The 286171-nt window shown below is 38.7% G+C and overlaps 2 protein-coding genes across 3 annotated transcripts; both read left to right on the top strand.

Annotated features, from left to right (window-relative positions):
- Window positions 1–59008: 59008 nt before the first annotated feature.
- FRMD4B (FERM domain containing 4B) lies at window positions 59009–236209 on the top strand (the record flags this gene model as incomplete). Of its 2 annotated transcripts, none has more annotated exons than XM_084248254.1 (23): window positions 59009–59233; window positions 111591–111656; window positions 113613–113707; window positions 121168–121260; window positions 134727–134811; window positions 161933–161989; window positions 162784–162806; window positions 194248–194331; window positions 195543–195608; window positions 197510–197567; window positions 198974–199060; window positions 212457–212533; window positions 214821–214959; window positions 215405–215546; window positions 216416–216549; window positions 216647–216766; window positions 218553–218781; window positions 221498–221554; window positions 223115–223262; window positions 225891–226010; window positions 226893–227704; window positions 232196–232328; window positions 236089–236209. In XM_084248254.1, the coding sequence occupies exons 1-23, from the start codon at window positions 59072–59074 to the stop codon at window positions 236207–236209; spliced, it is 3108 nt and encodes a 1035-aa protein (XP_084104380.1). In that variant the 5' UTR covers window positions 59009–59071. The 2 variants fall into 2 exon arrangements, with proteins under 2 accessions (XP_084104380.1, XP_084104379.1); XM_084248253.1 differs by lacking the exon at window positions 59009–59233 and adding an exon at window positions 104435–104598.
- Window positions 236210–270839: 34630 nt separating this feature from the next.
- LMOD3 (leiomodin 3) lies at window positions 270840–274861 on the top strand (the record flags this gene model as incomplete). Its single annotated transcript, XM_084247745.1, has 2 exons — window positions 270840–271133; window positions 273434–274861. The coding sequence occupies 2 exons, from the start codon at window positions 270840–270842 to the stop codon at window positions 274859–274861; spliced, it is 1722 nt and encodes a 573-aa protein (XP_084103871.1).
- Window positions 274862–286171: the final 11310 nt, after the last annotated feature.

A 286171-nucleotide genomic window follows, 5' to 3' on the forward strand; every position in this document is an offset into this window, starting at 1 on the left:
TATTTTGTATCACATTATTGTTTTAATTACATTTTGTTTAGTCTCCAAATATAGTTGATCTTTATCGTCTTAGTAGGAAATTCTAGGAAGAGCACACTAACAAATAGTGACAGAAAGTAGAGCAATGGTTGCCAAGGGCAGAGGTAGGAGGTGAGATGGAGGATAGAGTGCAAAAGTACATGAAGGAACTTTTCAAAGGAGAGAAATGTTTTATATCTTGATTGTGGTGCTGGGTACAGGAGAGTTTATATTTGTTAAAATCTGAAGAACTCATAAAATTTTATTTTTGCACTGCCTTTTGCAGCATCTTTTGTTAGTTCATTAGCATCTCTAGAAGCTGATCTACTAAAATCTTGATTCCAAATTAAGACTTGGTATTTACTCATTGTATGGATCAAGAGTCTCACATTGGGATACTTAAAATTGGTATAATAACTACATCTGACCAACCTTCTGGAATTTCCCTGAGAAACAAAAGAGATGATAAGTACATAAAAGTGATTTATTAGTGATGATACTATGTAGAATACTGGCTGTAACTACCTTTATAGTTTATTTTTCAAGTCAGAGTGAAATATCCTTGAAATGAGGCACATTTAAAGTTTTAGTTAGGGGGTCTCCCTAGTGGCGAAAAGGGGGTAAGTCTCAGCACTGTGAAGCTATCTGCAGTCACTGCAGCATGAGTTCAATCCCTGGCCAGGGAACTGACTTACCTGGCACAGCAGACCTCTTCTGTCTCACCCGCTACTCCCCTCAGCAGTGTATTTCAGTCAGTCTGCCTGTTCTGTTCCCCACTCTGTCTCTGGTGAATCCTCTCACCTCCTGCACCTCTGACCTGTACCCCAGTTTTTATATGCATAAATAAATAAAAATGAATCTTAAAAAAATAAAATTACACTTAGTCAATTGTCTTATATGGATCGCAGTTAACTCTCACCTGATTAGAGCACAGAGTATCCAAGCAAATTTCCTTAGCACTTTAAAAATATTCACACACCTTAGCTCCTGTGACATACTCATCAACCCACTCAGATTCTCAGCCCTTCACTTCTAGCAGCAACAACCTACACAGTCATCCCCCCAAGTCAAGACACACTGCATAAGTCATCTTAGCTTGTCAATGAGGTCAAAATTTGCTTGACATCTCTAAAGAATCTTCTGTTTTCAGTTCTATGTTGGAGACTCTAACCTAGTTGTGGGGTGACAGTCATAAGGAAGAGGAAGAAATTGTTTCTTCATATTAACAACTTGTCTTCCAGACAAGAAATGGAGTTTTAACTCTAAATGGAGGGGAAACATTGAAAAGTTGGGTTCTGAATTATTCTAACATGGTACAGTTGCTCATTTAATGAATCGTCACTGAATGTCCACTATGTGCAGAGCCTCTTGGGGATTTAGCAGGAACAGAGCAAGCAAGACACTTCCTTGTGGAGCTCACATTCTAGGAGGGAAAGGAAACCAGCAAGCCAGCAATGTAATTTCAAGAACATATGGAAAATAAACAAGGGCAGGTAGAGAGAGCATAGATGCAGGTTGGCATTATTTGGATATCTTTTCAGGGGGCTTGGAATGATTGGGTGGAGCCAGCTGTGACAGCCGGGAGAATCAGTGATGAAAGCAGGGGGAACAGCAAGTCTGAGTGGACTTAATGAAGGAAAGAAGGACGAGGAGACCAATTCCGGAACTAGGGAGAACCAACAGAAGACCATCATGAAATGAAGTCTGAGAGAAGAAGGGGATGAAGTGTAAGGGTTGCTCTGAATATCAGAAGATTTTAAGTGGGGGAGAAGAGAGATTAACTGATATATAAATACAGCTTTCTTTGTAAGGAAAGGTTTTTCTAAGGTTTCAGGTGGGGAAATTTGTAAGAAGGCTATTGAAGTAGCCTAATGAAATGATGATAGTGGCTGAGACCAGGGTGATCACATTGGAAATTAAGAGATATAGACATATAGAAGGACATGTTTGAAAGTCAGTGCTGCTAGGGTTTGAGGAATAGAAAGCGGGGTGACAAGAAAAATATCAGATGGTTTCACTTATAGGAGGAATATAGGGGAACCAAAATAAGGGATCAGGGAAAAAAATAATAGCAATAAAAAACAAAACAAAAATAAACAGGCAACTATAAGTCAGGGACATTCTGTAGGGGAAGGGGAGAGAGAGGGATCAAAACAAGGGTGGGAAGAGCACAAGGGACTATGGTGATGGTGCACTGGTGACTTGGTGGTGGGAATTCTATGGGGACTACACCTGACAAAAGAGAGCAAACATTGTACAAAAATGAACAATGATGTAAAATATAAATAAATAAATAAATTATTAAAAAGAAAGTGGTTTGACAGGAGGAAAAAAAATCCATAGATTTATAAACTAAGCTACCAAGAGGTAGCGGGAGATTTTCTTAGACTGGAGTGACTGGCCGGGATGTTCATTCTTTGTCTGCACTTAGAGCAGCGACCCAGTTACTCTGCAGACTGGAATAGCAGTATTTGTAAATATCCTTTGATGAGAACTCTGTTGGTAAAGACCCTATCATCTCTCTTCTGTGATTCTCCAGACATGCTAATAAGTGGGTGCTGGAAATGTCGTGATCTTTAATCACAACCTTCTCTTCCTAATGTCGTTTTCAGCAGACACCCGTTCAGGGAGAGATCCAAACCCTTTCTGGCTTCTGTTGTTTATTGCTGGTGTGTCACTGCTGGCAACACACTCACTGCAGGGGGTTGCTCTGAGGTGTTTACTTTAGCTTTGGGAGACTTTTTGGAAGATTGCCTATGTTTGTTAATTATGGCTTGGGAATTGCTTTGTCAGAAATTTTGAAGCCCAGCACTCTAAAAAAAATCACAAGGTATTATTAGATATTTAAGTATTACTAATGTCTACATGTGGTATAGGATTTTGACTGAGATTTGGTCTTTGGGCTGTTCAGGTCTGTTTGCTATCTTGTATAGAGTCACAGATCCAACTTTGCTTATTAAGATAAATTTTTTTATTTGTTTCAAACAATGTGTTGGATTAGCATGTGTTGAGATTTTGTTGTTTCTTTATATTCATGGAAAGTAGACTAGTGAATCTGGCACAGGAATAGAAGCATCTCATCTTGTGAAGTTCCTGTTTGAGTAAAAGTGAAAAACGCTATCTTTTAAAATGCTTTGGATTATTTTCTTGTCCATTATAAAAATAATGTAAGCCCATCCTAGAAAATTTGGAAACTACAGAATAAAAGTCAACCATAGCCTAATCACAAAGAAATTCAGGAGATGTTAAAGTTTCTCATAAAATGTAAAACATTAAATAAATTGTTCACTTATCTGGTTCAACTCATTTTGCATATGAAGAAACAGAGGCCCATAACAGAGTAGAGTCCAAACCCAGTTATGATTATTAGTTTGAGCTGTTTCCCTGATTGCATATGTGACTTTATAAGCCCTGCAGATTCTAGGTATCTCAGTGGAGGCACCGGGATCTGCTACATTTTTCCAGTAAAGACAATATAACATATCTTGTCATTGAGTGTGTATGTGGTTCCATCTGTCCCCAGTGTTTGGGAGATTTTATGGTCTCAAATAAGGGTGGCATTAAATTTCCTCAACCTAGGTATTTCTCAAAGAAATGTTTGAAAATGATGACAGCTGAGCCCCACCCAGGTTTGTGGAGTCAAAATGTGTAGAAATAGGCCTAGAAATCTGCCTTCTAAACAACCCAAATCCTTGAATACTTTATCAATAAGAGTAAAACTTCTTATATTGAATCATGTTGTCTAATCTTAGATATATAGATGATAGATAGATAGATAGATAGATAGATAGATAGATAGATAGATAGAAAGATAGAAAGAAAGAAAGAAAATAGATAAAAAGGTTCTGATTGCATGTGAAGAAACTGTCAATGGCTATCTCTTGGAATTATAGTGAGGGAATGACACTTTCACTGTTCTAAGACACTTAGAAACCTGATTATAAAGAATGTGTAGACATCTTTAGAATTCCTTTTATAAGTACTCCTGAAGTGAAGCCACTTCTTTGAGACACTAGAAATATCCGTGTGCTATTTATTTGTTAGTGTATGTGTGGCCAGTGGGAGAAAGGAAATTGTTTTGTTGTTAATAAGAGATCGCAGAAGGAGCAACCAGGAATCAAGGAAGATCTAAGTTAGTTCATGTATTTACTCACTCATTTATTCAACAAGTATTCATTGAACACTTTCTGTGTGTTAGGAACTATTTGAGGTGCTAAGGTCACAAAAGAGAGTAAGTCAACAGGGTCTGATCATGTACCTTATGTTCTGTTACAGGAGAACACCAATAAAGAGTTCAATAAGAGGGCCTCCCCTGGTGGTGCAGGTGGTTGAGTGCAGCGCTGTGAAGCTGTCCGCAGCCTCTGCAGCGCCGGTTCGATCCCAGCCAGATGGCAAGGGTCCCACATGGCATGGCAGTCCTCTTCTGTCGCGACCGCTGCTCCCCTCAGCAGTGTATTTCATCTATCTGCCTGTTCTGTTCCCCGCTCTGTCTCTGGTGAATCCTACCACCCTCCCACACATCTGACCTGTACCCCAGTTCTTGTATAAATAAATCTTTAAAAAAATAAAGAGTTCAACAAGATAATTTTGAAATATGATGAATAGTGCCGTGAAGGACTAAAAGAGCTGTTATGAATGATAGGCAGTCCGTTCTCTGCAGGGTAGGGATGCTTGCTGAGAGATGACATCTGAGCTGAGGCCTTAATGACAATAAGAAACCAGTTCCAGAAAAAGGAAGTCATAAGGACAAGGGTCCCAAGGTGGATCCAATTGGTGGGTTCAGGCTACACAAAGAAAACCAGTGTGACCAAAGTTTAGTGACTAACAGAAGATACAAGACAGAGTCCATGAGGAAGATGGGGCCAAGCCACACACTATAATCATGTCACAGAAAGGAATATGAATTTATAGTGTCTAAAGAATACTAAATTCAGAAAGGAAGAGTTGTTAACTTCAAATGTGTTTTTTTTTTAAATCAGTTCATTACTCAAACTTATGTAGAAACTTAGAATAAGTTTAAAAAGTTCTTCAGCTACTTTAGGTTTTTGAAAACCATAAAAGAAGAACTAAAGAAATGACAAAATAATTTATATACATGGAAAGGGAAGATCAATATCATGAAGTGCTGATATTTATTTTTAAAAGTATTTGTAGGGCCTCCCCGGTGGCGCAGCGGTTGAGCGCTGGGTTGCGAAACTGCGCGCGGCCTCTGCGGCGCCGGTTCGATCCCCGGCTGCTCCCCGGCCACCAGAGGAGGGTCCCACATGGCGCGCAGACCTCTCCTGCCGCCCGCTGCTCCCCTCAGCAGTATACTTCGGTCCTTCTGCCTGCTCTGCTCCCCGCTCTGGCTCTGGTGAATTCTCTCACCCTCCCGCGCTTCTGACTGTACCCAGTGCATGTATAAACAAAACAAACAAACAAACCAGCAAACAAATAAATAAAGCATGCCTCTATAAAAAAAAAAAATTAAAAAAGTATTTGTAAATTCATAGAAGTTCTGAGCAAAATTCGAATAGCATTCTAAAATTCGACTGGAAGTACAAAAATTCAAGAATTTAATAAGGGAATTTTTGTAAAAGAAGGAAATTAGGACTTCTCCTAACTATCAAATTTATATACAACCATAGTATTGATAATTAAGACATGGTGGTATTGGTGAAGGAGTATTGAAAAGTAAACTAATGGAACAGAATAGAGAGCCCAGTGATGATCTAAACAAGTATGGACCTTTTGATATGATATAGGAAGCATGGAAATCAAAGTGGAAAATGTGAATTTTCTAAAGAACAAGGTGTTAAACAACTGGTTTTCTATAAGAAAAAAATCAGATTTTTTTTTTTTTTTACTTGCCGGGGGCTTGGAGACCTGACAGCCTCCTGGCCCCCCGGCAACCCTGCCTGCCGTGTACCTGTTTGTCACACTACATGTAAATCTCAATAAAAGCCTGAGAAAGCCATCGAGGCTCCACAACTCTCCTTTACCCAGTCTGCTCGGGTCCTAAATATCCTGCTCTATGGCCTTCCTGCCACTACACTTTGAATTTTGGTTTGTCTTCACTTTTATATGTGCTTCCTATTCTGTAAAAATCAGATTCTTAAATATATTGTACAAAAATAAATTGTGAGATGGGTTGAAAACCTATATAAAAAATGTAAAATTTTGGGGCCTCCCTTGTGGCACAGCAGTTGACCGCTGGACTGTGAAGCTGCCCGCAGCCTCTGCAGCGCTGGTTCGATCCCCGGCTGCCGGCGAGGGTCCCACATGGCCTGCAGACCTCTCCTGTCACGCCCGCTGCTCCCCTGAGCAGTGTACTTCATCTCTCTGCCTGTTCTGCTCCCTGCTCTGGCTCTGGTGAATTCTCTCACCCTCCCGCGTTTCTGACTGTACCTAGTGCTTGTATAAATAAAATAAATAAATCTTTAAAAAAAAAAGTAAAAGTTTTAACACCTTTAGGGGAGGAAAAAGAGGGTCTCTTTAAACATTTTAGAAACTCTTAGAATAGGGTATCTTCGATATTGGGTCATGTGGTAGCTCTCTTTTAGTATTTTGAGAAATTTCCATACTGTTTTCTAAAGGGACATTTCCACTAATAGTGTACGGGGATTCCTTTTTCTCCAAATCCTCGTCAACACTTGTTGTTGCTGGTCTTTTTGATATGGCCATTTTTGAAGGCACGAAGTGGTATATCACTGTGATTTTGATTTGTGTTTTTCTGACAATAAGTGATATTTTCATGTGCCTGTTGGCCATCTTTATGTCTTCTTTAGAAAAGTGTCTATTTAGTTCTTCTACCCCTTTTTTTGGACTGGGCTATTTGTCTTATTTTTGTTGAGTTGTATAAGTTCTTTGTTGATCTTGGATATCATCCCCTAGAATTTCATTATTTTTATGTCTAGTCCTGTGTGTGTGTGTGTGTGTGCATGTGCACCACATTTTGTTTATCCATTCATCCACCGACAGAATTTTGGGTTGTTTCCACCTCATGGTATATAATATATATTGGTGCTATGGACATAGTATAAAAATATTTATTTGAATCCTTAGTTATAGATGCTTAGAAATGAAATGGCCCAGTTGTACGATAATTCTGTGTTCAATTTTTTGAGGAGTTGCCAAGCTGTTTTTCACAAGGGCTACACCACTTTGCATCCCCTCTGTAATTATGAGGGTTCCAGTTTTCCCACATTTTGACCAACACTTGTTATTTTCTATTTTTCAAACAATAGCCAATCTGCTGGATGTGGAGTAGCATGGAGTTGTGTCTCACTATGCATTTTCCCTAAAATTATTGTATAGTTAGTGTTAAGAAAGCATTGCACATGGCTTCTGTTCAATTAATCAAGCCACAATGCCCATGTTTTTGAGAATTTCAGCATTTTCCAAAATGTGTTTGATGAAACATAGGTCCTATTTGAGGCTTTTGTGGGGAGAAAAATTGGAGCAGGAGCATCTGTGGTTAATTAAGTTGAGAAATTATGCAAACTCCAGCAAAAATCAGATAAGTGCATATTTAACTTCTGCAAATTCAAGAAGTGAAAGTGAGGTATCCTGAATCACCCATTCCTTGCTTGATCTCAGTTCCTTCAAGATTTTCACTGTGCCAAGAGTGATCATTAAAGACATGCAACTTTTTTACAAGTAGCCCATAAATAAAGTCAACTCTTTCCTTTGGTACTCAAAGGAAATTTTATCTTTTACAACTTTGGAGGAAAGACAAGCTATATTGATGAAGACCTATTATGGTGGGCTCTACCAAGGCATTTTCCTTGAGGGACTCTCAGTGTTAATTTCAACCAAACCCAGTTTGAGCTGACTTTAGAAACCACTTCCCATCTAAGATGCAGTTTTACTATCTATCTTTCCCTTGAAGTTTGAAAGTATGTATTTTCAAAACCATGAGTTCTACAATATAGAAACCTGATTGAAATAGTTTAATCAGGTGTTGGGTATCTGTCTCTGTGAAGAGCTAGATAGTAAACACTTTTGGCCTTGTGTTCCTGTTACAATTATCCAGCTGTACAGTTGTAGTTACATGACAACTATAGACAATTTGTAAATGAATGCATGTGGCTGTGTGTCAATAAACTTTTATTTACAAGAATAGGCAGTGTACTAGATTTGATGCAGGCAGTAGTTTTCTGACCTCTGGTTTAAACCATCATGAGCAAAGTTTAATGATGGCACTTTCCTCCTTTAGAAAAACATAAAACTCATAGTACACCCTTAGGTCCTGAATTCAAATATTGGGAGGCTTTCACTCTTCATGAGTGACACTGGAGTTTGGACATGGAGCTGGTTGTCACTTTTCTGGTACATGAGTTTTCATTGCTGTGGCATGAGAATTGGTTACTTAGTGGATGGTATGGACGGAAATATGTTCACTCAAATTTCATGTGCTGAAGTGCTAAGCCCTAATACCTCAGAAAGTAACTCTATTTATTTATTTATTTATCTATTTAAAATATTTATTTATTTATTTATACAAGCACTGGCTACAGTCAGAAGCACGGGAGGGTGAGAGAATTCACCAGAGCCAGAGCGGAGAGCACAACAGGCAAACAGACGAAGTACACTGCTCAGGGGAACAGCGGGCATGGCAGGAGAGGTCTGCGCACCATGTGGGACCTTCGCCAGTGGCTGGGGATCGAACAGGCGCTGCAGAGGCTGTGGGCAGCTTTGCAGCCCAGCGCTCAACCTCTGTGCCACCAGGGAGGCCCAGAAGTAACTCTATTTAGGTAGAGCTTTTGAAAAAATGATCAAAGTAAAACAAGACTGTTAGGGTGGTTTCTGGTCTACTATGATGGATGTCTGGTAAGAACAGGAAGTTTGGACACAGAAAGAGGCACCAAGTATGTGCACACAAAGAGCATAGACCATATGTAGAGGCAGCAGGAAGGCAACCATCTGCACCCCAAGGAAAGATGCCCCAGGAAAAACCCATCCTACTGGCACCCTGATCTTGATCTTCTAGCTGCCAGAACTGTGAGAAAATAAATGTCTGTTGTTTAAGCCACCCTATGACAAAAACTCTGTGGCTTATGGTGGGTACTCAATAAATGGTAACTTTTACAATCAATCAAGAAGGATGTGTTTATTTTTCTCTTTCATTCCCTTGTGATCTGAGCTGTTTAGTCTTCTGTTAATACAGCTAACAAAGTAAGGGCCTTAACTAGTACCTTGCATATGATGCTAGATATTGTTTGTTATGTTTTTATTTCTGAGGTTTAACCCCTCAAGGAACTTATGTTGCCTTGGGGACGCTCGAAAGTTGTAGAAAAATGGTTTGATAAAAGAGAAAATGTGCTGAGGTATCCTAGTGCCAATTCCCCCTGTGTAAACTCTTGTACCCCACCCTCTTCTCTCAGCTGTCCCCCCACCTCAGCCATTTATGTTATCTATAAAGTGGGGGCTTGGACTATAATAACATACCTCTAGCATGTTCTCCATAAGCCTGCTGTTTTACCTAGAAGTCTTGGGGAGCAAGGGTATGAGAAGTTCTTGGGAGCCCCTAACCATGACCCCATGACCCCATCTCCATGACCACTCTCTATCAACATTAGATGTCACTATTTAAATTTCATTTTGTTACTGTTTTAATGTTTAACTTAAAGCACCTAATATAAAATTATCTTTTTATTAACTTTGCAAGTCAAAGAAAAATGAACTACTTTGTTTCCTAAAACAATCTATTACCCTCCTAAAAAGATGCTACAAATATTGCCTACAAGAGACTCTCAACTTAGATTGTGCTCTCATTGTGATTGAGCTCTTCAAATAGCTTCTTCAGTTAGAAACAGTAAGATTGTCATATGGTGTCAATAAGGGGAGAGGGACAAAAGTACTTGTGGGGGGTACTGTTGAGTTCTTTCTGCTTCCTGCTGCCATCTTTCACCTCACTTCTGTGCCCACATCTAAGAAACTGAGGATTGGATGGGATGGGAGGGGCGAGGTGGATGGTGTAACAAGAGAGTTTTGTTTAGCCACATGGCAGAACAGTGAAAACCACATTGGCTGCTTCTGTTATCCTCTGCTTGTCCAGTTTTTGCAAACTGGTGTGTATGAGACAGCTTGGGTCGACATTTGTCAAGGGAGAAGTGTACTTCCTGCCTTAGGGAGAGCTTCTGGAGAAAGTTGTTTTCTTTTCTTTTTCATGGAGAATGACAATTACATATAAATGAGTGTATCTTATGGCACAATATACACACTAAATTGCATCAGTATTCAAGACATGTGTTTCATTCTCTCCACAACTGACATCTCTTACAAACAAGATTTGGGAGCGCCATCCTGGTTTCAGTAATTCTGAAACATGGATTCTGGGTGATGTTTTACTGAGTTCTCCCTTTTTGACAACCCTGATTTTGTCACTGACCATAGATAACTTATAGCACCTCAGAATCTCCTTCTACAGAGACACTAGGAGTCTGAAGCCACAGAGTCAATGAAATGCATTATGTAAGAAGCCAAATCATTATCAGATCTTTAGTTGTTAAGGAGAATAACCTCAATTTCACCTGTATTTTGAGATAGCTCTATTTTAAAGCTCATCTAATTAGGCAAATTTCTCAAACTGTGATTAAATTGTACACAGCCTGGGGAAATTAGAAATAAATTAGAAGTATCACCAACTTGAGATTTCTATTTCTTTCCTATGTGCCTACAGAAATTAAGAAGCTTCTCTCTTCCGTGTTATAGGCTTTGATGAGAAATCCAGAAGAAAGAATGTGTGAAAGAAAAAGATGACAACTGTGCATTGCCCACAAAATCTAAAAATTATTACAGTGAACATAAAAGGAAGACAAGGGAATACTTACTAGTGAAGGTAAGTCGATATCTCCGTGAACTCTGAACTCTGATATGTTAGAACAGGAAAATGATTTTATGCTCTTTATGTGTGAGTATACTTTGACTTGTCAAATGGGGAGAGAATATGATCTTCTATCAAAGTATTTGTTACTAGCAATGAGGAAAAAAAATCAGTAAATGCAATTAGTTTCCTACTCTCTGAAGTTAAATACACCAAAGTTAAACAATAGACTGATATTTATAAAAGTGTCCCTCTTCAACCAAACAAAAAATGAGATTAACAGCATACAAACTGTACTGTGCTTTAGACACCTTTTCTTACAATATATTTACAATATGTGTGTCTTTACAATATATATATGTGTCTTATACACATATATATTTTCAATACATATATATTTCCAATATATTATACATACATTTGCAGTTATTTTATTCTAGCAGTTGAACACTCAATCAGCTATATCCAGAGAATAATTAAATAAAGTAATGATTGACTAGTTTTATATATGCAATGATTTTCTTTCTTAGTTTTGTTGTAGTAAAGATATTCGGATTCATTAAGACAAATACTGTTTTTTTTCATGTTCCATTGATTTTTAAAATATAATATGGGGGAAAACAAACAAAATATTTTAATGATTATTCAAGCAGTATGATGAAAATGCAGTAGAAACCAAGCTGCCAAGAGTGTAGGTTGTTTGATATTTTAAGAGGTTTTATTAGCTGATTTCAGAAGTTCTTATTTTATGGGCAACGGTGATTTGAAGGGGATTGATGTATAATGTGCAAAAGTATGAATCGTGCACTAGTAGGATATACAATAGTTTAGGACGGCATTTAAACAGTCTTCTCAAAATTCTTCCTTGAGTGAAATAAATGTTAAGAATGTAATTTCCACATGCCTAGCCCCTGCTGGAGGGGCATGCAGGCAGCGGTCAAGGAGTGGGCTCTGAAGATAATTGCTGTGTCACTTACCAATTGTGTGACTATGGTCCAAATGATTCATCTTCCTTTCTCTAAGTTTCCACATCTACAAAAGGTGGGCAGTATTAGTACCTATCTCTTAGAGTTGTTGAGATGAAACTACATCTCAAAGTATACACAAGTACTTGTGTACTCAGTAATTATTAGTTGACATAAAAAGCACATAAAAAGTACTCAGTAATTATTAGTTGACTTTATCATTGAGTAAATGTGTAGTTCAGGGGTGGAAATTGCACTTGTTTGCTTGTTGGGGGGTCGGGGAGAGGGGCGGACAGGGGTGAAATGTGGAAGAGTCCTAAAGATGTTGAGTGTTGAGGAAGTGAAGTAGTGGCTAATATTTCTGGGCATATTTGCTCTGTCCAAGCAGTCATCACGGGAACTGCTGGGCACCAGGCAGGGAGAAATGAAAGTTATAGGGGGCCTCCCTTGTGGTGCAGAGGTTAAAGTCTCAGCACCATCAAGCTATTGCCAGCCACCGCCTCATGAGTTTGCTCCCCAGCCAGAGAGCTGACCCACATGGTACAGCAGACCTTTCAAGTCTGGCCCGCTGCTCCCCTCATCAGTGTATTTCAGTAGATCCGTCTGTTCTGCTCCCCACTCTGTCTCTGGTGAATCCTCTCACCTGCCCCCACACCTCTGGCCTACACCCTAGTTCTTGTATACATAAATGAATAAAAACAGATCTTTAAAAAAATAAAGAAAGCTACAGGGTGCTCAATGCATTTCCCAAATGCATACTGACTAGCTCTTTGATTCAGGTACTTTAATAAATATTGGAGGATAGAAACATAGTGGATGTTATTTCTTATGATCTTCTTAAATTACAAATGATATCATCTAGGACTCTTTGCTATATCTAGAAGACTTGGTGTGACCTGCCCTTGGCCATTTTCTATCCTCTTACCCCTCCTTGTTCCTAGTGCTCACTCTCACCTCCAGATCCTCTAGGACACATCAGGTTTCCCCCTCTGTACATACTGCTTGATGTAGCCTGGTTTCTCTCCCTCCCTGCCTCCAATTCTTTGGCCTTTTTCTTCAATCTCACATTGAATTTCGCTGGGCTTAATACTAAAAACGGTCCCTTTGTAATGTAATCGCCCCAAAATATTTTTTAACCAAAATTAAGACATTACTGTTCATCAATAGTAACTATGACAGCCTGTTTGTCTATATCCTTGCAATAAGGAGTATTTGAAATATTTTTCATCGTTCCATTCCCAGTCTGACAGGTTTACTTAAGCATAAAAGAAGCGCATGGATATGCAATAAGGACTAGAGTGAATTATTCATTAATTCATCTTCAGAGTCTATGTCCTTTATAGCATTCATTACAACTAGGAGTTGTTTTCTTTATGAGTCTCTCCAGTTAATTTTTACCTGTCTTTCTTACTGGTTTGCAAATTCTGTGAACCCTTGTATGTTATTTCACAGTAATATTCTGGGATCCCAGTTCAGCAGCTTCCATATAGGACATGCTCAAAAGGTACGTGGAGAGTAAAAGAATGAATGAGAAAAACAACATTCCTGTCCTCAGGAATGCAGGGTCCTGTAATTGAAATAGACAGGTGACTGCTTTATTGTGCTAAAGGTGCAGAAATAGAGGGAAGAGGAAATCAATAGATCTTGCAAAAAATTAGAATCATGTAGGCAGGAGTGATATTCAAAGCATTAACAACCAGTCAACACAAATAAGAATCAGTTTGAACAGGCATTAACCACAGCACTGGGCAGTTTAGATTTCAGTTATTGGATTGTGGGGAGGTGGAGTGGAATTTGAAGGTGGAGCTTTGGGCAGACGTCAATTGCCAGCCAATCACCAATCAATTGATTGTATGAATTCCTGTTGAAATCACCCTGACTATAGTACCAAGCAGAATCCCTTGGATTTGCATGGAATCCTCTTCTGTACCTTGGTGTCAGAAGAGCATGCAGATAGGAATGGAGGTGTCTGCTGCCTTCAAATTTCCCCGATTACCCTCTGTCCTCAATGCTTACCTGTGCATCCTCCCATACATCTACTCAAAATAACCAAGTTCATCTCGTGTCAGACTGGCAAGGACAGAAGAAATTCAATTACTCTTTGAGGGGAGGAAATGAACAAATAGTTTCTCAAAGTCACTTTGCATGTTGAGACTGTCAGTAGGGGTGATATTTCTGCAAACTAACTTGGCAATATTTAGGCAAAATGTTAAAGGCACATTCCTATTGACCAGGTAACAGAACTTTCAGGATTTTATCTTCCAGACAAACTGATACAAATGCAAAACCACACATGTGCAGGTATTTCACTGCAGTATTGTTGCAATAATTACAACAAAAAAGGCAACAGTTTATGTGCCTACTAATTGAAGGGTAATAAATAAATGATGATACTTCCATTTAATATAATAGTATGTGGCCTTTAAAAAGTATTAGCATCGGGCCTCCCCAGTGGCGCAGCGGTTGAGCGCTGGGTTGCGAAGCTGCCCGCGGCCTCTGCGACGCCGGTTCGATCCCCTGCTGCTCCCCGGCCACGGGAGGAGGGTCCCACATAGCGCGCAGACCTCTCCTGCCGCCCGCTGCTCCCCTCAGCAGTGTACTTCGGTCCTTCTGCCTGCTCTGCTCCCCGCTCTGGCTCTGGTGAATTCTCTCACCCTCCCGCGCTTCTGACTGTACTCAGTGCTTGTATAAACAAAAACAAAACAAACAAACCAGCAAACAAATAAATAAAGCATGCCTCTATAAAAAAATAAATAAATAAACAAATCTTTAAAAAAAAAAGTATTAGCATCATCTCTAAAATTTGTTAAGGAAGAGATAAAAATTGCCAAAATTGTGTGTATTGTGATCACATATGATAACAATATATGAACAAAACCCAAGTATCCAACAATAGAGGAATAGACAAGTAAAATTTGGAATATTACACAGCCTTAAAAAGTAGTGAAGTTCTAATACATGCTACTACATGGAGGATCCTTGAAAACATCATCCTAAGTGAGAGAAATATTTTGTGAACTATGTAGGATATGTCAGAATCACATATTGAATAGATGTATCATTCATCTAGAAATATCTATATGAAACATCTAGATTCTCTTTATATAAAATTTCCAGATGAGTCAAATTTATGGAGATAAACCATGTATTAGATGTTAGCAGGAGCTGGGACTAGGAAATAATGGAGAAGCATTAATTAATGTGTACTTAAAAACTTTCGGAAATAGTGGTGATAGTAGCACAATTTATGAATGTAATTAGTGGCACTAAATTGAACACTTCAAAATGGCTAAACTGTCAACTTTTATGTAAAATATATGCAATATATTTTACCAGTTTTTTTAAGAGCAAATGAACAAATAACAATTAAAAACAGGAAAACACATACATATGTACCCACACCACCACAAGTTCTGGGAAGATACCTTCAGATTGTTGTTGGTGTTTTTGTCTAACAGATGGAATTAGGAGAAAAACAGGAGAGAAGAAAAATATTCCCTGTACACTCGTGTATTTTTTTTTTGTTTTGTTGCGTAAGAAGATATTTTATAATTCAGGAGCTTTTTTTTAAAATTCAACGGGACCTGTGGTAAAACTTGTAGTTGGTACAATTTCCTTGTTTGTGCAACCAATTTAAAAGGTCTGGTTGCAGTTGAACTTAGGTCTAACATCCCCATGCAATGTTTAACCTGAAGTAGGAATTTAATTATAATCTAAATAGTTTTCTTTTTCTAGATTAAATTACATCTTGTGGAAAAACAAGCTCTCAATATAGAAAGCATTTGGTCTTCCAGTGAAGACTGGTTTCTCTGTCTAGTAATTTACTGCAAAACAAGATGCTTCTATTTGTAGTAGTTATACATTAATTTCTTTGGAACTATATTTAATGCATATTCATTATAAAAAATGAATGTATTTATAAAATATCTAGAATATGTATAAATTGTCTAGATATATCATTCTTCTAGAAATATCCACATACCTACATAAGATCCCTAGTTTTCGTAGGTAAATTTATAGGTTTTTTCATATAGACATTTTGTAAGTTTCTAATATCAGAACACCTAGAAATTTTTATACATAATTAACATGTTTTGAAAAACACTAATAAAACTATAGGAAAAAGTCATTTTATTATTCATTTTTTTAAATGTAAGCTGCTAATTTTTAAGAAAGATTTTATACTAAAATTTGCATTATAAGATGATGTCTTGACACACAACATGGTGGAATAGAGAGGCTTGGGTCACTCTTTCCCCTGAAACACAACTAAAAGGAAAATAAAACTAGAATAGAATTAGCTTAAAGGAGGAGCTGGAAATTCTTTGACAGAGACTTAGGATTTTCCCGAAGGTTTTGTGCTGGGGTTGCTGGTTTGTAATGGAAAAAAGATGAGTAAAGGGGCAAAGGAGGTTGAGACTAAGGCAGAGTAAAAACCTGGGGATGGGTGCAGTGCCCTGCTGGGTGTGGTAGATATCCCCAGAAAGATTATTCAGAAAGGGAGTAGTGCAGATGAGCCCACACCTTCAGGGCCATGCAAGTATTCACTGGGATATTATTGGCTGCACATTTTGTCTTAGGGAGATTGGCAGCTGAGAGTTAAGAGACACTCTCTCCCCTCCTGTTAGAAATATCAGACAGAAAGAAAATTGGTGGTGGCACAGCACGCATGGGCAGAACTGATTCTGACTCAGATACAAAGATTTGGGCAGCAGTACAGTGTTTGTGAGAGTTCTTTCCCCTCTCTCACTGCATAAAGATCCAGGTGAGCAAATTATAGCACCTGACAGTGTAGGCCCCAAACCTGGCATGGCAGCAGTGGCCATTACCTGGAAAGCAGTAAACACAGTCCTATCATGTGTCCCTTGCCAGCAGTGCAAAATGGCCTGGATCTGATGGCTCTCACCTGTCTCACCTGGTGCATATTGTCAAGTGATTCAAATTTGGTGAAACATACCTCTTGCCCCAGAGAGGAGCAGCAAGGAGGTGGAGCAGGATTTTAGGATACTGGAAGCATCCAATGAAACATGCTTTGAAGAGAGAGGAGAGGAGTAAGTGGTCACTTATCAGCGTGAAGCCGCCCTCCCTCCTCACCAAGACTGAAATTGAATCTCTGAGTCCCAGCATCCTTTTGCTTCTCCTCTTGCTGCCAAGGTAAACAAAGAAGGGAAACAAACAAAGCTAAACCCATAGTGTCCCAAACGCAAGAAAGCAAATAAGGCAACACATATGCCCAGGAAGCAAGGAACATCTGAACACAAGATGGAAAAGCAGAAGGAGAAGATGTGTAAATGACACAGAAATAGAGGTCCTAACTGACAAAGAATTCAGAGTAACAGTTTTTAAAATACTAAATGTGATACTGAAAGGGACTTTCAGAAGCTGAAAGGCAAGTAAACAAGATCCATGAACAAAAAGAGTTCTTCACTAAAGAGATTGAAGATATTAAAACAACACCAAAAGAGTTGTTGAAGGAAATGATGATGAATATGAAAAGTGTTTTGAATAGAATTAAGTTGGTAGAAGAGATTATATCAGATAGAGAAAAAAACAAATATACAAATTACCCAGTTGGAAATGGAGAAAGAAGATGTAGGAAAAAATGAAAAAACCCTACATAAAAACTGTACTCAATTAGAAGAGGTAACATAAGGAGAATGGGTTTTCCAGAAGGTAAAGAGAGAAGGGGGAAGCAGAGAATCATTCAAAGAAATAATAGCGGAAAACTTCCCAAAGTTAAGGAAAGAAATAAACATGGATGTTCAGGAATTAGAAAGAATCCACATTTCTAAACACAAAGTGACCCTCACCAAGACAAATCATTGTTAAGTTATCAAAAGTCAAAGATAAAGTAATGTCTGTGTGTATATATATATACATGTATATTCATGTGTGTGTATATATATATATATATATATATATATAAAGTCATGTGTGTGTGTATGTGTGTGTGTATGTGTGTATTACAGACTGCTAGGGGAAAAAAGGAAGGAAACCTATAAAAGAACCTCAATCAGGTTCTTAACAGACTTCTCAACAGTTACCTTTCAGGACACAAAAGAGATGAATGAAGTGTTCATAATCCTAGAAGACAAAATTTACCAACTGAGGACAGTCAATCCTGCAAAATTATCCTTCAAATATGAAGGTGAAAACAAAAGCTAATGGAGTTGCTTTAAAAGAAGTCATGAAAGGAATTCTTCTACAAGAAAAGAAACAAACCAACCACAAACTCAGGATTGAAGAGACAATAGAAATACAGAATCAAAAGAATATTAAGAAATAACACTAAAGGGAGGAAGAAAAAGGTAGAACCTGTATGGTGAATAATGATGAGTCTATACCAGTGCATATAATACTTTCTTAGTCATAGAAAGTTTGATATAACTCTCAGAAGAAAGATCCAGAATAGGGACATACAGAAGAAGAAAGAAAGAAACTGAGAGAATCACCAGGAAAAGCCATCCAAATGAAAAAGCAGGGCAAAACAAATGAAAAAAGAAACAACAGAAAGATAAAAAAATAAAAAACCAAAAGATAGAATGACAGAAATTAAGTAAGCCTCATCTATCAATAATCACCTAAACAAGTATGGTCTGATCTCATTAGTTAGAAAGCACAGATTGACAAATTGGGTCAAAAAGTATAAGCCATATATAATTTGCATGAAACCCATATACCTTATGACAAACACAAACTTAAAATGAAATGCAGGAGAAAGTTACCTCAAGCTAATAATACAGAAGTACCATGTGTTCAACACCATTGCTAGGTATTTATCCAAAGAACATTAAAACTCTAATACGAAAAGATTTATGCAACTCTATGTTTATAACAGCATTACCCACAATAACCAAGTCATGGAATCGAACTCAGTGCCCAACGACAGACAACTAAAATGAAGCAAATGCCATCCACATCACGCACCCTCCGAGCTCAACCCTATCGCATCTCTCTCCCTTGCAGTCCACTTCTGGTTCTACCGAACATTTTATCATTATCCAATGAGCTCTGTCTTAGTAGAACAGGAATGCTTTTCTTCCCACCCTTCTTGCAAGTCTTGTTCCTTGGGTGACACAGGGATCATTATCCTTTTCAACACTCACTTGAGCAACCTGAGTGGCACAGATTGAGTTCCTCCTTGACAAATTCTTTAAAGGGCTTAATCCTGGTTATAAGGTGACATTTTCTCTTGAGAGACTGCCTTATTGCTGAGGAGTGGAGTCTCCTACACTGATGTTTTTCTCTTCAACAAACATCTTTTGGAGTTCACATCCATATTTTCACTATGCTCCCTCCCTCGTGACTGAAGAGATTCTGACTCCTGTTCATGAAGTTTTTCCATTTTTCTGCCATTTTAGCCACTGATTATAAGATCGGTCCAGATAGGAGGAATGGCCTCACCCAGGGACCCTGCAGTCACACAGGACTGTCTGGAAGTTACTCAGTTACTCAGTTTGCCTGCCTGAAGCAAAAATACAATATTTTTTAAAAAGAAAAAAGTCTATCATGTTCCTTTTTAATAAATCCTTTATACTCCTAAATTTAGTAATGCAGTTTAAAAAGCAACAAATTACCCACCAACTAACAGGCACTCTTTTTTCTTAATTGTATTATTTTGATGGAAGTGATGTTGGTTTACAACAATGTATATGATATAGGGGTACAGGTTCACAGCCCTACAGATTTTCCACAACATCCCCATGACCAAAGTCCAAAAAAACCTACATCATAGTCCATCATAGTCCTCTTTTCTCCCTATTCCCCAACCTTCTTTCTGATAACCTCAACACTATAGTCAGATTTCTAGGATTTGCTTTGGTTTCATTTTGTCTGTTCCTCTGTATTGTTTCTTAAATTCCACACGTGAAATCGTCCAGTATTTTTCTTTCACGTCTCACTTTGCTTAGCATAATCCCCTCCAGTTCTATCCATCTTGTTGCAAATGGCAAGGTTTCATCTTTTTTATAGCTAAGTAGTATTCCCTTGCATGTATGTACCTCATGTTTATTCACTTACTGTCTTTGAACACTTAGGGGCTCTTTCCATACATTGGCTATTGTAAATAGTACTGCAATGAAAGTACTGCAATAAAAGTACTGCAATGAAATCTCATCAAACTAGTGTTTTTGTATTCTTTGGATAGATACCTAGGAGTGAAATTGGTGGGTCATTTGGAAGATATATTTTTAATATTTTGAGGAACCTCCACACTGCTTCGTTAGTGGCTGGACCAGTCTACATTCTCACCAACAGTGTAGAGGATCCCTTTTTCTCCACACCCTCTTGTTGTTTCTGGTTTTTTGGGAGGGGACCATTCTCATGGGTGTGAGGTGGAATCTCATTGTAGTTTTGCTTTCCATTTCTCTGACAATAGGTGATAAGCATTTTTTCATGCAGACACTCTTTTAAGACTGCATGTATTAACTCATTTAATCCTCAGTAGAACTAGGAAATGTTGTCAACTCACAAATGAGAACTCAGAGAACAAACAGAGAGTTTATCAATATGCCCAGGTTTACACAGCTTGGGTAGAGCTAATGATCAAACACTGGAAGTCTGGCTCCAGAATCTATAGCCCTCTGGGCCACTATTTTACCACCTCCCAAGTCTCAGAGCTTTAATATCAGGATAGTTGTCTGTATATTGTGTATACATTTCTGGGATTTCTACTGAAGAGTTATAACTGAAATGTTTGTGTGTATCGATGCATTGTTAGCTTTTCTTCAGTAGAAGCCTGTGACCTGGAATATGCAGCAGGAAATTAATAACATTTACCCAGTTTCTTACTAATGCCAATCATAACAGAGATACAAGGGAATATTATACATGAAAATGCAAGTTTACAGGGTTTATCAGGAGAAAAGTTCCAAAAAGGGTATTATTGCCATTTTGGAAAAACAAAATATGACCTCTGCCTTAAGATTCATGTCTCCAATAATGCAAGGTTAATTTTAAAAAAAGAAAAATATTTCATGCCTATATTCCAGTAAATTTCAGAAATATCAAAATAAAAAAAGTTTAAGTTTTTATACTTTGTAGGGGATTAAACTAATAGATACTACAGATTGCTGACAATGGGCTATAATATAAAAAATATTAAATAATATGAAGTTGTTTCCCACCATTGTTTTACTCCAGAGCACTACCATGGAAAATCAAAAAGAATTAGTGCTTGGAACACTTTGGGGAATCTTACAATAGGAATTTTCCAAATCTACCACTAGGGGTCAGTTCCCCCCAACACACACACTTATTTTCTGACTTAAATATTGACCAAAACTTTATTTTCTTTCAGCACCTGAGACAGGCTGACATTTCAAGCAGACTTTGCTGAAATATCTCAAGGGATAAAGAAAGAAGTAAGACAAACAAGAAGCTCTATAAATAGTCATATTTCCAAAATCCTTGAGACTGAGTTGAAGAAAGAGCTAATCTGCCTAGCTTTCCTGAACCAGCACAGAATAGAAGTTCTTAGCCATATTGCTTGGCTTTTTTCTCTCTCCTTTCTCAGTCAAATGGTCTTTCTGTCATCTTGGCCTCCCCATAGAGTGTCTATGGGCTTATCACAAGTAAGGATAAATCCTAAACATCCTTGTGTTTTCACAGTTCATATTTTTTCTGATTTAGTTTTCCAGAACACTGTGATCTTTCCTTGCAGTCCAGGTTGGCAGCTCTGAGATAGCTCCAGGGTGATAAACAGATATGATAATCCCATGACTATTCTAGTCTTAATTAAATATGCAATAAATGTGCCACTCTCGCTTCCCATGCAGACATTATGAATCACCACAGCATGCTTTCTTTGTAGAACTCAGAAACAGTTTCTCTGCCCTTCCTGACAGATGACTCCAGGCAGGCATTATCAATAGATTGTTTTTAATGCAAGTGGAAGATTTCTCTCAACCAAGCTTAGAATGTAGCTTCTATCCACCTCTTCAACCCTCAGTAAATGACTCTCTCAGCTGAATGTGATCTCCCCAATGCTCTATCCAAAACACACATGTGCACACACACACACGCACACACTCTCTCACACTTTTAAAAGTCTATTTTATAATTGGAAACACAAATATTACAATGTGGACCTCCATAAGGAACATGACTTTCAAAATTTTGTGAGAAGATATATGAGGTGATTTTTTTTTACTTACTTCTTTTTAAAGCCTTTTAAAAAAAAGATTTATTTATTTATGCATACAAGAGCTGGGGTAAAGGCCAGAGGTGTGGGGGATATGAGGCTTCACTAGAGACAGAGCAGGGAACAGAACAGGCAGATTGACCGAAGTACACTGCTAAGGAGAGCAGCGGGCGAGTCAGGAGAGGCTGCTGCGCCATATGGGTTGCTCCCTGGCTGGCCCAGGGATCAACCTTGTGCTGCCAAGGTTGCGGACAACTTCATAGGTTGCGTCTTAACCCCCTGCACCACCAGGGACGCCCTTTTTTTTTTTTTTTTTACTGTTTAATATAAAGGTTAGAATGCTTTTTTGGTAAAGCAATGGTAAATTAGAAAAGGAAATACTTTCTTTTTAAGAAAAAAAGTATATTTAGAGCCACAATCAAAAAGCCACTATCCCATCCTGTCATACCCTTGCCACGCCTTAGTCATAGCACTGTGCAGGTGCCACACCTAATTGGAAAAGGAGGGTTGTTACATCCCAGCATGTGCCACAGACCCCAAACTTGGCCCATTCTGCTGTTTACCTTCAGATTGCTTCTGCTATCATGTGGCATATGCCCCATTTTAATTAGCATGTCCTTGAAGTTTCCTTTGTGTGAGGTGCTCAGAAAACAGCTTATATTCCTCAAACATTAGCAAAAGCTATGTCAGGTATAAAAAGACCGGGCCTATTATTGCAAGTTTTGAAACTAATTATCAACTGACAGATTTTTTTTCTTTTATGTTGCAATTTTATTTTAAAACACTTAATTAAAATAAATATTAATTATATTGCTGTAATTAATTTATATTAACATATAAACATAATTTATAATTTATTTAATGAAGGGACTATGTAGCATAGTCATTGTTACCTCTGGGCTTAGATGGGGTTCAACTCTTTAGTCCACCACTTACTTGCTTTGCGTTGGAAATTTTAGTGAGTTACTACTTAACACCTTCAAGTCTTTTGAAAAAGATAAAAACAAATCTCATTGTGTTTCCTTTACAAAATAAATGTTATTGCATATCTACTTTATACCAATTATTAAACATCACTGGAAGGATTGAATATTTAGGTATTTAATTCACTGACCACTGAAATGATACTGGTATTATTCCTCTATTTAAAGTACATGCATATTTCAGTTTAAGCCTTCAAGAAAGGTGGGGACGGAACAAAGCCATGTGTATTCTTGAATTTCAAATCAATTAGATAGGAGAGTCAGGTGATGGGCCAGCAAAGTCAGTATTAAATTTTTTTAAGTTTGTTTGTTTATTTATTTATTTATTTATACAACCACTGGGTACAGTCAGAAGCGCAGGAGGGTGAGAGGATTCACCAGAGCCAGAGCGGGGAACAGAACAGGCAGACTGATGAAATACACTGCTGAGGAGAGCAGCGGGCAGCAGGAGAGGTCTGCGCACCATGTGAGACCCTCGCCCGGCGGTTGGGGATGGAACCGGCTCTGCAGAGGCTGCGGGCAGCTTCACAGACCAGAGCTCAACCGCTGCGCCACCAGGGGAGACCCGGTATTAAATTTTTTAATTGTGCATTAGAGTTGAACTTTCCCGAGTAGCCAATGGGGTGTGCTTTGCACACAGAATAGCCACTTGCAGAATCCATTCCAGGTCACCCTGCATCTAAGGACAGTATCCTTATATGTCACTCTGCATCTAAGGACAGTGAGATCTGAAACAACTTTGCAGTTAATTCTCTAGCTTCTGTTTCCTGTTAAATTTAACTCTACACTTATATGGCAGCAGAATTGATACTATGTATTGTCCTCTCTGACCAATACATTTTTGAATTAAAGAAGGTATACCTGAGGGATTTACAAAATAAGGAGGTGTTGACATTGGCTAAATGTTAAGAAAAGCATTATGAAAATGCTAAAAAGTGAGAAATCAACTGCAGAAGAGTGACAATAACACTGAAAATGAAAAAAGAGGAAATATTTTAAACACTAGTTTATCATCCAGCTTCTGGCCTAAGTCAGTCCAGCCACCTTGGTGAGGAGAGGAATGTGGGCAAAAAGTGCCCAGTTACTAAAAGGTAAAGTTAATTATAAAACCATTTACAGTTTTGTATATTGTTTATCATTAAGTTAGATTTACAATCTTCATAATTTTAGCTTTGCCTCATTTTTCTTAAAGGAACTTTTTAAAAAGATTTTATTTATTTTATTTTTGCATAAACGAGGTGGGGTATAGGTCAGAGGTGCAGGGGTAAGAGGATTCACCAAAAATAGAGTGGGGGACAAAGCAGGCAGATTTACTAAAAGACACTGCTAAGGGGAACAGTGGGGGAGACAGGAAAGGTCTATTGTACCATATGTGTGTTAGCATCCTGGCCAGAGATTGAACTCAGTCTGTAGTGGTAATAGCGCTGAGACTTAACCCCTATGCCACCAGGGAGGCCCAGCTTTGCCTCTTGAATTAACTCTGTCTACATAAACAAACTTCAAATTCGTCTTTTTATTTAAAAAAAACCTTACTTTGATTTCAGTTATGAATTTCCATATTGGGTTTCAAAGTAGTCAACATATATTTTACTTCAGTTAATTTATTTTACAAAAAAATTCAATTTCACCTATTTTGACAACAGAAAAAATTGCATATCATTTAATATTTATTTTTAATTATCAATGAAGTCAAAGATTTTTTTTAATTTATTGGCCATTAGTATTTATGTGAAAATTGCCTATTCCCATTTTTCTTTTTCTATTGGTTTGTTTGTTCTATTAATAAGAAAGAACACTGACTCAGAGGTGACATACCAATGTACAAGCAATGTGTCTTAATGATACAGTCCAGATCACAAAGCAATTCCAGACAATTGGAGAGTATGAATTTTCAGCTTCTGTCTAATCTTTATCGTTGGTGTGATGTCTCACTCCCTCTTGGAGTCAGCCTTGAAGTCACAGATGGCTGGTATCTCTCTCTGAGGTGTGTGTGGTCTTTGCCAGCCTTGTGGCAGGTTGTGAAAGGCGGGAGAGCGGGCATCTTTGCAGTCCATGTGGAGTCACCAAGACAAGGCAGGTGCTGTTTGACAATCCTGGACAGAAGGTGGCAGCAGCATTTGGCTGCGAGGGAGTGCAACTCAACTTCCACCATCCGATTTTAGAAAAGCCTTATTCATTTCTGTATCTTGTTCTCTGGGTAAATGTAGGTTGGGATGAGTTGCAAATCTTTTCTACTTGTTTGTTTCTTTATTGCCCAGGTAAAGGGAATAAGTCACAAGTGAGTAGTTTTGCCAAAATAGTCTTTCATTTAGGACCTTGTTCCAGGAAAGAGAACTTGGTAATTAAACTCTGTCTCTGAAAAAAAATAAGTCTTAAAATGAAAAATAATTTATCTTTAAATACTTTTATTAAAACACTTGTGATATACAATTTTTTATATAATAGCAAGGGTGACTATTTGCTAATGTAATAAATAATATCTAGTGTAGCATTCTTTCAGTGTGGTTAGGAGCGTAAACAGTATTTTGTAATATAGACAACCATTCCCCAGTAGGAGTCTGTGATTTGTGTTGGAGACCAGCGACAGGTACTGCTAACATTTCTGTAGTTTGTTATTTATAGCCCTAACACTAGTGAAAAAATGCTAGATTTTAATTAGAAATTGGTGGGTTTTTTAAAGATGTAATTTTTTATGTCAATGCAACTTCTATTCTTGAATTCTGTACAAGGATTCATTCCTTGGAGTTCTGGATCCCTGTCTAAAATTCCCTGGTCTCTGGTTTGGGGAGGGAGAGGAAGTGACCACAAAGGAGCATGGAGGATTTTTTTGGAGTGATAAAGCTATTCATCTGATGGTGATTACATGAATGTATATATTTGTCAAAAAATGGGGAATGTTTACAGTGTGTACATGAGAACTGAGGGGAGAGAGGGGTGGAGAGAGAGGAAGGAAGCAAAAAGGAGAGAGAGAGAGAGAGGGTCAGGGAGAAGTACTCCTGCTGATGGATGAACCGACTCATTGCTAACAGAAGCAGGCACTGCAAAAATCTCTTCTGTATTGGAGGTGAGTTCCTTTGACAATTACCTAGTGCTTTCGTGAGAAAAGTGTATCAATAGTGCCTAATGGATAGGACACTGGAACAAGATTCACAAGTTTAAATCTCTGCCAGGTATTTGCTTTGTGAGCCAGGGAACGTGATGTGACATCTGTGTCTCAATTTCATCATCTATAAAATGAAGATGATGATAACTGTGCTTGCCTCATAAGATTATTTGAGGATTAAGTGGATTAACATAGTCAAAGTGCTTAGAATAGCGCTTGGCATATAATGAATACATAATGCCATTTACTAGGTTGAAATCCTTGGGGAGGAGGTTAAGGCCATTGTGAAGAGCTCAATCAATGTCAATAATTATATCAGTCATCACAGAAAGATGATATTTGGTCAAGAGAAGTTAATCATTAACAAAAAATTGTCTATTTGTCCCTAAGATATATTAACTTTCTTCTTAATATCCATTAAATTTTTTTAAACATTTTTTTTGGCTCTGAACCTCAGCTCTCCAATGTATCAGCTCCACAATATCCTCTTCCGTTTCCAAATAACTTCCCTCTGCTGGATCACCTCACACAATGTATTTCCAAAAGACAAAGCCAACACATTTTATGCAAAGTCTGCAAATGAAAATCACACCCCAGGACATAATAAAGGTGCCAGATGTCCCATAAAACCCAGATTGACTTATTCAACAAATATTTCCATTTGAGTTATTAATTATGATTGATATTTACTACTATTCAGATAGTCTACAAAACTGTGTTGGATATTTACAACATGGCAAAATGTTCACCAGCCAACTTTCCGACAAAGTCCTGCTGAGAATTTGGGCCTGTGTATTTCAGTAGTTGGAGCAGTTTATGAACTTGCAATTCCTACATGTGTAGAATTTATTGAAAATAGCTTTCTATGCCACATACCCCAGCAACAGCTCATTTACCTGGAGAACCAGAGACTAGGGAATTATGGAAAACTAAAATCATGAAAATAAAAATTTCATGTAAAACAGTTTGAACCTTCAGTAAACCTTAAATGCAATTTATAAGGTAAAAGAGAAAGAAAATACAGAGTATCACAGTGACTTCTTTTAATGTTGGTAAAAATATGTACAGTCTCTTCTCCTTGTTTGTGGTAATTCTGTCCTATAAAGTCACTATGGATACCAAATTAGTGAGTGTGGAACCATTGTACTTTGGAAATACAAGGTTAGGCACCTGTGAATCTCTGTTCTCAACATTCTCATTAACCAATCAGTACCTAACCTTGCTTTATTTATATTTCTATTTAAAGACACTTTGCCTACCATATGTTGTAGATCCGTTAACCTTAAACCTAGGGACAGCAGAACTAAAACTCATGCCTGAACAAAACTTATCTCTGTAAGGCACATGACAGCTTTATAATGCTTAGGAACACAAACCAGCATGTTAGCACTATGCATGGTAATCTTTGTAAACAGCAAAATCACCAATAAAAACATAAAAGAACGCAAAAAGTTGTGATGCTAAAAAGACCAAGAAAAGAGCGCTTATTTATGGTGTGGGAGCTGAAACAAGAAGGCAGAGCATTGCCTTGTTTGACCTCAGCTAGGGCCATATTCGAGGGGTGGCTCAAATGTTTCAGTCACCTGCACATGTCTGAGAAAGACTGCAAATGTAGTGCCAGTATCAATTTTAAGATCACAAGTAAATTTTAGCAAGTGATGAATTTGCAAATATATTATCTGTGAATAATGAAGATCAACTATATAAATAAGGTAGCTCAGGCACACAGAACTTTTGTGGTCCATTTCTCCATTCCCGAACAATACTAGCTAAGTATAGACCTACACTTAATAAAAGCCCAGTGACATGTATACATGTGCCAGAACTCGACCTTCCCTGCCTCATTCCACCAGAGAAATTGCAGGGCTAGTCAGGAGTTAGCTGATCCAGTCTGTGGACCAAACCCTGCTTGCTGCCTATTTTACAGTCATCCCCAGCTAGAAATGGTATTTTCACTATTGAATGATTAGGAGGAAAAAAAAATCAATGACAGTGGAAACTATGACATTTGAAACTTGTATGAAATTCACTTGTTGGTGTCCATGGGTAGAGTTTTATTGGCACATAACCATGCCTGTTAGCTTACATATTGTCAATGACTATACTCATGCAATAAGATCAGTAGTTGCCACAGACACATGGTCCACAATACTGAAAATACTTACTATCTGGTCCCTTATGAAAATGTTTGATGACCCCTGACCTAATACTTTCCTGGTTGTCACACTGGAGGGTCTTGCACAGCCAATTAAAAGCTCTGTGTGAAGCAATACTCCCTGTCTTACATACAGGAAGGGTAAGTTCTAGGCAATATAAAATAGGGTTTTTCCCTTTCCCACTCCCACCTCATCCTTTTAAGACAAGTTTAGATCTCAAATCCTGATGAATTAAATAACTCAAGAATTTACTTTGTTGAAGCAGATTAGAAAGTGTCCGGTTGTTTCAATTAACAAGTCTGTTGAAACCAGTGTAAATGAAACTGAAGGGACCTCATTGGGGTGAAAATTAAAATGATGACACTAACTTTTTATATTGGGGCTATGGAAGAATATTCTAGAAGCTTTGTTTCCTGTCAATTAAGAAAGTAAAGTTTATTTTCATTTTGTCTTTATTTGAGTTTTAATAGCTGTATTAGGTAGCCAATAATACATACGGCTGTTGACAACTTGAAATGTGTTTGGTGCAATTGAGGAGGAACTGAACATTTAATGTTTTTTTTTTCCATTTTAATTGATTTAAATAGAAATAGCCAATGTAGTTAGTGGCTGCCCTTGGAATAAGACATTTCTAGACTTAAGATTGCAAACTGGCCTTCAGACTGATCCTGTTGCCTTAAACTGTGATTTTAAGAAGTTTAGTTGTCAGTATTTCAAGATTGGGATATAGTATAAAAAGTTCTAAATTCTGGATTGTTGTGGGAAATTGGGGTGTCTGGAGAACCAGGAATGCCCTTTCTGATAAAAACATGAATCTCTAGTTCCTACTCCTCCCTGTTAGACTGAGCCTGCTGTATCATTTACATTATCCACTTACTCTCTATTGGCGTTTGAATGTGCTACCCCTAACCTAATTCAAACCCATACTTTTATATGGGGGAACTAAAGCCCAGAGGCATTAAATACCTCACTGAGAGTCATTCAGGAATTAATACTTTGTCTCATACAAGAATCCAAATTCTTGTCTGGTGTTCTGTCTACTCCAGGGCCATAATCAAGTCACTGGGTTGTATAGGTGGTGGGAGAAGCAGGTACCATATTGGGTGTGTCTGACCTGTGCTCACAAGCCTCACTCTCCTCCTCCCCCATTTTCAAACTGTGGGTAGGTAGGAAACTCGGTGGGTGAGGTCTCTGTTTTACTTCCACCTGGCTAATGCAGTGAGAGTCATTATGGGCAGTGAGGATATGGGAAGGAGAAAGACCTGAGCTCTTACTGGCCACTTCCCACTCTAACTTCCCTATTTCCTCTTTTCCCAAGCATTGTGCTGGCATCCATGTGCTTTTGCCTGTATGCTGGGAGTGAGCATCTGTGATTTTTGCCTGCCCAATATCTAATCCCCCTTCTTCTGGTATGAGAACCCCACTGGTTGTCCTTTAGGCTAGGGTGAGGCTGCACCACCAGCCTTTTCTGGTGTCCAGGTTGGACTTAAATTCGACTAATCAGAGCCAGTGAAGACTAACAGGGGGATTCTTGCTGGAATTATTGGGAAAGAAAATCTCTTTCCACAAGGAATGCCAAATGAGCTGAGGTAAGTCTCGACTTGCTATAGGCCTCCTCTGATTCCATGGGGTAGGGTCTGAGAGTGAGGTCAAAACTGAGGAACGAGAAGGGAGGGACAGAGTCCAGAGCATCTTGCCTGATGCCAAATACTTGCACTTTTCAGCTATGTAAGAAATTGACTCCCCACAAATTCACTTTAATATACATTTTCTTTGACCAGTTTTTTTTTTTAAAGATTTATTTATTTATACAAGCACTGGGTACAATCAGAAGTGCGGGAGGGTGGGAGAATTCACCAGAGCGGGGAACAGAACAGGCAGATGTACCGAAATACACTGCTGATGGGAGCAGTGGGCAGCAGGAGAGGTCTGTGCACCATGTGGGACCCTCACCCAGTGGTCGGGGATCGAAACAGCGCTGCAGAGGCTGCGGGCAGCTTCGCAGCCCAGCGCTCAACCACTGTGCCACCAGGGGAGGCCCTTCTTTGACCAGTTTGAGTTGGCTTTCTGTCTCTGTATCTGAAAGAGTTCTGCTAGAACTCTCCATTTCTCATATCTAAATTTCCCCCAGTCTGTCTCCCAGTATATTTGCCAGTTAATATAAATCCATTTGTTGACTCTGAACCATTCACATTACAATGTGCATTTTCTTCTGGGCTCCTTGCTCTCTGTGCATTTGGTAGAGTTGACTCTTCATCTGAGTTATCTGCACTTAGCCATACTGTACTCAGCTTTAAATAACTATTTGAAAACAATGTGTATTATTTTTCTGTTGCTTCATGACAAATTACCACAAAATTAACAGATTAAACGACACTTATTTATTAAATCACACTTTCTGTGCTCCAGGAGCCTGGGCACAGCTTTAATGGGCCCCTCCACCCAGGGTGTAACCAGGCTGAAATTAAGGTATCAGCTGTGAGCTCATCTGAAACTCAGAATCCTCTTTAGGATACTGATTATTGGCAGAATTCAACTCATAGAACTTGTGCAATGATGCTCTCAGCTTTGGAGACCACCTATAGTTCCCTGCCGAATGGTCTACTCCTCCACTTGGCAGTCTTCTTCTTTAAAGACAGCAGGAGACTGCCTTTCTCTCCAGCCTGATAAGATGGAGTAATCATGTGTGTGACAATCTTTGGCATAGAATATAACCTCACGAAGGGAGTGATATCCATCATCATGCCCATATTGTCTTGACTAGAATCAATTTATAAGACCCCGCTATACTCAAGGGGAAGAGATTACACAAGGGATAACACCAGCATGTGGAAACCCTAGGGCCATGTTAGAATTCTGCCTACCCCCCAACTTAACCTCCCATGAAATGATATAAACCTAATTCAGAGCAGCAGCATTTATTGACTAGTAAGTTTGCCCTGCATACATAGTTCAGAGTTTTAATTAACATGTATTATTAGTTATAATATATGTGTGTGTGTACATTTTTATGGTTGAAAAAATAGCTTCAATAGCCTGAATATTGTTCCCGCAAAGATAGCAGATCCTAATCCCTTCAATCTGTAAACGTTACCTTATATAGCAAAAACTTTGCAGATATGATTAAGTTAGGTTCTTGAAATGGGGAAATTATCGTAGATTATATCATTGCCATGTATTACAAATGTCTTGAGGCAGAGTGAGATTAAAGAGACACTGAGAGGAGAAGGTATTATGAAGACAGAAGCAAAGACAGAGGTGAGAGCAGTGCGGCCACAAGTTAAGGAATTGATGGCAGCCATCAGAAGCTGGGTAGATTCTCACTGACCTCCCTCTCCCCCCTACCCCCAACCTCTAGCAGGAAAGTGACCTTAGTGAAGCCATGATGTCAACCTAGAAAAACTGATTTTGGACTTTTGACTTCCTACACTATGAGAGAATAAATCTCTGTTATGTTAAGCCATTCATTTTGTGGTAATGTCTTATCAGAACCACAGAAACTAATACAATGGGCATGCTATCTGATTTGAGATTATTGAGCCTAAAGACAATTTGATTGGCCATATTTCTTTATATTTCAAGCTAACTTAAAATTAATATTTCCCTCAGCAAGGTCCTCAGTTGTTTTGGGATGCTTACTTAGAAATGAGTGAGTGATTCAGAGCCACCTGCAAAATTAAACAGTGTCAGTTATTAAGGGTAGACCGACAATTGGGCATTTAAAAAAAAAGACAAAAAAGTCAAGCAAAATGGCAAAAATGAAAACAATTAGGGCATAAACCAGCTTCCCATTCTGCCACATCATGTCACCCAGCTTTCCTTTGGAGGTGGTTGCCCAGCCTTGAGAAGACATTGTGGCACTTTTTCTAAGTCCATTTAAGCAACTCACTCATTTCACTTGCTATTTACAAAGCACACATTTCTAATATTCTGTTCATTTTATTGGACAAAGTCATTGCCTTCATGGACTTGTGAACTGTAGATCTCAGTCTAAGTAGAAGCCAAGATTAGAAAGAGGCTTCCACAAACCCATTTCTGGAGGACAACACAGCTGCCTGCAGAAGGCCCCTGGACCTTCCCTTGACCTCAGGTGAACACCTGTGATAGTGATGAAGTGCAGCCTCCTGAAATATTCTACTCATCAAACCCACCTTAATGGCAGTGCTAACCTGCAGCAAGAAACAATGTCTATTGATTCAACCCTGCTGGAGAACCAAGATTACCATTGACTTTTTCTGCCAATGGACCACCAGACTTTCACTGAAGAAACACCCTCTAATTAAAAGGAAACATTATTTTCCCGTGTTGAAAAGAAGAATTATTTATTATCTAAGATGCATGGCTCTCAGCCACATAAATTCAGTAGGAGGGAGGGGGCATACTTTTAGTGCAGAACTAGTTTGTGCTACTCATCTGTTTGATCAACAGTCTTAATCTAGGGTGTATTTCTCCATGTTGAAACAGTGCATTTTTTTCTCCTGGCTGACATCTTTGAAGAGAGTATTATGGGTATTACACAAAAGAATCTCATAGTTCTCTTCAGATATTCATCTATTACTCAGAAGCACCTTTCTCCTTTGGAGGCCCTCTCTAAATAAATGCATTGCTGTGTGATCATTTCTAGTCTCCCTCTCGACTTAGGTGGGAAGTATATACATATCATGAGAACCAGCTGAAACTATTCTATACGCTCACCTCTCCCTCCATCCAACACCATACTTATTGAAAAGAAGCAAATTTTCTGTAATGAAAATCCTAACAAAAGAGTCAGAATCAAGAAATTCCAGAAGGTTCCAAAATCCCAAGGGAGAGGAACAGCCTTGGCATAAATAGATAAAATTAAGCAACTAGAACTTTTTCCCTACTTCTTTTCCCTTCAGTGTCTGAGAAAGTAGGAGCTTTGGCACCATTTTCTTTTGTTTTCTTTCCTCTGAAGCTCACAGTGTATGAGATGTAGGAATTTATTGCTTCATTCTGCCACTGCTTGAAACGCTGCATGATCTTTGAAATGCATGGTGAATTCATAACTTTCCTTCTAGATTAATGAGGCAATCAATTCAAACTCTAGAGCTATTGAGAGAGAAGAGAGGAAACATATCCCTGTCCCCCACATTAATGAATACCATCAAAAATTTAATAAATTTGTTTCTTCGATTTTAATTGTGGTAACATTGGTTTACAACATTGTGTATGACTTAGGGGTATAGGTGTACACCTCATCAGACATGTTTCCACAACATACCCATCACCAAAACACCCATAAACCTCCACCATAATCCCCTGTTTACCAAAGAGGAGACCCTGAGAACTCTGAGACCCACCTGTGCTATATTGAACAACAAAGAAGTTTTGGTGCCTAAAGGATGTAAATCTTTCATTGAAAGAAAATCTGGAAAGACAATGTTGTCCTTGGCATTCTCTGGATTTCCTCTCATTGCTTTTATCTATTGCCTTCCTGGCCCCTGCTTCCCAAATCCCCAACTTGAACCATTGACACAAGTTAAGGCTTTCCTACAGTAACTCAAAGGATTGGAGTGACTCATGTCAAGTTCTGAATCTCAAATAACCTGAGTACATTCGTAGTTAAGAAGATTGAATTCTGGGACCTTCCTGGCGTTGCAAGGGGTTAAGATGTAGCCTATGAAGCTATCCTCAGCCACTGCAGCACAAGTTTGATCTCTGGCCACGGAGCTACCCACATGGCGCAGCAGACCTCTCCTGTCTCGCCTGCTGCCCCCCTCAGCAGTGTATTTCCGTCGATCTGCCTGTTCTGTTACCCACTCTGTCTCTGGTGAATCCTCGCACCCACCATGACTCTGGCCTGTACCCCAGTTCTTGTATGCATAAATAAATAAATCTTTAAAAAAAAAAAGAAGATTCAATTCCCAATAAGCTTATATTGCATTATATTATAGTCATTTGTGCTTAAACAGACTCTCAATCACATGAATTTCTCAGAAATGAGACAGAACACTTCTGTTCTCATCCCTGTTTGACCTCCACAGGGAAGAGCTTTGAACATAATCCAGGCTTCTCTTCCTACTCCTGCTTACTTCAGGCCATTCATATTCTGCCTTCTCTCTTTCCCTTCCCACTTCTACCTACTTTCTCTCTCCTGTGTTCTAACTTTTAGGTTATCAAAAAATGTAAGTCAGTAAGAATAAAATCTGCCTTCTAAAGCTGGCTAATTTACCATAGTCTAACCCAGTGAGCACAAGTTCTGCATTCCAGGTGCCCTCTCTGTGACATTAGTGTCCTCAGTTCTTTCTTGGGTGCTAATTTTGAAAGGTATTTTGAATCTGCATTCTAATCAGCCTGGGTAGTGGGGCCAGAATGCCTGGGTTTTGAAACCTGACTCTACCACCCACTCGCTGGAAAACTTTATGTAAATTAGTTAACCTTTCCTCTGCCTCTTCTGAAAAATGTGGATGATAAAGTATCATCTGATAGGGTTGTTGAGCACATTGATAACTTAATAGATGACAAATGCTAAACATATATTTAGTACTAAGTAAATGTGACCTCTTAGTGTCATTTAGAGAGAAGTGAGAATTCTCACTAGGTCAGCAAGTAGGTAATGTTCCTGCTGTATCCCTGAACTCTCAACCACTTGTTACTGCTACTCAGTTTAAAGACAATCAAACTTAAAAATCCCTTAGTCAGAGGTTTGTTCAAATTTGATGTAGAGAATTGCTCAGTAGCCTTGGAAATCTACTTTAAGAAGTGTATGGTGAAACCGGAATATGAGACTAGTATCTCAGTAGCTGGAATTCCCATTTGAATTATATTACCACCACATATCTGGGTGGGTGTCCAGGATTTTGCAAATTACTCGCTACTTTATGCAATGGATTTTTCAGAGTTCCCATTAGAAGAAGTATAAAGGTCAGCCTTAGAACTGAAAACTTTCAATAGGCGAATATTTTTATGAAGTCAAGGAGAGAACATTTCTAATTCTTCATACTGTCATCAAAGAGATTTAGCCAGCTGAGGGACTGGATCCTGCTGATTCACATCCTGAGGGATGAACAACAGATTTCAGAAACCCAATGCTGTCAGCTCCTTCCTCTCTATTCTAGGCTTGAATGGTGTTGCGAGGCTCATTCACAATCATCCAAGTGTACCTTGCTTCAGACTGAGGTGAGATGGTCAGTTGTACTATTTGTTAATTGAGTCATATTTTAAAGTACTCTCAGTGCAATGAGAATTTAAAGGAGTCCAAAATTAAACCTTCTTTAACCTAAAGAAGCAACTGAGAATTTAAGCATGGGTTGTAAACTGGTGGTTTAGAGTTTGAAAATACCATGTGAATTAGCAGCCATGTACAGAAAATTAGATTGGTTCATGTTTAAAGCTGGATAACTTGGTCTGATGTGTTTTGTTCAAAATCAGAACTTGGCACTGCTGGGCCATCATTACCAGTTCTCAGTACTCTGAGCTAAATGGAAGCACCCCCCCCCCACTTCCATTGGCCATGCCACCTCCAGTTTGACACAGGAGAACGTGTCCTGCAAGGCTGAGGCATTTCTTCCCTCTGGGTTTCCATCTCCTGCTCTATAGGTCAAATACAGATGTTCAAACATTAGGTTTATATAAAATAGTGTGTTCTGTTGTAGTAAAAATATTGTTCCATAACATTTCAGGGTTACTCTTATTAAAAGAGAATGTTATGTTTCCTGGGTAAATTATTGTACTATTTTCCTTTTTCTAAGTTGTTGGGCCTGAGTAATTGGAAGACTTCAGTTTGACAGTCCACCCCTAGGTGGAGGGCTTTTCCAGAAAGCTTGTGCACACTGCACATGCACATTGCACACACACACTCAACACAGTCATACATCACATCCACATTTGTGCACTCACACACTTGTGCTGTGCCCACACTCACATCCATACATTCACATATTAACTTGCACAAAGTGACAGTTGAATGTGCAAATTTATCAGATTTTCAGAATTGATATCACCAGCTTTTGGAATTTGAAATTGGCCATACTTGGTCAATGGCAGCCATTCCAAAGGGGATGTCAGGACATGGAGATGGGTTCAGAGAGAGAAGTGGGAAGCAGCCAACATGAATCTTTGTCCCTTTGTCCTTTTGCTGCGCAGCCGGAGGGCAGCACGCCAGAGACTGCCGGGTGTACTAGGAAACTGCATTTGTTGTCAGGAAGTCTGAAGCATTTGAGGAAAGGGTGGAGTTCATGTTGGCATTGCTAGGGGTCTGATCCTGGAGGTAGAGGAGCCCATGTGAGTAATATAGAAACTCCAGTTCAAACTGACTTAACCCACAAAGGTGTTCATTGACTGAGGTAACGAAGTAATCCAGAGAGTTCTAATTTCAGGTGAGATTTGATGAAGGGGCTGACACGTGTCTCTCAATTCTCTCTTTTCTGCCCTCTCCAGGTGGGCTTAATTGTCATCATATTTTATTCCTTTTATAGTGACAAGAATGGCTCTAGCTGTCCTCAGATTTGTGCCTAACATGCACTGAGAAGAGAGGGTCGCATTATCCAGAATTCCAAACATTGCTCTGAGATTCTTTCTAATGAACTGGGCTATATCCCAGATCTGATCACCTGCTAATTGTTCTATACCAATTAGTTTTCCCCCTGAAGTGAGGAATGAGTTCAGCACATGGGTTGTGAGGGGGCAAATAATGCATAAAATCAGGATTTTCACACCAAGAAGAAGGTGTGTACTGGTGGCCAATCCACCATCCGGCCCAACCCTTGGCAGTAGCGCCCGTGTTCCTCATGCCTTATCCGTACCACACACTAATTCCCTGCTCCCGACTATTCGTAGCTTCTATGTTAGACACAGAGAAATGGACCCATGCCTAAGAATCACCCTAGTTGTATTGGTCTCCTTTTTTATGAATTCTTATTTGAATCTCTCCACAGTCCAGTAGATTTGCCTCTCTTACTTAAAGAGAGTTTAGGCTTCTAGCTCCGGAGTATTGATTCAGCCAGGATTTGCTAGGAACCTACTCCCTCCTTCTTCCTTTTGTGGCTTCTGCTTTACCAAGAAGTGCTGAACCAAGTGACAGCATGTCCTGCTGAGACAGTCTGAGTGTGCAGTGATAACAATCTCATGCCCCCTTTACTGGAAACTCACTGTGAGCCACAAACTCTCCTTATAAATGCTATACATACATTCCTCTTATGGAGGTGGTGGATTTCTTTTATACAGATGACAAACCACAGCTTAGAGGGTTGAAATAATTCTGCCAAGTCCATAGATCATTAAGGCAGACCTGGGAATTTTTTTTACCCCAGCTTGTATAGAATCTGAGCCAGAGACACCGCCTTTCTGTATGAACACCCCCCAGCTCTATCCTTGGGTACTTGAGTGGAACTTGAGGGTGAGTTCTCTTGTCTTCCCCTCTCTGCTTGAAATTCTCCCCACCCACAGCCATCCTTGCTCCGAATGATTCTGTCCTTCTGCCAAAATCCATGCACTATCTCCAAATATTGGTGGCATTCTTCACAGAAGAGCTGGGCTTACTTCCTGCCCCACCCAGACCTACTCTGTCCAAGTGCAGCAAGCCTTGTCTCCTCTGATTACATTTCCCACATTTAATACATTTTCCACTCAAAACATACATGTAACAGGTTCCTTTTTTTATAACCCTATTCTCTATTAGCTCATAGGTTCCCCAAAGCTGCAGGTGATTGCCTAAAAGGTTTACAAGGATCTTCTAGAGGAGGTGTCTTGTTCACTAAATGGAAATTTCAGACTAGCACAATGACCTCTGGGACATTTGACTCTTGGACCACACTTAATAGGGCCATGAGTCTCTTGCTTGCTCATGAGAGAGTCTGTGTTTGGATTAGTATTAATGGAAAGGAATGTCTTATATCCCAGAAATAGAATTTTCTCTAACTTCAAGATGAACTTTTTAGGGTTACTCCTTTCCCACACACAAATTTCTATCTGATTTCATCTTCCTATTTCACCTATTTCCTTCACAGACCACAGCCTGTTTTTGTAAATAAAGTTTTATTGGCACACAGCCATGCCCCCTTGAAAATGTGTTGCTGCTGCTTCCTTTCCCACTGTAGCAGCAGAGCTGAGTAGTCACAACTGAGACCATATGTCTGTCAAAACCTAATATAGTTATTATCTGCTCCTTTAAAGGAAAAAATATGTACTGAACCCGATCTAGGTCAGTAAATTATATACCTACTCTCCTAACTTCATTTTCCTTCATGTGACCAGGAATTAAAAAAAAAAACAAAACTTATAACCTTATGTTTGAAACAGAAAAACACAATCTCACCTTTAGTCTAGTGTTAAGGAAAGCAAATGGGTGACATTTTTGCAGCCATTTCTTATTCCTGGCAAACATTGATAATCAATTCAACACTCTGTCCCACTGAATCTCAGATTGCTTCAAAGCAATACCCAGACAGCCACAAATTATCAATTAGTCAACATCCCTGATCCATCCTTGATCCAGTGGCTACCATCAGATCAGAGAATCACATAAGACAAAAATTGCATTTAATAAATAATCCTTGAACTTCTCTTGGGTTGCCATGCTGGGGACAGACCTAGCATCTCTCATTAAATTCATAGCTGATGTATGGAGATTTCTGGACCTACTAAACATAGAGCTTCCATATGATCCAGCAATTCCACTCCTAGGTATTTACCCAAAGGACACAGAAACATCAATTCCAAAGAGCACCTGCACCCCTATGTTTATAGCAGCACTGTTTACAATAACTAAGCTTTGGAGACAGCCCAAATGCCCAAAAATAGATGACTGGATCAAGAAGATGTGGTACATATACACCATGGAATATTACTCAGCATTCAAAAAGATAAACACATGCAATTTGCAGCAACATGGATGGCGCCAGAAGGGATCATGCTCAGTGAAATAAGCCAGAAAGAAAAAGAAAAATACCAGATGGTCTCACTCATAGCAGGAATCTAGAAAACTTAAATAAGGGACCAGGAAAATGAATAACTATAGGAAAGTGAAAATCAAAATCAACAAACAACTATGAACCAGAGACACTCTATGGGGGTTGGGGGGTGGGGAGGGGAGGGATTGGGGTCAAAATAAGGGGGTTGCAATTGTATGGGGAATATAAAAATAAAATTTATTAAAAAATAAAAATAAATTCATAGCTAAAACTTAATACACTGTTTCTATTCCTTTAAGCATCAGATGAAATAGTCAACTTGCAATTAGGGACCAAGAGTATTAAAAAATGCCTCCAGCTCCTCTTACAGAGGATATTCCTCATACTCTGCAATGCTCACACCATGACAGCACCCTGCAACTAAGGCCCAGTGAGGATACTATATTCCAGATACAGTATGATGTCAATGTCACCCCAATTGGTGGGCATCATAGGTGGGATCACTGCCATTATTCTTGTTGTTTCTCTCTCTTCTATGGCTAATACTTGCTCTCTTTTTGCCAAGGTCCTGTTATTGAACTTATATCAGGGAAAGGCACAGATGAAATGTTGCCAAGGACTGGAGTGGGGGTGTCTCATCTATATTACCACATGTTCCTTAAACCAGATCATAGTCACCCTGTGTTCTGGTTTACTCCAGTTTGAGGAAGCCTCCTCCTCACCCCCTAAAGATACTCTTCTCAAATGCAGGTGAAGTTACCTGCTCAAAATCTTGACATTAGTTGTAATAGATAAGAATTGGCTAAAGATCAGTGTCCACTGATTGCTTGGGGACCTGACCCAAAGATCGTGTCTGCTGCCATAAAACTAACTGAATGAGGAGGAAGTGATAGGTAAGTTTCAAATGAGGAGACGGCATCATTTAGCAGTTTCTTTTTTTTCCTGCAGAAGTTGGAGACTGGGACTGAAAGGAAAGTGAATATTTTATAAAGGAAACATGGCAAGGCTATTTAAAGGGGCAGTTGGCTGGAGAGCCAACTTACTGACTGGGGAGCATGAGAGCCTGTGAAAATGATAACTATTGATGGGAAGGATCTAGACAAACTGGGAAACTTTGGTTTGAGTCTTGCAGAGCTGGCATCTTGACAGCAAAGTCTGTGCACTTCTGGAGCATATTTTTCCAAGAGCCATTGTTCATCCAACCTAGAGCTTCACCATTTGAGCCAGTGAGAGCATGAGCCTCCCTTTGGCCATTTTAAAGACTTTAAACATTAAATGTGAAAGTTTTTAGCATTTGGCACTTTGTGTCTTTTTGCATTGATTTATGGAAAGGGAATAAGTTGTGCCTCCCACATGGCAGTGGTGAGGACCTTTTTAATAATGTCGTAAGCTCTGAAATTAATGGTATCCTAATAAAAGTAATGTGCTGTTATTGGTATGCTTTGGGTACAAAAAAGCAATGCATTCCTTCTTGCAACAGATGGAAAATTTAATAAGTAATATACTTAAGGTGTCATATAACCATATTAATGAAAATATAAACGAATAGTATTTGAAATCACATTACTGTAAAGGCAGTTACTATTAATATGGTGCGTATCCCAGGATACTGTTCCCCTAAGCAAGACCAAGTTAAATTTAAATTTCAGTTGGATGGGCTACCATGGAATTAAAAGGCCTTTTCTGCAAACCTGAAAGGTCATTTAATTTCTGACACAAATGAGGGGAGGGACTGGGAAACATGGTATTGGAATAATCTAGACACCATGGTTCATTCCAGAGCAAGGATGTCATGACTTAGCAATGGTTCTACCTTAGTACAAGTGTTGGTTTGTCTCAAAGGCAAGAGACTGTAAAGAATATGCACTGTTTATTGATGTTACTTAGCGATCCTTTACCCCCTTCTTCTGGTAACAGATACACCCTGCACCGAGGGAAATGTTCTTTCCACACTTTGTCCAGTAGGGTGCTGCCAAAGATAGTACTCCACCCTCCTGGATCCACGAATGGCTCTTGCTCCTGGCTGAGATAGTCACTACATCCACCCACTTCCTCCATTCAGGTCACAATGCTTATGATAGTTATTCGGCATCCATATCACAATCTAACCTAGTGGAGCTGGCAGGGAGAGAGAGGCTCTCCGTCCTCTCTGATTAGTAGGCTATCAAGACCTGTACCTGGAGGAGACTTAGGGGAAAGTTTTATACCACATTGAGATACCACACTTAAGAGAATGAAGAAATCGTGCAGAGGAAACAGTGGAAAGGGCAACGAGAAAAAAAAAAGAAATTTCTTGGCATTTGTAAGCCCCATTTGATGCTATTTATTCCCCAGTTTGGTCATTCAAGTCAATAAATTCTCTGTTTTTCTCGTTAGTTAGAATTATATTTCTCTCATTGCAAAGAGCTTTGAGAAATAAAGACATTTACAGCTGCTGTATGGCTGGCATCCCACATTTCTCCCCTAGATGGCTAGCCCTTTTCTTTCTGCCTGCTTCAGCCAGCTTTCCCTCAATGCCTGTTCACGTGCCAGCACTGTGATGGGCCCTGTGGATACTGCCGTGAGGACAGGCGTGGTGGGATGTATGCCGTCTTGGTAAACATGCATGGACAAAATGAGACCTCTTGCATTTTTCCTCCATTCCTGCACAGTTTTGGGTTCTGAACCACCTGATTCACCTTTCACCAGGCCTTGTCCTCCTTTGTTGGTGTCCTCATTCCCAACTGCTCACATGAACTTGGCTTTTTTTTTTTCCTTGACCTACTTTGCTTGTGCCCAGCTCCACCTAGTACCAAGCACTGAACTCACTGCTCTGCCTTGACTGGGGACCACAATATCCAGTTCTCTCTAGTCTCTCAACCTAACCTATCACTCTTTTAACCTCTTGAAGCCTGTTTTAGCATCTGTAAAATAAAGATAATAATAATGTTATTTCATTGTTGTGAGTGAGGTTGTGGTGAGGATTTAATATTCAGTGGATGGTTCATAATAAAAAAATCAATATGCAGTAACCGAAGTTATTATCTGATACTTCTAACTCTAATAAACAGGTTTAAACATAGAATCACATTTTTCCATCCTTAGCTTTAAAGAAAATACTATAAAAAAGATCCTCTAGATTAAAAAAGCAAGGCTTAAAGTATTTTAATTTTAACTTTCCAGGGTTCTGTTATTTAGCGGATATCTCATAGAAAAATTATATTTGACTGGATTTTTTATTTGACTTTTCCTTAAGAGAACCCCCCAACCCAATATGCTTAGGGATAGACTTGTCTCTGATTCTAGGTCGAATTAAAATAAGCAAAGAGACACCATTGTGTGTGTGTGTGTTTGTGTGTATGTGTGTACAAATGTGTGGAATGGACAGAAAGAATAGTATACTATTCTTCTATACTATTCCATTTCACAAATGGAATGCCTTTGAACTTGTAAAGTCTGACCATGTCCTTAAACCTCTTTATTTTCAAACTGATTGCATTGGATGCATATTTAATGTTTCTCCACTTCAAAACCTGTCCAGCCTGTTTTTCCTCTCTGGGAAGGCTCCTGTCACTGTGTTTGAATAGTGCTTGATATTTCATAGTCTCTGGGATAAGTAATCATGACAGAAATAGGATCTGCTTCTCCATTTACACAATGAGGAAGGATTCCCTCCTGCTTTGTTGAAATTTCCTATTACTGGACGCTTTTACTTTGCTTGGAAAGGACCTGTGGGCAAATGCTGCACTCTATATGTCATCCCCCCATTGTACTTACCATTAAAAAAATCCTTAGTTGGGCCTCCCTGGTGGCACAGTGGTTGAGCACTGGGTTGCGAAGCTGCCCGCAGCCCCTGCTGTGCCAGTTGGCTCCCCAGCCGCCAGGTGAGGGTCCCACATGGTGCACAGACCTCTCCTGCCGCCCGCTGCTCCCCTCAGCAGTGCACTTCATCAGTCTGCCTGCTCTGCTCTCCCCTCTGGCTCTGGTGAATTCTCTCACCCTCCCGCGCTTCTGACTGTACCCAGTGCTTGTATAAATAAATAAGTAAATCTTTAAAAAAAAATCCTTAGTTAATACAAGTAACTGCCCAGTGAGGCTGAATTTAAAATGGAATGGGATAATTTTTCTGAGTTGTTGAGGATATTCGGATGGGTGGATAAGTATGAAATCCCCAATGCCTGACATATAGCTTTTGTCTAAAGAAAGTAAGGAAGAGGACCTCCCTGGTGGCGCAAGGTGTTAAGACGCAATCTATGAAGCTGTCCACAGCCACTGCAACACGAGTTCAATCCCTGGCCAGGGAGATACCCATATGGTGCAGCAGACCTCTCCTGACTCGCCCGCTGCTCCCCTCAGCAGTGTATTTCAGTCAGTCCACCTGTTCTGCTCCCTCCTCTGTCTCTGGTGAATCCTTCCACCGTCCACACCTCTGCCCTGTGCCCCAGTTCTTGTGTGCATAAATAAATACATCTCTAAAAAAAAAAGATAAGAAGGAAGAGCAGATCTTCAATTTTCTGAGGAATAGCTGCATGCCCACTTGAGACCCCTGAATCCATGCTAAACTCTGCAGCACTTCTGTGACCCCAGCAGTTCTTATGAATGAAGTGGTATGGATCTCACCTAGCCCTTCCATTTTTCATACAAAGCGTTTCAAGGATGATCAACACAATGTATCCTCCTGGATGTTGCACAGATACACAATGCTGTTCCTCTCCTGTATTCTGTACCTGGCTGATTAGAACTGTAATCTGAGTATCCTGTAGTGCTCCCTTTAAACAAAATGATAGCTTAAGTTCTTTTTCAATCATTCTTTAGCTAACCATTTCCATACTTGACTTTCATCATTTGCTTATCCCTTTTGATTGCTGTTTATATAATAATAATATATAGGGCCTCCCCAGTGGCGCAGCAGTTGAGTGCTGGGTTGCGAAGCTGCCTGCAATCTCTGCAGCGCCTGTTCAATCCCCGGCCACCGGCGAGGGTCCCACATGGCGTGCAGACCTCTCCTGCCGCCTGCTGCTCCCCTCAGCAGTGTACTTTGATCCTTCTGCCTGTTCTGCTCTCCTCTCTGGCCCTGGTGAATTCTTTCACCCTGCCCGCGCTTCTCACTGTACCCAGTGCTTGTATAAATAAATAGATAAATAAATAAATCTTTTTTTAAAAAATAATATGTTGAGGTCCATTATAGTACTATCTCCTAATGCCAATAAATCTTCTGCCATCATATCATAGTATCTGTAATTGAAACTGTTCATTCGGGTATCAGACGTCCAGAGGCCTAGGGTTGACAGAGAAATTCACTTTATACAAATTACATTTGAGAATTGGTTCAATTTAATCCACCTATATCAATTAAGCCCTGACTAAATATAGAATATTGGTTTAGGCTCTGGCACTAAAAGATTGATCATACATACTGCCCTTGACATAGCTTACAGTGTAATGTAAAATATATTATTAAAGGTGTAAAGTGACAGAGGAGCCACATTAATTCTCTCACTAAATAAGGAAACATCTGATCTCACAAAAGTGGGCATCCTGAGGTCAGGCAACTCCAACTTACACACAATTTAAAGGCTCCAGGCTCCAACTTCCCTTCTTTTTTTTTTAGAAGATTTATTTTATTTATTTATGCTTATAAGAACTGGGGTTTAGGCCAGAGGTGAGGTGGTGAGAGGATTCACCAGGGACAGAATGGGGAACTGAACAGGAGGATCTACTGAAATACACTGCTGAGGGGAGCAGCAGGTGAGACAAGAGAGGTCTACTGTGCCATGTGGGTTAGCTCGCTGGTCAGGGATCAAACTCATTCCGCAGAGACTGACGATAGCTTGATAGTGCTGAGATTTAACCCCTGTGCCAGCAGGGAGGTCCCCAACTTCCCTTCTTGGTAATTACCTGCCCTAAATTAAATTCCTGTATTGGCTTCATCCTCCACTTGGAAGCAAGGTGGCTTAACCAATTCCAGGTTAGGTTTCCCAGAATACCCCTTAGATTTTCCCTTGGATCGTAACCATCATGACTTGATTGCATGCCCTTTACTGAACCAATCATGTGGCAAGGAAAATGAGATTAGCATGACTGGTTTAGGCTAGTCCTTTTGGAAGTTGGGTTTTCACCCCATCATCACAACAGTTAGACAGACATGAGATTCCAGAATTGTCTCTACATAGGCGTTTATGGTGGTTGTGTTTTATCATGTAAATATAATGTTTGACTTTTATATATTTCTATACTGTGTTAATTCCTTATCCTCTCAAAAACTGAACTAACGACTGCCAGTAACATTTCACATCTTCTGCATTCTTATAGTTAATCAGTTAATAGACTTAAGTATTCCATTTTTGAAATAGAAACAGAGAACAAATCCACAAGGCAAGTGAGTTTAAGCCTTCTGATCCTGCTTCTAGCACAACTTGAAGTAATAGAAACAGAACTAGTTTCTGAAGGTCCCAAAGCACTCTTGAAAGGGGCTTTAGAAAACTAAGCCACTTAGGAGGACAAATATGTCTTGGATAATCCCTACTGCTACTGTCAAGACCTATTTGAATCAGGTTAAGTTAAAATTAAGATGGTTCAGATCTAGAGATCTTAACCTTCACCTTCTTCTTAGCACACAGTGTCCCCAATTGTATTAGAAATATCTCACACTTAAGCTATCAACTTCCTGGGTCTCAACCATTTTACTCCAGTATTGCTGATGCTTTTCATCCAGCAGTTGACCCAAATCCAATACCAGCCTCTTGGTTTTCCCCCCTTCTTCCATGAAAAATGCTTGCAGAGCTAAGGAATAGGTCCCAAGCTATATTACCCTTGGCTTTCAATCAGTTTCAAGTCTTAAATTGCACCCAGGTTTTTTTAATGTTAAAAGGCTCTCCTTTTGTGGGACCAAGTAAAGCTTTTACATTACAATCAACCCAGTTACCAGATTTATTGGGTATGATGAGCCAGGTACTGTGCAAAGCAAAGGTCATATAATGGTGATGAGACAGGCATGGTAAAATCAGGCATTACCAGGTAGTTTCTGTTGGTAAAATCAGGCATTACCAGGTAGTTTTAAAAATGATGGATGTTAGTAAGGGAAAAATTAAGCTGCTGATTGAAAAATCAAGCTGATGGGCTATTTACCTATTTTGAGGGATCAACATTAAAGCCAAGGCTTGAAAGATAAAAGGGAGTTCATTGGATGAAAGCCTGGGGTGGAGAACAGTGTTCAGGACCGAAGGAACAGCAAATATGAATAGCCTGAAGAAAAAGAGTTGGAATCCAGAGACAAAACATGAAATAGAAAAATAGTCATGTGTGAAAGCTTATTCAGAGTGACAGAACAAGACTTGTAATCAGATCCCATAATTTCAATTATTTATTGATTTAACCATATTTTTTCTCATAACAAGTAGAGACTTCAGCTCAAGTTGAATGAATATAGAGGTGTTAGACTATAAATTCATAGTGTCACATGATTTGTCTCTGAGCAATTATCCTGTTTTGAAGGACTCTAGAATGAATGAAATGGAACATGCCAGATTTTACATGGAAACTCATTCTCAGGTTCCTTGACAGATTCAAATCCTAAAGTTTTCTGCAGTAGAAGCTGAATCACACACACTTATGCTTTTTCTAAGCTTTGGGGAGTGTGGTGAATGAAGTACCAAATATCTACTCACTTGGCAATGGATACAAACAACTTTATTTGCTGCTTAAACCTTGTGTGTGAGTTGGGGAGGACTGCTAAGGGGGGAAACAATTCAACAATCCTTGCATTTATGATTTTTCCCTTATGCTTTCATAGTTCCATATATATATATATATATATATATATATATATATATAAAATTCTTCCTTTATGTGCAATTTTTACCATGATACCTTGAATGACTTTTGTAGAAGTTCTTAAATTTTGGTTATACTTTGATTTCCTGCTATTTCTTTCTTCTTTTAAAGTAACTTTTCCATAGATAAAGTACGATGCATATGTTTGAATAATATAGATGTCTGAAGGAGTGTGCAGGAAATCAGACATAGTGGCAGTAGCCTTTGGAGAAGGGAGAAGGGCAAGGTTAACACTTGCTTACGTAGCATTTTCGTGTCATTTAGATGACCTCTCCTTAGAGCCATGAGTTATGGCTTACCCCCCACTCACTGCCTCAGCCAGATGCCACTGTGCAGTAAACAACTGGAGCAATCTTACATGGCAGCCCTGGAAGTGAGGAGCTGAGGAACAAGAATGGGAAAGTAGCTTACATCTCATTCACTGAATAGCCTTGTGTGTGATTATATCAGCATTTTAAAATTATAAATTAAAAAGTAATATATGCTGGTATGGAAAACTAGGAAAATAAAGTCCCCATCCAAATAAATAAAAATCATCCAGTGATCACAACTCAGAAGTCACAACTCTCAATAATTTCATATATTTTTCTCTATTTTCTTTTATGCTTGCACCCAGTTTCATAATGAAGTTACATCCAGTACCTCCCTTCCCCCCTCCCCGCTTTTATTTTTACTTTGCTTCATATAATAGGCATTCGTCCCTATCAAGAGATGTTTGAGCACCATATTCCGAAGATACAAATACTGAGTGCTCATTATAAATTAAAACCCCAAGCCCATGAATCTGCATTACGTCTCTGTGGTTATATAGTCTTTATGTCTAACTTCTTTCACTTAGCATAGTATTTTTATTTTATTATTATTTGTTTTTGTGTAGAAGAACTGGGCTGCAGGCCAGAGGTATGGGGGTGAAAGGTTGAGAGGATTTACCAGAGACAGAGTGGGGAGCAGAACAGGCAGATCTACTGAAATACACTGCTAAGGGGAGCAGTGGGCTAAGCAGGAGAGGTCTGCTGCACCATGTGAGTTAGCTCCTTGGCCGGGTATCAAACTCAGGCAACTGCAGTGGGGCCTTGTGGTTGTAGCACTGAGACTTAACCCCTAGACCACCAGAGAGGCCCCTAGCATAGTATTTTTAAAATTCATCCATATTATAGCATGTGTCAGTACCTCATACCTTTGTATTAATATTATATAATACTCCATTATATACTCATGTGTTGCTTAAGACCATATATGGGTTCTGAGAACTTCATGATTGTGCAAAAGGTCATAGGATGTAGTTACACAAGCCTAGGTGGGATAGCCTACTACACACCTAGACTGTATGGGACAGCCTAGTGGGACCGTTGTTGTGTATGCAGCCCATTGTGGGTCAAAACATCAGTGTGTGGTACCTGACTTACAGCTATACTTCTCAAGTGACATTTGAGCTGTTTTCACTTTTTGGTTCTTTTTTTTTTTTTTTTAAGATTTATTTTATTATGCATGCAAGAACTGGGGTACAGGCCAGAGGTGTGGAGGGTGAGAAGATTCACCACAGACAGAGTGGGGAACAGAACCGGCAGACTGACTGAAATACACTGCTGAAGAGAGCAGCAGGAGAGTCAGGAGAGGTCTGCTGTGCCATGTGGGTAGCTCCCTGGCCAGGGATCAAACTCATGCTGCAGAGGCTGCGGACAGCTTCATGGGTTGTGTCTTAACCCCTTGCGCCACCAGGGAGGCCCTTCAATTTTTGGTTCTTATGAATAAAAAAGTTATGAACTCTTATGAACATTCACATCCAAGTATTTATGTGAACATATATTATCAGTTTTCTTGAGTATGTATCATTATTTTTTATAGCTAAATAATTTTACATTATCTGTTTTTTCATGCACAATAGAATACTACTCATGCCATTTTTGACACCATGGATGGAACTGGAAGGAATTATGCTAAGTGAAATAAGTCAAAAGGAAAAAGAAATATCAGCTTGTTTCACTTATATGTGGAATATAGAGAAACCAAAAAAAGCATCAGGAAAAAGGCAAAACTTGCAAGCTGACCACAGATCTGAAGCATATAGTGGGGGTCAAAATATGGAGCAAATGTTACCAGGCAGGGTGAGGAACACCCCAGGACTCCCAAACTTGTCTGCTCTAAGTAGGTTCTGCCATCCACCGCATCAAGGCAAAACATACTCTAGTGCATAAGATCTTTAATTGAAAGGAACTTTAATACAATTAGTGTGCAATAAAGAGAAAGGAATAGATAGATGATATAGTTTTCACATGAAGCACCCGAAGTTACCCACCCCCTTGAGGGTAAAGGCCCAGCCAAACAGGGCTGGCCCAAAGCAGGGCCACTGAGGCCCAAAAGCTTGCCACAAGTCTAAGGTACCTTCTGGTGGGGAACCTCAGGAAAGAGGCAGAAACAGCCAGACAAGTGTGGAAGGAAAAGAGCAAAATCAAAATCAAGATGAACTCTGCCATTGTTAACCTCCCCACGGGTCTCTCACCCATGTCTGTTTTAAGTGTCTCCTTCCATGTGCCCCCAAGTCCCTGGAACAAGTCCAAGGCTGAAAAGCAAGCACAGTGTCTTCACATGTCTCTCTGCTCCTGTGCTTCATCCAGCTCATCTCTCCTCCTTCATTCTCCCAGTCTCCTCTCCAAACTCTTCTCCTCCCTACTCGGCAACACCCTTCCTTGGGTGGGGCAGGGAACCTGGAACATCCCCTTTTCCTGGGGATCACCCTGTTACAGATGAGTACAGGGACTGTAGCGACGGATCAGGGGTGCTATGGTGGTGGGAGAAATACTTGGACTACACCTGAGGGGAGAAATCAAATACTATCTAAAAATTAACAACAATATAAGAAAATAAAAATAGAGGAAAAAAATGACATTGTATAGATATGCCTTTTCTTTCTTTCTTTCTTTTTTTTTTTTTTTTTGGTCTTTTTATGAGCTGATAGACATGTGAGTTGTTTACACCTTTTGGTAATTGTGAGTAGTGATGCTGTGAACATTCATGACAAGTTTTAAAAAATCCACAAAAACACCTGTTCATTCTTTTGGGTATATTCTGGGTTGTACAGTAATTCATGTTTAACCTTTTGAGAAATCGCCAGTCTTTTCTATAGTGGCTGCACAATTTTACATTACCACAAGTAATGTAGAAGGTTCCAATTTCTCCACACCCTTGCCAATAATTGTTATTGTCCCTCTTTTGATCAAAGTCATTCTAGTGTGTGTGGACTGATCTATCATTGGGGTTTTAATTTGCATTTTCCTAATGATTAATGATGCTGAGTGTCTTTTTATGTTCTTGCTAGATTATCTGCTTCAGAGAAATATCTATTTAAATTCTTTGCCCATTTTTAAACTGGGTTATTTGTTTTTTTCCTATTAAGCTTTATTCTTTGCATAGATACAGGATTTGCAAATATTTTCTTCCAGTAAGTGGCTTGTCTTTTCATTTTCTTGATCGTATTGCTTGAAGCACAAAAGTTTTTTTTTTATTTTGATGAAGTCCAATTTGTGTTTTTACTTCTGTTACTTGTGCTTTTCATGTGTTTATCTAAGAAAAAACAGCTTAATCTGGTGTTACAAAAATATACAATTATGTTTTCTTCTAAGAATTTTATTGATTTAGCTCTTATTTTTAGGTCTTTATCTATATTAAGTTAATGATTGTATGTAATGTGAGGTAGGGATTGAAATTATTTATATTACTTTTTTTTGCATGCACTATCCAGTTGTCTTAGAATCCTTTGCAGAAAATAATTTGCATTCCCATTAAATAGTGTTGGCACTATTGTCAAAAAAAAATCAGTTGACTGTAAATGTAAGGACTTATCTGAACTCTCATTTCTTTTTTTTTTAAAGATTTATTTATTTTTATACAAGAACTGGGGTCCGGGCCAGATGTGCGGGGGGTAAGAGAATTCACTGGAGACAGAGCAGGGAACAGAACAGGCAGACTGAAGAAATACACTGCTAAGGGGAGCAGTGGGTGAGACAGGAGAGGTCTGCTGCGCCATGTGGGATTCTCCCCAGTCGGTGGGTATCAAACCCGCACTGCAGAGGCTGCGGACAGCTTCACAGTGCGGCACTCAACCACCTGCACTACCAGGGGAGGCCCTGAACGCTCATTTCTTTATGTGTGATTTTATTGCCAGTACCACACTATCTTGATTACTGTAGCTTTGTAGTAAGTTTTGAATATACTCTATTGAAAGTGACAAAATATCCGACTAAAAGCAGCTTAAATTACGTTATTTACATCTCATTACAAGTCATCTGAAAGTAGGCTGTGCCCAGGTTGCTTTAACATTTAAACAATATCATTAAGGACCCAGACTTTCACCATTCTCTTTCATACTATCTTTTTTTTTTTTAATAGAGGCATGCTTTATTTATTTGTTTGTTTGTTTGTTTGTTTTGTTTATACATGCACTGGGTACAGTCAGAAGCGCGGGAGGGTGAGAGAATCCACCAGAGCCAGAGCGGGGAGCAGAGCAGGCAGAAGGACCGAAGCACACTGCTGAGGGGAGCAGTGGGCGGCAGGAGAGGTCTGCATGCCATGTGGGACCCTCCTCCAGTGGCCGGGGAGCAGCCGGGGATCGAACCGGCGCTGCACAGGCTGCGAACAGCTTCGCAACCCAGCGCTCAACCGCTGCGCCACCGGGGAGGCCCTTTCATACTATCTTTGTTGTCAACACATGTCCTCTTGGTAACAAGGTGGCTATTGTAGCTCAAAGCATTGTTTCTTCACACAAGCAGAAATCAAGGAATGTGCTGACAAAATTCTTATGTTGTTCGATCGCCTCTAAGAGGGAGATCTATTTATAACTCTTTAGAAAGTTTCACTTTATATCTTATTGCCAGAATGGGGTGTCATACTTTCCCTCGGTCCAATAATAATTCATCTAAGGGGCATGAAATATGACCACCCATAAAATCAGAGTTTCTCGAAAGAAGCTAAATGGCTCATGGAGAGACAACCAACTCTATCCTGCCAATATACATACACATATAGAGCAAACCAAAATGATCTGCAAAGCCACCAGACTAAAATAATAATGGAAACATTTTAGGGTGAGGAGGTCTCTCAAATTTACTCTTTCAGAAGTAAAATCCCTGTTTTCTTCCTGTGATTGACTTAAGACCAGATCATGTAGCTCATGCCTCTCAAATACTGTCTGGTGCACTCTGAATTGTTGGTCTGAAGAATACACAACTATTTTCTCAACTTTATGAAATATCCATAGGCCTTGAGGCCTGTAGCATGCTGCTTCTGATTTCTTCGTCTTTCACTGGACAATGTCATTTGTTGTGTTGAATAACATGTCACGACTGTCAACTTCAAATTAATTCTAGGCTAGCCATATACAAGAAATACTTACCTTCCTTTTTTCCTTTTTTTTTTTTGGATGCAAGATTTTGCTTTTATTTTGCTCTTGCTGCTAAGGGCCAAATATTTCAAATTCCTGGCAATGATCCTACCAAATCATTCTGTATTTCTTAGTAATAATGGGGAAAATGATCTATTTTTATAACCTACTGCCCATATTTGTTTGATGCCCAGAGTATTCCTGACCTTGAGAATTTTACTGCTTTGCAAGCATTGATCTTGGCTGATTTCTGGATTTCATTATACTATGGTTGTCTATACATAGATAGTATGGTTGATCTTTGCAGAGTCAAAATTTTTCATGTCTTTTTGGTTTTCATCTACCATTTGTTGTGTAAGAGTGAAAGCCCACTGGGTTTCAAGTAACTGCTTTCATATCTCTCATAATTTTCTTTTCCTTCTCATTGGCATTTTATTGTTATTTAAATTAGGTAAACCCCGAGGGTGGACATTTCATTGCATTCAGTTCCTGGTATAATAAATAAATCCTAGAGCAATTCATATACCCTATAAATTTTAGTGTGAACCCAAAACAAATAACTTATAAATACAAAAGAAATTGGTTTTTTGTCTCTTAATTAAAGTGCAAGGACTGAAAAAAAGCAGCTACCCTTTTCAAAATGATTTTTATCCACCAATCTTCAGCAGATTACCTATTTTCTCTGTGCCTCAGTGTCTTGATTAATTATGTGGTGCTAGTAATAACTTTCTCTACTTGACCTCTGGAGAATTATTGTGAGAATCAACTGATGCATATGTGAAACCACCCTTATTTATCTATAAAAAGAGAGTGCTATATAGACCAATTTATTACTATTTTATTTTTGTCATTGTTGATGTGCATTTAAATTAAGTGTAAATGAAAGGTGACAAATTAGGGGTGGGTAGGAGGTAAGTCACAAGATTGATACATTTCTTCTTTCTCTTCTAGGAGTAGAATGAGTCTGCCAAGATAAATAAATAAACAAAAAAACAAAAAAATAAATAATAAAAAGAAGCAGGATGGATACATTGGTGTTCAATATTATTTAGTTAGTAGTAATTTCAGTCCTTCCTTGGTGATTCCAAAAAGCCTTCAAAGTCAGGAAGGGAGCTCTGGAACCTAACCAGCACTCTGGTTAGCCTTGGGCTGTGAGTGACCAAGCTTGCTCTCTCTGCTTCAGGAGGCCACAGCTTCTATGCTTATTTTCCATCTCTTCCTGCCTGAGGCCAGGACTCAAGGCTGCTCTTTGCTCTCCAGACCAAAGGGAAAGAGGAGAGAAAGCAGGAAAGGAGGAGGAACAAAACCACCTAACTTCTGGCACAAGCAGGCTTGAAGCAAACTTGTCCCCCTCCCCAAGCCTCCCAACTCCTCCTGGGGAGCCATTGGGGAGGGTGGGGACAAACAGACCTCCAGATCGAGGAACCTGCCTCTGTAAGGCTGGGCTGCCCTGCCAGAGGCCACAAAAGGTGATTGCTTTGAATGTGAGTACCTTTGCCTAACAGTCTCACCACCACTCTGTGAGGTAAAGCCCTGTGATCCCAGGGGAGCTAAGAAACATGTTGACCCCTTCCTCTTAGTTATAAGGACCTTGACACAAGCCCGCTTTAAGCCTTTCCCGCTCACTCCTAGGACTTTGCAACTGCTTCCCCACTGGACTTCCCGAGCCCAACTCCCTCTCAAGCATTCCCTCCTTTCCTTTCTCACAAGTTCCACAAATAAGGGTCGCCCTTACCTGTGGACCATTAGTTCTTACTGTTCACTCTGCATTGGAGTGCTGTTTGTGTTTCCCCCATTCCTGTCACCCAGCTCTCCCCAACTCAGTGTTCAGGTCCCAGCTGCAATGTCACATTCTCCAAGAGACATTCCCTTCCCCCACCTCCCGTGTCCTCTGTTACATTGCTATGCCCCTGTGTGGCAGCGTCTGTTCCTATCCATTACTTGTCCAAATGTCTGACATCCCCACTTTACTCTAAGCCCCTCTTAGACAGAGATCATACTGGCTGTCACAGTGCATTCTAAGTACTTAGCTCCCTGCTTGACATGTAGTACAAACTTAATATATGTATTTTTAGTGGACAAGAGCATGTACTTTGGGAATGGATGCAGTTCTTTTTGTGTTCATAGTTGAGACAAACAATGATTTATTTGTCAGTTCATTAAATGTGTATTGATTGCCTGCTATGTGCCAGCTTTTTGTTGTTGTCATAATGACTGGGGACATGACTGGTTTGTAGAGTGCAGAGCCCATGATCACGAAACATTTTCCAGGGCATGGGGTGCTTGTGCACAAGAGAGAGCTGTCCATGACTCCATCTTCACTTCAACTTCAGCGATTCCTCGCAGAGCTTGCAGTCTGTGAGCTTTCAGTGGATTGAAAGGGACAATGTTCTGTCAAATGTGCAATGAGAGACCTTCATGGAATGTTCATGCAGTGTGCAGGCCAAGAGAGGCACCAGCACTCCCCTGTGGATTGATGGGGGGAGACGAGTAGTGTGCTTAGTTCACCCCTCCTAGGGAGCCTCTAATTTAAATGAAAATTTTAAATTAAAGTTCTAAAATATGAACAATTTTTGATGAAAGGTACTATTCCTCATTTTTATCAGTATCAAAAAGGTGGGTGAATATAATGGGAAAGGGCATTCCAGTTCTTTCTCAACGGATTTTGAATTTGTCTTGCTTCTTCGTGAGTGAGTGAAAGTCCTTGTAGGGGTTGTTTTGTTTCTTCCTTAGGATGCTTTTAGGAAAGAATGTTTTCTCACAACAAAAGCTATGGGATATGGGCCTCCCTGGTGGCGCAGGGGTTAAGATGAATCCTATGAAGAAATCCGCAGCCACTGCAGCACAAGTTCGATTCCCGGCCGGCCAGGGAGAAACCCACATGGTGGGACAGATCTCTCCTGTCTCGCCCGCTGCTCCCCTCAGCAGTGTACTTCGGTCCGTCTGCCTGTTCTATTCCCCACACTGTCTCTGGTGAATCCTCTCACCCCCCCTGTGCATCTCTGACCTGTACCCCAATTCTTGTATAAAAATAAATAATTTTTTTTTTAAAAAAAAAGCTATGGGATATGAAAAATAGATTGTAATGCTGAGCTAGACCCAAGCACCCCAGTATTTGCACCACTGACATTTGGGCAGGAGAGTTGGGTTCCCTGCTGTGGAGTCTGTCCCAGGCAGTGTAGAACAGTGAACAATATCCCTGGCCTCTGCCTACTACATGCCAGTGACCTCTCCAGTTATGACAACCAAAAGTGTCATCAGACATTGTCTAATGTTCCCAGGAGATGGGCAAAGGGTGCAAATTTTTCCCTGTTTGACGGCCATTAAACTAGACTTTATTTTCATTCCCCTCCAGCCTTATGTTAGATGTTCATGGTTTGTCAGAATTTAGCTAAATGTTTTTTTCAGGTATATGGAGAGTAGTTTATAAAAGTCTACAGTCATTAGGAGGACTCTGCCTTATTGATGGCAGAAGGGACCATTGGAAGCTGCTATGTTACCAACTGACTTTCTCTTTCTAGAGATGGGGTTAGTATTTTGTGCTGTATTCCTGGTGTTGTGTTCTTCCTACTGATTGCTCAGAGGAAAACCTACAGGAACCTCAGGGATAATGACAATTTCTCTTTTACGTCTATAGCAGAACTCCCAGGTGTATGAGTAATGCTGTCACCTGAAGCATCTTCTTAAGCCTCTGGAGAGAGCTGCAGGAAATTACAGTAGATTGCAGGAAACTCTGATGCTAGAGAGGAAAGAAAATCCTCTTCTAAAATTTAAAAAAAGAAAAAGAATTTTGAAGGTAGCTTAATTTAGCTCCCTTTCCACAGGAAACATTAGAGCACCTTCAAGGGTGTGTGCCTGGCAGTTGGTTAGTCCCACGTGACTAGTTCTCTTTAAGGATGATGCCACACGTGCTGCACATCTGTAGTTGCCACCCACCATCAGTCCTGGTGGGGAAGAACCTGCATTGCCTTCTCTCCAAAATCCCACTCACTCCATCCAAGAGCTTCAAACTTCTCTCTCTGCAGGAGAGGAAAGTCAATTGAATAAGAAACATCAATGTTTATAGGGAAGGGAACAAGATGTCGCTTGTCACCTAGCTTTGAGTGTATGTGACTCCTCCGAGTCCCTAGAAAAGGTTCGCTGTCGTGGGGAAGATTGACACACAAAGAGCTTTTTGGGAATTTGAATGAGAGCAGCAGAATTGCAGCCTGCAAACAAGTCACTGCCGACTTCTACCTTTAAAAAAACAGAAAGGGGTAGGGAAGCAGATATGGATAATTACTTGAAATATTTTAAAAATTACTTCCACCATTTTATCTGTGTGGAAAAAATTGAAACAATTCCTGATTTGGGTAGTGATAGTTTGTTTTCTTTTTCACTTAATCATCCCCCAAAGCCTGTGTAGCAGATTTTGATATTATCCCCATTTTATAGATGAGGACATTGAGTCTTTGTGGGTAGAAGGGGCTCATGTGAGGCACAGGAATTCAAGTCAGGCATCACTTTAAGAAGACTTAACTTCTAAATACCAGACCCTGCAACAGTGGCTCTTTTAGTGAGCAGGAGTCTCCCAGTGGTCCCTGAGAATTCAGATCCCTGACCTGACCCCAGAGTCTCTGACTCTGGAGCAGATCTGACAATTTGCATCTCCAGCAAGTCCCAGGTTATGCTGATCCTGCTGGTTCAAGGGACAGCACTTTGAGAACCCCTATTTATTATATCACATCTCTTTTCTAGAAAATAATGAAGCACTGACTTTGAATGAAAATGACTGGGGTTGGATTTGACTGCTGACCTTAGACCTAAACACAGATACATGACAGTGGTGGAGTTTCTAGAGCATCTCTTCTGAGAGGATGGTGTCATGAGACAGAGATAATTGACCCGGTATAGGTTTTATTCTGGTATTCCCTTGGCTGCCCAGCATTTCCGAGAACACAGCCACACCGCATTGCTTAAAAAAAAATAAATATACCACCACTACTCACCGATCCTTATAGGCCAGTCTCAAAGTTCAGTAGTTTTCCATTAGAATGATATTTCTTTTAAACTATACTTGGTTTATTTTCTTTTGATTCAGTATGACCTATTCGATTCTTTTTCTGTTTAAATGCTATCACTATTATCTTGGAAAATATTAGTACTAATGTATACAGAGTAGATTATTGTGAGGAAAGGTTTCCAAATCTTGGATCAGGCCATCTCTCTTATTTAACTCATTGAACAAAAACTCTCAACTGATTTCATTAGTAATAAAAAGAAGTAAAAAGCTTAAAAGAAATATCCTTTAAAAGTTTCCTGATTACAGTCACTTTGAAAACAATAGGTACTTTGGGGATAGATTTTGTATTCTTTTGACTGATTGAGTTTCACCTGAATTAAGATTCCAAAGGCACATTTGAAACCTGAAATAAAGCTGTTTTACTTTTTGATAGTCTTTTCTGAAGCTTTCTGAGCTACTTTATGAAAAAGCCCTTGGTGCCTTAGTATTCTGCCACTTAATAGTGAAGAGACCATTCCAGGTGTGAAACACCAATAAAAAATAGACAATTGTCCTACAGATGGATTCAGAAAAAAACATCCAGAAATTTGCTGCAGGGATTTTGTGATGGTAAACGTGATTGTATTTTATGGGACTGAAATCTACACACATTCTAAAGATAATAGAGACTGGTGGTATGTGGGACTCCTCGGGCTCCCTTTTCAGAATGCCTTAGACAATATCAATTCATAAGGGAGAGCTTAAGCACACACACACATTAATTATCTGGTGACTTTATGAGTGGTAAAACAGTTTCCTTTAGTTTTGAGTCAAGAATAAACTCTTGGTGCAGATTTGTGTTGGCAGCTGCCACTAGATAGTCCAGAGGTTGAATTTTCCAGACGCAAACCAAAGATTCTCTTGTAAACTTCTATTTCCCAGCAAAAAGTAACTGGAAGCTCTTTGCAAGAGACCAAAAATGTGCCTTATTTTTCCTATGACTGCTGCATTGAAATGAGCACAGTGCAGGGGGTGAGAAAACCTGCCCCCTGGCTGGCAGCAGCGGTGAAGTTGTCATTTTCTCAGGGATCCTCAAGTTAAGAGCAAAGGCAGGATCTGAAGCCACACACGCACTGTTGCTTTGAGGCTGGTATCTTCCATCACCTGGCTTCAGTACAACCAAGGAAACATCCAGGGCTGTTCTTCGGGGAGTGGGGTCCACTGGGATGCTTTGGAGGATTTTTTTTTTCCCTTCCTACATCTGTGATTGCCCGGAGGCATTTATCAGTGTGGACAGAGCAAGATGTCAAGCAAAGACTATAGCATAAAGTAAGGTGTTCTCTGAAACCGATTAGGAGACTCTGTGTGTGTGTGTGTGTGTGTGTGTGTGTGCGTGCGTGTGTGTGTGTGTGTGTGTGCAGGACGTGCAAACCAAGTGAGCTGAAATGCAGCTCTTCTCTATGCCTGCAAAGAGTTGCTCCACTTCCCCCGCTGCCCAGCGCGTTCTGGAAGCGCCAGGGGGAGTCCTTGCCGGCCAGGGCTTCCCGTGTGCCGGGAGCATCCAGGGCTCGCCTGGCGCAGCTTAGCGCAGCTTGCTCTGCGCTGCCAGCGGGCGGGGTGGACACTGGGCTTCTGTGTGCCAGCCGCAGCCGTTGGCTGGCGGGCGCCCAATCCCGGGGCATGCCGCTGGAGGCTGGCCAGGACGCACGGTGAAAGACGAGTTTGGTGGAAGGCTTGACCCCCGGTTGCCAGCAGAAGCCGGTGTCGGGGAGTGCAGGCGGTGGGACCGCTGTGGTCTGACTCTGGGCAGCAGCTGCAGGAGCCAGGTACCTCCGGGCCCCTGGGGAAGGAGGAGGCATGGCTTCGGTGTTCATGTGTGGAGTGGAGGACCTGCTATTCAGCGGCAGCCGCTTCGTGTGGAACTTGACCGTGTCCACGCTGCGGAGATGGTACACGGAGAGGCTGCGTGCTTGCCACCAGGTGCTGCGGACGTGGTGCGGGCTACGGGACGTGTACCAGGTGAGCCAGGGTGCTGGGCGCTGAGGGCCCTTGCAGGATGCCAGACGCTGCTGGGAAGCGGGTTCCACCTGTATGATTTTTATTCTCTCCCTCACTCCATCGGTCTCTTTTTAAAACTCCTAGCGTGCTGTTTGACTCTTGGGGCAAATGCTTAGCAGCTGTAGGTAACTCTTGCCTGTCAGAGATTTTGAATTTTTCCCTTGCAGCACCGGGATGGGGAGGGCACTTGTGAGTTAGTACCAGTTTTTTTTTGAACATCTCTTGAAGAGGGATGGTATACTGGTTGGTACTTAGCTAGGAAAGCTGGATGGAGCTCTGCAGCTGAGGGTCTGCAGAAAGGACTTTGTTTGGCATTCAGATGATTCCTTCTTTTTTTTATTTCATTGGGGGTGGGTGGACATTTCAGGAACAAGGATTTCACTCAATTTACTGTGAGAGGGGCCTTATGGATTTGCATTCTTCCTTTTGATTTTCGTTTTCCATCAGGCAGCCTCAATTTGCAAGGCAGAGCCAGGAAAAGCTGATTCTGTGTCTACTGGCTTTTGGAAGGAAGGACAGCAAATTGTGAACACTTTGCAGGATGATGGGCTAGGGAAAGGAGTTGTGGATGGCTGAGCACTAGATTTGGATCAACTCCACGTCACACAACACAATCTCTTTATTTTTCTGTGTGGTCCCTTCATGCAGGCAAAAAATGCAGTACCTTTGTTCAACTAGGAGACTTGTGCCTCCTCTTTGGAACTGCAGCTTGCCTGGATTTTTTTTCCTAAAAAAAAAAAAAAAAAAAAAAACAGTAATTTGTGGATTTAAAAGCCCTGTGCTTTAGTTGTTCATTTCTTTGAAGTTAAAAAAAAAATCTACATTTTTAAGGAAGATTCTACCTGGTGTTTACTATTGGAATATGACATCACATTTTCTTTCCTGTGATGTGGGATAACTTTGTTACAGTTCCTGTATTCCATCTACCCAGTCTCCACTCCCAATATGCTATTATTTATATCTCGTTGTGTTCCATATGTGGCCAGGCACCTGGTTTTGACAAGCTGTAGTCTTCCATCACTCAAGCAAAATTAAAAGACACTATAATAAGAGTCTAAAGAATCAGTATCCTCTTGTCCTCCTTGATATCCACGTCATCCTTGACAACCTCGTTAAAATGTGAGGAACATTTGCTTTGTGCTTTCACCACTCCTACTTTGGGTAACTTGTCTGTGTTATCTTGTGTTTTAAAAGAATGTAAAAGGTTGCGAACCTTGGCAGCAGGTGGGGGTTGGGAGTATTTGGAGCTGTGGGCATATCCAATCTGGTCACACTACACAGATAGCCTGGCTTTTTGGAGTCAGGGGCATGTCTGTCTCTCAGTCTTTTTCTCTTTTGAGAAATCATTGTTCAGGTTGGTCTGTAGAAGTGGTTCTGATACAGTTTTGTTTTTGTTTTTTAATGTTTGAAAAACTTTTAAAAGGAGAACTCAAACTTTTAAAAGGCAACTCAAGTATTGTAGCCAACACAACAGTCTCCATGTTTCTTTTCCCACAGATGCAAGGAATCTATGGCTTATCACTATTTATGATAGTGACCCATTCATAAATGAAGGTTCTAGAAACCTGTCGGTTCTTTGAAAGATTCATCAATAATTATTTTAAGTAGAGCAGCAAGTTGAGGGACTCGACTGCTAAATAAATATTTTCTCTTCTGTAAAATGGATGATGACTAAGCCAAGTATCATGAGAGGTCATGATGTAAAGAAAGGATATCTAAAATAATGCTGACCATATTATGAGTATTGAGTCATAAGTAGAAAATAATGTCTAAATTTAAACTTTTTGTGTGTGGTGTGGAGAAATAAGATTTAAAAAATATATGTTAAAACTTGGAAGAACTATAGATTTTTTTAATTATACAACGTAGTTAATTATTAGCAAAGAGACACTTTTCTGTAACAACTTTCAAATATTGAGCAAGAAAGTAGTGAAAGGCAGTAAAATAAAGTGGCTAATTCTATAGGTTCTAAGACTAAGGAGTGAATCCTACTTCTGCCTATGTATAACCATAGCTAAGTTTCTTAATTTTACTGTTTCAATTTCATCATTTATAAAATGGCAACTATAGTAGTACTAATCACAGAAGTTGGCGTGAGAATTCATTGACATGTATGCTATTTAGCACAATGCCTAGAACTCTTGATAAATGCTATCTGGAAGCATTCAATAAATGTTACCTGTTCTGTGAGGATTTTTTTTTAATTGTGATAGGAAACCCAACTGAAACAAACCTACAGGACTTTTGACACAAGTGAAAAGTCTGGCACTAGCATGAACTGCAGCTATGGTTTAATCAGGGTACTATGCATGTTCCTCCCTGATTCTGTCATGTTCATGTGTTGGTTTTATCCTCAGCTGCTTTCTTCCCTTGTAGTAATAGATAGCTGCAGAAGTTTGGAGACTTAGATTCACATATCAACCCATTTGGAAAGAAAGGAATTTCTCATAACCACCAAGTGCCAAAAAATTCCCAGTTTGTATTCTGATCGGTCAGCTAAAGATCTGTGTCTACCCCCACTGCCATGTACTGATTGACACATGGAATGGTATTATAAATCATGTGTCTTGATGGGAATGATATGGCTCCTGGAGGTGAAAATTGTTTTTTAAAAGGAGGGCAGCAAAAAAAAAAAATTATGTATAAAGCACAGATATATGTTTAAACACATAAACAGATTATATAGTGAATTTATGTTACAATATTCCTTAAGGGAATGGTGTTGAATAAATGGTTGAGAAACAGAATTGGATATTTTGGCTTAGGCCAGCTGGGAATAGGGTCCGCCAGACTACATGCCTGCCAGACAATGCCAAAGGGTCAGTATATGGTTGGGATGTACTCAGCAATGTCCACTGCTCTTGTGTTATTAGAATCTTAAATCTCAAGCTCATTAAAGGAAATAGTTATTTTTCAAGATAACTACAATGAATAATGAGTAAATACGTTTGTAAGTATTTGAGTTCAGTAATGTGAGTTAAGTAATTTGCCACAGTAATTTGAGTTAAGAGCATGGAGCCATCATTAGAATACCTGTATAGTTATCCTATAATTGTGAATTCTAAAATACAGAGGGGAATATTCCATTGCACTGCCCCGCTACCTGCCATATGAACAGGAAACACACACCTAGAGTTACATATTTTACTGAATCCAATTTTTTTATCATCTTGATAATAAAAAGGTGAACATTTTTCTTCCTTCTAGTCTGAATAGTCTTGCTGGTAAGAAAATCCAGGTTCAATCATTCTAGAGAGAAATAAGGGCAGGGCAGGAGATATCCATTACATGAAATACCTGGCAGTCCCCTGGGGGTGTTTTGTTTATTCATATACTGTCAGTGAAATAAGATCTCCCATATATTCATAAGGAATTTGGCAACAACATTATTGCCTCGCTGGCAAAGCCAGGAAGGCATAATTTCTGTGGAATTGAAAACTTCCTCCACTTCTAGATACTGGCGAGACAAGTACCTTAATTTGCCAACAACCATGAATAATTAAGGTTCAAGCCATAGGCATTTCTGTAGTAATGCAACAAAATAAAAAGTAGGCTTAGGCTGCCTTTTAACAAGGACTTACTTTATAAATGAAGTTTTAAATTAGATTAAAGTTGCTGGCATGGGGTATTCACCTTCAAACTTGGGCTAAACCCTAAGAGCATACATACATATAGTAGTATACATCTATTCTGCTTATACCTTGCCTGGATGGGTTTTGCTACAGCAATTAATTAGGCTTAACAAATAGTCAACGTGGAAAATAATGGGAGAGTATTGTTGAGAAAAGAGGGGCACCTTTTTCGTTTTATTAAATGTAGCATGTTCTAACACGGTCTTTCATTTTTTTACTTGGGATTAGGTTTTCCTCTTTCCCAATGTCTCAAAGGTAGGATTTCTTGCAAACCCTAAATAACCATTGCTCCAGCAGGATATAACTTGAACATAATGTGGGATGTTTAAGTGACCATGAGAGGCTGGGGCAGCATCTAAGAGGCAAGCAGGTGGCACTGAGGGGGAGTGTGCACAGAACAGAACAGAACAGAACAGAACAGAACAGAACAGAACAGAACAGAACAGAGGCCTCAAACTTGAGCAAACTTTGAACTTGAGTAAATTGCTCTCCCTCGATGAACCTCATTTCCTTCTGGGTAAGAACAGAGAACTGTAGTACCTGTGATATGAGATATGGTGAGAAAATCATTTGATAATGTGTTTAACACTGAGTGCCCTGCCCAGCACAAGTTCAATAAATGTTAGCTCTTGATTATGTAACATACTTAACACCAAATCCAGAGAAGGTCCTTGATAAAGGATAGCTGAGAGTATTGCTATTGAATTTATAACTGAGACAAAGTCTCTGGAAACAGGATTCCCATCTTTTCTGCAATAATTTTCAGTAAGAGAGACTTTGAAATTTCTCATAGCAATTTCCCATAATGTAAGATGAACCTTGGGGGTCTGTGCCTGTGTTCCACATTGTAGATCCACATTTTCTTTAAGCCTATGCACAAATCTAGAGGCCTTGAGCAGGCTGCACTGGGGCATCTAAGGATGTAATCTCTCTACATCCAAAACATTGATGATTCATAAATTGTTAACACCTGAACTTTGCATCCCACCGCATTGGTTGGGAAAGATCATTGATTGGGAAAGACTGTTGAATATTCAGTGATCTGTGTGCACATGTACTTTGCTTCCCTGGACCCTTCCCTATCCACAGTTCTCAGCATTACATAGACTAGATGCGAGGTTGGTATACTACCACCAGCAGAGAAAAGTGGCCTGCCTCTTGTTTTTGTAAATAAAATTTTATTGTTACAAAGCCTTGCTCATTCATCTCTATGTAGTCTGTGGCTGCTTTCACAATACAATGGCAGGATTGAGTAGCTATGATGCCACTACTTGGAGTTGAGTAGTTTATACAAACACTGTATTGCCCACAAGGCTAAAAATATTTACTCTCCTGTCCTTTAGAGACAAAGTTTGTCAATTCCTGGACTGGAAATAGGCAACATATTGGGTAAAGAGTGATAGAGGAAGAAAAGTCCTGAATTCAGTCGTAGAAAACAGGTCTTGAAAGAATATGTAAGAATTTTCTCATCAAAAACCTGATCCCTAGGAAGTGAATAAACAAATACTCCAGATCAGTTTTCAGTTACCTTCATTAAAGAAGATAATTATTGGAGCCATCAATCAATTCATTCATTTCCCCATTTAGTCATACCTTTAAAATATGGATAATTATCAAGTGCTTCCCATGTCCCAGTTACTATGCCATGGTGTTAGAAACACAAAGTCAAAACTTATAGTTTTCCTGATCTCAAGAAATGGAGATGTCAAGTAATGGAGACAGTTAAAGAGCTCACACTCTGTGGAAGGGCTTTGCTGTAGTTGTGTAACGGAATCAGACAGGGACAAAGCAGAAAGGGGGAAAAAGGCAGCCAAGGATGCTTCTTGGGGAGGTGATTTTCAAGATTTGAGGACAAATAAGAGTTAAGTAAGTAAAGAAAGGCAGAGGGGATTTTAGGTTTGGGAAAATATGGCTTTTTTCAGGGTGGGTCATAAAGAGGTTTTTTAAGACTGCCAAGGAAAGACAGAGACAGACTTAAAATGAGAATAAGAACTGAACTTAAATGATCTTGTACTTTAAGATTAGCAATTTGATGCTTGTCTTCAGAACTTGGGGAGGGAGCAGAGGTTGAGAACTATCGCTGGTAGCAGTGAGGCTGACAGATTAGAAAGTGGGTGGCATAAAGGAGGCAGGAAGAGAAAGGAAGATAGGAAGTATTGCCATGATAAAGCTGTATTAGTCAGGATAGGATGGGTTTTGCTGTGGCAACCAATAGCTCAGGATCCTAGTAGCTTAAAGCAAATCAAAACCTGTGAAATATAACTGAAGAATTGAGGCTACTAGAGGGGGAAAGATGGGAGAGGAACAAAGGGTCGGGGTGCGGGTGGGTTGGCCAACGGTCTATGTTAGAAGATTATTGATGCTTTGGTGCTAGGTATGGTGTAGTAACATATATCTGAAATGTGATCCTATTCTTCTAAATCATAGAGAGTGTTGTAAACCAATGTTTCCTCAATTAAAAACAGTAACAAAAAATAGCAATAAAGGTTTATTTTTGGTTCACACTATTTGTTCAATCACAAGTTGGCTATGAGCCCTGCTCATCACTACCCCTGAAGCTCACAGAATGTTTCTGAACATTACCAGTTGCCATGATAGAGAGTAAAGAGCTCTTTGAACTGGCAATTAAGTCCTTGACCTCTAAGTGGCTGATGGTACTTCTCACAAGTCATTGGTCAGAGCTCATCATGTGATCCACTCAACCACAGGAGACTGAAAAAGCAGTCTTACCAAGGAATAGTAGGAATGCTGAAGCAGATTTGATTCCATAGGAAGCCAACTCTGAAACAGAGAAGAACAAGCAGGAAATTAGAGTGCAATGAGAACATCTACAGGAGGAGACAGAAGGAGGATTGAACAGAGGGAGAAATTAGGCTACAATTCAGGTTCAACAAGGGCCTCAGGTAACCTCATAAAAAGCTCTGAAATCGAGAGTTGTTCCCAATCATGGGCTGTCCTTGAGAAGGTGTTATGACCTTGGCATAGTCATCTCTCTTTAAGGGGGAACAAATCCCAGAAGAGCTGAGAGCTGTCAGCTCACAACACTCCCCACAGCTTAAAGAATAAATCTGGGTGGCACATCACAGCCTCTTCTACAAATGCCTGCCCAACAGGTGCCAGGAGCAGAGCTTGCAGTAAGGCCAGGCTGGCAGGAAGGAGGTGGAGAGTGAGGATTGCCTTGATATGAAGGGTGTAGAAATTCTAGCTTTAAAACACAACCTATCAGGGCAGTCTCCTGACTGGATCCCACATTCTGTCCACAGAGGTTAGAAGACATGGAGACAGCTACTAGGAGAAATGAGGGAAAACTTGTCTGACAGATGAAATATGAGTCCACTTATCACTGAGAAAATTCTTCTTCCACCTCTCTTGGTAACCCAAGACTGGGATTTGATGGCAGGAAAGGAAGATGTTAAGATACCCCAAAACTGAGGAAGAAAGCTCTCTTAATATTTTAGCTCACCACTTGACATAAATAAACTTGTAAAGGATTGTATTATTTAATTTAATGAAAAGTTTTTTGACTTTTGTTGCACAGCTTGAAAAATACCTAAAATACATTTTCAAATTGGTATTTGTTTTTCTCATTGCATCTTTTCTTGTTGGAGTTGCAACATAAAATAACTTTCTGTTCATTCCCAATATATGTTTATTCTGAACTTTACATTTGTGATATCCAATTTGGTTGCTTTGGAAAAATGTAAACAATCAAAATGGAGAATATGATCGATGGTTCTAAATTTTATAAATAAGACTAGATGACTTATAACATGGAAAGGAGGCAGAAATTAAGCCCTTATGAAAAAATTTAAATAGACATCCATTTGTAGTTACATGTATGTATGTAGGGGTGTACATGCATTACAGATATACATTCTAGTCGACTTGCAATAAACTCTTGTTTTGAAAGAGGCTGGCAAGTATAGTAATTTAAATAGTACCGTTTTCTCTTAATGTCCTAATCATTTTTAGTCTCTTGAATTTTGTGTTTGGGCAAAGCTTGTTGCTTAAATAACCGTTTTCAATTAGCTACTGTTTTTATATAGTCTCACTGTCTTCATTTAGCTAATAGCTACTAATTATTGAGCAGCTGCTGAATGCTAGGCCTTGTACTTGGTACTTTGGGTGCATTAACTGTTTTAAAGAAAACTTTTGGGGATTATGTCAATATGCAAAAATAGGAAAGATAATAAAAGTAATAATCCATGCATGTGCCACTGTTTTAAGACAGCTTAGTATTTGGCCATGTTTCCTTCAGATACTTTTTGTTGATATAATAAAATTTATAGAATCAGCTGAAACCACTTCTTCTCCTGACCTCTGCGCCTCTCCCTAAAATACAACCCAACCCTAAAGAAGGTATTTCTCATTCCAAGCACGTTTTCATGATTTTGTCATATATGCTTGTAGCTATACACACTAAATAATTTTTGTGTGTTTGTAAAATTTATATAAGGATGTGTCATTCTGCTGCCTTATTTTTTTCTCATCAAGCTTTTGGGATTTATCTGTAAATTCGTTTTAATCCCTGTATCCCATTGCATGAATATATCAATTTCTTGTTGATAAACGTTTGTTTTTTTCCAAATTTTCAGTATCTTAATATGCCAGTATGAAAATTTCAGTATCTTAATATGTAAGTATAAAAATTTTTATACTTACCTCTTGGGCTTATGAGCAAGAGTTTGCTAGAGTATATACTGAAAAGGAGAAATACTAGATTTTTAGCTCTTTTAGATGTTGTCCCTATTTTTATCCTTATAACAACTCTTCAAGATGATATCGTGAACCCTACTTTATTGGTTTTCAGTACTTATTAACTAAGAAGTCATGGTGTTAGAATTTGAGCAGAGCCCTAGCTGACTCCAGCACTTAGTCCCTTGCCACTGAATTGCACTTTATTTATTAGAAAGTAAATAGTACATAAAGATAAACTCTTTTTATTCAGTTATTGTTTCACTCAGCAAACATGAGGTGGAAACATCACCTGACCCTTAACAGTAAAACCTATAAATTCAAACTGCCTGAATACAAACCCTAACACACCTATTGTTAGCTGGGTAAGCTTAATGAGTTTGTTTAGTTATGTGAATTTTTTCTGCTATAAAATATAGAGAAATAGTACCTCCCCTAAAAGAGTTATTCTGCTGAGACTGTTAAAAAAATTCAATGCATTGAAACCTAAATGTGTTGAAAACAGTGTTAGATGTATATGTGGATGGGTGGGTAGATGGATGGGTGGGTGGATGGATGGTTGGATAGATGGACAGACAAACGGACAGTTGGTCTGATGAATAAATGGATGGATACCTGAAGAAATAATTATCTTCATATGTACAGTTACTCATTTCTTATGGATATGGATAACCTTCAGACCTTTGAAAGTCCACAGAAGCTGTGACTCTTTCCTTCTCCCAACCCCTGAATAGGAATTATAGTTTAAGGTGACATTAGGAAAGGGACCCACTGATGACTACGTAGAAATACTATCCATGTGGTTTCAGACTGTGGCATCGTAACGTGGCTGTCTTCTTGATTTAGTATAAGAAAGAAAAGATGCCACAACTATTTAGTTGTTTAAATGCAAACTGATGAGGATTTATGCCCAAACACCCACATTTAATAGCTGTGTGACATGGGCAACTAGCTCTAGGTGCCTCATGTGTGTGAGATAGGGATGATAATAGTGCTTGCCTTCTAGGGCTGTTGGAAAGAATTTAAAAAAGTGTTATGTATGGTTACTTCTATTTAATAAACATTTCCTACTTGTCATTGTAGTGCAAAGCACTTTATATCTACCATTTCGTTTAATTCTAACAATGACCTGAAATAGGTATTATGAAGCCCATTCAGCAGATGTGAAAATTGTTTACATCTGTTAAATAACCTTGTCTAGGAGCAGAGATTGTCTATGAGCTCAAATTTGTCTAAATCTAAATCTCATTTACTCAGCCTTTAAATCAAATGGAATTAGTCTGAAAACCACTTAGCCTCTTCCTTTTCGACATTTGCATTTGCAGAGTTCTTTTCCTCAAACTTTCCCAAACTCTGTTGCCATAGCAGGAATTAATAAGCAATTTGAGACTGAATGGCTAATGCCACTTCCCCCTACAGTCTATTTTCAACAGCCTCCAGAGTGATTTTGTTAAAAGTAAGTCAGATCAGGCCTCCCTGGTGGCGCAAGGGGTTAAGACGCAACCTATGAACCTGTCTGCTGCCACTGCAGCACGAGTTTAATCCTCGGCAGGCCAGGAAGAAACCCACATGGCACAGCAGACCTCTCCTGTCTCGCCCACTGCTCCCCTCAGCAGTATATTTCAGTCAGTCCGCCTGTTCTGTTCCCCACTCTGTCTCTGGTGAATCCTCTCACCTCCCACACCTCTGGCCTGTACCCCAGCTCTTGTATGCATAAATAAATAAATCTTTAAAAAAATAAAAAAGTAAGTCAGATCATGTCATTCTCCTATTCAGAACCCTCTAAAGACTTCCCAGCTCTGAGAAAAAGCAGCCTTACCATACCTGCAGAGCCCTGAGTGATTGGAACCTCTGTGTTCCTCCACCCTTCCATGGCCCTAACCCACAGCTTACAAACACTCTTTGCTTTACCCCCGAATTTTTCCCTCCCTAACTCTTCCCAGCAACATTAGCCTCCTTGCTGTGCTTTTAACCTACCAGGCACATTCCAGCTTCAGAGGCTTTGTCTTGGGAGTGTCCTCTGCCTGGAACCTCATCTCCCAGATGTCCATGCCTGCTTCCTCCTCACTTATAGCAGGTCTTTCTTCAAAGGTCACCCAACCAGAGAGGCCACACCTGACCATTCTCTTACCTTTCTTTATTTTGCTCTGTAACTTTATCACTATCTGAGGTCAGCAATTTGTTTGTTCATGTGCTTGTGTCTCCTGACCAGAATATTAGGTTTAGGCATGCAGGAACTTTGCTTTGCTCACTGTGGTAGCCTCAGAAGCTGCAATCAAATATGTCCTTTGGAAACATTAGTTGACTAAATGAACAAAGGAATCAGCTCTGGCCACTTTGGGAGAAATGGTTGGGGTGGGGTCAGAGGAGCTAGGAGGTTTTTGGTGTCCAGCTAAAAGTTGATGAGGACTTGGACTGGAATCATGGCAGTGAGTAGCAGAGAAAGACACTTACAAAGTTGGAGGAGGAGGAAGCAGGACGAGGACTGTCTCCTAAGGGCATGTTTGCATTCTATAATATGAAGTTTTGGAAAAGCCATGCATGTTTAAATGTTCATGTTTATTCTCTTTCATTATGACAAATAACCGCAAGCCAGAGTAAGCTGATTTGGAACCCTGTGTGTTCTCTGAAGCCTATTTCACTAGCTAAGTTGCAGTTTAGATAGCAGAGCAGGTTATTTCCTAGAGCCTCCATGAAATGGGCTCCCTCAAGGACGCCAGCTCTGGTGTACAGCCAAGAGCAAGTTCCTGCCTGCCTGCCTGTGTCCAGCTCTGGGTGGGGAAGTTGGCGGTTTCAGCAGTTCTTCTCAGCTCCAACTGTCAAGTGATCACTGTTTCCTGTGCCCAGCCCTGTGGTTAGGCTCTGGAAAGTGCCCTCTTTTGCCCAACCAATGCTGACAGATGTTTAGATCTTTTGCTTTCTGTTTTTGGCATTTTGTGGAGGTCGTTTATCATTCTGATCCTGTTGCAAGCCATTCCATCCACTAAGATGGAAAGATCCTTTGGATTTGCCTTGATTCTTGCAAGAGAGGAAAATACCAACATTTTTTCCTAGTCTTCATTAGTGTTTAATTAAAAACTTACTTTCCCTAACTCTTTGAGTATCCAAGCATTTTAAAATTCTGCAAACATAGACAATATAAAGAGAATTTGACCCTTTGAGTTATGGGAGGTGGTTATTGTGTCTAATTATCAACCTCAAGTAATGACAGAATCACAATCTCTAGAGCAAAAAGTAATACCAGGTATTTTCCAAATATTTCCTAAAGACAAAGCAAGTTACTTTTAACAGTCTAATACCAATTTGTAAGTGAAATTAATTTTCTAAGTTTGAAACAATGTGGTCAGGATATGAAGAATCTTAATTCAACTCATATTTAAATTTAAGGGGTTCTTAAGATTTGTGTATAATAATCTTTCTGTGTATTGGTGCCAGATATAGTTCCAGCCGAGCTCATAAGATTTTGCTTTCAAATTCTTTTTGGAAATGAGTTTTTTTTAGTGAATGTGTTTTTCCGTTAATAAACTTCAGAAGCCAACTCTGAGTTTCAAATTTTTGAGATGTTAGTGCCAAAGTTTGAACAGTACCCTTTATTCACTACTGAGTTGCATCGATTTAATTTTTTTTCAGGTTCATGCATTACATTAGATTACAAATATAGCAAAAACTTGCCATACCACTATGGTGTATATTGTTTTATTTAAATCAAATTTCATTATGTTCTTTCTACTTCTTTCTCTTGGCTTTTTTTTTTTTGAGGAGAGGATAGGAGTATGATGTATTATCTCTGAACTAAATAACACGTGTTTAAGTGTATAAATAATATGTGTAAATGTACATATATACAAAAGTATACAAATACATATATATGTGTGTGTATGTATATATGTACATATATATGACTGTATCTGAGTTTTTTAACCAGAAACTAAAACCAGAACCAACATGGTCAGCAAACAATCTCCAACATCACTTCAATAATTATATTATGACCGTGAAATAAAGAGTCGTTACCAATTATATAATTAGGTTTCATAATGAATTACATTCTTTAGGAAGTTGCTATAAATTTTGATGAAGTTCAGCAAATGAACTACATCTGTTTCCTTGCCTTAAATGGAAGAAAACAGAAAACCAGAGAACAGCTTATACGCTGAAGGCCCCATGATCTCTGCAGGCTTGGCTTGGCTCAGTCATCAGTGAAATGGGCATCAATCATGTCCAGGCTGCCACATGGGGTGAGGGGAGGTCTGAGCATGAAGTAGAGAATAGTAGAGTGAATTCTCATAAGTGGCTCTTACCCACCCTCCTTCCCCAGCAGATCTCTGTCCAAGAAGGAGGCAAGGGGTGGTTACAGACTTGAGGGACCTGAGGCAACAGAAAGACGACACAGTCTGGGAAACACTGCTGTTCTCAGTCAGAGCAGCTTCATTTGCTTCTTACAGATATTTAATGACATCAGTCAGTCTTAATAGACATGATGAAATGAACAGCTTTTTTCACTTTTTTTGAGTGGTTTGCACATTTCCCTTGGAAGCTAAGGAGTCAGGTGTATGTGCGTTCCTATCCTATGCTTCCTGCCATACTAGACTGTGTAACCAAGAGCATAAGGTCTAACCCTTTGAGCCTCAGTTTCCCCATCTATAAAATGGAAGCATAACATCTCATTATATTGTTCTTGCATTTAAGTAAGAGAATGTCAGGTGACTGCTTAAACTGGTGCTCAATAAATAGTAATTTAAGATAAAGGACCTGTCTACTAAAGTTGGCAAAAAAGAAAAAAAAAATGCATCCTAAAAATGGGATGTTCTCTTCCTGCTATATGAAGTTATCTAAAATAAGAATAACAGGAGGTGGATATTTTGAAGTAGAAAAATTAAACTATGATTGATCTGGTAAGTTGCTCCAACCTTTTTACATGACAGTTTAATTGTGTCAATCCCAATAAAATAAAAGATATGTGACCGAACATTTTCTTTTCTTTTTTTTTAATTTTTTTTTTTTAGATTTTATTTATTTATTTATACAAGCACTGGGTACAGTCAGAAGTGCGGGAGGGTGAGAGAATTCACCAGAGCCAGAGCAGGGAACAGAACAGGCAGACTGACGAAGTACACTGCTGAGGGGAGCAGCGGGCGGCAGGAGAGGTCTGCGTGCCATGTGAGACCCTCGCCCGGCAGCTGGGGATTGAACCGGCACTGCAGAGGCTTCGGGCAGCTGCGCAGCCCAGTGCTCAACCGCTGCCCAACTGGGGAGGCCCAACCAAACATTTTCATTTCAGGAAAGCATCCAAAGACATTCTCACCTGATATATGTGTAAGAATTTTCATTGCTTCCTTAATTGAAATAGCAAACCAGTGGAGACATGAATAGCAAACGATTGATTAAAAGATAGTCCATATCGTGGAATTCTATAAGATCAGTAGAGTGAGTTAGAGCTATGTATCACAGCCCAGAAAATTGTCAGTGATGTATATTTCTGTAAAAATAAAAACAAAGGACAGAACACTATATAGGATACGTGTGTGTATATACATATTAATACATATAAACATATATAAGAAATGTGTACATGTGTACCTGGAAGAATAGGGTGGAAAATGCAGTTCTATAAGATCAGTAGAAAGAGTGAATTAGAGCTATGTATCACAGCCCAGAAAATTGTCAGTGATGTATATTTCTGTAAAAATAAAAACAAAGGACAGAAGAATATATAGGATACATGTGTGTGTGTATATACATATTAATACATATAAACATATATAAGAAATGTGTACATGTGTACCTGGAAGAATAGAGTGGAAAACGCATATACTAAGCCACTCCTTTTTACCCCTGGAAATTATAAGTGGGGAAAATTCTCTAGTTCTTTCCCCTTCATAATTCTGAATTAAATTTTTATAGCAAATATATATATAATTTTTGTAATTTTGTAAAACTCTTATTCAAAACATTTAATCCAGGCTACTGAGTACAGCATATTTCTGGAGAAAAGGGACCTGTCTAATTTAATCTGTGGTCTAGCACCCAACTTGTAGTAGTGTTTACCAAAGTATTTATCTAAAGCATCAATTTAATAATTGCCACTAATTATTACTGATGTGGTTACTATTGAATCAAGTGTAATATTAATGCTCATTTGAAAACCATAAAATTTTGTTTTAATATCAAAGTAACTTAAAGTCCAGAAATGTAAATGTTACAGAAATGCATGACTCAGTGAGTGAGAGTTCTTCAATGGTTGTTGTCAGTGATATATATTGCCCAGATATTTTCTAAACATAAAGTGACATAGATACTATATTATATTACATTATATAGACATGTTATACTACAGTAATCTATACTTTCACAGAGGTGAGGACAGCCTATATATCCTATACATTTTATTTTGAAATGTATTAATTTACTTGTTAACATATCTTAGTAACCCATCTGATTATTTTTCATAATTTTTGTTATGTACTCAATGGTGTAAATGTACCATAATTAATTTCACCAGCCCCCCCCCATCAATGAACATTTTAGTTGGTTACAATTTGTACTAAGACAATGCTGCAGCAAGCCTCCTTATGAGTAAAATGTTTGTGGGAGAATTTCTGTAAGATAAATACCTTATTTGGAATGAATTTAGATTTCAAAAAATGTATGCTTCTACTGAGTGAATAAGAATCCTTTGTTTCTACATTCTAGCCAACAACTTTTGATTTATACCAAAAAATTTATGGTTAATGTTATTTCATTTACTACCAGAGCTGTCCAGTTTTCATAAGTTTCTTAAGGGCCATGATGCTTGAAACTCTGGAGTTATTCTTGCCTGAGAAGGTCAGGGGAAGCAGATTCTGCATTTTATCACAGCATAAAATGGTTAGTGTATTTGAAAGTCAAACTTGAGAGCAAATTTCATCTCTTAGAAAATGTTTGTCATCTCAAAATTATATGAATTTTCCTTGTATAGTTAAGCTTATGTAGAGCATTGCTGTTTAAAATACAAATATAAAGATAGATATTCATATAGCCACTCTGTCACGCAATCAATTCTTAAGATTCAGAGATGACAGCTTCAAAATAATTGTTTGCTTTTCCATTTTCTATGTTGCTTTGTTTCATACTGTGGTTTTCCTATTTACTATTTAGTGAATTTCAGCAATTCTACTTAATCTCTTCTGTAAATGCACTAATATATATTTTATATATATATATATTTTAAAAACAAGCTTTGGGCAAGAGAACAGAAGGATACATGTTTATTTTGTCTTTTTCATCTTAGATGCCCAAGGCCTTTAAGCTCCTTTGGCCCTCTAAATCTATATTTATTGACTTAAATATAATTTAGGCAGAGTTGAATTGTCTCGATGAGATTTTATAGCCACAAGCGACTGGGAAAACCTCATTTGTCTTATTTGGGGAGGCACCAGAACTGATTTTGTGAAAGATGATTGAAACTTCTAGTCCCATTAATGTCATGGTTATTTGAGAGATAGCACCCCGAGGGTGAGGGATTGACTTGACCTGCATGTTTGTTTGTGTATAGACTTTCTCCAGGGTCAATCTAGCTCATAGGTAATTTGGAGGGGGGCAGTGTTCGGTCTCCTTTCTGGAGGCACTCACCCAAGGCAAATGCAAAAGGAGGTCACAGAGCAGGCTTCCTGCCAAGGCCAGAATCTTCTGTCTGTTCCCCAGTTCAACCAGGAAGCAGGTTCAGGGCCTCCACCTGATCAGTTAGATACCTGAATGCTCTTGCACTCTGGAGTTTTGAGCTAGTGGAGGGAATATCAGGAGGTCACCACTATCAAGGCAACCACGGAGATGTGACATATACAAAAGAGTGGTATGGCACGGTGATGACTGCTTTTCCTTCCCTGTGGTTTCTCTTGCTTCCTGTTCATTCTAAGTCTGTTTCCAAGAGCCATTTTTCTTCTTTTTTCCATCCTGAATATTCTGACTTTGTTCAGGGATCTATATCACTCCCCATACACCTTGATATCCTTGTTGGTGTCTAAACCAGTGCTTCCAACATTTTGTTCTTGTCATAGAGTGCATACAAGATGATAATGTTTGTATGGTACGCAGGGCAAAAATAGATGAAGCGATTCAGGGCTTGAGGTGACCATTGTAGGGTCTCTAACTGTCTTAAAGTTTGAGAGAATCAATAGCTCAGGACATGTGTTGCCCCTTATTGCCACACAATGGCTGAGATGCTGTGATTAAAACTAAGCAAAATGGTCTTATTCCTCTTGCCAATGATTAGGGTAAGCATGTATCCCAACTCTGGATGATGGTGGGCAATTTATTGATGTGTTTCTTGAAAGGTTCTTTTAAAAAAAAGAGACCTAGAAGAAAAAGATGGCCTTTCTTTGAAATAGGAATGTGGTGTCTGGGAGAATCACAGCTATGTTTCAACCACGAGGGGAAATATATTGAGGAGAATATGCCTAGTAGAAAAATAGAGGGAATCTAAGGCTTTGATGGCATTACTAATCTGAAGACCTTGCTAACTTTGAAACTACCCTGCCTCTAGATATTGAGATGCATATTATAAAATTTTTTTCTTTTCTGTTTGTTACTTTTTCCCCTTTAATAAGGAATTCCTTTGAATAGATTTCCATATTTTTTATATTATATATTTTTACATCATTTTTCATTTTTGCAAAATGTATGCATTTTCATCTTGGTTATAGACCCCATACAATTCCCACCCTCCTTGTTAGTCTTTTTCCTGGCCCCTTATTTAGGTTTTCTAAATTCCTGCTATGAGTGAGACCATCTGGTATTTTTCTTTTTCTTTCTGGCAAAACAGAGCAAATAATCCAGTCAAAAAATGGGCAGAAGAACTAAAAAGAAACTTCTCCAAAGAGGAAATGAAAATGGCCAATAGGCATATGAAAAAATGTTCAATATCACTTGCAATCAGGGAAATGCAAATCAAAACTACAATGTGATACCATCTCACACCAGTGAGAATGGCACATATTAAAAAAAAAACTAGCAACAACAAATGTTGGCGAGGATGTGCAGAAAAAGGAACTGTCCTGCACTGCTGGTGGGAGTGCAAACTGGTCCAACCACTATGCAAAGCTGTGTGGAGATTCCTCAACCTACTAAAGATAGAGCTTCCATAGGATCCAGCAATTCCACTCCTAGGTATTTACCCAAAGGACACAGAAACATTAATTTAAAAGGGCATCTGCACTTCTGTTAGTTACTTGCTGTAGAAGGTATTCTGATATAATATATACTCAGGATTTGAAGAGTAGGACTCCTGGAAGAGTTGTCCAGTCAAAAATGTGTTCAAAATGAGAAACTTTTAAGAAAGAATGGAAAAAGAACTGAAGGAGGGCTGATAAAAGGAAAGTGTTCAAGTTCAGAGTAAGATGAATAGATGAAAACTCAAAAATATGCTTCACATTAAAGGGTACTAGGTTTTTAAAATTAATATAAAAGTAGTCTTGACCAGAAATGTTTGCCAGCATCTCAACAAAACATTAGAAAAAGGAAAGGAATTCTAGTTACAAGAGGCAGAAGAGCACACAAGTCAGGAGCCTGAAGCCTAGAACCAAACTGTCTAGGCTCAGATGCTGCATCTGCTGCTTCTTAGCTATGTGGCTTCACGTAAGTTACTTGTTCTCTCTGTGCCTCAACTTTCTTATCTGTAAAATGAAGACAATAATAATAGTTCCTACCTCAAAGGTACTCTTATGTATTTATAAAATGTGGGACTAGGATCTATTATATATGAAGTACTATATAAATGTTAGCTATTAATTTACAGTTACCATGCAGACTTGTGCTCGTGCAAGAAAAAAAAAAAGTCACTTAAGCACAGATGCTTCAACTACCATACAGTCACTAGAGTGACCAAATTAAGAGAATCGATAATATCAAATGTTGGAAAATACTTCTCATACATTACTGGTGGGACATGTTTAGCCTTAGGTAGACTACTTAACAGTTTCTCAAAAAATTAGATATACATCAGCTCTATGATCTATTAGCTCAACTTATCCATATTTAGTTAAAGAAATGAAAGCAGATGTCACACACACACTCACACCTTGTATAAAAATGGCATAGCATATTTATTTATAATATCTCCAAACTTGAAATAGCCCAGATTTCCATTTGTAAGAAATTTGGTAAATGGCATTATATTCATGTAGTGGAATACTACTCCTCAATAAAATGTTGAATGAATTGCAAATATATGCAACGGCATGAATGAATCTTAAAAATTTTGATCAGTGAATACAGCCACCATACCAGAGTAAGTACTCTAATTCAATTTACATCAAGTTCTAGAACAGGAAAAAATAATCTATAGTAACAGAAATTTGAACAGTGGTTGCTTATGGGGAGTAGAGAATAATTGGCAGAGGAAAGTTTCTGGAAATATTCCATATCTTAATTGGAGTGTGGATAACATTGATGTATGGGTTTAATCAAAATTGATCACTTTAGGGCCTCCCCGGTGGCGCAGCGGTTGAGCGCTGGTTTGCGAACCTGCCCGCAGCCTCTGCGGCACCGGTTCGATCCCCGGCTGCTCCCTGGCCACCAGAGGAGGGTCCCACATGGCGCGCAGACCTCTCCTGCCGCCCGCTGCTCCCCTCAGCAGTGTACTTCGGTCCTTCTGCCTGCTCTGCTCCCTGCTCTGGCTCTGGTGAATTCTCTCACCCTCCCGCGCTTCTGACTGTACCCAGTGCATGTATAAACAAAACAAGCAAATAAATAAATACATAAATAAATAAACATGCCTCTATAAAATTAAAAAAAAAACAAAATTGATCACTATATAGTACTTAAAATATGTATATTTTATCATATATAAATCATAGCTTATTTTTTTAATGAACCGAAAGTAATAAAAGATGCTGCACATAAGTCTTAGGTAGTAAATATACAAGATGAACATTTTTCCCATCCCAGGTAACAAGGAATATGTCAAAGACTACTCAGGTCATGTAAAAAGGAATCAGAAACCATTAGACAAGATGGGACAATGTGAACAGTGACTTTAGTGGACTGAAACACAGATAAAACATTAAAATGCATGTTATTATAAATATTTGAAAGAATATTTTGATCACCATTGTAAGTGCCAACTCATTATTTTGAAAACTGATGAAGAAGTTAAGAATCAAGCATTTGCTCTTCCCTGTCTGAATTGTACCACTGGGAACCCTTTACTAGAGAGGCAATTTTTCACTATAGAAATATTCTAGCTAATAAGTAAAGGGTGATAAAATTAGAAAGTAATCCTATTGAAACCCTTAATCCGTTAAATGATTTGGCTAATGGGCAGCAACAGATGCCAACATTACACAAAAACAGAAGACCCACTGATAGAAAAATTCAGGTGACATTGATGAAGACTTAAAAAAAAATCATCTAAATAGAATCTAATCAAGTCTTCAGGTTCAACCAACCTGTGGGAAACATGATGGGCAGAGGATCATGTAGATTTTCCCATATGATGTTTTATGTGCTCAAATGTAGAAAGTTTATATCATTTTGTAAAGACTGCCTTGATAACATGACTTTTCTTCATACTAATCTTTTTAACTTCCCCACTTCCCAGCTCCAAAAAGAAAAAATATGTGATTATTCAGTATAGATAGTTCTGATCTGAAAATATCTAAGAATTAAACAAGAAAGGTATTTTATTTGCTTATTTTACTGCTCTGAATTGACCTTTACAATTTTATGTAATCAATATCATTAGAGTTGAAAAGTGTTTAACTTGAATGGGTTTGAATTGAAAATAATATAAAATCTAGCAATTTACCAAAATGCCCTAGAAATATAGATTTTAATCACCACTGTTCCATAATGACAGAACTTTTGAAAGTGGCAAGTATCACCAGCAAAATTAAGCTGCACTCATATATGTATTATAAATGGCAACCAAAAAGAAGTCTATGCGTTTTAATTGCAAGGCACCTGGGTACTTAAAATATGTATGAAGACCTACTATACGGTAAGAGTTTGGCCCCTTTAATTGGTACATTCATCTTATTTACCCTTCCAACCCCAATCTGAGGTATTGCTCTAAGGAACTTTAGGTAGCTGTCAATAAATTATTTTCATTGCTGTATTAAAGTTAACAAGCTTTGTTATGAAATAACCACCTGATGCTAAATAAAGGTTTTTAAATACTCCAAAAGAAAGGTTTTTTAAAATAACACTATAGAGATTAATCAGCAAAACTCAGATGGTAGGAAAATTCACAGAATAAACAGCCAGTTTCTTCAACAAGTAAATTATTGAGATAGGGGGAAGAGGAAAGGAGGGAGGCACCTGGATAGAGAACAGAAACTAAGAGAAATATCAACAATTTTCAAAATGTGAACTTATTTTGGATCTTTATTCAAACAAACTTGAAAAAGAACGCATTAATGAAACACCTGAAAAACTGAACATTAATAGCATATTAAGGAGTTACTGTTACTTTCTTTTAGGTAATTGGGTTAATTCTTTAAAAAGAGTCCTTATCTTTTATATTGAAATATTGACAAATGAAATTATCTGAAGTCTTGGATTTGCTTCAGATAATACACACAGAAGGACAGAAGGTGGGCGAGACTATAGAGGAGACAAGATTAGCCATGTGTTGATAGCTTGAAATTGTTCATTCAGAGGATGGACATGGGGATTCATAAAATCATTCTGTCACTTTTTGTGAGTGCTTGGGAATTTTCCACCATAAAAAGTTTGTTTTGTTTTTAAAGGAAGGCAAAAGGATAAAGGGAAAAGCAAAACAAAACAAAAACACTAATTCTGCAGAAATACAGGAAGGAAACCTAACAGCAGTCCTGTTAACCCCTGGAGGCATTTCACATTATCTGCAGCAGCTGAATGGAAAGACATGTCTGAAAATGTGAACCCTGGGTTCAAATTCTGTTTTAACCAGGCTGAGGGGTTTGTTACTGAATCCTCCGAACCTCAGTTCATGGGGCTGACGTCAGGATAACAGAAGATAATCTGCAAAACTTGAGGCACAATACTCAGGGCCAGTCAGCATTCAATGCATATGGGCTGTTGACTTTTTCCCCTCTACAACTAATGAAATTTGTTCTTTTTTTTTCTTTTTGCTTTTTTTTTTATTCTATATATTTTTTACATCCTTTTTCATTTTTGCACAATGTATACATCTTCATCTTGGCTATATTCCCCATACAATTCCCACCTCCCCTTATTTTGACCCTAATCTCTCTTCCCTTCCCAATCCCCTGTAGTGTGTTCCTTGTCCCTTATTTAGGTTTTCTAAATTCCTGCTATGACTGAGACCATCCAGTATTTTTCTTTTCTTTCTGGCTTATTTCGCTGAGCATAACCCATTCCAGCTCCATCCATGTTGACTTTTATTTTATTTCATGTAGCTTTTAAAACCAGAAAATATGGCGTCCCGGTGGCGCAGCAGGTTGAGCGCAATGCTGTGAAGCTCAGTCTTCAGTCTCTGCAGTGCAGATTCAATCCAGGGAGCTGACCCACATGGCACAGCAGACCGCTCCTGTCTCTCCCGCTGCTCCCCTCAGCAGTGTATTTCAGTGAATCTGCCTGTTCTGCTCCCCTCTCTGACTCTGGTGAATCCTCTAACCCCCCTGCACTTCTGGCCTGTTTCCCAGCTCCTGTATAAATAAAATAAATCTTTTTAAATAAATAAATAAAACCAGAAAATAATACAATGAAACATATATATTTTTAAACAATGTTGGGGTATTTTGGGTGACTTCTGAATTTCAAAGGTATTATTCTGTCCTTTTTTCCAAACACAGGGATGACATTAGATTTTATAGACCTTAGATCTATCACCTGAAAAACTACCCATCCTTTATGGTAAAACCAAATTAAAGTCATAGCCCTCCTGTGAAACAGACAGAAAGGAACCCCCACAATGCCTGCCTTTGTTCCGTTCTTCACCTCTGTTTTTCCATTTCTGGTTAAGAAAGCAAGAGAATCCGCCTAAAACAAGAAACTTCCCTCTTTTTCTGCCCTGAGGGGAACATGAGTAATGGACTTTTCCACCAGCGTTGTTTTTCCTGGACATGCTGTACCCCTCCAACTGCTGAAACATGTGATCCTGAAGGAGACCTTAAGTAAACTGCAAGTGCTCCTTATCGGTCAGCAGTGGCCTCCCAGTTTCTAGTAAATTATGAATTTGTTTTCTGTATTTAGTGTGCTTCCTTTTTAAATAGAAGTTCTAGTCATTCAAAATATTAGTTGAGAGCTTTCATATAGCCCATGCTAAATCCCCAGATGAAGCAGAAATGGCCCTGAACTCAGCCCCCAGCTGTTCAACGGTTGAGTCCTTTACCTCCACTGGGGACCCAGAAACTCCCTCTCACTGCCCAGTGTCCTCTAGCCCTCTACATCCTCCTGCTTTATCTCCTTCATAGATCTTACCCTCACCTGAAATTTCCTTATTAATCTGCACATGTTTTCTTTCTTCTCCCCACTGTGTCCCCACCACTTAGATCAATACCAAAAAACAAAAAAACAAAAAAGAAAAAAGAAAAAGAAAACAAACAAACAAAAAAAAACCCCAGGTATGTATTGTAATTGTAATTTGCAGGATCCCATGCAAAATGAAAACATAGGGTCCCTTACCTAAAAAGTACTAAGAATTGTAAGACATCAGACCAATTAACCAAGTGTGGTTTACTTGAACAAGTCCACTAAATAGATCCTGGGTGACTGTGCTTGTTTTTATTGAGTCTACACCCCCAATATAGTAACTGGAATGAATACAAATGTAAAAAAAAAAAAAGTTATCTGCTATTCAAGGAGCTCTGACATACAGACTGATAAAAGATGAAGAGTGAAAAGCAATATAAGTGTGAAAGGGAGGCTTACGTCCTCACCCATACAGGTAACTGGGAGGTGAAAGATGAAATGACCGCAGAAGCACCAAGTCCAGTCTGTAATCCCATGAGGGTCAGGACCATAGCATTTTCATCTTGACTTTGCTTGCAGGGCTTTGCACATCTGTGGTGTTCACTGAAAGTTTGAACTGAACTACTGAACTAAATTGGTTCTGGAGACAGAAGTAGGGAAGAAGGGGGGGTTATGAAGGAAATACTCCCTTTTTTGTGCAACTCTCATTAAATGTAGGAGGAGATGAGCTGGTCTGAAAGATCATCCACTTAGTTTATGACAATGGTTCAGAGCTATGCTCAGCAGTCAGAGGGGAGAGCTGGAAAACTGCAATACATCGCCTGTGCTGGGATTTTTCTGTAGTTCATTGGGTGTATGAACTGTTCTGTGATGAAAATGGTTGTTTTGTGACAAACAAAAAGCTTCTCACAAAGATTTCTAGTACTCTATCTTCCTTTAAAGACTGGGACTAGACTTTCATAGATTTTTTTTTTTCCAGACTTGGAAATGTATTTCTCTGATGGGGTTTCCAGCAGTAGTGAAAACCCCCACAAAGTCACCTGCCCTTGTAGGTGCTCACCCAATTATGTCACAATTTGTATCTCACAATTTGCATTCACATATGCATATATTTCATTTGGACTTAGGCCAGGCTATAATTACATTTTTAATGGTCTCTTTAAGAGGGCTCCTGGATCCCAGGTTAAGTCCTACTTCACTTAAGTCCTGTCTGCTTGGCAGAAATCACCTGGAAGAGCAGTTGTTTCAGGTAGGACGTAGAGTAGGTTTTGCCACACCATCTCATTTCAGACTTCTGAAGGCTACTTCTCTAGGGCTGCTATCCTAATCAATTCACTCATCACAGAACTCCTATCTTATGCCCTAGAACAGCAAGAAGTCTCCATTTCTCCAAGACTGAATTGCTGGTACCTGGTTCTCCCTGTGTCTTGGCACCTGGAGCCCCACCAGTCTCCCCAATTCTGTGTTGATAAACACCCAAGTTCAACAGAGTTGGTCAACTGATTAATGGTATCTAAGTGCAGCTAGCCTTTCCCCAGTGAACTGACATAGTTAGAAGCTTAATTGTGAATACTGAAAAAAAAAAAACCCACAGAAGTGGAAGAAGAAAAGCTTAAGCAGAACTAGAAATTATAGACTCGGTTACTGAAAAGCCCAGGAATGATGTCAGATTTAGCAGTGTTCAGTGATTCTGACAGTTACTGGAATTTGTCCTACTCTTCTATGTAGCAGGAGGTAACTGGGGGCTCCACAGTCTCCTCTCAGCAGCTTTATAAGTCCAGAAGAAACAAAACCAAATACACTTCTTCTGTTGCCTATAATGAGGGGCTAAGTAGGTAGAGTATTGTTATTAGTCATTCCTGAATCGCATGTTTACCACAGGATATGGGTCTTACTTGAATCATTTGGATAGTGTGCCCCTAGAAAACTGAGAACTGTCATTAGAAAAAGGTGAAATAGACTCTGGACAGGCAAAAACAGCACTCTGACTGGTCTAGTTTTAATCCTGGCTTGTGCTCCCACAGCCATAACCAGCCGTGCCCCACCCATGTACTTGACCTGGCAGCCTGACCTCCCTAGCTGGCCTGGCCACCTGGTTTTAACCCTTTCTGTTGCTCTGATTTTGAAACTGGTTATCAGAAGTCTGGATTGTCCTTCATCAGTGAAAAAGTTCTCGCCATACAATTGGAAATATCACCTAACTTCTTTCAGTGAACTATCCAACCCAGTGAGAAAAGATACCATTTGTTGAGTTTTTACTGAGATGATTGATAGATAGATAGAGCCAAGTAGAAATTCCCCAAAATATAAAGTAATTCCCTATTTTTCTAGTGAGATTTAAATTTTTTGATCAACTTGTGTAGTATATAAAAGTTTATATAGGGATATAGATAAAATAGTGGAATGTAGACAAAATAGTGGAATATTTACTTCTAATAGTTAAGATCATTTATCCTAGAGAATAATCATTCAGTAGTTGCTGTCTTTCACTCTCCCTTTTTATGATTTTTTTCACATGTATTTGCATGTTGGTCCTGAAACAAACAAAAGTTCCTTTTTGAGTCATCCTGGTAGCTGTCCCAAGCACAAGACCATCCCTTTTGCCTATGTTGTTTGAATTACAGCACTTTTTGAATCTCCATGTATAATACTTCACTGGTGATATTATTGCATGACAATTTTTCCTTGTACAATTTGTCCTGTAGGTGTATGTGCATGGTCTCCCAGCCACCTACACGCCACCTACATGACCTTTTAAAATGACATTTAGTAAGAAAAGCTCAAATAAACAATCTAATATTGCACCCAAAGGAACTAGAAAAAAGAAGAACAAAGGAAAGTAAAAGTTAGTGCAAGGAATGGAATAATAAAAATTGGAGCAGAAATAAACAAAATAGAAATGTGAAAAACAATACAAAAGATCAATGACACCAAGAGCTGCTTTTTGGAAAAGAAACAAAATTGACAAACCTTTAGCTAGGTTGGGTGGACTGGGGGAAGGCTTTTAGTCCTTAGGCGGTGGGTGTGACATACATTGAAGCATTATGAACCTATAACCCTAAAACATATACACTGTTGTAAATCAGCATCATCTCAACAAAATACTTACATACATATACATACACATAATATAAAACCATGGCAATATTTTTAAAAACCGGGAAGTGAGGTGAGAGGAAAAGAAAATAAAAATGAGTATTAGTTTCTAAAAAAAATAGATAAAAGTCAGAAAAGTGACATTTAGGTAACTTGTTTATCCTAACATTCAACCCCTCAAGTGGTGAAGTCAGTTGCCCCTAAATCATTACTAAATCTACAATTACTTTGCCATCTTTTCTATTGATTCATCCAGTGTAAGCATCCAAATTCAGAGCTGATTGGTGTTGCTTCAGGCTCCAGTATCTTTTCCAGACAGTACATTGCAGTTCAAAGTTAAAACTTTTGAATGGACTTGAAGATAATGCCACTCACTCATTTATGAAGGACAGAAACTGGGGGACGCAGAGGGAGGAAAGGGGAAAAGACACCTTTCCCCGTAGTCAAATGCATGTGATATATACAGGCAAATTCTTTGAATTTTTATGTGCATTATCTTTTTTTTTTTTAACTCCCCATATGAAATGGGATTTTTATGCCCATCTTGCTCAGAAAGAAGTAGATTCTCATGACAAGTCAAGTAACTTTCCCAAGGACATGCAGCTACCAAACACCAGGTTTGTCTAACTCTAAAACTCATTATTTTCTTAGCCATACCACAATCTTGAACAAAATCCCAAAAGGCTTACTTTTTTTTTTCAGATGGGAGGAATATGGTCGCATATCACAAGTTCTTAACCATTCTAAAAATAACAAGTGGATTTATTATTCTTGAAGGATTCTGTATATTTTTCTCTCTGCTTTACCCTGAGATGTAATGTATTTCAGTTATTCCCTATCCATTGAGTAATTTCAGTAGTAATGAATTTGTTAAATGCAAATGATGAAATAAATCCTTTCTTAAGACCACAGTCATCCTGCCAAGATTTTCTGTTTGTGGCTAACTTAGCTCCTGCTGATTGATGGTCCCAGATTCACCCATGGGATTCTGAGTTTCTTTCTAAGTGTAAAAACCATTGACCTAAAATGATGTAAGCACCAAAGTTGAGTTCAATTTTATTTCTACTTGTATTCATTAAATTCCCTGACATGTTCAGAAGATGTATAGATTCAGGAGTTATAATTAAAGTTTGGATTCCTAGATGACATAGCTCATCTCTGAATAATTAGATGCTCCAGATCATGCCTTATCCATGCAGTTTAGAAAACAGTAAACAGATGGTATCATGTGTTTTAAACATGTATTGAAGAGACAATTTAGGTGGCCTAAAGAAACAGCAGACGTTTTTTTGGTTGTTTTTGCCCCCACTGCTTTCCTGACTCATATTGAAAGCCTTTTGTTTCTAATCAAAGCAACAAACAGTACGGTCATTTCCTTGCGATTATATGGCAGCGGAAGGCGTCGGGGGCTTTAGCTCCCTATTTCCACCAGCCTGTGTTTGGAGAACACACACAGACACATGAGTGCTTAATGCATGTGTTCTTTGTCCTGCACATTTGCATCGGTCCTTTTAAATGAGCCGAGATCATGGTTTGGAGGTAAGAACAATTTCTCTTGTATCTTCTGACTACAGTGTGATGTGCTCTTACTAGCGTTCCTTAGAAAAATCTCGGGCAGCTTTTAGTATTCCACTTGGGTAGACTAATCTAAGTACTGATATTTCAGAACACAATTTTGAGAAAAGGAAACTCAGAGAAATGCTTATCTTTACTCTTTTCAAAATATTTTAGTTGGATATTCTTCGGTTTGATGCTGCAGTAAAGATGGTCTTTAACGCCCATCTTGAGGAGGTTTTTCCTGTCATCGTTTTCAGTATCCTCTCTGCTGCCTAAAAGTTTGATGTCTTGTGTTTCCTTTAAATCTTTCGTAACTTGTTGAGATGTCCCCCCACTTCACTACACCCCTTTTCTTTTTCTGTTTTTAATTTAAAGACTAGCTCATTTATGGATGTGGAAAGGAGAGAGAAAGGGCAGGAAATATATTAGTAAGCAGCATGACAATGCTTTTAGATTTGTAGTTGTTAATCACCTCAGCACATCAAGTTTGGAGCCTCCTCTATTTTTGTAAGTGCTTGGCAGCAAAGTTCCTGTGGGAACCTAGAACTCATTAGTAGCGTCTCTAAAAGGACATTTTAACTAATGTTTTGGCCCTGTTTTGCCCCAAGAAAGAAGCAAGGGAAATGAATTCTGTCCCCCATCTAGTTTTGGTGAAGACTCTAGGCAATCGGAATTCAGCAGCTTAAGGAAGAGACCCACGAAATGCCATTTTGGGCAATGACTATCAGTTAATGAATGAAACTTTTATGATTTATTAGAGGAAGTCCAACATCCTAATTAAAGAGAAGCTTTTTTTTTCCTTTCCTCCCTTGTAATGTGCTTATGGCGAATTCATCAAGTCCAAGTCCATGGTTTCATTTTCTCCCCCATAGGTTGATGTCGGAGATGGAGGAGGGGAAACAAATCTGGGTTGACTTCAGAAAACAAAGGAAATTGTCTCACGCAGGAGACTGTAAAGCTCTGGGGTATAGAAGGAAGTCTGTGGAGGAAGTGGGTAGGATTGGAAAGAGAAGAAAAATGTCAAGGAAATAAATATATCACAATAGGAATTGGGATAATACCCCTCATCATGATATAGTTTGAGTGTAGCCTTAGAAATGAATCAATTGTCTCAAATCTGCCCTGTCTAAAGGTATCTAATGATCTGAAAGAAAGCAAAGGAATAAACTAATCTTACCCAAAATGCAGTCCTTTGACCTGGATTCTCAGTGTAGCATTATAATAAGACAGGGGCTTGCATTAGATGATCCTGTTCTTAAAATTCAGGCCATAAAAATCTCTAGAAATAAAACCACCTTGTAATGCAGCCCTTGTAAAAATCAGAAATTCCACCTCTTAGCAGGGGCTCTAAAATATTCCCAGACATAACAAATTCAACTCCCAACCCATAGTCAATGTGTTCCAATGCACCATTTGTTTTCTTTTCCATTTGGAGAGTACAGGGAAGTTGTGACTAATAGAATGGGGGTTCTTGTGGACAAGCACTATGCCCCCCTCTTGAAGAGAGTGCTCTATAGCCATAGGGAGGAAGAGGGTTGGGTGTGGATGAACAGCATTGGCTGTGTAGAATTGTCAAACAGATTATGTCATGAGACATTTGAACCTGAAGAGACATGTTTTAAGTCACATTGTCCAATCCCTTCATTCCATTGCTGATGAAATTAAAATACAGAGAAATGGAAGAATTTTTCTAAAGACCTCCTGTCCCATCAGGGGCACAGCACAGCCTGGAGTACAGATGCATGCTGTGACCACCACAGTGCTGTTTCTAGAACCAGCTGATTGTGCTGCCTCATTTTCTTTTCTTTCTTTATTTATTTATTTATTTATTGAAGATTTATTTATACAAAAACCGGGGTACAGGCCAGATGTGTGGGAGGGTGAGAGGACTCACCAGAGACAGAGTGGGGAACAGAACAGGCAGACTGCCGAAATATACTGCGGAGGGGAGCAGCGGGCAAGACAGGAGAGGTCTGCCGTGCAATGTGGGACCCTCTCTGCCCGGCCGGGATCATACTGGCACTGTAGAGGCTGTGGACAGCTTCAGGGAGCTGCGCTCAACCACCTGCGCCACCAGGGAGGCCCCGCTGCCTCGTTTTCATTGTCTCTGTATTTCATGCAGCATGAGCTTCTTCACATACATGCATTTCCATCTTCAGATAGCAATGTGGGAACTGGATCCCAAATGAGGTTCTGCTTCCTATTATGCACTGCTTGACACTGCTGGTTGAGATCAGTGGGTAGGTGCCTGAAAGACCCCACAAAAAAGAACCAGCTCTTATTCCCAACAAGCTGTAATACTAGGTGAAAATAAACACTTGCTTTGAAATTATTCAGGTAGAAACCTGAAATATTTGTGAGCTCTTAGTAGGAGTCTGTCCATGAAACTCTAATTAAGATTTTTTTTCTTATTTTATATTGGAAAACTATAAAAATATTTTAAATGAAAGACTTTTTCTAAGCTGGAAAGATAAAACTAAATACAATTAAAATATACATTAACATGTGTTAATAGAATCTGGTAAAATGAGATAAACAGTTGATCATCCCAATAAAAGCAATCTAACAAAAGGAAGAAATGGACATATTCTGTGTTTGTTTCAGATGCCTTTTTTTTTTTAAGGAAACTTTTGCAGATGGGGCTATAAAGTTCTGTTCATTTCTGATCTCTTGTGTTCACTTCTTTTTTCTTTTGGTTTTCTTTTCTTCTATCCTTCAATCCTAAGTTAAAATGAAGAAGTTGGCAGAGTTTTTACTTTTTCTTTCAAGACTATGCTTTGTAACACCTTTTCAGATAGATGTGCTTATATTTAGGTTTTCCAAACTTGAATGGGATTGTTTAGAAGCTGACCTACCATAAGAGAGATTTTTCATCTGGGAGAACAGTGTGGCATCACTGAAAATCACAGTGGACAGAGCGAGAACTAGATTCCAGGTAGAGCCTTGTCACTTTCTGCCAAGCTTTCTGACCTTGGGCAACTAATTTTTTTATCCAGGACTCAGAATTCCACACTTGTGGGTAACAAAGTTAGTCTAATGCCTAGACCCCTTTTAGCTTCACAACACTAATTATTTGTAGCTACTTCCTTGTTCCCCAGATAAACTGCAGCTGTGTCTGTGCTGACTCACATCTCCATTCCTCTCTTCACTCCTTTCTTATCCCCTTCTTTCATTCTCATCTCCCTCTGTCATCCTTTTCACTGATATTGGCCTTTTCACCTAGAAAGAAATTTAGGGCACAGACTATCATTACCCAGATGCCTTCAGAGTTGGTAGCAATGAATGGTAGGAGCAAAGTAAGTAAAATTGGAAATGCAGACTATTGAAACTGCTAGCTGGAATCAGATACTGACATGCTATGTAGGAAGAAATCAAGACCTTGTAGGTAATGGATACAAGTCTTGTATTGAAATTTGACACTGCTGGGCCTCCCCTGGTGGCACAGTGGTTGAGCACTGGGCTACGAAGCTGCCCACAGCCTCTGCAGTGCCGGTTGGATCCCTGGCTGCTGGTGAGGGTCCCACATGGCGCGACAGACTTCTCCTGCCGTGCCCGCTGCTCCCCTCTGCAGTGTATTTCATCAGTCTGCCTGTTCTGTTCCCCACTCTGTCTCTGGGAATTCTGTTACCCTCCCACGCTTCTGACTGTACCCAGTGCTTGTATGAATAAATAAATCTTTAAAAAAAAAAAAAAGAAAAAAAAGAAATTTGACACTGCTCCTTGGATTCAAAATTAAAAATCAGCACATAATGCCTGAGTATGTGCTATGTCAGCAGTGTGCCAAGTGTGGGCTTAAAAAGGTGAAGTGAGATGCAACCCCTATACCCATGAAGACCCCACTAGTGGATCAGAACTTAAACTAGCTTGATTTTAGTGCATTTGCCACTGATTAACTTATTCACTCATCTCATAAAAGCCACTGTCATGAAATAGTTGTGAGTAGTAGACCTAAATATTATTATTTTGATGTCGAAGGATTAAACTAAAGGGTGTGTTTAGGTTGGAATCAAACAATGTCAACTACAACAAGCTGTGACACACTAAAACTTTCAAGGATCCAATGCTAAATGTTCTGTTTTTCATTGGCTCTATTCAAATGAAACAGAGAGAAGTGATGAGTGCAGTGTTCGACCTCTTAGTGTGTAAATCCTGCTTTGCAACATGTGAACTGAGTGATCCCCCGCTCTGGCCTGTTGATGAGGAGAATTAAAATTACTTATAGGTTGTTGAGGGGATCAGAGTAAGTCTCTAGCACTAAAGATATACCAAATAAATGTCAGCTAAATTACTTAATAGCATTATTGTCATACATCTTTCCAAAGCACAGCAAATAAAGACAAAGGCATCATGAAAATATGTAGGCACCAACATGGAGAAGGTTGAATGTACAAATAATGAATGGGTCATTTTATTTTACATTCATGTTAGAATAAATATGAACCACTTATCTATGACACCACATTTGGATCTATCTATATCTTGACATTATCAGGCTATCCAGCAATCTTCCATTGTTTTGGACACATGAGATTCCTTGGTCCTGCAGACATTTGTCTTTATTTCACTGGACACAAGTTCACATATAAGTGATTGTGGTTTGTCCATTGTCGACTTCAGCCTTGGTCAAGTGTTCTCAGCTTTTTAAGGACCTGGTTCTATACCATTTTAAGATGTTATAGAAATACAAAGATGATGAAAGTTATAGAAAGACTTCCTGGAAAGATTCTCACCAACATCTTTTTCCTACACATGGGAAGAATTTGCACACCCCACTAGCCTGATTAATAGACCTGTGAGAGGTGTGTATAGCCCAGCTTAAGGATTATAGTCCTGAGTTATTTCTGTCATTCTGAGAAATGATGAGAGAATTGTTGACTTCCATGTGTGTTGCCCAATAAACCAGTTTTTCTAGCACTCTTTAGCATCTAACCTTACTTTAGCACACTGGAAGAGTAATGTCAGGGAATTGACATAAGCCCTATAGAAGGTATTTAGAACCTAAGAGCAAATCCTGCCACCTTCCCTTCTGTAGCTATTTATACTGTTCCTCTGGGAGCAGGAGTCATACCTTTAGCAACAAGCGGGGTGCTGAGGAGGCAGGTGCCCTCTTGGTACTTGGCCTTGTGTTGAGTTGAGAGTAAGGTCATTCTAGTGGGACCTGAAAGTAATTGCTCTGTTAAGCATTAGAACAGTGATCTGGCTTTAGGGGATTCAGCTGAAAATCTGCAGAGATTTTTGCAGTAACCACTCTGTTTGAGTCAGAGCAATAGGAGGTGGTTTAAAGTAACCATGCACATCCCCAAGTCCCTACCTCAAGCTGCAAACACCCTTTATTAGAACATATATGAGACCCAACGTGCACAAATTTTGTTTTGCAGTATCCTTTTTTTGCCATATTATTAAACCACCTATCAGCTAGTGGCACTTCGAAGCATTTTACATAAAAGAACTACATTTTACTCCATTTCTTCACTGTAAGATCAGCTTTTGTGAGGTGATCCTACAGGTTGGAGGTACAGTGATTTAAAAAGACAGATAAAGTCCTTGGAGGCAGACATTAAATAACAAAGCACATGGTTATTTAATTACAGTTGTGAAAAGTGCTGCAAAAGAGAGGAATAAAGAGCTAAAGCTCAAATAACAATCATAATAAGAGTCATGGAGCACAGAGCTATTCCTGATACAATATGTGCATCAACTCATTTAAACCTCATAGTAAGGAACTGGATTATTTCCATTAGGCAGGAAATCCAGTAACAAAGAGATGAGGCCATTTGCCCTCAGTCATGCTGTTAGCAAAATTTCAAAGTCAGGATTTGAACCCCAGGCAATCTGACTTTGGAGTCTTCACTCATAACCATGACACAATGCTTCTATGAAATAACAACTTTTAACCCACATTTTAAAGGATAGATGGATTCACCAGGCATTTTACATACCCCCTTGTGCTTTGAGATGGGAAGGAGATCACAGAGGAAGAACTGGAAGAGAACCAGTGTGGCTGGAGCCCAGAGAATCTGGGGGAGTCTGGGGGAGACTAGCCTAGGGAGTGGCTAGGAAGCAGGGCTTGGCCATCTGTGCAAGGAAGGAATGAGCTGAGCTCTGAAGCTAAACCCCTTGGGCAAGAAGACCCTCTCAAAGGCTCCTATGCCTGTGATATAAAAATGTTTAGGGGAGTATTCCTGTCTAGATTATTGCAGATCAATTTTTTGCAGATCTATGTAGAAAGCAGCCTTCTTGGGGTTTTTCATCTGTTTCATTAACCTGTCCCATTGATGTCTTTTCCAAACCAAACTGTTTTCTGCCTCACAGAGACCTGCAGGATTACATTCTCTAATAAGCTTGCTGCAGCACATTTTACCTATGACAAGTTTGATAGTAATAATAATAACAGTAATAATCATAACAATGACTAATACTGAGTGACAGGCACTGTGGTGGCTTTCCATGCCCTTCTTATGTTTTAACCTCAACTCTGTGCATAATTACTACTAACCATAGTAGTAATCACATTTTTCAGATAAAGAAACTGAGTTAAAGGAGCCAAATGACTTGCCTAAGATTCCAGCATGTAGTGTCAGAATCAGCTCTCGCATCCAGTGCCTTATAACAAAGTCCAAGGTTAAGCCTGCACTGTGTTTCTTTTTTTTTTAATTTTATTTTTATATTCCCCATATAATTGCAACCCCTTTATTTTGACTCCAATCTCTCCTTTCCTCCATCCCCCCCCCAGTGTGTCTCTGGTTCATAGTTGTTTGTTGATTTTGATTTTTTCTTTCTTATAGTTATTCTTTTTCCTGGTCCCTTAATTAGGTTTTCTAGATTCCTGCTATGAGTGAGACCATCCAGTATTTTTCTTTTTCTTTCTGGCTTATTTTGCTGAGCATGATCCCTTCCAGCTCCATCCATGTTGCTGCAAATTGCATGTGTTTATCTTTTTGATTGCTGAGTAATATTCCATTGTGTATATATGTACCACATCTTCTTGATCCAGTCATCTATTTTTGGGCATTTGGGTTGTTTCCAAAGCTTAACTATTGTAAGTTGTGCTGCTATAAACATAGGAGTGCAGGTGCTCTTTGGAATTAATGTTTCTGTGTCCTTTGGGTAAATACCCAGGAGTGGAATTGCTGGGTCATATGGAAGCTCTATCTTCAGCAGGTTGGGGAATCTCCACACAGCTTTCTATAGTGGTTGGACCAGTTTGCACTCCCACCAACAGTGCAGGAGAGTTCCTTTTTCTTCACATCCTCACCAACATTTGTTGTTGCTAGTTTTTTTAATATGTGCCATTCTCACTGGTGTGAGATGGTATCTCATTGTAGTTTTGATTTGCATTTCCCTGATTACAAGTAATGTTGAATATTTTTTCATATGCCTGTTGGCCATTTGCATTTCCTCTATGGAGAAGTTTCTTTTTAGCTCTTCTGCCCATTTTTTGACTGGATTATTTTCTTTGTTGTTGAGTCTCATCAGCTCTTTGTAGATTTTTGTGATCAGTCCTTTATCATTAGTGTTGTGTGCAAAAATTTTCTCCCAGTGGGTAAGGTTTCTCTTTGTTTTGGTTATTGTCTCTTTTGCTGTGCAGAAACTTTTTAATTTGATGCAGTCCCAGCTGTTTATCTTTGCCTTCACCATCATTGCTTTGCACTGTGTTTCTTCCTGCACTTTCTTTTTTACAGATGTGAAAGCTGTCCAGAGTTCAAATAGAACTGAGTATAAAACTCGGGTTTTCCATTACGTTTCATTTTCTAGGCCAATAGTAAGATCTCACAGGAAAAAGTAAAGAGAAAGGAAACTGAATAGAACACCATGGACCTTTACCGTGACCTGAAGCAGCCTCGTAAACACGATACATATTTATCAGCCCACAAAGGTTATTTCACAGGCCACCCAATGAGTTGGTCACTTTGGCAAAAAAAAAGAATCTGTATTCCAATATTAACCATTAGGAGTTGAGAAGAGAGAATTAAGAGGCAAAACAGAATAGTTTAAAATTTACTGGGTACTTACTTTGTGCTATGAGCTACGCTAAATTCTTTACATGTATTCACTCATTTAATCCTCACAATAACTGTATGCTTTCCTTATGTTTGTAACTCCATTTTACAGATGAGGACCAATACCTAAGTCATCAGGATTGTTTCTCTTCTTCCAGTTTTTTCCCCATTACCCAGTCTCATTTCCTCATGATAACCAGTTATCTTTAATAATTGTCCCTGGCCATGTCTCCTCCATGCTTAAATGCCTCTGGTGACTTTCCACTGCATTTGAAGTGAAACCCTTACTCCTTGCTGTGGTCTTCTGTGCAGTAAATGGAATAGCCCAGCTATTTCCCAAGCTTCAGAGTGAACTGCAGGTCTCAGATAACTGGTACCACTCCATAGTTCTAACAAGCTCTTGTTGATGCTGATGCCACTGGTTTAGGGACCACACTTTGAGTACTGGTTAACTCTCAGAATTTGCCCCCTTTGTTCTCTCTTTTAGTGACCAAGCTCTAACTACACTTGATGTCAAGAGAAGTGAACTTTGATTCTTAAAGGACAAAATGTCCTTAGATATTACAATAGTGTGTGACACTCTAAAGCTCAATTCTACCCAACAGGTATTAAATATATCCTACACCAGCGAGTCTGTAAGAGAGGAGCACTTTGACTATCTAGTTTGTGTCGTTGCTGAATACTAGGAGTCCATTGTAAAGTCTGGCACACTATAAAGATTTGATAAATATTTGTAACACAGTTGATGAAGTGGCCAAGTTGAGATTTCAGACCACCTGCTTAACCAGCACTGCAATTCCTAGGTGGTTGTGCTGTCACAATTTACTGGCCCTGAAGATTACTGTGGTCAACCTGAGTTATCTAACGGGCAAAGGGAAAGTAAAATTTTTCCAGAAAGTTTTCCAAATTGTTGAATCTCAGTTCCACCATTTAATTTTCTTCTATGGCTATCACAATCAGGAATAAGGTAGGGAAGGAAGGAGGAAACCCCAATGGTTAGCATAGGAGACCTCTGTTAAGGATGGTAAAAGTGTTCATCTCTCATTTTACAAATGAGAAAAAGCACTCAAAAAAGCTTAATCAAGTACTCGAAGTGGCCGAGCTAGTAAAGTAGATGTGATACAAGTTTGTTCTCTTTCTCTTCCTCTGGAACCTCTCCTTGAGGTTGTCACACCTGAGCATCTCTTCATTATCTTTGCAGTGTTAGACATATCGAATAACTAACACATTCTAGGACATTCCTGTCATCACAGAGAAGTCTATTAATGCAAAAGATTTGCCCTTATTTGCCCTGACCTCTGCCCTATCTTGATGAGAAAAGTGTGTCACTTAAGTGACATATCCCATGATCTATAAACAAAAGAAAAAATAATTTCTGGTCAATTGAACTGTAGAAGATTCAATTATCTGTTTACCCCTTACCATCAAACAAAATTGTATAGTCGCGATTTTTTCCCAAGAGCCTGGCACAGAGTCAAGACTCAAAAAATATACATTCAATGGAAAACAAACAAAGTAAAACAATGATTGAAATCAGCAGAATGGACGATGTTCACAATTTGGTGGAAATTGGGCATTATAGAATTTTTAAAAATAAGTGATAAAATAGCCAATTACAAAGGAGAATATAGATTTGGTGTTCTCAATGCAATTTTCATTAATAACTTACAACTGCGTTTAAGGAAGAAGGAGACACATGAATTTCTATAAGAACTAAGCAGAACTTCATTGGGTTGTCACACTGTTGTATATTGAAACAAATCTGAAACTTCAATGGCCACAATATTCATGGAAGTCTAGGTTGACAGGGCTTGTTAAACTCCTACAATTCCGTATCTTTCCCTCCGTATCTTTTCCCCAAGGACATCTTCAGTCCTTGCCAGCACCAGAGAATTCACTTTTCTTTTTTAAACAAATCACTTCTCTTTAATAAAAGTCTCTCCTGCTCCAGCCCATTAAACCCTCTAGGACTCTAAAAAGTGACAGTATTCAGAATAATAGTTCCCTAGACAGAAAAACTAGCACTTTTATCTCCAGGGCTATTGTAAAATTTACCATTTTTTAAAAAGTGCATTTCTTATCATTGATTCCAGTCTAATAAAAGACTTTGGGGACTGACAGACTGAGCAGAGCAGGCATCCAGGACCAGGCTGATGAAGCACCACAGACTCCCCAAAGCCCTCCTGGGTTGGTAGAGCTATACTTTCTTTAGAATTCTAATCTTATTTAATATCACTGAAACCTTTCCATCATATAATGCACAAGATAAAGCATTGCATGCAGGAGTTCGCTTATATTTTAATTATTTTTTTACTTTACTTTTTGGTAAATATTGTTTTTTTAATTTATTTATGTATGCATACAAGAACTGGGGCACAGACCAGAGGTACAGGGGGTAAAAGGATTCACCAGAGACAGAGTGGGGAACAGAAAATGCAGATTGACTGAAATACACTGCTGAAGGCAGCAGCAGGTGAGACAGGAGAGGTCTGCTGCACCATGTGGGTCACCTCCCTGGCCAGCAAGGAATCAAACTTGTGCTACAGTGACTGGCGATAGCTTGATAGCACTGTGTTTTACACCTGTGCCACCAGGGAGGACCCCACGGTGAATACAGTTTTAAGGGCCTGAAGATTATTTGGGGCAACAGAAAGCAGGAATCCACATTTGGAACCTTGGTTCTATCCAGTTGTGTTACATCCCTGGGACTTCTGGCACATCAAAACGTGTAATGCTTAATGAAAAATAGAGGTGAGGTAGTTTGAATGTTTAATACACACCAAACAGGCAGGGTGGGATTATTACTAGCTGGAACCCTCAGACTTGTGCTCCTTGCTCCTTTCTCTGCTGTAGAGATTGGGAGCATGCAGAACCTGCACAGCATGTGAACATGGCCTTGGAGAACAGACAGCCTTTGATGTCTAATATCTCATGTGAGGTGGGTGCTGTTATTTGACCCATCTTCAGTGAGGAAACCAAAGCTAAGAGGAATGAGAAAACTGGGCAAGGAAGGCCCCACAGGTCCTAAACAGACCTGGGGCTTAAACCCAAGTCTGCCTGACTCCACAGCCCGGGCTCTTCTTCTTAAATAATACAACTATGCTACCCTTTAAAAAAGTAGTAACAGCTACTTCTTATGGGATGCTCACATCCACTGGGGAAAATCATCCCCATTTTACAGCAGTGACTGAGAAAGTGATTTAACTGAAGTCTTCAGCTATTTAGAAGCAAAGCCAGAAGCAGATCCCATCCCCATCTGAATTCCAGGGAGAGGGACAGGGGGTACTCCCAACAACTGCCCTGGGGGTGAGTGAGCTCCACCCCAACATATCTCCCTGAATAAAGTGAGTGCGAGTGAAAAAGCCCAGGAATTCTAGAATTAAATGATTTTCCAATGAGTTTGCATAACTCACCACAAGGGCCAGTCTTACCAGAGCACCCGTGATTTTTCAAATGACCGGTCCCTCACCCCTCGTAAAGTACTGCTCCCGAAGAGCAAGTCTAAGAAAGCATGCTGAGGCAGGGCCACAAGGGAAATATTTGGTTCCCTGGATACAGCTGCAAGCTTTGGGCGAGATTTCCTCTCACAAGACTCATCCCTTCTGATGGAGTTAAAAAGGAACTGAGATTAGAACAGAGCAGGAATAGTAATAGGGAGGAACTTGCCGACAAAGCATAATGACACGTGCTCCATTCTGCTGGTGAATGAAAGCTCTGGAAACATCTCTCGCCAATGCTTTAAGGTCATGGCAGCCTCCTTAGTCAAGGAAAAGAGTTCCAGTGGTTTGATGAATTCCAGAAGGCTAATAGTCACAAAACTGCCTGGAATCTGGCAATTACGAGGCAAAGGAGTCATTCGGTTGCCAATGAGACCCTAAGGATAGAAATGGGCAAAAAAAAAACTCAGGAGAGGAAGGTAGAAATAAAGGGAAAGTCATTCCTTCCACACATATTTATTAAGCCCATGGCAGGCTTGTGGGGGGGCGGGGGCGTTGTCTTAGGAGGTAGAAAACACCCGTAAATGAAACATTCCGGTGGCAAAAGAATAGGAATAGCCAATAATACTAAACATTCAATAGGATATTTGCAATTCTTTGCCAGGAGAACCTCAGCAGTGAGCTTGTCCACCAGGGACCTGCTCTGTCAACAGGGGAGGAAACTCAGGGGAGCCACAGACTGAGGTGGGAGTTTTAATCCAACATACATGCAGGACATTAAGGTGAAGAATTGTTCTGTGTTGACCCACATGAGCTTGACTTTTCTGTTTTCACAATTTCACAATGTTTTGCTAAATCCCTTACCCAAATATCGTTTCTAGCTTCAACTAATTTCTAGAACTGATCCAATCTGTGTGTATTAATTATAAACTCCCTAAGGACTTATTCAAACTCTACTCGTATATACACCATGAAGAACAAAGAAACTTTGCGAAGCCTAAGTCAGAGATATTCTAACAGGAAGGCTGAAAAATTGAAACTTAGGAGCTCTAAAAATGAGTGTGTGCTCCACAGAATTAGTATAAAGTTTATTTAGGTTTTCTACTTAAGTTTTTCATTTTTAGGTTTCTGGGGCTGTATGTGTGATTTGTTTGCTCTGTGAATGGCTTATATTCTGCCCAGAATTCCCAGTGTGCCATAAAGTGAATAAACAGTACCTAGAATATCTTTAAATTATGAGTATGTGGTTCATTTTTAAAATCCCTTCACCGGAGCTGCACTTGTCTTTACATTTTTGAAAGATGCAGTAATTTCCTCCTTCCTACAGGCTGTTTTTCATAGGAAAAGAGAAAACTCACAGTAGGCAAAGTGAAGTCTGCAAACCACAGGGTGACTGCTACTTGCAGAATCACCAAAGTAAAAATTTCCACTTTCTACAAGGCGACTAGAGAACTTCATTTCTGGTCAGGCCTGAAGTGCCAAGAAAATCCCCCATCGCCCGCAGAGTGTGGGCTCCCCTTTTCTTGGTTATTTTGTGTCTTTTCCTGTTGACTGTTTCTGTGACCTCCCATTTTTTTCTTTCCTGTTTGACTCATTGATACTGTACCATGACGTCTAAAAATACAGTCTAACAACTGGTTTTAAGTAAAGAGGATTGGTTGTTTTTTATTTTTGTTTTTTCTGAAAAAAAGGAACAGTAGAAATATCATGCATGGTTTTCTGAAAATAAATACTTGCAAGTCTCTCATTAGGCCTAAATCTGAGTTTCTAAATGGAAAAGTGAAGAGATCTTACAAAAAGAATCCTGCTTTTCACTGCAATATCTTCTACACAGATATGTCACCAGTTTCTTCCCTTCTTCATTTGATGATTCTTTTTATTTACCTATTCATATATATATATTATATATATAATATATATATTATATATACATATATATATGTTATAACCCACTTGGTGATTCTTACTGAATTTGGCTCAGTGCTTCATTAGCTAGGAGCCTGTGGCAAGTTATTCTCAACCTGTTAGGGTTTCAGCTTCTTTGGTGTAAAACAAAGGGCAAAAAATATCTCTTTCACGGGATGGGGGTGTGAGAATTCAGTAGCTAAAATGTACATGACAGACACAACAGCACATAACTCATTTCTATTTCTTGTTGGTGAGAACCAATTTAGCTGGTCCAAACATGATCTGGTCACAATCAAATAAGGAGCAAGCGTTTCTCTGGTTTTGGGAACATGGGCAGATAAAATGGTCTTATTGGGTTAGTTAGTGATTATCACTAAGCATTCTGAATGGAAATAATTCCCATTGTTTTCTCTCCAGCATTTAACTGGTGGGTTTATGTTCAAGTTAAATAAAACAGCTTCCCACCTCCTATAAATCCAGGAGAACTTTTTTTATTGATTTAAAAAATAACCATTTAACCAACTTAAAATAACCACTTAAAGTTAACATAATAGCATTCACCAGCTTATAGATCATCTCCACTAATAATAGTACTCACTCCACTAGAGTAAAGCTGATAATGTTTTCTCAGGCACTTAACAGAGACCCTAATACCCAATCTATGCCCAATAAGTAGACTGTGTTACTAGCAATATGATTCTCACCTGTACCTTTGAAGTAGATTTTAGATTCAACCTGTATTAGAGGTTTAAAACAGAGTGAAATGAGATTGATTCTTAGCATTCCCATTTTACTGGGGCAAAAACTAAGATTTAGAGAGATACATTGATTGCAGACCATGCTCTTAGTTATATGGTAGAAGTGAGACGCAAACCCTAGCCTCCAGATTCTAAATCCTCTGCACACCTAATGGACACCAGCCTGGTGGCTTCTGATAGCCTTCAGCTCCAGGCTTTCTTCCTTCTTTTTATTTTCTAGATTTTCTCTTCATCAGCCTTATGATATTTGGCTTTAATTTGATAAAGAATGTCCTCCCTATGTAGTGTTTACCAACACTGACTGAAATTGTTTGCCAGTTGCTGGAGCTGCAGAAATGGCTGTCCCCTAGCCAGTTTTGCTTATTGCTTTCCTGCAGCCTCTGCCAGGCAGAAAGGAGCTTGCAGTTGAATGTAAAAGTCCAGAAAATAGGGGTATCCCTTCAGTCTCCAGTGGAAACCATTTTTTAAGAGCAGTGGTTCAATGTAAGTTCTCTCCATCTGTTTCCTCATTTCTCATGCTTCCTGGGCAAAAAGTGAGTTTTGAAGTGAGTTTTGCACATGCTCAGAATTCATTTCCATGGCGGGTGATCTATTTCAGAGTCCTTATTGTTATCTAAATATATCTTATTTAATTGTTAATAGTTTCTTTTCCATAACTCTCGAAAAACTGTTCTCCACCAGAGACAATTTTGTCCACCAGGAGGCAACTGGTAGTGTCTGGAGACATATTTGGTTATCAGAAGGAGGATGAGGTGTTACTGGCATCTAATGGGGAGAAGCCAGGGATGCTGCTAACCATCCTGCAGTGTACAGGACAGCCCCCACAGCAAAAAATACAGTGGCCCCATTTTCCAGAGTGCCTAAGTAGAGAAACCCTGCTCTAGGAAAAGTTCTAGAAAAAGTGACCTTGTGGTCTCTTTTGCAGATATATCAATATATTAATACCCTGAACAGTGCTTAAACTTAAAAAATGCTCAGGCAGTATTGTGTGAGTGAATGTGCACAGAATCCAGAGCTCTTCCACATTGAATCAGTGCATTGTATATGAGACAGTGTCTTAAGCCCAGAGTAACGTGGAGTCAGGCCCTGGAGGCCTTATTTCTAAGAACTACCCTGCATCTACAGTGTTCACATCAGCCTGACAGACCCAGCAGCCAACAAGTGGGCGTTCATTCCATCCTGATACTCAGTGAAAATCAATAGCAAACATATAAACACCATTTTTAATAGTGACCCATATTTCTTCAGTCCAGTGCCAGTTGACAGCCAAGGATTGGGGATCACAAAAACCCTTGCTCCTCCCCCATCTGGCTTCCAGATTGCAGTTCGAACCTGGCAACTCTGCTTTGATGAATCTGGATCAAGCTTTTTCAGAACTGTATTATGTTTGGAGGTCAAATGACATGTTAAAGCCTAAACTATGAGTGGCTTAATATCTCAGACCTATTGGATGGGAACTGCCTTCAGCAGACATCGTATCACATACATGAAGAGCATGAACACTGCAAGCAGTATGGCTTCCTTTCCATCCTGCTTCCCCCTTCTCTCACTCTATGATATTGTGAGGAAAGGTCAGTCAGTTTCCTCACCCATAAAATAAATATAGTATTGGAAACTACCTCATAGGGTAGTTATGAAATGGAATTTAAAAGATCCACTTAAGTAGAAGAAAGGACTTGGGGAAATAGCAGACACACATGATGTGAACATTTTTCCTAGGCAGATTATTCAATTTCATCTTTTGTAAACTGAATTCTTCCCTTCTTTTTCCTCTCTGCCTCTCACCCCTAGTCCACCTTCCTATCTTTTATTCTCTTATGCCGCCTTCTTCCTCTCTCACTGTCTCTTTTCCCTCCTTCACGCTCAGTGCACTTAAGGGCTTTCGAACCCTACTTTGGAACCACTGAGGAAGCCTGAGGTCCTATCCCATTCAAAGCAATGTGACCCAAGACAAGTTACTTAACCTCTCTGCAATTCAGTGTTGTCATCTGCAAAATCTAAGTCATCACATATGTCACCTCAGAGGTCACATGCATGTCACCTCAGCAAGAAAGGAGATACTACTGCACGTGTGAAGTACTCAGTGCTCATACGAATGTGACAAGTGTTTAATAGAGGCTAGAGAATTGTCTATTGATACTGAGGAAAAAGTTCTCCATGGTCACACATGGGAGGGTAGGCCCCGTCTTGAAAGAAGTTGAGGGAAAATCACAGCTGACTTGGTCGGAGACATCTGTGTCAGTCTAGGAGTGTCAATGGCTCATATTCAGTTGACACCCAGAGATAATATAAAGGCTCCCTGTTTAGCTGGGGTTGACATCATTTGGGAGAAACATAAAACTGCATCCACTCAATGGATCCCAAAGTAAGAACATCCTGGATACATCCCTGCTACCTCTCTCCAGTTCCTCCAGAATATCTCATCTGATGAAGACTCTAACAGCATGCCTTGTTTTCTGGGTGAAAAGCTCGATTTTCTTAGTGTAAGATGGTCTGGGTCAAGGCTTGGGAGGTGTTTTAGAACACCCTCCCTTTGCATTATGCTCTGCAAGTTAAATCAGTTTTGAATTTATTTCATTGTTAGCTGTGTTTAAGACCAACCAATTAAGGTGTTCCTTCACTCAGCAGATGTTTGTTTACCACACTGTGTCAGACACTGTCATGGGATCAGGGCCTACAGCAGTGAACAAATCAATCCAGGCTTTTCCCATGGAATTTCCATTCTGATGGTGGAGGAGAAAAATAAATAAGAAATAGTAGCTATAAGGAAAATAAAGCAACATGATGTGAGAGAGAGAGTATGGCCAGGCTCACTTTATAGTGAGAATAGAGAAGGTATCTTGGAAATGATGACATTTTATTTAAGACTTGAAAGATGTAAAGGCACCTAATCATGCAGTGATCTGGCTAAAGGGCATACCAGATAGATAACAGCATATGCAAACCTCAAAGGAGGAATGAGCTTTGATTTTGGGAAGAGAAGCAGTATGCCTGGCATGTCAGGCAGAGGCAGATGAGTTGGAAGTAAATTTTGAGAGAGTAGGGGCCCAGGTCATGTGGATGTTAATGGCAAGGTAAGGAGTTAGAGCCTCTCTTGTGTTGTGTTAAAAGCCTTTGGGCAGTTCTACACAGGGAAGTGAAGGATTTTGGTCTGTTTTTTGGAGACCATGACCATGTAGAGTTTGGAACATTCAAGGCTCATGTTGAAGCACGAAGCCTAGATAGAGCGCTGGCTCTGCTCACGTGCAGGCAAGGGATGCAGACTAGAGACTAGACTCCAGCCAGGCCACTTACCAGAACATCCTGAGGAGTCCTTTTCATGAGGCAATGAGGCAAGCCTGCTCTCGCTAAGCCTTCAGAAAAGGTCAAAAATGAAAGAGAAAGGGGGGAGGGAAAAAAGGAAGCTTGTTGCTTCCTTGCTAAGCTTTCATATTTCCGTGTTCCAAAGACCTACTGAAGCAAAAAAAGAAGTAGCCTGGGGTTTCGGTCTTTTTTTTGTAGCTTTTATTTCCTGTTGCTTCTAGAGCTGACCCTAGTGGTTGTGAGTGGTCCACCATTGCCCTGTCTTGAGTTGACCTCTAGGTTTCTTACCAACTCATTCTCCTCGCCTCCTAAGTCAGGTGATAGCATTGAGGGTGTGCAGGAGAGGGACTTGACCCCAGCCGTGGGCTACACATCTGGGTGCTCCATGAAGTCAGAGGTTTGGCCTGAGGCTTATTCCTACTTCCCTTCTGACCTTCCTCATCTAACTGCTGACCAAATGGACAAGGTCCTTCCACCAGTCCTCAGCACTTGGCCTTCAGGACCAGCTGTGTTGACTGGGGAGAAAACACGGGGCAGCCGCAGACCAAGGTGGGAGTTTTAATCCAACATGCATAATATTAACCTCCAAATTCCTGGGGGTGAGTGGGGGAAGAGATGCTGGTATCAAGTCTGGGTGGGTGTTAAGTGAATCTTTTCAACAAGATCACTTTATATTTTTTAAATTCCAGTGGAGGCATTGTTGCCATTAGTTACCACTAAGTGGTAGAGATCAAAACTGAAATGGTTCCTCTGGTCTCTGTGGGGTTCAAAAGTCATTGTTTAACCTAATTTTACACAAAAACTGGAGAAAGAGTATTGCTTGCTATCCTGGTATTTGTTTCTGCAAAGAAGTGTATGTTTCCTTGGGAACTTCTTAAATGAAGTGCTGTGGCCTATCTTGGCAAACTAGTTTTTGTCTCAGCTGAGACTGACTGAACTAAAGAGGTGAATACAAACTCCAAAATCTTAAGCGAAGGCAGTTTGTAATGAGAAATGCTATTTACTCATTATCTCCAAAATGGGATTTCAAAATTCCTACTTTTGTAAAGAAAGCAAATTGTTGAGATAATCATATAGCATATGAAATGGCAAGACAATATATTTAATTTCTCTCATAGGTAATAATTACACTGTAAAATGGTAGAGAGAAGAACATGGGCTTAGTAGTTGATCTGCCTAGGTTGGAGTCCCAGCTCTGCCACTTACTACCTGTGTGACCTCAGGACAGTTACTTGGCCTCTCTGTGTCTGAGTATCTGCAACTGTAAAATGAGGATGATAGAGATATTTACCTTGTGGTGTTAAATGAGTTACTACATATTAAATGTGTTTAATATGTTCACTAAAATTGATTACTTTCATTTTTAAAAGTGATTCTGTATTTATGGATATAGTCACTGTGACCCCTGAATAGTTCCCTTCAAATGCAACTCCTGTCACTAAAATGAGAAGATAGGGCCTGCCCGGTGGCGCAGCGGTTGAGCGCTGGGCTGCGAAGCTGTCCGTAGCCTCTGCAGCGCTGGTTCGATCCCCGGCCGCCAGTGAGGGGCCCACATGGTGTGCAGATCTCCCCTGCCGTGCCCGCTGCTCCCCTCAGCAGTGTACCTCGGTCCTTCTACCTGTTCTGCTCCCTACTCTGGCTCTGGTGAATTCTCTCACCCTCCCGCGCTTCTGACTGTACCCACTGCTTGTATAAATAAATAAATTAATTAAAAAATAAATAAAATAAAATGAGAAGTTGAGGAGTCACTGTTTTAAATAAGGATAAGGAGTCATGTTTTAAAATACGTAAGAAATGCCCGGTTTGATTTTTTCTTTTTGTTGTTATAGTTTTTTTTTTCTTTATAATTGAACCGTTGTTTTTTTTTTTTTTTTTAAGTGCATTTGAAAATGGTATTTATTAGCCGAGCAATTTTGATCTCTCACATATGGTCTGTTCTAGAAGTCAGAGTCCTGAGATCTAACCCCATGATCATGTTAACTTGCTTGGCATGTCTGTTCCTTAGTGTCCCCATCTATCGAGTAAGCAGCAGTTATAGGTGCCTGCTAAAGTTCTTTCTGTTTGTAAATTCTACCATTCGATCTACTCCTAGTCAAATTATTTTGCTCCAGAACTAACATGATTTTCCATGCCTGCTTTATGCTCTATTGTTTCCCCTTTTCTACCCACTCATCTAATCCATTGAAAATGGGCTGCGTGGGAAGGCTTTCCCACAGTTTGTCATTTTATAGCATAAGGAGTATCATGTGTACAGCTAAGTGGTTAACAGTTTGGTTCTTGGGTTTGGGTTTAATTCTGCCACTTATGAATCTTATTATTTATAATCCTATCCTTGTTCACCTATTGTATAATAGTGGAAGATAAATGTCTCTATCTCATGTAAGCATCAGGAGGGTTGAATATGTTAATACATGTAACACGCTTAATGTATGGCTGAGTTATATAAAATGCTTATTACCCTTACTATTATTGTGATTATTAAAATAAGTGTGCCAGGCACATAGAAGACATGCAGGACCAGTAGTTTCCCTTCTTCTACTCCGTCAACTCTGGATAAATTTTCTGCCATGTGCTTATGAACTGGTTTGTTAACTTTACCTGTCATTTATTGTCTTTAAAATGTGTGAATAATATTCCTCCCATTGAAAAGCTTTTAAAAAAAAAAATAAGTCACTAAATGGATTACAGAATAATTTTACTGTTTGCTTTAAAATGTTCAAGTAGAGAATATAATAATTGTCACTTTCAGAAGCAGTTTGTCTTAATCTCAGGAGCATTAGATTAAAATCTGTCAGGTATTATTAGGAGGATATGAGGGGTTAAGTAGTTTCTCCAAGGCAACACAGCTAGTAAGAGATAAAATAGGGGCCTCCCTGGTGGCCCAGCGGGTTGAGCCCAGCGCTATGAAGCTGTCCATAGCCTCTGCAGTGCAGGTTTGATTGCCAGCCTGCCAGGTAGATACCCACATGGCGTGGCAGACCTCTCCTGACTTCCCTGCTGCTCCCCTCAGCAGTGTTTTCAGTCCTCTCACCCTCCCACACTTCTGACCTGTACTCTAGTTCTTGTATAAATAAATCTTTAAAAAAAATAAATGCTATATTTTTAAAAAAGGATAAAATAGGGTTTTTAAGGTTTTTTTTTTTATATAGAGGCATGTTTTGTTTTTTGTTTGTTTGTTTGTTTGTTTGTTTGTTTATATATGCACTGGGTACAGTCAGAAGGGCGGGAGGGTGAGAGAATTCACCAGAGTCAGAGCGGGGAGCAGAGCAGGCAGAAGGACAGAGGTACACTGCTGAGGGGAGCAGCGGGCGGCAGGAGAGGTCTGCGCGCCATGTGGGACCCTCCTCCCGTGGCCGGGGAGCAGCCGGGAATCGAACCGGCGCCGCAGACGCCGCAGGCAGCTTTGCAACCCAACGCTCAACCGCTGCACCACTGGGGAGGCCCATAAAATAGGGTTTTGAGACAGAGTCTTGCTTAGAACTCTCATGCAAGTTACCTCATTTCTCCAGCCTCAGTTTGCTCTGTAGTGAAGATGCCCTCTCCAGAGGCTTGGGTAAAGGTTCAACTCTGGCACCTTAGTGAGGGTCAAGTGTTAATCACTGCTCTTCCCTACCCAGTCCGAATGTTCCTATGGAACAAACCCAGCCCATTGTTTTCAGATATGACCATCTGAATTTTCATTAAGTGGCGTCTTCTGATTTCTAATATTGTCAGTTAAAATTTATCATAGGCATTGTTTTGAAGAACAGGATACATCTACCACCTTTCAACCCCTGATTTAAATAAGGTGACAAGGGCCAGCCTTTCTATTTTGAGCAACAATCAAACCAACACTCTGACCTCCCAGAGGAACCAGTCTCCACAGAGGAGAGGGTTTGGTGAATACTCAACACATTTGTGCCAATGTGGACATAAGACTGCAGTTTTTCTCACCAGTTCCTCTGCTCTGCCCTTCTCCTCTCATCACATTAGACAGTGAAGTGTTTGTCCATTCCCACTTCTCCCTACCCCCCAAAATGTCAACCTCTCTTGGCTGTTGTATTGTCATTGATGGTGCTATCAGGGATTAAGAGTAAACTTTACCTTATTATTGACATCAGCTAGAAAGTCCATCTTTTGGAAATCTTTGCCTTCATTTAGGTCTGTATCTATAGCATATTATGGAGATGCTTTTAATTGCAAGAAGCAGAATCCAACTTTTTATCATAAGAGAAGAAAACTAAAGTGCTTTATTAAATAAATATGGGGTGTTTCATGGAATGCAAGGACAAGAATTCACCCAGACCAGTGGAGAGACTAAAAGTGACAGAAAAGATATGAGGGACACTCACAATAACTCTCAAGATTTTCCTCTCAGAATGCATTTTATTCTCATGCCTCCTATCTACTGTCTCCTTCATTCTCTCTACAAAAGGTTTTCCTTTCTCTGCACACACAGCAGAAATGGCTGCCCCAGAGCAACTACATTTTCATCCTCTCAGACTCAATTCCAAATTCCCTGGACTGAGGTTCTGATTGGGCATGCTTGGGTCATGTGCCCTCCCCTGGCCCAATCCATTGAGGCCAGAGGAGCAGGACCAAGTCATCCAAATATGGACACCATGTTTGTCAAGAGATGAGCAGACACACTAAAAAATTTTGATTTGATTCTCTAGGATAAAATTATGTGTTGACAGAAGAAGCATTGATTTGTCTATGGGAGGCCTAAAGCAAAATGGAAAGGAAAAAAGATTTTTAAAAACCAGAATATAAATTAATTTGGATCATGTTACAGAAGAGTAGCTTGAAATATTTTATCCACTTTGACATCTTCCTTTAAGGATTCATTTTGTGCGAGTTGGTCTCTTGAGTATTATTTTACTATATCTTTCCATAGGGTATGTACTTGGGGTTAGCTTTTGTGGGCTTCACAAAAGAAGTAAATTTATTTAAACTGACTTATTTATTTATTTCCTTCCATAGTAGAGAAGAATAAAAAATAGATGACTTTTTTTTTCCAGTTAGACCTTAATTCAAACCTTGACTTGTTTTCCTTTTCTTGCCAAGGTTGTACCTTCTAATAAATTACCTTAAAGTCTTTTCCTTATCTGTTAAATGGGGACGCTGCCATATTGTAGGTGGTTGTGGAGTTGTTTTTTTGTTTGTTTTTTTAATTCATGCATACAAGAGCTGGGGTACAGGACAGAGGTGTGTGTGGGGGGGGGGGGAGGTAAGAGGATTCACCAGAGACAGAGTAGAGAACAGAACAGGCAGATCGACTGAAGTATACTGCTGAGAGAAGTAGTGGCCGAGTCAGGAGAGGTCTGCTGCACCATGTGGGTAGCTCCCTGGCCAGCCGGGAATCAAACTCGGCCACAGAGGCTGCGGACAACTCCATAGGTTGCGTTTTAACCCCTTGCTCCACCAGGGAGGCCTGGTTGTGGAGTTTTAATGAGATACTATACATAAAGTGTTCAGCACAGTACTTGGGACAAAAATTTGTTCCCTTTACCAAAAATATGTGTATTTGATCTTGGCTTTGCCAAGTAAGAACACATCTGAGGACACATGCCTCTTAAGCACCAGCTCAGTGGCTCCTACAGCAGTATCTCCACAATACATTATCCAACCATGTCAGCCAGTTTTTAGTCTCTAGAACAAAATTCATTCAAAAATGTAAGTGTGATCATATTTTCCTCATTGAAAGAAAGTTGCTTGTCCCATTCTGATTCTCATTTTCCTTGTCTATTAAATAATAATGTCAATCCCAGAAGGGACTATGCTGCTTGCACATAATTTATATCAAATGCCTACAGCAATGCTAACTATATAGTTGGTGCTCAATAAAGGGGACTATATTTCTTTTTAAATTGGGTTTATAGCTATCTGAGTTTCCAGGTCTTAAAGTTTTGAGAGACTGTGAGACAAAATGTTGCCCTAGCACTTTTTTATAACGTAACACAGCAGCCACATCTGTGGGCAAAGCTGGATGTGCTAAGTTCTTTGTGACATTTGTAATAGCAAAAGACTGGACAAAGCCTAAGTGTTCCTCAACAGAAGATTCATTTGATTATTATAAACTTAACGATAAATTGATACTTTAGAACTTTAAAAAAAATAGTCTGTAAGTGTAAAGAATTAAAAAAACTCCAAGAAATAATGAATTTTAAAAAATCAAGGGGCATAAATCATAAGTATACCTTAGTTGTAGCTGAATACACACACACACACATAGATTCATATATAGAGATGTAAAAAATTTCAGGGTAGTTACATATACATATGTATTGAACACTAGTAACAGTTTCAGAACAATATATGCAATATAATAATGTTGAAGTAAGACACTTATGAAGATATCATTTAAACATATACTTGCATATATCTGAAAATACTAATACATAAAAGGATGGCCTATGACAATTCTCAAACTGAAAGAATGATTTCTGCAGGTAAAATGATTTGGCACAGGAGTTCATCAAAGGGGATAAAATGTATATATCACACTGTTCTTCACTATGTATCTTAATTGTTCTTTTTTTAAAAAATATTTATTTATTTATTTATACAAGAATTGGGGTACAGGCCAGATTCACGGGAGGGTGAGAGGATTCACCAGAGACAGAGCGGGGAACAGAACAGGTAGACTGACAAAATACACTGCTGAGGGGAGCAGTGGGCGAGACAGGAGAGGTTTGCGGCACCATGTGGGACCCTCCTCGGCCGGCCGGAATCTAACCGGCACTACAGATGCTGTGGACAGCTTCACAGCACTGTGCTCAACCGCCTGTGCCACCAAGGGAGGCCCTTAACTGTTCTTAATTATTCTGATGTTGTAGTGATAGGGGCCAGAAACTGCCACAGTGGAGACTTTAGTTCATATCTTTTTGTCTTATAGTGGTACATGATCATATTTATTTAATCCACCAATAAATATAAAGACATTTCCATTTGAAAAATAAAATATTAAGGGCCTCCCTGCTGGCACAAGGGGTTAAGACACAACCTATGATGCTATCTGCAGCCACAGCAGCATGAGTTCGATCCCAGGCCAGGGAGCTACCCACATGGTGCAGCAGACCTCTCCTGTCTCGCCCGCTGCTGAAATAGTATATCTGCCCATTCTATTCCCCACTCTGTATCTGGTGAATCCTCTCACTCCCCACCCCATACCTCTGGCCTGTATCCCAGTTCTTGTATGCATAAATAAATAAATCTTTAAAATAAAATATTGATTAAAGAAAACAAGTTTCCACTAGAAGGAAACCTTGTTTCCACAGTATAATCTTGTATACTGTTATATAGGCATTATTTTCTCAATACATGGGTCATCTTTGCCTTTCTTTCTTTTCCTTTTAAATACAAAAGCTAAAAAATAGGAAAATAATAAAAAAAATATTCAAAAATTAATGCCTTATAGTAAATCTGTTTATGACCAAGCCTTTTGGTTAACTCAAATGCAACAATTTTTGCATCACATGTAATACCAGTTATAAATTGAGTTCAGGGGTTGGTTTGCCAACCTCAAACCTGATGCCACTCTTGCTATCTTGTCCTCACAGATGACTGAGGGCAGGCACTGCCAGGTGCACCTCCTGGATGACAGGAGACTGGAGCTGCTGGTTCAGGTAGGCGTCCCCCACACAGCGACCGCATCCTGGTACTTCTGTGGGCCGCATGACCTGTGGCTTGCTCATTTGTGCCTCAAAACTCAGGATTGCTTAAGCAGAGAAAAGCAGTTTCAATCAGAAAACTTGGGCTTGAGTTTGTAAGAGTAATTGTAAGTAAGAGTAATTGCAGGCCAGAGATAGATTCAGCGACACTTGGATTCCAGTCTCAACTTTGACTATCAGTAGCTGTGTGACACCCAGCAAGTGCCTCTCACCCTCTTTAGGTAAATAGATCATGGTGCGATCCATAGGGTTGATTTTTGAGCTGAGAATCTGCATTCTGCCACTTTCTAACATTGTTCAAATTAAAAATCCAGTTTCATCAGCTGTGAACTTTGCATTAAGATTGCTTAGTTTTCCTCACAGAATTATAGTTAAAACCAAGCTAGATTATATATGTGAATAAAATCTCTTCATAAATTATATTGACCATGTTGAGTGATGACCTTTTATTGTTGATGCTTCTCTTTTTATTTGCCTATCACTCTAGACTCAGAGTCCTAGAAGTCCCTTCTGAGAGCCACACCTCCTGTTAAGGCTAGACTTCTCTCCTTTCTCACTTCTGAGGTCATCCTAGCCCACTATGCACGAGCTTCCATTAGAATGCATCATCAACAATAGTTGTTGTTTAGATTAGTTTTCTTCCCTCCTTCCCTCCATCTGTCTCTCCCTCCCAGTCTCCCCCCCACCCCCCCAGCCCCCCCACCCCCCCACCCCCCCACCCCCCACCCCCCCAGCTCCCCGCACCCCCCCACCCCCCCACCCCCCCACCCCCGCCGCCTTCCTCCCTCCCTCCCTCTCTCCCTTCCTTTTAAAGCATGGCCATTCTTTCTTCCCCAGTAGCAAACCAAACCTCAAACCACAGTATTGATACCTAAATCATTTTAGCAAAGTTCAAATAAACCCCTCTGGAATGCCCTCCTGTGAGCCCCCCTTTTCTTCCCATTCCTGCAAATCCAGTATCCTCTCTGCACATCCGGGCTGATTTCAAGCTATGTTGGGGTTTTTTTTTTTTTTCCTACCAGGTCCAGTGCTTCTCAAAAGCTTATAGTTTAGACCCTTTTTCTAACTAGGTACTCAGCAAGTACTATGGACAAGATTTTGCACAATGGGTACAATTACTCCATTCCTAGAGAGAGATGGAAAAGTCACCCTTGGGAATCAGACAGAACGGATTTCAAATCCCTGCCCGAACTGTAACTTTGAGAGAGGTGCTTGGTTGGCTCATCTATAGTATATGTGCTGCCGAAGCGAACACCTGGTTGGCTCATCTATAAAAAGCAAACAATGTGGAAAAAAAATGTAAAATATATATATATATAATTTTTAATAAAATGAAATAATAAAGTGGAAATAGAGCCATTACTTCATAGGCTCATTGTTAGGGTTAACAAATGGATATGAGGACCACACCACAATGATAAAAACTACTGCTATTTTGTAGTAGCAGCAGCAACAGCAGTAGTAATAGTTCTGTCTTGGATCTTGAGCCTTTTCAACTAGCCCCCACCAAGTAAAGCTTATTCCCCGCTAGTAACATACTAGGGATTTTCCAAAATATTGGAGTATTTTCCAGCACACCCTTTTCCCAAGTGATTTCATCCATGTAATCTAGCTTGATTTTAACCAATGCACTAGTAAGCACGCTATTAGCTTAGAGGGAAAAAAATAAGGTATTGAACTGAATTGCAAATAAATATATGAATGGATAATCTGATTGATATTCCTATTCCCATTTCCTCTCCTTCCCAGTTTCTTAGAGAATAAACTGAGTAGATTAATTCCAACAGCAAAAGGGTTAGGTATAAAAAACAAAAGCTGCTTTAAACTATTTGGGACAGAGGAAGTTGGTAGCAATAAGAGAGAGAAAGAGAGGCAACCAAATTGTCTCTAATCAGATTATTATCTTGACAGCCCAAACTTTTGTCAAGAGAGCTTCTGGACCTCGTGGCTTCACATTTCAACCTAAAAGAAAAGGAGTATTTTGGAATCACATTTACAGATGACACGTAAGTATTTAAAGCTTAATTTCTTTGGCTTTCATCTTGGCTACCTGCTCATTACATTCACAATAAGCAAAAAAAAAAAAAAAAAGGAGGAAATGCTCCAAAAAATAGAATATGTCCTGTGTAAAGATTTTTTAAAACAATATTTTTCTCTGAGGATTATTGCAAAGGGATTATTGACCATTTTAAAAAAAAATCAAAATATTGTCCCAAATGTCCTGGAAATTTGTTGCAATTATTTTGTTATTCTTGGATAGTCTATCTGCATATTTCTTTGAATGCAGTGGTGCTTGCTTATTTCGCTTATATATCAGTAATAGAAATACTAGATTGTCATTCACTTGTATTTGGAAACTGAGTTAATGGTTTGGTGTTGGAGGCAAGAATGTTTAAGGGACGATGCATGGCCCACCCAAAATATATGGATGTAGTTTAGTGTGGAATGCACTTTTTTTTTAAAGATTTATTTATTTATGTATACAAGAGCTGGAGTGCAGAGGGTGAGAGGATTCACCAGAGACAGATTGGGGAGCAGAACAGGCAGATTGGCTGAAATACACGGCTGAGGGGAGTAGCAGGCAAGACAGGAGAGGTCTGACAGGCCATGTGGGTCACCTCCCTGGCCAGGGATTGAACTCATGCTGTAGTAACTGCGGATTGCTTCATAGTGCTGACACTTAACCCCTTGCACTACCAGGGAGGTACTTTTTAACTTTCAAGTTGGTCCATTTTATGTTACCTCTCTACTATCTTATTTTGACTTTGTTTCCATTTTTTATGCTAACTTGGGTATTGTATGTATCTGTCAATGACTTAAATCCTCTCTGAAATGAGAAAGATATATAGCAACAAATTTGAGAGAATTTAAAACTCCATGTAAGCAACTATGTTTGGTTTTACCAGCTCTTTGCTGAGTGTATATTTGAGTGTGTGTATGTGTCTGTTTTTAAAGATGCCTGATTTGGCTACATTATGTGCAGTCTGTTACATTTATCAGAGGAATTCTTTCCCTTTGTGGGGATAATTTCCAAAGAGCTCTTCAAATATTAAAGTTCAAGTGAATATATATTCCAGACACAAAGTATATTAGCCAACCACCCAGCATTCTTTCCATAGCTCTCCCAGTCTCAATGTTTTTTCAACTCTTCAGTTTAATCAGGCATAGAGTAATCTCATGAATGGGTTAATTCGTTTTTAACACCTTGTAGTTTCTGTTTATTTCCATCCTGGGTGGGCTGCAAGACCTCCCAGAAATGACAGCAGGCCCAGAACTTGAGTGGGTTGAGCCAGCTGGGCAGCTGAGTTGTCCGGAGAGGTAGAAAAATCCAAAAACTTATGCAAAAAATTAAAAAAATCAGACTCAGGATGGCTCTGAAATTGAGTTTGACAAAACAGAAAATGCACTTGATATCACCCACCTCACTCTGAATCACAGATTTATCTGTTCACTCGGCCACCCTTTGAGAACCTGTACGGTCAGTCCCCTGCTGGACAAAATAGGAAATGCAGGTGTCCAACAACCAAGCTCCCACTATGAACGACTGGTTCATGCGAATCAGTGATTAATCACACAACACAGAGGTCAAATCTGTATGTGAATGACATAATAGTAAACATTATAAGACATAAATACATGGCTAAGTTATATGGTATAAACCACAAGTGCTATTGATTCCAATATAGAGATGACATAGAAGCTAAAAGCATGAATATTAGAGTAAATTTTTCATCCAAAAAATATTTCTTGAGTGCCCATGAGATACCAGCATAGTTTATGGTTATAGGTCTCAGGGATCAACTGAAAATAACACAAAGTTCTTACTTTAGTGGAGTTTATATTACAGTGGTATGATCTAGCAGAATAAGAAAACAAATAAAATGTTTTGAAGAATATTACATAAGAGGCCACAATCATCATCATAATCAATAAGAAACTAAGGGTAAGCTTTAGACAAGGGCCAAGAAGATTTCTATAATAAAAAAGCAAGTGCCAGCTCTATGGAAGTCTGGGGAGGCATTCCAGAGAAAGCCAGCACAAGATGGGTTGAGTTTGGTGTGTTTGTTGTTGTGATTATCTTTAAGAAAAAAAGTCAAGATAAGGGGTTGAAAGTGAGGCGAGAGGTAAATATTTAAGAATCTTGGTAAATGTGCAATGTTAGTCCAATTATTTAACATCACCAACACTTGATTTTTCTCTAGACAGTGGGCATAATAATAGTACCCAAATAGTATGTACTATATAAGGCTCATATAATAGGGTCAAAGTATTACCATTAAATCTGGTAAGATATGCAAAGTCTATAGCACAGGCACATAATAAAAGGGGGCTATCATCCTATGAGTAATCAGTGCAGTAGTGTTCAGAAGGAGGCTGAAGAAACACTAGGATAGAAGGATAAGTAAAATTGGACTGGCAGGCCAGGTAGACTTTAAGAAGAGGGAAGAGGAGATGGCATTCCATGGTAGACTCATTTTGTGGGCTGATGCATGAGTGTGGTCATGATCATGGAAATTCCCCCGCTGGTGAGGAGACTGGCCTAATGGTAGAGTAAGATGTAAGAGACAAGATCAGAGTGAGTCTGGTGAGTCACATAGATGGGGGAGACTCCCTGGGGCCACTGGAGGATATTAAGCAGAACAGTGACATGATTTATGACTGGAGTCACTAGTCCCCCAGGCTGCATGGCTCATGGTGGCCTGGAAAAGGGGGTCCTGACCACATGGAAGGCTTTTGGGAAAGCTCCAAGGTCAGGTATGCATAAACCAGACAGCATATAAATCAGACATACAGACTGCAAGACCTTCTCTTTGGAAAGAAAAGGCATAATATGAATGACTTCCTAAATGACTTGGGCCACCTTCCTCCTCATTTATCCTGGGATTTCTTACTGAATACTCTAGTGGAAGAAGACTGTCTTGCTCAAGTGTCTCCTCCAGCTGTCTCCCTTGGATACAGTGGCCAATGGCGAAAGTCTTTCCAAGAAGTCTGGCTTCAAAATGTCCTTCCTGTACTTGCCTGTGAAAGACAGCAGCATCTATTTTTGAATTATGACCAGTTTGGAAGGTGTCTCCTGGCTCTAGCTGTGTTTATTTTCAGAAGAAGTATGAGCTGGGCTTTTGATGGCGGAGGTGGGGAGGAGTAGGAATTGGCTATTTCTACCTTTCTGGGGAACAGGCCTGGAAAATTGCTTCTGTCTAAGGGTGTCTCCCTGGAATGTCTTGGTCCCAAGTCTAGTTCTTTTTCTTTGTCTGCTAAATGTTTTTGGAAATTACTTTCTTCCAGCACTTCCCTCCCCTACCCCGCATAAACCACTGAGTCGGATCTCTCCCAAGATGCTGTCTGAATTGCATTTTCCAGCCTAGATGCCACATCAGCCACTTGCCTTTGACCAGATTAAGGCAAAGCTAAGAGGAACATTTCATCAGTGAAACTAGCTACTGTGTCTATACTTTTCTCCACAGGCCAAGAAAAGTAATAGAAAAATAGAATTGTGTGGGTACATAATAGAAGTAGTGATGGTGGCCCACAAAAGCAAATTCATGGTTCTATTAGAGGGAGTGGGATTACAGTTGTCAGTGCTTTCTGGTATTCCACGTGCCGGGGGTGTCTTTAACCCCTAGAGGGCAGTCATGGACCTCTTGAAGCAGACACCCTTCTGTTCTGCATTATGTCCATCTCCCTCAATCCATTTCTTTTTTTTTATGTTTAACATTTTTTTAATGTTTAATTTTTTTGTTCTTTTTTATTTTATATATTTTACATCATTTTTCATTTTTTGCACAATGTATGCATTGCCATCTTGTATATTCCCCATGCAATTCCCACCCCCTTTATTTTGACCCTAATTCCTCATCCCCTTACACCACCACCCCCGAATTTGTCTCTGGTTTATAGTTGCTTGTTTATTTTGATTTTTACTTCAGTATAATTATTTTTCCTGGTCCCTTATTTAGGTTTTCTAAATTCCTGCTGTGAGTGAGACCATCTGGTATTTTTCTTTTTCTTTCTGGCTTATTTTGCTGAGCATGATCCCTTCTAGCTCCATCCATGTTGCTGCAAATTGCATGAGTTTATCTTTTTTGATTGCTGAGTAATATTCCATTGTCTATATGTACCACATATCCAGTCATGTATTTTTGGGCATTTGGATTGTTTCCATAGCTTAGCTATTGTGCTAAGCTAAATAGTGCTGCGGTAAACATAGGGATGCAGGTGCCCTTTTGAATTAATGGCAATCCATTTCATTTTTGTCTTGCCCTATTTTGAAAGATTCTGCTAAATCAAGTTTGTTTATGTTCAGTTTCTCTACCTTCCACATATAAGTGAAACCATCCCATAAATAGGAAAAACTGAGCAAAAGGTCAAAATAAAAGACAAAACTAGCAAGCTGACCATAGATCTGAGGCATACAGCAAGGGGTATGGGGTGGGGGGCAGAGGTCAAACAAAACAGGGGAGAGAAGAGCACAAGGGACTGTGGTGATGAATCACCATTTATATGGTGGTGGGAGAAGTGGTGGGGGGGCTGCACCTGAGGGGAGAAACCAATTACTGTGTAAAAATGAACAACAATGTAAGAAAATAAAAAAGAAATTAATGTGGTAATAACTGTAGACATATGCAAACATACTAAAAACCATTGAAATGTATACTTTAAATGCAAAAAAAAAGTTTGTTTATTAAGAAATGACTAATGTATTTTACAAGGCAGTAATGACTCTCGCATGAGCATGAGATGATGGGCCTCTGGCTCATACAATGCTAGCCAAAAGGGAAACTTAGTGTAAGGTTGGCTTGCACAGCCTGATAAAGATGAAGTTGTAGACTCAGCTGTCTTTTTGAGGTATTGATTAGATCGATTATATTTGCTGATGGAAAAACTTGACAAAAAAACAAGTTATAAACAGTAAGTGCTTTTGATCTCAGTTTAGTCCCTATGACTATGAAACAATGTTAGTTAACCTTGGTTATATACCTAAGTGATAGAAGTATGGGTAATTCTCACTTTTTTTGTATTTATGTTATCCTATTGGTAAGATAATGGATTTTTTAAATCTAATTTATTTTTAATTTTTTGTCAAAATTATATTACATGTACATATAGAAGCATTTAATATGTTTGAGGCCAACCCCCATTGGATACCTCTTCACTCCAATTACAGTTTCTTCCAAAGGGTTAACCCTGTTAGAACATCTTCTATATATATCTAGGATGATATCTATGAATTTTCACCACGTATTATAGTGATTTGAGTTAGTCTCTATGGTTTATATAATTGATTTATTATACCACTTTCTTTAACATTCTTGGACATCTTTCCTATATAAAAGCAAAACAGTCAAGTTGAAATTGATCTCATTTTCTGTAAGACCACTTTTGAGACCTGATACTACACAATATTATGTATTTTAAGATACACATTTGAATATCATAAACATAGCTTATGTCTTTAAGTCAGCACAATATGACTGAAAATGGAGTGCAAGAATCTCTTAACTTTCCGGTCCCCTATCTTCCTATATTATTACACATAAAAATAGTAGATCTGAGGCAACCTGTTGGCTCAGGGGTTAAAGACAGCACTATCAAGCTATTGCCAACCACTGCAACATGAGTTTGATCCCCAGCCAGCCAGGGAGCTACCCACATGGCACAGCAGACCTCTCCTATCTCGCCCTCTGCTCCCCTCAGCAGTGCATCTCAGTCAGTCCACCTGTTCTGTTCCCTGCTCTCTCTCTGGTTGATCCTCTCACTCCCCTGAACCTCAGGACTGTACCCTCAGTTCTTGTATGCATAAATAAATAAATCTTTAAAAAAAAATAGTAGTAGATCTGGGAACATCTCCTATGTCATTCACATAAGGTTATTTATCTCCATAATATAATTTCAAAGAAAGCTAGGGACATTTGTCAGAAGCCTCACCATGTAATTACATGAACTAAGGCACATTTTTTTTCAGTGAAAACATTAGTAAGTGACAGATATCAAAAAAAGTCTCTTTATATTTCCCCCTTTATTCAATGTTCTGCTTTCAAATACCAGTTCTGCCACTTTCCTTGCAGACTTACGTAAATTATAGTGTTAGTATATTAAAGATTCCAACTTGTTGGTTGGCACACAGTAGTGGCTCAATAAGGGGTGGCTATTATTACTACTACTATTGCTGTTTATGCCCATTTCTATCTACTTACAATGAATACAACTTAAAGTTTTCTGGGTTTTTAAAAAAATGTTTACTCAAAGATAAAATAGCTTTGGAAATGTCTTCTAGTCCATTTAGGGTTTTTTTTTAATTATTTGACATCTCTCCACTATCACATGTTCTTATGTTTGATATAAGTGAGCAAAACGGAGTCTCTGCTCTCTGCGAAATTATACTCTAAAATGGATGAACTTTGTTGGACATTCCTAAAAAAAGCCATACTAACAATCCTGAGCCAGTGTCATAAATTCATTTGATCCCTTTAAGGTCAAAATTTAGGGAGGACTGTTTATACCCATGAACATTATGAGCATCTTAAATAAATAAACAAATACAAGCTTAAATATTGGGAAGTCCCTAATATGTATGCATTATATATAAAATATATTACATATTATATACTTAGGTTATGTCTATATGTAATGTATATAATATATATTATATTATATTATATTATATTATATTATATTATATACATATAATACATATAATATAGCAAAAAATAGCAGCCCTAGAGAGTATGTGATACTATATGTTTTTAAAGCTATAATATTGTTATCTGGGTCTGATTTCATTAAGCCAGAAATTTTTCTCCTCTTGACTAAATTATTTCAGATTTCAGATTTAATAAGAATTTAAAGATTTATGTATTAACATCTAGGTTTTTACCTCTAAAAGCAACCACTGTTATCAGTTTATTTTTCTCAGATTTTATATTCATATAAAGATATTTTACATGAAGAGAAATATGTAAAAAGAGATATATAGCTGTTATATGTTTATACTTTTTAATTTAAAAATGATGAGATACTGTTCTCACAATTATGCATCTTATCTTTCCATTTAATATATTGGAAACTGAAAATTGTTCAGAATACGCTTGTAAAGATACACTCCATCTTGTGTATAATTGCTTTGCTTTTCATTGCTCAGTTTAAATTCCCTTGTTCAAATAATCCCTGTTGGACATTTAGGTTATTTTGAGCCTTTTCGATATTCAATGCTACAGTAAATAACTTTATACATGGGCTTTTTTTTTTTTTTTTACATATGCAAGTTGATCTTGATAAACTACTGGAAAAGAAAACGCTGGTTCAGTGCAGGTGCTTTTATAATTGGTACAGAAATTGTTAAATTGGCTTCATTGCCAGTTGTAACAGGTTACACTCCTCCCGTCACTGTCTGAAAGTAACTGTTTCCCCACAGCCTTGCCAACCCAATAGTTTAATAACTTTTCTATTCTTCGCTTTGTCCTTACAGAGGTCAGCAGAAGTGGCTGCAGTTAGATCACCGAGTTCTTGACCATGATCTGCCTAAGAAACCAGGCCCAACTATCTTGCACTTTGCTGTGAGGTATGTACCCACAGGTGCCTACAGCACCCCGCCTCCTGCTCTGCTATTGTAGTGAACATGTGTGGTGATCAGAGTTAGAAAATATAAAAACAGGGGACCTACCAAATTCAGGATGGGGGGGGCAGGGAAAGGGTTCGTGCACAGCAAAATTGGTAAGGTTTTATTTCTTAAGCTATATATAGCTTAATAATAATAGGAAAACCTATTATTTAAAAGAGATTTTCTGCTGCCTTAGTTGGGACCAAGTTACCATAGATACTGTATAGGTCTTTGAAGGTGAAGGATAGAATCACCTTCCTCTAGTCCTGAAAGCCCCTTGAATCCACTTAGCTGAAAAACATAGGTAATATATTTTATAAATAAGCCTGTTTCTGCTCAACATAATTTTATGCTTTTATAATGTAAAATATGGCAAACATTCGCAATTACATTTTATGTAGAAATGTTTTCTAGACACTGGAAATAATTTAATTCCATTTCATGCAAATAACTTAACAGTGCAAAAAGCAGAATTCCACTTGCATCCAGACACACGACTGAGAATAATGCAAAGTCCTGAACTTCTCTGAACTCTGCTCGGGCAGGTCACTTAACCATACATACAGACCTCAGTAATTCTTGAAATGGATGTCTTCAACTGAATCAGTGGTTTCTTAAAGCTAGCCCATGCTGGACACATTTTTTGCTTTAATTATTCATAATCTAAGATAAAAAGTCAAGAAAAGGTAACACCCATTTTCCTATATATAGATTAAGAAATAAAACCTTACCAATTTTGCTATGCTCTTACCCTTTCTCCCATATCCTGAATTTGATAAACATTTCATGAAAAATTTTGTTTTCCTGATCTAAGCCAAATATGGTAGAATAAGCTAAAGTAGTAGATTTCTCATAAATTTAAATATATTTTCATAAAGCTCAATCGACCTAAAGAACTGTTCTATATTCTGAGCTTATGTATTATTTGGATATTGAAATATTCTTTGTTTTATAACCTGGTGGTGGAAACTTCTTGCTTTTCTCAGGGGATTTATACTCTATTTGTCAAAACTCTGTCAATTTCTGCAAATACTTTTTTCCCCTCTTCAGTCTGCCCCATGAAATCCAAACATGCGGTAATAAGATGTTCTCCTTTAAAAAAAAAAAAAAGATATTTTGATGTGAATTGGTAGTGATTGTGGATGAGAGCTGCTCCTTACTTGGTAAATAAAATGTTGACAACCCCTAATTTATTTTTTCTTACCACCACAAATCACAATTTTTAAAACCCAGGATGAAGGTAGTATAACAGTAATTTGTCCAGGAGCAATAGCTGGTATCATATAGTTCACAGAAATGCTAAAGAAAAGGGCCTCCCCTGGTGGCGCAGCGGTTGAGCGCTGGTTTGCGAAGCTGCCTGCAGCCTTTGCAGCGCTGGTTCTGCAGCTCCGGTTCGATCCCCAGCCGCCTGCGAGGGTCCCACATGGCATGACAGACCTCTCCTGCCGCGCCCACTGCTCCCCTCAGCAGTGTATTTTGTCAGTTTGCCTGTTCTGTTCCCCGCTCTGGCTCTGGTGAATTCTCTCATCCCTCCCACGCTTCTGACTGTACCCAGTGCTTGTATAAATAAATAAATAAATAAAAGAATAGCTATAAGAAAGAAAAAATCAAAATCAACGAACAACTATGAACCAGAGACACACTATGGGGGGGGGGTGGGGAAAGGAAGGATTGGGGTCAAAGTAAGGGGGTTGCAGCTGTATGGGGAATATAAAAATAAAAATTAAAAAAAAAAGAAATGCTAAAGAGAAACAGGAGTTCTGGAAAGAATGTGAGTGCTTATGGCTATGGAAATGAGGATAAAGATAAACACAAACCAACAAGCAATAAGAAAACATGCATATTAGTAATTAAGTAGCAGTCAGAGAATAGAGATATTTTTTTCTGGTACTGTGTGGGAGAACTGGTTACATAATTTTTTTTTCCAAAAAATTTTATTCTCTCTAAAAAATTTGAATTAAAGACTGAAGATTCCTCTCCATCAGCCTTTCTCCCTTACTCCTGTCATCAACGCAAGTATCTTCTTAGACAAAAATAAGAATGATAAGCTGTTTGGTGACTTAATTTTTATTTTTACTTGAAGATTTTTCCTTGAGTGTTTAAACATCTACTTTATTTCTTTGCTTGTCCATAATTTGGCTATCCAGTCTCACTATTAAGCATTTAGACAGCTTCCAATTACTTATATTCAGCTTCAGGTCGCAGTTAGCCTCCTTGCACCTATGTCTTTGTGCACACAGTGTTTATGTCACACAGCTACTCAGTGAAAGCTTTGTGCCTGTGCAGGATTTTCAAGTACTGTTTATTTAGTCACCAGATTTCTCTACTAGTTCATTGACAGCTAATATCTGGCCCATTTTTTGGTCTCAAAATACCAAGCAAGAAAACCTTGTCTTCCCTCTCTGCAATCATGCTATCTCTTCAAAGCAGGTTCCTGAGATTCCAGAGTGGCCTGCAACTTGTTCGTGAGTTTCAGCACTTACCTAGTCACTTGGCTTTACTTTCCCTTAATGACTTGCAAGTTAAACCCCTTATCAGGTTTTTAATTATTCACGTAATTCTTCCACCCAACAGTGTAGTGAGATCATAATAGTTTTTGTTATTATTCCCATTAAGTACTTGTTGTTACTCCAATCTAATTAAAGAAATGATAAGGCAAAAGCACACACGAAAGAATTAAATGAACTGACCCAGGTTACCAAGTGGAATGTAATTCTTTGGAAGTCTTACAAATGAGGTGGTTCTGCAGCCCCATGAGTCAGCTACCTCCCAGAGGACCTCCAGTCCCCTCTCCTTTTAGAAAAACAGAACTATTGGTGCACTTAGATCCCAATAGTCACTGCCACCAATCCTCTAGATTGCTACAGAAGAATCAAATCAAAGACAGCATTTGTTTATGTTGGGATATTGAGTCACTAAAGGAACCTCTGGAAATATGGAGGACCTCTTCTGAAATCAGGGTCAGTGCCTCTGACATCAGCAAGAATTGCTGTATGAGCTGGAGCAGGGCATACCAAGCCCCTCATTCAAGGTGTGCTGTTGCTGAGCAGTTAAATGCGCAATGAGAAGGAATTTCCTTCAACTGTAGCATATTGTAAGGAAGTACATTATTGTTATTTTTAATGCAAACAGTTTGAAATATCCAAATGCCAACTGTGGAGATAGATTCAGTAAGTTACAGTATTTTTACAGGGAACAATGGCTTTAATGAAAGAGATAAGATGAAAGAGTCATTGTATTTCAGAGCTTCTCCAAGGGGGAAGGGGGTGCATATTTGGATCATCCTGGAAATTTTTCAGAATATACTGTCAAACCCCTCTGACCTCCAAACCCCTTGACCCACCCACATTCCTGACCCTGATTCTGACACAGTGCTCTGGACATGGTGAATGTGGTCTTGGGCAAGTAGACTGTGTGAATTAAAGAGATTGGGGATCAAAATAGTGTTGTAAACTGTTAAGCAAATATAAGAAAAAAATCTTTAATTGTGGCATTTATGAAAAACAAAAATACAGTTTTACTCTCAAGAAGTTTCCTCTCTATTAAAATGTAGCATTGAGGGCCTCCCCAGTGGCACAGCGGTTGAGCGCTTGGCTGTGAAGCTGCCCGCAGCCTCTGCAGAGCCGGTTTGATCCCCAGCCACCGGTGAGGGTCCCACATGGCATGCAGACCCCTCCTGCCGCACCTGCTGCTCCCCTCAGCAGTGTACTTCGGTCCTTCTGCCTGTCTGCTCCCCGCTCTGGCTCTGGTGAATTCTCTCACCCTCCCGTTCTTCTGACTGTACTCAGTGCTAGTATAAATAAATAAATAAATCTTTAAAATGTAGCATTGATCCTGTGGCAGGTAGTGGGCTAATATTAGACGTGTTACTAATTCCTTTGGTAAACACTGGGGTGCCACAGATTTGGGGGTGCTTTCTCCTGGTACTAACCCCCAGGATAGAGGGAGCAACCCAGAAACACAGGCTGCTTCTGCAAGGAGGAAAGAAAACATTAAAGGTTCTTCCTTTATAAATTTAGGATGAAACCTTTGCCTTTTCTTCAGTTATAAAACCTCCATGGCATGTGTGACACATGTGTGTATAATGGTCCCATAATTTATTTGTGCATCATAATTCATTTAACCCATTCTCTCTTTCCATATGAGTTCAGACTCTCCCCCAGGTTATTGGTGGAGCTTCTCCGGGCTGTGGCTTGTTATCTGTTGCTATAAATTATCTTCCACAAACACATGTGCCTCTTTGGTAATGCAGTGCAGATGTGAGTATTTGAAAAGCCTTGATAGTGAGGAGCACACAGGCATTTAAATCTGAGAGCAGAGACTTGGTGTTACCTCATTGGAAAAGCTCCCATGGCTGGGGGAAAAGGGGAGTGCAGAGTTGGCTCAGGCTGGTACCAGCCAGCTTCACCACAGCCAGGATCTTGGCATCTTCACTCCCCTTATTTTTCCAAACACCTTTTGCTTTTTCTTTTCTTCTGGTCTTCCCCCTTCTTCATCCTCTTTCCAAATCACCTTTGCTCTGCCCCAGGACTGTAACTGGCCACTCAGAGCTACCATAAGCATTGTCTGTGACACTCAGGGCTGGGAACCTGGAATTCGTGTAAGAAACATGAAAATTTTCTGTCACAGTTGCTACAGAGAGCTCCTAAAAGACTGCTGAGCACCTTTTCATCATCCCCTGACCCCCTGACCTGCTTCTGAAACATTCTGCCCTTATAAGTTAAATTCAAGGAAGCATCATGACTACAACCCATGGCTTCTCAGCATTAAGAGAGACAAATACATTGACTACAACGTACCAGGCTGTAGTCCAGACTCTGATGAAGAATGATATTTATTGATATGGAAAGATACTCCCAATATATCCCAGGGAAAAGAAAGTATGTGCAGTATGATCACAGCTTTGTAAAACAATACTAAATATGCATAGATGAAAGGTCTAAAATGTCAACAGTAGTTAATCTGTGGGTAAAGATTATACAAATGATTTGTATTTATTTTTGTATATATACACATTCAGTATATATTCTTTTTGTACATATATATTCCTACAATTAACATATTACTTGAGCATTTCTTTTTATGTACATGTGAGGAATGATAAAAAGAATAACTCAGGGCTGGGTAGCCCTGATAAAAAGAATAATTCAGGGCTACCCAGCCCTGAGTTATTTTAAAGCAATCAAAGAGTGGGTAATTTACATTAAGAAAAGGACTGGAAGGTTTATCTCTTGGCAAAGGAATGAAACTAAAAAGCCAGAGAAATAACTGATTCCTCCCACTGTAGGCTCAGAAAAGTCTATGGGGGGAGGGGGGCCAGTCAGCTGGAGGGAGCTCTTTGCCCACACTTCCACCTGAACAAACTATATCCCAGAATGGAGGGGCTGCTGCTGCCTGCCTTATAGCCACAGTGACCTCCTAAGTGGCCCAGCTGCACAGAGTGACTAAAATTACCACAATGACTGGATGAAACCTAGAATGAGGCATTTTAATTTACCCTTACTGGCCACCAGTCTTGAGCTTTCAGGCAGTTCATTTGCAGTCTCCCTCTCTGAGGCTCCAACAACCTAATTCCATAGGAGACTTCTAGAAAAACACAGAATCCTTCTAAATGCATTCTCAATTCTGATTCCAATTTGTCACAGGATTATATTTCTGTAAGCTCCCTCATCAAATATCAGACGTTGTTTGTGGGAGTCACTCTTCCCTGTATTCCTTCCTTGGGGTAACATCAAAAAGACAGAAGGAAAAAACTAGGATTGTGAAGGGTGATAAAAGTTGTGGGATGCATGGGGACCTCCCTGGTGGTGCAGGGGGTTAAGACGCAACCTGTGAAGCTGTCCACAGCCACTTCAGCACGTGTTCAATCCTCGGCATGCCAGGGAGCTACCCACATGGTGCAGCAGACCTCTCCTGACTCTCCTGCTGCTCCTCTCAGCAGTATATTTCAGTAGATCTGCCTGTTCTACTCCCCACTCTGTCTCTGGGGAATCCTCTCACCCCCCGCCAACTCTGGCCTGTACCCCAGTTCTTGTATGCATAAATAAATAAATCTTTTTATAAAAGTTATTAAAAAAAAAAGCTGTAGGATGCAGAAGTTAAAGGCTTTGCCTTTAGTGCAGGTTTTCTCAATAGCAGCACTGTTGGCATTTGAGGCCCAATAATTCTTGCTGTAGGGAGTAATACTATGCTGCAGGACAACAGCAACATCCCTGGCCTCCACCCACTAGATGGCATAACACCCTTTAAATCATGACAAAAACAAATATCTTTTTTTTTTTAAGATTTATTTATTTATGCATACAAGAACTAGGTTACAGGCCAGAGGTGCGAGGGGTGAGAGGATCACCAGAGACAGAGTGGGGAGCAGTATAGGCAGATTGACTGAAAACACTGCTGAGGGGAGCAGCGGGTGAGAAAGGAAAGGTCTGCTTCACCATGTGGATAGCTCTCTGGCCGACCAGGGATCAAACTCATGCTGCAGAAGCTGTGGATAGCTTAGCACCTTGTGCCACCAGGGAGGCCCAAAAAACAAATGTCTTTAACGTGACCAAATGTACCTCACTCCAAACATTGAGAACCGGATTTTAGTATTGTTCTTGGATTCAAATACAATTCTTCCACTTACTAGCTTTGTGACTTTTCTGCGGGTCTGTCCGTCAATGATAAAATGGATCTGGAGCTGGTGGTAGTACAGAGGGTTGTTGGAAGATTATGCATATTTTGACATGTAATATAGACCTTCAATAAATGTTCAGTTTTTTTTTTTTAATTTCCTGCTTTTTTTAAAAAAGATTTATTTATTTATATAAGCACTGAGTACAGTCAGAAGCATGGGAGGGTGAGAGAATTCACCAGAGCCAGAGCAGGGAACAGAACAGGCAGACTGACGAAATACGCTGCTGAGGGGAGCAGCGGGCACAGCAGGAGAGGTCTGAGCACCATGTGGGACCCTCGTCGGCGGCCAGGGATCGAACTGGCACTGCAGAGGCTGCGGGCAGCTTTGCAGCCCAGCGCTCAACCACTGTGCCACCAGGGGAGGCCCATGTTCACTGTTTTTTTTGATTAAAAATAACAGAGTGCTTCAACCACATGTACAGTGGAAAAGAAAACTCCACAACATGAAGTGCAGCCCTTGACTAGGGAAGGTTTGGGACTATCTGACTTGGATCTAACCCATTTCCTAGGTAGGGGTTGAATGGTTTGTCTTCTTCATTCACCATGTCCAGCCATCACCTCCCTATCCAACTGACCTCTCCTGCCTCCCTTCTTGGCTCCTTCTCAAAGATTGTGTCCTTGCTTTCCTCATGGGAGCAGTAGCAGACTGATTAGCTGTTTTGAAGGAAAAAGCAAGCTCTTGGAATTCATATGACTGAAACTCCCATCCCTTCTGGACAGGTCACAGCAAGGCCCACATCCTCCTGGGTCTCCCAGCTGTTCTCTGGCCAACTCAGAGTCACATCGTGGGAGAGGAGCAACAGGACAGGTTTCTACAGGCTTACCTGGAGGGCCCTCTCTAGTTCTCCAGTGTCTATGCCATGCCTGGAAATCCAATAGTGAGGATGAGTTTTCCTGGCAGAGGAGCACATTGTAGAAGCAAATAGTGTTTCCCTTGGGGAATTCTCCAAAACTGTACCCCTCCCAGAGATGAAAGGGAACTTATGGGAGTCTCATAAGCACTGCATAATAGCTTGGAGAAAGTGATGTGCTCAGAGAAATTGAAATACACTTAAATTGTACTGCTGTCCTCAGCATGCATTATAAAATGAGACTATGATGTTGCAAGGTCATTACAAGCAATAAACAGAATGTGGATTAGGATCTGATAGAAACCTACTTAAGCAGGTGGCTACACTGCAGGCCTAAAATTACCACAATGACTGGATGAAACCTAGAGTGAGGCATTTTAACTTACCCCCTTACTGGCTGCCAGTTTCAAACACAGCATTGTTCAGAATGCAAAATAATTGAGCAACTCTCCCAATTCACCTTTTTTGAAGACATCATTCAAACATAACAAAGGTTCTGGAAACAAAGAAAATAAGCTCACTTGGGGAGAAAAAGAATTATAACTAGCCAGAAGAGCATTTGTTTCACATTGTTTTCCTATTTGGGGTCAAAGCGAACTCTTGTAACATTTTGAGTCCTTGAGAGAAAAGGCTTAAGAAAGATACTGGAATTTCCATTCTTGTTTGTACAGTTAAAATTTTAACTATGTCAATGCCTTTTATTATAGTCTAATTGGTAGAGGAATATTAATATAGTGATAATCAGCACTACCCACTGACTACTGAACCACATACCACCCATTATGTTGAGAACATTGAAAACTCATTTCTCTGGCATGGGAGACCTAGCAGCTAACCCCAGATCCTAAGACAGATCAGTGGTTCAATCTAATTCCCCACAAGTTTGTGGTGTTGACTTTTAAGCATGATAAGTTACTGCCACAAGATAAAAATATTGGTCACCTTCGTGCTAGTGACTGTTAAGAACAGCTCATTCCAGTGTCCTGCTTTTTGACATGCATGTGTTGTTATCTTGGCTAACAGGCCTGCCTCCCCACCAAGCTATCTTTGTCATGTTTTTGAGGTGATGTTCTGTTATCACTGATGAGTGATTACGTGAACACCGTGTCTCATCAAAGAAGGAAAAAATTGCTAATAGGAGAAGAACACAGAGTAAAGACAAAATCTTCCCAAGGAAATTCTCTTCACAAGAAATTATCCATATTGGACCTCCCTGGTGGTACAAGGGGTTAAGACACAACCCATGAAGCTTACCATAGCCACTACAGCACAAGTTCGATCCCCGGCTAGGGAAGTGACCTACATGGCACAGCAGATCTCTCCTGACTCACCTGCTGCTCCCCTCAGCAATGTACTTCAGTCACTCTGCCTGTTCTGTTCCCCATTCTGTCTCTGGTGAATCCTTTCACCCCCCCCAAAAAAACTCTGGCCTGTACCTTAGTTATTGTATGTATAAATGAATAAATCTTTAAAAAAAAAAGAAATTATCCATATTAAGCTATATGAGGTTTGTCCCCATAACATCTACCTAGTTAGAAAAAAAGTGGGTTTCTTCTGAGGCTGAAAATTTAACATCGTTTTAACAGTCACAAAATCATAGTGAAATCTCTCACAGTAAGCATGAAGAAACAGTATCCTTTTGCAAAAAAGGACTGAAACAATAGGTCTTTATGAGTCTGGGATAGTCCCTTTCATTCCATGAAGAAGCCCTAGATTTTGTTTTCAATTCATGGTACATGTTGATAGGAGCCTTGTTCAAGCACTCACATACTTTTCATACACTCTATAAATATGAAGTCATAACAATGATCCCCTTGAGGGAGAGACCGGATTGTGGATTTGGAGAGCGGGTAACCGGATGCCTAGATAGAAAGTTAGAAGGCACAGGGCTGGTTGCCAGAAAATAGTGGGAAACAAGATAGAACCTGTTTACTAGAACTAGGGTAGGACCAGGGGTCTGGGCTTCAGAAACAAGGTGAAGCCAACCGCTAGTTCAAAGGTGTCTGTTCAGAGTTGGACAGGCCACAGACTGATTTGGTTATGAGCCATCGAGCTCCCTCTGTATGGCTTCTTAAATTCTCTGAGACTAGCCAATGGATTGTTCTGGCTAATATACGCTTTCCCTGGAATGCCCTTACTCCCTTCCTTACCTGGTGAACTCATACATTCTTTAAGACTCAGCTCAATTGTCCCCTCTCCTGTGACACTTAGTGCTATAGATTTCAATTTGGCAGCATCTCCCTCTTTTTTTTTTTAAGATTTTTTTTTTTAATAGAGGCATGTTTTTATTTATTTGTTTGTTTGTTTTGTTTATACATGCGCTGGGTACAGTCAGAAGCGCGGGAGGGTGAGAGAATTCACCAGAGCCAGAGCAGAGAGCAGAGCAGGCAGAAGGACCAAAGTCCACTGCTGAGGGGAGCAGCGGGCGGCAGGAGAGGTCTGCGCGCCATGTGGGACCCTCCTCCGGTGGCCGGGGAGCAGCCGGGGACTGAACAGGCACCGCAGAGGCCGCGGGCAGCTTCGCAACCCAGCACTCTACCGCTGCGCCACCGGGGAGGCCCAGCATCTCCCTCTTGATTCATAAACGGAGTTAAGTGCATCCCTCCCTGGGGCATCCATGGCATTGTGATTGGTTTGGAATATGAACTTCAAAGTCTAATAAACCTTAGTGTGAATCATGTCTCCACGTCCTTTCTGCATGGCTTGTGAAGATGACTTTACATCTCCACATTTTGGTTTTCTAATCTGTAAAATGGGTTCATAAATTGTACCCACAGCTTCTTCTTGTGCTAGAGATTAAATGAGATAATACACACAGAGCTCTTTGTATTGTCTCTAGCACACAGGTAGTCCTGTCTTCATTTGGGCTCTTTGGTGGCCTGCATCAGAAACTAATTGTGGCTAACAAACAAAACAAAAGGTGAACTGGGCCTCCCTGGTGGCGCAGGTGGTTGAGCGCCTCACTGTGAAGCTGTCCGCAGCCTCTGCAGTATGGGTTTGATCCCAGCCGGCCGGCGATAATCCCACATGGTGGGGCAGACCTCTCCTGTCCCCTCAGCAGTGTACCTCGGTAGACCTGCCTGTTCTGTTCCCCGCTCTGTCTCTGGTGAATCCTCTCACCCCCCTGCACCTCTGGCCTGTACCCCCAGCTCTTATATGCATAAATAAATAAATAAATCTTTTTTTTAAAAAAAGTAATGTAGCTCAGCATTTTAAAAAAGAAAAGGGTTGGAAACAATAGGAAAATTTGAATGATGACTGGATTTTAAATATTAAAGAATTATTATGAACTTTGTATGAAATTGATTGAGGTTATGTTTTTAATATGATCCTTCTAATATGATCCTGCTAAAGGAGTATCACCTGCTTTTCAAAAGTTTGCACTATGAAACATCACTTTAACCAAAGACTTACATTAGTATGTGTGTTTGCTAACCAAAAAACATTTGTAGAGGATTTCCACTTTTACAACAAAAGTGAAAATAGCACACTCAGCATTGGTTTTACAGCAGCAATGCTAGGGGTAGAGGGACCCCAAGCAGAAGAGTAACCCCACCAGACAGACTCCTTCCCTGGGAACTGCTTTATACAAATTGTGAGCTTTTGACAGTATTTGTGCTTTCACTCTGTGTTAATGTTATTTTAGTTTTTTAGTGTTACTCAGTACAATTTTGTAGATTATTGTGGAGGTCTGGGAATGCTCAAAAAGGTTTGCATATAAACTAATGGTACTTCCTTCTTTTTATGCCCTTTCAGCTCACGAAAGATTTCATAGGAATTCTTTGCTTTGGGGTATTGGGTGAAATCTGTAATTAAAAATGAAAGGAAAAAAAAGAATCAAGAAATCTTGCCATAGAACACAGACCCTGAGTCCATTAATCTGACCTAGGGAGTCAGTGACCAGGGAGATCACTTCCTTTGGAAAAACTTTTCCCTTTGCAACTATTCCAACCTTTTTGAAAGGTGTTTCATAGGTTAATGCAAAACCTGTCACCTTCTATTTTTGGTCCACTGATTCTGGTTGTGCTTTTGGAAGCAATAGAAAATAAACGTTCTTCTATATATGTTAGTAGGTAGGGGCATATATCACTTGTCTTGCTTCGCTGCTTGTTTTTATTTTTATTCTTTAACTGAGGAACTTAATTTTTGTTCATGTAAGAGCTTTTTTCTTTTCTCTGTATTTATTTATTGTTATTGAAGGTGGTTGAGCTGCATACAATTATTGAGGGCTTAGCTTTCTACCTGCTTATTAGCATTGTCTACAGAGTGAAAGTGACCGAAATTAAGACTTACTTTTGCCATGTATGTGGATCTCTAACACTCACTTTCTGAAGCTATAAAATGGAGTAATGAAGTATTAGAGTCCCAGGGTTCTTGAATCCCTACCACCACATGCCAGGCACTGCACTTGGCTCTTCAGATATATTATAGTTTGTTTAAATTGCATAATGGTCATCCTAATTAAGCATCATTATTCCTCTCTTTATATACAAGTAATCTCAAAATTTAAGTCACTTACCGCAGGCCACATAGCATTAAATTCTAGAAAATGAATATTTATTAATAATTGTTAATGTTTATTGAGGGTTTTACATATATTATCTCACTTAATCCTTCCAAAATCCTATGAGGTAATTACAGTCATGATGACCCATTTTATTGTAGAAGCTAACTTGCCCACAGCCACACAGCTACCAAAAGATCAAAGTGGTACTCTGTTTTCTACATCTTTCTGATTCCAAACTCCATTTCCCTTCAACTCCTCCTTTTCCTCCCCATCCTTAGTATGTAATTTTCCCTTCTCACAAACCTAACATGCATCAACCTTCTCACTTAGCCGTTAGATAAACCCTTGCAAATGAAGATATAAAAGATTTATTCACTTTCTGGAACTTCCCTTGATGATTCAACATTAGTGGTGGAATTTTTCAAATGATTTTATCTTAATGATAAAATCTTTCAAGGCCTTTCCTGTTTTGTTTATCAAATGTTTTCTCTTTGTCAAAGGGAAAAATAAAAAGAGTAAATGGCCAAGGTCTATCATGATTTGCAGAGTTAAGGATAGATTCCCGTGTCACCAGTTTGCAGGCAAATTCTCCTCCAGGTTCCCCTCCCCCACCCCAGCTGTGAGTTGTCTTGGGAATAATCTTTATTCATGCATATTCATTAAACAAGGCTACCATACTTGGGAAAAACTTCTGGGCCTCAATGTCCCTCTCTCCCACCCCAGAACACTGGCCTACATCATTAGGGATTGTGAAAATAGTAGTTATTAAAGACTCTTCTCTCCTCCCCTTCCCACTGGGGCCTGTCAGAGTGCTCTTCAGGACTGAATGAGCAAAGAGGTCCAGGAAAGGGGTTGGGGTGAATGAGGCCCAGAATACTCTGATTTGCATAAGAAAAAGACCAAGATTAAGTACTGTGAAGAGTTTGGCTCCTAGCCAAGGGAAAGCTCTGCAGCCTGGAAGGAATAAGGAAAGAGGGAGGGTGTGATTGAACCTCCCTTGGTGGATGAAGTGAGGTAGGTATGAGGCCCCCCACACCCGCCCCAAGTCTAAAAACCACTGAACTGTTTGTGCTCATCTCCCAGACCATGTGTTAAAGAATAGGTAACACAGATAAAGTTGGCTTTGTGATTGGTAATCATTTGGGGTTTCTATTTAACTCACCTTTCAACATGCAAACAACTATAAAGGATTTTGTACGTGTAAATGTGTATTTCTACATGTGCATATGTGCATACATCCATACGTGTGTGTTCCAGATTTCTTTTGAAGGACAAAACATACAACTATCCCCTTGTTCCTCAAAATTCTCTGCTTTTGTGGAAACTAATGAGGAAATAAAATCATGCTGAGAGAAGGGAAGAAATCTGAAAACTTCTGTACTATTTTGCAGGTTCTACATTGAGAGCATATCATTTTTAAAGGATAAAACCACTGTAGAGCTATTTTTCTTGAATGCGAAGTCCTGTGTGCACAAGGTAAGATGCCCATGGGTTCTGGTCAATGAGTGTTTCTAGATCCCTAGAGTTGTGGGAAGAAATGGTGGTGCCTATATGTTCTTGTTCAAAGGAAGAAAAAAGACCATAATCTTTTCCATTGATATTTTCTGCTCCAAACCGTTCCCTTTATGCCCTCTTCCCTCCAAAAAATGGTAGCTCTTATCAGACCCTGTCAGATCCTGAGGGAGGAAGATAACCAGAAGAATCAAGGTCATACACAATCACCTCAAATGACCTCAAAAGATAGAAAATGGATGCAATTGTGATCGAAACCTTAAAAAAGTCAGGCCAGAAATCTTTTTTATCAGAGTATCCCCACATTCACCATAACTCAAAACCCATATTATTTAGGGCCTCCTCCTCAGTGCTGCATGCTTTACAACAGTGTCTCAGTTATCTGTGGTGAGGGACCACTTTATTTTGTCTTATTGTTTTTCAGTTGCATCCAATTCAGGGAGGACACATTGCTTTTGTAAAATTCAATAAGCATGACTTTCTAGAAAAATGATCCCATGCTTGGATTTTGTGCCATGTCAGATTGCTGTAAGAGTTTAAAAGACTCTCAATTTCTTCCTCCTTGTAGACTAGAATTGCTTCAAAGTCCTCCACTCTGACATTCTCAAACCACGCCTTCAGTGAGGGCAGGGAGTCTAATGGGTCAAGATAGGCTCATCTGGAGCCTAACTCCTCCCTTCTAGGTTATGGTCTCAAAGCTCAAGGTATGCATCCAGGCCTAGTGGGAGCACCTTCTGTCATATATATCACCCTAACTCTGAGAGATGGCCAGGGGCAGCCGTATCTGTGAAAGACAGGGCGGGAAGGCTGTGGGTTAGGGCACCTACTTTCATACCTTTCCTTAAGGTCCCCAAAAAATGGCCCACTGCACACATAGAGCCTTAATTGGTTAAGACATAGTTGTTATGTTTTGTTTAAAAAAAAAAAAAAACAACAGCTTGACTAAGATATAGCTGACTGTACATACTTAAAGGGTAGAATTTTATAAGTTTAAACATACAATATTCCAGTGAAATGATTACCACATTCGAAATAATGAATATACCCTGCAACTACAAATCTCCTTTTTTCTCACAATAGATTAGTTTCTACTTATTTGAGTTTTCTATAAATGGAATCATACAGTAGGGAATCTTGATGTCTTCTTTCAATGAGCATAATTATTTTGAAACTCACCCATATTGTTGAATGTATCAATAGTCCACTCTTTTTATTGCTGAGTAGTATTCCACTGTATAACTGCTTTGAAGTGTTTATCCATTCACCTGGGTTTTTTCCCCCCATTTTCTTCCAATTTTGTTGGGATAGAATTGACATGGAATATTATGTAAATTTAAGGTGATGATTTGATGCACAATCATATTGCAAAATGATCCATTCACTTCTTGATCGATATTTGGATTATACTAGTTTGGGGACTTCTACAAATAAAACTGCTATGAACATTCATGTAAAAGTCTTTGTAAGTACATGTTCTATTATTTTCTCTTGAGTAAACACCTCATAGTGGAATAGCTAAATCACATAGTAGGTACATGTTTAACTCTTTAAGGTACTGCCAACTGCTCTCCCTTTTGGTGTTCCCCAAAGGGGTTGTTCTGTTTTAAATTCCCACCAGCAGTGTGTGAGAGTTCTAATTCCTTCATATCCTGTCAATACTTGGCACAGTTATTCTTTTTCATTTTAGCCATTGATAGGTGTGCAGTACTATCTCATGTGGCTTTACTGTACATTTCCCTGGTGACTTATGATGGTGAGCATCTCGAATGTGCTCATTTTTATTGATGTCTTCTTTATGTTTGTATCTTTTGCCTAATTTCTTCAGGTTGTATGTGTTTTAAATCGAGCTTTCAGAATATATACATTCTAGATACAAGTACTTTATTGGTTATACAGACTGCAAATATTTTCTGCCAACCTGTGACTTGCTTTTCAATATTAACATTGTCTTTCTTTTGGATTTATTATGTATTTTATTATTCCATTTTTCCTTTTTTTTTTTTTTGTATTACTAGCTACAGCTCTGTTTTGTTATTTCCATGGTTGCCTTAGGTTTTAGAGTATACATCTTCAACTTATCAAATCTACCTTCTAGAGATACTCTACCACTTTACTTGTAGTATAAGAACCTTATATAGCATATTTCTGTTTTTCCCTTCCAAGTCTTTATGCTATAAGTCCCATAAATTTTACTTGTAGATGGGATCAATGTATGTGATATTATTATTATTGTCATTTTGTAAACATTTGATTATATCTGTCTGCTTTTAAGATTTTCCTTTTATCACTGCTGTGAGCAATTTGATTTAGAGATGACTTAGTATAGCTTTCTTTGTGTCTCTTGTGTCTAATTTTTTTAATTTGTTTTTAACTGAGGTAATATTGGGTACCCTTATCAGATATTACCACCATAGTTTACTAACCACCAACTCACACTTATTCCATCACCATAGACCATTGTGCTGCCTTCCCTCTTTGTTCTTAACCCACCCATTCCCTCCCCCTTGTCTATCATTCTGTAGATAGCTATCAAGGGTTAGTTTTTCAGCTTGCCTTTATCTGACTGTTAATGTGGTTACTTTATATTCCACATATTAGTGACACCATCTGGTATTTCTCTTTCTCCTTCTGACTTATTTCACTTAGCATTCTCCTTTCAAGCTCCATCCGTGTTGCCACAAATGGTATGAATTTATCTTTTTTGATTTGTTGAGTAGTACCCCTGTGTGTGTGTGTGTGCACACACATCTTCTTGATCCTCTCATCTGTTCTGGGGCCCTTAGGTTGTTTCCATAGTTTAGCTATAGTAAATAGTACTGCAATAAACATGGGAATGCAAGTTTCCTTTTGAATTAGTATTTTTGAAATTTTTGGATAGATGCCAAGGAAGGGTATTTACTGCGTCAAATAGCAAATCCATGTTTAATGTTTTGAGACACCTCCCTACTGTTTTCCATAAGGATCTGACCAGTTTGCATTCCCACCCGCATTGTAGGAGGGTTCCCTTTTCTCCACATCCTCTCCAGCATTTATTGTTTCTGGTGTTTTCAAGTTTTTTATGGGTTTTTGTGTGGTCTTTTCTGAGTTTTTTGTGTATGTTTGAGATCAGGCCTTTGTCAGATATATGGTATGCAAATATTTTCTTCAATTTAGTAGGGCGTCTTTTCATTTTAGCTATGGTTTCTTTCCCTATGCAGAAACTTTTTAGTTTGATGTAGTCCCAGCTGTTTATGTTCTCTTTTGTTTTCCTTGTTGTTGGGGATGAATCCCTAAAGGCATCTTATGATTGTTGTTTATTGAATGTCTTGAGTTTATAGTGTGAGTTTATAGTTTTAATCAAAAATTTAGAAATAATTCAGCTATTATTTTTTCAAATATTTTTCCATCCTCTATACCTCTTTTGCAAACTTCACTCACCCATGCAATAGACTACTTGAAATTGTTCCACAGCTCAACACTGTTCAATTCTTTTTTGTCTGATTTTTTTCTGAATTTTATTTTGGGTAGTTTCTATTTCTGTATCTTAAATTTTATTTATTTATTCATTTTTACAATCTAATCTGCCATTTTTCCTATCCAGTATTTTGGAGTTATTATCTTTAGAAGTTTGATTTGGATCTTTTTTTATATTTATATGTGACTACTTAACTTTTAAACATATGAAATGCAGTTATAATAATTGTTTTAATTTCCTTATTTGCTTATTATAATAATTCTGTCAGTTTTGGGTTGTTTTGACTAATTGATTTTTCTTCTCATTGTGGGTTGTTTTCTGGCCAATTTGCATCTGTGGTAATATTTTGATACTGAACATTGTTTAACTTTATCTTTCTGGATAGTCTTTACTTTTATATTCCAACAAATGTTCTTGATATATTTATATTACTTTTGTGGTTCATTAAGTCAGCCTGGAGCAGTACTTGTTCTAGAGCTAATTATTCTTATTATTAAGACGGCAACTTCCTGAGTGCTATGCTCAATGTCCCATGAGTTATGAGTTTTTAAAAGTCTGGCTGGTGGAAATGGACACCATTTCTAACACAGTGCTTGAGTACCAGCTACTCTTCCCTTTCATCCTTCCAGATAGTTCTTCCTCCAACTTTGGATAGCCTCCTTCCGTTCATATGCTCATCAGACTCTGCTAAATACTAAAAGAAGACCCTCCACAGATCTCTAGGATTCTCTATGTGTGCAGCTCTCTTTTTCTGACACTCTGTTTCAGGAATATTCCACATTTTGGTGTCCTTAGTCTCTCAGTTCTACCTCCTCAACTCAGAGAGTACACCAGATTCCATCTGGGTTCCCCATGGCACAAAGCAGGGGCAGCCATGGAGTTAACTTCGCTCATGATTCACTATCTCCTGTTGCCCAATGTATGCTATGTTGAAAACTGTTGTTTCATATTTATTGTCTTTTTTTGTTTCTTTTTTCAAGTATAAGGTTATATTAAGTCTCTGTTAGTCCATCCTTGCCAGAACCAGAAACTGAGTTTTTACCTAGTTTATAAGGAAAATAAAATGTTTCTAGCACCAAAAGCTTTATTATAGCCTTTTCTGAAACTTGGACCTCCTTAGGAACTGCAAAGGTTGACTGATATGTGGACACCTATATAGCAATTGCAGTATTTACTGAGTTAGGAAAACATTTTGTAAACCACAATTGGTCATCATCACATATGTAGAGCAATGTAGTTACCCATTGTGATAATTTTCTCTGTCTTTAGATAACATGGGCCAATGAAATAGTCTCCTTGATTGCTCTGCTGCTAATGTAGAGAAAGATAGGATGCAAATTTTAACTCATCAATATCTTTTTTATGACCGTTACTGGGATTTTTTTTTTTTAATTTGGCTATAGGAATTCAGAATTGAACATTTTCTAAGTAATATGCAGATGGTTAATAACAATCCCAAGAGACATTACAGAAGCTGGTAGCTATTTGGTAAAACAAACTTCAAATAATTTCTTCATGTATGACAATTTAAGAATATTCCACATAAGGAATGAGGCTCATATGAATGACAGGCACAGGAATAAATATATTTTATGCATAGTCTCAAAAGTAGAACACACACAGGTAGGTCATTGACTAGTGAAAGGGAGTCACAAATGATGATAGATCTGATGGTGAATGGGGCTCCCTTCCACACTGCAGAGACTTCTAATCACCTGTTACTCACATTGCCTCCTTGCCAGATAGTTTTCCCCTACTTCCAATTTTTCCTTGCACTGAGGATAGAAACATACAAGCGGGAAGAGATGAAAGGCTCACTTACAAATGCTAACCAAGTTGTAATCCATACTCGGTTTAAAAAAAAATATGATTTTTGATGAGGTTTAATATAGTTCCTGAAGCTCTGTGCAGCTATGTAAATATGGAGGTATATTCACAAAATTCAGCCTTAAGAGTATGTCATTTGAAACACTGGATGGTTCTCAATATTTGTAAATATCATTGCCTGTATTAAATAATATATAAGCCATTAATGACATTTGATACATTAAAAGAAATATTGTGCTTCATTTATGAGTTTGGGTTTCCCAGATAGTATAAAAAAGGAATAAAGATTTTTTGCTTTGGTTTACTCCAAAACAAACTCCTATATGGTACACAATCTGGTACAAATTGGGCATTCAGTGAATTTTTGTTGACTAATTCAAAATAAATGAATGGATGTGATGATCAGACTTTGTTTCCCAAAAGTCAACTGAAAACAGAACAACCTGCCTGATGTAGAATTTGATTAGCATTAATTATGAAAGACATTTATAGTTACTGAGAATTGGATATTACCATGCTATAGAGTTCATTTTCTACGTATTACTGAATAACATTTAACCATGCTATAGTAACTCTGGATACAACTTTTGTGAAAGAATGAGAATTATTCTGTAAACAAGAAAATGTCATGTCCAGTCTAATATATTTTTTAAATTGAAAGTCAATATCCTACCATTTTAAAAACTTCAATAGCCAACTAGAACTTTCTTTAATCTTTTCACATGTCAATTAAAAGTCAATAGCAATCTTATAAAAAAAACTAGTTCTGATATATTTCAGCCATGACGCCTTTGTTGTAAGCCAAACTTAACCGTAACTTAACCGCAACAAGGGCTAAGTACATGTAAGAATATTGAGTACGTGTAGCTGCCAGTACTGTTTGAGGCTGTTTATAACTGAAAATACTTGAAGCATTTCTTGATTTTTTTTAAATCCCAATTTAAACATAAATTAAAATGAAATTTATTGTCTAAAAAATGTCCATCTAGTAGCAATTATGACAAAATCTAACCTAATGTATGCCTGCCTTTAAGAAGTATTTCAAATGATTGAATACATGCTTTAGTTTTCTGTCCACCATGCTGTGTTTGTAGTTTATGATATGCAACAGTTCTTTGAAAATCACACTGTTTTGATCTTGACAAGAAATATAATATTAAGGAAAGGTCTCAAGGTAACCTACCTCTGAGTCATACTGCTGTGTGATATTCGAAAAGGTTCTTAACCTCACTGAGCTGTTTTTCCGGTATCAAAGTGATTGGGTAAGACTGGGCATCATTTCTCACCTTTAACCCCTTTGATCAGATTTACAATAAATGCTTGTTTTTAATGAGCAAGCTCCTGCCTCTTTGCCACTCTTGAGACCACAGAATCCAAACTGAGGAGGAAACTGGAAATCAACAAGGTAATTTTCCTTAACACTTTACTTTAGCACTCCAGAGCCACTGGGTTGTTTGCTTGTTAAATATACAGTGTGTTTAAATACACATTCAACATGAAAGAAGCCATTTCATTTCTCCTCCTCTCCTTTACCGGCATCTAAAAAAGAAAAAGCCATTTCATCGTAAGTGCAGAAGAGAAAAGGAAAATATGAGATTCATTTCAGCTCTGATACTAACAAAAAGGAAAGAAATGTCCAGTGAAGAGCCTTTCTGTACATTTATTATATTCTGGCACTGTACTAGTGGAACACATTTCATTATATTTGACTCTTGCTATATGAAAAATATGAAATATGAAATATGAAAAATATGAAACTTACAATCCCCTTTTACAAACAGAACTGAGGGTGTCTCCCTGGAGGCCTAGGGGTTAAGTCTCAGTGCTATCACTGCTACTTCCTGAGTTCAGTCCGTGGCCAGTGAGCTAACCCACATATGGCACAGCAGACCTCTCCTGTCTTGCCTGCCGCTCCCCTTGGCTGTGTATTTCAGTAAATCCACTCGTTCTGTGCCCCACTCTGACTCCAGTTAATCCTCTCATCCCCTGCACCTCTGGCCTACACCACAGTTCTCCTATGCAAAAAAAGAAAAGAACTGAGGAAAAGAGAGGTTAAGTAGTTTCCTCAATGTCACAGAGCTAGTAGGCGGAAAAAGTATCCTTGGCAAGTTATACCAGTAGGAGACTCTGGACCTTAATAGCACCTCTTATTTGTTTTAACTTCTTTTAGTCATTATTCTGAGAAAATGAAAGTGTCCTCAGTAACTTAGAAATCAGAAGCTATTGTTAACAGAGCTGGCAGGTCATAGCGACAAACAAGTAGTGAATGCATATAATTGACTTGGCACATACTATGTTTATTAGTTCATTCAGTTTTCATTAGATACCCTATTACGCAAGTAAATTCGATTATTATCCCCCATTTCAGAGATGGAAATATTGAGGTACAAAGATTAAGTAATATATACAAGATCACATAACTAATAAGTGGAGTAAATATCATGCCAGTGTCCATGAATTTAATCAGCACATGCACTTTCTCTCAATGGATGCAAGTTGTCCCCCTACTGTTATATGTGTCAATGCTTTTAGCTTACAGTATTTAAAAAGATGCCTCTGGACATTAGGGCCCAAAGACTTCCCCAGGCTGGCCTGAAAGACAAAGCCCATCTCTATAAGGATATTTCAGAAGTGCTTTAGCAGTCTGTTAGAACTGAACTTACCAGAAAATTAGGAACTGCCCATACTGGTCAAGTGCTCCCCAGGAGAGCATTGTTGTCTGAGCTGTTGTTCAAGTGAGGGCTCTTGAACCTGTTTGGCTTCTTTGTTGAGACTGCAAAGAGGCACGCCTTGCCTTTGCAAAACAACCACTGTGCCTAGTGGAAATGGTGGAACAGAAGCTGGGAAGCCAACATGTAGGCTGTTGTCCATCTTGGACACTCTGCTGCCTGCAAGGAAAAGCCTGAGTGCATGAGGCATGGCTGTCGGTCTGGCCCTGGATGTCGTTTCTGGAGGCTTCCTGCCCCCTATTTGTAATTTTGTCAATCGGTCAGCATTTGCCACCATCACCTCTTTTTTTTTTTTTTCCAATCAGTGATTTGAAGACATGCTGGAGAAATTAAAATAGTATTAGCCACCTTGTCTGTATGTATAAAACTATTATAATAATGCAAAGGCAGAAACTATGGGAAAACAAGTAGGATTCAAGAGGTGAACAGTGATAGAGATCGTGCATAAGAAGTACAGAGAAGAGTGGTTCCTATACCTCCCTGGTTGCTCACCAAGTAGCAGACACTGATTGTTTTTATATTAATTCATGTAACCCATAGGGTTAAGTAATAACTTCTGCTGTTGCTTATAATTACTTTAAAAAATGAGGAAATGGAAGCATAAATGAGATGATTTAACCATGTTTAAATAACTCATTGGTAGTAGAATGGTAACTAAGAAGCCTGCTTCCAGAAACCATAGTATTTGTCCTTCTTCATTTATTAAAAAAAAAAAATTGCATTCCAGTTAAGAGCAAAGAGTTTTGGTGAGTGTTGCATTATCAGTTGGCTAGCACTAGTACCAGCCTGTGGTCTGCCCTAAGTCTTAAATACTCTTCCGTGTGTATATTTGTATCTAGGTGCATGTTGTATTTATGTTAAAGGCAATATGTCTAATGATGTACTCCACGGTATAATATTTCCGAAAGATGCCAGGGACTTTGGAAAGACTGAGTATATCCCCAGAATCCCACAATATTATTTGTATGCCTTCCTAAAGTTATAAAAGCAGTTTGGGGCATTTTGCTTAACTCTGCAATATAAGAAATTTCAGAGAGCATCAGAATTTTATAATCATATGCACACACAGATATTATGCTTTGAATTTATGACTCAAAAATCTCTCTCATGATCATAAGATAGTTTTTGTGCCAAAAAAGTTTAATAAATAGAATCCTGCATCACTTGTCTCAAATTAACCACATGCCTTGACATATTAAAGACTTAAGATCTCCAACACTCAAATGTATTAAATTTTGTTTAATCCAATATTTTTAGATTTATTTGTATATAAAATTCTTCTTTCAAGCACTACTGATTAGTGGACTGTTGACCATACTGGTGAAAATTCTGTTCTAGATATGTAATGTGAACCATTAAGCAAAAAAGCAAAAAGACAACATTAAGTCTTTTGGATGCTACTCTAGAATGCATCTGGCTGTAGAATAAAGTACTTTCAATAAAGTGTCTTAGGAACAATCAAGAGATATTGACCTGAGTAACAGGTCAGTTAGGACCTTCTTTGCTCCAAGAGAAGATACCATATTAAGGCAGAAGAGACAATGGTTTAGTAACATGCCTTAATAAATGTCACTGGGGGGGGCCTCCCCTGGTGGCGCAGGTGGTTGAGCATGCGCTGTGAAGCTGTCTGCAGCCTCTGCAGTGCTGGTTAGATCCCGGCAGGCCAGTGAGAGTCCCACATGGTGCAGCAGACCTCTCCTGTCTCGCCCGCTGCTCCTCTCAGTAGTGTATTTCATCAGTCTGCCTGTTCTGTTCCCCACTCTGTCTTTGGTGAATTCTCTCATCCTCCTGCACATCTGGCCTGTACCCTGGTTCTTGTATAAATAAATAAATAAATCTTTAAAAATAAAATAAAATAAATGTCAGTGGGCTCCCTTTTCTTAAAAGCACTTATCTCTTTGTACCTTGAATAAATGTGGAAATACCAGTGAGTCCAATATTAGTAATCCTATTAAGAGATAGGTTTATTGCAAAACTATCCAATCATGTTTATTTTTACCACCCTCTTACCCCATTTCTTGACCAAGACCTTATTAAGATGAGTCCTTTCATTAGATGGCTTGATTAGTGTCAGCTGTCATCCCCAACCTTGCTCTTACCACACCACATAGAGAGGATTGCATAATATCCTTAGAATCTTAATGTCATTTGCATTTAAGTGTGTGAACCTGGAGGTGCCAAAGCTCTCTTAAAATCCTATTTGGCTTTGAAAGGCAATTTGGCCTTATCCATAAAAATGAAGTTTATTTTATCACCCAGCACTCTACCAAATTTCTGAATTATACCCTTGAAGATGTTACTATTGATAGAATATGAGAAGATAAACAGACGATCTTAGATTATTTGTAATATGAAGAAACTGGAAACTGCTAGATATACTTCAATAGGAATTAAATAGGGTATAAATCATTCATATGATAGGATATGCTATGATAGCCATTAAAGGGAGTAGAATAACGCTCCTCCACTCGCATGGAAACATGTCCAAACTCCATTAAGTTTAGGAAGACTCAGGTTATAGGACGGTACATATGGTATGATTGCTTGTAACTTTGTTATTTATTTTTTGTACTTACAAAATTACTCATAGGAAAAAAATAGAAAAATGTATAACAGTATAAATTTTTATCTCTGGGAGTGAGAATATGGAAAAGCTTTTGCTTTCTAGGTAAAACTTTTTAAATTGTTTTAACAAGAAGCTTGAATTAGGTTTAATCAGAAAAATAAAAACATTGGAAAATACTCAGTCATCATTATCACTGAACAAAGCTAACTGAAAACAGAAAATTCCTAATTGCTTTATTTAGAAAAAGACTGACTAGTAAAGATACCTGACAAACTGTTCTTTTCTGATTTTTGAAATGCTTATCGATTGCAGAAAATTTAGTCACAAAACTGTGCAAAAAACAAAAAAGAAATTGATCCATAATCCAATACTTTATTATTTATTTATGTGTATATAAAATGTACTGATAGGAAAAATAGACATATTTCTTTCTTTTGAAGATACATTTTTCTTCGTTGACTTCAGTTGCTGCCTACAGTTTTCATTTTGTTAAGCTTTTAAGTATTTTGGTTATTTTGACATCACCCGGTACTCTTTCTTCTATAGGTTATTATGTTTTAAATCAGTATGCTATATAGAGAAGGAGAGCAGTGATGCTTTGAAATTTCATTTTATTTCATTAAAAGTAAAGTAAATACACTGAATGTAAACTGCACTTTGAGGATAGGAATCAGGTTTTGTTTGCTAGAATCTCTAGGACCTATATAATAAGCAATTGGTTGTTGAAGGGATGAATTAAAAAAAAGTGAATGATTAAAGAATGAACAAATATATGGAAGAATTGAAGCATCTTGGAACATTAAATCAACAAGACTTAGTGCCTTCCCTATTTCACATCTTAGCTTGGCCCTGCTACCTGAGGAGGCTGCGTGATGCAGTGGTCGAGAGTTTAGACTCTGAAACCAAGCAGCCTGAGTTCAGAAGCATGGCCTTGGTTCTAACCTGACTGAGGTATTTACACTTTCAGGCCTCATTTTTATTGACTATAAAGTGGGAATAATAATAGTTCCTACCTCGATGGTTGGCTGAATATATGTGAGGTGTATAGAACAGTGTTGGACACAGACACTATTTCCCTATTAATATATTTGCATTTATTACAACTGCTATTACACATAAATCTCCTTAATAGGACACGCAAGCTCTGGCTTAGCCTCTCCTCACACCCCTGTGGTCGTAACCCCCTGTTCCTGACCTTACCAGTCTTTCTCAAACTGCCATGCCTTTCCTAACGTACTTATACCTCTGCTGAATATCTTCTTGTTTTTACATCCTTATTTCTCTGCTGAATGCTACTCTCTCACCCTTCCTTCCCTTCTGACAAATTTCCACTCATTCTTCAGGATTCAGCTGCAGACTGCCTGCCCGTTACATTGACTTTCCTTCTTCCTTCCCTTTTCTTATGTAAAACCACCACTTCCTACAGAGAATTAAAAGTACTTCCAAATTCCACAGTATCCTCTAAATACTTCTTCTCTCCTTCCATTGTACTGAATTATTTGTTTGTGTCTCTGCCTTGTTGTAACTAGACTAACTTCTTAGGACCAGAGTCAGATTTTATTCATCTTTAGGCCCCAACCACTAACACAGAGCCTGGCATACACTATAAACATTCGGTAACTATTTCAAGTGAGCAAAATAAACATTTACACCAGTAACTAGACTGACTAGATTTTGCAAAATGGGCTTGTGAAAATAACAAGCCAAATTGAAAATCAGTTCTGAGTAACAACCATAAAATTAAGAGTTTTTCAGCTCTAATCTTATTTTGTTTTCACTATCTAAGATGAAGCTACTGCTCCTAATTCAATTTTCCAGAGTTGATATCGTACTTGTAACTTTGAAATCTAATATACTATACCTATTGGAATGCAATTTTGGCATTGCATGATGAGATTCTAAAGTATGGGAGTCACTATATTTGCTGTAAGCCCCTTTTGTAAACATTCACAAGTATGACTGTAAAAGCAGCTGCAAGGATGATCTTACATTCAAGCATCCTTTCTTTCTTTTTTTTTTTTTAGATTTATGTTATTTATACAAGAGCCGGGGTACAGTCCAGAGGCACGGGAGGGTGAGAGGATTCACCAGAGACAGAGCGGGGAACAGAACAGGCAGACTGACGAAATACACTGCCAAGGGGAGCCGTGAGCAAGACAGGAGAGGTCTGCTCATCATGTGGGTTACTCCGAGGCCGGCGGAGATCTAACCGGCACTGCAGAGGCTGTGGACAGCTTCACAGCACTGCGCTCAACTGCCTGCGCGTGAGGGAGTCCCTCAAGCATCCTTTCTTGAAGTTCCAAAGAAATGTCATCAACTTTTGATTGCCTGTAGGATAGAGGGGCATGGACAAGAGGGAGTCCAGTTCATCCTAAATCTCATTTTAGCCAAGTATCCCAATATATTGTCCCATCCCAATCATTGAACCAGGCTACGTGAATATCATTGACTTTCCTTCTTCCTTCTCACTAAAACCAAGTTACCATATACCATGAGCTCATTAACTTTTTAAAAAGTTTCATGGAAAGTCCTGTTACTATCCCTATTTTTTTTTTTAAGATTTATTCATTTATTCATACAAGCACTGGGCACAGTCAGAAGCACGGGAGGGTGAGAGAATTCACCAGAGCCAGAGTGGGAAACAGAACAGGCAGACCGACATAATATACTGCTGAGGGGAGCAGCGGGCGTGGCTGGAGAGGTCCGTGCACCATGTGGGACCCTCACTGGCGGCCAGGGATCGAACCAGCATTACAGAGGCTGTGGGCAGCTTCGCAGCCTAGCACTCAACCGCTGCACCACCAAGGGAGGCCCACTATCCCTGTTTTTAATGCCTTAAGAGAGGTATTAATCTGAACACAATTTAATATAATAACACAAAGCATATACCTCTGTAACCAATCGATTATAGTCAGCTTCACATTCATGGATTTTGTCCTGGAATTACTCCACATACTTCCAGAACTAACCATTGAGCACTTATCAAGAACAACAATGTATTTGGTTTACCTGCTAACCTGGGATTTGAGATTTGAATGTATTTGCGTAAGTGAATGGGTGTGTATGCGTGTGTTATATATGTGTGTGTGTGTTTTAATCCTCAAACTCATTACAAGATGCTGAGATAATTTAGAAAAGACAGTAACAGAAAATTGAATTTTATAGCTCTAAGTTCTTTCTACACAGAAGTGAGCGTGCCTTTTCATAATAACCATTGTCACTATTTACCAAGTCAAGTCAACAAACTAAACTTTAGAATTGATTTGAAGACTGGCCAGTCCACGAGAAACTAAGAAATCTTAACACCATATTTAAAGGGCCTTTGAGAGTTATATAATAAAGATTTCACCTTTCCCTGTTTCATGTGGTTTCCCAACATTGAAATTATATGTCTTAAACCATGAGCATTCAGATTTATCCTGCCTTGTGCACTTGTGAGAATCAAATCTTCATAATAATAGCTTATAACACATGCCAATTTTAATCCCCAGGGTATTTTCATATGTACTATGTCATTTGATTTTACCACCTCCCTGAGATGTAAAGAGGAAAATGTTTGATCCTTAGACAAAGTACTGAGAACCAAAGAGGTAAAAGGACATGGTCATCCAGTAGATAACATGAAAAATACCCTCCAATTGGCATTAGTCATTGCAGTTTTACAAAAAAATGAATTGTTTGCTCACTGATATATCCCCACCATGAGTAAGCATTCAAATATTTGTTGAGTGCACTGAGAAGAGCTACTAAAATTCCAGCTGGAAGTCTTGTATTTCATAATGGTGCCATTTAACATGAATGATCTTAAAACATTTAAACCCTGTACTAATATTTTTGGTAAACCATCATCACAGAAATGAACTATAGCATTACAGCTAAATTATGACTCAAAAAGTCATATAAAATATTATGACAAATGCCTGGAGATGGGAGAAAAAAGGTAGATAATCTGTTCAGCTGAAAATACTTTCTTAAAATATAGAATTGGATGAAAAGACTAAGATATTTTTTCAATTTATTTCAGAGATCAGAATTCTTTGTTTTCTGCTTTTGAGAATGCTTAGTTTAACATATTTGAAGGTATAAATATTGTATTTCAAAAGGAATATAGCAAAGAAACTTCCAGAAACAAATTTACCCATACCAACTGTCTCTGTCCATCCATTTACCTTTCCTCTATCTGTGATGAATTATTTTTTTAACCTATACTAGAAGCAGATATATCTTCTGTCTGCAGAGATACACATGCTTAAGAGCCTTATGGAAATGATTAAAGGACTATATATTTTTTCAGAGAGAAGGCATTGAGGAATTCCATTTCTTAATTAAATAGGTTTAATATTGAAGTTTCACCATACAAATATTAGTAAATAGTCTGGGATGTACATTTCAGGTAAACTGTGTTGAACGCTCATTTAGAATTGTTTATTCACTCCTTGGAGGAACCATCCAAAATATAATTTGATGCCAGACATGGTTGGGGTGTATGGTACTGAGTGGGGTCCCAGTGGTTTGTTTAGCTTTGAATGCTGACTCCACCATTATATGGTTGGCCTTAGGCAACAATCTACTTTATCTTCTTGCACTTCAATCCCCTCACCTGTGAAGTGATTCAATAACATTTACCTCCTCATAGGGCCGTCCTGAGGATTCGTTGAATTCATCTATGTCATCCTCTTGGGAGAGATAATTAGCACTTAATAAATGTTTCTCTTTTTTTTGTTGTTGTTGACAGTATGATACCAAAATTTCCCAAGAGAACTGTTAAAAATGTTCCCATTTATCAAATGCAATTGAGCATAAATAATCATAATTGTGGCATAAAACGAGAATGTTGGTGAAAATATTTTAAATGCGATATCCTTGTTAGAGCAAAATAATAAATGGGAAGCCCAATCATATGGATGCACAATAGACTTGAAAATAAAAATATGGTTGCTTATTTATTTATGCCTCCCAAAAGCCCCCAAAGTCCAGATCAGTTACTAACATTAGCAGGGCTCCTTTTGTCAAAGCTAAAGTTGAACACCGTAACTTGACTTTCTTTCTCTTGTCCTTTTCTCCCTCATATCATCCTTAGTTATCTTGTAAGCACCTTGCACTTTTTTAAAAATCTGACTAGTTTTCCATCAGAACACTCTGCTGCTACAAATTCAAATTGTAATTGTAAATTGGTGCCAGTGTGCGTTTGAGCAATTAGAATGCTGTAATTAAAGTCTGCTGTGTGTGTAACCTTATAATGTGTAAGGGGAAGTACAGAAGTTGAGAACCTGATTCTAAGTGTTTAATGATGGTTATTCATCTGTTCTCCACTTGTCTCCCCACATATTTATCAGCCTTAAAACCTCCATGTTTATTAGCAGAGTCTGACCTAGTTAGACTCGCTGCCTTTCTTGCACTGTGTAAAAATTTGGCTGTAGATCACCACACCTCTAATTTTCAGGGCAGTCTCATAAACATTTACTCCCTTGCTTTGACAATACGTTGGTGCAAATCCTTATAAAAAGGATTCAGATATTGGCAGAACGGTGGAACCAGTCTCTGATATTTAAACTTGTGACAAGACAATCTCATTCTCCCTGGTCTTAAAAGAAATAAAGCAGACCTCAAGACCTCAGAATGGGGGGAAGTAAAAATAAGAAGTGGGGGTTGGGAGGACTCATAACCCTGATGGTATTTTTTGCAGCAGCACCTGGAAGAATACTATTATCAAATGGTATGTCTTTTAAAAAATATATAAATTCATTCATTTAAAAATATTTATTTATTAAATGTCCACTACATGCTAGGTGCTATATAGGTAAGCTCTGGGTATTCAATGGTGAATTAAACAGATCTCTGTCCAAGTATATTTTAGAGTTTTATCAAATTAATGCCACATTTCATTAATTGTGTATCTCTTATAGTTCTTTTTTTTTAAGGATTTATTCATTATTTATACAAGAACTGGTCAGAGGCGGGGGAGGGTGAGAGAATTCACCAGAGAGAGCGGGGAGCAGAACAGGGAGACAGACCCAAGACACTGCTGAGGGGAGCAGCCAGCAAGGCAGGAGAGGTCTGCCACGCCATGTGGGTTTCTCCCTGGCCAGCCGGGAATCGAACCCACACTGCAGAGGCTGCAGACAACTTCACAGAGCAGTGCCCAACCTGCTGCGCCACCAGGAAGGCCCTTTTAGTTCTTATTCGGATTTTCCTAATTGTCTCAATTATGTTCTTTATAGCTTTTTGTTGTTTTTCTGATTCGGTATCACATTTCGTGACCTGTGGTGATTCTAGAGGCTCCTTAATTAGGAACAGGTATCCAGCCTTCTTTTCTTACACAGGTATGTTTGAAAATATAGGCCAGTGATCTTGCAGAATATCTCAATTTGTGAAATATGACAAATTCCATGTTTCTAAACTTGTAAACACTGACCATAATTCAGAATCATCTGGAACTTGGTGAAAATACAGAGACCCACACCCTGTCCTGTTTTATCCTATCCTACCTCAGTAGGCTCAGCCTCTGGTTGGTTGGTTGGTTGGTTTACTTAGCTCTAGGTAATCCTACTATACACCAAAGTTTGAAAACCACTAATTTAAAATAATTTCCTTGTGGTGGGAATACCACATGTATGCAATGTTGTATCCTTTTCAGTGTGTCTTGCAATGTCAGTGTATCTTGCTTTTCATGAAGTGGTACCAGTTTTCTCTTCATCTTTTCCTATAGGTTTTCCTTTAGGTAATTAATAACAACTTGTCAGAAGTTGACACATTGAGGATATTTGACTATTCTGATTCCCAACAATCTTTGATCCAATGGTCTCAGGCGCCAATGGCGACCTTGCCTGAATGAGTTATGGTAAATCGTGACTTTTTTTTAACGATTTATTTATTTATTTATACAAGCACTGGGTACAGTCAGAAGCGCGGGAGGGTGAGAGAATTCACCAGAGCCAGAGGGGAGAGCAGAGCAGGCAGACTGATGAAGTACAATGCTGAGGGGAGCAGCGGGCGGCAGGAGAGGTCTGCGCGCGCCATGTGGGACCCTCACCAGCACCCGGGGATCGAACCGGCGCTGCAGAGGCTGCAGGCAGCTACGCAACTCAGCGTTCAACCTCTGTGCCACCGGGGAGGCCCAAAATGGTGACTCTTTAATTTTGGCACCATCAACATTTCTTTATAGGTTTCATCCGTAAAGAATAATTTTTCCTTCTTTTCTATCCCTATCTTTTAAAAATATTTTTGATATTAGAACACATTCATATATTCCTTTTTATTTAGTGTATTATAATCCATCCTGCCATGTATTTTGATGCTCAAAATACTCCCACTGTCAGAGCCATTTTCCTTTCAGTGTAGAATGGTATCTAGAACCAAGATCTGGTTTCTGTTTAAAGTATTTGAAACTTCACCCTAAGAACAAAAAATATATATCACCTCTCCACCTAAAAATAGAACACATTACACAAATCACACCTGGGCTGAGCCACAGAAAGAGTGGTCTGATTAGTCCTCCCTCTGTTCTCATTTCCATATTCTCATATTCACTTGTGCTATCTTCCCACAACCAAACACAAATTCACAGACTAGAACTTTGTCTCTCTCTCTCTCCTCCTTCTTTCCTCCCTCCCTCCCTCCTTGTCTCTCTTTGCCCCTATCTTCATTGTGATCAAGTTTCTGAGAAGCGGTCTTCCCAGATACTACTGCTTATGTCTTTGAAACTGTGACACACACCCACACACAGAAAAAAAATATTTGTTTGATGTTCTGATAAGGCTTTTTACCTTTTCAAAGCATCTTTATATGTAGTTTTTCTTTTACATGGAGTATTTTAGAACTCAAGAGCTATGTGGGATAGGTGTTATTATTTTCCTTTCACATTTTTAGAAAGTAAGGAAGGCGAGAAGATCGAGAAGCTTTTGACACCTAGTTGTCTTTGGCATTTTAAGTTTGCATATCTAGTCTTTGTCACATAGGTACTATGCTTAGCTGGTGAAGCCAGTTCTCTGACCTCATGGTTCAGTAAACTGAACCTTACTCTGAGATGAACATCAAGCCAAGTCAACTATATAGTGAATCAAGCAACACAAGAAGTTTTTCTTTTCCTTCTTTAAAAGAAAGATACAAATACTACCTTTGACTTTTTACTTCATTAGTCTTTCAGTCACTATTCTATAAAAATAATCAAGGACCTCCCCGGTGGCGCAGCGTTTGAGCGCTGGGTTGCGAGGCTGCCCGCAGCCTTTGCAGTGCTGGTTCGATCCCCAGCTGCTCCCCGGCCACCAGAGGAGGGTCCCACATGGCGCACAGACCTCTCCTGCCTCCCGCTGCTCCCCTCAGCAGTGTACTTCAGTCCTTCTGCCTGCTCTGCTCCCTGTTCTGGCTCTGGTGAATTCTCTCACCCTCCCGCGCTTCTGACTGTACCCAGTGCTTGTATAAATAAATAAATCTTAAAAAAAAAAAAATCAAGTACCTTCTATATGTCAAACACTATTCCAGGTCCTGAAGTTAGAGCTAGGGCCAAAAGAAATTAAAAAAAAAAAAAATGATACCCTTGGGCCTCCCTGGTGGCGCAAGCAGTTGAGCGCAGTTCTGTGAAACCATCCGCAGCCTCTACAGCGCAAGTTCCATCCCGGCTAGCTGGGGAGCTACCCACATGGCGCAGCAGACCTCTCCTGTCTCGCCCACTGCTCTCCTCAGCAGGGTATTTCAGTCAGTCTGCCTGTTCTGCTCCTCACCCTCCCACACATCTGGCCTGTACCCCAGTTCTTGTATACATGAATAAATAAATCTTAAAAAAAAATGCCCTTAAGGATTTTACCTACTAGGCAGGGTGATGGTGGACAAGGAGAAAGACAATAAATTAGTAAGGTATATAACACATTAGAAAGTGCAAATAGTTCAGTTGCACAAGTTGCTCACTTTTCAAATTTCCCCTATGGTGCCATGGAGGTCTTGGACCCAAACAAATGAGGATGGCATTGCCACTAAGTAAGAAAAGAAATGTTTCAAAGATGGTCAGGATTTGTTTTTTGTTTGTTTCTTAGCTTCATTGAAGTATAATGTGCGTATAAAAAATTCGTGTTTTACAAGTGATAGCTCGATGAACTTTCACCAGTTGAGCACATCTGTATAACTAGTGAAAAAACAGAAAGTTACCAACACTCAGCCCATTACATTTGTTTCAAAGTCATTAATCCACCACAACCACCCACCACCATGACTCTTAATAGCATTTAACAATTTTGACTGACATTGCGTACAAAATATTCTCCTTAATGTCTGACCTATCTTGCTCAAATTATGTTTTTGAGAGTCATCCATATTGTTGTATGTAGTTTCAGCCAACTTGCTTATTTTCATTGCTGAATTATTGTACATCGTAGGAATATACAACACTTCATTTACCCATTGGTGGACAATTGGGTAGCTTGCAGTATTTGGTTATTAAAAATAGCACTGCTGCAGACCTCAGTTCCTGTCTTTTAGTGACTATATATAAATATGCCTGTTAAATGTAGATATAAATAAATGTAGATATAGAAGCAGAATTTCTGGGCCATAGTGCATATAGGTGTTATGCTTTAGTAATGCTTGCTGAAAAGTCAACACAGAACTAACTTGTCTGTCAGTACCATATGAGAGGAGTATAGTTTTGATGTGTTACATAAAATGTCTGCCTCATTCAATGCAATCAGATATACCACATACATTGCAAAGAACTGCACCAAAATACTATTTGATGACAATTTCACCATGGGCCTAGAAAATGGGAAATAAAGCAACTAAAACTTATTGGCATTATGTGCCAATTGGTGAAGAAATTTAATTCAAGTTAAATACACTAAAAATAGTAATAATCCTATATAATGATAATAGCCAGATAAACAATAGAATGAAAAAAGAGGCCGATTTACACAGGGAAATATCAAGTGCTGAGTATCAATCCTCATATGTGTGTAATCTTTATGGTATATCTTAAAACTTTATGATCAATATAAAGCAATTTCTTTAGAGACCTACTGTGATTCCAAAAAGGAAGAAAGACTATGATTTCTTTTTAAAAACTTGACAGGATTATTTTAATTTTTTTTAAATAAGCAAATGCATATCAAAGATTGTTAGAGAAAATTAAAGCATTTATGTTCCTGGATATTGAGACATATCATAATGGAACAGTGATTAAATGTTATAGAACTACACAAAATGACCAGTGTCCTAAAGCAAAGTAAATCACCGTAGATAAAATGATATGTAGGAATGTAATAAGTGGGCCTCCCTGGTGGCACAAGGGGTTAAGACACAACCTATGAAGCTATCCGCAGCCACTGCAGCATGAGTTTAATCCCCGACCAGGGAGCTACCCACATGGTGCAGCAGACTTCTGTCTTTGTCTCTGGTGAATCCTCTCACCCACCACACCTCTGTCCTGTACCCCAGTTCTTGTATGCATAAATAAATAAATCTTTTTTAAAAAGAATGTAATAAACACTATGTTAAGCATTAGTGCAGAGAGAATGGCATGGAAAAAACCTTTGGCAGTTAGACTTTATGATAAATGCTTAGCTGTACTTCACTTAGTGCTCTAAACAACTTTGTATGCTCAACATTATCAGCTTCCATTTTGCAAAGGAAAAACTGAGTTTCAGAAGAAAATAACCTGCTTGGACCTTCCCCATTCTTCTATTGGGGGAGACAGTCCCCAGTGTAATCTGACTTCACGGGCCAGGAGAACATGTCAAAGGAGAACAGACTGAAAGACACAATTTGTGCCCAATACACAAAGCAAAGAGTTAGTATTGGTGGCTCAAATTAAACATAAGTTCTCAAATAGGTAAATGCATGAAGGATAATTGCACATACAGGCGATAATAAACAATGTGCAATTGCATGGGGAATATTGCAGTTGGTTAGTAATGAAAGAATTACAAATTGAAGTAATTTTTCAATAGTCCTTTCCACTTTCTAATTAGTAAAAATAATTTTGTTTATGGTTTATAAAGATACTCATTTCCCTAAATTGAAAAAATTGGTAAGACTGTTTGATATCTTCATCTGGGTGTTGGTTATGTGAGTTTATATACATGTCAAAATTCATTGAGCTGTACACTAAAATTTGTGCATTTTACTGTATATAACACAATAAAAAAGAAGAAAATCACTAAATATTGTAAGTGATGAAATTAGAGTTATTTGTAAGAGTGAAAATAAAGGTAGAAATAATTAGATGCTTCCCAGATTAAGTTTAATATAAAATATTTGGCATAATTGGCAGAAAGCATTTAGCCCACAAATTTAAAATTCAACTTATTTCAAGAGCCAAAGCGAGGAGAAATTATGGTGCTTACATAACTCACAGTGGCCATTAAGATAAAAACAAAGCATCTACTAGAATGAGCACAGTCAGTACTGGTCCTAAAATTTGGAAATTCCTCCCAATGTATAGGGATATTATAGGATGTAATGGACCATGTCAACAGCACACTTAAACTTATTAAAATAATGAGCTTCTGTGGGTTGTTTCTTATATTTTTTCTGACATAAATATGAAATAATCTAAAAATATAGGTCAAAACAGCAGTTTAACCTGGGATATTCTATATAGTTTAATTTTGTAGATGTCTGATGATTCTAACTTAATCTGAACATAAAACCTAGTGAAACTAGAGCTGTGGTTCTCAATTTGGGCAATTTTGTTATCTCCCACCCCCTCTCCCATGACCAGGACATTTGGAAATATCTGGAAACAATTTTGGTTGTAATAAGTGGGGGGAAGGCTGCTGCTGGAATCAAGAGGCCAGGAATGGTGCTTAACACCCTACAATGCACAGGACAGCCCCCCACGTAAAGAATTATCTAACAGAACAGGCAGACTGACTGAAATACACTGCTGAGGGGAGCAGCAGGTGAATCAGGAGAGGTCTGCTGCGCCATGTGGGTAGCTCCCTGGCCTGCCGGGGATTGAATACATGCTGCAGAACCTACAGATAGCTTCACAGTGCTGTGCTTCACCCCTTGTGCCACCAGGGAGGCCCCCAAATATATAATTTTTTCCTGAATCATGTCAGAGGAAGTTACACTGTTTAGCCCTAAATATTTCAGGGTTTACTTCCCAGGATCAAGGACATCCCTTACCTAACCATATTCAGCACATTTAACATTGAATCTAGACTGTGCCCATCCCAGTAATGACTTTTAACAACTTTCCAGGATAAAGAACTACGTTTAGTTAGCATGACTCTCATCTCTTGCTTTGGAGCATTTCCTCAGCCTTTCTTTCACATTCATTACACACACAGTTTTTGAGAAGTATGGACAGATGTTTTAAGGAATATCCCTCAGTTTGGGTTTGTCTCATGGTTCCTTATGATTAAAGTTAGTGATATGTTTTGGCACAACTGCTAGCCTGTGGTGTGCTGGAGCCAAATAGTGCTAGCTGGTGTCAGATTTCTTCTCAACTCCATGTTCTGCAATGATATATTCATAGCTTGAAATCAGCCATGCACTTTAACTGGGGAAACACATGCAATGAATCAGGACTTACCTGTCCACCTCATTTCCAATTGTAAAACATTTACATTCACCAAGACAGTACTGTATTTAGATGAAGCGGTGTTCTCAATGCCTGCTGTTGGGAGGAACAAGATGTTGGTCTTTCCAGTTATTGGTGACATCATCACTTGGTTATGATGATATCTCAAGTTTCTCCATTGAAAAATTACCATTTCCCCATTTATAATTAATGTTCCCCTATGGAGAGATATTTTATGATTATATAAATATCCTGTTCTGTTTCTCATCAAACTTTCACCCAGTAGTTTTTATTTATTAAAGACTATTGCCTGAATCAGTTGGTAGCATGATTGTTGCAAGTAGAAATTTTCTTTCTTTTTTTTTCAATTATTTGTTGATGTTTGAGTTCATTTTTTTATTTAATCCAAAATAGTAATAAACTAAAAAACTTGTAAACAAATTGAGATCTTCCAGTTTGTCAAGTAGCTTTCAGTCCTAAGACGTTAATGTCCATTGCCATGGTGCAGAGTAAGTACCACATCAACACAGATCAAGCAGGAATTATCTTCAGAAGTAATTTTCCCATTCTGCTGTGGATGGTATGTTTGATGATAACATACTGTCTCACCAACAGTGGAGGGAACATTTGGAGTAATTTTTCAGTTTTACCTGCTACCATAGAAAGCTAATTGGTGCTTGGTAGGGTGAAAAGAGCACTAGACAGGGTGTCCAGAGGCACCGCTGTTATGGGATTGGGTGGTATACTCCATTTCCCGACCCCAGTGCCATCATCTGTAAAATATTAGGAGTCATATTTTCACTAAATTCTCTTTCAAGTTCTAAGGCTTTCTTTTATTCTGTTTACCTACTTAAAAATTAAAATTTAGAGTTCAATTAATTAAAGTGATATCTTGGTCAACTGTGCCAACAAGTCAAAGACAAAAATAACATGTCTAAAGCGGAGCCTGAACCCAGTGACCTGGCGATTGAATTCATAATCCAGCTAAATTAGCCATGAGAGTGTAGCACAAGGTCTTGATACTGTTTCTTATTACCTTTGTGTATTCAGCCACATCATCTGACTCACTTCTCTGCTTCTCTTTGTTTATCCTTGACAGTCATGGAAACCCACTAAAGGATCCCGTTACCTCTCTGAGAAGATCCCTCTCTCAAGTGTTAGCTTGCCCAGTACCTATAAGATTACCTCTGTTGCCACGGTTATAAGTGAAATAAATGGTCTGTCCTGGGGCAGACTGTAGTTTCTAAAGAGTCTTTACACTTCAGGAATGAAATTCTGGAGTTCGCTGTAAGGTGTAATTAAATCTCACCCTACAAAATTGCTGAGAACTGGGCAAATAGTATTACTCTTTTCTGTCTTAAAGATTTATTTATGCATACAAGAACTCGGGTACAGGCCAGAGAGGTGCAGGGGATGAGAGGATTCACCAGAAACAGAGTGGGGAACAGAATAGGCAGATTGACTGAAATACACTGCTGAGGGGAGCAGCGGGCGAGACAGGAGAGGTCTGCTGCACCATGTGGGTAGCTCCCTGGCCTGCCGGGGATTGAACTTGTGCTGCAGTGGCTGTGGATAGGTTGTGTCTTAACCCCTTGTGCCACCAGGCAGGCCCCAAATAGTATTATTCTTATATGATTCATTGTTTGGTGAACTCTATGCACAAGGCAAGTAATTTTGGCAGTCACTATTAGAAGACAAAGTATATCCTTGGATTTTCAGAGAAGTGGTTAATTGGAAGGTGAGGTAGGGAGTAAGATACATAAAAGAATGTGGGGCACTGCCAAGCCCGGCATTCTCTTCTCTCCCCGGAACAAGATTCTGATAAATCCACCCCTCCAGCCCCCCGTCTCCTCCACAAGACTGGTGTTAGGGCCAGTGGTGTAGGTAAAAAGATCTACAGGTGAATTGTGTATTAGTCTCCCCAATCTTCTGGTGCTGTCTGAGCCTGGTATGTTTCATGCTTCAATTCCTCATGTCAACATTTTTAATACTTAACGACCCTTCTAAGGTAGAGAATTATTTGGCTGCTTCCTTAAGAATATCTATTTGAGGTCTTTTTATCTACTGAATTTCCATATACTAAATTGAAAAGTTGTCTAAAATAGTATTCAGATGACTCATCTACGGTTCTGATAGGCAAAGGGGGTCATGAGATGGCAGAGGAACTGGCAATTATGTTCAATATATTTTATTCATCTTTAGTTTTTTAATATCCTAAATAATCTACTTTTTTTCTTTTCTAAGATTTTAAGGCAAATTTGATTTTTACTTTGGTTTCAGGCCAAATTTCAAATTGAAAGATGTTTTCAAGTTCCCCCACTTAAACCCCCTACACTGCAAAGTTTCTTTTTCTTTGAGAGTAAAGAATTTAAACTTTTTTAAAATTTAATCTTGATCATCATCCACCTCACTGTTGGATTAACTATTTCATCATCTTTGACTAGATTAGAAAACCCCTGTCTCTTACCTGAAAGACAGAGGGTAATTGATTCCTACAATCAACCTGGCTTCTCTTTGATTTTATAATCTGTTTCCAGAGATTATAGGCGAGCTTTGAATTCCAAGGCTCTGGGCTTGTCAGTTTTCGAAGCAAAAAACTTTGAAGCAAATTCCCTGCCTCAGGTTTCAAAGGGAAACTTAGATGTTAGAGGATGATATTAATTTGTTTTCATTTTTGTAACATAAGGGAATCAAAAATTATTTTCATTGCTGACATTGTAATTGCCTGAGTTTGTGTTTTATTTTATTTTATGGTTTTCAAAAGAATTATTGTTATTAGTTTGTTTATTTGAGAACTCCAGTCAGATCACTTGGAAACCTGAGAGAAAAGCATAATTCTTTCAGAAATCCTTACTGAGTTCATTGCCTTATAAACTAACCTAGTTCACATTTACTTTAAAGCTATTTAATTACTCACCACCAATGCACTTGGCATAACTAGAAAACTCTCTAGTGTGCATTCAACAGGTAGAAAGGAGAAAAATAGAGTATAGGGCAAATTCCAGGCCCCTGAGTTTCAATAACTAACCATAGTGCTGTTTCAAGAACTAACCATAAAAGATTTAGGCAAGGAGGTGCTTCTGTGGAATTGTGTTAGTGGGTGTTCGTTTTTATAAACTAGCATAGAACACATATTTTTTTAATAAAGATCCCTCTATATTGCTCATTGTAGTGCAGGAATGATATTTATATATATCATCATATTTAACAAATAAATGAAGGCACATATGAGTAATACTGATAGAAGCAATACCCCTCCACACATCCCTCCCAGGCTACTAAAAAGCTACTCTTATTAAAGCAACGTCCACAAGTCCTACTTTTCTGTAGGACTACTTTTCATCCTGAAGGAAGAAGGAAAAGTCCTACTTTTCATCCTGAAGGATGAAAGAAATGAAATAATTAAAAAAATGATAAATTAGATTCATCAAACTTCAAAATAAAGCAACAGAATTTTACTCCTGAAAGCATTTGCTGTAAATGAGTTTCTAAACTTTACATTTTATCTATAACATAAAACTATTAATTCAAAATGTACCATTGATGCAGAAGTAAATTTATATTTTTAATAATAGTTGCATTATGTTTAGAGAGAAATAACCATGCTGAGACACAGAGAAAAAAATTATCTCAAGAAAATTCTGAACAAACTAATCTCTAAAAATCTGCAGAGCTTAGAAATGAATTTGTGGAGATAAAAATTATTCATCTAGAAGTTGTCTGAATTTCTAGCTTCAAAGTCATTTCTATTTCTTTCAGAATACTGCTCTCTAAACAAAAGTCCCCCCATTAATTAAGCACACACACAAGATAGGGCTTCCCTTTAACCTTCTGTGTGTCTCTCCACGCCCCCCTCCCTTTCTCCTGCAATGGTATGATCTGCATTTGTTCATAAACTGGAGGTGCCAAGCTGTGACAGCTTCCCCAACTCCAGAGCCATTTACTACAACCTGGGGCCGCCTGTGTTCAGTGATGCTTTCCTTTTCCACCAACAGGGGCAAATTGAAGTAGACAGTGAAACCATCTTCAAGTTAGCAGCACTTGTTTTACAGGTAAGAACTCACAAACTACCTCTCACCCGCTTCTTTTTGTTGGTTTTGTGAACTGCCTGCAACTCTGAAACTTTTGCATGGGTCAGTGGCTGATGGATTTTTAAGCCAGCTGATTGCTTGCCAATGAAAAATGGGAACCACAGTTTTCTGTTTTAGAGTAGTCTGCATAAGCTGCTGTAATGAGGTGGTGTATGTCTCAAGGGAAAATGAAATTTAGAACTCCTCAAAGGGATGAGTTCAGACCATATTTCTGCAGAAAGGCTCTGTGTCCCTTGTTTGGGAGAGACAGAAGTTGTTAGAACATTTATAATTTTCATTTACATTTGGTAAGTTCTATATACATTTTATTAAGGTTGAGTTGAAGAGTTCTTTGATTCTTAAAAGGGCTAGTAGCTGCAAAACAATGTGGTTTCCATGCTGGTTTAAAAGGGAAAACAAATAGCATGTGTTGATTTACTTGTGTAATAGATTAAAAGGTCTGTGTCCAGACTCAAAAAAGGGTGCTGCTCCAGTAGACAATTTATCACGTGATGTTAGAAACATAAAGGAGAAATAATTAGCTGTGCTTTTTCAGATGTATTTGTATCTTCTGTTATAAATAAGAAATATTCCAGGGGTATTAGGTGTTCTTATCAATGCCACATTCTCCACAGCCACAGGAGAAGTTTTCCTTGTGCACATTTTTCAAAACAAAGCTCTGGCACTTTAAGAGAGGAAAATGATCAAGAGGAATATTTGTTTAGCTTTACTAACATAAATACATATTGATCATCCATCTTTGTTTTTTATTTCAGGAAGCCAAGGGGGATTACACCAGGTAACAGTTCCTTTTCTGATATTACTATGCAAAATAACCCTAGCTGAGTCTTTTTATGCTGTTATTTTGAATAACAATGGATGCAAAATCAAAAGAAAATAGACCCCAATGCCGGGGACTGAGATCTCTCCCACTTCAAATAGAGACCTATTCTTTTTATGAATGAATCTGGGAAGGAAGCTCTCTTAGAATTTATCAAGCCAGAGTGACAGTGAATTGTAATCAGAAGCCCTCCCAAAGTTCTTTTTACCGTCATCTGTTCCAAAATGAAGAAATCTATAAAAAGCTTGGGTAGCCTGTGTTGAGTTTTTAAAACTTATAATAATCCTGTGTTTGAACAGTTATAACGTATGCACAAAAAGATTAAACCCATCAGCTGCTTAGTTAAGGGATTAACAGAGGCTTGCTTTTTGCAGCTGCCCCAAAGGGGCCTGACCCTCCTACTCTTGACCTAACTGTTATATTGCTGCCACTGAGACACTTACTAGTTCGAACTGCCTAAGTGACCACATTACCAGAGGAGTGTTTATATTTGAATTCACCCTCTACCTGCTCCATTCTGTCCTTTCAATGCAATACTTGTAGTTGGAGAAGTAAAAGCGGTTAAAGGTGGAGGCAAAGTCTTCAATTAGAAACAGCTCATAGGCCAATGACCCATTGAAGGCTTTGCCTCTGCCGTGTTAATGTTCTACTCCCAGTAAACTTTACCCGTAAATTATTTACAGATCAGCTAGTGCTCATTCCCAGCCAACTCTTTAACAGTGTGCTCCTTAACGGACTGATAACCAAATAGCACCTTTCAAGCTTGAAAACTTGCAGTCAGTATTACTTCACTTCAGAAACTGCAAGCACTTTCCTCATCTGCCTGTTTGATTAGGTGGAAAAACAGAGGCGTCCAATGAACACGACGTCATCCACTCACCACATTCTTCTATTAGCTCCTGTTTGTGTTGTGTTTTTTTTTTTTTTTAATTTAGGTTAAGAAATGTGCTTTGAAGGAATCATGAAAATCAATAAACAGCAATTTTTTTAATTAAAAGAAAATGTCATGGATAAAGGGAGAGATGAATTGGTTTCATTCACATCAGAGCTTCTATGCACAACACTATTGTCTCTCCTAGAGGAGCTGTAGTTCCTGGGAAGAGCAGATATTTGAAGAATGCCATTGTAGAGGGGAGTCTGAAGTTGATTTATAATTGAGGGCTCAGGGCCAAAAGCTCACTCCTGGCAGTGTGTGGACTCCTAACCCTCCCTCCTCCACTCTCTCTGTCTATCAAGCAGGCCAGGTACACCCTCTGAGCTCATGTCCTCATCAGGAAAATGGCACCTACCCCACAGGACTGTTGTGAGATTAAATGTTTGTAAACATTGCCTAGGGCAGTATATGGCATTTAGCAAGCTCTCTATCCACTTTGGCTATTATTGTTATTGTTGTTGTTGTTATTATTATTATTAATTATTATGGGGGTGTCATTATTGCTCCCATATTCATCATCATCTTGTGTCTTGGCAACTTCTGAGAACTGAAAAGACTTTAGGAACTGAGATGGGTCAGAAAAACTGTTAAGGAAAGAACAGAAAGGGCCTCCCTGGTGGCATAAGGGATTGGGACACAACCTGTGAGGCTGTCTGCAGCCACTGCAGCATAGGTTCAATCCCCGGCCAGGGAGCTATCCACATAGCATAGCAGACCTTTCCTGTCTCTCCCGCTGCTCCCCTTAGCAGTATATTTCAGTAGACCTGCCTGTTCTGCTCCCACTCTGTCTCTGGTGAATCCTTTCACCCCCCACACCTCTGGCCTGTACCCCAGTTCTTGTATACGTAAATAAATCTTTTAAAAAAAGAAAGAAAGAAAGAAAAAAAGAAAGAAAGAATAGAAAGAGAAAGGTTGATTCCATAAAGCTTCCTTCCTTAGGGAAAATCATGTGTCTGGGGCAGAAGAGAACTTAAGGAGCTTAGTCCTTTTAACCTTAAGACTTCAGAGTTAGTAAGTTTGGCCAAGACCAAACTACTCCTTTTCCTAACTTCTGCTTGTTCATCGTGGTTTCCTGAAGAAATGAGGAGCACTGTTCTGAAGTTCTCTAAATCATGCTGAGTATTAGAATGAGCCTAGGTGTAGGAAACTAGCAATAGGACCTTGAGTGAGCCAAGGTCCTAGCCTCAGTTTACTCATCTGTAAATTGGGGTTAATGAAAATGACAACTTTGCAGGCTGATTTTAAGGAGATGAGTGATGTCGAATGATTTTGTGTAGTAGACATTGTATTATAAGCACTAGTTATTGTCAATGAAGGTGAACAAAAGAATAAGATCTGTGAAACTTTAATCATTGGGTCTTCAATGAAGTAAAATTTTGGTTCTAGCTGCTACTCCTACCCTATCTAATCTCCTCCACCCTTGAATCAAGAGGATAGTTTTTTCTCCAAAGTTTTGTTATAAAACTAATTTAAGAAAACTAGGCAAAATAAAATACCCTGGGAAAATGTTTATAGTGGGTAGAGAAAAGACACTAGTACCAGACAAATCCAGGTTTGCCTCTTGTTTCCTGTGTAATCTTAAATAAATTATTTAAATTCTCCAAGTCTCAGTTTCCTCCTCTGTAAAATGGGACTTATATTAATACTACATGTCCCATAGGATTGCTGTGAGGATCAAGTTAATTAATATTTACAAAACACTTCTAAGAGTTCCTGAAGTTATCATTTTAATAATATTCCATCAAATTGATGAACATAATTTACATGTCCTATTGTAACAAATATGTGTTGTTTCCAATTTTTTGCTAATATAATTAATGGTGTGATGAACTTCTCTTTGTAGTTAAGATTGATATTACCTGTGATTATTAAATTTTTCAGTTCTCAATCTTCTCCATCCAACCAGATTATAAAAGTATACATGTGTGCACATTGCTTGAATGTTTATTACATTATTTTAAATGCCCATGTCTGATTTCATTCCACCATGCAGAGGATACTTTTTCTCTGTTTTCAGCATAGAATGTTAGGGCTGCCTAATACCTTGCATTTATTTGTTTATTTATTTATTTTGGGGTTGGGGTTTTTTACATCTGTGTATATCATGCTGAAAATAAGTCTATCCATTAAGTAACTTTTCAATGCAGAGAAAATGAGTTCTCCTTCTAATTGGTGAGTATATAGGTAAATGGACAATTATCCTGACATCTTTTTTATTGTACTTAATCTACAGATATTTATTATTTTATTTTTTAATTTTTTTAAAGCAATAACATTATTCCCCACCACTATCCCTGTTCCTTTCCCTCTCCTTCCCTCCCTCCCCACTCCCCCTTAACCTCAGAGCCCTCAGGATGATTTGTTGATATCCAACAGCTCTTGTGTTTTATGTTTCAAGTGTCTGTTAAATGAACATCCAATATTTGTTTATATCATCCTGACTTGCTTTACTGTAGATCATTCTTTCAAATTCCCTCCATTTTGTTGAATATGTTCAGCCATTCTTTATGGCTATATAAATGTTCACAGTTGTGTATGTACCACATCTTTTTGATTCAGTCATCCATTAACAGAGGTTTAGGCTGTCTCCATATCCTAGTTATTGTCAATAATGAGTGCTGAGAATATTGTAAAACATATGATTTATTGGGGGCCTCCCCGGTGGCGCAGTGGTTGAGCGCTGGGTTGCAAAGCTGCCCGCGGCCTCTGCAGCGCCGGTTCGATCCCCGGCTGCTCCCCGGCCACTGGAGGAGGGTCCCACATGGCGTGCAGACCTCTCCTGCCGCCCGCTGCTCCCCTCAGCAGTGTACTTCGGTCCTTCTGCCTGCTCTGCTCCCCGCTCTGGCTCTGGTGAATTCTCTCACCCTCCCGCGCTTCTGACTGTACCCAGTGCATGTATAAACAAAACAAACAAACAAATAAATAAAACATGCCTCTATAAAAAAAAATTTAAAAAAAAACATATGATTTATTTTTGTTAATGGTCTCATATTCTGTGGATACATACCTAAGTGGAACTGCCAGGCAGTGCAGAACTTTCATTTTTAATTTTTAAAGGTAAATCCAGATTGCTATAATGTGGTTTCAACAGATCACATTCCCATCAACAGATCACATTCCCATCAACTCCTTTTTCTCCATATCTCCTACACTTATTGTTGGGGTTCTTTTTTTTAAAGATTTTATTTATTTATGCATACAAGAGCTGGGGTACAGGCCAGAGATGTGGGGGGTGAGAGGATTCACCAGAGACAGAGTGGGGAAGAGAACAGGCAGATTGACTGAAGTACACTGCTGAGGGGAGCAGGGGACGAGACAGGAGAGGTCTGCTTCTGAATATCCTCTTTAGTAAATTGTCCTTTAGTGAATTTAGCCCTTTTGTTGATTGGATGTTTTTTGTTGCTGAATTGTATGGACCTTTTATATGTATTGGAAATTAATCCTTTATCAGTTATAGATTGTGTTTTATACATTATGTATATATATATATGTTTTCTCATTCAATAGGGTGTCTATTTAATCATCTTGTATTTTCTTTTGCTGTATAGAAGTTTTTTAATTTCAGGTAGTCCCAATTGTTTATTTTTTAATTATCTTGCCAAAAATATTGTTATTGTTGATATTGTAGAATGCTGTTTCCTTATTTATACTTTTTCTTGTTGCTCTGTCCATTGTTGTAAGTGAAATATAAAGTATCCTAGTATCACTGTGTTGTTATTGATGGAAACTTAGAGTAGAAAATTTAGGATAGAAGTTCTCACAAGGTCAACAACAGAGGTAGGGGCAGAAAGAATTACCAGTTGTTACAGAAAACCAACCCCATCCAATCCCCAAGTGATAAATTCTACAGAATAATTCCATCACAGAGCAACATTAAGGATACCCCTTGCTCTGAACCAGCAGCTCTTTGGCCGACTACATCTATACAATGTCTTTTTTTTCCTTAATAAACCTTGCAATGTGCGGCTGAATGGGAGGGGGGGGTTCTCTGTTGAATTCATTCTCTGAGGAACCCAAGAACCCCACACACCGAGTCCCAACATCACCAATTTATCTCTTAAGTTCTGTTATTGTCTTAGGTATCTTGGTGCTCTGAGTGCATTTATATTTCTAAATGTTATTTCTTCTTGTTTTATTAGACCTTTAAGCATAATATAGTGTCCTTCTCCCATCTTTTTACCTTTCTTAATTGAAAGTCTATTTTATCACATATGAGTATAATTGTTTATGATTTTTTTGGTTGTTATTTGTATAACTGTCTTCCAACCTTTAATTCTAATCTTATGCTTGTCTTTGTTGATAAAGCAAGTTTCTTATAAACAGCAGAAGGTTAGGCGTTGTTTTGCAATTCATTTAGCCACTTTGCATCTTTTGATTGGTAAGTTCAAGCTGTTTACATTTAAGGTAATTATTGAGATATAAATGCTTATTACCATTTGTTATGTTTTTGGTATTTTAGTTTGTCTTTTTTTTTTGAGGGTTTCCTATTTTGTTTGGTTTAGATTTCATTTCCATTGTATTATGTGTTATTTCTATTATTATTTTTTGTTTGATGTTTCTACTGAGGTTAGTATATGATGTATTTCTGCCACCCATTGGTCTGGTCTCTGGCTGGTTCTAATGGGCCACATTATTACTTTCCTCATCCTCCTACTTCCCCACCATAATAAGTAACTTAGGTGTTCTTTCACCTTAATGTTCATTATTCTGTTGCTTTGTAGTAACTCCCTTAGGATTTTTTTTTTTTCCATCTGTGGCTTGGTATTGATAAATTATTTTAGTCTTTGCTTTTCAGTGAAGGTCCTTATTCTTTTTCTATCTCAATAGTTAATCCTTCTGGGGAGAGGACTTGGACTAGAAGTCTTTTTCTTTAAGTACTTTGAATATCAATTTCCATCATTTTATCCTTGCAATGTTTCTGTTGAAACATTTGCTTGTAGTCTTATTGGTGTTCCCTTATAGGTTACCCTTTTTTCCCTTGATGTTTTTAGTATTCTGTCCTTTTGTTGGTTCTTGACAGCTTTATCATTATGTGTCTTGGTGTATGTCTATCTGGTATTTTGTTTGAAACTCTTTGGGTCTTCTTGGATCACAAGATCTGGTTCATTTCCCAGAGTGAGATGACTTGAAGTGGTTATTTCTTTAAATAGGTTTGCTATGCCTCGCCTTTCTCTTTACCTCCTCCTTCTGGGATCCCCATACTATTGATATTATCTTCCTTTAAGTTGTCTCGGAGAACTCTTTTTTTTTTTTTAAGATTTATTTATTTATACAAGCACTGGGTACAGTTAGAAGCGCGGGGAGGGGAGGGGGAGAGGGGTGAGAGAATTCACCAGAGCCAGAGCGGGGAACAGAACAGGCAGATGGACCGAAATACACTGCTGAGGGGAGCAGCAGGCGCAGCAGGAGAGGTCTGCACACCATGTGGGACCCTCGCGGTGGCCAGGGATCGAACTGGCGCTGCCGAGCATGCAGGCAGCTTCACAGCCCAGCGCTCAACTGCTGTGCCACCAGGGGAGGCCCATCTCAGAGAACTCTTTATGTTTTCTTTTTTTAAAATTCTCTTTTCTCTATCTTGTTCTGTTCTTGTATTCAAATTCATTAATTCTTTCCATTGCTTCTGTTTGTCTATTAAGGCCATCGATTCTATTTTTTATATTAGCTATAGTGTTTCTTAACTCCATTATTTCTGAATACAATTGCCTCATATTTTCATTATTTTTATTCTATTGTTGTTTTATGTCCTCCATCTCCATTGCTTTTTTTAAATATTTATTTTATGCATACAAGAACTGGGGTACAGGCCAGAGGTGTGGGGAATTGAGAGGATTCACCACAGACAGAGTGGGGAACAGAACAGGTGGATTGACCGAAATACACTGCTGAGGAGAGCAGTGGGCGAGAAAGGAGAGGTCTGCTGCGGCATGTGGGTCACCTCCCTGGGCCAGGGATTGAATTTGTGTTGCAGTAGCTGAAGATTGCTTCACAGTGCTGACGCTTAACTCCTTGTACCGCCATTGTTTTTTTAAGTTCCATCTACATTACCTGGACTGTTGCCCTGAATTACCCTCTGTCACGCTCTGCAACTCCACTGAGTCAGGACTCCTCTTAGGTTTTTTTTGTTATTCTTGTTCTGTCATTTGGACTATGTTCTTCCGTCTCTTCAGTTTCAATATATTATGGGTTTTAGTAAGGATAAATTTTCAAATGTTGTTTTTGTAGTTATTAGAGCAGTGGAGGGACTGGTACCAACAAGAGGTATAAAAGAGGACAGTGGCAATAAGCATCAAAGTATCACCTTCAGTAGACACAGAACTTGAAATTCTTGTTGCAAAGTGTTCTTTGTGAGGAAAGGGGGTAGATGGTTTGAATGTCTCAGCCTGGGGTGGAGGGGAGCAGGTCTTTCAGATATCTCAGCCTGGACTTTAGTCTTAGTCTCTTCCATAAATAAGTCCAGGTGCTCTGACCTGATTCAGGCTACAGCTGTTCTGTGTTATGAGCCTCAGATTCAAGCCAACTCATTGCTCTGTGCCTGCACCTCTGCTGCTCTCCTGGAATGCACCCTCCACCTGGGTGCTTGCTCCTGCATCCTTTTATCTAGTGCAGTGCCAGGCTTTAGGAGCTCTGATAATGGCCTTTGCCCAACTCAGTAACTGCAGGGGGCTGGGCAGTGCAGCCACGCCTCCCTCTTACAGGTTGAACTCCCACATTATTACTTTAAACAAAGTTAACTTAGAATTATTCCTACCCCTTTCATTGGGGCTAATGATCCTATTGGTACACTGATAATCAGTTTTTCCCTCAGGGATTTTGGCTTTGTTCTGCATCACTTTTGTTGTATGTGTTTGGTGGAGGCCTGGAGTCTTCACTCTGCCACCTTCTTCCCAACACCATGCATTTGAACCTTCATTTTATAACTGAGAAACTGAGGGGTGGTATATTCATGCCAATCCAGGTGGACATTTTCCACCACAATTGTTATCATTATCATTCAACAAATAAATAGATTGGAAATTTAGGTTCAAAGAGATCATGACACGTACGCAATGAACATCCAGATCTGTTCCAGTTTCATCATACACTACTGCATACACAGAACCCCTAGTTATCGTCCTGAAACATACAGTCATCATTGTTGACTTCCAAAAATTTCTTGCAGTTTTTCATTGCACAGAACCCACCCTCCAACAACCCAAACTGGCATTCAAAGCTCTAGTTAGTGGGAACTATACATTTTAATCTGCCATATTCTATTGTTCATACCCCTTAATATTTGTTCACACATCTCCTCTTTGCTCCACACATTTCTCTTGTACTATGTTGCCATCATGGACTTGCTCAGACTCTTCTTCCTGAAATGCCTAAAAACAACAATCCTCCCCGTCTTATTTCACTTCCTGTCATGTTTCCTTAAAAGTATTTTAAGTTAATATTATCAAAACCAATAGGAAACCTTGCCGTTCGAAAGTTAAAGTAGTGGAGTGGGGACTTCCATTTTCTTTAAATAGCTGACAGTCTGAATCTCCAAGTCAGTGCTTAAGCTGCAAAGATAACGAGCTGCTTGGGTAACACAACACAGACAAACACAGAGAATTCCTGAAAGCTGAGGAGGCAAGGAGACAAGGCTTTATCACAGAGTCAGTTGCAAATGAGTTTGTAAAAGCAAAGCTTTTTGTTTTAAGATCCCAAAAGGTGGAAATTACATAGTAACTATGTGATTAGGGAGTTCCACATTTAAGAAAAAAGTGAGTGATGACAATTTAGAGTATGGAGTCCCCCAGCTTAAAATGGAAGGACATATTCCATTTACAGCTGTGCTACAAAATGCTGCTGTTTCCCATGGGAACAAAACTTCTCTGGATGTCCTGAGGGAGGGGAAAACATCAAAGACTTGTAAGAACTACCCCTCACTCTTAACACCTCTCCAGCCCTAAAACCTCTCAAAATATAATTCCATCTCCACGGCCTTTAAAATCAGTTACAGTAATAAAAATTAGCAGTTCCCCTGGACTAGGTGCTGTGCTGACTACTCACTGAATCAAGTGAGCAGTTAGCAGTGAAGAAGGGAGCTCTGAAATTTTACTATTTGGATTCAAACTCAGGCCTAGCCTCTTGCTCTGTACCTGCAAATACCTTACCTAGCCACTCTGGATATCAGGTTTGGTTTTGGTTTTTGTCTGATAAATATTATGTGGCATTGCTATTGTTATCATTATTAAAATGTTTAGCTTTTATACCAAAACCTATTTTACAGATAGGGAAACTGAGTAATGAGTGGGTAGCTATTTAGTTTGCATAGCTAGAAAGTGGGAGAATTGGGACTTAAAGACTCATGCTTTTTACTACTGTCAAGAGTGTTGTTTTTTTTTTTTATTTCAATACAAATGTGATAGAGTCCCTACCTTCCTTGCGGGCAGAATAGAGAAGGATGACTTAACAAAAGTTGAGCATTCTGTCTTATTTCTGACTGGCCTTCAATTATTCAGCAAAATATTTCTTAAAAAAACTGTTGAGAAGCAGCTTTTCTCACTCCTTGTGAAATGAAATAAAAACCCTATTTAAAGGTTTGACATAAAAATGCAAGCAAGTTCTTTTATAAACCAGTCCAATACATTAATATTTTATTTATTTTTAATGGTTTATAAATACTTCTAAGTGTTAAACTGTTTTACAGACATTAATTTGTTAATCATCATCTCCATGCTATGAGGTTAGGATAATAGCGCTAAATGATATATGAGATTAAGAAACTTTGTATGGCATTATATTTACATTATCATATTCTGGTTTAACACTTCCCGATAGTTTGGCCAGATGTTAAGAGTTGTTATGTTAAATAAACAAACAAGTTAACAACAAACAGGGAGCCAATGACTAATAAGTCTGGGAAATACTGGTTAAATTATTTTTTAAAAAAAGACTTATTTATTTATTTATTTGTTTGTTTGTTTGTTTGTTTGTTTATACAAGCACTGGGTACAGTCAGAAGCACGGGAGGATGAGAGAATTCACCAGAGCCAGAGCGGGGAACAGAACAGGCAGACCGACGAAGTACACTGTTGAGGGGAGCAGCGGGTGCGGCAGGAGAGGTCTGCACGCCATGTGGGACCCTTGCCAGCGGGTGGTGAGGGATCGAACTGGTGCTGCAGAGGCTGCGGGCAGCTTTGCAACCTAGCACTCAACCGCTGCGCCAGCAGGGACGCCCTGGTTAAAATTTAGACTAATTTCAAGCTTTCTTGGATACATTTCCAATCTGTTCATGTACATGGCACATCTGCCAGAAAACACATAAGCAGTATTTCCCACACTTATTTGTCCCTGAAGGGTGACCATCTTGCTAAAGCAGTGTTTTATGAACTTTACCTTGTAAAGTGTGGATATATTTATTTTCTGAAATGTCTTTAAAAGATAAGCAGTTTGCAGACACCTGTTCTTTTTACTGCCTGCCAGATACATAACTGCCCTTGATTTTAATTCCAATAACTCTTAAGCAGGGTAAACACTTAACAACTTCAGAACCTGCTTTTTCTGAGGAAACCTGAATTTGAAAGAATAATGTATCCATACCATGGGCACTTTTCAATCTGCCCTATGCATTGATTGTTAAGGCAGCCCAATACCATGCATTTGAGCCCTCGTTTTATAGCTGATGAGCCAAGTAGTGATGAATCCATGACAATTCAAGTTGGCAAAGCCAGACCTATAGTCCTCCCTCTGTACTCCCCGAACAGCTCAGATTTTCACTTAAACTGCACAAGAAGGTCTAGGTGGGGCCTTGCAGTCTCTGACAGAAGGCAGTGAGATTTAGCAGGAAGGACTCCACCATGAGAAGTGGTCTTATCAGCAGAGTAGCCTGAGTCTAATGTTAGTCACTTGAGATAGCTTAAGAGTGAGAAGGCAGGAAATGAGCACTCGATCAGCAGTGCCCTTGGAATATCTTGCCATTATCTCATTGTCAAACCCCATAAATACCTGTAGTGTGCAAGGCACTGGACCAAGCAAGGATGGAGGCAGACAGGATTTGCCATTTTGTTATTGCTGAGTCACAGTCATTCTACATTCTTTACAGGAGACTTTAAAGAAAGATCTGGATCTAGGCCTTTGGGCTCCAGAGTCAGACTAGCAGGTGTGAGTTTGAGACAAGCTCTCCCCTTGAGCTGTGGTATGACCTTGAGCCAGGTTCAAGCCATCTGGCCTGAGGTTCCTTATCTATAAGAGATTTGTTCAGAGCATCAAATGAGATAAAACACCTTGTAGGGAGCCTGGCCCACAATGGACAGTTCGTACTTGAGATTTTATTTACATGAGTCCTGTCTATTATTTTGAGATGCACTTTTTTATGTTGTTATCTTTGTTGTTGTTGTTATTTTTACCAAAACAACCATCTTTAAGCATACAGTTCAGTAGTATCAACTAATTTCATTTGTTGTGTAATCATCACAACCATCCGTCTCCAAAACTTTTTATCTTGTAGAACAGAAACTCTGTACCCATTAAACAATAACATCTTCCCCACCCCTCCAGTCCCTGGCAACCATCATTCTACTTCTGTCTCATGAACTTGCCTATTCTAAATGCCTCATTTTTGGGGTGGGGGTTGGGGTTTGTGACTGACAGTTTACTTAATATAATGTCCTCAAGTTTCATTCATGCTGTACCAAATGTCAGAATTTCTCTCATTTTTAAGGCAGAGTAATAGTTTATTATATAGATATGCTACATTTGTTGCATACATTCATCCATCAATGAATTCTTGGGTTACTTCCACTTTAGGGCTAGTATAAATAACGTAGCTATGAACATGGATATACAAATATCTCTTTGATACCTTCTTTTGGGGAGAGATGCTTCTTCAAAGAATATTCCCTGGCTTTCAGGTACTTAATTATTTTCTATCATCCATTGGAATAGGGCTATAGGAGTACAGAATGATCATCAGATCTTAGGTCTAAATCATCAGAACTTCCCTATCAAAATTAGTACTTAAGGAATCAAGTTTTTTATTAAAATATTGTTGTCGGTGAATGTATATTGACATGAAAAATGTTTACAATATGTAAAGTGGAAAATAGCAAAAGAATAGATGTTGCTCATTTTTGTAAAAAAAAAAATATATATTCAAACAGCTGATCTGTGTGTTATAGCTTAGTATAAGGAGCTCTAATATTTTTGTTGTCCTTCATTCAGCTCCATTCATTCTTAATATACATATATATAATATGTACTTTTTTTGTCTATATAACTACATAGATGTGAACTATACCAACATTGCACTCGTTATAAAATATTCACAAGAGTATCACCCCCAAAAGAATGAGATAAAAATAAAAATCACTATAAGTTCTATTGCTTTCTCTCTGTACCCACATATTTCTTCACCATGCGGACTATAGTAGAGTGGATTCTGAAGTTAGTCAAGCTTGAGTTTGGTTCTAGATTCTACCTCACTGGGTAACAGTTTTGACTAAATTACTGAACATCACTAAGCCTTGGTTTCCTAAAGTGAAAACAGGAATAATGGCAGTTCACACCTTATAGAGTCCTCAAGTGGCTATCAGCACAAAATGTCTCTTTGTATAGTGCTTTACACGCCGCCTGGTTCATGGCAGGGACGGAAGAAAGAAATGATTGTCACTATCATGATTAACAGTTGTGTCAGGATGGTGGGGATAAGAATGTTTACAATTTTCCTTCTTTGCATGTTATATGTTTTCACTTTTCAACTAGGCAAATATAGTGCTTTTGTCAGAATTTTTTGAGAGTTATATTTTTAAGAAACTCAGAGCTTAGCATAGTATCTTTTTTTTTTAATAGGATGGATTTTTTTTTTTTAAAGATTTATTTATTTATACCAGCGCTGGGTACAGTTAGAAGCGCGGGAGGGTGAGAGAATTCACCAGAGCCAGAGCGGGGAGCAGAACAGGCAGAAGGACCGAAGTACACTGCTGAGGGGAGCAGCGGGCAGCAGGAGAGGTCTGAGCGCCATGTGGGACCCTCCTCCGGTGGCCGGGGAGCAGCCGGGGATCAATCCGGCGCTGCAGAGGCTGCGGGCAGCTTCGCAACCCAGCGCTCAACTGCTGCGCCACCGGGAAGGCCCTTACAGCTCCCGCACTGCACACTCTTCCAAAATGTATGTAAGATGTGTGGAGTAATACCTACTTCACCTAATGGAAACTTCCCACACCAAGGCTGAAAGCCTTTTCCTGCCACCACAGAGCAGCCAGCCAAGGATTGCCCGCAGCACGTGGGAGGCTCATCCAGAACCTGCTGGCGCCCAGGCCTGCCCAGTTGGCTGAGAGACGAGCTCTGAGAGCCTTTGTGAACAGGCTCATTCAGTTCTGGCCATAGGCGCCTTAGGCTGGGCGGGCACAAAAGCAGCAATTAAGACAGTGGAAACCTACTGGGGAAAAGCTGTTCGCCGGGCGGTTTTCATGGGTGTGTGACTTGTCTCTACACAAGCCCCTAGCCTGGAAGAGCCCCACTATTGGTTTGACACTCTTCTGTCACTGTTTTGAAATTCTCAATGATTTTTTGATAAGGTGGTCCATGTTTTCTTTTTTCACTAGGCCTCGCAAACTGTGAATCTGGCTCTGACCGTAGAAAGCAGGCATTGAGAAGGTTGGATGTTGAACGGGTTGTTATAAAGGGTTTTCTTAGAGTATCTAAATAGGCCCTCCACTGAGAAAGGTGAAACCACACAGAATGCTACAAACCAGCTTTTTTGCATATATGACTGGGAACCTCTTAGCACTTTCTTTTTTTTTTTTTTTAAAAGGACTGAATTTTTTTTTTTTTTTTTTGTATTTATACAAGCACTGGGTACAGTCAGAAGCGCGGGAGGGTGAGAGAATTCACCAGAGCCAGAGCGGGGAACAGAGCAGGCAGAAGGACCGAAGTACACTGCTGAGGGGAGCAGCGGGCGGCAGGGGAGGTCTGCGCGCCATGTGGGACCCTCCTCCGGTGGCCGGGGAGCAGCAGGGGATCGAACCGGCGCTACAGAGGCTGCGGGCAGCTTCGCAACCCAGCGCTCAACGGCTGCGCCACCGGGGAGGCCCTCTTAGCACTTTCTGACTCCAATATGCATGATTCCTAGGCCTGGAGGATGGGAGTAACAATAATCAATACTTCATAGGGCTTTTGTAAGAATGGAAGGAGAAAATGCATGAGAAGAGTTTAGAACAGTGCCTGGCACCTGTAATTCCCATTTCTAAATATTTCCTAAATATTCAGTCCCGTAATCCTTGTATCAACTCCTTGAACTGGGTAGTATTGTAGTATTAGCCTCATTTTACAGACGAGGAAATTGAGGCCCAGAGAAGTTCAGTAAGTGGACCAAGTCACACAGCTGTAAAATGCAGAGCTGTAATTCAAACCCAGGCTATGTGATGGCAGAGCTCTAGCTCCCCCTTCATTATGCCCACTGTTTTTACCATTACCTACTAGGCGCCAGGTATTCTTATACAGTTCTTCTACACTTGATAACATTTTATCCTCAAATGTAGTCCTGAAATCCTCATTCTGCAAATGGGTGACCGAGACCTGGGGACCAAGGTCTCATATCTGTTGGACATATGGTGAAACTTGGATTTGAACCCTCATCTTTTGAATTTTTGCCCCCCCCCCCTTCTACTTCATCATTCCTGATAAGTTCATCCAGAAGATGCTAAAGGGATCAGCTAGACTGGGCTGATAATGCAATGCAGCTAGATGCTGAGGAGCTCTTGTCAGCTGAATTGGCACAGCTTATCTTGAGCAACTAATGTCTTCTGCGCTAACTTAGATCCTGGAGCCACCTGAGTTCTCATCACAGTTCAACCCTGCAGAGCTGTATCTCATCACTTTATTTTTTTTTAATATTTTTTATTATTTAATATATTTTTACATCATTCTTCATTTTTTTTTTTACAATGTATGCTTTCTCATCTCAGTTATGAAATTCCCACCACCAATTCACCCGTGTACCATCACCGTAGTCTCTTGCGCTCTTCCCACCCCTGTTTTGATCCTACTCCCTTCTCCTCCCACTGCAGAATTTTCATCACCACTTTAATTCTCAGTTTTTCCATCTGTAAAACTGGAATGGTAATCTTACTTGTGAAAAGGATTGTATGTGGTTTATATAAAGTCATCCAGTCACATGCTTAGTTCAGTGCTGAGCATGTAAATTTTCCAAACTGTTAAGCTTATATTGCTCCTTAGCTTTTAGAAAAGAAACATGTTGCCTGTGTTTGAATAGGAGAAAGTGCTTTAGCAATTCACAAAGCCCATTACCAGACTATTAATCATGTTTGAACTTTAAAATAACCCTGTGAGTAAGAGGGTTTCGTCTCCACTTAACAGAAAATGTCTTGATCCACCAATTAAGGGCAGAATCAGGCTAGGAATGAAGGGATTTCCATTTCACAGCTTAAGTATTTTGCATTTCACAACTAACATACTTGAAATCAGTAAACAAAAACTCCAAACTTTACCATATAGGCCCTAAAATAGCATCTAATTCCACAGTGAGGGTCAGATCCATCTAGGAAATAACTGTTCATCTGTTTGAGTTCTCAGTTTCCCTCTTCAGGCATGAACCTGACTATCATACCCCTCACTGCTTGTTGATACTACAGGAAACATCCATTTGGACTCTTTAGCTAGCAGATAGCTATGACATTAGCATGTTTGGTATTCAGTCTGAACAGAAAGTTCATGGTGTGAACTTCCATTCCTCAACAAGCAAACTATCCTGGGGCCACAAGAGCTAAGGGGTGGCATTGTGGGGCCTGGCACCTACCCTTCTCCCCCCCAGTACACCTTTCAGTGTCTTTTTTTTTTTAAGATTTATTTATTTATGCATACAAGCCCTGGGGTGTAGGCCAGGAGGGGTGGCTGGTGGAGGGGGAGTGAGAGGATTCACCAGTGACAGAGTGGGGAGCAGATTGACCCAAATACACTGCTGAGGGGAGTAGCTGGTGAGACCGGAGAGGTCTGCTGTGCTATGTGGGTAGCTCCCTGGCTGCAGTGGCTGCCGATAGCTTCACAGTGCTGAGACTTAACCCCTTGCACCACAGAGAGGCTTACAGTCTTTTGATTTGGTTCAAAGCACAGGCTAATGTGGTTAATCCGGTTTTTGTGTGATTAGGAAGGACACACTGAGATACACCTACAGGAAGAAGAGATAAAACTTTGGGGCTTCAAGTTGACTATAAATAATCTTTACTTGTATAATAGGAAATTTCCCAGGAGAAGAGGTTTTTTGGTTTTTTTTTTTTACTTGATTCTTTTGTAGAAAAATGCTGTGTTGTTTTTTCTCCTGCATGCCCTTTTTTCTAACTCTGTGTTTGTATGAAAAATAATTGTTTAAATTGTGGTAAAATGTATATAACATAAAGTTGACCATCTTAGCCATTTTAAGCACACAGCTCTGTCATATTAAGTACATTCACTTTGTTATGCAACTAGTCTCCAGAAATCTCCATCTTATAAAACTGAAATTCTGGCTACTAAACAACACCCAGCCTCTGGAAACCACTATTTCACTTTCTGTCTCTATGACTTGGTAAAATATTTTCTTTTTAAAATTACAGATCTTCATGTTAATCTGCTTTTCAGCCTGAGTCATTCTTATGGATTGGGTTTCTTCTGAGAGTTGAAGATTCAAAGTAGACATGATTGATACCCTCAGTAAGCTGGCTAACATTTAGAAAAATCTTTCAGCACATTTTCATTATTAGTGAAAATTCTTTAGACTTAAAAAAAATAGTTTGACAGTTAATCCATGTCAAGTCTGTAGATAGAGAAATTTGTCTTCTGTTACAAGTAAGGCCACACACACAAGTTTAATGGCAAAGAAATTCTAGGTCAGAGGACACTGTGTTTCTCAGAACACAAGAAGCTTTCTTGCATCTTTGGTAGAGTGCTGACATAGGGCCCTCCATATGTCACACACAAATTCCATCGATCAGTTATTACATTGAAAGAGCAATTTCTAAGACTGAACTTACATGGGTTACTGTGCATTCGATTAAACCAATACCAAAATTGTTTACAGCTTGAGATTTGGCAAGTTGCTTCCAAAACTCTTTTCCCATATGGTTAATTACCAACCCATAGGGTTGCCAGATTTAGGAAATAAAAGTATAGAACAACTACTTAAGTTTGAATTTCAGATTAACAATGAATAATGTTTTGTTTTGTTTTTTTGTATAAGTATATCCTAAACATTTAATCTGATAACTGCAACCTAAATCACCCACTGGCAATTGTTCTCAGTAGTAATAATCCTCCCCAGCCTAATGAGAGTGATGGGAATAAAACACTTGGTAAAACCTTTGGTTTCCTGTACTATTCAATCAGAAAGGAAGAAACACATTTATGGGACATAGGCAGGTGCCTTCATAGCAGTCCACTGCACTGTTCCCCAAAAACCTAAAAGATAGGTCATTAACCCTATTTTTATAATGAGAACCCCGAGGATCACAAGAGTTTATCTAAGACAATGAAACTCCAGTGAACCTAGAGACCTAAGACTAAATCCAGTTATAAATCTGAACTTTGTTGCCGAGGATCACAGGTCTCTGGCTGGTTGACTGGTTGGTCTCATAATTTGTTTCTAAGTATGAGAAACTATGTGGTAGAATCCTGGTTGTCCTTATACCAGTTCTGGTGGGCAGCCAGGTGACTCCCCTAAACCTCAGTTTCCTTATCTGTAAGCTAGACATCCACCCTATGGCTTGAGAGACTTTGAGGATTAAACAGGTTCCCAACAAGTAAAATGTTGAGCACTTGGTTGCCGCGCAACGCATGCCCAGATAGCCACCTTTAAGGCCACAAGAAATTCTTTTATCTGTGAATGATAAGCTGAGAGTGTGATGGAGCCAGGTACAAGGGTAGCCTAGAAATGGGTGCTCCTACTCAAACCCCAGGAGCTTCTTTTTGTCAAAATGAAAGGCTGTACACCCCCCTATCTTTCCACTGGGGGGGCATCCCTAGCCTCAGTGGCGGTCAAAGAATAGCTCTTGTAATCCTTTAAGCTCTCACTTTCCCCTTCAACCAAATTTTAGTTGAGGTGTGATAAGAAATATTTAAAATGGGTGGGGAAGACATTCCAAGAATGGAATGACCTGTGACCTGTGGGAGGAGAAGGGAGGGGTTCTGGCCCTGCCAGATGCTTTTCCTAGCCTCTCCCCCAGCTCCTTTTCACCCTACTTTCCAGTTCCCTTCCTCTCTCCCCCTCCCCTGAACCAGCCTCTGATCCTCTAGATCTGGTGCCACCTCACCAGGAGCTTTGGTAAGTCTTCCAATACTGCTGGGCCTGTTCCTTGTCTTAGAACTCATGCTGGACCAGGTAAATTCAGCCAGTTTTTTCTTTTTAAAGATTAATTTATTTATGTTTACAAGAACTGGGCTACAGGCCGGAGGTGTGGGGGGAGAAGGGGTGAGAGGATTCACCAGAGACAGAGTGGGGAACAGAACACGCAGATCTACTGAAATACACTGCTGTGCGGAGCAGCGGGTGAGTCAGGAGAGGTCTGCTGCCCCATGTGGGTAGCTCCCTGGCCGGGGATTGAACTCGTACTGCAGAGGCTGCTGATAGTTTTCCCTTGAGCCACCAAGGAGGCCCAAAATTCAGCCAATTTTGTATGAAGCAGGAAGGAAGTGAGGACACTTCATTTTAGCCATTATGAAATTATCTCAGATTCTAAGCACTTTTTCTAAACTAGTTATTTGCAATAGTCGTTGTGAATGAGTGGGATTAGACATTGAGTGGACTTGAGCCCTAGTTCTATCTTTGTCCACAATTGAATATGAATGAAAGTGACAATGTATTTCCTACTTTCTCCTCATCACTGGCCTTAGTACCCCATTACCATGATAACTCAGTCAGGGTGAAAATTTTATGATGAATTTTTTAAGTCGGTGTAAAAATGGGCATCAGGAATACTTTGTGTATTACAACAATCTTTGTTGGGATCTTAGGCTTCCCACTGGATACAATTTGTTCTCCTTGTGTTAAAATTTCTGCCAAAAATGGGGTCTGATTTTGTAGTTCCTTCAAAAAATTCTTTTCACATAAGTGAAACTGGAGGGGACTATGCTAAGCAAAATGGAGAAAGAAAATTCCAAGTGGTTTCATTTGCATCTGGGTGGAATATAAAGAAACAAAGCAAAGGAACAGGCAAAACTATACCAAAACAAGCCCTAGAAATCTGACAGTAGATTTGAGGCTCCCAGAAGCGAAGGGTGGGATCTTGGAGCAAAGAGAAAAGAGGGCCCAATGATCTATGGTGAAGAATTTAGGGTGCTCTGGTGATGGGTGTGGTGTGGTAACATCCATCTGAATCAGTGCAAACCTATACCTCTAAAATCATATACAGGGTAATAAACCATTTTTACTTCAGTAAAAATATGGTACAATTAAAAATATTTCTGGTGTAGAAAAATAAATGTTATTTTTTAACTAAATTCGCTATCTTTGCTATTGGGCAGCTATAGATAGACACACTGGTCATTTTGATTTGGTTCAAACAACATTGAACGATAACACATACTTAGTTTTGCTATCTGTGTTGAAATTACTTATAGGGTTTAATTTTTCTTTTTTTGCCTTTAGAATAGTTTTGTATTTTTTAATTAATATTTTACTTTATATAATTCTTACATCATTTTTCATCTTTGCACAATGTATGCATTTTCATTTTTGTTATATTCCCCATACAATTGCACCCCCCCTTATTTTGACCCTAGTCCTTCCTCTTCCCCGCACCCCCATAGTGTGTCTCTGATTTATAGTTGCTTGTTGCTTGTTGATTTTTACTTTGTATTAATTAGTCTTTTTCCTGGTCCCTTATTTAGATTTTCTAAATTCCTGCTATGAGTGAGACCATCTATCTTATGGGGTTTAATCCAGTTTTGGGCTCATCCAGATTAAAAAGTTTTAAAAGGCAACATGTCCTCATCCAAGAAGCAAGCATTTTAATAGAATTAATCAGTGGCCACCATCTTTATAAATTCTGAAGCCCCAAATTAAGCTAATGAAAATCTGCCCTTTTCTCCCCTTCTGCACCTTCCCCATTTTCTGTCCCTCTCTGTGAAATCCTGGAGGAGTAAGGCAAAGTGCCTAAAGCACAGGTTTGGTGTTACATCTGCTACTTTCTTGCTGTCTGAGTTTAAATTACTTAAATTCTCTTAAATCTCAGGTTTTTTATCTGTGAAATGGGGATGCTGATGGTAATAGCATAGTAACGCCTAGGGAGGGTTTAGCCCAGTTCCTACTACCTTGTAATGCCAGCAAGACCTGTTTAGAGCATTTCTTTGGGGGTAATTTATGGCAGCACTTGCTTTGCTCCATGCTGGGCCCAGAGCCTCTTAAAACTAACTATCTGAACTGTTCTCAGTTTCCTTGACCTTTCCTATGTTAAATTCTGATTATTCTGTCTTGAAAATCTCATGTTTTAAGAAGTGTTCATCATCCAGTTGTAGAAGCTCTCAAGTAATTTGTCAAGCAGATTGTTGGAACATGTTCTTATGCTTCTGATTCTGTTGGCCTGGGGTTGGGCCTGAGCATTTGCATTCTAACAGGTTCTCAGATAATGCTGCTGCTGCTCCACGGATAGTAATAACTACACACTTTCCTTGGACTTGTCACCTTAATATCCCTTTACTCTGAAGTAGAACAGAGAGATTTACTGCTACTACTCCCTTATTATTAAGTCAAGGAAATAATAGACTAGATTCATCATTGAAAGCTGACTTCCCAGATAACTGAGAGAAGCATGAATTTTTTAAAGGTCATTTGAAGGCTATCTGACAAGTGGAAAACTACTCTAAGTAAACTGATAACATACCTGAAACTGCTCATCATTGAGATGTTGAGCAATGCCGTAGATTAGGAGGAAATTAATGTGTGTACACAGTTACCAAGGTCCTTTTAACGAGGATGTTTAAGCAATACTTAAACAATGGATGCAGCTCAAATACTCTAATCGTGAAGTTGGCACCTATTAAGCCATTTAAGGGACTTTCAATATACTCTTTCTAATGATTCTGATCATTTCCATGTCCCATTCCTTCAATTAATATAAAACTTGGATAGTTCACCGCAGATTTCAAGCGAACATAGATAGGGAAGTGATTTGCCAGCAGGGTCTGCCCACAGCAATGCCAGACGACTGGCAAATGTTTCTAATTAGCGCAATTTCTAGTGACACTAAATCTTTGGTTTGCATGGAACATGATATTAAACAGAGGCCCCAGCTGTGAAAATTCTAGGTGGTTCCTTTTTATCACCCTTTATAATTTCTGATGACATTTAGGCTACATGGTAGGCTGTTTCTTGAGTGTTCAAATATTAACGATAGTTTTTTTTTTTTACAATCATGTGCTTTTTATGAAATATAGATTTTTTTTAAAGATTTTTATTTATTTATACAAACACTGGGTACAGTCAGAAGCGCGGGAGGGTGAGAGAATTCACCAGAGCCAGAGCGGGGAGCAGAGCAGGCAGAAGGACCGAAGCACACTGCTGAGGGGAGCAGCGGGCGGCAGGAGAGGTCTGCGCACCATGTGGGACCCTCCTCTGGTGGCTGGGGAGCAGCCGGGGATGGAACCGGCGCTGCAGAGGCTGCTGGCAGCTTCGCAACCCAGCGCTCAACCGCTGCGCCACCGGGGAGGCCCTGAAATATAGATTTTTGATGTATGAAGAGGACTCCAGTCTCAAGTTCCTTTTTAAATAGCTGTTTATTTCTTTGTGTAGTGAAATTCTGCAGATATTTTCTTTGGGTCATGTTTAACATATGCTTTTTAGGCACATGGGCTATGGGTTTTAAGTATGGAGCGCTTCAAAGTTTGGGAGTTAGACTTTTTTAAGAGAAAAAAGAGAAACTTAGGGATGGCCCCACACCAAGCATAAACAGCTTCAAGAACTGTGATTCCTTTGCTCTGGGAAATGCTAGCACCCACAGTTTGCTAATTGTCTGCACTGCCTTGCAGGCCAGCCTCTGAATGGCAGGTGGCTGATTGTCCTTAAAAGTGAGTTTCAATTAGCCATAAACAGGTGCACACATTTGCTGGGGGTGTCTGTTCCGTACAAGTGCTTCAGCACACACAAAGGGTGGCCTCAATTTTGACAACCATATGGCTTTCTTGAAAAAAGAATGAGGTTGGCACATTCTTATAAGGTTTTCAAGGTCAGTAAAGAAAAACAACAGCCCGTGCAAGGGGACTTGAGAATGCCACAAGGAATCATGACTTGAAAAATAGTTGCAGAGACTAAATGGTAGGTCATGGGCTGCTTCCTTCTAGAAAGCTGTCAGAATAGGAATCTGGAATACCTAAAGTATCCATGTAGATAATTAGATAAAACACAAGCTTGTTCTTCTCTGTGACATCTGAATGCCTGAAATTATGAAGAAAAGCAATTTCTGGTTTGGTCACTGAAAAGTACCAGGGATTGTAGATTTATGGGTAGACTCTCTGGCTAGGACCTGGAGAAGCTAACCCCTCTTGGCAATTCTGGTCAAGTGCACCTTTAAAATAACACTTCCATCACCTTCAGAAATGTCAAGACAGGGGAGTGCATTTACTATCGGTGAAAGGCAGAGACATCTCATTCCAGGCCTGCTCACCTCCATACAGCTTTCTGGGGGTGGCGGAGGGCAGGAGGGGAGCTCCTCTGGATTCAGAGATTGATTCTGACTCATAAAAAGCAAGCCTCTTGCCAGGGGGGGAGGGGTTTTCTGTGCTGAAGTCAAACTTGGCTGCCCCTGCAAGTCTGACAGGGCTGAGGCTCCTAAGAAAATTCCCCAGCCTGACTTCTTCAGAGGATGAACAAGAAAGTACTCAGCCACTGTCCATCCATTCAAATGTGAAGTCCTGTTTAGTCCTAAACTCTGAAAATAATCAAAATTAACTTGAAAATCATGCTCTTGTGTTTCTAGCTCCTTGGTGGTTTCTTTTTTTCTTTTTTTTTTGGTCAGTAAGTTGTAACTTCTTGCTTTGGTACCTCTTCCCCTCTAAATGCCAAGAGGGTTGACCTTCCGCTCCCCCATGTCCACACAGACGCCGTGTTTCATTCTGGTTTGATGTGTATCATATCACATCAAAGAATGCATGAAATGTGTATGTGTGCTTTAAAGGGCACATTAGAAAACTCACAGCCACACAACCACACCTAGTGAAGTACTTTGACTCCATGGTACTTTACACTTTCTTGCTTTATACTTTTACCACCTATAAGTGATTCTCATTATTTGGGGTCTTACACCTCTGCTTAGAATTTGTGAAATTCATCCATACATAAATACATCCAAAATAAAGCTATGATTTATTTTCTTTGCTGTATGGTATTTCACAAATGACATCCATAAAATGATACCATTTTATCATTTCTACTGTTATTGGATATTTGGATTGTTTCCTTTATGTGTCTTATTATGAACAATGTGGCCATGCACTTTGTTCGGTGGTATAAGTTTTTCTAGGGATATACTACGGGAAGGATTGCTGGTTCATAGGATTTCCAAAATATCATGCAAGTTGACACTCCCACTAGCAATGAAAGGGAGTCCCTCCCACTTGCCCTACATCTTTATGTAAACTGGGTATTGTCAGAGTTCTAGAATTTTGGCAGTCTGGTGCTATAGTGTCTTTAATCACGGATTCATCATGGATTTGATTTTCATTTCCCCACATACTTTTGAAACGGAATGCTTTTTGCTTCTGTCTGTTTTAGGATTTCTACTTCTGTGTACTGCTTGTTGAAAGACCTGCCTTATTACCAGTTTGTCTGTCTCAGTTGTCTCTTAACCCTTCTGGTGCATTATATCCTGGTCCATAGCTCAAATCACCTCCATATTGGTGGTGACTTGTTAGAAATTTCCTGTGCCAAAAGTTTTTTGTAGGAAAAGGATATTATGTATTCTCAAGGAAAGGATGTCTTGCAATAGCACAATTGACCAAATTTGGAAGAAAGATTGGCACTTTTTCTACACAAGGAAATAAGACACTGTTCTTTCCTGAGAATAACCTTTTGGGATAGTTCAGGTTCCACATTTGTCAAAGTTATTTGTTTCTCATGGATTAATGCAATCCTGTCAATTTGCACTGTGAATAAATTATCTGACACTAGGAAACCACATTGAACTAAGAAGGCAGCTACCATTCTTTACTAAACATTTATACAAAAAATTACAAAGCAGTGGCTATAGTCTGCCTATGTGGTTAACATGCACAATGTTTTAATGTTTATTGTGGGTTTTATTTTTCAGGGATTTTGGGAATGTTTTTTAAATGATTACCATGTGTGTACATTTATTTCTCCACTTCTTTCATATGCCATATATGAAATATATTAAGTAAAATTTTAAGCACACTGTGCATGGCTTTGTATACTTTTCTACCATCACTTATTATTACAAATTTTATTTTAATATACATACTACTCTGTGTAATTTTTTGCCCATTTTATTTCCAATTTTTAACATCAGGAATGAATGAAATGTCAGCATCTCATCAACTCTTTTCCATGTATTCCTCTAATTAAGGCTCCCAGATGGATATAAAAATGGAATTACTTAAAGTGTGAAAATATTTTTGATATTTTTTCCAGATATTTTTACAGATGTCACCAATTTCCTCTCTATTATGACATTACCACATTTTAACTGTCTATGATAATTTGATGAGTAAAAAAGTTCTTGTGTTATTTTGTCATTAGTGTGAAATGTAACCTTTTGAAGTATGTGTATTTACTGATAATATTTGCCCTCATCAAATTTTTATGTGGCATTTGGAGAGTGTATTGACTTTCCCAATTTTAAAAAATTTAACCTGATGTAGGAAAAATAAAAATGGATATTTGCAAGATCTGCTTAACTCTCCATTTTAAAGTGCTAAACATATTTCTTTTTTTAATAAAATTTTATTGACTTACCACTGGTTTACAATTCTCTCTAAATACCATGAATGTAGCTTCACATCTCTTTATATCTAAAAGCCTCCCTTCACCCCACCACGATTATTGTAGTGCCATTCCCACTATCAGATTAACCCCCCTCTACCTTTTCTTCTCATCCCCTCACTTCCCCCCTCTGGTAACTACCATATTTTTCACAGAGCCTAAGAGTTATTTTTATGTGATTTGATAACTCACCTGCTTTATATTTCACATGAGAGAAAACACCTATTAATTGTCTTTCACTTTCTGACATACTGTACTTAATATGATCACCTCAAGTTCTATCCGTGTTGTTACAAAAGGCAAGATTTCATTTTTTTTAAGACCTGAGTAGTATTCCATTACATATAGATACCTCTGCCTCTTTATTCAGTCAGTTATCAAAGGACATGTGTGTTGTTTGTATATCTTGACTCTAGTGAATAATGCTGCTGTGAACATAGGGGTACATGTGTCTTTTCAAATTTCTGTTATCATATTCTTAAGATAAATATCTAGGAATAAAGTTACTGGGTCAGATGGTATTTCTATTTTTAGTTTTTTAAGGAATCTCTATGTCATTTTCCATGCAGGCTGCACTAATTTATATTCCCATCAATGGTGCACAAGAGTTCTTTTTTCTCCATACCTTCACCAACATGTGCTGTTTCCAGTCTTTTTGATATCGGCCATTCCCATAGGGGTGAGGAGATATCTCATTATGGTTTTGATCTCTACTTCCCTAATAATAAGTGAAGCTAGGCATCTTTTCATGTGCCTGTTAGTCATCTGCATATCTTCTTTGGAGAAGTGTCTTTTCAAATCTTCTGCCCATTTTTTATTAGGGTGTTCATTTTGCTGTTATTGAATTGTGTGAGTTCTTTATATATTTTGTCAAATATATGATATACAAATATCTTATCCCAACCAGTAGGTGGACTTTATTTTTTTTGTGTTTTGAGTGAAGCAATATTTTTTTGAAGCATACAAATCATTTAATGGAAGTTTTGTGTGACACAGGAAATGAAGACCCCAACATTTTTATTTGGGTTTGATGCAGGTTTGATGCAAAGTGGAAAGTCATAGAAAAATACAAGAAGACAAAGTAGACATGAGCTCAGGTAATAAACTGGGGAAACTTAGCAAGGCCCAATTGCTTGGATTCATCTCAGTGTCCCTCAACCTTGGAGACAAGAATGTCTTGTCTTATAGGGAGGGTGCTTCTGCATGAAGATACATGACCTTCCCAGGGGCCGAGGATGAGGGAATGTCTAAAATGCCTTCCTGTTTCTATCATTTTCTGAAATTCTTTTAGCTTATGTTATTCAGTATGTCATGGTTCCATATTCTGGGATAGCATATTCTAATTGCTATCAGCTCTAAGACAGAATTTTGTTTATTTAGTTTGAAAGCTTGAGAACATTTGGAGCTTTTTGGTTTGTGTGTTTAATTTTTTTTTTGAGTATGACTATTATATGTTATTTTTTAAAGATTTATTTATTTATGCACACAAGAGCTGAAGTACAGACCAGAGGTGTGAGGGGTGAGAGGATTCACCAGAGACAGAGTGGGGAGCAGAACAGGCAGACTGACTGAAATACACTGCTGAGGGGAGCAGTGGGCGAGTCAGGAGAGATCTGCTGTGCCATGTGGGTCACCTCCCTGGCCAGGGATCAAACTCATGCTGCAGTGTCTGCTGGTAACTTCATAGTGCTGCGTCTTAACTCCTTGCTCCACCATGGAGGCCACTGTGTGTTTAGTTTTAAGCCTTGGGAATATTCTCAAGCAAAAATCAAATATCGAGCAAGATGGAATAGGAGGTCCCCTGCCCATCTCTTCCATGACAACATTGTTTGACAGATATCAATGGACAAAAGTGCCTTTATGGGAGTTTTGAGATCTTTGCAAAACACTGGTGGAGCCCAAGACCATGTTTTGAGAAGGCTGACCCATGGCCAGGTGACAGGCTCAGAGACTGTGGTCCTTACCATGGACCTGGAAGCGACGTTGTTCCATTGTCCTGCTACCAACACTATCCAGACCTGGTAGAAGTCACACCTGCTTTTGCCTCTGGTGACAAGCACAGTGACCTCAGTCCTGGCTGTGGGCCTTGAAGCAGATGATGCTCCAGCCCCTCGCCCTCTCAGATATAGTCTGGGAATGATTTTGCCTGCCCTGGGACTTGGAGAAAGATAGCCCCCTTCGGGGGCAAATTCACTGACCTTAGTCTGTCTGCAGATCCTAAAGGAGCCCTGTAATTCAACAACCGTCACTCTAGCTGCAATCAGAGAGTTGTCCTGCCTGTCCAGCAACTGGGAGACATGCCTATCTATGTCCCTGGAGGCAGGCGCACTTGACCTCAGTTTAACTGCAGATTTGAAGGGGTCTGTAATCCAGATCTGGGTCCACTTAGCAAAGTCCCATAAGCAATTTTAGGTTTACAGAGCTATTGACCAGAAAGTATAGAGAGTTCCTAGATATCCCTCTGGAAATATGTGTTAGTACTGATGAATCAATATTGATAATTATTACTAGGGTTCACTGTTTGTTTTGGTACAGTTTTATAGTTTTTGAAAATGTGTAGAATCATGTACCCATCATTACATTATTATTCTCCCTGAAACCCTTAGGCTCACCTCTTCAAGTATACTCCTTTTAAAGTAGTCTTAACATCTCCTTAAAATGATCCCCGGTCGATTTCCTATTAATGCACATCCAGTTGCTTCCCTGTTGTTTATTAGTACCCACCAAAAATAAATCTTAATACATGAATATTCATTGTTATTTAAATACTGGTTCATGATTAACCTTTGATAATTTATTGATTTACTCAGCCACCATTTCCAGATGAATAGCATTTTATCATGACTTATAACCAGGTTATTTTCTGTTTGTATGGAGTTAGAATTACTCTTGAAAATTCCTTGGGAAGGTGATGTATCAAAAACCAAAGTTTATCTTCCAGTAAATCCAACACAGGTAGTATTCTTCTCCATTTGGAACATTGATGGTAGGCACAAAATATGTAAATTGCTTATGTTTAGTAGACATATTAAATGCTAGAAAAAAATCTGTGTTGTGAGATGCTGTTGCTCTCAGGGCAGAAGAGCTAAACCATCTTAAAGGGTAGCAGCCTTAAGTCTCCATTAAGAATGCATTTCATACACATTCTCAGTCATGAACCTATTGAACAGAATGATGAAAAAAATTTCTCCCCGGACTCCCTGGTGGCACAGGCAGTTGAGAGCAGCTCTGTGAAGTTGTCTGCAGCGTGGGTTTGATCCCGGCCAGCCAGGGAGATACCCACATGGCGCAGCAGACGTCCCCTGTCTCTCCACTGCTCCCCTGAGCAGTGTGCTTTGGTCAGTCTGCCTGTTCTGTTCACGGCTCTGTCTCTGGTGAATCCTCTCACCCTCCCACACATCTGGCCTGTGCCCGGGTTCTTGTATGCATGAATAAATAAATCTTTAAAAAAAATTTCTCCCCTACTTCTTTCCCCTCTCTCTTTTGGCTACATTTATATAAGTCAAAAGCAACTCCATCATATGACACTTGGTTCTACAAGCTAAGCATGCAGTAAACACTTAATACATAATTGTTAAATGAATAAAAGTAAACAGAAACTTCTAGTCTAGTGAGGTCTTGATTGCCACAAAATTACCTAATCCAAAAAATTAGCATACAGGTCGCATGGACCCAGAACAATACACATAATGGATGGTAATCATACTAATAAAATGATAGACTAGTCTTTAGTCTATCATTTTAAAACATATACATGGGCCTACCCTCTTAAACACTCAATGTTAACCTCTGAAAAGGAAATGAGATTTGAAGGTCAGAGCATAAAAGAAATAATTAAGAAAAATAAATATGGGTGGAAGTTGATAGGTGACCTTTAATATGAATAAATTGGATTGTAGTGTATTTTGATTTTCAGGAAGTTCAAACCAGTTTCCCAAGATTTGTCAATGTGTTTAAGCCATACTTCTCAGATTTCAAATGAATAGAGAGATTGATCCTTATGTAAGAAAAGAAGCCAAGTGACTTTTTTTATTTCCTGTAGTAATTTTAAAAACCAGATCTTTTTCCTTTAGGAGGGCCACAAACTGACTTTGAAGTATAAAGTTGACAGTTGCAAATCATTGTGTTTCCTTGTTAAGGGATACTCAACTCTAAATTTCTGCTTTTACTGAGTGACAGTAAGTTAACATACAGTTTGTTCAGTAGACTCGCTTGGTTGTCCTTTCACAAAGTCAGGAAACTTGGTGATAGATCTAGAAAATAAACTTCTTGTAGATACTGAAAAATAACCAATTTCTAATACAGCATAGTAAAGTGCGAGCCAAATGACCAGTTGACAGGCCACACTTGGTTCCCCAGTTTGTTCTAGAACAGTTGATCTATGAACATTGAATGAATGTGTTGGGGAAAAAAATTCATATTTGGATCAAACTCCAGTTTGGAATTTATCCTTTCACTATGATTCACACTGGGATGAACCCAGGGAAGCCAACACAAAAATGCAAACATAAAGTATTTTTGAAACCAATTGGTTCATTATTTTCCCTTGGGACTAGGGTGGGGGTGAAGAGGACCTGTTTACTATCAGAAATGAGATTGTTCACACTGACTCCTGGACACTGCCCTGGTGTCTGTGTGGGAATCTGATAACAGAACAGAGTGGTTTTGGTCTTGGCCTTTGAAACCACACTAGGTTTGTCTCCTGACTCTTCCACATCATAGCTGTGAGGCATTGAGCAAATGACTTAGCCTCTCTAAACTTTATACCTTTATCATAAGGTGTGAATAATGATAATACCTACTGCATGAAAAGAGTTGTGATGAGACTTGAAGTAAATAATGCCCCAAGAGTGTGTTGCATGAGGCCTAGATCTTGGCAATCTCTCAGAAAAGAGTAACTAATGGTAAAGATAAGAAGAAATAGAGATTAGGAGAAGAGTTATGAATGTGTTGTTTGATGAACACCTGTCTGATCAGGATTTTGAGTAGCTTTTTCTTGTAGTTAACCTAGGCTCTAGTAGACCTTCAAGAGTCATGTCTGTTTCCTCAAATACTAATCCCTTAAATACCTGGGACAGTTAGAGAATATTCTCTCTCATACAGTAAAGGACCAGCTATGACTGGGTAGTATGACCTGTTCTCCCTTTGGTTTAGTTTCATAAAGACCGCACCCTTCTCTTTTGACAACTAGAATTTTGCCATTTTATAATTAGATAATAGCTGACCTTACACAAGATATGTTTTAATTCATATAATGTGATTGGAAGAATACCATGGGTTTCACTAGAAACATGTTTTCAAGCCATTTTCTATGCAAATGATTCCACAGCACAGATGGTCAAGTTGGTCCATTTTATTTCAGAGAGTGATAAGGAAATAACAGAAGAGAACAGAAAAGTCTACCCAAACTTATTTTTTGCAGTGATACCTATTGTAAAAACAAAATTGGTGATACCATGTGAATGGTTTTATGATAACCAGTATTCTAAGTTGGTGACTATTTTATAGCCACTAAAGATAATTATAAGAATGCTATAGAAACACGGAGAAAGTGTTTAATGAAATTTGAAGAATGCTGTGTAAAACTGGAATGTGGAATATGCACAACTATGATCATAATTATGTAACAAAATAAATAAATACAAGAAATTTACAATGAAAATGCCTGTAAAATTATGAGAGAAGTAAGGAAAATGAGATTATGGCAGTTTAACACTATTGATCAAATGTGACAACAGCTGAATAACTTTATTCTATGAAGAGCACACACAAATAAAAATGAGAGATCATTTTGCCCTAATAGAGAAAATGACAAAAATCTTGAAAAGTCAATTAATGAAAAAGAAAATGCATTTAAGAGACTGATGAAAAATAGGAAAACATTGCTTCATAAGTACTGAAAGAAATGCAACTTAAAAGGTGTCTTTAAAATGTATATATGCACAAAATTCATAATGTTGATGAAATTGCAATAAAACAGGATCTTTTATACATTGCTGGTGACAATATGTACTGTATTACTACAACTTTGGAAAGCAATTGCAATTTGGCAATGTATATCAAAGCCTCAGAGCTATTTATATTCACCGACTCAATGATTATGCTTTTGGAAATATGTCCTAAGAAATACTACAGAATCAGATCTTTAATATTCACCAAGAACCCTACATATTATATTAAGAAATTGAAACAAGGTAAATATCTAAAATGGTAGTTTGAACAATGTTGTTTTAGTTAGTTAATTGTGTGTGTCTTTTAGAAACTCTAAAATATCCTAAGACTTAGTCCTAAGACTTAGTTAGGGTTAGCTCTAGCTCAAGTTCATAGCCTGCGGGTATTGACGGCAACATTTTGAGAGTCCCACATGCTATTGTTTCAATATTTAATATTGTTACTTCAATGTTCTTAGTTTTCCATGATTCTATATTGTTAATTTAAACTTTTCAGATTTCATTTGGTGGCTAACTTGAATAATATTTTAGGAAACAGTGACTGACATTACATTTTACTCTTCTGTTTAGTGATGAAAATGCCAGGAAAGATTTAAAGACACTACCAGTCTTTCCAACTAAAACCCTGCAGGAGCATCCATCCCTTGCTTATTGGTAAGTCAAACTAAGAAGACAGATGACCTCGTTGTCAATAGCCTCCATTGACAACTGCATACTTTGCATGAAATGTAAGTGAGGAAAATATCAAATTTCCACCAATGTATCAGAGTAACCATAAGTAGACCTCAATCCGTGAAAGTGTCTTATGAAACTCACTGGAGATATGTGCCATTTATTTGAGTGCATCAAATCTGTAGTGCGCTTTTCAGTGCACATTGTGCTTGGGATATATGTGCAGTCACTGTGTAAAATGGCCTCAATATTGCAGAGTGCAATTATTTCCTTGGACAGAAGTTTTCTTATGACCAGAAAGGTTTCATTTCTGGTCAAAAGTTGTATAGCTTGAGTTGTTTTATTTGTTTATGTTGTAATGAATCCACAGTAATCATTTTCTTTACTGCATTTTCTTCCAGAAAAGTATGAATTACTTACATTCCCTTTAAATATATTTTCCCTGGTTTAAGTCGCTAAATCTGATGCTTTTCCTTTCCACTGAAAAACTAATTATAAATTATTCACTATTGAATGGCTTTAATATGAAAGTTCGAATATTTTCCCCAAATTGAGGCTGCATTGTGCCATGACTGGAACTTTTTAAAGGAAGTATTGTTACATCATAGTCGCTTTAATTTCTTTGATTACCGTTGATTATTGGTTGTATAGCAATAAAAAATGTTTGCTCTTATTTATTTGACTTGAGATATGACTGAAAGAGCTACCTGTCTGAAAGTAGTCTATAACACTTGAAAGATGTCAAAGGTTGCCAGGCTTCAGCCTAGTTCTCTCTTTTTAGTTACCAAGTTTTATCCTAAAACAATAATGAAGGGCATGTCCCCACATAGTGACAATGTATTTTAGATGGAATACATACTTAAAAATAGTTTTGATTCTTTTGAAATCTTTCTGAAAAGTTTTAAGGGGGAATTCCTTAACACAACTCCTGCTGGTCTCTCTTTTTTAACCCTTTTCATGCTTCAACAATGTTTCCTAACTAGCACTTAATGACAATACCTGGTATTTATTATGTTCCAATCAGTTATAGCAAAGGGTATTAGTCTTCCATTTGATAAATTTATAGTTTACTTTTCTAATGAATTAAAAATGTTAATATATTTGTATGTATTATATAATAACTTATGTAAATATAAAATAAAAATGACAGAGGTAGTCAAAACATTCATACTTTTAATTTCTTTGTTTTACAGTGAGGACAGGGTAATTGAGCATTATTTGAAACTCAAAGGTCTGACTCGAGGTCAAGCAGTAGTTCAGTAAGTATCTTTTCTTTTGCTACATCTAATTTTAATACCTGCTAATTGAAGGAGTCATCTTAAAATAATTTTCAGTTGTGTAGTTTTTGTGTGCATATCCTTCATCTGGTTAGAAATATCTTGCCATGAATTAGAAAATGTCTTAGATCATTCATACATTGGTGTCATAAATTCATATATCTACCATTGTCTAGTAGGTAACAAAAATATGAAATGTTGGTCAGGTGTAGGGTAATGGGGAATGGTGGGGACTATGATGAACTGGAGGGCTTTTCCGCTGGGGAGAGGCAAGTCTATTCAGCTTTAGAATTCAGGTATAGTGTGTTGACAGATCTTCTGATATCTTCTAGTAGAAGCTGAAAATTCTGATTTTTTAATCCCAATTTTTAAATTTCCAAACAATTTTAATATAATGTGAGTCAAACAAAAACTTACTGAAGACCTTGGTTGGTTGCCTGACTTTTTACTCTACTTTAGATGGAGCTCATAGTGTTGATGTTGAATAATCTGTTTCTTCATGCTGCCTAGGGCAGACCATAGTGATGCATTTCTGCATTTTAAACTTAGAGTTAACCATCCATTTATTAAGAACAGCTCACAAGCTATATTAAAACTTAAAATTGTAAAAACTCAATTGAAAATTATATAACTGTAAAATTGTAAAAACTCATATAGCATTATTGCTATAGTAATCATAGAATAACTTTTGTGGCCATAGAAATTTTTGAAAATTGCTGAATATAGCATAGACATGTGAAAACTAAAATAAGGACTTAGAGATCACTAATCCTCTGGTTTCCCCCATACCCCTCACTAATCTCCTTTTTTATCAGAACACACTTTCTGTGATCTTCAAGGCAGAAATCAGAAGTTAGCAGTCCTGAAGTTGAATCCTTGATGTTCTAATTGTGAGCTAGGAAACAAAAGAAAAATAAAACAAAATAATAAAGGAGTTTAGGTTAAGATAGTGAGCATCTTACAAATTACCATTGCCTAACAGAATCCTTACTTGCCTTAATCATTGTTGTAGCTTCAAATAAGAGACTGTTGAACTGAGTAGTCAAGGCTGTAGACTGGAATTCAACTAGCTGTGTGGTTAAATTGTTGCATCACACAATTTGATCACCATTACCTAACTCTCATGTTCATATATCTATAGGCCACTTACTTTTTCAAAAGATCAATTACAAAGTCTAGAGCAATTGATCTTTAATATGTCTTTAAAAAGTTAATTTGTATTGCCTAGGAACCTCAGTTCTTTGTGGACACAAGGGCAGCTTTATACAAATTAGTCTACTTCAAAAATGTTAAGAGGTACACTAAATGTTTATTGAATTAAAAACAGCAAATGGTAACCATTGCTTTAATTTTTTTAGAGGGCTATATTTTTAAAAATCATGTTTCTATACAATAAAATTTACTCTTTCAAAGCATATATTTCTAAGAGTTTTGAATTGAGTTAAATACATATATTTCTAAGTGTTTACCACAATCAACATGGAATAGCTTTATTTTTTACTTATTATGAACATAACCTGGAAGTTGATTCTCATTGCTTACATCAGTATGTGTTTACTTTTTTAAATGCTTGCAATTCAGAATTATAGTCTAGTTTGTTCTAAGCCATAGAAATCTTAATATGCAGAAAACAATGTTTACTGTAACTTTTTGAAATTGAAGGGTTTTTTTGAAATTGAAGGGTTTTTCCTAACATTAGGGTAATGTAAAACAAAACATATTACTCCCTAGAATGGTTTATTCTATTTCAACTTTAATCAGTGACATTAATTATGGTTATAATGAGGAAAGCAGATACAAACTGTGCTTCTTTTAATCAGTTTCCCAATAAGATCCTCTGATTATTTTAATAAGCAGTTATACTATATATTCATTTTCCATAGGTACATGAGAATAGTAGAAGCTCTACCGACTTACGGAGTTCACTATTATGCAGTAAAGGTAAAATAATTTTACATGACAGAGCTTTCATAATGCCCATTTTATTCATGAGATTTATTTTATGAGAATACTGAACAATACCAAGGTCCTAAAATCAGATTCAGTCAATATACATATATATGTAAAACATCTCTGGAACTTTCAGCATTTAGAATTGTATTGATTGCCTCAAAAAATAGTGTCTTTTCATTTTTAGCAAGTTATAAAGCACATTATTTTTAATAAATATTTGCTACATTCATATGCTTTCCCAAAGCCTCTATTAGTCCTCAGATATTCAGATGGTTCTCTTTTGGTACACCTATTCCTTTAGCTCTTTTTGATCATTGTTCTCTTTTCTAATGTTCACTTTGCTGATGCTACCAAATCTTCATTAATAATGCCTTTGCATGAATCATGCAGCCTCCAATGTTGCTTTCAACACTTTTGGTAATCCTCAAATTTTTGCAGGATTTGCAGTACCACTTTTCAGTCAGTATGTTTTAGATTTTTGTAGTACTTTTAGATGTTTATAAAGCACAGAGAGATTGGCTAAGAAATATTTTGATATGCTGAGAAGAAATAAAGCATGTGTGAAGAAGGGAGTGTTATCTGAAAGAGGAAATATTTCAAAATTGATTGATCTTGAGTGAATTTTCAAGTTATGACAATATTTTCAACCCAAAATGGTGAGGAATTGGATAATAAATACTTGTATAAGAGAATATTCTAAACTAAAAACTCATGCCAATTCAACTTGAATTTCTATTGATTCTAAATTTGCATATGGGTGTATGTATAAGCCTAAATTTTTCCTAAGTCAATACATCATTTGCTTTGGCAAAACCTAAAAGACAAATTTATGAAAAAAAATCCTTTCCTCCCTATGTAAGTCTCAAAGTGGTTGCTTAAATATCTTATCATTGAACCATACAGTTCTATAAAAGGGTTTTTCAGTTTTTCCCATGTTCGTTGATAAGTGTATTATAAACATCAAGATTAGAACCACTGTTCTCATCTTTGTAATTCTTTGGAAACTTCCCTGACCTTTATAACTGGTTACTAATTGAGAGAACAAAGAACTTTTTTTTTCTATTTTTTTTAATTGGTAACTGGCTTTAGACTGGATTAATTCTTAGTTGAAGTGCTTACATTTTCTTTCTTCTTGCCAAGTGTTTAATCAAAACAGTAATACTTCATTCTTTTGATGCTATTAATAATATTGGTCTATTTTGACTTATATGTCTTAGTTGAAGACACACTAGGAAGGCATTTTAATAACAAGTTAGTTTTTTGACTATTTTATTTACCAAGACACTTTATTTTGACTTGCAAATATTTGTTAAGGGATGAAATTGGTAAATATTTCTTCACCTCTGGAAGACTTAACATTTAGGTCTTGGTTCTCATGCCTTTCTATCTTCTAGGATAAACAAGGACTTCCTTGGTGGCTTGGAATCAGCTATAAAGGAATTGGCCAGTACGATTTACAAGATAAGGTGAAACCTCGGAAAGTAAGTAGAAATCATTTCAGATTTATGAGAACCCTGAGCTGTTCTGGAGTTGGCAACATCACTTTAAGGGACACTACACCAGACATTCTTAGGCAAAGAATTTTGGCTAGTGAATCCATGAGTTCAGAAAAGACTCAGGTCAAGTGAAAAATACTTACATACATAATTTATGTACCAATTTGCAAGTAATTCCACATCTGACATGTCTGATTATTCTAAGGAAATAAAGTTATGTGCAAAATTTTAACTATAAGGATGTTAATCACAACATAGTTTACAAATGCATACCATTAGGTTTTTATTTTAATTTAGTATGAACATGATGATGCCATTTATTTATAAATATTTTATATATTGTAAATATTGTATATGTTTATCGGATAAATATATACATACATATTTCCACTGGATGAGTAAGTAGATGAGCAAATTATAAAGATATAAGCCAAAATTTTTGACTCTGGTTATCTCTCAGTGGTACAGTTAGGAGTAATCTTCTTTCTATTACTGCTACTATTTTTACTAATCTTTGTTTCATAATTTTCTGCACTAACATGTCTGTTTTTGTAAAGAAAACTAAGTTTTGTGCTATTTATTCAAGGGTTACACTCTATTTGTGCTTGGACTCTCCAGAGTTGACATGTTACATAATTTAAAAGCTGAAATTTGGTTAGGAGGCTGTTTCTGACCCAAGCACAAGGGCACAATACTTTGTTACCTTTGTAAGAACTGATGAGTCCATACAGATAACCATCCAGCTCCCCAACCTACTCAGTGTTATCGTCACCATAAAGGCTGACTCACGCTGCCCCAGTTGGTTTTGCCAACTTCCTCCCTGTGTGCTACTGCCTGATTATCAGTGGGAGTCACAGCACTGGAACACTGGCCTGTAATAACAGACCACGGTCAGGCTGCCTGCCTTATCACACCCCGACATCGACATCGCAGCCTTAAATAATTCCTATCACTTCCATCTGTCTCTTGCGCTAATACGTATTAGAAAACCAACCATATTCTTCATAAAGCAGCCAGATAATCATACCACAGTGCTCTCCATCTTGTAAATGTTCTTCCAGCTTCAAACAATGCTCACAAAACTCCTTTGAGTTAAAAAAAATAAGTGAAGCTTCCCATTCATTCTGATTTATTATCGCGAAGCTGACACAGACAATACAAAAGGGTGGCCCAGAGCAAACCATAGGTCCTTCTACTGCCAGTCCAGCTGTCTTGGATCACACTAGCTGGACATTGAGGTTTCTCTTTAGACAGTATCAATTAAAAATAACGAAGCAACATTTAACATTAACATCATTCTCTCGGAGAAGGATAACATAACTACATAATTACCATTTTGTCTCCTTAAGTTCTCTGTGACCAAGGGAATTGAAATAGAATTATTTGAAATAGAAATACTTAATTTCCAGGAGAAATATGAGTAAAATGGTTTGCACTTGAATATTTGCTTATAAGGGCAGATTTCTAATAATGTTAGAAATAATGGACATATGGTTTTTTCAGTTGTCAAAATCATTTTTAGTTGTAATGATTTATTGTAAATTTTTACCAAAAGTAGCAAGTACTCATTGTAAAAACAAACCAAAAAGCAAAAGTTACAGAAATGTCAATTAGAGCAGAAGTCCTTTTGCAGCTACCTTTCCTCCCTTCTGATAACCACTGTCAAGAGTATGATACTGGGCCTTCCTGGTGGCCTAAGGGTTAAGTCTCAGCATTTGATCCTAACCAGGGAGCTAACCCACATGTGGCCCAGCAGACCTCTCCTGTCTTGCACGCTTCTCCCCTTAGCAGTGCATTTCAGTAAATCCACCTACTCTGCTCCCCATTCTGGCTGTGGTGAATCCTGTCACCTCACATACCTCTGGCCTACACCCCAGTTCTTCTACACACAAGTAAATAAAATCTTTTTTTAGAAAAAAGAGTGTGATACTGATTCATTTAGACTTTGTCAGTACTAAATCTCACTATCACACTGTCCCATACTGCGTCATAGAAAACTATGATCTATTTTATTTTCTTAAGACAGAACACACATATGTTAACATCCTTTTAGCAATTTGTTTCTCTCCTGCAATTTACTTTAAGAAATCACATTCAGGGGCAGGATGTTTTTTCTGAGTCTTACATAGAAAAAAACTGTGACTCACACAAGTAATTTCTGAGTTAAGGTGGCTAGATAAAATTGAAATTCTGATAGAATGTAAATACATCTACTTAAAACAAGTAGATGGCTTTCTCCCAAAGTACTGGTGAATTAAAATCTGCATAGTATATATTGCTAATTTCCTCTCAGCTGTTCATGAGGCACAAGTCTTTCTTTACATTCACAGTTTCCTAAAAAGTGGCAAATATTGTTTAACACTGATTATAATCAGGTTTGCTTATTCACTCCAGCTTCTAGACAAAGCTCAGAAGTCACTTTCTTTTTTTCACTTACAGAGTTTTTCTATTTCATTTTCAAGACATGCCATTTAATTAAAAAAGAGCCATAAACAGACCATCTTGTATTTTCACTGTCAGCCTGGTCCTTGGTTATTTTAGCAGGTGGCCACTCTGTACCACTGTTTGCCTACCCTTTCTTCTTCTGTTAAATCTAACAATGGATTTTGCTTCTGTATCTTTATTTTACAATAGCCAAACAACTTGAGGGTTTAATTGGAGGGAGGATGTTCTATAATTCCCTGTCCTGGCCCAATTGGCATAAATGAAAGACTGCATAGTTCAAAAGACCATGAATATTGACTTAGAAAGGAGGATCATGCTTCCGCTGTTTACATGAATCTGTGCAGGCAGCAAGTTACTGGCAACCTGGCAGGAAAGGTCAAATTGGCAAACTCCAGTGAAACAAAATCTGGAATGAAAGGCCGTATAGATGTTCATCCTCTTGAACCGCATGCCTTCTGTGTTATAATTATGTGGCTTTAAAACAGACCAGAAGGAGGAAGATTTGCCAATGATAAGAGACTGACTGATGCCAAAAGGCTGTTTTGATAAGGGATTGGTCCAAGATCCACCAAGTGAGGTGTCTCCTTGCCGCATAATGGCTATTGGTCATAACCTGTGATTGTGGGGAATGTTAAGTGCAGTGAGAAGACAGAGTAAGAAGACAGGGTGAGAAGACAGAGTGGGGAGCAGAACAGGCAGATGCCTAGGATGCCCAGCTAATACTCTTCATGTGTTTTGGCTATAAAACATTTACTGTCATGAGGGCCAGGTAGTTTTCAATTACGTGGTATAATAATGCAGAGCAAGTGTTTCGAAAGTAGCCCAAACACTGATGTTTGTCTGCTATATGCTCTTGGGTATACTGTTTATTCTCTCTCTAAACTGTTTCCTCATCCACACAATGGCAATGCCACGGCTGCATAAGGCATTTGTATGAATTAATTGAGATTGCATTTAACATTGTGTCTGATACACAATCATCACTGGTATTTGTTCATTGGTAGTGAGGGGGAGGGATGACAAAGAAGCATGTGAGAAATATTCTTGGATCACTGCTGAGTTAGAAGAGGACCCAAAATTGCTACAAATCCATAACATTAATGTTCCATCTAAGAATCCACACTCGAATTTTCTGTTTTCAAAGACTAGCAAGCTCTCTGCCTTTCCAAATTCATTAGCAATAATGGTCTAAATCATGATGCAAATTAAGAGAAGAATTTTAAATTCTGAGTTACAATGCACAAAAGTTGAAAGTATTAAAAATTCATATCAAAGGCAGGTTTTAATTCCTTCTTTTGTGAATGAAATGAGTCATTGCAAACTCTTATGGAATGTGAAAACATACCAGAAAACAACTTCATTTCAAATCAGGCCATTTAACTTAAAAACTTTGAAGTTTTGCTTTTAAAAGAACTTGCAAACTTATGTTTCTTCAACGTTTTTTAGTTGATTTGGCATTTTGAGGGAAAATTACTGTTTTTCACAAAGAAGTAGCTAATCGGTCAGAAACTGAGGCAAGTATGGTAAGTCATGACTGATTTGTACCCCCTGGCAAGATATTTCCCCTGGGAAAACCAGAACCTGTCCAGATGATAGAAATAAAATGGCATGCTACTTGGTATGATAGGCAGGTCATAATGGATAAAGTGCCTTTCAAGATTGGTATCTTCCTATATTATGTAACAGGCTAAGAAAGTCTTGTGATGCTCACCGTCACCCCAGGGCTTCCTACAGTAGGTCTTAGCCTTTGGTTAACCGAACTTTTTTTTAACTATTGCCATTCCAAATGCCTAGAGCCAGATGAATTAAGTCACTTGCACAAGAGTCTTCCTGTTCCTTTGTCATAAAAGTGTAGGGTTTAATTTATTTTTTAAGATTTATTTATTTATGCATATAAGAACTAGGGTGCAGGCCAGAGGTACAGAGGGTGAGAAGACAGAGTGGGGAGCAGAACAGGCAGAGCAGAATACAGAGCTACTGTATTTCAGAGCTACTGAAATACATTGCTGAGTGCAGCAGTGGGTGAGACAGGAGAGGCTGCCGTGCCACATGGGTTAGCTCCCTTGCCAGGGATTGAACTCATGTGACAGTGGCTCGCAACAGCTTGATAGCACTGTGTCTTTAACCCCTGAGCCACCAGGGAGGCCCAGGTTCATTTAATTTAAACACAGTGACTTATTTTCAAAATACATCTTCTCAATCATTTCAGACTCTGCTTGCTTTTTCCACCACTGCCACATCATCATGGACCTCAATTAAGATGTTACTTTTCTCTAACACTAACTGCTTAAATGCTAAGATGAGGTTAATTGTAGGTGCAGAGATCATGTGCTGTCCAGTCCTACATTCTACGTCAATACAAAATACAAAATGTGGTATGGAAGAAAAATTGAATTACAAAATGTCAACCTCTCCGGAGACTGGCCCATCCTGTTTGTAAAGTGTGTAATTAAGCTTCAACCACACCAATAATCAATCTGATTGTTAAACCTTTCCATCGAGTCAGTGGGAAGAGAGCTCAAATTCTTTACCATGGATTTGAAATAAAACCAACTCTGTGCTCCTGCCTACCTCCTGGCCTAGGGCTGTCACTCAAGTTTCCTGGGTTTTGATTTTCTCAGCTATTAAATTCAAATAATTCTACCTACCACAACAGATCATCATGAGGACTCAATGAGTTCATGATTAGCTGAGTAGATATTTGTCCTTCACACCATATTCTAATTTATAGAAAGTGCATTGGATGGTGTCAGCATATCTATAGCCTCCTATAGTTAATCACAATTAGAATTGCAAGCATGTCTAAGACAAGGCACTCTCAGGGAAATACTTGGGCATTGGTGAGTCTCCATTTCAAAACCAGGAGGCAGAAGGAAAGCGTCCAATGCAAGCAGCCTAGTCACTCATGAAGTCACTAAGTCTAATTGCAAAGGGAGCTGCAAAGTGTCTCTCTAGGTGAGCGATCATGTGTAAAGCTATAACTGGAGGTGTTCTGTGACTAAACGGAAGGAGGAAAAAGAGATCTTGGGGGTGATAAGTAGTTCCTGTCATCCTGTCTTTGTTTTCTTTGAAGTGTTTAGGGGAATGGCCGTGAGAAATAAACACATAAGCAAAAGACGTAAAGACATAATTATAAGTTCTGGACAGTCTCTGATAGAAAAAAAAAAAAGGAAAGACAGTAATGCGATGGGGAACATTCAGTGTATTCAGGGAAAGCCTCTGTGAGATAGGCGACATGACATTTAAGCTGAGACCTGACCAGTCAGTAAGACTCAGGCTTATGAAGAATGGGGATGGCATGTTCAAATCTGAGACAAGTGTATGGTGATAGGCAAGTGGTAAGCACATTATAAAAATGGAGAAGAGACAATGGCTAAAGTTTCAAGAGTAAGATTGTTCACTGTCGAAACTGACAATGTTATTTGAAGAAGAAAAAATCACTGCTAACTAGGTAAAGAGAACCAGAGGTTCATTAGTCAGTCTATTACTTTATCTTTCTAGGCATTTACCAAATGGCTGAATTGTTGGCACAATATAGAAAAGTGAAATAATGCTCTCTCATAGGACTGACTATTCCAATTGCAGAGAAAAATACTTAACATATAAAGAAAGCTTTGTGAAAAATGGTTCTAGGAAGGTCATACACAATGAAGATTTCTTCAATATATACTCATGATTGAAGATTGGTATGGTTCAAATTCATCCTTCAGGAACACATTTTCAACAATCAAGTGCAGTGTACCCAATTTTATATTTTTCAGTAAAAAAGAATTGCTTGAGGGCCTCCCTGGTGGCACAAGTGGTTGAGCGCTGTACTGTGAAGCTGTCCGCAGCCTCTGCAGTGCGGGTTCGATCCCAGTCAGCCAGCGAGAAGCCCACGTGGCGAGCAGACCTCTCCTGTCTCACATGCTGCTCCCCTCGGCAGTATATTTTGTCAGTCTGCCTGTTCTGTTCCCTGCTCCATCTCTGGTGAATCCTCTCACCCTCCCGTGCATGTGACCTGTACCCGGTTCTTGTATAAATAAATAAATCTTGAAAAAAAAAAAAGAATTGATTGAACCTGGTTCTGTTTGCAAGCGCCCTCAGCAGGGACTTTATATTCTTTTTTTTTTTTTTCCAAGATTTATTTATTTATTTATATAAGCACTGGGTACAGTCAGAAGAGCGGGAGGGTGAGAGAATTCACCAGAGCCAGAGCGGAAAACAGAATAGGCAGACTGACGAGGTACACTGCTGAGGGGAGCAGCGGGCTGTAGGCGAGGTCTGCGCGCCATGTGAGACCCTTACCCAGGGGCCGGGGATTGAACCAGTGCTGAAGAGGCTGCGGGCAGCTTCGCAACCCAGCACTCAACCGCTGCGCCACCAGGGAGATCCAGGGACTTTATATTCTTGATGTCATTTAAGGAAAAAGTCACAATCCAAGTCATCAAAGTCCCAACAATCCTTTTGGAAAGCAACAATTATATCCAAAATTAGAGATTTTATTGAAAAATATTTAGTAAGGCATGCTAGTTGATCCCAAAGAACTATCCAGGTACCTCTGAGCAGCAGGTCAGCCCTGGTTGCACCAAATACATGTGAGTGAGATGACCGCTTCTTAAATTGGTCACATTTTTGTATTATGTATTTCCTGATACTTAGAATTTCTTATCTAAACTTTTCAAAATTACTCAGAATGCTTTACTCCTTACATTTAAGGACTTCATTATTTTTGTGTGGAAGGTTTTGACATCACATCTGAAAAAGTAATTTCACTCCCATTTGGGTATATCATGAAATTTCAGTTCAACACACCTGGGCCTCTTTAACAGGGCCTCTTTTAATCTGCTGTGCTGTTCAAAGTCTCTCTCATAGGTAATATTTGCATTTAGAAAACAATCTGAACAACTGCTTTTTCCTTAAGGCATTACCAAGTTGAAAGAAATAGAACTCCAGTATCCATTATTTTACAGCAAAAATTTTATCTTCTTCATCAACACATGTCACCCACCAAGACCTAAGTATTACCAAATACTTTCCTTTAAGTTTCTCAGTTTTTGCACTGTTGACACTTGAGGTGAGATCATCCTCTGTTTTGGGCCTGTCTTGAATCCAGTATGATTCAAGGCTGTACCCCCAGCCTCTACCCACAAGTCCCAGTAGCACCCTACCCACCTGTATTATAACCAGAAATGTCTCCAAACTATGCCAGACATCCTGGGACTGTGTGTGAGACCTGGTGAATAGTCATGCTTGGTTGAGAACCACTAATCTAAGAGCTTTTCTTGCAAATGGCTGCCTTAATCACTGTTGGGTTCTTTATTCTCCCTTATGAGGTAGAAATAGGAATTACTCCTTGTTCTTTCTTTTTTTGTTAACATAACAAATATTTACAGAACATGCTTCCCAGGTAAGGAAGGCAGAATACTGTTCTGTGGCCAGGCCCTGAGGTATATGGGAAGCCTGGCAGTACCTGAGTGTCAATTTCAGACCTGTCCCTATTTAACGTTGAGCCTTGGCACATTTGCATAAACTTCGCTCACCCTTAGTTTTCTCTTTTGTAAAAGAGGGCTAAAAGTAGTACATTCCCATAGTGTTATTGGGAAGATGCAATCTCAGTTGTATAAACATTAGGTGGATAGAAGGATGGCTGTTCCAATACAAGGTAGGTCAGTTTGATATTTTAAAAGTCCATAATCTATTGATAGCAAAATTCTGTTTTTGTGGTAGACCAGGAAGAAAAACAGATCCACTCGCTAGGTCATGTGCACTAATAGTATATTCATTAAGTGCATTTTTTAAAAGATTTATTTATTCATATAAGAACCAGGTTACAGGCCAGATGTGCGGGAGGATGAGAGGATTCACCAGAGACAGAGCAGGGAACAGAACAGGCAGACTGACAAATTACACTGCTGAGGGGAGCAGTGGGTGAGACAAGAGAGGTCTGCCTCACCATGTGGGTTTCTCCCCAGCCAGCCAGGATCAAACCCGTGCTGCAGAGGCTGCTGACAGCTTCATAGAGCTGCGCTCAACTGCCTGCACCACCAGGGAGACCCTCGTTAAGTGCATTTTTTAATGAAAAAACAATAAATGGACAATGAAGTGATTTATTTTGTGTCAGATTATAGTAGGGGATCTCCCTCTGAGTCACTAGCTAGTGTACAATCATACATACCAGCTCTGTCTAGCCCATATTTAGTCATTTCCAGGTGAATTTGCAGGTAAATGATTATAAGTACTTTTAAAAAATTAACAAGCTTCTTATTTCTTGGCCTTGACTAGTGTTAACCTTTGGGCGATGTCAGCTTTCAATTCATCAAGTTGAAAAAAAAAGCAGTTTGATCCTTTCTAGTCAAGGCTTTCCCTCAATGTGTGTATTGTGTGTGTGTGTGTGTGTGTGTGTCCCCAGACAGAAGAGAGCTTGCTGCATGAACTCTCCCTTTGGGCATGCCCTTACCCTGCCCCTCCCTACTCATCTGTGACCTCCATGATATAGCAACACTAAACAGATTTCCTACCTAGAGGGTGTATCAGGAAACCACCAATGACATCAGTAAAAACACAGCAGTTTTACAGAGCCTGAAACTCACAGAATTGGAAACCTGAGTGACACAGATGTGTCAACAGTATAACCTAGCTATTCCTGTCAGTGGAAAGACAGATGTGAGAATCTGATAAGTGTTGCTACTTCTAGTTTTGCTATTAACTGGCTGTCCTCCATCTTCACAAAGATACAATGAAATTAGGGAACTGGATTGAATAAGTAGCTTTATCACTTACTGAATGTTGGTGCTGAGCCAGGCACCAGGCTAAATGCTTTATAAACAAAGTGCCAGGGAACCTTTCCTAAAAACCACGAGGCAGGCATTGTTAGTCTCATACTATAGATGAGGAAACTTGCTTAGATGTTTTTCTATGTCAGTTTTTAAATATTTGACACTTTCCTAAGAAGGAATCAGTGACCTGAGGATACATTCTCTTCCTGTTGTAGTTTTTTGATTATCTGTTTGTTAATATCGCTGTTTATATTGTTCCTCTTTTACTTTTTCTATTTTATCTATATTTATTTATTGTGCAATATCAAAGCTAATCCCAGCTCCTCTTTTATCTGTTACAGTCTACTTTCATCATCTGATGCTAACGGGCACAGCTAATCATTCTAGATGAGTGTAGCATAGAAAGAAATCTGGAAGTCCTAACTTAAGTTTTATTTTTGCCCTGCAAGTATTTCCTTTCATTACTAACACCATAGATTATAAAAGCAATACAGGGCCTCCCGGGTGGCGCAGCGGTTGAGCGCTGGGTTGCGAAGCTGCCTGCAGCCTCTGTAGCGCCGGTTCGATCCCCGGCTGCTCCCCGGCCACCGGAGGAGGGTCCCACATGGCGCGCAGACCTCTCCTGCGGCCCGCTGCTCCCCTCAGCAGTGTACTTTGGTCCTTCTGCCTGCTCTGCTCCCCGCTCTAGCTCTGGTGAATTCTCTCACCCTCCCGCGCTTCGGACTGTACCCAGTGCATGTATAAAAACAAAAAACAAACAAAACAAAATAATAAATAAATAAAACATGCCTCTATAAAAAAAATAATAAAAAAAAAAATAAAAGCAATACAATTTCAGCTTGTAGTTTCTAGTGAGTACCACATAAACAACCATAAATTCTAATTAATGATTATTATGCTTATTTAACAAGCATTATAGAAAACAGCCCAGTTTCATACTCAATTCTGTATTGCAAATAAATAAACTCCCCTTGTCCCTTTTTTTAATCTCTAAGTATGGGAATTTTAACTTGAGCATATTTTTTTCTGTTTTAACATGAGAATTCAAATGTGCTTGTGTATTGCAACCAGCTAGTAACCATACATCTAGGGTGTCATATACTAAAATAGTCCTATCCTATGTGGGCACTAATGTTCTACACGTAATAGAAAAGGTGAAGCATACTTTGCTACCTTCTACCTTCCTTTGAACTTTGATTTTTTTCCCCTCGAATACATAAGGTTTTCCTTCACCTCTAAATCATCAGGGGATATAGACCATTCTTTGTCACATAATAGGCCATTTCTGTAATGTAGAGTCCCCAGCAAGTCAGGGAAGCCTGGTAAGTTGTTTCTTTGGCCAATTTCCTCTTCTCTTTCCATTGGCTCTGCCTGATTTTGACCATAGGAAGGCCTCCTACTTATCCTTTAAGGAAAACACTGGCAAAAGGGAAGGAAATGAAGATTGGTGAGTTACCTGCTGTGTGCCAGCTTCTCTCCTAGGCTTGTGGCATGAGCAACATTTAGTAAATGAAGTCACTTCAACTCAGCTCCATTGCCATTTTCAAAGCTTAATCCTGACACTCTGAGATCAAAAACATCAAAATAATTTGAAAGCACAATAGAACAATGATTTCAGAATTTCCACAAGAAAAATTAGCTTGTTTTCCAGTCACCACCTAAATCAAAAGCCACTGCAATTATAAGTATTTTCCTAGCAACTTCAAACATTGATAAGAGTCAAAATGATAATGCTTGAATTGTCTGAAATAGGCACAAATGGTTAGGAGATAGAAATCTCACTCTGCATAAAATAGATCTACGTATGTGCATTTTATATACACATCTATTATGTTAATTTTGGGGAGTACCAAGAATATGACAACATCTGCATCACCACTTAAATTAACAATTACCATTAATTTTATCACATTTTTATCACAATTTTATCACATTTACTTCATCCTGTTTTCATTAATATAAGAAACTATCACCAGTAATGTTGAAGTTTTCTGTGCCACTTGCCCTTCATGCATTTACCATCCCTATCCTAGAAACAACCACTATCATGAATTTTGTTCAATTTCAGTTCAGTTTCCTACTATTACAGGTACATATTTGGAATCACATTTTGCACCAATTTTTATGATCTCGGGGGAAAATGATTTTGCCTTGCAGACTAAAAATGCCACCTCAGTCCCATAACTTCTTTTGCAAGCCCAGGTGCCATCCAGTTAAGCACATTGAAATAGTGTGCTTAAAGAAACTAAGGCAGGGTTTTTGCTTGCCCGGAGTAGGTTTGCTCTTAATGCAGCCCATGCTGAATGAGGCAAAGCGCTAGTGTTTCATGTTTGTAAGCGATAAGAGGAGGAGGTGGTGACTTTCAGAGATCATGTTTCAAGTTCAGCCCTGGTTTTTATGTGTGTGGGAATGGACGCAAAGGAAAACACAGCTGAGCTGCATTGTGGCTCTTCCTGTCGAACCTGTTCGCAGCCAGGGTGAGTAAACCAGGGTCTAGAAATGTCTCCTTCAGGCAGGCGGCCTCCAGTGAAATTTGCCTGGATTCAAAGCAACTTACTTCCCAGGAGGTATCATCTGAATCCACACGTTTAAAAAACATGTCTCTCTTATGGGAAAATCTGCTAGTGTGATCTTTGCTCTCCGTTCTCTGATGGGAGGAAGGCGTGAACTGGGAGGTGTCACTGTATAGAGTTGCTGATGTCAGTAGTGTGTCAGACGTGGGAGGTTCGGTTTGTGAAACTGAGTTACACCTCAGTGTCTTATGAAACTCAGTTCAGAACTCACTGGAGCTGCTGTCTGGGAATGGGGAGATAGAAAGATCCGTGGGGTTTTCCCTCATATTTCTGTCCCACTTTTGGAACCTCTGGATTATAAAGAATAAAAGCCTCAAGTCTGCAGACATTTTAGGAAATTGGTATGTAACTTTCAGCCTTCACTAACTCCCCTGCCAACCTGTGTCTAGTATTGTAGTTACAGATGACCCTTCAGACCACGAAGGAGTATGTTCTTAGTGTGTGCTGGTTTTGTGTGTGTGTGTGTGTGTGTGTGTGTGTTTAAGTCTGTTTGGGGTTGGGAGTCCAGTTTGTATGCTTTTGTCTCCTAGCTGCCTGTGCACAGGTACTTTAACCTCTTGCTGTTTCTTTACATGAGGATTACATGTAAACCTGTAAACTCAAAACTCTTGGTGCCTTTACTTCAGGAAATGGTTTTTGCTGATTGTGCATTGCAGAGAAGTTATTATTTTGCCAATTAAAGTACCCTTTTAAGATTTTTTTGAACTTAATTTTAAAATCCAACCAACGTCTAATAATGGAATGAAATTGCTGTGCTGGTATTTCTCCAGTCATCACGACTAGGGACAGAGATGAGGAACTAAACTCTGAAGTCCAAGTGGAAAGGATAAGCAGAGACACAAGAGATTGGGAAAGAGCCCAGGAAACATAGAAAAGCATACTCTTTTTTTTTTTTTTTTTACAAATTATTTTGTTTTCAAATGCACCTTGCTGGGAAAGTTTGTTCCTCCCCCGAACTGGCAGATAACCCTGTGTACAGCATTAGAATGTCAGCATTAGGAATATAGAAGTTGGGTTTGGTTTACAAAAACTGGAGGCTCTAGCTCAGAAAGCAGAGGGCATCACTCCCATTCCACTGCTGCCCCCCAATTCCTGCTGCTACGTTTCTCCTGAATTTAGGGGAGCTCTCCTTGCAACTTTGTAGGAGGAAACTGGTGTCTCGGAGACTTACCCCTGTGTGGGGATCTGTTTTACTTTCACTTTGCATTCCTTTGAAATTAGTCTGTGTGCTTATTGTAACACCCTTTACATTATCTTTCCATTTAAATAAGAAGTCAACAGCTTTGATCAAAAGGTATGTGCTTACTGGAATCCACACAGATTTTCTTATTAAGTTTTATTTCATTGAGTCAGAGGAAAAATAGTATGCATGATCTCCACAGTCACTGGTTTTATTGTTCAAGGAAGATTTATTGGTGAGGTGAGGATTACTGTCCAAAGAAATGAAATGAATTCAGGTCGTAGCTGATTTGTAAAAAGAATGTATCCCATACTCTGCTTAATCTTAGTGTACCTTCTTGGTTATATGATTATTAAGCTGATATCTATATTGTGTAGAATTAATAATAATTAAAGTGTGTTTTTTTTTCTTTTTTCCAAATTTAGTTATTTCAGTGGAAACAATTGGAGAACTTATATTTCCGTGAGAAAAAATTTGCTGTTGAAGTTCATGATCCACGGAGGTAAGAATCACAGCTTTTCTCTGTCGGTCTGGGTAACTATATGAATAATGCTGCTGTGAACTTTTATTTTGTATGAACATGTGTATTCATTTCTCTTGGGTTTATAGCTTGGAGTGGAATTGCTGGGTCAACTGATAACTCTTTTTAACTCTTTGAGGAATTGCCAGTCTATTTTCCAAAGTGGCTACAACATTTTACATTCACAACAGCAGCTGATGTGATTATAGTTTCTCCAGTTCTTCCCTAATGCTTATTATTTTTAGTTGGTTTGTGTGTGTGTGTGTGTGTGTGTGTGTGTGTATTACTTACCCTATTCGTGTGTGACATGGAAGTTCATTTTTTTATAAAGATTTACTTTTATTTGGGCCTCCCCGGTGGTGCAGCAGTTGAGCGCTGGGTTGCGAAGCTGCCCGCGGCCTCTGCGGCGCCGGTTCGATCCCCGGCTGCTCCCCAGCCACCAGAGGAGGGTCCCACATGGCGCGCAGACCTCTCCTGCCGCCCGCTGCTCCCCTCAGCAGTGTACTTCGGTCCTTCTGCCTGCTCTGCTCCCCGCTCTGGCTCTGGTGAATTCTCTCACCCTCCCGCGCTTCTGACTGTACCCAGTGCATGTATAAACAAAACAAACAAACAAACAAACAAACAAACAAATAAATAAAACATGCCTCTATAAAAAAAAAAAAGATTTACTTTTATTTACATAAGAACTGGGGTACAGGCCAGTGGCACCGGAGGGTGAGAGGATTCACCAGAGACAGAATGGCCAGCAGAACAGGTAGACTGACTGAAATACACTGCTGAGGGAAGCAGTGGGAGAGACAGGAGAGGTCTGCCGTGCCATGTGGGTATCTCCCTGGCCGTCCAGGAATCAAAGTCGCTCTGCAAAGGCTGTGGACAGCTTCACAGCGCTGCGCTCAACCCGCTGCGCCACCAGGGAGACCCCTGGAAGCTCATTTTAATTTTATGATGAAGATGGCTGATGAAGATGGCTGAGCTTGTGATGAAGCTCAGCCATGATGAAGATGGCTAAGCTTCTTTTTATGTGCTTATCGGCCATTTATAAATCTTCACTAGAGAAGTCTAGTCAGATCTTTTGTTCATTTTTAAGTTTGGTTGTCCTGCTCACTTTACAAAGGAATACTGCCCAAGTTATCAGTATGAATTGAAATCAGGATTGTAAGTTCTCCAAGCTCTGCCACGGAATTATCAGTGCTCAGGGCTGCTTTTCAGATACATTTATGGATGTTTGGAGGGATGGGAGAAACAGCTGTGATAAAAGATAACCTCAAGAATCAGCCAGATTCCTACAAAGAACATCTATATCCCTCCGCAGCCTCTGCTCCCACCCCGCACAGCTTCTCTCTGCCATCTCCCTTTTCTCTCTCTTAGCTCTCTCCTCCTCTCTCCATTCCTCCTCTTTTTATCTGATGCAGAAGCAGTCCTCTGAGCCAGTTTTGGGCCTGCAAAATTTTCAGACAATATCATTATGTTCATCCTCTGAATGTCAGAACTGGTTGCTGACATGTCTTCACCTTGAAGAAAGTGTGACTGCCACAAGTTTTGGTCGCTTTGTCTTTATTTTATTTTTTTATTTCAATTTTATTGCAGTATAATTGACATGTAGCATTATATAAGTTTAATGTGTACAGCATAATAACTTGTCTTACATTTATTGTGAAATAATTGCCACATGTTTAATTAATCTCCATCTCTCATATGGACACAAAATAAAATTAGCAAATAAAAAAGATGTGTTCTTTTTTTCCAGATGAGAAGTTTTGGGGTCTACTCTCTTAGCAGCTTTCAATTATACCACATGGCAGTATTAGCTGTAGTTACCATGCTGCTCATTACATCCCAGTACTAATTTATTGTATAATGGAAGGTGTACCTTTGACCACCTTCATCCACTTCTCCCACACTCCACCCCACCCTGTCGCTTTATCACATTTATTCCCTACTTCTTGTGATGGCCACACATACTTATGATTTTTAAATACAGTAATTTTGAGATATTTTAGTCTAGCCTCTGATTGGCTAATTCTTATCTGCTTTTTACTATATATATGCCTTTTTAAATATGCTTGTTTAACATGGAAAGATATTATCTTGGTCTGATTGACTTTGTCATAAAAGGAGAACAATCAGAATGTTGGTCCCTGTACTTACAAGTGTGCTACAGCCACACAATAATTAAGAAGATGCTTTGCTACAACATTACTCACTGGGAGCATTTTATGCTGTGCTGCACCAGAGGTGAATAATTTGTGTGTTTTCTTTAACCTTTCAGGATCTCAGTGTCAAGGAGAACCTTTGGGCAAAGTGGCCTCTTTGTGCAAACGTGGTATGCAAACTCTTCTCTCATCAAGTCCATCTGGGTAATGGCAATTAGTCAGCATCAGTTCTACTTGGACCGAAAGCAAAGCAAAGTAAGTTACAGGACAAATGCCACCCATCATTTGCTCTCTGTTCAGAAGCTAAATTTTCTCAGAAAAGATGCAAACACATGAGTTTTATTCTTTAATTTTTTTTAAATTTTCATACTATTTTAATTTTTCTTATATTTAAAAGATGGGCAATAAATAACCTGATGTAAAATTTGTGGGATTTGCCAACTTTTCAATGCGCATGTCTGTGTAGACTGGCAACACTTTTGGTTCTTTCATTGCAGCATGCCATGAGTGAGAATCTTGCCTGGTTAAAGAATTTTAGCTATGTTTTGTCCTTTTTTTCTAAACAGTGTCACTTTAAATATACAAAAATTCTAAGTTACCCTCTGTGCTGACATTTTTTATTTTATAGTAACTTGTCATTTTATTGATTTGAAGTCAGTTTAATTGAGTCAATTCTATTTTATTGTTGTATACCTCTTAGGCAAAAATTTCTTCAGCTAGAAGTTTAGACGATATTGCAATGGACTTGACAGAGACAGGAGCGCCGCGGGTCTCCAAACTAGTGACCCTGGACGCAAAGAGTCAGTTCATCATGGCAAGCAATGGCAGTCTTATCTCCTCAGGTAACATTTTAGGATTAGAGAAAGGGCTAGCAAGTTTTGTTTTATTTCATGTTTCTTTCCTCAGGGTTGTTTCTCAGAAAATTTTTCGATGTCTCTTTTAATACATTATGTAGGGAATAAATAAGCATAACAAATCTACAATATGCAGTAGTTTTAAGTAAAATCTTAACATTTTGAAAACAGTATAAAGTTGTTATAAATAAACTTTATATAACTAACCATAAATGTAAAGAAAGGATGAGTTAGAAGACATTCTCTCCCCCTAAATTCCATAAGCTTCTTCCCCTAATATTTTGTTACTGATGCAAAATGTTATCTAATTCTCCATTTAATATAAGGGTGAACATGATTACAGACTCAAATCCTCACCCCTAAATGTGATTGCTACTCCTAAGCCCTTCCACTAAAGTCCTGAAATCTCTTAACACTAAGTACATGTAACTTCACTAAAATAAATTTTCGCATCTACGTTGCATTGTCAACTTATTTATCAGAAGCACAGAACATTCCTTTGACTTGCTCACTTGCCTTGTAAAAGAACAATGTAAGCAATTATCTCTAGGAAAATTTTACCCTCTCTGCTCAAAAAATGAAATTTTTCCTTGGGAGTGTCTGAAACATTAAGCATTTTATCATCACTTCTGAAATGACGGAGCCAAATTGCAAAGGGCACATTACCAGGCTCCATTTGATGCCCAGAAGTATGAGAAAATGTTCTCCAGTTTCCTTTTATTATGTTCAGAAACAAGGAGAAAAGAAACAAGCTATTATTTTATAACAGGTTTGGCTTTAAAGTCCTTTGTCCTTTCAAAAGGAAGGAAACTTGGCTTATATAAACCTTTCTTGCTCCCCTCCCTTCATCCTCCCAGGTTCTCAAGACTCAGAAGTTAGTGAAGAGCAAAAAAGAGAGAAAATCCTTGAACTTAAGAAGAAGGAAAAGCTTTTGCAAGAAAAACTCCTGAAAAAAGTCGAGGAGCTTAAAAAGATCTGTTTGCGGGAGGCTGTGAGTGTCTTCAATTTTGAGGGGTGGCCTTCAAATTGTGTTTGACAACTCCAGTCAGTGTCAGTTATTCCTGTCTTGACTCTGCCCTGTTTTACAGGAGCTCACAGGCAAAATTCCCAAAGAGTATCCACTGAACATAGGTGAGAAACCTCCCCAGGTCAGAAGGCGTGTAGGTACCACATTCAAATTGGATGACAACTTGCTTCCAAGCGAAGAGGTAAGTGCACCAGCTCTGAGCATTTCTATTAACAATTAACAGAAAAACTGTTGGTTGAGTGTGGTTGATTTGTTCCTTTGGCTTGAATCACTGCTGTGCAATCTTATCTCACCAGTTGAAATAAATAACGTAGACCAAATAGAATTCTTTTTTGTCATGCACAGCCCCATTAAAATTGAGTTATTTCTTACTTTATTCATCCCTAATAATAGAGAACTGCACACCCATGATTATTAATTGAGAAGCACTATTATAAGACTTAGGAACCCAACATTAGATCTTTCCATTTAAAGTGAAATAGCCCTTGACAAATAGTTTGCCTCTTGCTTCTTGGTCTCAGTTTTCTCATCTATAAAGTAGGAGTTTGTTTGTATTTCTAAGGGAGGAATAAGTACTTAGTGAGATAATAAATGTATAGCCCACAGATATAATAAAGCTAAAAGATATGTTAACCAATATAGAGCGTTCTTTCTCATTTATTATATCATTAGTGTGACCATAGTCATGTTTCTTGGCTTTAAAAAATGTAAGTTTCCATCAGTAATAGAGTAAAATTTGCCATTTATTGAGTGCTCATTTTATACCCAGCTCTGAGCAAAACAATGCATGTATGTTATCATTTTTAATCTTCACCATAGTTTTATAAGGTAGATGTTATCATACCACTAGGAACCACTGCATCAATGAATCTTAAGTTAAGAACCCCTTTTTGAAAAATATGTGATCGGGTCTCCCTGGTGGCACAGCGGTTGAGCGCTGGGCTGCGAAGCTGCCCACAGCCTCTGCAGTGCCAGTTCAATCCCCATCCACTGCAAGGGTCCCACATGGAGCTCAGACCTCTCCTGCCACACCCCCTGCTACCCTCAGCAGTGTATTTCGTCAGTCTGCCTGTTCTGTTCCCTGCTCTGGCTCTGGTGAATTCTCTCACCCTCCCGCACTTCTGACTGTACCCAGTGTTTGTATATTTTAAAAAATGAAAAAAAAAGAAAATATGTGATCTTCACCCAACCAGCTGAATAATGAAAGACCACTCTCTTCTTTGAAAGGAAAGACTTTTGGATTATTGAGAATTTTAAGTAATGGATGAGAGAGGTCTTGTCTTCTAGGAGATTGGTTGATGATACCTATGCAGTAAAATTTGAGGAAATTCAGGCAAGAGGGGAAAATTATGTGGTTGCTGGTTGAAGTGTTGCTTTGTATACCTTCTTGTACTACTGCTTTCCAAATTAATTATCAAGTGAGAGTTCTCAGGATAATTTCCATCTATCTTATTTACTCTTTTTAAGAGTATTTCTAGGGCCTCCCCGGTGGCGCAGCGGTTGAGCGCTGGGTTGCGAAGCTGCCTGCGGCCTCTGCGGCGCCGGTTCGATCCCCGGCTGCTCCCCGGCCACCGGAGGAGGATCCCACATGGTGCGCAGACCTCTCCTGCCGCCCGCTGCTCCCCTCAGCAGTGTACTTCAGTCCCTCTGCCTGCTCTGCTCCCCACTCTGGCTCTGGTGAATTCTCTCACCCTCCCGCGCTTCTGACTGTACCCAGTGCATGTATAAACAAAACAAACAAACAAATATAATAAATAAATAAAAACATGCCTCTATAAAAAAAAAAAAGAGTATTTCTATATGAATCAAACTCATGACTACTAATTCTTCCTTTTGAAAAACTGGGAAGATTCTATTGTCACACAGCATCTAATTTGAGAATGCACAGAACATTTTTTTTACTATCCAGTGCATGTGAAAGTGATTATGTCTGTGATATAGATAACAGTATTATTTTGTAAATGCAGGATCCTGCTTTGCAAGAACTGGAGAGCAATTTCCTAATACAGCAAAAGCTGGTTGAAGCTGCAAAGAAACTTGCCAGTGAGCCAGACCTTTGTAAAACTGTGAAGAAAAAACGAAAGCAAGATTACTCAGATGCGGTGAAAAAGCTTCAGGAGATTGAAAATGCAATAAACGAATACCGAATTAGATGTGGAAAGAAACCTGGCCAGAAAGCAGCAGTTATTTTACCAGGTTAGGAATATGTAAAGTGTTTTGAATTACATAGTCAATACTGTTGGTAGTAAATAGCATTTCTAAACCAGTTCATTTGGAAGAGATAAAAAAAAAAACAGGATTGACAGTAAGTTTTGTAGGATATAAATAATTTGAATTTCAGACTTACAAGTATGTAAACGATGGTCAGTAACATTCTTACTATTGTAATACTATACTATTTCATTGCTTTAGTTTTCACCATGAAAATTGGTTTACAATAAGACAGATTCACCTTTAACCAGCCTAATGTCATTGAAAAAAGTAAATTTGACCACATGGGGAATTGGAGAGCTGGGCACTACCCACTAGCTTCTTGAAGATTTCCAGTGCATCAGAGTGCATTCCAGACACTTTAAAGGACCTGTCCACACATATAGAAAGAAAATAGCCCTTAAATCACTGTCATTTACAGAGGCCATTTAAAGATATAGGCAAATGATCTTGATATAACATAAAAAGTAAAGAGACAGGATACAAAGCTGTAACCACAATATAATATGGACATTGTATTATCAGATGAAAACTAGGACTTGTTGGAAAGATTTAAAAATACTAATAGTCATAGAATTTCAAGTGACTTGATTTTTTTTCTTAATACTCTTCTGTATTTTCAAAATTGTCAACTTTGTATATTGAAGACTGTAATATTCAGGAAAAAAAGCATACTAAAACATTGCATATAGATAGATTGCAGGTCCAACTGGCTTTACATATCTTTTGGCATTACTTTCAACCTTGCTCATTGCTTGAAATGCAACTGATTCCTTTTCAGATTAAGCATCAGTAAAATTGGATATTTTTTATACTAGATGGTGTGTTGCAATTAAGATTAGCAGTATTTTTCTTTTTTTTTACCATTTCATAAAATAATTAGTATCTTTGATTTGACAAATATGGTGCCTAGGTTTAAAATATGCTCAGGTTTAGGTCATATGATTTATAGAGCAGCAGTTTGGCTTTGGGATGTGAATGCACAGACATCAACACAAAAGTGTTAGTCAACTACAGTTGGAGAATTTAGGGCGGCTTTGACTCTGAATGTGAAATCCACTTGGTCTTGGCTATGGTTATTTTCAGGACCAACAGAGATGGGTGATTAGCAGTGCATTTAACTTTCATAGCCATTTGTTGTGGCACATTCATTCCCAAATTGTGCAAGATGCAAGTGTTCTCCGTTACAGGGACTGACTGACATTTGGACAGCAGATGGTGCCAATGGTTGAGCATGTATTGGGTACAAATTTTTTTAAGTATGCCTCACAGCTGTCTATACTGGCACCTCGTTTTCAAGTTACACTATGTGTCCAATTAAGAGCTGGTCTGCCTGGCTCTGATAGAGATTAGCACTGAGATTGGATGGGGAGATTCTCTTCATAATGACTTTGAAGTTTACATTGAGGTTTCAGATTTGCCTATAATCTTGCCAATACTCAACACTGAATATGGAATGCCAAAGCAGATCAACACATCTGAGGTGTCTCTTTTTGATAAATACATTTTTGAAGATTTGATGGGTGCCAGTAATGCTCAAAGCATTATGGGAATTTCCAACCACTGCATTTCTTTTTATGAAAATGCTATGCATGGATAACAAAAGTAATAATTATAGCTAACATATTAGCATTTGTCCTGTGCCTGGAGCTGTGGGCTTAAGGATTTACATCCATTATTTCATCTAATGCTCACCTCAGCACTATTCACTAGGTACTATTATCCTCATTTTAGAGTTGACACCAAGTGATGCTTAAAGAGATACAGTCATTTACCCAAGGTTTCGGAACCAATAAGTAACAAAACCAAGATTCGAACTCTGATATGTTTAAGCCAGTGTTTCTCAACCAGGGACAGTTTTGCTTCCCAGGGAATAGTTGGCAATGTCTCCAACATTTGGGGTTCTCAATACTGAGGGTAAGGATGCTGCTGACATCCAGGGGGTGTAGCCTGGAGATCCTAAAATGTGAAGGATCCCCAACTGTCTAAAATGCCAGTAGTGCCACTGTTGAGAAACCCTAATCTAATGAAAAGTTCAGAGGCCCCAAATTATCCATGCTTTATTAAGAAAAGCCTGTTATTCTTCAGCGCCGGTTCGTTCCCCGGCCGCCGGCTAGGGTCTCACAAAAATAAATAAATAAACAAAATAAATAAAATAAAATAAATTGTACTGACAGTAGATTCTTAACTAAGGATTCCAGTGTATTTTGCATAACATTTACCATTGGTATCATGACTGGCATGATTTTTCTTTCCAGTTGTTTGGTTGGAAGCATTCAATGTGTAGAGTACAGTTTTCATCCAGTGTAGAAACTAGATTAAAAACCAATTGAAAACCAAAGGCCCTGAAGTCTGTTTTATTTTAAGAAAAAATCCAATGGAATATTTGTATAATATGTGAAAAGTTTAGGGCCTCGTCTGGTGGCGCAGCGGTTGAACGCTGTGTTGGAGGCTGCCCGCGGCCTCTGCAGTGCCAGTTCTATCCCCAGCCACCGGCAAGGGTCCCACAAAAAAAAAAAAAAAAAAAAAGTGAAAAGTTTATATCTTCATTTGGAACTCAGTCCATTCTTATAATTCTTAATGCCCAGCAGTTACATTTATCTAAATAAAAATAAAATGTACGCAACTGAGAATTACTTCATTACTCACGATAGGTGTATAAATGTGCAATTATATTAAAGGCAGTTCTTTTTGTTCACAGAAGACATAATCCCATCAGAGAGCAGTTCCTTGTCTGACACGACCACCTATGATGATTGTAAGTAGCCTGCCTTTTATGGTTTAAAATGGTAAATATTCTGACATATCAAGATAACTTTCTTAGTTAAATGAAGCCTATTTGTTATCTTTTTGGGAAGAAAGTAAAATCAACTACTTGCATTCAAGCAGAATGGTTGGGAACAAGGAGATTGTGATGAACTTCTGCACCGGATAACTCAGCATTAAATACAGTTCATACAAATCAGACAACCTCAGGGAATCAGAATACCAATAACATAATACTTCTCTCAATAAGGATATGTAAGGCTCTGTAAGATTCTTTTAACTTTTTTTCATATAAATTTTTATTTTTTAATCTTTTTTTATTTTATTGAACGACAGGGAATTGCATAATAATACAGTCTTTCACCCAGTTTTTCCCAAAGGTAATGTAATGGAGTCCAATATCAAAGCCAGAAAGTGATAGTATAAACTGATTATCACTATATTCTGGATTACTGAGAGTTTATGTTCCTTAGGAAAGATGCACATTATAGAAATTTGATTTCATGTTGCGTTTCATAGAGGTAGCCTTTCTCTGTTGTGATTTTTCATATTTGCTCAACACATTTTATGATGGGATGGATTTTGTATCAACTGAAAGAATATTTCCTTGTAACTTCCTCTATTTAAGCTGAAAACTAGCTGTCTATCTGATATTATTTAAAGATTTTGGGAAAGTCTTTAGCTTCTACTCCTTTATCTTTCCCTAAGTTTTATGGTACTTGAAATTTCACCAGTCCCAGTTTCTTCCCTTAAGCTGAGGTTTGATGGTGTTTGCCATACCTCAATTGAAAATACAAATATCGGTGGGAGACAGAAAAATTCTCTAATGACTCAGCAGTTTTATCACTTTCATTGACAAGATAGGGAGGCCCTTTTCAGCCTTTTTGTCAGTCAAAAAGGCTGAAAAGGGCCTCCCTCGTGGCACAGGCAGTTGAGCGCCGTACTGTGAAGCTGTCCGCAGCCTCTGCAGCATAGATTTGATTCGCAGCTGGCCAGGGAGATTCCCACATGGTGGGGCAGACCTCTCCTGTCTCGCCCACTGCTCCCCTCAGCACTGTATTTTGTCAGTTTGCCTGTTCTGTTCCCCACTCTGTCTCTGGTGAATTCTCCCGTGTATCTGGCCTGTACCCCAGTTCTTGTATAAATAAATAAATCTTTAAAGAAAAAAAAAGGCTGAAGAACTTTCAAAGTAAAACTAAGTAATAACAGTCCAAGCCAACCTCCTCCTGCCTCCATATACACTGGGTTTTTCTCTAGTAAAACTCCAGAAAATCTATACTCTCACTCATTGCATCTAAGTGATTTCTTTGCTCAAAGCCGCACCTATTAAATTATCAAAAATTGGATCAGATCCCCCAAGAGTATTCAATATTTTTCCCTAGTGTATAAAATTAAAAAAGGAAAGAAAGGAAACACATTTCCTGAAAGTTGCATAGTCCTAAAAAAGTCTTTGGAAGAGCACCTTGTTCATCAGATCTCCCAATTTATTTTGCGGGGTGTGGGAAGATATGTATTTACCTACTTATTTATTCATTCATTCATTTACTTATAGCCACTGACGCCTTCAGTCTTGCTGGACAGCGATCAAGTTCAGTGCCTCATTCTCCAAGAATTCTTCCCCCCAAGTCTCTTGGAATTGAGCGAATCCATTTCAGAAAGTCATCCATCCATGAACAGCTGGTGGATACCAGGCAGTCCAGGTAAGAGGTTACATCATCAGTAAGGTGAATACCTCAAAACTATGAGATTTTGTTCTCCAAAGTGGTCAACCCATTATTGTATTTTCCTATTTCCTCCTTTCAGAAGGGGTTATTTTGTAAAACCATGACATAGTTACTTGTAATTGAAAGGAAGTGGAAATGTTTCTAAGAAATCTTTTTAAAAGCATTTGGCTATTTCCTTGATTTTTAAGTATATTTGATTTATATTAAATTATAGGGACACTAATTGCAATTTGTATTTGAGTTTAATATCCAAATTTCAGGTCCATAAACCATGCTTTCCAGAAACTATATTTTAATTACCACTCTACCAAACCAAGTGACAGGACTGACTGACTTTGCCTAATTAGAATATTCAAACAAATAGTACCATGATATTGGAGGGAAAAATGACATTTAAATATCAAAAATACAGCTGTCATTGTTATTATTGTAATAATGATATAAATTTGGACCTCCCCGGTGGCGCAGCGGTTGCGCGCTGGGTTGCTAAGCTGCCAGCAGCCTCTGCAGCGCCCGTTCAATCCCCGGCTGCTCCCCGGCCACCGAAGGAGGGTCCCACATGGCGTGCAGACCTCTCCTGCTGTCCGCTGCTCCCCTGAGCAGTGTACTTCGGTCCTTCTGCCTGCTCTGCCCCCCGCTCTGGCTCTGGTGAATTCTCTCACCCTCCCGCGTTTCTGACTGTACCCAGTGCTTGCATAAATAAATAAAAATAAATCTTAAAAAAAATGATATAAATTTGACATTTGCTGAGCACTTACTATAAGCCAGATGCTGTTTAATTTGTTTGTAATAACAAATTTAATCCTACCAACAATCCTGGTATTATTACTACTATCATTACCATTTATAAGTAAGTACACCAAGAACCAGAAAGCATGCATGAGTTGCTAGGTTCATTAAATAGTAAATGTCAGAAACAGGATTTGAACCCAGGTAAACTGACTTGAAAGCCTGTGATGTGATTTCAGTAAATGTTGTACCATATCTTGGTCAAAATGGAAATTAGTGCCAAAATAAAGAATGCTTATTTAGATTAAATGATCTCACCATGAAATAAAATTGACACTTCTTATATGCCTAATTTGTCAAATACCAGTGAAAACTGTTATCACGCTATCAGCCTCAGTTTGTGAATGAGCACTTTAACAGCAATTGCCTAAAACAATAGAGATCCAAGTGTCTGGAACTGTGCTGTTAATTTAATTAAAAGTAAATAAAATAACAGGTTCAGTTCCTTCCTCACACTAGCAACATTTAAATACTTAATTGGTACACTCTGCTAGTGGCAATAAAATTAGGCAGCACAGACAGAGCACATTTTTTTCATTAAAGAAAGTCCTACTTGATATTGCTTTCCAAGTGTATTTTTTATATTAGGGGAACAAAACTATTTCAACCAAAGGGAGATTTATTACTGAGAATCATTTTAAAACTATTATACCCACATTCCAAAATGGCTTATGATGGGTTTGCTCTTTGATCCAACAATTTCACTTAAAGAAATTTTTCCTATTGAATTAATGAACAACAGGAAACTCATCACAGTATTTTTTATACTAGTACAATGAAAATAACCCAAATGTCTAACCAGTGGATTGTTTAAATAAATAAATTCTGATAAATCCTTACAATAGAATGTTGTAAGTCATTAATCTAACTTTTAGACTAATAGTAAACCACATGAAACATAGATACAACTTAAGTTTGTTTTTTGTAAAGAGGGTTTTGAAACAGTATAGGTACTAAGATTTCATTTAGAAAGTATAAATGCTTTTAAGTATATGTTTATAAAAATCTGAAAATATTTAGTGTTGACTGGTTATATTTGAGGTATCAAATTATGGACATTTAAATGTTTCTTTTTTACCTACTTTTGTTAACTTTTCAGCAATGGACTTAATGTGCTTTTGTAATAAGTAAAAATTGAATTGAACTCATTGGAATTAATAAATTAACTTCACACTGTGACCCCAGTGTTGTAGCAGGTGGAATCAAAGTGTTTTAAGGTGGGATCAAAGTGTTGCCTGCCAGTCCAAGCATCAGCAAACCACAGCCCATGGGCCAGATCCATCCTACTCCCCATTTTTACATGTCTCATGATTTTTTGTTTATAAATAGTTGAAGAGGAAATAAAAAACAATAACATTTTGTGACTTGAAAATTACATCAAATTTTGAATTTCATTGTCCACAGTCAACTTTTATTGGCATTCATCCATGCTCATCACTTCCATAGTCTACCCTGCTTTCACACTTCAAGAGCAGAGTTGAGTAGTGAAGATAGACATCTCACCCACAAATCCAAAGACCCTTATACTCTTTCTAGAAAAAGGGTTTGATGACCCCTACTTTACTTGCTTTCAATCTATTTTGTTCAGTACACTTTTTTAAAAACTTTTTTTGCCCTTAAATATTTATGAGTCAGACCACTTATGCTTCATCTCATCTAAGACATACCAGGGGACTAAGCCAATAAAGACACCTTTCCCAATTTCTCCCTAAACCCCTGTACTTCAGCTTCCAGTAAGTTTCAAATCCGCTTATGACAAGTTTGCCACAGATGTCAGGAGATTCATCATCTCCTGAATTCTTTTTGCCTTCACAGAGAAATGCTGTCAACACACAGCAGCCCCTACAAAACCTTGGAGAGACGCCCCCAGGGAGGCCGGAGCATGCCCACCACGCCAGTTCTTACCCGCAATGCCTATAGCAGCAGTCACTTGGAGTAAGAGCCCTTCATGCCAGTTGCTTTTATGCCTGTTGATTTTTTTTTAAGGTTTTGTTGTGTTTTTGAAATCACTGTGTGGGACTTTCTGCAGTAGGACTCTTTTTATGGAACTGCATATTTTCACTCATTTTCAAATACGTTGACAAAGCAAATGCACTTTGTTTGGGGAGAGACTGGAGTCTCTTATACCTTAATTTTCCCAGCCAGACACTACCATTCATTATTCAACAGTGAGAATGAAGCTGACGATATAGACATTATGGAGTGTTTACTGTGGGTTGTGTTCATTATTTGATATGTGCTGTATTATTTAACAAGTCTAACTGTAGATATTAGATGCTGATTTTGTCCCCATTTTGCAGAGGAGAAAGGCAGTTTTGGAGAGGTTAAATATCCTGCCCAAAGTTTTTACTGCCGGGAAATGGCAGAGCCCTGACTCAATTCAATTATCTTCCATGTCAGTGTCCAGGCTCTGCCCCCCTCCACACACACACACACACACACACACACACACACACACACACACACAGCAGCTATCCTGGGGAAGAGAGGGCCCTCCAAGACATGCTGAGGTTTTTATTTCAGCCTTTGAGTCAGGTTACACGTATTAGTTTGTCTTCCCTAGCCTCAAAAAGGAATGTGACTTGTACAATTGACAGAACCTGATTCTTTTCTCATTTTGACCATGGAAACGAACTTACCTATGAACAAAAGGATTATGTGAGCAAATGGATTGTGTTGTGCAGTGAACTTTGGAGGCCTTAAAAAGCACTACTGCAGTTCAAAAGTTATTAACTCATTAAGGGCTGTGTTGTTTTCCCTTATTTCGGGCCTCCTCTGCTGCTTTCTGTTTCTAAGTCTGCCTTTCCCGTCTCTCAGGCCCGAATCTTCATCTCAGCACTGCCGCCAGCGGAGTGGAAGCCTCGAGTCCCAGTCCCACCTGCTCTCCGAGATGGACAATGACAAGCCATTTTTTTCCCTCTCCAAATCCCAAAGAAGCAGCAGCACAGAAATCTTGGATGACGGGTCTTCCTACACCAGCCAATCGAGCACCGAGTATTACTGTGTGACGCCAGTGACAGGCCCCTATTACACCACCCAAACTCTGGACACTCGCGCCAGAGGTCGGAGAAGGTCGAAGAAACAGAATGTTTCCACGTCGAATTCAGGAAGCATGCCCAACCTAGCCCAAAAGGACAGTTTGCGGAATGGCGTGTACTCCAAGAACCCGGAGCAGCCTTCTTCCAGTTACTATATCGCCGGGTACACGCCGTATGCCGAGTGCGACCTGTATTACGGCGGCGGCTATGTGTACGAGAATGACACCGAAGGACAGTACAGTGTCAATCCTTCCTACCGGTCCTCCGCCCACTATGCATACGACCGCCAAAGGGACTACAGCAGGTCTTTTCATGAAGACGAGGTTGACCGGGTGCCCCCTAACCCCTACGCAACTCTCCGACTGCCCCGGAAGGCTGCTGCCAAGTCAGAGCACATCACCAAAAACATCCACAAGGCCTTAGTTGCAGAGCACCTACGTGGCTGGTATCAGCGGGCCTCTGGGCAAAAGGAGCAGGGACACAGCCCACAGACTAGCTTTGACTCGGAAAGGGGGTCGCAGAGAAGCCTGGGGTTTGCAGGGCTGCAAGTACCCTGTTCTCCAAGCAGTCGTGCATCCTCCTACTCCTCAGGTAAGAACACTCTGGAAGTAGTTCATACCTGGATTTATTTTACTCCTATACTCGTCCACCCCAAACCACTCCCCTCAAGCATCATGAGACCAGCATTCAAGTTCATGAGCGAGGTAGCCTCTAAGTAGAGAGCCCTTGAAAACAGTTCTCTACAGATTTCCAAAGACCAAGGTCCAAAGAGCAGTGGTCCACCGCTGATGAAACAAGTTGTAGATTCAAATCCAACAGACACTGTGGTGCACTTTATATGCTGCACATGCTAGGGACTGGCTTTTACATATTTTATCTTTTCTGGGTCTTACATTAAATAGTCACATCTCTTTAAAGTATGTTCACTGTAAAGATCATTAAGGTTTGCTCTGTGAAAGGAATAGAGTAAAACCCTTTGGTAGAATCGTACATTCTGCCCTGTTCACACCAGGAATCTAGAGACAGTTTGTGTTCCGTGCCCTGTACCTGCATAAGGTTTCTACTCATTCTGATAGGAGATGGCATTTATTAAACTCTGTCCCCAGCCCTGTTCTAAGTACTTTACGTGTCTTTTTTATTTCCTAAGCACGTTACTTGTTTTGCCTCAGTTCACTAATCATATGTACTCTATGGTTAGTTAAGGGATTTTTTTTTAAAGATTTATTTATGCATACAAGAGCTGGGGTACAGGCCAGACGTGTGGGGGGTAAGAGAACTCACCAGAGACAGAGTAGGGAACAGAACAGGCAGACCTACTGAAATACACTGCTGAGGGGAGCAGTGGGTGAGTCAGAAGAGGTTTGCTGCACCATGTAGGGTAGCTCCCTGGCCGGGATCAAACTCTTGCTGCAGCAGCTGCGGATAGCTTCATGGGTTGCGTCTTAACCCCTTGCAGCATCAAGGAGGCCCAGTTAAGGGATTTTTGAAGATAATTTTGAGTAGAGATGTTTCTTTCATTTGACGTTGGCCCTTAACTCTACTAACATTTGTGATGGACATACTGCATACCCCCAACTCTGCAAGCACTTTAAGGAGAGAAGTAGCAAGACTAGAAGAAGGCTGCCATGGCTCCATAGCATAGAGCCATCTGCTATAGCTGCTATGGCTCCATATTCAGCAAACAAGCAGTCATTTCCAAGGTGCTCAATAGCCAGTGTTGAACCAGTAACCTGGCTTAATGAGGCCACTGTTGCTAGTGGCCAAATATATGAAAACTAACCAATATTTTTTATTTTCTTACATCATGTTAATTTGGTGAGAGTATTTGATTTCTCCCCTCAGGAATAGTCCCCATATTTCCCCCACCACCATAGCACCCATGATCTGTCTCCACAGTCCCTTGTGCTCTTCCTTCCCCTGTTGCCCCCCCTCTGTCCCCCTCCCCTGCTGTATGCCTCAGATGTATAATCCGCTTGCCTGTTTGTCTTTTTCCTGACCCTTTGTTTAGTTTCTCTATATTCCTCATCCAATATTTTTTTCCCTTCTGACTTATTTTGATCAGCACAGCATAATCCTTTCCAGCTCCATCCACATTGCTGTGAATAGCATGAGTTTCTCTTTTTTGATCACTGAGTAGTGTTCCATTGTGCATACACACACCATCTTTTTGATCCAGTCATCTATTTTGGGGCATATCTGTTTTTCATATCTTGACTGTTGTAAATAGTGCTGCAATAAACATAGGCGTGCAGGTGAAAACTAAACACCTTTAAAGCTCTAAGAAGTGAATGAATTCTTGAAGTGCGCAAAAAGCTGAGATCATGAGTCATGTTCCTTCCTGCTGTGACACCTTCATGAGACATAGCACAGGAATGCCCATGTTATGCGGCAATAGTTAGTGAAAACTGTACCTTTAAAAGTTTTATAGGCTTGTTGACAAAAGATATTTCCATGGAGATTTCTATTTGAGTTGAAGTTCTCTTCTGTTTGTGCAGACTTTGGACTTCCTCAAGGGCTTTCCCATTCTGTTACCACATCTAACATATGAAAAGACTCCTGTAATTATTTTTTTGTTATTTATGGCTCTGATCTAGAACACACCTTTCCCCCAAACTCCAAGGCATTGCATGAGAAGCTTTCAGAAACCAAACCTGGGCAGGGTGTGATGAAAAAAAAAAAGAACCAGACAAGGGGGCAGAGACATGTGAATGGTCATCGGGGCACAGGGCTTATGTGTCTCTTTAAACAGAAAGGCTTTGGACAAGCAGGTGTAACTCGGAAAACCTGAACATTCCCTGGCACTTGGTTCAGCATCTGGGGCAAAGGTGAGAATGGAATTGATGCTTCCTGATGAGGGTCCAGGAGGATTTGACCTCACAGACCAAATACATCTCTTTTTAAGTAATAAGAAGGATGAAATCTGCCCTCCCAGAATTCCACAGTGGTATTTTGGTCATTCTTTTCTATATTTTGTTACTACAAAGATAGATTACAAGACACACATCATTCTTATGGAGAGATTCATTTCCAAGTATTTGCCAAATTAGTCAGGAGTTTTGTAGTCCTTTCCAGCCACCTAAAGGCTGGCTTGGTGACTCAGATTTAGTCGTAATGATAACAGCCATTTATCGGCAAATTACTCTGTGGTTGTATCCTGCTCAACCCTTTATAGGCACTATTCCACTTATTATATGCGGCAGTTCTCTATGGTGAGTGCTGTTGTTGTTGATTATTATTATCCTAATTTTGCCACTGAGGCAACTATGGCTTAGAGAGTTTAAATGGCATGCCTATTGCCTTGTTGGTAGGTATGATGTGATGACATACATCTGAAGAGTTGCAAACCTGTGTCTATGAATCATGTGTGGTGTTGTATACCCATAGTCAATAAAAAAATTCAATTTTTAAAATTAATCAATGTATGATGCTGTCCTAGCTTCAAAGCTAATAAATGGTAGAGTTGAGAATTTCATCTCAGCCCTGACATCTTAACCACCAAAGCTCAAAGCCTACTTCTTGGAGTTTTGAAACAACCTTGGCAGCTCAAAGTGAAGATATGACATCTTTGAGTCAAAACCCATAGCAACGAGATGAGTTTTGAAATGTGTTAGTCTCACACTTATCATAAGTGCTTTGCAGGTGTGAGAAAGAACACACCTTGCCCGCTTGCTTGGAACAAGGAATGGAAGAGAGCTGAGGGGTTCATAAGAAATGCTGGCTTTGTGTCTTGGTTGACCGGAATGCAGCATTGTATTCACTGAGTGCATTGAGACATGGAATAGGACTGTCTCTTTTTGTTTTTATTATTTTTATTGAGGTAACATGGATTTATAACACTGCAGATGATTTAGAGGTATAGGTTCTCACCTCTCCAAATGTATAGAGCTATCCCACACCCACCACCAGTGCCCCTATAACCCTCCACATAGTCCATCTCCATCGCCCTTTGCCCCTTAAGTGGACTGGTTTTATCAAAAGAACAACAAATGCCCAACAAAGAAGTATTTGTTGGGCTTTGCTCCAAAATTATGCCCTGGTCTTGTTCTGGTTTAGTCCCTCAGTAAAACTAAATCTCTTTTTTTATGAAATCCTTCCCGTATCAGTTGCCTTCCCTGCCCCTAACATTAAAAAAAAAAAAAAATAGCCCTTAACCCTGCTTGTGGCCAACATTGCCTTTGGCTAAGAAACAATCAAGTCTACTCAGGGAATGCTTTTCCTCCAAAGGCCTCTAAGAAACTCAGGTTTGCATGCAATTTGCAGCAACATGGATGGCGCTGGAAGGGATCATGTTCAGCGAAATAAGCCAGAAAGAAAAAGAAAAATACCGGATGGTCTCACTCATAGCAGGAATCTAGAAAACTTAAATAAGGGACCAGGAAAAAGAATAACTATAAGAAAGTAAAAATCAAAATCAGCAAACAACTATGAACCAGAGACACTCTATGGGGGTGGTACGCAGGGAGGGGAGGGACTGGGGTCAAAATAAGGGGTCACAATTGTATGGGGAATATAAAAATTAAAAAAATTTATATAAAAAAAAATTTAGTAAAATAGAGACGGAAGAAACATTACATAATAAAGGCCTTATATGCCAAAAAAAAAAAAAAAAAAGAAAAAGAAACTCAGGTTTGCACCTTACCCTTATAACTAAAGCTTTACACACCCAGCACCCATAGCCTAAATGGGAAGATTCTCTTAATGTATCAGAATTCTTTTTATGTCTTGTCTTTTGGGTTATTTTTATAGCATGTTTTTGAAATAACTTTATTCTTCTTTTAATTGTAACATTAATGGCTATTTATCAAGTGCTCACTCTGTACTACATATTTTCATACATTACCTTATTTAAGCCTTATATGAAATACATGTATATTATCATCCCCACTTTACAGATGAAGAAACTGAGGATAAATTATTTGCCCAGGTCACATGCCAGTAAGTGAGGAACTATGTTGATTATAGACATCAGTTCTTAATCTCTGTTCTGCTCACAGCTGATTATAAAGTACATTCAACAGCCTAAACAAATTTTACTTTCAATATTCCCACTAATTTAATCTCTTTTTCTGTTTTTATTTCTAGTGTCTTCTACAAATGCTTCTGGGAACTGGAGAACACAAATAACTGTGGGACTGTCTGAGTATGAAACCCCAGCACATTCCTCTTACACCAGCTGCTATGGCAACATCTGTAATCCTTTGCCCTCTCCAGGCAGGTAAGGAAGAAATGCTCAAAAATTCTAACAGTGTGCTCCTCGTGAAAGGAACTCAGGGAGCCTATTTCATTTTATGAATGCTAAGTAATCTAGCTCAAGGATTAGCAAATTACAACCTCTGTGCCAAAACCAGCTGCCACCTGTTTTTGTAAATAAAGATTTATTGGGAAACAGTCATCCTTATTCATTTACGTATTATCTATGACTGGTTTGTACTGTATGGGCAGAGCTAAGTAGTTGCAACAGAGACCATATCAAAGCCAAAAATATCTGAGCCTTTAAGAGAAATTTGTTGACTCCCAATCTAGTGCATTCAAATTTGACCCTGTTGTTATGTGCATTAAATTCTGTGCATAAACCTGTGTCTGACAGGTTTTAATTGCAGCACTGTATTATTATTATTATTATTATTATTATTATATCCATTTAAGATTCTTCTGGAACCTTGGGAGAAAAATATTTTTACTCCAGAAATGACTGTTCATACCAAGAATCCTCATGACATTTGGTGGGCTTGATTTCAAACATTTGCTGCCTTTTTGTGTCTGACCCCATGTTCATTAAGAAGCAACAGACACAGCCAGCTGTCCCGCGTGACTATGAAAGCAATTCTTTGTCAACATTCAGAGACAATATATAGAAACAATTTGTTAAAATCTGATTTTTAAAAAGATTGCAAATTTTGAATGATATGTTTTAAATTCTTAGGTAGACAGGAAGCATTAGGTTTGAAGAGGTCCTTTCTCCCTTATCACTTTCTCTCAGAGTATAATCCATGCAATGCTGGCAAGAAATGGAACATTTTCTGTTTGTTTTTAGAAATTTTTAATTTTGCTTTCTTTAAGTCAGCTTTCTTCAGGTATGGGAGACTTACACAGACTATGATTTATAAAGGTGTCTATACAAGTGAATTTGAAAGGTTAGTTTCTTATTAAAACTCTCAGTGTTATAAGCAGATTAAAAATATTCAACTCCCAGAGCCTTATTTTTCTTCTCCAAGTTCAGTAGGAGTTTTTCTTGGCTTGAAATATTAGGCCAATTGTCTCAACTCAACAAAGGGTGTGCTCAAAATAGAATTTTAGTGAAAATACGCCTCAGAGGATGTCAGATAGCTCAGACTTTTGTAAATAATGCTTGCAAATGAGTTAGGAGCAAGATCTAAAATGACTTTGGCCCACAGTTTTGTCTGAGCTTTTCCAATTCAGTTCAAGTCATTTTGTATAATATATTTGCAAATAGTTTTCATGTTGTTTATTTTTACTTTCCTTTTGGTTGCTTCAGAAATGATAGAAAACATTGAATGCATAAGACAGTGCTAATATCCTTAACACCATTTCATTAGACTCAGGAAGTGCTAAACATTTTTAGGGAAAAATCAGTTTTTACCAAGTCTGCCCATCTATTTCAGCCAGCCCAAGATGGCTTGATAGGGAGCCTGATGTTGGAGCAGCATAATGTACAGGAAATTAGAAACTATTTAAAGTTCCCTATTGTCTGTGTGTGTGTGGTTGTGTGTGTGGGTGTATGGGTGTTAAAAAACACACACACATGCTCTGAGTTCACTGTGGAAAATTAGGACAATAATAAAGGGACAAATAAGTAGGAAATAATTTACCCATAATTCTACCATATAGACATAGCAGCTGTTAGCATTTGGCACATTTCCCACGTTTTTCTGTATTCAGTTTTAAAATTATCATGATAATATAGTACATAAAATTTTACATCTTTCATTGCATATGAAATTCTATATCTGCTTTTTTACTTAATGTCTTAACAAAAACATGTTCCTATACTTTTTTTAAAAACTTCCTAAATCTTATTTTGTGTGACCAACAGAAATATCAATTTCACTCAGTAAATATACCACACTTTTTAAGTTCTCCGTATTTTTAATTTGACTTTCTTTTTTATTTCAAATAATGCTACTATTAAGCTGCTATTAACATCTTTGTGCAAAATATTTGTCTGAATTCTAGATTATTTCCTTTGAATACATTCTAATAAGTAGAATGAACAGACTAATTTGAGAAACATACTTTCTAATCTCTTTCTTTCCAGAAAGATTTGCCAGTTTAGCCTCCCATTCATGGAGTTATAGGCTATGTGCTTATTTCCACTCATTTCTTATCTAGTATTTTTCATTAAGACATACTCTAATCAATTTAACTAGATCCATGATAACAATCATCTATAAAATTTTAGAAATTTGCTCTAAAATTGCATGTTTATTTTTAATCAAAACATAATTTTTCAAATAATAGAGAAATCGGGTTTCACAATAAAAATGAAAAACTTTAAATAGCCTCCTAAATTAAACTATTTAAATGTTTTGCAAAAGCTTCATTTTTTTAAATACATGACGTACAAGATTATTTAGAGATCTTTACCCACAGTGTCCAGGTTGTAATATTACAGAAAGATGCAAATATTTATCAATGAAACTTTTATTGTCTGATGTGGTATAATTGTCAGCAGTATAAACTTTCCAAAGTTAGAAATGTTGACTTTTCAAATGCTACCTACTGTATAATATTGTCACATTCTTTGGCTCCACTGCTGCAAACTATGTTTTCTAATAACATTTTTTCTTTCACTTCCTGTTTTCCATTTCCCATCCTCTTCCTTATCTAACTTTACCCACTACTAGGCAAAACCAAGGGCTTCTGTCCAGGAGAATGGTTGTGTCTCCAGAAATGAGATCAGTTTTAAATTCTCTTTTACTAAGTGTAGCCAGCTGTAGTAAGTACAGTCTCTCGAATTTGTGTTTTGCTTTTTGCATAGCAGAGTTTTGCTTGCTCCGACCAATGGAAATCTGACTTTTTAAATCTGTTTTTATATTAGATGAAAACACTATCTGATTTCACATAGTATTTATTTCCAAAGATCTTCCAAATGAGTTTTTAATCACCTTTACTAAAAGTCAATGAAATTTGAAATAAAAACAAATCTACTAACTATCTAACTGATGTTAACCATCTATTTCAAGAAAGAGGTTTTGCTTCCTGGAATGGTTTGTAATTAGGATGCTATCATTTAGATAGACCCTCTAAATATGTCTGTAATTTTTATATGTGATGCTGTTTCCAATTTATACTTAACCCATATGCCCTAGGGATGTAAAATATGTGCATGAATCCCCTCCCTCCTAAACATAATACCTTGATACTGAAGAAAACATTTAGTTTATTTTCTTAATTTGAAGAATATTTAAAACTCAAAACACTTGAAAATATGACTCTCACAAAGCAAAAATGGTCACGTGTCAAAGATTTATTTAACTCATTAAGATAACTGATGGAATGGTAAAACTGGTTCCAAGAGGATTCGAGACTGAATTCAACACACTGGAAGAGGACTGTTGGAATAAGATTACTAAATTAGATATCAAAACCAGTTAATGTCCTATCAGGTAATAGAACTATTACCATAATAATTTTTTACTAGGCAAAAGTTATTTATATTTTTCCAGGCAAAATCCAGTAAATTAATATGTAACTTTACACAGTCAGAGGCCTAAGCAATGTACATGTAAGTCAGACAAAGGAATGTCTCTCTTGAGAATTAAATACTCCTTGCATGGGCTGCTCGACAATCCTCCAGTTGTGACTGAAAGAACATGCAGTCATCCTTTGCCTTATTTCCAATTTTGGATCATTTCCTTAACAGTGCTTTCTACTAACTTCTTTGAGTGAAATAATGTTTGTACTCTGGGAACACAATGTCCACAAGTAGTAAATTTTCTGGTTTCCTTTACTAGACAGTACACAGAGGCCAGTCAACTGGATGGCACAGAGGGAAACCCGCTGGAGGACAGCCTGGAGAGTGGCGAGCAGAGGCTCTTCTGGCACGAAGATTCAAAGCCTGGAACGTTAGTCTGAATGGCAGTTGGACCTCTTGACCAAGCACTGCGTTCTCACACTGGTGTGCCTTGCAAAATGTGTTCATCTTCCCAGAAGGCTGTTGGCCTAGGAGACCTAAAGGCGTCCAAGGTTGAAGACATGACTCACTTTGCCCTGGAAGTGAATCTCATACCAAGCCACAGGAAGCCCCTGAACAACTAGCCTTTCAAACTCCAGGCGCTAACCTAACAAAGCAAGGTCGGTCCACTCCTTGAACCATTGCCAAGAAAGGACTCAGCCTTTATCAAACAAGCACTTTTTGAGGAATAAAAGTTGTTGAAGGCAAAGCTCAAAACAACATAAAGTATGTTCAGGGTCTCCCATAGGAAGGAAGGACAGGGGAAATTTCAGAGCACAGTTTGGAATGATGAGAAGAGCTCCTTAGTCATTGCTCACCATCAGAAAGTTTGAATTTGTGAGCTGGCAAAAAAAAATAACATGCTTTTTCTACGGATATGAACAATTTAGACAGTATTGGAAAATTACTTGAAGACAAGCTGGATTTTCATGAAGTTCTGAATGAGTGTAAATGTTTTTTTAGGATGTTATAGAGTGATGATTTTTCATAAGCACCATAAAATGGGTTTCAGAAAGACTTACTGCTGTAGCATCTTGTAATATAAATGTTGTGGTAGCAAAATGGGGAAATGAAGCAGTCCACAGAATAACTGACAGACAATACTTGGAGAATTTTCTAAGGTACCATATCACTAAGCTCCTTTTACTTTCTACACCAATGGCATGATGAGCTATTGTTCAGGCTGATAACTCTCCACTTTGGCAGTCATTTGCAATGGCAGATTTGTTATGGAACGTTTTTATAATCAAGAGTTTAAAAAGTATTTTAAGGTGATACAGAAAGAATCCAAAACAAAAACAAGAAAAGAAAAACCCACATCATTTTACATGAATTGTGTGCCTTAAAATGGTGAACATTAGAAAAGTTAGCATATTATCTGGATTCTATAGATACCAAGTGACAAAATATAATTAGTCATCTAAAAAAAACCCTCCAAGCTGCAGTAGATTCATTATGAGGCTAAAACTACCTCATACTTTCCTTGCAAGAAGTAATTAGCTATGGTTTATTATAGAGGTTTTTTGTTCAAGCACATGTTTCCATATTCAAGATTGATCATTTTTTTTGTCATCTTAATTTCAAAATTCCATAAAAGGTGCTTCTCCTCCTTCCCCCCCTTTTATACAGGATTCTTGTTCATATTGTGTATAGAGAAGTTTCTGAACAACTTTTTTGGAACATTTTCTATCTATATTCCAAAGCATGTTTTTTATATATATATATATATATATATATATATATATATATAAAAAGATGATTTGTTAAACTGGTCCTTAGTCATTTGTATCATTAAAATGAAGTTAGGGGGAAAATTTGGAAAACAAAAAGACATGCGAGAAATAATAACTTATTCCTTTTTGCATATTTGTATAGCCTTCTAGAAACAGAAATATCCTTTCATATTCTTTTACTGTTCTGACTTTTCAAGACCTATTATTTTTTTACATAGGTCAATAAACTCAAGGTGTGCTACTGAAAGTGTTGATGTATTCTTCCACTTATATCCAGGGGTCACACAGCTTAAAGTCCTCTAATTCAAGTAATCATGTTGGAACAAATTGTGGATTTTCAGTTATAGTACTGCCGTAGTTTATTGATTCCAAGAGGCACATTTTTTCATATTTATGTCTATAAAACCAGGGTGAATCTTTCCATTGATAGCATGGTCTAATTGAACTGGCAGTGTTTTTTTTTTTTTCTTTTAGTCACACCTAATATAATGCTGTGCCTTACAATAAAGTTGTTGTAGAGTTGTTGAAATATGGTAGTTTATTGCTTCACTGAGGATGACTTATGTGAATTTTTAGGCTTCCTTGTCTTAAAATATGTTTATAGGTCCTTTAGATTAAAAAAAAATTTTATCTGGCATCTTTTTATGTACAGGACAGCACAATGAGGAAGTGAAATGTAGAGAGACCTAAATTTTCTGCACCAGTGTCTTACATGACAATTACCTTTTCCTGTTCAAGAAATTCTTGTTCAGAATTGTCCCTGCATCTTGAACGAACAAACAGAACTTGAAGCTCAGGTGGGAAAAGAAAGTATAGAAGTAAAACCACAGCTGCCTGCTGTATATTTCCCATTTTAAAAAAAAACCTCTTTCACCACATTATTGGTATGTTAATTAAAAACAAGTGACAGAGGTAAATTTTTCAACATATATTGCTGTGTTTCTTATTATAAAATATCATATTCTCATGATAAAAATGTTTAAATTCAGACACTAAGCAAATATATAACATAAAAGTAGAATCGTGCCCTGTGAGCCTAACGTTCTGAGATATACAATTGTTAATGTGTTGTTTGTTCAGATTTTTTTTCCTATAACAATAGGAATTCTTTTAATTTTTTTTTTAAAGATTTATGTTTTATTTATACAAGAGCTGGGGTACAAGCCAGATGTGTGGGAGGGTGAAAGGACTCACCAGAGATAGAGCGAGGAACAGAATAAGCAGACTGATGAAATACACTGCTGAGGGGAGCAGTGGAGAGACAGGAGAGGTCTGCTAGCCATGTGGGTTGCTCCGAGGCCGGCGGGGATTGAATCGGCACTACAGAGGCTGCAGACAGCTTCACAGCGCTGCGCTCAAACTCCTGAGCCACCAGGAAGCCCCTCTTTTAATTTTTTACTGTGAGAATTTTCAATTTTTTAATCTGAGAATGAAAAGTTTTGATAATTTGCCAAAAGTCACAGAACCATTAGGAGGAAAGCAGGATCCTGGCTTGTCAAACTCCAAAATCCTAAATTACAACCACTCTATTCCATTAATAATTTCTCTATAGGAAGGGTAGCAAACAGGATTTTTTGGTAATGTGTTAGTGAAAATTGAATATTCGCTAAGGTCAGCTTTCCTTGCTCATTCTATCATAAACATAATGGACCTAATTTTCTTTCATTTACCAGTGGCAGAAAGGCAAAGTCAGGCTGCAGCCCAAATCCAAACCAAGATAATTCTTATCAAAGGTACTGCCTGGTCTTTGGTGACTGCTCACTAGACTGCATTATTTATTGCTATGTGAGCTCTTCGGTGAACCAAGTGCATTTCTTAAATTGTTTTCTAGTCAATAAAATTTTTCTCCCATTGGTGAATATACTTGTTACAATCACAGATAACCATAATGAACTAAATATTGATTCGCAGCACTGAAAATACCTATTGATTCTCCCCCATTTCTGGTTGCTTTGACCAGTATGACAATATGAAGTTTATGTGCTGTATGACATGGCCTTGCAGAAACTGCTTCAATTTCAGCACCATCAGATACATGTGCTTATGAGCTTTGCTCTTGATTGTTTTTGGAAATAGTGCATCTGAGATTAATCTCCTGTTAGAGTCTGAGCCCAATGCCAGAAAATCCTTATAACATTCCCATCCTCTTTATTTTGGATGATATATCAAAAGAGTCTATCTCCCCTACAAAAGAAGAAACATGTGCCAAGCTCTGTTTTGAAGATATGGATGTAATTCTTAATACACACACCAATATGTTCACCCCATTTACCCCAGAAGGGGGAAGGGAGTTGACCTAACTTCTAAGTGTTAGATAATTATCTCTTCTTGGATGCTTGTAACATTTATGAAGTGGCCAAGGTTTTAAAGGCCTGTAATTTTCAACTCGGGCTGTACCACTCCCTATGGGCATTTGCAAATGTGTTGCTGTGTTTTGAAATCTCCCAGTGATTTGGCATTTAGGGACCAGGGATATTAAATATACTGCAAAGCATGAAATGGTCCCATACAGTTGTTCTCTTCAAAGTGACCCCACGGATGACTTATTTAGGAAAAGGTTTTCTATCAACTTTATCAGTGCTTCCTTCCAATGTGGAAGCAGAGAATTCTCAGTTTTGGAGGGAGGAGAGGAGAAATAAAAAGAGATGATTGTTTTTGTAAGGTAGGGGAACCAATTGTATGTGATTTGAAAACTATATATCCAACAAATATCAGGACACCACCCTTAGGACAGTCAATCTCTGTCCTAGTCAGTGAGGATACAGTGTTTTCCTAAAGCTCGTCATCCAATAAGGAAAATCAGAGCTAAATGCTAGGAATAATTGAAAATGATTATTACTTTATGAAAGTTAAAAGTGGTGAGACTGAAGGGGGAGACCCTAAACCTCTAAAACACAAACAACACTGTAAACCAATGCTACCTCAATAAAAGAAAGAATGGTAAGAGAACAAAGGGGGTGTAGATAACCCTTACAGTGGTGACACACCATGGGGCCCTTTGGGGCAGTAAATTGTAAGCCTAGACTTGGATATTAGTGGGAGACGATCCAATAAAGCCAAAAGAAGCTAAAAGACTGGTATTGTCTTTGCCAAGGCCCTCGAGCAGCGAGGTTAGCGTTTTAAAAACTAAAAGAATGAGAAGACAGAATATCCCAGGATTAAAGAAATGTCAGTAATAAGAAAGTAAGTTAACATTTTTGGCCTGTCATTATATTCCAACAATAGGCTAAGTGGTATCGTACATGACTTCATTTAATCCTTCCTTCCTAAAAGTGTTTGACAAAGGTGCTCTTATCCTCACCCAGGATATGAAGAGGGAGGCTTGGAAAGGTTATATGGCCTTTCTGAGACTCAATTACATGACCATGCAAAGTTGTAAAGCTAAAATTCATATCTCAAGCACTATATAAAAAAGCAATTGCTCACCAGACGCCTCTCTGAAATACAAACTAAAGAAAATGAAAAAGTGAGGAAAAGAGCAAACAGAAGTGAGTTGACTTGAGAAAGAGGAAGGGACAGTGGGAGAGGTGGAAAGCTCATCAATGTGATGGAAATAATCAGGAAAAAGGACTGTCCAGGGTAGCCTGCAGTTTGGGGGTTTTCAAGATGTACAATTCAGATACCTCTGATTTGCACAGCTTGATGATATTCCTGATGAAGAGCCAGTTAACAGCCAACTGGGCTGGAAGTACCTTTGCATGAAGGTAGGAGGAAAAGAGCAAAGGCATTTGAGGAATGCACTCAGATTCATGTTGTAGCAAATTAGACTAGCTTCGCAACCCCCACCTTTGCTCCCTCCCAACACAAACACCTCCAGGAAAGTCAGTTTTTATGTCATCCTCTCATTTTCAGAATAAAACGATTCTTTAAGGAGATCAAAGATTGGGAAGCCAGAGTGAGAAAGATCACATAAGGGATACTGACAGCCCAAGACTGGGAAGGGCATTTCTCCGCGCCCTTCAATTACCATGGAAGAAACCTTTCTGGGAGTTGATAGTGGGTTTCTGAGCAGACAGCACCATGTTTATAAAGCAGTGGTTAAATGTGTGGGCTTTGAAGTCAGGAAGACCTGGAGACAGCCTGCCTGGCTGGGAACCTGTCCCAACCTCAACACTCACTGGTTATATGAACTAACATAAGTTTTCTAACTTCTGAACCTCAGTTTTCTTTCTAGTACATATCACACAAGAGTGGGGTATTTGGGCTGAACAAGATAATGCATGTAAACAGCTGAGTACAATATCTACTTTCCAGCAGGTGATACAAAAATAATATTTTTCTGGGAAAAGAATGACCCTGAGTGCTGAGGGAGATCTTGTCAGCTGAGGTACTGAGGCCTTGAGCACAAGCCTTTGTTTTGCTACTGAAATAACAACCCTATTGGAATAGCACGACACTGTCTTGATTATCATCATGTCCCGACACATGGAGTACTTTTTCTTATTTAATATTCACAGCAAGTTTGCAATTATTAATGTCAAACAAAAACTCAAGAAGATGAAGCAGTTTGCCCAAATTATTATCCAGAAGGTACCTAAGCCTAGATTGCAATTTACAAATGCACAAAACAGGGCCTTTGTAAAGTAAGAATTTGTGCCACTCAGGAGTCCACCAGTGAAGGGAGGTTGCACCAAGGTTTAACCCAAAGAATGGAGCCAATTAAGGTGTTTCCCTTACCTTTCCATGAACTCTTCTGCAAGGCCAGGCCAGGACTAGAGCCAGGTGTACTGGGAGAAACTGAGAGCAAGTGACTCCTTAAATTGGGTGCTCCAGATGCTCCCTTGTTTCATCCTGCACTTGGCTTTGTTACTGGCTCAAAGCCTGGTACCTGCGTTTTTTATGTACATAAGAATGCAAACAAATCAGCCATTAGGGTGGTCAGGTTTAGCAAATGAAAATACAGGACATCCAGTTAAATTTGTAAAATAGTTCTGCCTGCCAAGTTTTGTCATTTATCAGCGGGGGTGGGAGGGTGGGGTGGGATATTAATACAAGACATTGAGGGCATCCTGGAAAAAAAATTAAAAAGGAACAACAAACAAAATCATTACAGATCATGTCCTATGGGTGCAGGACACCTGCCAACCTATTCACTAGGCCTCTGCCCAGGTACAGTAATAACAGATGCTGGAGAATCTCTAGCACATGGTGTGCCATAGAGCCTAAATGGCACTCCCTCCCCAACCATGGAGAGGTTGGCCCTGCTCTATCTAGAGCCTTTCTTCAGAAAAAGAACCTGCCAGGTTAAGTCTAAACTGGCCTGTAAGAATGCACAGAATGTGTGGAAGCGCTCTGGAAGAGCACAACAGGGAAAATCTTTCCTAAAGGGTAGATTTCGCTGGCCTAGAATTGCAGCACTTACAAAATTGGCCAATGAGGACACCCAGCGCCTGCCTGGGTTATTGCAGACAGGAGGTTTCTGTTGGGCCGCCCGTGATAAAGAATTCCTGCATGAAGCATGAAAACAAGTGTCACTTGCCCTGCAGAAAAAAATCAAATCAGTTTCAAATGCCTGATGCCACCATTTATTTGCTGTGTCGTCTTGGGAACTTTGTTTAAATGTTTTAAAATATCACACACCTATAAAATAGAATTAATAATTGTCACTATCTCACAGGATTGTAAGGACTCCACTGAACTGCCCTTTCAGAGGTTAGCACAGAGCCCAGGACCCGGAAAGCCCTGAGCAGTCGTCTTTGTTGTTACTCGTTGGCATTGCAAGAAAGTGCAGTAGAAGAGAGTTAATATTAATGTTTATCATTAGTATTAAATTTAAACAATACTACAAATAGCATTTTAAATATGAGTAATATTTAACATTCATTGAGTGCCAAGGTCAAGATTAGGGAGACATGAACTACTTACTCAGAGTCAGAATTTAAGGGGAACAAGAAAAATAATATTTTAATGTCCTTTTAGAACATCAAAGCTGGCCCCCCCAAAAAAAATCCATGATGAGCAAAATATCACAACTTTAAACAGACAAGATGATTACAGCTGATTTTTCCTTTTGTCTCAAGCTCCAGTGTGACCCTGCAGAGCACGGCACAACTGCGTGCTAACACTTAGCCTCACCACCAGAGGAGGCAAGTGCTCCATGCACCCATTTTACAGATGAAAGAAAGCAAACCCAGGGGAACTTCTCAGACACACTGCACTGGGCCACAGCTTCAAATATAGGGCTAGAGACCCACCCGGGATAGGAGCAATTCTACAGTTCCTGTCTTGCCCTTTCTCCCTTGTTTATACTTACCCCTTCCAAAACAACACAGATGAATGTTTTTCTACCCCAGGGTTTGATTTCACTTGTGTTTTGTTAAATTTGCCAGATTTAGCAAGTGAAACAGAAGGGTGCCCAGATAAAGTCAAAGTTGAGATAAAAAAACTAATAATTCTTAGTGTGTGTATGCCCCATGTATGTCTTTGATTTTATCTAACCAACCTCCTCCCTGCCCCATCACCAAGGCAACCAGACATTTTAATAAATAGAGCTCTCCGGATCTCAACATGAAATAGATCTGCTGGATTAAGCCTGCCATTTCTGTACTGAGCACAGATCAGGGATAGTAGATAACTTTGATAGAATAGCAAGGACCAAAGTACATAGAAAACTGGCTTAGTATCTCAGTTTTAAAAGCAAAGGGACAGTCTGAGTTCCATCTAACTTTACCAGAGACTCATTTGGACCTTTATTAAAATGTTTTCAGATTAGGAATTATAAGCCTGCATCAGAATAAAATAAAGAAAATGTTTAGGTGTTCTGAGTTGCATGTGCTGCAAATAGTACTTGTTGTTTTGAGATTTCTAGCTCCAAGCAACATAAATTATTTCCTTGGCAGAGCAATTTTCTGGAGCCCAGTGATTTGCTTCCATTAAGAGTGCAATGAAAATGATTGAGAACACATAAAATTCATTTTTTACAAAAACTGGTAATTATGTTGCCCACCTGGAACTGAAACATAACCAAATTTCAGCTCCTGGAGCTCAGCAATAACTAAATATTGTCAGCAATTATTCTAATAATGTTGCTGCATGCAGGTGAAAGGGGGAAACTATTTCAAGACTATCCTGAATTTTAAGTATTACTTGAGAGATTAAGTTTTTAATTATATGAATGAATCATTAAGATATATCAATGGATTTTTTTTTTTTAGGGAATTGCACAATTTGAACAATCATTTCAAATCCTAGTCCACACCCTACCTACCTTGGGAAATTTTCCTCAGTCCCTCCCAAATAAATGGATCCTTTCCTGGACATGTCCAGATTATTATGTGTTTGTGTGTGTGGATGTGTGTAGGCATGCCTTGCACACTTACACTCCTCCCACAGTAATCTATGAGTTCATACAAATCAAGGACTGTGTCTTATTTACATATGAGTTCTATTTAGAATCTAAAACCAGTTCCTTACCCAAAAGTGATCATGGAATTGCTTAATATAGACGTGTAATATGCGTTTGCTAGGGCTGCTGTTAAAAAAAAAAAAGAAAAAGAAAACACAAACTCTGTGACTTAAACAGTTTCAGAGATCAAGAGATCACAGGCTTGGTTGCTTCCGTGAGCTGTGAGCAGGAATCTCATGCTTCTCATCTGACTTCTGGAGGTTGACTGGCAATCGCTGGCATCCGGTGGTCTACAGCATCATCACCTTGATCTGCCTACTTCTTCATGAGGCATCTGCCCTGTGTCCGATTTTCCACTTTTTGTGCAAACACCAGTCATATTTGTGTAGGATCCAGCCTAATTTGATTACATCTGTGAACACACAACTTCTGAGTCGGGACTCAGTCTCAGGACTCCAACCTGTCTTTTTTTTTTTTTTAGGTGGCACAATTCAACCCATAACACATATTAAAGGAAGAAGAAAAATTGCCTGAATCCAAAGGATGTGTTAGGGGGTTGTAATAAATTAACATTATAGATTAACAGGCTGCAGTAGCTTTCAAATTATCTACTCAGCAAAGATTCTTGAGGAGGATTTGGGGATATAAATTCTCACTCAAATGACACTAACGACACCTCAATTGGATCCACTGTTACTGATCAACCCAGAACTACTATATCCCAATCTGCATTTGCACGAGACACTCAGCTGATCCCTAGGTCCATTGTTAACCAAGAAGCCAGCTCCATTAATTTCCCCTCCTTTCACTGCTGAAATATTAAAGTCATATTACAAAGGCATACCCGCGCCTTGTATTTTTCATAGATGGCCTTCAGCTAGACCTGCGTGTGTTATATGCACCTAGGAAGCATTACAAAAAGACATACCGATACTCCAGCCCAACTAAATTGCGTATCTGAGCGTGAACCCAATCATCAATTTTCTAAATCCCCAAGAGTGAGAGCCCCAGAACTAGACCTGGCCTCTCTCCCTCTGCTTTCTCTTCCTTCTTTTTTTCAGTTAGCCCCCTGTAGAGGGTCCCCAACCCTGGGGTACACTTATCATGGTAGTCTCTCTCTACAAGTTGTCATGTGGGTCTCATCACACAATCCATAATCTCAAGACCTCCTGAATACAAAGTGCATATCCAGCCTGTAACACACTTAGAGGGAAGTCTCCTAGCTTTTTAGAGAAAATTCACTGTGATATTTGTATGTTCATACCCACATATACAGAAGTACATTTTTTTTATAAATACCCTCAGCTGATGCCTTAATTATTTTTCACTCGCTAAATTTATTTTTTATTTTATTTTCTTACATTGTTCATTTTTGTACAATATTTGATTTCTCCCCTTAGGTGTAGTCCCCATAAATCTCCCATCACCACATCACCTGTGACCCATCACCATAGTCCCTGGTGCTCTTTCTTCCCCTGTTTTGATGCCTGTTTTTCCCCCTCCCCTGCTGTAAGTCTCAGATCTATAGTTTGCCTGCTAGTTTTGTCTCTTTTTTTTAATCCTTTGTTCAGTTTCCCTACCATAAGTGTTCCATTCCTACCATAAGTGAAACCATCCAATATTTTTCTTTTTCTTTCTGACTTATTTCATTGAGCAAAATCCCTTTCTAGCTCCATCCATGTTGCTTTGAATTAATGCTTAATTTTTAAAATCTTGATCTAACTCTAGTTCATTTCTGCTACTTGCAATCCCAAAATCTCATTGAACTGCAAATTATATTCAAGAAACTTCACAGGAGGCTATAGCTTTTCCATCGTATTGTCTAGTGACGATGAGTCTAGAATCAAAGGACTTAGGTTCTAAAGTCAGCCCAGAAGGTGAAAACTGTCTGGTCAAAATGATGCCAGAAAATGTAGTAAAAATGTACCACATCTTCCCATGAGTCCAACGTGGCTGACTTTGGAATGCACTGACATTTGAGTCCCAGATGAAGTAGTAGTGTCTCTTTCACAACCATGTTAAATGAAAGTACATATTTTTAAACCCTAGACTCAACACTCTCATGCAACAAGATCACAACAGGAAACAAGGATATGGGGGCATGTTTCTCAACTTACATAAGCTCATTGAGTAAAATGACCATAAGAATCACTTGTGCAATTTAGTTATTTTTCCTTACTTTCTCTCACTATTGCTCTCTTTTGGCCCTCCCTTTCTCTCTTTAGCTTTCTTTTTGGTTCTCTCTCTCTCTCTGGCATGTAGGTGATTTTTCACAAATTGAATGTGAGCGTGTTCTGGTTCTGGTGGCTCCCAAATCTTCTGCGTAGAGGGTACACTCTCCAATTCTAGAATTTTTGGCAGGCAATGAACTATTAAAGGCTACATGTGATAGTAAACAAGCCAGCAATACCACCACATGACAATATGACCACATAGCACTACTGCAGCTTGAGGCACTTCTCTCCAAAGCACGCATAGTTTTCACACTATTCTTCACTTGCCTTCCTACGTGATGTCCGCTAATCCTCTTTTTGCCCAGCAATTGCATTCCACATTCGGCTATGTTGCTGTAATAGGTAGCGCCGTCCAATGGGTTTCCTATCCACATCTATGCCCTAAGTCTAACAAATATGAGTTCTATATATGGGTCAAAATTTGGTGGCACACTTGAGAGAGATATTTAGGTTTTTAATACTTTTAGTCACTGAAAGTATTAGAAGTTCTATGCAGTAACAAGTCCAAGCAATAAACAAGCAACCAACCCATCCGGGGCAGGATGCAAGAAAGGAAGGCTTCCTGGAGGAAGTGACCTCTGAGTCTGTGTGTGTCAGTCTGTGTGTGTTTGAGATTGTCATTGTGGTGTTAAATTATAGGCACCTCTAACTCTGCAAGCTATCACTGTCTCTAGCCCACTCCTCTGCTTTAAGATGTCTCATACTGTAACCTTGAAATATTGTGCTAAGTGGGCCTCCCCGGTGGCGCAGCGGTTGAGCGCTGGGTTGCAAAGCTGCCCGCGGCCTCTGCAGCGCCAGTTCGATCCCCAGCTGCTCCCTGGCCTCCGGAGGAGGGTCCCACATGGCGCGCAGACCTCTCCTGCCGCCCGCTGCTCCCCTCAGCAGTGTACTTCGGTCCTTCTGCCTGCTCTGCTCCCTGCTCTGGCTCTGGTGAATTCTCTCACCCTCCCGCACTCCTGACTGTACCCAGTGCTTGTATAAACAAACAAACAAATAAATAAATAAACATGCCTCTAAAAAAAGAAAAAGAAAATGCATACATTGTGCAAAAATGAAAAATGATGTAAGAATTATATAAAATAAAATATTAAAAAATTATAAAAAAAAAAGAAATATTGTGCTAAGTGAAATTGCCAGAAGCCAAAGGACAAATACTATACAAATCCACTTATATGAAATGTCTAGAATAGGAAAATTCATAAAGACAGAAAGTAGATTACAGGAGGAGGAGGAGGAGCAGGCGATGAAAAAGTTTTGGAAGTAGTGGCAATGATTGTATTACATTATGAATGTAATTAGTGTCACTGAACTGTATATTTTAAAATGATTAAAATGGCAAATTTTATGTAATATGTATTTTACCACACAAAAGAGTAGGGGAAAAATGGTTCTCTATTGTCCAGGTAACCAGATCTGAATGTTTAGCTTTTTCATAGTCTAGATCACCGTATTGCTAAATTAATCTCAAGGGCTACCATCTACTCTAGTAAGTCTTCAATGGGTCTGCCTGTGACTGTGCAGGCGTTTCTTTTCACAAAACTTTTCCTTTTGCTAAACAGGAGGTGCTGCTCTCCTACCCACCTGTGACTATCAGGTGCCTCTCTTTTTCTTTCTCCTTTTCCTAATAAAGCTGTCCTTTTTTTTTTTTTTTTTTTTAAGATTTATTTATTTAGGGCCTCCCAGGTGGCGCAGTGGTTGAGCGCTGGGTTGCGAGGCTGCCCGCGGCTGCAGCGCCGGTTCGATCCCCGGCTGTTCCCCGGCCACCGGAGGAGGGTCCCACATGGCGCGCAGACCTCTCCTGCCGCCCGCTGCTCCCCTCAGCAGTGTACTTCGGTCCTTCTGCCTGCTCTGCTCCCCGCTCTGGCTCTGGTGAATTCTCTCACCCTCCCGCGCTTCTGACTGTACCCAGTGCATGTATAAACAAAAACAAACAAACAAACAAAATAAATAAATAAATGAAAAACATGCCTCTAAAAAAAAAAAAATAAAAAAAAATAAAAAGATTTATTTATTTATACAAGCACTGGGTACAGTCAGAAGCACGGGAGGGTGAGAGAATTCACCAGACCCAGAGCGGGGAGCAGAGCAGGCAGAAGGACCGAAGTACACTGCTGAGGGGAGCAGCGGGCAGCAGGAGAGGTCTGCACACCATGTGGGACCCTCGCTTGGCTGCCGGGGATCAAACCACCGGCGCTGCAGAGGCTGCGGGCAGCTTCACAACCCAGCGCTCAACCGCTGCGCCACAGGGGAGGCCCTGTCCTTTTTTTTTTTAAGATTTATTTATTTTTTATACAAGAGCTGGGGTACAGGCCAGAGGTGTGGGAGGGTGAGAGGACTCACCAGAGATAGAGCAGGGAAGCAGATCAGGCAGACTGACGAAATAACACTGCTGAGGGGAGAAGAGGGTGTAACAGCTTCACAGCGCTGCGCTCAACCTGCTGCACCACCAGGGAGGCCCTAAAACTGTCCTTTTAAGATGTAAAAAAATAAAAGCACCACAACTCTTCACTGCCACCATGTGAGAGTGAGAGGAAGCACTATATATTCATTCTTATTTCCTTGGTATTCAAATGCCCTTTATTTATTAAGTGAATTATTTATGACCTAATAATCTATTTGTTAAATTAGTAACTATTATGTACTAGGCACACTCCCTAGAAGTTTAATTTGCAGACTAATCTGGGAGTCACTCAAATTCATACACAACTATAAAGTGATATGCTCAGGGACACACAGGGAATTGGGTGTGAGCAACCCATCTGGGGCAGGATGCAAGAAAGGAAGGGTTCCTGAAGAAGTGACCTCTGAGCCAGTGTGTGTTTGTCTGTGTGATGTTTGAGATTGCCATTATCTTGTTAAATTTTTAAAAAGGAAATGTATATTACTTTTGTAATTATCATCGTCAAGTATCAGGCAATATTGGGTAGCTCTCCAAGAGTAAAGTCAGCAGTGAATAGCTTGTGTATTATCATCACAGGACACTAGCCAATTAATGACACTCCACCAGAGCTACAGAACCATCCTTACTGTAATAGACCTTTTATCTTACTGTAATCCAAGCATACCAGACTAAAATAATCATGATTACCTTAAAATCTGAAGGAAAGGATACCTGAAGTCTAGAGAACAACCTGTACAACTTACTTGGTTTAAGATTTTTCCTCCTGCTTTTGTTCAGGGTTTTAAGATGTTCTAGAAATCAAATAATAAACTAAACTTGGGAGATAGGAAACTGTAAAGGTGTATGATCAAACTCAGATTACATGTAAATAACTGGAAAAAAAGTGTGGCTCCTGTGTGGTATCATGGAAAGAACAAAGGTCTGTGGGGCTACTTTCTCATGCTGTGGTTTATTAGCAGAAATAATGAATAAGACTTAGCAGTGGTTAAACCCTTGTCATATAGTTAGTTTCCATAGTTCTCCCATTTAATTCTCACAACATATCCATGAGATAAATACATTATTCCCATTATATAAATAAACAAGCAGAAGCTTTATTAGTTCATATGCCAAAATCAATTTCCTCATCCCAGGAAAGGGGATGAGAGACTCGCTATGTGAGACTGGGTAGAAAAATACATGCATGGTACTTAACCTGATGGTTAACACATCATGGATTCTCTCCCTGGGATTAATGCCACTGGAACACTTTAGAAATGAACCCTCCCTGTAAAGATCCCCTTAGACAGCTTAAGGAACCAGTATCATTTGGCTAGGTCCCATTGGATAAGCCTCATCGAATACAAGTCCTTAATAAGTTTAAAATCCTAGTTCCAGCTCACATAAGCACCTTGATAATCAAGCGGTAATGTAGAGAGTTGACGCATAAGTAATGCCAGACTACCAGTGAAAGTTCAGTCTACTCTTCAAAAATTGTTGGTTTGATGTGTCCTTTAAGTCTGGCATGATGTCAAGAGAGCAAGGAGATTTACTGGAGATCTAGCGAGAATCAAGGGATGGGGACATATTCAGCCAAGCATGTGTGGGGGCAGTGTGTTATCATGCTGTAAGATTTGCAAAGTAATCAGACAAACCCTGAAGGAGAAAGAAAATAGTTTCAAATTCAGAGTCTAGATTCTCACCAACAATATATTTTTTTAAAGATTTATTGATTTATACAAAAACCAGGGTACAGGCCAGATGTGCGGGAAGGTAAGAGGATTCACCAGAGACAGAGCAGGGAGCAGAACAGGCAGAAGGACCAAAGTACACTGCTGAGGGGAGCAGCATGCGAGACAGGAGAGGTTTGCTACGCCATGTGGGTCTCTCCCCAGCCGGCTGGAATTGAACCTGCACTGCAGAGGCTGTGGACAGCCTCACAGGACAGCACTCAACAGCCTGCACCACCAGGGAGGCCCAACAATATATTTTTTAACAAGTAGAACAGTGGCCCAGATCTAGCTTTCTGCTCTCATCCATGAGCAACATTAACAATAAAGCAAGTGTTACTCTTGAAGATAATCTGTAAAAAGAAGATACATATGTCAATTTAAATAGATCAATCTATCAATCAACACTTACCAAAGAATTGGCAATTCTTTGACAGGTTTTTACTAACTCAACCACAAAGGCAATCTGGGAAGATCCAAACAAGTGCCCCCTAATCTAGATTCATTCCTAACACAGAAACCAGGACAGTATAGCTGATCCAAAAGATCCTAAATAGAATCTCCTGGGTCTAATAAATACAACTTTAAGTAGCTAATTTAGTTCTACATATTCTTGATGCTAGCAAAGATTCAAATGATACTAAATTCCTTAGATACTTTTTTACACTATTAGGGCTGGTAACAGTTCCCATAATTGTAAACTCTGAAATCTCTTGGTAGGGCCCTATTCTTTCTGGTGTATCTCTTACTTTTATATCTCCTGTGTAGTTGGAAAAGTTAAAAGCACATATCTAAGTAGGAAAATAGCATAGAATCAGTTCTGTTCTGTGCATAGATACTAGGGGATAGCTCATCCAGATGTCTTTGTCCAAGCTCCCTCTTAGATTTTTTGGGGGAAGCAAGAACTGGGGAAACCTCTCCCACATTTCTCCATTCAGTATTTTCTCTAAAACACTGTCATCTGCCACCCTGTCTTTCTGATCTCGTGGCACAAGAACTGTTCCATAACCACCCATTTTATATCCTGGATTATTGCCTTTATTTCTGCCTGCACATCTGGCTTGAGGGTGCCACCCATTTCCCAGGGGAGCTCAGGTTGATGGAATCATCCATACAATTTCTAACTGACAAGCTTCCTAAAAAAAGTTTTCAGATTATTAAATGAGATGTTGCAGTCAAGCTTAGCACAGTGCATGCCATGGAATAAGAACTCGGGAAAGGATCTATTACTTGTAAGGAAATATGATTGAATCAGTAAGCCAATTCAGGACACCTCTAAGAGCTTGACCTGCTCTGTTCATTCTTTCCTTCTCTTTGGCTGTTCTCTCGCCACTTCCCCTCCTTCTCTTTCTCTTCTCTCCATCCCTACCCTACAGATGGGTCCCAACTGTGCAGGTTCCAATATATAGATCCCATAAGAAGGAGTAAGAACAGTCCCACTTTTGTGGGCCTCCTTGGTGTGCAAGGGGCTAAGTACTGCACTATGAAGCAATCCTCAGCCTCTGCAGCACGCGTTCGTTTTCACCCCAGCCAGCCAGGGAGCAACCCACATGGCACAGCAGACCTCTCCTGACTCGCCCGCTGCTCCCCTCAGCAGTGTACTTCGGTCAATCTGGCTGTTCTGTTCCCCACTCTGTCTCTGGTGAATCCTCTCACCCCCCACATCTCTGGCCTGTACCCCAGCTCTTGTATGCATAAATAAATAAATCTTAAAAAAAAAAAAAAGAATAGTCCCACTTTGTCCTTGAATCTGAGTCAGGTTCAGGGACTTGCCGTAGGATATAGTGCTCTTGCCAAACAATGAACAAACTTCCGTTTTGCCTTTCTTTTTTTTTTTTTTCTTTTTTAATTTTTTTTCTTTTTTTTATTTATTTTTTTTTCTTTTTTTTTCTTTTTTTTATTTTTTTTTTATAGAGGCATGCTTTATTTATTTGTTTGCTGGTTTGTTTGTTTGTTTTGTTTATACATGCACTGGGTACAGTCAGAAGCGCGGGAGGGTGAGAGAATTCACCAGAGCCAGAGCGGGGAGCAGAGCAGGCAGAAGGACCGAAGTACACTGCTGAGGGGAGCAGCGGGCAGCAGGAGAGGTCTGCGCGCCATACGGGACCCTCCTCCGGTGGCCGGGGAGCAGCCGGGGATCGAACCGGCCGCGGGCAGCTTCGCAACCCAGCGCTCAACCGCTGCGCCACCGGGGAGGCCCTGCCTTTCTTTTTTTGATTACTCCCAGTATATCAAAGTTTCAGAGCTCTAAAAGGGAAAAATTGTGCATGGTACCCAAACAATAGCTGCAAGGGACAAAACCCTAATTTCTCCATAAATGCTTCTCCAGTTTTACTGAGATATAATTGACATATAACAGTATATATGTTCAAGGTATACAATATAATAGCTTGACACACATATACATAGTGGAATTATTGCAATAAGGTTAATTAATATATCCATCATCTCACAAAACAACAAATTTTGGGGGGGAAAGAACTTTGGAAAGAATATTTAAGATCTGCTCTCTTAGTGACTTTTAAATATATAATACAAAATTGATTGTAGTCATCATGTTGAATATTAGATCTCCAGAACATTCATCTGATTACTGGAAGATATGCTTGGTACACTTTGACCAACACCTCCCTACTTCCCCCGTTTCCAGCCCCTCACAATCTCCATTCCACTGCTACTGTAGAGTTTGGCTACTTTTTAATTTTTTTAAAGATTTATTTATTTATGCATATAAGAACTGGTGTACGGGCCAGAGGTGGGGGTGGGGGTGAGAGGATTCACCAGAGACAGAGTGGGGAACAGATTAGGCAGAATAGCTGCACCCTCCTGCACACTGCTAAGGGGAGCAGGCAAGTCAGGAGAGGTCTGCTGTGTCATGTGGGCAGCTCCCTGGCTGGGGATTGAACTTGTGCTGCAGTGGCTACTGATAGCTTCATCATGCTGCACCTTAACCCCTTGTGCCACCAGGAAGCCCTGGGTCCTTTTTAGATTCACCTATAAATCACATAAATCACATTTCCTTGACTCATCTATCTATGGACACTTTGGCTCTTCATGCCTTGACTACTGTGAACAATGCTGCAATAACCAGGAGGGTGCAGCTATCTGCTTGAGGTCCTGATTTCAATTCTCTTGAATACACCCAAAAATGGGATTTCTGAATCATATTGTATTTCTGTTTGTAATTTTTTGAGGAATTGCCATACTGTTTTCCATAGTGGCTGCACCAATTTGCATTTCTATAGAGAGTGTACCAGGGTTCACTTGTCTCCACATCCTAGTTTCTTATCTGGTATTGAAAGTGAGTTACTAAAATCCCCCATTATTATTTCATTGCTGTGTATATTCCCCCTCCAGTTCTGTTAACATTCACTTTAAATATTTAGGTGATCCAATGTTGGATGCATGTATATTTATCATTTTCATGTCCTCTTGATAGAGTAATTCCTTTACCATTCTATAATGGCCTTCTTGTCTCTTGTGACCCATTTTGAATGAAGGCAGTCTGTGCTGTAAGGTGATCAGAGGTGACCATAGGGCTCTTTCAGGATGCCCAGGGCACAGGTGGTCGTGTCCCCTGCTAGGTCCCTATGCCAAAGAGGCCTACTCAGGTTTACAGATGGGACAGGCTGGAGCCCAAGTTCGAGACCACTTCAGAATCTGCAGCTTGAGTTCAATCGACTTCCTCTAGAGCCTCACAGATAACAACTGAGAAGGGAGTAGAGTCAGTTCACAGTTTACTTCGGGGTCCACAGTCAGTGCAAGGTCTGTATGCTACTACATGACAAACAAGCATTTTTTACTCCTTCTCACTCCCTTGGTATGTGGTACTAGTGAAAGAACTAAAACCAAATGGGATTGTAGCTGAGTTCTCAGGGGCACAGAGCTACTTGTGGGTCTCCTCCTAGGAACACAGCCTGTAAGTCGGTCTCCTGCATGTGAACCTGACTTCTCAAAATTATTTTCCTTGGTCTTGGACTGCACCAAATTTTCAAAATCTCCCATCTGGCTCCAAAACCTCCCACAAACGCAGTTTCGTCCATGGATGTATGACAATTTATTGTTGTTAAGGGACGACAGGAGTTAGGAGCAGCACTATAAATGGTTTTAATTAAGGGTTGAAAATAGCTTTCTTCTCAGATGCCAGTTTGATTAATATGGCTGCCTGGTGTCAGATTCTGTAAGGGATTCTGAGATTATTCTTGGGCTTAGAGAGAGTGCCATGATCAATTAATGTCTGCCATGGACATGTTAAAAGGGGTGGCAATGCATGCTTTTGTCCTCCCAATCTGTAATATAAGCCTTAGTTAGTTCTAGTTGTAATTTTATGCTGGGTCATGCACTGATATGGCCTTGGCAAGCTACTTAGATGCCTTTGTAGCACTTGGGTAGTTTTATCGTTTGTCTAATGTAAAAGACCTAATTTTGTACTAACTAAAATTGAGTTCGACCTTAAATACCTGACAGACCAACTTATTATACACAAATACTTGAGCTCTAAGGAGGTGCTTGAACTTTTTACATGTATTCAGATATGCAGAAGGATGAAAAATATATTAGGATGAATGAAAGAAAGAAATTTATACTTTAGATCAAAATACACTAGTAATTACCTTATTTTGATTCTTTCATAAGACTTTAGCACATTATCTTTATTCTTGAAATATACATTTTGAAAAAGGGAGGCCATGTTAATAGAAATCATGCATATCATGACAAGTAAAAGGCATCAAAATTAATTTTAGTAAAAACAACAGCAGAATAAATTCTTCTCCGGAATTATTTTCTGCATTGTCAAACATTTAAATGTTGTGTCCCCATTGCCTTGTCTCTTTTTCAGAGCTTTTATTCCTCTAGTTGCTGGGTAGTTGTTATTGTAAAGCCACCATCTGACCCTCTATAATCCCCAGATTGCATTTCAGTGGATTGCAGTTGGACAGAGGCAGATAAATATTTTTTTCAATTTTAGAATCCTTCATCATACCTACAAGTATTTTTTAAAGTGATATTAGTTTGAGTTACATGGAAATATTTGCTGAGCAAAGTCAGAGACTATCAGGCAAACAATGACAGTGAGTGATGGTTTAATCAATCAATTCATGATATTTGGGGGGGGCGGGAAATATTGAAGCCCATGGTATGAAACTTGTTCTGAAGCATTTCACATGTGACACTTTTCATTAATTTAAAAATAGAACACAGTATGTGAAGTACTTAAGGAATGGTATCGGTCACAGAATTAAGGAGACAACCTCTCTGTGTTTTTTTTTTAAATGGTTGTGGCGGTGGCTGGAGGGGGTGGGGGTAGGGATAATCACAAATCAGTATCAATCCTAATTGTCCTAATAGTTTTATGGTAGTTTCTCCCTCTGGATGGATCATGCTTCTGAGCACCTGGAAGAAAACACATGTTTTCAAATGTGAAATTCTGAAATGTGTTAAGAATCAGTTGCCAAAACGTGTTCATTGCTCAATGAAACAGTGTACTGAGAAACACAGTGTGAATCTGCAAAACTGAAAGCTATGAAATAATCCTGTGTATTGGTTGGACCTTGAAAACTTGGCTGTGGTTTGCTTTTGATTATCTTTGGCAATTTTTGCCTCTAATTCCACAATTTTATCTAGAATAACAAAAGTTCACAAATCAGGATGATGAACACAAATTGTAAATTTACTAAATGGCACTGAATTATATTTTTTAAATGCTTAAATAATTAATTTGTCATGTGAATTTTATCTCACCAAAAATATTTTTTAATGACTAGTTTTGAAAATTGTTGGATAAATGTACTCTAATTACATGGCTGTTGCTAAGAGAATAATATAAATAAATATAATGAAAGGGTGAATGGATTGTGACTTTCTGTTGCAACTTGAAGACCTGCTGTAGTATGGTTGACTATTTTGGACTATGGTTGGTTATTTTTGGTTCAAGTTGTTTTAAATGTTGTCATACACCCTCCAACAGCCTCGCTTTGTAAACTGACACTCTCGTTGCTCTCCAGGCTGCATACAATTGTGAGGTGATGAAATCTGTGTCCTGATGGAGTGGGAGGCAAAATCCAAGTGCCACTGCACAGTAGACATTTTGATGCAAAGACTTGATTCCAAATATCAGGGCAGAGAAGGGGACTTGTGGGTTATGGTTTTCTTTGCGTTTCTATTGATTTCATAAATTTACCAAATTATTTTTGATAAGTGCTTTTGTCATTTTTTATAAATACCGTACATATGATCTAATTGTCCCCAATCACATAAGTGTGTCATTCTTTCATTCACCCAACAAAAATACTTGATAACTCTTTGTGTGCCCAAGCAATGATATAAAGATATAGCGCATACTCTTTTTTTTTTTTTTTTAAAGATTTATTTATTTATTTATACAAGCACCGGGTACAGTCAGAAGCGCAGGAGGGTGAGAGAATTCACCGGAGCCAGAGCAGGGAGCAGAGTAGGCAGAAAGCCCGAAGTACACTGCTGAGGGGAGCAGCGGGCGGCAGGAGGGGTCTGCGCGCCATGTGGGACCCTCCTCCGGTGGCCGGGGTGCAGCCGGGGATCGAACCGGCGCTGCAGAGGCTGCGGGCAGCTTCGCAACCCAGCGCTCAACCGCTGCGCCACTGGGGAGGCCCAGCACATATTCTTTTAAAAGTTTCTGATGTTTTAGACCTTGGCAAATCTTTCCTTGTACAAAACGCAAGGAAAGGATAACCAAGTAACTTTAGATCACTTTGCTAATACATATCTTTTATCTTTTATACATTTATATAATGGCATCTCTCCTCCCTTTTACACAGTGAAAGGAGGAAATATGTTAACTGAAAACAGTGCCATTTGGAAAATTCACTGTTGGCCTTTGCAGTCAAGCGTCACGCCCAGCTGCTATTCACAATCACTGCAGATAGCATTCTTGACAAGCTAACAGCTCATCTCAAAGGTTCACGTAAACACACACATATGTACCTAACTCATTGGACAGATGAGAAAACTAGCATGAGAGGAAGATGACAAAAGTGTGAAATGGGAGAACTAATGCACAAGGAAATAGAGTTACTTAAAGGGCTTTGAATCCATAACTCTGCTAGAGTTAGCAAAAGTGGCCAAGAAGCACAAAGAGAAAGCATCCTAACACAAAAAGGGAAGAAAAGACAATGCTTATAGGAAGAAGTGATATTTAAATTATCCCTTGAAATTTAAATTGAGGTCAGTTAGGAAAATAGGGCAAACAAAGAAGGGTAAGACAACTTTATAGGAAATACAAAGAGATCAAGATTCCTAATTCTGATTCTACATTAATAATCATAATTTGAATTTGTTTAGTTCTTCACAATTTTCTAAGTGCTTTCACAGACATTCTTGACTGGTTTCAACAACAACCAGTCTGGCATACACATTTGATCATATTTCACAGAGAGGGAAACTTCTCACAGAAAGGGAGATTTGCTCCTGGGGAAAATCTAAGAGACTGGGCTCCAGTCTTCTGACATCCAACTAAGTGGTTTGCCCCCAATGTATATTGTCTATCGTAATACAAAATGTCCCCTATCATCCCAGCTAAGGGAGTGGCACATAGAAGGAACATGAGAAGGAGAAAACAACTTGTGGGATGCTCTAAAGAAAATGTGATAAAATCGCTAAACCAGGAGTCTAACCTCAGCTCTAAAGAGCCTGTTAGACTTAATTTTTTTTTAAGGATGTATTTATTTTTATTTATTTATACATGCACTGGGTACAGCCAGAAGCGCAGGAGGGTGAGAGAATTCACCAGAGCCAGAGCGGGGAGCAGAGCAGGCAGAAGGCCCGAAGTACACTGCTGAGGAGAGCAGCGGGCGGTAGGAGAGGTCTGCACGCCATGTGGGACCCTCCTCCGGTGGCCGGGGAGCAGCCGGGGATAGAACCGGCGCTGCAGAGGCTGCGGGCAGCTTCGCAACCCAGCGCTCAACCGCTGCGCCATCGGGGAGGTCCGATATTTAAATTTTTTTAACAGCAAAATTTTGCCAATTTCAACTTGTCTTTGAAGGCAATTTAGGTGTGGGAGAAAATATTAGGGATTAATTTTTTTTATGCTGCTGTTTTATTTGTGTATTGCATTAATAAGTTATTAACTAGTATCAATGTATTCAATAATATAATGTTACGATTTTTTCTACAGAGAATCAGTGATGTGGTTATAAACTTAGCATGTAAGAGATACCTATGTCTTTTTGCCAATTAAACAATTATTCCTTCTCCTCCTAAATGCACCCCAGTAAATTCACAGACACCATTTTTTACCCCATTGGATAGGAGCATTTATGAAAAAGTCATTCAAAGTACTTCACCTTCCCCATGGCATCCAAGCTAGGAGAAATCAGATGCCAAATTTCTGGAATTTGAATTTTAAGCTGAGAAATCTGACAACTGAAATGGTAGAGATATATTTGTTTCTATAAGGCATATGGAAGACATGCCCTAGCCTTAACTCTTGATAACCCTGGAGCTCTATCTGCTCTATCACCAGAACACTTTCAGAAATAACCCACTTTTCTCCATTGCCATTATGTCCTCTCTAGTGCACACTGCCATCTTCTTTCTGCTGAGTTGAGCTTAGCAGCTCCCTAAGTGTCTCCCTGTTTCCATTTTTGCCCCCTTGAAATGTAACCTTCTTGTGCAAACAGAGGGATCTTTTACACACAAATCATTTTATTCCATTTTCTTGCAGTGGCTTCCATTTTGCATTTAGAATAAACTACAAAACCCTTACCATGTGCCCTGCCGACCTCCCCAGACCTGCTTCCTATCACTCTTTCTCTCACTCACCAACCCCAACCAAACTAGGAGAAAGGAAAGGTGGGAAAAATGGAAAGGAATTAAGTCATCTTGGGAGACTATAAATTATTTCTGCAATCAATTGAACCTCAATAAATGAAAATATATTACCAAACATTCATCACTTTTGAACCTCTCTTAGTCTCTTCTATGTACTAGGAATAAGGGCTTCATGAGACAACCCAGTCTCTGATCTTACATCATTTAATTCTAATGAATAATAGATAAATTGAGAATATTGAACTGTAGGCTAAAGACAGCTCTCAAAGGAACATTGCAAAGATGGTTTCATGAAAGACAAAACCATCTGAATAAGCATTCATTCTAGTAAAAAGACTACACAATAGAACAGGCTTATTTGTATTTGTAAACTCTGATATGTGAATTTTTAAAATCATATTTTGCAACCATTTGTAGCCATGATTCATACACAAGTACAGGTAATGGAGTTTTTATATTTGTTGAAAGAAATCATTCATGGAGAAATACTAATTCCTTGAATCACAGGATATATTCCCAATCATGCCTGGTAGCATTGGAAAGATTTAATTTCTCTTAGTTTGTAAGTATATGTCTCTTAAAAAAGAGAACCTGAGCAACTCATTTTCACTTGACTGTTGGGGCAAATATTTAACCAGTGGATCTTCTCCTCCAAAGACCACCACAGTTTTTTGCAAAGTGAGATTTGAGATAGAAAAGATTAGAAATAATCTTCAAAGAAAAAGATACAGTATTTTAAAAAAAAGAAGGAAACACAATACTTGTTAAGAGTGGTTATCTGTTTATTAGTGAGTTCCAATTTTTTTCTTTCATCTATAGTTTCTATTTTTCTATAACAACTTATATAATTAAAGTCAAATCAATTTAAAGAGAGAGAAAGAATTAATTTATTTCCAATGACTACATTTCCAACACTTTCTTTGAAAAGGGACTTAAGAGAAGGTTTGTTTGTACCCAAGTAAGATTTGATAAAATTCTTGAGCTACTGAGCATGGTTTCAGGTTATACTTCTAAAGTTTCTGGAAGCTCTGGCCTTTTCTCCAGTGTCCTGAATGCTTCTTGAGTAACAGAATTGTGATAGCTAAATTTCTGCTTGCATTTCAATCAGCTGAAGTGCTCTTGGCCTTGTATCCGCTGGCAGTTGGTGCCATCAATATTGTGGTTCTTTTTTCCCACTTGTGAATGGCCTACAGTTGTTTTTCAGCTCCACTTCTTGTTTACATTTTTACCTATATATTGAGGCAAAATGTACAATAACTGAAATGCCTAGGTCTTCATTGTATAGATGAGATAGATAAGTTTGTAACAAAGACATTCACCTTGTAACCAACACCCCAAGTGATAGCTGTCACCCCAGAATCCCTTGTGCCAACTTTCCAGTCAATCCCCACCCTCCACAAGCACCGGCTCTTTTGATTTCTATCTCCATGGTTTCACTTTTCCTGTTCTTGATGTTCATATAAATGGAGTATTACTGTATATATTCTTTGTGTGTCTGACTTCTTTCACCTGGCCAGTATTTTAGTGTTCTTGAAATTGAATTACATTGCTACGTATATCAATAGTTCATATTTGCCTTTGTATGCCTATATCACAATTTATTTATCAATTATGTGGTTAGTGATCTTAACACCATCAACTTTTTCAAATGGCTTTTTATTTTGTGAAATAATTCAGAAAAAATAAACAGAATCTTATATGTAATAAGCAGCACATTGTTTTATCATTGAAATACTTACTTTAAATATTTCTATTCAACATTTTTTCAAGAATGTTAAAATAGTGGTTTAAAAAAGCATATGTAACAGAAAATATATCGTCTTAACCATGTTTAAGTGTGCAATTCAGTAGTGCTAAAGTATATTAACATTGTTGTGCAATGGATCTCCAAAAGTTTTTCATCTTGCAAAACTGAAACTCTACACCCATTTTTTTTAAGATTTATTTATACAAAAACCAGGGTACAGGCCAGATGCGCCAGAGGGTGAGAGGATTCACCAGAGACAGAGCAGGGAACAGAACAGGCAGACTGACTGAAATACACTGCTGAGGGGAGCAGCGGGCGAGACAGGAGAGAATCCCCATGTGGGATTCTCGCCTGGCTGGCGGGGATCTAGCTAGCACTGCAGAGGCTGCAGCGGCTCAACTGCCTGTGCCATCAGGGGAGGCCCTCTACACTCATTTAAATAACAACTGCCCATTTTCCCCTCCTCCCAAGCCCTAGCAACCACCATTCTACCTTCTGACTCTATGACTGGAACTACTCTAGGAAAATCATATAAGTACAATATAGAGGATTTTTCTTTCTGTGATTGACTTGTTTTCACTATTCTCATCCATATTGGAGTATGAGATGTGATTTCCTTCTTTTTAAGACTGAATATTACCCCATTCGATGTTTAAAAGAGGAAACAAATATCACTTTCATATTAATATAGGTTCTGTCAGACTTTTTTATCTGTGCTTACATACAATACATAAATATCTTTATGTGGATTACATTTATGTTTTTTACTTTTTAATCAAACATGCCACTTAATAACAGGCATTTTTAACTCAATAAATTGTAGTTACCACTCCACAAAAATAAATACAGATCTACATCAATTTTTAAAACAGGTTTGTGGAATTAGGTGGTAGTTATAGGATAGAGTTCATCTGCTCAGCCCCCCACTGCTGGGCACTTAGGTTGTTTCTAGGTCACTCTAATAAATAAGATTATGAACACATTTTTCAATACCTAAAGTTGTAAAGATCTTTCTGAATAAAATATGCTACCTAAACATTTTTATTACTCTGTTTTTGGTGATTCTAGTAACATAAAATTTTACCAGATTTATTATTTTTTAAGGGTGCAGTTCAGTTGCATTAAATAAATTCACATTGTTGAACAGTCATCTTTGCTTTTAATTGAATGTGAATTCACAACTTGGTTGAAAAAAATCTCTTTGTGGTAAAATGTGTTGCAGACTATCCTCAAGATCTCTTAGATTTGCTCTCAGTCTTAAAGTATTTTACTATCTCTGCCTTTAAATATGTGCACTTTTGCTGAAGTCATTGGGAAATGTCATATCCATGAGGTATCTAAAAAGGAAGACTTGACATTTGCCTGCTCTACTTGCAAATGTCATAGAAAACTCTGAATAATTGTTTCAAAAGATGCCAAAGACTTAAGGGTTAAAGTATTTTGTTCTGCAAATCTGATCAAACTTGCATTTATTTTTCACCTGTTATAAATGAAATTAGGAAGAAAATTAAGCAGTTATATTGAAAAGATTTTTCTAGGGTTATTTTCTCTTTCGAAATGTAAGCAGCATTTCTTGTGTTTCTGGAAATTCAAAAAAGCCTAAATCAAAAATTTATCCACTTGGAGTTGTAACATTTTAAAGTACTTCTCTCTTCATTTCTATGTAAACATATATTACATAGAAATAAGATTTGTTTTCAGAGTTCTTCTTGAGAGAAAAATCAACTCGCCTTTTATGCTACTGCTATCTGTATTTGTCATGTTGTTTTCTTTGTTTTATTAGACTTGTTTAGATCAACATTTCACAAAATGAGAACCATTTGTCTTAAAATATGTCCTGTGGGTAAAAAAAACCAAAAAACAAAAAACTCCTCTTTGTAGTCATCAGCTTAGAAGAGATTATTTTTTCAGCTTAGAAATTCACAATTTTCTGGTGATGGGGTGTCTTGGGGAAGGAAATTCTACAGGGACTGAATCTGAGGGGGTGGGGGGAAGCAAATATTGTTTAAACATAAAAAAAAATTTAAAAGGTTAAAAAAAGAAAAAAAAGAAATCCACAATTTTCATTGGCAAGTCTAGAGCTTTTTGGTTAAAAAATCTCTCTACTTTTCTTTAGCCCAGAATTCTCCAAAGCAATTCCACCCAGGAATTCTTACAAAGTATGCACATTTTCAGTAGGTATTTGATGATGATAACACTGTTATCAACCATTATGTTACTCACACTCTGCCAGTTTTCACCATGTTTTATTTGCACCAGGAAGCAGAACAATTGCTCTCTGTGCTGTGTGATTCCACTGTTAATTTAGGAACGTGAGATGCCATTTCTGTTGGACTACTTCTGGTAGGAATAGAGGACACTGATTAAGATCCTGACTTGGGGAGGGGGGCAATCAATCTATAGCTCAAATGCCTACACTTCAGTTTTAATATCTGTATAACCAGGTTAATAAAAATAGCCATCGTTCAAGATTGCTGTGTAAAGAAACTGATATCTCATAAATAAAGCACTTATCACAGGCTTAGCCACATTAAATGCTCAAATAATGTCAACAGTGTGACTATAAAATGAATAGCAATCATAGTAATAATAGTAACAATAGTAGCAGCTGTAGTAGTGGACATACCGTAGTATTTATATTCGTAGCAGCCATTGTAGTCATGGTAATGCCAGTAATATTAGGTATAGAGGCAGTCATAATAGTGGTATAAAGTACACTCACACTCTTCAGAAATATGTACAATTAATATGCCTTTGAAATTTAACCAAAATCAAATCAATTTAACAATTCTGAAATGGCTTATACATCAAAACAAAATAGTAAACATCCTCTGAAAATTCAAGCTAATCTGGGGTCGACAAAATCAAGACAGGCTAGGTATTTTGGCTCTGGAGAAACACATACCTCATAAATTTAAGAGCCCATCTTGAGGTAATACAGCTGTGGGTCAGGGAAATTTGAGGAGAGAGCTGGGCGTTTACATGGGGCTCATGAAATCTTCAGGCAATTTGTTGCCAGTGAGCAGAGTCTTCATGATCCAAATGGAATTGCACAAGAGACTAGCACACCACAAACAGGACAGAACTGATTTATTTACTAACATTTGGGAATCATTTATAGAAGTTGTGTCCATTTATAGGCAGTGCTTGGGCTGGAGAAAGTTGACTTACCCACAGTCTTCTGCATTCTGAATGAATGTGGGATGGAAAAGATAAATGGATCCAAGTAAAAAACACTTCCCTCGCCGGCAGGATTTTTCATAAATGTATCGAGCTGTAAACATTTCTTTTATATATATATGTGCTGTTTTGGAAAGGATAAAATTGAAAAGTCATTCCTTTTTTGAGTCTTGAACAATACTTGCCAGGTCTCAGGCATTTTTTGGGCAGAAAAGGTCATACAATTAATTTGTGAATGTAAAATAACATGCCTAATAACCCTTTACCATGGGTCATTGTAGGGTAAATGAATTCATCAGACTTTTTATGCCATTAGCCTCTGTGGCTATCACCTGCAGCCTTGATCATTTTGATACAGAAGGCGCTGGGGCGCGTGGGTGCAGAGCACAACTGCCTGATGGTGGACATCTGGAGTATGGTGTGGGCGTGCGTGAGTGGGCACACCTGACTGAGAGGTCAGCATGATAAGGGCAGCATCACTCAGAAGATGGCTTCTAGACGACCAGCTGCATGACTACAGAGGAGGCGAGACCACGAGACCATGTTAAAGAGAGAGTACCAGAGAGAGCCCAGAAAAGGGGTATAAAGCTTTCCGGAGGGCTGGGAAGCTCATTGGCTCTGTTGCCTGCCTGCCTCCCAGACGCCCCCTGCCCACCCTGCATCTGGTTGCCCGCTACAGTCATGCCATTAGGTATTTTTTTTTAAGATTTATTTTTTATTTATACAATAGCTGGGGTACAGGCCAGAGGTGCAGGAGGGTGAGAGGATTCACCAGAGACAGAGCAGGGAGCAGATCAGGCAGGCAGGCCAGAAGCACTGCTGAGGAGAGCAGTGGGCAAGACAGGAGAGGTCTGCCGCATCATGTGGGCATCTCCCTGGCCAGCTGGGAATCGAACCCGTGCTTCAGAGGCTGCGGACAGCTTCACAGCACTGCGCTCAACCCATTGTGTCACCACAGAGGCCCCACCATGTAGGTTTTTAAAAATTCCTATAATGGGGCCTCCCTGGTGACTCAAGGGGTTAAGACACAACCTATGAAGCTATCTGCAGCCACTGCAGCACAAGTTCAATGCCCAGCCAGGGAGCTACCCACATGGCGCAGCAGACCTCTCATGACTAGCCCTCTGTTCCCCTCAGCAGTGTGTTTCAGTTGATCTGCCCGTTCTGCTCCCCACTCTTGTCTCTGGTGAATCCTCTCACCCTCTCCCCACACCTCTGGCCTGTACCCTCGCTCTTGGATGCATAAACAAATAAATCTTGGGCCTCCCCTGGTGGTGCAGCGGTTGAGCGCTGGGCTGCAAAGCTGCCCGTAGCCTCTGCAGCGCTGGTTCGATCCCCGGCCACAGGCGAGGGTCCCACGTGGCGTGCGGACCTCTCCTGCTGCGTCCTCTGCTCCCCTCAGCAGTGTGTTTCGTCAGTCTGCTTCTTCTGATCCCTGCTCTGTCTCTGGTGAATTCTCTCACCCTTCTGCACTTCTGACTGTACCCAGTGCTTGTATAAATAAGTAAATACATCTTTAATAAATAAATAAATCTTTAAAAAAATAAAATAAAAAATCCTATAATGTAGGTACATTTATTATCCCACTTTTACAGATAAAGTAACTGAGGAGCAGAGGCTTACTTGGCATCCTGGGCTTTCCAGCTGGAGACCTGTAAATTGAACCGACAAAAGGCAAGATTAACAAGAAAAGCATATACATTTACTTAGTATATCCCTTTTACTTGACACTGTGACTCTCATAAGGAAATGACGACCTCAAGAAGACCTCAAGAAATGAATATCATTATGGTAAGTTTGGAGACAAGTGAGAAGTCAGGGTTAATGTGACAGAACAGAGGGTATGAGCTACAGCTAGTGACAGGGCAACTCTGCAGACCTCTCAGAGTCCCTCTGTCTTTACACTTTAGAATGATCCTTTCCTCCAAGCCTAGGGAAGTTCCATCTCTGTACAAGTTCCTCAGGTGAGGGACTTGTAATCTTTCTCAGGGAGGAGGGGAAGATCAAAGAGTCCTTCCTGCACTTGAAATTTTCCAGATTGCATTAGCTTAAAATATTCAGCATGCCATGGCACCATATTTTAAGGTAGCATGTTTTGAACTTTGTGAAATGACTGACTTGAACAAGCCCTGTGAATCCCACTACACACATCACAATCACCTGATGCACTTTCAAAAAACAAATATCTGAACCCAGACCTGGAGAATTCTGACTCAGTAGCTTTAGCCTGCAGTCCAAGGCATTCATGATAACCTCCCCCAAAGTTCTGATCTGTGACCCTCTGTGTGACTATAAAAATGCAATCGATTATCCTACAGCCAGATACTTAGCTGGCAGATGCCAAAGGCGGATTCTGATGTGAGAAGCTGCTGACATGGCAGCAGCAAACATCATCAAGAGAAAGTGCAACTAAATCATTTGTATGTCAAATGAGGCTAATTACACCAGCTAAACCCTCTCTGTCAGCATCTAGGTAAAATGTACAGTGGAAGCAGCTGGGAGAAATGTAGCCACTTCCTAGACTTATTCAGTAAGATGGAAGTTAGCTGAAAGACAGCACCTGACAGAAATCCCTAAATCTGCTTGATCATCAGAAATATTTGGTCACATTAGAACAATTGGGATTCATCAGAACAGAATTTGAATCTGAAAGCTTACAAGCAACAATTCAGATCATTTCCTCAGTAAAGCTTCACATCTACATGCAAATGGTAATTTTCTATTTTCTTTATACACAATTCCATCTGAAAATATCTGAGTTGCATTCTGTAAAAGCAACACTTCTTTTAAGCCCTTTTGCTTATTGGCTTTACATAATGGTTCCTATCATGGAAGTTGTTTATAAAATGTATTACATTTTACAATTGCCTTTGCTTTTCTTTCAATGTTTCTGTGGTTATTCATGAAATATGAGAACAGTAATATTTAACATTAACTAAGGGCCTTCTTCTGTGCCTAGACTATCTTACTTAATTTACATATAATTTCACTTAATACTCTCAATAATAGCATATGGTAAATATTATTCCCCTTTCCTTTTTCGGTAAGGAAATTAGCTAAATTGGCCAACAGCACTAAGTTACTAAGGAGACAAGCCGGGACTTGAATCCAGTGGACTGATTCCAAATCTTGTTTGATTATGATATTTAATTAATTATTGCAAATTAAAGGGGAAGAGGAAAAGGAATTACTCAGGTTGCCATAATGTCACCCAACTTCAGACCGTTCTCTTATATTTAGACAAATATTTCCCAAAACATGGATTTTAAAAACTAACTGCACTGGCTACTACCAGGTGTTTCTTGAAAGGGAAGAAAAAAAAAAGCATGAAGTAACTAAGATCAGGGAACACTGGGTTAAACAAATGGGTTTCTGTAGTACAGGATATCTTAGAGTCTCTAAAAACTTACATGCTTACAGATCTGTAAAACACAAATGTAGAATATAACATTTCCCTAATCTCTTTAAACACAACTCTCTTTTGACACTGTTCTGCAAACTGAATCTATGAAAGGATGGTCTGCAGCTCAGTGCACAACAAAGTGACCTCGTCCCTCCCATGAGGCCAAGCCCTGGCTTCCCTTTTACAGCAAGGCAGCCCTTTACCCCTGTGTTCTTTACTTTAAAAATGATCCCTACATCAGTAGTGACTTTCTCGGAAATAAACTTAGCTAGATATATGCAAAGTCTCTCAGTTTGGGGATAGTTAAGATAAACCACTGGGATAGGAAGAAAACATTAGAATTTCCATTTAAAAATTCTTTTTTTTACATGATTTGATAAATTTGTGTATGTGTATAAATTTAAAATGTGCCCAAAATTCATTTATAAATATTATTACAATAATATTTACATATAAATAGTATACATTACATATTATATAGTATATATTGTATATAAATAATATGTTCAAGATATTATGTAGTGATATAATAAGTATATGTAATGTAATATCAAATATAGTTAATAATATAGGGTTATATATTATGGATGTGTAAGTATTTATATAATTTAATTAATATCTTTATCTAGTATTTATTTTGTATATAATATTAATAATTACATGTAACACTGAAATAGTAACAATGCATTTAATTTGCAGATGATTTTACATATATTACACTGTGTGTGTATGTGTATATACATATATGTCCCACATCTCATATGTAATATTGAGGGAAGTCACTTAGCCACACGTATGCAAAGCTTTTAATTTCTTTATATTCTTCGGGACAGAAATTTCACTTCTTAGAATGTATCCAGTTTATACTAAGGAAAAAATCTTGCATATGTACAAATATTTAACTCCATGAATATTCATCACATAACTGCTTTTACTTGTAAGAATGAAAAACAGTCCAAATATCCAACAAGTGGAGACTGCTTACATAAACCATGGGATATCAAGTAAACAATCATAACATTAAAAATTACATAGTAGTAAAATATGCAATTGCCTACAGGTGGAGAAATTTTGATTTTGTAAGTCAAAAAAGCAGATCACCATAGGTTACTGAGTTCATATGTCCAGAAGAAAGGACTGGAATGATGGATAGCTTACAGTAGTGATTGGTCTTAGTGATAAAGGGAAACATTTATTTTCTTTGTTTCCCTAACTTTTGTACAATAAGTTTATATTTTTGAACAAGCATTACATTCAAAACTTCAAAATTTGATAACTGTAAAGAAGTAGATAGTAACAGTCTTCTTCCCAGATGTCAGTTCTGCTCTTGACAAGTACCCAAAGATACTGGTTACCTGTGTATCTTTCCAAGGATCTGTTGTGTGGATGAAATTTGTACGTATACATACATTCTTTTTAACCATTATTATACAAATAGCCTCAAATATTATTGTTTCATAATTGCTATATTGAATAATCTTGCACACCTATCATTTCACCAATGTGGGAATATATCCATAGGACACATTCTGAAAAGTGGAATTGCTGGATCAAAGGAAATAACAATTTGTCATTTAAATAAATACTACCCTATTCCCTCTGAGGTTGTGAAAAAAAAAATCTTATGGTTTCTTCCAGTTGGAGCTTTTTACATTTTAACTTTGAGTCATTTTAATTTATCCTAGCCTGATAAATAACTTAATAAGAAAAACAAATTATTTAAAATATTATACTCCTTACTCGTGGAAATTCAAGTGCCAGTTGTCCCCATCTGTTCTATCACAGGATCTAGATGCAAATAAGGACAACTTGCAAAGGTTCAGCTTACACAGCAGATGAGTAACACAGTCAGACCTCTGCTGTGAGCAGGGTTACTTGCTTCCAGAATCACATTGTAGTGAAGAGGGAAGTCCTGAGAACTTTATTTCCACCATCAAGAGAATTTTTCAGCTCAATAGAACTCAAGTCCTTGTGTGGATTTTCCTTTCAAAATATTGTACGTTGCTTTCATCGTTTAAATAAAAAGAGGTGGTCTCTCCTGCAGTAGTGAGGTATGTGGATATGGGTTGCATGAATTTGTGTGTGACAATGTGAGCTCACGTAGGAAAAGAACACATTTTATTCCTGCAGAGATTGTGTAGGCCAGTTGCACTGCCGAACCTAAGCAGCTGTACTGAAATGTCAGACGGATTTGTGCAGCTGACTCAAGTTGCCAAAAAGAGAGCAGCGTAGTAGTTCCATAAATTGACCCTATCCAGCCAAGTCCTGCTTAATATAGAGATTGCATGAGCTGAGCTGTAGTCACTCCTTGCTGCTCAGCAAGCACCAGTTCTTGGAGGAGGGAATTCTCTCAAGGTAGTGTTAACTCAGGACACTTGTTAACTAGGGAAACTTCTTAAGAATTTTAAAAAAATAATAATTATCTCTTATTGTATGTCCTTCTTTAGTAAGACAGAAAAATATAGAAAAAAATCATGTCAGAACACAGCAGAAATTTAGATCAAGAAGACCTCTTTGGTGGGGAGATTGATGAAGATGAAATCTTGGCCAACTTGTCCCCTGAAGAGCTGAAAGAACTACAATCAGAAATGGAAGTCATGGCCCCTGACCCCAGGCTTCCTGTGGGAATGATTCAGAAAGATCAAACTGAGAAACCACCAACTGGAAACTTTGACCATAAGTCTCTTGTTGATTATATGTATTTGCAAAAGGCATCCAGACGCATGACGGAAGACGAACGTGTTCCTCTCACCTTTGTGGCATCCAAGGTAACTAGGGATTTGTGCCCTACAGAGAAATGGTGCTGGAGCTGTCAGGTGCCTTTGTTGTAACTGCCATTCCTCAAGATTCCATGTTTTTGTCTTGTTTTGCTTCCACTTGTAGATTAAATCATAATATTTAATCCTACTATAGATTGGAACTTTCTGAAACACTTGATTTAGTTGTATGAGAAAGTTTGCAATTTCTTGCAAATGTCTTTTTAAAAAAATTCTATGGATTTGCAATGCAGGAAAGTCTGTATTCTATAGATGTGAGACTTAATGAGTTAACTCACAACCAGAAGCAGTTGTTGCTTTGGCTTGTTTGTTTGTTTGCACATAGGCCCCTTTAAGGAGCGGTATCCTCTCTAACATCTGAAGCTCTCTTTTGGACCATCTATATATATATACCCATATAGATGCAAAATTTTATATACAATTTCAAGGGTGTCACAGTCCCTCTAAAGGCCAGCCACACATCCTACAATTACACCAAGTCAAAATAACTGAAAATATCTAATATCCCCACAGCACATTGGATATGAGTGATAACATTTAGAAATTGATAGCTATAAAACAGTTTTAAAAATAGTGCTTTCTTAAATGTTCTTTTTTTCCTTTATTGAGATAACATTGGCTTACAACACTGTATATGATTTAGGGGAATAGGTTCATGCCTCCTCAAATGGACACTACTGCCCATTCCCCACCATTCTCTGAGAACTGGAACTATGGTTGGTTGAATCTATGAACTTATTATATGTCAGCAATTTTTTAATGTCTCATTTTAAAATGACTTAGCAAAAACGGAGACAGAAATCCAAGGTTAATTCTCTTTTGTTCATGTCTGCTGATAAAGATGTATCTTGTCACATTACTATCTCACTGGTTATAATTAAAGAAAGTTGTAAACTGGTTTCTGGGTCAAGGGAGTTTAAACATGTACTAAGCGCCACAAAATAAAAATTGCTGGCTAGGTCAGGTTATAGTTGAAGGGAAAATTTGCAGATATTTTACATTTTCAGTGAAAAACAATTCTATATGAATACAAATTTCCTGGGCGGGGAGGATTGAGGGTCATTTTTAACACTTACTATAACTAATGTGTGTGAATTAAACAGCTTGATGGTTGGCTCCACCTGCTGGAACAGATGAGAAATGCAGTGGTGAAGGCTTTAGAAGGTTAAGCTTTGTCAATTCTTAAGTCCGGCTTATGTTATGAACAGTAAGGTCAAGTTCTTGCTCTGATGAACCTGTGTCCCAAATTGCTACAATATCTTTCAAACACATTTATGAGGTACCCATACTGTATAGGAAAGCATACTAATTGATGAGCAAGAATCTAATAAACTGTCATTTTCTTTCTCAGTCTAAGCAATTGTTTTAAAATTTCTGTGTGATCTTGTCCCCTTTTGTGGCTGACACTGCTTTCTAAGTAATTTCCTACCAAACAAACCATTCTAGTGAGTCTGCCCTAGAAGTAATCAGGGCATCTTTAACTGACCAAAGGAGACAAAGTCAAGGTTTTGGTATGTTCCAAAATATCAAACTGCTCTAATTTCCTACACAATATGTTTAATATTGACATCATACTAGATTAGCAAGCACTTTTGGAATGTAAATTTTACTTAGGACAATAAGAAAATTATTGTATATATAACCTAGGACTATTAAATGTAAAGATGTCTATTCCACCACATACAAAGCAAATTTCAATGCATTTATAGCTCCATAAGATTGTCAAGACAAATAATTTCAACTGCTACTGAATGTAGCTATTAAAATAAGCAATACAGAATCTCAGAACAAAATTAACTTGGTTTCATCTTAATAGATGAGACAAACACAGTTAAAAATGTGTACTTGTGTGTATATCTTAAAATTTTATTTTTATGTGCTTGTGTTTGCTCACAAAACTAATGTGCATATTCAATTCTTTAAAAAAAAAAGTCAAACACAACAGAGTTGTATAATGCAAAAAGTGAAAAATCTTCCTCCTCAGTTGTCTTAATAATTATCTTTCTTCTCTAGAGATAACTACTAATTTGACAACTAATACAACAGACTTTTTTTCTATTCATTTATAAGCTTTTCTATATTATAAATATATTTATACACACATACACAAATAGGGTATAGTGTATTGTGTACTTATATATATACACACATATGCACAAAAAGATACTATATCTACAGTCTATTTGCTTTTTTCCCTTAATAATAAATATTTATGTTATTTCCAGTAGGTATTGCTTTGCTTCACATTTTGTCTCTGCTGTGTATTCTAATCCCATAACCCTTTCTTTTAGGAAAACACTCCAAAGAAGCATGAAGAAATAGACAAAGGTAATAAAAATATGTCCCAGTATTTAAAAGAAAAACTCAATAATGAAATTATTGCAAATAAAAGAGAATCAAAGGGAGGCAACAATATCCAAGAAACAGATAATGATGGTGAAGATGATGATGATGATGATGATGATGATGATGATGATGATGAAGAAGAAGATGATGATGATGAAGAAGATGAAGATGATGAAGGAGAAGATACTAGTCAAGAGAGTGATGAAAAAATAAAAAGAGAAGAGGAATGTGAAATAAAAGAGAAAATCAGAAATGGTGAAAGAAACTGCCAACAGGTAATCAATAAATCATTTGAAAACCAGAAAGACAAACCAGAGGCACAAGAAAAAAGTGAGAGAAAAATATCAAAGTTAGATCCTAAGAAGTTAACTCTTGATACCAGTTTTTTGAAGGTAAGTGCAAGGCCTTCAGGAAACCAAACAGACCTGGATGGGAGCTTGAGGCGGGTTAGACAAAATGATCCTGACATGAAGGAACTCAACCTGAACAACATTGAAAACATCCCCAAAGAAATGTTGCTGGACTTTGTCAATGCAATGAAGAAAAACAAACACATCAAAACCTTCAGTTTAGCAAATGTGGGTGCAGATGAGAATGTAGCGTTTGCCTTGGCTAACATGTTGCGTGAAAATAGGAGTATAACGACTCTCAACATCGAGTCTAATTTCATCACAGGTAAAGGAATCGTGGCCATCATGAGGTGTCTCCAGTTCAATGAGACACTAACTGAACTTCGGTTTCACAATCAGAGGCACATGTTGGGTCACCATGCTGAAATGGAAATCTCTAGGCTTTTGAAGGCAAATAACACTCTCCTGAAGATGGGCTACCATTTTGAACTTCCAGGTCCGAGAATGGTGGTAACCAATCTGCTCACCAGAAACCAGGATAAACAAAGGCAGAAAAGACAAGAAGAACAGAAACAGCAGCAACTCAAAGAGCAGAGAAAGTTAATAGCCATGTTGGAGAATGGGTTGGGGCTGCCACCTGGGATGTGGGAGATGTTGGGGGGACCTATGCCAGATTCTAGAATGCAGGAGTTACTCCAACCTTCTCCTCAACCAGCTAACACTCAAGCAAGAAGAAATGAAATGATGAAAAAGCCATCACAGCCTCCACAGTACAGGACAGACCCGGACTCCTTCCGGGTGGTGAAGGTGAAGAGGATCCAGCGCAAATCTCGAATGCCAGAGGCCAGAGACCCCCAGGAGAAAACCAACCTCAAAGACGTGATCAAAACACTCAAACCAGTGCCGAAAAATAGGCCACCCCCGCTGGTGGAAATCACTCCCAGAGATCAGCTCTTGAATGACATTCGTCACAGCAACGTGGCCTATCTTAAACCTGTAAGTAGAAGGAGGGAGAAACGGTGAGCCAGCACATGAAATGCATCCCAGCTCCAGTCCCTGTTCATTTTAACACCAGGATAGTCTCACTAATTGTGACTAACTGGGTAAAGCCAGTCAGCATTACTAGTTATCCTGGTTATCTCCCAAGATAAACATCTGTATCACTTCTGTAACAACAATATTAACAACTAACACTTACTGGGCATTTACTGTAGAGTCATTATATGAATTACATCATATAATCATCTTAACAACTCTTAAGATTTTATAAATAGAAACTGAGGTTTATCTTATCTATTCCCTATCCTCACACCATCCCAGCCGCACAAAACTGACAGTCAAAAGTCTCCAGAAAACTGCTGTGAGGGGTAAATAAGAAAAAGGCCTAACTGGGTCAGTCTTTCGTAGATTAATTGTGGGCTTCCAAACTTCTTAAAAGTAATTAGTCCTTTTTTAGTAGATGGACAGAGACTATTTGCAATTGCATTTATATTTTTCACTTTTTAGGTCCAGAAATGGTAAGCTTCAGGTTAGTATCTCCATGAATTAATAGAATTCTAGACTATTTTACTATTGTTTTCACTGTGATAGTTACTGTGATTCACTGGTTACTGCTCCTGATAGGTGAAAATGTTCTAGTCTTTTCTGGTTACTTTGCAGAAATAAATTTTTTTCTATTATGATATTTATGAGAAGTGTGCATCCAAAGGTAGTTGATAATTAACTATTAAACTAAATCTAGTAGGCAGTTTAGCCAAGAGATTACTCAACAAAATGTCAATAAATTATTTCATCAGAGTAACAATTTTTTTCAAGATGCTTTAAGCAACTTTCTGTATAAGCTTATTCTTTTGTTTTAAAGAGTTTTATAGAAGGAAGAAGACCTTTAGTAATTCATATAGAGTGACTTCCAGAATATAGTGTTAAATGGAAAAGCAAAATGCAAACACATTATCTATAGTGTGCTACCTGGTATAGTGCTAGCATATTACATGGGTGATTCAAGTACACACGCACATACATACACACACAAAAGACATCACTGGCACCAAAACCTGGAGGCCCAAAAATATAGGGCTTTAAAATATAAAATAATTGTTACTTATTCACATATTTGGGACAGCCCTTATTCACATATGTCTGCCCTTCATTCCCATATCCTAGGATTACAGAATTGACAGCATTCCATTCTTCCAAATCAAAGATGACTTTCTTCTGCTATTTAGAGGGACTCTGGCACAGGACCAGTGAAAGAACACTAGAGGTCACATGAGGTCAAGCCAGAGTCCCTTGTCTGCCCTTGGGCACATGGTCAAGACTTTCTGCACCTGCTCTTCCACAGGCAGCCAGAACTCATAGGGGGTGGATTGGGGTGTTGTTTTGAGAGACACTAGCTCTATCATTTCTGTAACTTGTCATCAGTAAAGCATATGCAAGCTCCCTGGGTGCCTGTATCATTAAAAATAGCAGTCTGAAAAGAATGAAGAGAAGTCTTTTTAAAATCTACATTAAAGGAGACACAAGGATTCAGACCAGAAAAGAGAATGAAGTATCAAAGGATCATCTAACCCAATACAGCCTTCTGAGGGAATATTCTGCTGTGTAAGTCCTTCCCTGGAGTCTTTATCACTTATTTATTAATGCAACAAATATTTACATGGTGCTCAAAAGTGTGAGGCCCCCTCAGAAGGGTCAGGGGCTTCAGTGCTTAATGAGACAGGTATAGTCTTGACCTCACAGAGCTTACAATGTTGGTTTTATCATTTCCGTGGTTATGACTCTCTGCCTTTTAGTCAACTGAGAACACTTTGGTTTTGAGTCCAAATCCTAGAATAAAAGATCAAAGTAATTTCATGATGATAACCACAGAAATGCAATGCCCTAGTAAGTTCTACGTTTTTCGTCTATAATCAATTCTAAAAGGTTACCAATTTTAAGATGTTTCTTTGCTTTTAATGTCCACTAAGAAAGAAAAGCATGCACTACAGTAAAGGCTGCATGAATTTGGCATGATGGTCTTGCATATCAGCCTCTGCTTTGAAATCTCTTTCATCTAGTCCAAGGGATTAACAGTTTCTCCTGCTTTCATTTGCCTGGCTTGAATGGTGAGAACCATCTCTTTGTATGTACCTCAGATCCAAAATATCACACAAATTCATGCACATAATCTTGAGAAAAATGTGAAACCCATGATTTCATTGATGACAATTCACTTCTCTAAGAGCAATCTGCTTCCTGTTGTTCATTTTTGTGCTGGCTGCATACGCAATAAAAATCTGCTTTAATGCTGAATCATAGTGTAATCTTTTAAATGAGTTTTTAAATATTTTTATTTTGATGTCATCTTGGATTTCTAGAAATTCAAAAATAGTACAAAGAATCCTTACATACCCATAACATTGTGCCACATTTGCTTTATCATTCATTAAAAGATATTTTAAATTGCACTGCAATTGTATGGGGAATATAACCAAAATGAAAATACATACATTGTGCAAAAAATGAAAAATGATGTAAGAGCTATATAAAATAAAATATTAAAAAAATAAAGAGTGAATTATAGGGAAAAAAATGAATGCACTGCATCTGTCTGTACATGGTTCCAGTGGGACACACAGCTCAATTGTCATGCTAACAGTGTGAAAGGGTAACGTGTGTTCCTGCCTGCACCTGTAGCCAGCTGTTGTAATGCAACATGGATTGAAAGGTGCTTTCTAATTTCAGAGCTGTTGGAAAACATCAAAATTGTGCATCTTAAATTCAATGAAACACAGTAAATGATATCAGTGGTGTTATTACAAAATTCCAGCAGCAAGGAATACTTTTGGCCAGAAAATTAAGTCACAAGCATGTTCACCTAGGGAGATAAAGTTAAAGAGTTTGGGGATTTTCCCCTCACATACACTGGGGAACAGAGATGCCCTCCAAACCCCTAGATTTTCAAGTATGAGGTTAAAATTAAAATAAAATTTTGAAATCTTGTGATTTTTTTAATTGATGTACCTAACTAAAATGTTAAGTATAAACTAAATGTATAAGTACAAAATCATACTTATAAATCATTCTTAGAAATTTAAACAGTAAAAAAACATTAGTTCTTTTCCTCTCATAGATGTGAAAATACTCTATTTGTGTTAAGAGCACATCTCCTTAAGCAGTTTATATTTTTTAATTGTATATTTTTTTCATTTTAATGTTTTTCCCTTTTACTCAATGCTTTCGGATTGAGGTCCCTAAACTAAAGTTGCTAGCAAAGAGTAAAGGAAAATCTCTATACTTGCTTGGCTCAAATGCTATCTTCTCCAAAAAATTGCCTGTTTAATTCAGTTCAGGAGAGATGTAATCTGTGAACCAGGTATTCAAAACTGGTAGAGTATAGGAAAAATATGCAGGCCTGGTTTTTTTGGTTTTATTATTATATATATTTTTAAATATCACATGAAAACATCCAGATGGCTGGTATCCCCTGAAACATCAGCTTGAGTCACATTGGGCTTATATTTATTCGCATGATACAAATTTGCTATATCAGTGTATTAAACTTCTTCTTCAGGCAATGGATTCTTGGTAATGGACTCTCCAGTTTTTTTCAGTCACCACCATATCCTACTGCCTAACACCTGGTCTGCTTCGCTCATTTCCAATACTTATTTTGTCCCTACAGAATTAGTTTATTTTGCTGCTTTGTTTTTAGCTTTTTTTTTTAAAACTCTTTACCTTATCTAACCAACTGAATTTATTAGGTAATGTCTAATTCATTTCCCTATGTTACTAACTCTGAATCAGCATGATATAAACCCCCAACTAGGACATTAGGCTTGTACAGTCTTATCCCTCCCTTATAAAATTATGATTTCCTTTCATCCTTAAAATTTTTGTGGTTCACTCGCTACCTGTCATTCCAGTGAGTATTTGTATTTTTCATTGAGATCAAATCCCATCACTGAGGTTAGCTGCATTTGTATAGTATGCAACTTTCTGTGCCAATCGAACAAGCTAACTATTTTAATCCTTACTCACTTTCATTTTGGATTTCCCTATGCATATCTGGACTGCTTCTACTACCTAAAGACACTGCTAAATTTCTCCTTCGTAAGGACTTCAGTATAATAATATCACAAGCAACCTTAGTTAGCCAAAAGATCCATGGCACATTAGCATTGATTATGAATGCAGAATTTAAGATTAAAGACTCTTGGGTCTTTATCTTCATATCTGGCCACTTTTTCGCCTCAGTGTTTTGTTTTGATTTGATTTCCTTTCCTTCAGTAATACAAAGAGCACTCTGTTTTAATTATTTATTGCAGTGGTCAAGATATTTTTACGATCTCCTTTCTCTTTAACCTGGTTCTCTAGACTCTATCCTTTTACAGTTTTCTCCACTTTCCTATCTTATCTTCTGCCTTTTTTGTCAATTACCTAGGACAATACCCAAACCTCTCTTCCCCTTTAAAGATCACTTAGAGTTTTCTTAGCATCTTCCTTCAATCTAGTTTTCTAGTTCCCATTTTCCCATGTTCTCTATTTCCATTCTCTCACACACGCAGGTCCAGAGTCCCAGAGTTGTTCATCCCCTCTGTTTCCTGCCCCTTGTTCTTACCTCCAAAAAAAAAAAAAAAGAACCTAGACAATCTGTAAGAGCCAAAGCCAAACGAGACCATAACTTTGGAAATTTTAGGCTCCTTCTGAAGACAATCTGCCTGGGAAAAAGCAGTGTGACATTTCAAACTCATCTGAAAAGAGTATATATCGATCAGGAATTATATGGACTGGGAACTACCTTTCCCTAGTACCTAGTGGGAGAAAGTGTCTGAAGTACAACTCTTTTAAGATAATGATAATTGAATTTAAGCAAGCGTCAGAACATGCAGAAGGCTGACACTGGTTACGGAACACATCCTTATCATTTCTGTTTCAGTGCGTCCTGGGTGGGGCCTGAAAATATGCATTTCTGACTCGTTCCTTGGTAACACTGATGCTACTTACTCAGAGACCACACTCTGACCACCATGACTCCATGACGTCTGTGGCAAACCACATCTCCTGATGTTTTCCTGAGTGGTCTTCTTTTCTTGCCTCTATACCACCCTCTGGTGAAACTATCTCTTATTCTACTGTCTCTTGAAATCAAATGACTTGATTCAAATATGACTTCTTACATGAAAGAGATCCAAGCAAAACGCCATTAATGAATGTTCTTCTCTTGTATTTCCATCCCCATCTCTATATACCTCTTTTACAGTATATCCTTGTTTGTGCTTTAGTTTTAGAACCCTTATGGATACAATATAGGTCTCCTAGGAGATTCTGAGTCTTCAGGACAGGTCTCCCTCACCTCTATCCTGGACACCCACTGAGGTGTTGGCCAGAGCAGGAACTTGATTCAGGTGTGCCCAATTATATCACCACAGCTGAAATAGACCTTCCCACCTACCCAACCCCCAGCCTCTAGGAGTACAGGTAGATGTGTGCACTGTGTGATACTATACATACACATGCATGCACACCACACACACTTCTAAAAACTAATTTTAACCAACAAGTGAAGGAGAAACAGGGACCCCTAACAATACTGCAAGTTGATTCTTCCCTGTCTCTAAGTTTTAAGAACATCATTTCCAGCTCTTTTCCTTTATGATTTGGTTTTTGTTTTCTGCTTAGAAAAGGCCTCTCTTGAAGGTGGTGGGAATTGTATGGGAACTATAACTAAGATGAAAATGCAAATTTTGTGCAAAATGAAAAATGATGTAAGAAATAAGAAATACATAAAATTAAAAAAATTCAAAACAAGAAAAAGAAAAGGCCTCTCTAAAGATTAATACAACATCTGCCTATCTTTTCTTGATTCTTTTAGGGTTTTTGTTTTTAAGAATATTTGATTTTACAGATAAATTAAATGATTACATATCATATATGTAAGTAAGCAAGAAGTTTCCTTTTTATTTATTTTTTAAATAGTGATTTATGATTTTAAATAGTAGATTTATGCTACTCCTCTTTTTACCAGTGAACTTTCCTGCCAGCTTGGTTATGTTTTAAATGAGTCACCACATCTGGGTTTACTATTTTGGGTCAGGGTCACATATTTTTATGATTTTTATTATTTTTGAATCCTTCCTTGTATATATCAAAACATACAGAAAATGACATTTTTTTTTCCATTCATTAATGCAAAGAACACAGTTTTTAATTATTTATTACAGCTCTGGAATTGTTATAAATACTTGGTATGATACTTTGTATTCATCAATGCTCTCTGTGGGAAGGCTACTAAGATTATATCTAACACTCCTTCCTTCCTGAAAGTCTGGCTCTTGGGAGGGAGAGGGTCAGAGGCACATGCAGACCCTTTGCTGTGAAGGCGGTACACACAGAAGCACATCAAAGGTCCTTTCTGGTGGGCACGGTATTAGAAAGCCTTCCCAGCCAAAAGTCATGGGCAGAAAACTAGCTGTTCGAGGAGCCATAGCAGATGGTCAAAATGGTTCTCACATCAGCAGGTGGATACGAGAAACAGAAGGGGAAATACTCTTAGTCATGACTGAATAAACTTTGAGTGTCCTCTGGACTTCCTTGGTGTTCTCTGAAAGATACTTGCATGATGATGAGTCACCCTCCCAAGATACAACACCATTTGAGATTCTTTAAGAATTTGCTTTATCTTTAAGTTGTTCCTATGAAGCAAAGCTATAAAGTTGATTTGCAATCAGATTTATGCTACTCTTCTGTAATCTTTTTGCTCTTGGGAGTTCCTCAATTAATATTTTAACATTTTAATAAGTCTAAAATTAGGAGTGTGCTTCAAAGAGGAAAGCCCAGTTTTGAAAGGAACATATTATTATATTCTTGAGGTAGTCCTTTTGGTTATGTTTTAGTGGTAACGGTATAAGAACTGAAATCAGGCAGATCTGGGTTTAAATCCTGCTCTGCTACTTCCAATTTGTGTGACCTTAAGTAAACTGCTTACCCTCTCTGAGCTTCTTCCGTGCTTATAAGGCTTTTTTTTTTTTTGAAAGATTTATTTGTCTATGCATACAAGAACTGGGGTATAGGCCAGAGGTTCGGGGACTGAGAGGATCCATCAGAGACAGAGTGGGGAACAGAACAGGCAGAATGACTGAAATACACTGCTGACAGGAGCAGTGGGCAAGCCAGGAGAGGTCTGCTGCGCCATGTGGGCAGCTCCTGGCCAGGAATCGAACCCCACGCTGCAGGGACTGTGGACAGCCTCACAGGCTGCATCTCAAGCCCCTGTGCCACTAGGGAGGCCCCCTGCTTATAAGGCTTTTGTTAAATAAAGTGAGAAAATGGTTTAAAAATAGGTTAATGTTGATTACTAATTTTCATGATATTATGTAATCCTTAAACAGTCCTGTGATTTAGATTTTACAGCAGGCAAAATTGATGTCCAACACCTCATAGTAAGTGCTAAATTAGGACTTGAGCCCAGGCAGACTCAACACCCCCCTTGTTTCTGGGATGGGCTTCCCTGTGTACCTCAAACCGTGGTGTCCATCCCTGGCCTCAGTAAATGCCCAGTGAATGGTGGCTGTAGTTGTCAGCATGTATTTTCTCATAATCTGAGGGGGGCTCTCTGGCTAGAATTTCGAATCCGTTCTTCATTCTTTGAGACATAGAAACTTTGTAAATTTTGTTGTAAATTTGTTAAATTCCCAGTATTAATTTTCCCCTTTCCTTCAAACCACAGGTGCAACTGCCAAAAGAACTAGAATGAGAGGCAACAGACTAATCTAGAAGAACAAGAGATTGAAATTATGACTGCTTTAGCACTTCAAGACAACTTCAGCAGCATTATTTGTGATTTCTGATGGCAGAACTGGGACAAAGTTGACATCTGATGGGGGCATTTTGTACAAGATGGGATGCTTGACCTATGACAAAATAGGGACTGAAGAGGAAAGGGGATAGAAGTAAAATATTAATACCAGGGGCAACATTTTCTACGTCTAATAAGCTTGAGTGGCTTAGGTGACATTAAGAATACTGCTTCAAGCAACAGGAATTATAAAAATATTGCTTTACTGTTTATCTTCTAAATAATGATAAACACTATAGAGGTGTCAACTATTAATTCCTCCCCCTTTTTTTGTCCTTCCACTTTCCCCGCTGTAATTCATCACAGTGTCTTATAATTAAAAAAAAATAATAATGTTTCATTCTGCAGATATGTGAAGTGGGAATTGAACCCCAGGACTTTCTGATGCTTTGAAATGGAAGAAATGTAAGCTCTTTCCTGGAGAATCAATTGAGATTTCCTTTTGAACCCTGCCTGGCTTTCTCTCGGCCATTCCCCCAGTGTTTTGGGGTAAACTTGTAGGGCATCTCTAAAAAATAAAATGCGTAAGCCATTGGGCTTGGAAAATTAGTTTCCAAAAAATGGCACACAGAATAAAACCCGGCATATATAGTAAATCTTCTATTTCTGTATGTGTTGGGACAAGGCTCTTTTTAGAAAAATTTTATATATTGAGAAGCTATTGGTTTTAACTACTTTTGTTTGTAAGTCTGAATTTAATCTTGTGCCTTTCCTCAAAAATCTAAAGAAAACTTGATACAGAAGTAAACTTAAATCCTTTTCTTCTCATTCAAGATCCTCCACACTTAGTTCCATTTTACTAATCAATGTTTATTTACCACAAATCATTTATAGTTCTCTTGATAAAACAGCCTCATGTACACCCCATGCCTTTGTGCTCATTGACCCTTCTATTGGCACCCCCAAGAGACTTCCCTCCTGCTGTTTACAGAAGTCCTGTCCCATCTTCAAATCCAGGTCAAGTCCTAATCCTCCACAGAAAGCTCCCAGACAACTCCAAGCTAGTGTCCTTTCCTCCTTCCAGGTATACTGAGAGTCCTTAGTTACCTGGGCTAGTCACTGGGCGCACAGAATTTGAAATTTTATAGAGAAATGGCATGAATACTAGAAATTAGGAGATCCTGATTTGGTTGCCTCTCTTCTTTACCTGAGTAATCGATGCCTGCCTTGTTTTTCCTTTTAGATAATCCCATGTGGCTCATAGCACAACAGGCTGGAAGAAAAAATGGGTCTCATGGGGACAAACCTAGAACAATACATTTTTTGGAAGGACAAGCCATGGGAAAGAAATATGGTTTTTCTATTTTTAAAGATAATTTAGTGTGTATAAAAGTACTCAAATTTATAGTTTTTAAACAAGTAACTAACATTAGAATAGTCAATGCCTGAATTTTGCTTTCTCCTCCTTTACTATTTCTATAAAATGTATACAAAGCAGGATAGTTGAGAAAGGGTTGCAATAAATAAAACTTTTTAAAAGTTTAGTATACTCTATATCTATATCTAAGAGGCTAAGCTCTGAAAGGATAAAAACACACTATACATGCTTAAAAGCTTGTGTGTATTAATAGTTGAAATTTTGGAAAACCCTTACTTAACAGTCACACTGTTAAAAGTCAGCAATCTCAAGAAGTCCAGAAAGAGAACTTTAATCTTATAAGTGCAAAAAGAATTATACAAACCCATAACTTATTGCCTCAATTCCCTGCTGTCCAAAAGTAGAACACTGCTATTTGGTATGACTGGAAGGTTTTATTTTGGGGAATTTGGAAAGTCTATGGCCATTACTTCATACAAAAAATATTTTATGCATTTCAAGATGCAAAAAAAAATAAATAAATAACCTATCAAACCATACCAAGTAGGGAAATTCTTTTTGGATATCTGGGCAAAAGGTGGGCCGGTTTTATCAAGACAGGCAAAGTAGCTCAACATTATGCTATTTCTATCCACCCTCTTCCACCCTAAATATCTTAGCTGAAGACTTTGTTTTTAAAATGCAATGAATTATTGCATTCCTATGCTACATTTTTCTATTGTCATCCTTGCCACTGGATAATAATTGTAATGAGTATTTTTTAATTCAAATTGTCCCTTTTCCCCATTAATTAGTCTACAAAATTCACCATATAAAACATAGGGGGGGCTAAAATGTGTATAAACCCAAGTAGGTTTAAAAAGGGATCCCACTGGAATTTAATTTTATTCTGGCTGGAAATTAATAAAGTACTGTGATTTTATTAACAGTATTTGAAAAACAAGCTGAGTATTTGCTGTATATCATCATTATAAGGTAGTCACTAAGTTTCTCAGATACTTAACACAGAGGTGCATTAAATAAAGTCTCACAAAAAAACGTCTTTCATAAATTTTATTCTTCATATTTGGGTAAGGACACAAATTCCAGACCATGTCTGTGAAATTATGGTGATCCCGCTGTGCTAGAGATGGAGGCTGCAGGTTGGCCAAGAAATCAAAAGACAAGAAAAATCAGGAGCAGCACATGCTGTTGCTTCTTATTCTAGGACATCCAGAAGGTGCCTTCAGTAAGTGCTGCTCCAATTGTCTCCGTAAATCAATGTCAGAGAAACCTAAATGTTTTCTATTCATTTATGAAATCACTCAATTGGCAAGCAAAACATTTTGTATAATCTATTTCTAAATACATGGGAAATAAAGGAAGACTGCAACAAAATAAACCCATGCTATCTTAATTCTAATGTCTAGCTATAAAAACATATGCTATCTGAAACTTTTGTGAATCAGCAGAAGCTGGGGATCAATCCCTTTTTCATTCCCATTTTTACAAGTCTTTTTGCTTGGTTAGCTAGAGATGTTTTTCAGATTTCAAAAGAACAATATTTATTGTCCTCTTTGTGCCCCTAAGCCATTAATAAATATATACATTCAGCTTCTTTCTAAATGTTCCAGTTAAAACAATGAAAAAAACATGGGAAACAATATCTTAGACACCCTTTTGTCATTAGAACAACAAAAATTGTGTAATATAAACAGAACTCGAGGTTTGTTTTATTTTTTCGTTTTTCAACAAGACTGTCAAGATTACGGGTTACATAGCTTTAGCCTCCTTAAAGAAGGTAACATTGTTTGCAACGAATACCTTCCTCAAGAAAACACATTACTGTTTCAAAAACTTACAAAAATTTGACAAAATAGTCTACTCAACAGCTATCTTTGTATTTGTAAACAAAATATAAACAACTGGTTTATCCAGTTTTCACTGCACATCAAACAGGCGGCCAAATGACAAAAATCATCTTTGATTTTACACACAAAACTCATTTATATCCCACCTATTATCATCATAGGGAATATTTTTGGAGGATGCCAGAGGGGATTAAAACAGCCCAATGCATGACATAATCCACATTAACAGTCTTCTTTTATTCACATTGCCTTGATACTGTACAATTACCTTTTTCCTACTGAACAACAGAGTTGTTACCATACAATCCACACTTGTTTTATTTTCTTTT

This window comes from Talpa europaea, assembly GCF_964194135.1.
Source record: "Talpa europaea genome assembly, chromosome: 11".
Taxonomy (NCBI): domain Eukaryota; kingdom Metazoa; phylum Chordata; class Mammalia; order Eulipotyphla; family Talpidae; genus Talpa; species Talpa europaea.